Source organism: Maniola jurtina, chromosome 26, assembly GCF_905333055.1.
Source record: "Maniola jurtina chromosome 26, ilManJurt1.1, whole genome shotgun sequence".
Lineage (NCBI taxonomy): Eukaryota > Metazoa > Arthropoda > Insecta > Lepidoptera > Nymphalidae > Maniola > Maniola jurtina.
This window is the reverse complement of record NC_060054.1, coordinates 18,154-281,371: the sequence shown is the minus strand read 5'-3', so window position 1 is coordinate 281,371 and position 263,218 is coordinate 18,154. Positions and strand designations below refer to the sequence as shown.

The window sequence follows — 263,218 nt, the reverse complement described above, 5'->3', positions numbered from 1 at the left end:
AACAAGTTGTTAATCCACTATACTAAACAGTGAAAAGACAACTACACCGATTATTTTTGGACTTTGCAACAATCATAACACCTGCTAAACATGAGAGCGAGTCATGGCGAACAAACGCGATAACTCTGTACACTAGGACGCGATGAACCACTAGTATGGCCACCGCTTTATGAATGACTGAAGAATGTTCGGATAGTACGAAAGATGAAGCATGACAAGGTTAACTCGAACTTTAGCGATATTTAGAGGTAGTGTAGAAGGATTTTATTAGATAAAATCCTAACCTAAAAAGGGGAATATGTAGTGATTCGAAAAAAATCGAATCACGGAATTGTAATAAACAATTACGAACGACATCTACCGGTCGCATAATACATTACTAGGACAAAGAATTTCTGACATTGACAGACTTCAACGTCAACACTGATTAACATTCAATGCCATCTGTCGGAGAATAGTTTACATAGACTAATCAAACAATGACAGTTTTTCTAGAACATTCTTTAAAATAAAACTACTCATACAAATTAGCGACCTCTAACGACAGATAGCTTTCCATTTAAAAATAATCTGTCAAGACTATTTAATTAATCATATACGCTAGCGACATCTGTCGATCAATAGTCTTTCATTCTGGAAACTTTCCCGACAAACTAATAACATTTCCTGTAGCCAGAACACTCGAGACTACACCTTATTTCCGCTAAATTTAATATAAATAAGCAATCCTCCTAGTTCAGGGACATTCCTGATTTCTATTACCTGCAATCACGACGCAGGAGTGAAGTGAAAGTAATAAATAAGTGTAGTGAATTCTGTGTAACCCTGGATTAAGGTTGGTAACTGTGATGTTATTAAATTATAAGTTTAGGCTAATTGTTTTGTACTCGTTTAACCTAACCCTTGCGATAGGATATTTACTAACAGAATCTGTAAACTCGTTCCATCACTTTTATATTATACGACCTGCACTTGGCTCAGACGACCCAAGGCTCATCTAAAGTTATGGAACGAGAGTTTGAGCAAATCATTTAAGATTGCCTCTCTCGATTCCAGGGTTCCTTCTACCAGGAAGCTCTAACAGTTACACTGAAGCCCTGCTATTAACCTGACTGCTACCACACCGGCGAAGTGTCTACCAACTTCGTACCGTCTACCCAAGCCACGCTGCACACTGCTGTCGAGTAGCCTACGCACAAGCACTGAGCCGCCGCACCGCAGCGCCGCCCGAGCATCGTCGATTGTCCGACGCGTCTGCGAGCCTTCTGCGAGCCCGTGTCTGCCCCGGCGTCTGACCAAGGCCAGTTGTCTTCCTTCGGACAGTCAGCGTGTCTTCATGCGTATGCGATTCTCAATTAACTACCCTGTGATTGTAGCGCGTTACCTACGGCCGCTCCCGACTGAGTTATCTATTAAGTTTATTTAGTTCCACAATAAGACACAACCTATTTGTAAGATTGTTTGACTATAATTATAAGTATCAATCCGTCTTCGCGTTTTACTAAATTCCTACCTGTCGCACGAAGCGCGACAGTGGCGCCCAACGTGGGGCTATCTAACCTAATTGTATTAACTACCCTGCTCTCGTACCGCGTACCTATTAGTTCATTTAGTTTCTACGATTAACTACCCATGCGATCCTACCGCGTATCTAACAACCTATTCATTTTCCACATTAGGACCCCTGTCCGAAGCCCGACAGTGGCGCCCACTCTAATTTTTGTGTCTCTTATTGTGGAATAAAAAAGGTGCCTAATCACAGTTCACCCACAGGTTCGAGATCGCATAGCATTAACATACGCTGACCGTAACAAAGTGTATGGTTACGAGTATATTTTGAAATTTTTGTGTAAAATTTCAGGATACACTACGTGTGTATATTTTGTACTAACTTCTATATTTTATATTTTGTGTAACACAGTTACCAACTTTTATAAGTGTTCCACTAATCACTCTTAACTTCCATTTTACTTTACACACATTCACAATGTCCTACTCAATAATATACCTATCTCTTCTAAAGAACGAACTCAAAGTCATAGCAGACCTAGACGGTAATAACTTAGGCACCTGGCATGTCAAAGACATAAAACTAACCAATTACAACACTCAAACTTAAGATTATGCATCATTTTCTATATAACATTACAAACCACCTACTAGGCATAATTTTAAGAAATTAGACTACATCTATCCACTAAACTCATAAACTAATTAATCGATTCATTAGCTAATCACCCTAATCTCAAATACCTATAAACGTAAATAAAGCCGCGAAAAGTGCTATCAAACAAACATGATCATTCCATGCATCTAGATTCAAAAAAAAAACAACAACCGATAAACAGTGTTCACGTAATGTACAGCAGTCAACTCAAGTTTAACATCACGCGATATGCATGAACTTTAAGGTTGGTTGTACACCGCGTCGCGCAATCTTACGTTCATCAAAACAAAGTAGTCAGAACCGGTACACTATACAGATACCTACACCAGTATCTAACATATACTCACCTATTACATTTAACTAGACATAACTACAAACTCAGTAAGTTATGTACATCTACCCTCAACCTAAACAACTAATGTACCAACCGCTACATAAAAATCACTACTTATTCCACAGACATACCTTGCGAAGTCCATAAATAATATTACTATAATGCTAGATACACACTAACGTGCTGATGACCTAAAAGTCAGTACAAAATTGGCCTTCACTGACCTAAAAGGTGAATGCTACGCCTACACTAAGGCACTACTAGTACACAACTAATTGTATTTTGCTTACCTAAAAAGGTGAAATACGTCCATATCTTAATGACCTAAAAGTTAAGATATCCTTCTATAACAAGTTGTTAATCCACTATACTAAACAGTGAAAAGACAACTACACCGATTATTTTTGGACTTTGCAACAATCATAACACCTGCTAAACATGAGAGCGAGTCATGGCGAACAAACGCGATAACTCTGTACACTAGGACGCGATGAACCACTAGTATGGCCACCGCTTTATGAATGACTGAAGAATGTTCGGATAGTACGAAAGATGAAGCATGACAAGGTTAACTCGAACTTTAGCGATATTTAGAGGTAGTGTAGAAGGATTTTATTAGATAAAATCCTAACCTAAAAAGGGGAATATGTAGTGATTCGAAAAAAATCGAATCACGGAATTGTAATAAACAATTACGAACGACATCTACCGGTCGCATAATACATTACTAGGACAAAGAATTTCTGACATTGACAGACTTCAACGTCAACACTGATTAACATTCAATGCCATCTGTCGGAGAATAGTTTACATAGACTAATCAAACAATGACAGTTTTTCTAGAACATTCTTTAAAATAAAACTACTCATACAAATTAGCGACCTCTAACGACAGATAGCTTTCCATTTAAAAATAATCTGTCAAGACTATTTAATTAATCATATACGCTAGCGACATCTGTCGATCAATAGTCTTTCATTCTGGAAACTTTCCCGACAAACTAATAACATTTCCTGTAGCCAGAACACTCGAGACTACACCTTATTTCCGCTAAATTTAATATAAATAAGCAATCCTCCTAGTTCAGGGACATTCCTGATTTCTATTACCTGCAATCACGACGCAGGAGTGAAGTGAAAGTAATAAATAAGTGTAGTGAATTCTGTGTAACCCTGGATTAAGGTTGGTAACTGTGATGTTATTAAATTATAAGTTTAGGCTAATTGTTTTGTACTCGTTTAACCTAACCCTTGCGATAGGATATTTACTAACAGAATCTGTAAACTCGTTCCATCACTTTTATATTATACGACCTGCACTTGGCTCAGACGACCCAAGGCTCATCTAAAGTTATGGAACGAGAGTTTGAGCAAATCATTTAAGATTGCCTCTCTCGATTCCAGGGTTCCTTCTACCAGGAAGCTCTAACAGTTACACTGAAGCCCTGCTATTAACCTGACTGCTACCACACCGGCGAAGTGTCTACCAACTTCGTACCGTCTACCCAAGCCACGCTGCACACTGCTGTCGAGTAGCCTACGCACAAGCACTGAGCCGCCGCACCGCAGCGCCGCCCGAGCATCGTCGATTGTCCGACGCGTCTGCGAGCCTTCTGCGAGCCCGTGTCTGCCCCGGCGTCTGACCAAGGCCAGTTGTCTTCCTTCGGACAGTCAGCGTGTCTTCATGCGTATGCGATTCTCAATTAACTACCCTGTGATTGTAGCGCGTTACCTACGGCCGCTCCCGACTGAGTTATCTATTAAGTTTATTTAGTTCCACAATAAGACACAACCTATTTGTAAGATTGTTTGACTATAATTATAAGTATCAATCCGTCTTCGCGTTTTACTAAATTCCTACCTGTCGCACGAAGCGCGACAAGTGCTTTTGAATCGTCAAAATAATCTACCACTGGTTCGGAATGCTGTTCCTACCGAGAAGAACCAGCAAGAAACTCGGCGGTTGCTCTTTTCAAATGTACAATTTACAATAATATGCCATACTGTATACAAGCAATTGCAGCGCCGTATATTGCTGGAGCGAATCAAATCCAAGCTTTTTTGTCATTTACATAATCTTCGATTGTATAATAAGCTTTTTCCAGGAGCATACTTTTAATAGATTTTTTAAACTTGTGTAAAGGCAAGTCTAAAATTGATTGTGGAATTTTATTATAAAATATTACACTCATTCCCACAAACGATTTTCCCACTTTCCTGAGGCGGAGCGTAGGATATGCGAGCCTATTACGGTTTCTAGTTTGCCGGTCGTGGAAATCACCGATTTTTTTGTAACTATGAATGTTTTGTCGTACAAAAATTATATTAGCGTAAATATATTGAGAAGCTACTGTAAGAATACCTATTTCCTTAAATTTCTCTCGTAGGGAATCGCGCGGTTTTAAATTATAGATTGCGCGTATTGCCCTTTTTTGTAATACGAAAATTTTTCCAATATCTGCCGCTTTACCCCATAGTAAGATTCCGTAAGACATAATACTGTGAAAATAGGCAAAATATACAATTTTTGCAGTTTCCACATCAGTTATCTGTCGAATCCTTCTAACAGCGTAAGCAGCAGAGCTGAGTTTACCAGCAAGTGTTGATATATGGGCGTTCCATTGAAGCTTTGCATCTAAAGTTATCCCTAGGAACACGGTAGTTTCTTCTACTTTCAACATATCATTATTTACCATTAAATTAAAATCATTTGCCGTCTTAGTATTGGGCAATGCGAATTCGACACACTTAGTTTTCTTTGCATTTAAAAGCAAATTATTAACAGTAAACCAATGAGTAACCTGCGATATGGTTCTATTTACATCGTCAAAATTATTATAATTTCTATCGACTTTAAAAATCAAAGACGTATCATCAGCAAATAGTACAATATCGCAATCATTTTGGACGAAATATGGTAAATCGTTTATATATACCAAAAACATGAAGGGACCTAAGATAGAGCCTTGTGGAACACCCATTAGTGAGGCTGATCCGGATGACTTCACATCATTTACACATACAGTTTGTATACGATCACTGAGGTAGGACGCAATGAGACTAAGCGCAGAGTCTTTGATTCCATAGTGGTTCAATTTAGCCAAGAGAGTCTCATGCGAAACGCAATCGAATGCTTTAGACAAATCACAGAAAACTTTTTAAACCCCGACCCAAAAAGAGGGGTGTTATAAGTTTGTTGTGTGTATCTGTGTGTTTGTGTATCTGTCTGTGGCATCGTAGCTCCTAAACGAATGGACCGATTTTAATTTAGTTTTTTTGTTTGAAAGGTGGCTTGATCGAGAGTGTTCTTAGCTATAATCCTAGGAAATCGGTTCAGCCGTTTGAAAGTTATAAGCTCTTTTCTAGTTTTCTAAATTCACATCTTGTCTTCGCGCCTTTTCTATAGGTACCTATCTACTTTATTGCTCACATAGAAAAATATAGATGTGTAAAATTTCCGAATTAAATTCATTGCAGTGAGCGAGGAGAAATGACGAGATGAAATGCGCAAATAGGTAAATAACATTATTTTTTAAAGTAAAATTATTCATCTTGCTTCTTGGTATGATAACGTTAGTTCTCAAGCTAACGGTATCTAATTACCATACAAATCATGCCCGCGTGGAATAGTGCCAAGAATACTGGCTGTTTTTCCTCGCTGGACAGCCAGGCTGATCCGCTGCGTAATAAATGAGCCAGCCAGCCTGCTGAGTTGGGACATTTTCTCGGGATGTGCCACATGATTCTAGGTCAACGGGGAGTACCCTATAGATTTTCTTAACAGACACGATAGACGGACAGACTAGACAGTCAGACAGAAAACAAAGTGATCCTATAAGGGTTCCGTTTTTCCTTTTGAGGTACGGAACACTAACAAAGAACTCATATCCGCTCCTCATGTCAGCGTATCCACACAGCCTGTTATCAGTTCACGGGTCATTTCCCGCGGCCATTTTGTCGCGGCATGACGCCACGGAATGGCGGCTTCAGGCGCGCCCACCGGATACCACACATAAACACCGGGTATAAAACAATGTTAATAGTCTTTACCCTTTTAAAATGTACTTTATATACCTACTTAACTAGCGACCCGCCCCGGGTTCCCACGGGTGCAATGTAAATACTAATGTGATATCATTGCGGTTACTTTTTTTTTATTATAACGTCGTCTTAGAGTGAAAACCTCGGGAATGCATTTTTGCTCAAATTTATTTTATTGCGTTTCTAGGAAGAAAACCTCGCAACGCACATCCTGATCTGACTAATTTGTTCATTCGATACTCGTAACGCCATCTATGACATTAAATGAGAAACTCGTAAATACTCGCTTCTGTTAGTTACAGCACGCAGTTTTTTCTTCCTCCTGAAAAGTTACTTCTTTTACACTTACGAGGTTTTCACTTTAAGCCGTCGATATGTAGGTATAGACTAGCGCTTGGCTTTGGCTTTGCCGCAGTCGGGTAAAAAGACCTGGAGCAGGATCGAACCCCAAATAGGAGGCTGAAGTCTTAACCACTTAACATCAGAGCTGTCTTAATGATGCAGTAGCGGGCATTATAAATCACCACAAGTAACGGATAGCCGCTGTGACGGACGGCGCACCTGACTGGGCTTTGGGTAATAAATCGTCTAATATTATACAAGATTAGGGAGTTTAGCTACCTTACATTAAATTACCTTATGCGGTACCTAGCTACTAATTCTCCTTTTTACTGACTAACTAGATCCCGCAGCTTCGCCCGCGTGGATTGGTCAGATCCCCTGCAGCATCGGGATTGAGGAGTTGGAATCCAGATTTTTTATGGAACAATGCCGCAAAGTTCCCCTAACGAATAAAAAAAAATACGCAAATCGGTTCAGAAATTTCGGAGATATCAGTATACATAGGTAAAAAAACAAACTCCATTTTACAAAGTCGGTTAAAAAAGTAACCTATGTTACTTCTTGGTTAATCCTCTACTTGTCTGTGAAAGTCCCGTCAAAATATGTTTAGCCACTCCGGAGATTAGCCCGTTCAAACAGACACGACACTTCAATTTTATTTATTATTATTATTATTACTAGCTGTGCCCGCGACTTCGTTCGCGTGGAATAGTGACTTTTCGGGCAGCATATACTAGCTGTACGTTAAAAATGTTCGCCGTGATTCTTTAAATTGACATAACTTTTTTATTTATTTATGAACCGATTGACATGAAATAAACACTAAATGTTAAGTGAAGCTTACTACAATATATTAGTGAAAACCGTATCTAAATCGAATAAGCCGTTTCTGATATTAGCGTGCACAAACACACAGACAAACAGACAAACAGACAAAAAAAAATTAATTACAATTTCGGGTTCGGCATCGATATAATAACAACCCCTGCTACTTTTTTTTTATATATTTCCATTGTACAGACACCACTTTTCTACAATTTTATTATATGTAAGTATAAAGATACCTGGGTACGAAGTGCGTTCTAAGGTTCAAGTTCGTAACATTGCATCGGCGCAAAGTCTGTCGGTATTCTTCAGGATAGGTATACCTACCTATTTCGGAGAGTGTGCCAAGGAACTGTTTTGACCTGGTTCCTCCTTCACCTTTCTACTATCTAGAGTTGCAAAGATAGCTTGACTATCGATATTGGACCTCGAAAACTATTCAAGATTAAAAAGAAAATCAAATTAAAAAGTATTAATTTTAGAAATCAAATTATGGGTAGTGAGAAAGACTTTTAATTTATTGCAATGGAATGCAAAAAGTTCAAGACCTAAATTGAAAGAGTTTGAATTGTTATTGACACAAGAAAAATTCACATAGCATTCATTTCGGAAACTTGGCTTGAGGCGGAATCTGTATTAAATGTAAATAGTTCTTGTTTATTTTGTTAGGTAGAATTTTGTGTTTCTTTTATTTAATTAGATTATAATAGGGCTGACATGTACACATGAAATGTATAAAACCCTTAAAAATAAATAAAGAAAACAAAAAAAAACTATTCAAGATATCGATAGATTGATAGTATCGATAGCGCTAAACTATTGATGAGGGCAATACTATTGATACTATCGACAGTTTTGCGATCGATACCTGCTGTAAATAGGTTGCAGTCACTATTGGGTTTGCCTTAACTATCGATAGTCCAATATCGATAGTCTATCGATATTGGACTATCGATTTCGAACAGCTGGGATATGGAACCCTTTTGGCAATTAGTTTTCCTCGACAGTTTCAAGAAGTGAGAATGCCCTACAAATTGTACAAAAACACTAAACAAAGGTAAAATGACTCTATACTCTTTCCCTCTAATCTCCACCCTCCAAAATAGCTAACCCTGTAATAAAGAGGGGTAAATGTAGTCATCGTACATTTAGCCACATTTAGTTAAATGGTGTGTGAACAGATAACGTTAAATGATGTGATAATTTATGAGTTACGGCTTAGCCTGCGACTTCTTTCGCATACTTTGTAGCCTATAGCATTACAGGATAATGTACCAATCTATCAGTGAAAGAATTTTTACAATCAGATCATTAGTTCTGGAGATCCTAGTTACATCCAAAGTCCAAACTTTCAAACTTAACAGGGCTCTATCCGTCACTCGTTTCACACAATCGTAGTTCCAATTTCGTTTGAATATTAAGCAACCAAAGTCCATGTTTTGCAGACATATTCTAGAAACTAATATCTACGCCTGTGGTTTTCCAGATTTCTGTTAAAATATTCAGTTTCAAAGTTACGCGGTCTTAAAAATTTACATACAAATCTTTGAGCCCCTGTAATTTTAAAACTACATATTTTTAGAAAAATCTAAAACACCACAGACATAGATATTAGTTTCTAGAATATGTCTGCAAAATTTCATGGACTTGGGTTGCTTAATATTCAAATGAAATTGGAACTACGATTGTATGAAACGAGTGACGGAGAGAGCCCTCTTAACCTGTAGTAGATACCTACTAATATGGATGGATAATGTTATGTTAATAATAACAAAAGCATTCTACAATGGTAAAATGACTCTACTCTTTCCCTCTAATCTTCAAAAACCATTCAACAAAATAGCTAACCCTGTAATAACGCGGGGTAAATGTAGCCGCCGTACATTTAGCCACATTTAGTTAAATGGCGTGTGAAGAGATAACGTTAAATGATGTGATAATTTATGAGTTACGGCTTAGCCTGCGACTTCTTTAGCATACTTTGTAGCCTATAGCATTACAGGATAATGTAACAATCTATCAGTGAAAGAATTTTCACAATAGAAACATTAGTTCTGGAGATCCTAGTTACATCCAAAGTCCAAACTTCCTGTAGTAGATATCTACTGATATGGATGGATAATGTTATATTAATAATAACAAAAGCATTCTACAATGGTAAAATGACTCTACTCTTTCCCTCTAATCTTCAAAACCATTCAACAAAATAGCTAACCCTGTAATAACGCGGGGTAAATGTAGCCGCCGTACATTTAGCCACATTTAGTTAAATGGCGTGTGAACAGATAACGTTAAATGATGTGATAATTTATGAGTTACGGCTTAGCCTGCGACTTCTTTAGCATACTTTGTAGCCTATAGCATTACAGGATAATGTAACAATCTATCAGTGAAAGAATTTTCACAATAGGATCATTAGTTCAAAGTCCAAACTTTCAAACTTTACCTGTAGTAGATACTGATATGAATGGATAATGTTATTGTTAATTGTCTTGCAAATAAACAAAACCATGAACAAAGGTAAAATTACTCTACTCTTTCCCTCTAATCTTCAAAGCCATTCAACAAAATAGCTAACCCAGTAATAACGCGGGGTAAATGTAGCCGCCGTACATTTAGCCACATTTAGTTAAATGGCGTGTGAACAGATAAGGCGAAATGATGCGCTAATTTATGAGTTATGTTCCGGCGGAAGCGGTCGTCGATGACCTGCGGGATCCACAAATAGATATCGGGTAATCGGATTAACTAAAAGTTTAAATTAACGCCTCTTATCATAACCTATTTTTAACCCCCGACCCAAAAAGAGGGTTGTTATAAGTTTGACGTGTGTATCTGTGTACCTGTCTGTGGCATCGTGGCTCCTAAACTAATGAACCGATTTTAGTTTAGTTTTTTTTGTTTGGAAGGTGGCCTGATCGAGAGTGTTCTTAGCTATAATCCAAGAAAATCGGTTCAGCCGTTTGAAAGTTATCAGCTGTTTTCTAGTTACTTAACCTTCACATGTCGGGGGTGTTATAAATTTTTTATTTACACTTGTCACAATCTAAATCACAGTGCTCACAAAGAAAATCATTTTCGTTGGCACTACAATATAGAGACTAACGTTTAGGTTACGTGAGATTTTAAGGTGGTATCTTTGTCTTTTGTGTTTAATATACTTATTATCTTTGTGTAGATCGTTTATTTGTGTTCAATAGTTAGTTATATGTTGGTTCAACGAAATATAAACCTTATTCTATTCTATTCTATACTAGAGGATGCCCGCGGCTTCGCCCGCGTGGAGTTCGGTTTTTTGAAATCCCGTAGGAATTCTTTGATTTTCCGGGATAAAAAGTAGCCTATGTCCTTCCCCGGGATGTATGCCAAGTCCGTACCAAATTTCATTAAAATCGGTTTAGCGGTTGGGTCGTGAAAACGTAGCAGACAGACAGACAGACAGACAGACACACTTTCGCATTTATAATATTAGTATGGATTCAAGTAGGACAGAGTAAGTAAGCGGGCTATGCAGAGAGCTACGCTTGGAGTTTCTCTACGTGGTCAAATCAGAAATGATAAGAGAACCAGAGTAACCGATATCGCTCAACGGGTTGCGAAGCTGAAGTGGCATCACTGGCAATGGCAGTGCACATAATTCAAAAATACGATAGCTATTGGGGTCCCAAGGTACTAGAATTGCAACCTCACACCAGAAGAAGAAGGTCCTTAGGTGCTATGAGCCTTAGGTGACCAGAAGACATTAAACAAATCGCAGTGGGGAGCCCCTAGATTCAGGCGGGGTAAGACCGTGCATGGGGAAGACCTTACAAGAGATCGATATCCATCTGTAAGTAGATAACATTCTATGTTTATTTAGGCGGATTATATCAAAATAGTATAAGCTTGTAGTTCCTTGTATATCATAAAACCCCGCAAACCGCAAAGTAAGCCTGTTTCTACCAATATTTTGTGAAAAGTGGATAGGGAAGCACAATAACTCTATACGAGATCTCTACCAGTGAGCCTTGGAAGAGCGAGAAGTTGTATAAGGGAGTAGAATAGGTACAACAACATACATACACACATAAATTATTACCATTTGACTTTGCAATGTAAAAATAAAAAGCTTTCGCTCTTTGCTAATAATTCAAAGCGCGTAGTTTTGCTCGCGACACGACATTTCACGGTTGGCAGCACTGCGCTCTCGGCGGGAAAAATTGTGCAACTGTCAATGTCAGGAAACAAATTGTTTTTTTTTCCTTTCGCGGTCGAGTTGCGGAAACATGGCGGAAACGAGGGGACATTGTCAATTTTTCTTTGTCATTCACTTTACCATTTACTTATCAGCTTTACGATTAGGTATTTACTTACCTATTAGTTTTAATAGATGTTTGGTTTTTTGACTTAAGTTAGTAGATATATATTTTTATTTGTGATGACCTAAGAAAAGTGGTGATAACGTAGTGTTAACCTCCGTTCGGGAGGTCAGGGATTCGATCCCGGAATGCACACCTCTTTTCGGAGTTATTTGCGTTTTAAACAATTATAACTTGCTTCAACGATGAAGGAAAACTTCGTAAGGAAAGCTGCATGCATGAGTTCTCCATAATGTTCTCAAAGATGCCAATCTACACGTCTTGGCCAGCGTCAACTATGGCCAAAATCCATAGAGACCCATGCTCAGTAGTGGGCCAGCGACAGGTTGAAGATAATAATAATTATTATGAGTAGTGTTTAACGCCTGATAGATAAAATAGCAATAGTTTGGTCTTACCTCAAAAAATTGCCGTTTATTTTCGTCAGGCGGTTTTTAATCAAAAAGCTCGCGATATCGAGTCGATGAAGATCGGCCTGCATATTATTTTTAAACTAGATAATACGAGCGGCTTCACTCTGGCTTTTGGTTTGTTAAAATCGCGTGGGAACTCTTCAATTTTCCGGGACAAAAAGTTTCATTTTCGTCAAAATCGGTTGAACAGATGGGCCGTGAAAAGCTAGCAGACAGACAGACACACTTTCCCATTTACAATATTAGTAGGTATGGAAATATAAATTAAGTAAGTCAGCCGAATTTTGTCTGTTACGCTATTTAACTTCTAAAAGCGCTGAACAGATTTTAGCATTAGACAGTCGGTCTCATGAATGCCTAGTTAGCATACATTAGAGACATATTCTTTCCTCTCTAGATGTGGATCTAGCTAGAAGAATCGCTTTAACTTTCAGAAACATTCAGATAACCTATATTCTTTATCCACCCATACTAATATTATAAATGCGAAAGTGTGTCTGTCTGTCTGTCTGCCCATCTGTCTGTCTGTTATCTTTTCACGGCCCAACAGTTTAACCGATTCTGTCGAAATTTAATGTATCTTTCGTCTACTAACGCATACTCTGTAGAGTTAGCTTATATCCCGGCGACGGACATAGGCTACTTTTTATCCCGGAGAATCAAAGGGTTCCCACGGGATTCCCAAAGACCCATCCGCTCAACCGATTTGTATGAAATTTGGTACCGAGGTAGCTTGCGTCCATGTTATTGATATAGACAACTTTTTATCCCGGAAAACCAAACATTTAATCCCACGGGATCTTCAAAACCTAAATCCACGGTCGCGGGCATCCTCTAGTTTAATAATGAACGAGTTTATGAAATACTAGCGACCCGCCCCGGCTTCGCACGGGTGGACATTTACTTTTATTCTATGGAAAAGTGGTTATAATGGCTAAAATATAAATGTTTGGTTTATACTATCGCGGACTTTTTTGTAGGCATTATTGAGTTCTACAACTTTTCTATAGAAGTCAACCATACATCTCTAACCATTTAGGCAGCGTTCGCGGGAATCGTTAACGTACGGCAGTTTTTTCTACGCCTTACTCCACAATTTTCACTACCACGAAAAATCCTATCTATTTTCCGGGATAAAATATAGCCTATACGGATTCGGAAGAATCCCTCTAAGTAATGGTAAAAGAAATTTTGAAATCGGTCCAGTAGTTTTTGAGCCTATTCAATACAAACATACAAAAATACAAAGGTTTCCTCTTTATAATATTAGTATAGAAGTATAGATAAAAGCGTAGAGTTTGAAAATATAACAGTTTTCCATCTTTTTCCCAACAATTAAGTAGATCTCGCCGCGAAATAAAGCAAAACAATGAAATCCCTGTAGCGTGTGACATACATCGTGTATGTATGGTACAGGTGTCGTCCCGTGTCTAAACGTACGCCGTAATGGCGGTGGCGCGGTTTTTAATATTTTTAAAATGTCGTGTGTGGCATGCGGGTGGAGCGGTTCCATTCTATTTTTTAAACAATAAATTAATTATCATACAGAGACCAGAGTTTAATTTCATTAATTTAGTTCAGAACCGAGCTAAAACAGGTCACCTAATACACTTTAAAATGATAAGTTCTAACTGATGCCGGCAACTTCGTTCGCGTAGATGTAGGAATCCCGTGGGAACTTTATGATTTTCCGGGTTAAATACTTTTTAACCCGGAAAATCATAGAGTAATTATTAACTTATGTGCTAATCCAGGGTATAATCTATTTCCATATCTATCTCCATTCCAAGTTTCAGGCAAATCCATCCAGTAGTTTTGGCGTGAAGGAGTAACAAACATACACACACACACATACACACAAACTTTCGCCTTTATAATATTAGTGTGAATAATGTGAATTAGTGTGAAGTGTGATTAATGTTATAGTGTGAAGTGTAATAACTAGTGTGATTAGTGTGAAGTGTGATGTAATACACGGCATGACATAGACGGTTTGACATAAAACTAATTAGTATCTTTCATGTATCTTTGCAGCTCCTTAAGAACCTCCCTGGTGCTGTGGTACGCGCTGTAGTCTTATTAGTGGATGGTCCCGAGTTAGATTCCCGACAGGGATTTGGAATTTGTAATTTCTTGTCCACTGGGAGACTTCGGCCGTGGCTAGTTACCATTCTACCGGCTAAACCGTCCTCTACCAAGTAATTTAGCGTTCCGGTACGATGCCGTGTAGAAACTAAAGTACTATATCGACGGCTTAGAGTGAAAACCTCGTAAGTGTAAAAGAAGTAACTTTTCAGGAGGAAGAAAAAACTGCATGCTGTAACTAACAGAAGCGAGTATTCGAATGAACAAATTAGTCAGATCAGGATGTGCGTTGCGAGGTTTTTTTCCTAGCAACGCAATAAAATAAATTTGAGCAAAAATGCATTCCCGAGGTTTTCACTCTAAGACGACGATATGGGCTTAATAAAACTACCACACTGAAATGTCGTGCCGTTTTTCCTCATCTACATCTAAACTGACAATGGAAACCCGTGCACGCGGACCAACAAAATACTTCTTATTTTGCGCTACGCCTGAACGAAACGATTTGAATTGTTCCCACGTACGAATGTCCTTTGATTTTTTTACCTCAGAGCAATTAAGAGCTCGGAATTATTCCAGCGATTTTGCCCTCTGCTACAAACACATTTTTGTTTTCTAACAAATATTAAATGCTTGTGGAGGGTAATTGGATTTTTTTGAACTCTGCTTTTTACAGTTAAACAAAACGGTCCTTTTTTATCACTGGAAAATGTGAGGAAACCTCTCTCCCTGCCAGGTCATTAGCCATAGCCAACAATATCCCTGAAAAGAAATTATTAGCCACTAGCCGATGCCCGCGACTTCGTTCCCGTGGATGTAGGTTTTGAAAAATCCCGTAGGAATTCATTGAATTTCCAAGATAAATGTAGCCTATGTGTTAATCTAGGGTATAATGTATCTCCATTCCAAATAGCCAAATTCGTCAAGTAGTTTTTGTGTTAAAGAGTAATAAACATCCATACATACAAACTTTCGTGTTAAATAAATAAAATATAGCCTATGTCTTTGCTGCAGTCGGGTAATTAAAAATAATAATAAACTAACAAGTGTAAATTAAAAATTTATAACACCCCCGACGATCCAAAGTATTTGAGTTTTCCAAAACATCATTTTCAAATAAATAATTATGTATTTAGGCAACGTCCATCTTGACAGCTTGACAGTTGTCTATTGACATAATATTAAGAACCTAACGGTTATCTAACCTTCTTTTCTACAAGAAAACTAGAAAAGAGCTGATAACTCTTAAACGGCTGAACCAATTTTTTTAGATTATAGCTAAGAACACTCTCGATCAAGCCACCTTTCAAACAAAAAAAACTAAATTAAAATCGGTTCATTCGTTTAGGCGCTACGATGCCACAGACAGATACACAGATACACAGATACACAGACACACAGATACACAGATACACACGTCAAACTTATAACACCCCTCTTTTTGGGTCGGGGGTTAAAAATCCATTACAAATTAGCCCTCAATAGAGATCTCACCTGGTGGTAAGTGATGACGAAGTCTAAGGGCGGTATCTATAGAGTGTACTTTAACTTTGCTCAAACTCTTACTCTTTATATAGAAGCGTCGCCGGACTAACTTGGAAAGGGTATGTTAGTTTAATACCCCTTTCTCTACGCGCATCAAACCAGAAAGATAAATTGCTTAGTGGCACGAGTCACGACTTTGCCGGACAAAGCCTACCAGACGTTTTAGAATTTGTATATTACGAAAGGAGGTTGGCGAATTTGGACCCAGCATTTTTAAAAAATTGGTTGTCGGTAAAGTCGGTTTACTGACGATAGTTGAACGTGACAACAAAGGCCGATTGTGCTTCTTTGTCGCTCGTTCCGCGCTCTCGCTTGCACTTCAAGCCTTACATGGAACGCCTCAGAGCGAGGTAACGCCGCATGAGTCATGTTTTTTCGTGCGTGCAGCCGGCTCTATCGAATTATAAGACGTTGTCACGTCAAAACCGTTCAAATTCAGAAATAATTTAATTTTGATTATATTTTTCAGAGTATTTTTCTGTGTAAGCCTGATACTTTTAAGAAGATGGGATCAAAAATATAATTATTCACAAGCACACATTATAAATAACCGTTACATGCAATACAAGTGAATATCTTTTTTCTCCCAACTTTATTTGATAGACTTTGATGAAGTTTTTTGTTAGACTGGTTTACTAGAACAAGCATGAGAAGTTTGATTCGTGAACGTGGGCTTGAGGCTCACAGTTCTGTTGGTTTGGGTCTGAAACTCTATGGAATTCGCCAATCTCCTTTCCCCTGCCAGTTATCGAACCCGGGACCTCTGATTTATTAGACCACAGCGCTCACCACTGCGCCAGAGGGTGTTTCATTTAAAGATTAGCTCGTCATCTAATAAAATAATCATACTTACGGTAGAAATACTTACAGCAATCATCGACTCGTCATACCAACCAGTGGGCTTGTGCAAAGCATTTCGGCACTAAGGTGCCTATCCACTGAAGCGGGGAGCGGGGACGTGGACGTGATCAACAGACCAATATGATATAATATACTATATTATTTAAAAAACTGGCCAGTCGGACTCGTTCTTTATCAAGAAAACCTATTGGGTAGTTCCCGTTAGGGCAGGGTGACAAGACAGACAAACAGACAACAAAGTGATCCTATAACGGTTCCTTTTGTGGCCCGGAACTCTAAAAAAATGATGTGATACAATTAATTATAGTGACTGGTTCGCGGTGTTATCTCCGCTTCAGTTGTCAGTTACCCAGACTGCATAATTGATAATAACTCTAAATTAGCGGCCGAAATTAATACACCAGTCTATCCATAATATGTCGATGAGTTGATTACAAAGAACTAAAAACTAGACATTTTGAGAAAGGTAAAGATTCATAAAGACGTATAAGGAAAGAACAGCCCTACTCAGCCATATTGGCTCTGTATCAACTATCGTGTCACAAGACGGCTGTTTTCCATAATCTAAGGGCCGGCGCACATATGGCGGAGCGCCGCGCAGAGCATGCCCGCGAAATTTTCTAATCGCGTGACACATTACGCGAATTTGTACCAGAGAATGCGCAAGCACGCGTGGGACTGCCCGCGGATGCACAATTGATTTTAGATATTATTTCAATGAGGACAATAATTGTCGGATCTTTTGCCTATATATGGATAGGTAGTTATATTAAGTTGTACTAACTTGTATTTACTTTGGTAAATGACAAGTCCGGCGCCTGCGCAAGACAGTGGCGCCACCAATCTACAAATCACTTGCCTTGCGGGTGCGAGCGAAGTAGGACATCGTATTTTGTGTTCCTATCAAATCCCAAGGATCCACATGGAACGTTTCCTAAAGGATTAAACAAGTCAAAGAAGTCTCTGCCTACATTTCGAGTGTGTGTGTGCTTACCAATCAAGTGCGCCGTGCGTGACTAGAAGGGACGAAGCATATGCTAAAGAAGATATCAGGTTAGTGCAATACTTTCCTATCTATTTGGGCAAGAGATTTCGTCATATTTCCTAACAATTATACAGTCCACTAAGTAATAATTATAACAACCAGTGCAACATTCAAATTGCGTGCAAAAACCACACAATTTTTTGGTCCATTCGAACCGAGTTTCGCCATAATTTATGGCATATTCCAACAGATTTATACAATTCTGGTGCCATCTATAGGTTTCTTACAATTTGGATACCATTAGAACAATGTGGTGCCTTTAATCTAAAAACTATCGCTGTCTAAAAATAGCTTACGTACAATAACCTGTGAATAGGTAACAGTGACCACGCGGCAGTTATTGCGTAAAATATTTAAATGTGCTAGTTATTTAGAAAATATCTAATTGTAATAACGTTTATTACATATTTCTTGACGTTCAAGTATATATATTTTAGATATTTTACATCCCTTTTCGTATAATTCATAGAAAATAATATTTTGTTCATTTCATTTTATTGAAGGTTGTAGGTAGATTGAAAATCATGCCTCCAAAGGAAGATCCTAATTCAAACGTACCTATAGCGTTGACTGTTTTAATAAAACGAAAAGAACGATGTTTTGAACAAATACAAACCATTTTTGATTTGTCCAAAAAGGTCAGCGATGATGAAACTAGGGATTTATTTTTACTGCGGGTTAAAGAAATTGACACTTTAAGGTCAACATTTGAAAAAATAATTTATAATATTTTTGAAAAGGAACTTGAAATTGACCAGACATCATCATTCCATAGCCAGGATTTAAAAAACTTTGAAGATTTATATTATAGAACGAAGTTAGTTGCAGCCAAATATGAACCTAATTACCCTAGTAATAAGGAACAAACTCCTTCAACTGACCAAAGGCCACGTCTTCCCAAGTTGGAGTTATTTACTTTTGACGGTCAAATCGAAAACTTTACGACTTTTTATGAGACATTCTGTTCTTTGGTTCATAATCAAACGAGTGTTACGAAAATAGATAAATTTCACTACCTAATATCATGTACGACAGGTCCTGCATTAAATATCGTCAAAAGCGTTCCGATTTCTGCGGACAATTACGATGTAGTGTGGCAAAGCTTACTGGATAAATACCAGGATAAAAGAATGTTAGTCGGCAGATATTTAGACAAAATGTTAAATTTTACGCCTTTAACGAAAGAGACATCTGTACACTTAAACACTTTTATCGAAAATTTTGAACACTCGTACAAGGCTATTCAAGCTCTAAAAATTGATAATTTAGAAAGCTATATACTGTGTCATATCGCACTAAGGGCCCTAGACCTACAAAGTCGAAAGTCGTTTGAACAACATACCGATCAAAGTACCATTCCTGGTTTCACAGATTTGATGTCGTTTATCCATAACCATATCAAAGTGTTAGATCATTCTGCGTCATATTCACGTTCTAATAATACTACAAATCAAAATCAGAATAAAAAACAATTTAATAACAAAGACAAAAAATCTAAAGCTGAGCAAAGTTCAATTAAAAATTTCTCTTATACTAGTTCTAATTCAAGGGGCGTTATCTGTGTTCACTTTTACTATTGTTACTATTGTTATTTTGATATTATTTAGATCCTACATATTTGGTAGACTTATTTTTTCAATGTATTGTGACTTTCGTAAGTGCTTTTATAAGTCTGAAACGAAGAATAAATAAATACAATACAATCACTGTGGGCAAAATCACATGATCTACCGCTGCAGCCAATTTCGTCAATTGACCAGCGCTGAACGAGTCAGCCGTGCTGCTAATTTAAAGTTATGTAAATCTTGCCTAAAAAATCACGGAGAGAGTGAGTGCAAGAGTACGTTCTTGTGTGCCGTGTGTACTAAGCCTCATCATTTTTTACTGCACATTGATAACGGAATTGAATCTGGTACTCCGTCAGTTTCGAACGCGAGCGCCGCGACTGCCGTGCCGCCGCGGTCCGCCTCGATCTGTGACACAGCGCAAGTGAATCATCACGCGACATCTATGCGTAGCCATACAGCAGTTGTACTCGGCACCGCAATTGTACGCGTAAAGGATAAATACAATTCTTACCAACCCTGTCGAGTGCTAATTGACTCAGGCGCTCAATCGAACTTTATTTCATTAGCGTGTTTGCAGCGTTTAGGTTTGTCTCAGCGAAAATGTTCTTTTAATATTTTCGGTCTTGCAGGTGAAAGTGTAAAAAATCACGGCATGACGTCATTTAATGTAAGGCCGCGTCACAATGACACGCCAAGTTTTGATATTGACGCTGTAGTATTAACTAAACTGACTTCAGATTTGCCTACTGTTAAAATCCCGCAAAATATAGTCAAAAAATACAATAATTTATTCTTAGCTGATCCCCAGTTTTACAAATCATCACCAATCGATATAATTTTAGCTGGTGACATTTTTCCTCACGTTTATGATGGAACAAAGGTCATTTTTGATCGCAATATTCCCGCCGCTCTCAACAGCGTGTTTGGATACGTTATCTCGGGAAGTTTGACGATTCAACGCTCTAGTAATAATGTTGTAACGTTTACAACATCACTTGTGTCGTACACTAGTGAAGACGATCGTCTCAATGACACTCTCAAGACGTTCTGGGAGGTGGAGTCTGCGCCGTGCGAGACCCCAATGAGTCCGTCTGAGGCGATTGCTAAAAAAAATATATATAGAGAAACATTATCGTGACGAAACTGGCCGTTATGTTTCTCCGATTTTAATCAACCCTGACCACGAACCACTGGGAGATTCGTATAACATAGCCTTAAAACGTCTCTGTCAAATAGAACGTAGATTAGAGCGTTCGCCCGAGTTGCGAACCGCATACGTAGATTTCATGCGAGAATATGAATCATTAGGGCATATGGAATTATATAAGGGTACGGAACCCTCCAAATATATTATTCCTCATCACTGCGTCTTGCGTCCTTCTAGCAGTTCTACTCCCCTGAGGGTCGTCTACAACGGGTCCAGCCCTACGACTAGTGGTGTAAGCCTAAATGACATTCTCTTGACAGGTCGTAAATTACATACTGACATATCAAAGATAGTTTTAAATTTTAGGCTATATGACATTTGTTTTACAGCTGACGTATCTAAAATGTATCGCGCGGTTCTTATTGACCCTTCGGAGCGAAATTATCAGCATATTCTTTGGCGTGAAGCTCCGTCGGAGCCAGTCCGTATATTTGAACTAAAAACAAATACCTACGGTCTCCGTAGTGCGCCGTACGTTGCCGTGCGCACACTGCATCAACTCGCGCTAGACAACCCACAAAGTCGCGCGTCTGCTATACTTACGCAGGGATTTTATGTAGATGATTTGTTATGGTCGTGCCAAACAATTACCGAAGCCTGTATTTTACAAGACGAACTTATGTCACTCCTTAAAAGTGGGGGTTTTGATTTAAAAAAATGGGCCAGTAACTGTCCAGAATTTCTTCTGAGACTCAATGCAGAAAATATTTCAAAGATTAATTTTGAAGACGATACGTTATCGAATTCATTAAAAGTTTTAGGATTGACTTGGTTACCCTCTGCTGACTGCTTCTCATTTAATTATAATTTAACTGACTTTAAATCTACGAAGCGCTCGGTACTGACATTGCTCGCGAGTATATTTGACCCGATCGGATTTATCTCACCTTGCACTTTTCTTGCAAAATGCGTCATGCAAGACTTGTGGAAATTAGGCCTCGGTTGGGACGATTCACTACCTGCTGAGATCTATGAAAAATGGAATAAATTTATTTGTGAGTTGTCAACCCTAGCGAACTTGAGAATCGAGCGGCACTTATTAATACCTAACTTTTCGGACGTGCAAGTGATAGGCTTTTGTGATGCGTCATCGCGCGGCTATGCATGTTGCGTCTATTTACGCAGTATAGATGAGGGCGGAAGGGTTAAGGTTCGATTACTGACAAGCAAATCTAAAGTTGCCCCTTTAAAACCAATTTTATCAATTCCTAGACTTGAATTAATGGCGGCCGTGCTGCTAGCAAAGGTTTTACGATTCGTAATCAAAAACCTAACTGATTTTAATTTTTCCATAGTCGCCTTTAGCGACTCCAGTGTCGTTTTGTCATGGTTACAAACGCCGCCATATCAATTAAAGACTTTTGTATCAAATAGGGTCAGTGAGATTATCGATGTAATTCCACCAAATCGTTGGTATCACGTAAACAGCGAGAATAATGCTGCTGATTTATGTTCGCGTGGTACATTACCCAGTCAATTTCTCGCCGTCGAGAAAACTTGGTTCCACGGGCCGGAGTGGTTATTACAGGATCCTAGTGACTGGCCTTCCAGTACTTTTTTCGTAAGAAATGTAAATAATATTCCCGAGTTAAAATCAAATGTAGATACATTCGCATTAACTTCAAGTGAAGGTACCATTTTAACAAACGACCTTGAAGAAACTTTCAACAAATTTTCTTCTTTTAACAGATTGCAACGCGTTTTGGCTTGGTGTCATCGATTCATAAATAATTCAAGAAATCGTTTGGATAAAATTTCGGGTCCATTGAATTCCTGTGAATTAAAACAAAGCCGTGACACTATCGTGCGTGTAATTCAGTCGAACCATTTTGGTTCTGAGATTGAAATTTTAAATAAAAAGGGATACGTAGCTTCACTACGTAAACTTTCCCCCTTTGTTGACTCCCATGGTTTCCTCAGGGTGGGGGGTAGAATCTCACAATCTGATCTACCCTATGATTCGAAGCACCCCTTGTTGCTTCCTAAAAAATGTCACACTGTTCTTTTATTAATTGAGTATTTTCACAAGGTGTATTTACACTCGGGTCCTCGTACATTACAAGGAATATTATGCAAATTCTTTTGGATTATAAATGCTCGTAGCATTATCCGCTCTGTGCTTTCAAAATGCGCTAATTGTTTCAAATTTAATCCAAATATCGTTCAACCCGCGATGGGTACGTTACCCGCTTCTAGGTTAAAACCCGGGAAAGTATTTGATAACGTCGGTTGCGATATTGGTGGTCCTTTCTTTGTTAAAGAAAGTCAACGCCGCAATGCTAAGAGTTGTAAAGCCTATTTGTGCCTCTTTGTTTGTTTTGCCACCAAAGCCGTGCATTTGGAGGTATTAACAGATTTATCATGCGACTGCTTCCTTGCTGCAGTAGATCGTCTCGTCAGTCGCAGAGGGCTCTGCAGGTGTATTTTTTCTGACTGTGGCCGAAATCTAATTGCAGCAGCCAAGCATTTAAAGGAAGTTGGCAATTTCTTTCGTGATAAGGCCAATTGCAATACCATCTTGGACGGTCTTGCTTCCCGTAGCATTGATTGGCGAACAAATGCACCCAGTTCCCCTGCCATGGGCGGACTTTGGGAGGCTGGTATAAAGTCAGCTAAACATCATTTGTACCGAACAATTGGCACTCGCATCCTCACCTTCGAGGAGCTGAACACCATATTTTGTAAAATAGAAGCTATGATGAATTCACGTCCGTTGTGCTCATTATCCAATAATCCGAACGAGTTTGACGTGCTTACTGCAGGACATTTCTTAATTGGACAAAGTCTATTAGCTGTCCCGGAATACGATGTTGAGGACGTTCCTCTGAGCAGACTGTCTCGGTGGCAAGTAATCCAAAAGATTACTCAATCTTTTTGGAAGCGTTGGTCAGATGACTACGTTCATACACTCCAACAAAGAGAGAAATGGTTCTCATCGAAACCTAACGTTAACGTTGGAGACCTGGTTCTTCTCAAATCAGATCTTGCTAAACCATTACAATGGCCCTTAGGCAGAATAGTGGAAGTTCATCCAGGTGTCGATAACATTGTTCGCGTGGTCACTGTTCGCACGAAAAATGGGCTTTATAAAAGGCCTGTAAATAAAATTTGTCCTTTACCTTATGCTAATTAATTAGTGAATCCGTGATTCGCTCATAGTTTTTAGATTAGTTTTATATTTCTTAATTAGTTAGTAGGTAGGTCCACTATATTTACATGTACAGCTACAGTACATGTCTCACATAACAATTCATAGTTTCGAAACCTATAGAGAATTTTCTCTACTTCTCATACCTTACACTCATAAGGGAAATCATCATACTGATTTCGGTGGGGGGTATGTCGGATCTTTTGCCTATATATGGATAGGTAGTTATATTAAGTTGTACTAACTTGTATTTACTTTGGTAAATGACAAGTCCGGCGCCTGCGCAAGACAGTGGCGCCACCAATCTACAAATCACTTGCCTTGCGGGTGCGAGCGAAGTAGGACATCGTATTTTGTGTTCCTATCAAATCCCAAGGATCCACATGGAACGTTTCCTAAAGGATTAAACAAGTCAAAGAAGTCTCTGCCTACATTTCGAGTGTGTGTGTGCTTACCAATCAAGTGCGCCGTGCGTGACTAGAAGGGACGAAGCATATGCTAAAGAAGATATCAGGTTAGTGCAATACTTTCCTATCTATTTGGGCAAGAGATTTCGTCATATTTCCTAACAATTATACAGTCCACTAAGTAATAATTATAACAACCAGTGCAACATTCAAATTGCGTGCAAAAACCACACAATAATAATAATAATAATTTATTGATACTTATACATACATAGGTTACATAGCAAGATTGAGATTCCTTGATTGACAAAGATTGAGATGATTGACAATAGCGATAAAAAATATTTTGACTGTAAAAAATGCTCTGCGCTGCGCTCCGCCTTATGTGCGTCGGCCCTAAGGGTCGGCGTGAGCGCACTTTTGACAAGACAGTGGACACAGAGCCAATATGGCTGTTTTTTTTCAAAATTATAGCTTATACAATTTTTGACAAATAACTTTGGTGATTGGTGTACCTAGTACGCGACAGGCTGAGATGGCAATCGGGGTATGAGGCGGGCGGACCCACACATTTCTGCACGGGCTGTGCATATGCGGGCCATCCACAGTCCACACCCAGATTGCCATCTCGTCCTTTCGCGTACTACAAGTAGCCTAACCTAAACTATCGATTACAGATAGGATCATTTTCGGCCGTTACAGTCCATCAAGAGAAGTTGCAGGGTGGATAAGAAGCCGGGGGTTCCCCTAAACAGGGCAATAATAAAACCATAGCATGAAATCGAAATCATTTATTTAAAACCGGTTAGTTTTTAGGTCGTCCGCAGCGTCTCGTCGAGTAAATAATATTATCGAAGCTAAGTAACTCTCAATAAGTACATTCAATATCTTTTCTCACAATAAAAAACTACCGTCGACTAAATTAACGGATATCATGTGGAAGGACCATTCTCTCTTCAAAATAGGTTAAAAAAGGAAACTACTTTTATAAAAATGCGGGTAGTTAGTTAAAAATTATGTTAGGGTCATCGAAAAAGTATGCAGTTTCCTTCAGGCTTTTAGAGAACTTTATCCGCGCAAGTTTAGATTTTGTCACTTGTGGTATAGTGCGAAAAAAAGCTCTCACTCGCCATTTTAACTTTGTGCCATCTGTCATGACAGTTGACATGTCTTTTGACAAGTCAAAAGTACGATTTTAGTCCTTATAAAGGTGAACCGTACTTTTTGACATGATAGATCACACAAAATTAAAATGGCGCGTGAGAACCTATTTTGTACGGACTATATAAAATTGTAATCTACTTGGAAAAATATTTAAAGTCTTCTTGCTCGAAATCTGTGGTAGATTATATAGACTTTTGTCATTTTGAAGCGCCGTTTTTACTTAAATTTTCACAACCGCCGCTATTTTTTAGCTTTTTTAGAGGAGACCTTACTATACTTACTTACACAATTTGACTTTATATTAAAGATTCAACACGTACGGTTTTATTAGTTCGCTTTCTTGTCGGTCTGTTTGACACAAATATTACAATCAATTTTAAACTGGGTTCCCGATGCGCCAGGCTGAGGCTTGAAATTTTAAAGACGGGTTGAAACTGGATGATGATGCATCATTAACTCGCTTTTTTAGTGTTTTCAATTTTATTAAAAAGGAAATTCTAGCATTCTTTTCCGATGACTTCTGATTAGTATATTCAAAATTCAAGCACTTTTTTACTAGTGGGGATTGTCAAATGAGGGTAGATGTAAAAAATGTAATAAGAACTCGAAGCTAACATCCGCGCGGCGCGTTAAGTGTTATTATTTTAATATTAAAGTTATTTATATCACTCGATATTATTAATTATTGAGAAAATGACTAATTATTATTTATTATTATTAAAGATACCTAATATTTAGTTTATTATAGTCAAGAATTACTAAAAATTGACCTAGACACGTAGTGGGTTGTATTCTGTTGCTTATTATCGTTAGGCCATATCCCTGTATAGTTTATTGTAGAGTTGCCAGTACTGAGAACTGTCAAATGGTCGTTGCACACGATTTCTCATATAGCAACACAGTTTTTAAAAATACCCCTTCGATTTAACCAATTTCATACTTAACTTTGTATAAAAAAGTTTTTATAAGAAATATTTCGAAGATTTTTTTGATAATTTATAGCTATATTTAAGTTTTTTTTAAAGATTTAAAATTGTTTTAAACTGTGTTGCCAGTATATACCATATTTAATGTTGTTGTAAAAAATCTATACATTCCAGGGTAATGTATGAAATACAAATCCAAACTACTACTAAAACTGATCAAACACTACAGCACACGCCAAACATAACGCATTTTCAAGGTGAAAACGCAAACGCGTCGGCCACATCGGCTGCGTCGAAGGCTAAAACGCGTTATTTGCGAAACATGCTGTAATGTATAGTCAGTATAAGATGTAAATACGTTAATTTTGATTAATATGAGCTTACTTATGTTATACAAATTCGTAGAGCACTTTTTGTTATATCAATTCAGTTGCCAACTGGCGTTTGCTAGCAAAAACAGATCTTTAAAAAATATACTTTGACAGTTAAAAAAACCACTAATTGTCATTGATGATATTATTAAGATAAGTAACAATATAAACAAACGCAGCATATTTTAAAGACAGTTATTTAAGACAATAATTTTATTTCTGATTACAAAAAAAAATGAAACTGTTTTTGCTAGCAAACACAAATATCAACTTTGAAGAGTCTACTAATAGAAATCACTATTTTCCACGACGAAATAAGAGAAAGATTATTCTAAAACCCTACGAAGAAGGTACATTAAAATACACACAATAATTTAAATAACAATCTTAATCTATTTATTTACAGTCAAATCTAACTAAAAAAAACTCGTCCTATGTATTTACGCGAATCCCAAAAAAAAAAAAATAGTTTATGGTCATGATTCAAAAATGGAATCGCGCAAACCGTTAAAATTATGCGTAGGTAAAAATTACAAACTAAACTATGGTTACCAAAAAACAAAATATCATAACAATTCATTTGTTGACTAGACTATTTAACAAGCGTTCAAAATAACTTCTCACAGATTATATTAGATCATTAAATTCAAACATTATGAGTTAAAAAAAGGTCCTATATTACAAATTTTCAAAATAATACTGGATATAGTTTAAAAATGCATTGGAAAATTAGTGTGATATTAAGATATTGTCACACGTCGAGGCACTCAGCTTATTTTCAATGTAATGTTACAAAGGTTTACACTACTGAACACATTTTACGCTACATCAGGAAAACAATCTATAATATTTTTAACTTTGAAAAAGCACTTTTTTAGACCAACCATTTTTAAATTAACGTCAAAAACCAAATTGGCGGTAACTTTGACCGCTCTTCAATCCATAGCCAAATTTGACCGATTAATCTAAACAAGTGCCCTCACAGGTTGTGTTAAACGAAATCTAGTGCATCCCAGCGAAACGGGATCTTCGAAAAACTAAAAGAAAGTACATAACAGGCGACTAAATATCAGTCTATCATTTGTCAAGGAAGACATGTCAATGACATTACAAATGTTACAAAACACTTATTTCATACTTTGTACTTCTACAGAAGGGGTTCTCTATATATTTTTGTTTTAGTATAAGTTCACTAACATACACTACCGATGAGAGCTAATTCGTTGGTTCAAAGACCTCGATCACATCTCAAAATTCAACGGGATAAATAAAATTGTACAAAAAATATTGTCTCCATTTCCCAAACTAACATTGGTCCGTATTCTACGTTCTAAAATGCTAGCATTTTCATCGACAAAAACAACTTTATTTTTATTTTCAACACAAATCAAAAACCTAATGTTTAAGGCACAAATGCGCTTGTGTCTTTAGGGGTCACACGGATGATATGCTCGATATTTTCCATCTAAACTACGTTTCTAAAATCGTCTACAAGATTTGAAAAATAAATTCTTTACAAGCATCTCCAATTACTTTATTAAATATCATCACATTTTTTTTATTAAATTATGTAATAAAGAAAAAACTGACTAGATAAACCATTCAACTACATTACGATTTTAAAAAGTCCAAAAACCCAGCACCCAAAACCACGTTCGTCTATGATCTACGTAACTATATACTGGGATGCACTTTACTAGAAAGGGTACTAATACTAAAAATAAAAACTAAGCAAATAACAGCAGTGGAGTTTGAAAGACAATACTGAGATCTACGTACATTATACCTTCTGAAGATTTGTTGGTTGGCGAGGTGTCCTCTCCGAGTGTAGTTCGGACAACGGTACAAACTTCGATGTTTCAGGCTGTCGAGAAAGTCAGTATTGTCTCACATTAAGGAACGAAAACTGTGGATCTTCGAGTCTTCTCCGAGGCGCGCAGTCCCGCTCAGTGGAAGACACCGACTCATGCACACTTCACCGCTAAAACTGCTTCGTTTCGTCACATGCATCTATATCCGTAGGGGGTTGAAAAATCCAAACTATCCATTGATCTAAGATCTACCAAAAACTGGGGGTTATGAAACTAACTAATAAAGAAATCAAAAAATACTGGCACCCAATTTGGGACCTGAAGCTCCTTCTAAGACTACTTTCGAATCGTAAAAATATTCGAATACTAATTAAAAATGTAGGGAAAAAGCGATAAATGAAAGATCGGCTGTGTTTTTTACCATTTATTTCTAATTTTCGACTAAGTGAAGATGAACCATAGATATTTAAAGGCATTGAAGGAGGCGCGCGGCCTGCGAACACGCAATCTACAGCGTCCACTAGCTAAATACGGCCATCTAAGTATGACCAAATTGTCTATACATTCTCCAAAGTTCTTTATAATGTATGAGGGCGAGAAACACATCACTACCAAAAAATACGCAATACCAAGAAATAATACATAAAAATCTACATAATATAATATGGATTATACTGGATAGCTATTATATTATAAACATTCAGTATTTTTTTACTCTGCAAAATAAGCAAAGTAAGAACTTTTATATTGCATTCACATAGACACACCGAATGATAGACAGCAAAGGTTTCCTTTTTATTTATTTATCGAGTACATATTTAATTTTTTTAATAAGTATTTTTTGGAAAGCTGAAAATTCATGATTTTAATATTACATGAAAATAACAATATAAATTGTCTATGCTCCTGAATTAGTTCTCTTATAAGAAAAAATATACTACTATCCTTAACTACAAAATATAAAATATCCTACAAATCCCAAACTACTGGGCATCCTCTTTACAAATTACACAAAAAAACCCACTATAAAACTTCCTCACTTATTGCACAATGTTCTGTTAGCAGTCTGTGATTTAAAATAACAGCCCACATCTACGATTGGTAATCTATTTTTAAATAGGTACTACCGTAAAATGCAATAAACTCGGAACCATCCCTGATTACGTCACTTGATTTCGTAAAATCCCTAAAAAAGTTTCAAAAAATTTGATATACTTAGTATGAATAATTTAAGTTATCGAAAAATTATTAAAAGAACGAGATATACCGATTTTTTTAGATTGTGTGTAGATATTGAAACTACTTTTAGAGCTGTTTTAGTAAAAAATGACACCACAAATTAGAGAAATGGGATGTCCTAAAATTATACAATACGATCAAGGTAGTCAATTCATGTCTCAAATATGTAATTAGACCGTACAAGCAATGATATAATTCTATAGGTACGTACCTTCGTATAGCATAGCCGGAAAATACAAAACGCACGAGAGTAACAAATATGATTCATATGTGAACGTTTTAAGCCTTCAAATTAAACACAAATACGTAACCCACCCACTTCTTCTTACCCGACTGCGGCAAAGCCAAAACGACGGGTTATGATTTTAGCAGTCTATGTATGTATGTATTTACATATAATATCATCGAGTACAAGATGAAAATGCACAAAATTCATGTGATGTAATCAATGGAAGGTCCCAAATAATAATTTACAAAAAAGGAATGTCAATCCAGCCTCTATAATATAAAGGGTTATAAAAGAGTTTTACGATAGCTGTGTGCTCTCTGTTAAGCTCTATTTACACGAAGACAGTTACTCGTTATGAAGTTTTAAGCCTAATTTAGACAACCTACAGATAGGATTGATTATTATTATTAATTTCGGCCGCTATCAGATACATGTCCGAAATTTCAAAGTAGAAAGAAATTTCTACTGAGAAGAGCCAGCGAGAAACTCGGATATGATATTCTGATGGTCATTACTGAGGTAGGTATGAACAACGGCATCTCGGAAACAAACCAGCCTAGACACTCTCTCCATGTAAACCAGGCTTTATTTTTCACCACACTCACACTACGACAGTGAGATGGTCGTGATCTGACACGTTTTTTCACACTCACGTACATACTTTGACATTCTTGACTTTTAAACAGCCACTTCAAGAGTTCTAGGCTTCAATTTTATGTAACCGGGTAACCCCGAGGTTTTTCATTACTTTTTAAATTAATTTTAGACACAAGACATCATTTTTAGGGTTTCGTACCTCAAAAGGAAAAACGGAACTCTTATAGGATCACTTTGTTGTCTGTCTGTCCGTCTGTCTGTCAAGAAACCTATAGGGTACTTCCCGTTGACCTAGAATCATGAAATTTGGCAGGTAGATAGGTCTTATAGCACAAGTACAGGAATAAATCTGAAAACCGCGAATTTGTGGTTACATCATTTAAATTTTTTTAAATGTTTTTCAACTTTCAAAATAAGAAAACTATACCAAGTGGGGTATCATATGAAAGGGCTTTAACCTGTACATCCTAAAACAGATTTTTATTTATTTTTATGTAAATATAATAGTTTTTGATTTATCGTGCAAAATGTTGGAAAAAAGACCCGAGTACGGAACCCTCAGTGCGCGAGTCTGACTCGCACTTGGCCGGTTTTTTTTCATCATGCCACAATTAGGGGTTTTCAGTTTTTAACAAACATCCGTTTCAAACATATTTCGTTTAAAATAAGACCAACCCTGTCCACAATCATTGACCTAAATGTAAAATCAATAATGTTACAACTATCGTAAAACTCTTATCAAAAAAATAGACATATTAATCGCGAAAAATACAATAGCATTTTATAAAACGTTATTAAAATGTGCGCCCATGTTATATATGCACGCGTAATGTAACAACATATAAGCATAATATGCTATTTATAAAATGCCACTTTTGCTAAGGGCACAGCTATTCATTGTGTATGTTTGCCTAGGTACTTATTCTGGGGTTTGTTTATCTATGCTATGAAAGTGCGCGTAGTCTATAGTCTACGGTCGAAAAAAACATGGCCGCACGCCTCAAGCGGCGCATTCCCACGCACTACGTTTTTAAAACATTAACTCCTCATTAAATCACATCACTTCAACAAGTGTATCGAATATCGATTATCGAACGTATCGATCACCGAATAATTATCACGATTAACCCTTTAAAAATACAAATACCAACTCACTACTGAATACACCAATCCTATTTATACAAAAATATTGTAATATTTTGTATGCATGTGTGTATAATAATAATCTAACATGTTAAGCGCGCGCTGCCGTGTCCGCCATCTTTAGTTTTAGCTTGAAAAAGTGCAACGTGACAAACTAAGGGCCACGGCTATTTGCCATGCGAAAAGCGGCATATTACGCCTAGCCGCAGAGTCGTGGCTTCATACATTTTATATCCAATACCATAGACATGATACGTTCCTATTATATGGCGTACTTATAAAACTCGTACTCGGTGACAGAAGATATAAAACGCAAATGAGTAGAAGAGATAGCGCACTACAGATGTGACCCAAGTGTCGTAGTTTTCTTACACAACGCTTACAAATTCTTTCGTTGTCTCTACTACTCGGCAAACGGTCCTTTGAGATCAGAGATAAGATTAATCAATAATTAATTTCCGCGATCAGCCACTTTAAACAAATTCTTTTGTTACATTAACCCATTTTTTGGTACATTAACCCATCGGCTCTACTAACCTTAGCTTGCCGGGATTATAACACCTTGTGTATATTTGTCTGTCGCCTGTCACACCGCAATATCGCTTGTACGACAAAGCCATGGCCCTGAGCATAATATGTTAAGTATATTATATTATTAAGTATATACTTATCTCAACATACGTGTCATAGCCGCAGCGCGCGCGCGCTGTTTTAATTATAATATAATAATAATAATAAATGTTATTGCTTTTCGGTTAGTTCACTTATGTTTAATAATATCATATAATATGTAAATTTTCAAAATCACTACACTACATCACTACTCTAGCTTCTGCCGTACATTTAAAACACACAACATAATTTTTTTTTTCATAACATACTTTATATTATACCAATCCAAAAGTTGTATATTTAATCCATGTATATATTGTAACCTTATTATTTAATTAAGAATATAAGTACTTTTATATTTACTTCTGTTTAAGTACATTGGTCCAGTGAACCTGGAATCGCGAAGCAATATGGGAACGTTACTCGTATAACGTTATTCCTGTAACGTTATGTGGGAACGTTATTCGTGTAACGTTATCGCCGTGCTATGGCATGTACGGTGTATGGCACATCACTACTGCTTAAGCTTTTTCTTCGTAGAATAGAGACAGACTACAACTTTGGACCAAGCGCTCGCGAATACAACCACGGTTAGTATGAGATTTTACGTTCCGCCAGCGAACGAATATGATCGTGGAAACACAATAACTTCAGAATAAATTAGACCTAACAGCCTTTGTTTTAAAGTCGAAAATTTAGTATCGATTTTGCTTTCGCTAGGTTTTGATGTATAGACAAACTTGAGCATTAAAACAATGCATTTAAGATCCATTTTACTTTAAAGCTGAAATGTTTCGACGCTAGATCAACGTTGGTGAGAGTAAAATCCTATACTAATCCTACAGATCTAAGTTAGTATAACGATATTAGAAACCGTAACGCAGGTCTGTTCATCGCGCGGCCTTGGTCATAGGCGAGAATAAGTTGAGCAAGATAGATTGTAGATTTTCTCTCCATACAACTTTCGAATCTTAACTTATTAAAATGACTAGAGAGGAATGTATTTTTTTCGACTATGGCGTAAAGCGCAACATCCATCGCCAACGAACCTAAACTTATACCTTAACTGCTGATTGAAGTTATAGTTCATAAAATACATATCAAATCTATGATAAAATAGCTATAGCTTGAGCCCTGTGACAGCTGTCAGAGTGAACTCAAACTCAAACTCAAATTATTTTTATTCAATTAAACTTTTACAAGTGCTTTTGAATCGTCAAAATCATTTACATAATCTTCGATTGTATAATAAGCTTTTTTCAGGAGCATACTTTTAATAGATTTTTTAAACTTGTGTAAGTGACATAAACATGGCTGCGAAAATGTTGAAAATCCAACATATAATATCGACATTATTGATAACAAACAAAGGGATAAAGGTAACAAGTATTTAATTAGGTAGTCATGCACAACCCAAATCATCGACACATTTGTTTCGATAACTAAAGGAACGTCACTATAAATGTGCATTAATCAACGAAGTATCATATTTTTCGCGTACATTCTTCATACATTATTACCATTACAAAACACTTGCTACATAGGCGTCATTTAGATGACGTCTGTCACAGGACTCATGCTATATTTATTTATGAACTATAGTATAGTGCTCTCTCTGTTTGACTTTATGAAACAGAGGGAGCGCTCTATACTAATTATATTACCTTATCCGCGGAATGAAGTCCGTATAGCACTATCTCTCTTTTTATGGGATTACGTAAAAGAGAGAGCGTTATACTAATTACATTCGACGGATAAGGTATAGTTAACTTCGCTTGTCAACAAGTCTTTTTCATTTAATGTCCAGCTCACTTCGCTCGCGTTGTATATTGCGCGTAAAAATAGTAATAATAGCGTCTTAGTTGGCAACGTCTCCCTTTATTATTGTCTTATCCTTAAACTACTCGGTTCTACTGCGGGTTCTTGTCAGCTGACACCTTCGGCCGAAAGCCGGTCAAAAAATTTGAGGGTACTTGTTAAAAAGTTTCAGAATCCACTGCTTAGATTCCAGATTCAAATACTCCGGAATATAGAGGTATGAACCCGTCCAAATGGCATTAGTATGACCTCGACAGCTTCCGTGAACTCTACTATACCCTATCCTCGGAGAGAAGTTTATATAGGGCTCTCTCGGTTACGTTATCCCATACAAATGACAGACAAAAACCGAGTGGGCGTTAACCATTTTGAGCGACCTATCCTATCCTAGAGACGTTGCTCAAAATGGTTAACACCCAGATTTTTTGTCTTTGTATGGCATTACGTAACAGAGCGAGCCCTATATTAACTTCTCTCTGTGGATAAAGTATAACAAATTCCTGTTACAAGCTTACAGTAAATAAATGAAGTGAAGGTAGCAGTAGATGCCGAGGTCATCATATTATAATACGATGTCAACTTTTACAAAGGACTTCCTCAAAATTTTCCACCAGTTCTTAGACCTATACAACTACCTCGTCGCGGCCGTCCGCCATTTTGATTCAACCACAAGATGGCCGCGATCAACAACTTTTCTAAATCTCTCATCTAAGGCAGCGGCCTTACTTAAGATTTGTTAATTTGAGCAAAAAATGCAAACTTTTGGCCTATTTTTGGCAAATTAGAGTCAAACCAGGAAGACTGTAGGCCTTAGAGTCAAACCAGGAAGACTGGAGGCCTCAAGCGAAGCGACTACAAAGGGCTACACTACGTGTCTAGGTCACAGGCCCTCATTCGCTGTGATATTCAAATCTAAACCACCCGTCACTATATCCTATCCGCGGAAACAAGTAATATAGCGCTCTCTCTGTCAATCTCATACAAATGATAGAGCCAAAAGTCTCAGTGGGCGGTAACCGTTTTGATTCACCGACCAATCATAAACATTTCATGTTTTCAAAAACCATTCGAAATTCAATTAGAAAACATAATTTCGTTTGTGATTGGTTGGGGACTCAAAATGATTAGCGCCCACTGAGATTTTTGTCTCTATCATTTGTATGGGATTACGTAACAGAGAGAGCGCTGTAGTTTTTTTTTTAACTAATATTCCCCTTTCCTCTCCAACTAAGCGTCAGGCTTGTGCTAGGAGTAGGTACGACAATAGTGCAACGGGCGGGGTTTGAACCGTCGACCTTTCGGTTTCCAGTCCACTCCTTTACCGGTTGAGCTATTGAGGCTCAAAAGAGACTATTAACTCCTTTCCGTGGATATGGTATACAATTTGTAACGACAGACCTACCATCACAAATTGAACTGTGCGGGTAGTTCCGATTTCCATATCACGCAGAGCAAGGGCCCTGATATTTCCCTCGAAACCAACTTCTCTCGAAGCCTTGGCCTCGAGACAAACACCGTAATAGCACGTTTCACAACCAACGTGTGGCAAACGCCTGTTGAAACAATTGACAGTGAATTTGGAAGATATATGTATGTATTTACGTATGAATGTTACATGCCAACCATGCCTTTGGAAATTGAGATTTTTGTTAGTCACAAGACGCGTTCTACTGACCAAATGGGTACACATGCCTGTATGAGTTAACTACTAACTATACACGGTGACATTTTACTTGTTTTAGAGGAGTGGCTAAGTTAATCGACTTCAGCAGTCTATATCGACCATACATATTGACCCTAGTCTTAAAATAAAAAAAACTGAAACGAGAAGTATGTTAGGAAAAATTCGCGAACCAGTAGTAGTACTCCGAGGCGTCGCTGTCTCAGAACAGCGCGGCTGTCACGTGACGCTCGGTCACTACTATTGCTTCTCACAGATTCGAGTTTGTCAAGATATTTTTTTATTCAAAAAAAAAGTGCCTAGTTTTCCAAAACAAAAAAGTATAGTCGATAGTACTGCTTCAAGCGATCCACGTAGCCAATGCTCTAAAACCACTAAAATGTCACCGTGTACGCTACGCCGACTTACCATCGCTTCAGGAAACCCCATTCCGAAGAAAGCGTTCGGCGCCGAACACGGGGCCATCACTCAATCTACGTTAAGAAAGGTAGTCAACGTGCACTCTAAGCTAAAAGGGTTCCGTAAAAGTAAAAACCCAGCAAAACTATTCCCAAAAAAACGGTTCTAAGAAATAAAACACACATTTATTGTTCTAATATTACCATGTAATGACACATCGGGTATCTACTAGTCGGTGCTCCATTACATACATACAGTCATGTACGGACAAACACTAAGACCACTAAATACAAAACTACTACTAAAAGCCAGCTCGCATGACAGACGTAGATCCTTCCTATGACATTTGAAGTCTTGAAAACGAACGAAAAAGTTCGTATAGCGCTCTCTCTGTTACGTAATCCCATACAAGTGATAGAGACAAAAATGTCAGTGGGCGTTAACCATTTTGAGACACCAACCAACCACAAACATGTTTTCAAAAATATTCGAAATTCAATTAGAAAACATAGTTTCGTTTGTGATTGGTTGGTGGCTGAAAACGTTTAGCGCATACTGAGATTTTTGTCTCTATCATTTGTATGGGATTACGTAACAGAGAGAGCGCTGTACTAACTTATTTCCGCAGATAGAGTATAATTACCACTAAAATGTCATAGGAGTTAGGTTCCTAGATCATTCACCACTCGCCGGCCCGGTTACCAAACTAATACAGTGTTTTATAAAAAAGAAAAAATATAAATATATTCTTGTTAGCATTTGAAGTCTCATCACCCGCAACGGGTGTTGAAACTTCGAATATACATGTGGGTAGGTATAAAAAAATTAAGTACATATAACTAGAGGGCGTGGCCGACGCATCAGTACTTTGGCAAGACGCACGGCCGCCCGCGGAGGGGTTACTAAGTTACTAAGTGAGACATCACAATTAATATTAATCCAACCATCTAATACTGAGAATTTAGGAAAAAATGCTAATATACAAAAGGTGTTATCGAACGGGCGATGCGCATGCCGCGATTCCGTACCCAACCCCAAAAAAAAGCTATTAAAAACACTTTAAGTCAAACAAAACTTGATACCTCAATATATCAAAAAAAAAAAAGTGACAACTTTAGACTTAAAAGCAGTCAAAGGAATCTCAGATATAGAATACGTGACATGCGCGGGCAATCTCAGAAGGTTCTAACCTACTTAAATATAAAGAATACTGCTATAATAATAATAATAATAAAGGGATGTGTATACAATGTGATATAGCATTCGGGCACCCCGGCTTGTACATAGATTCTAAATCACGCAACACTTTCTTCTCAGGCCTTTATATCGATGCAAAACAAACCGATTCAAACCGGTATATATCGTTATAAATACCGTAACGATTCATGTATCGAAACGTAACAAAGCGTATACCGTTATACAGATGATCTATAACGATATTATGTTATCGTTATGAACTACATCCGTCCATTCAGTTTTAAACCGATACACAAAATAACGTTACGCGTTTATAACGATATCGAAAAACTCGGTATCGCCTGAAACGTGGAAATTCTAGCAAACTTTACAAGCCGGGGTATTAAGTGAGCCGACCGGCAGGGAATGAGGTCGGCTAAGCTACCGCATGCATTTAGCTCTACTATAGTACTGCCGCTTGTCTTTGCGTGGATTTGGAAATAAAATGGCAAGTAATGTACACAATATCTAAGTACAAGTATTGTCATTACTATAACTTCACTTACGACTCCGAACTATACTCTATCCGCGGAAAAAGTTAGTATAGCGCTTTCTCTGTTACGTATTCCATACAAATGATAGAGACAAAAATCTCAGTGGGCGTTAACCATTTTGAGGGACCAACCAATCACAAACATAGACTATTTTCTGTACTACTCTTAGGGAAGTATAGTCATAGGTATATGTTTTCCGTACTACTCTAAAGTTGAAATCTATAGAGCGTACTTTGACTTTACTCAGACTTAAGTTTCAGATAAAACGAGACAGATTTATGCCAGCGGTATAACGCTGTCTCGTTTTAACAGTGTCTTAGGTCTGAGCAAAGTCAAAGTGCGTTCTATAGATCTCAGTCTAAGAGTAATTGGTCACTCAAATGGTTAACACCTACTGACTTTTTGTCTTTGTCATTTGTATGGGATTATATTACAGAGAGAGAGAGAGCTCTATACATTAACTTCTCTACGAAGCCGAAATCTCTTTCTAATGTTCAATGTATAAGTCTTTCGGGTAAATTACAATTTAAATATCTTAGCTTATTATCTTTCGAAATCAACGTGTTAAGTACCGTTATTTACATTATCATTTTTTTAACTGGCTTTACTAGTCTGGGTTATATCTCTTTCGAGTCTAAAAATTAAAAAGTTAACGTAAACAAGTTATAGCAATGCCAATAATTCCAAAACTACCCTCAGGTTTATTAAGTACTCAGATCATATAAAATCAAAGGACCAGGTCCTAAAGGAGAAAAATTTCGACTTAAAAACTAGGAATTGCACAAACACAACCATCAATCGTCTTTTATATTATAATAATAATAATAATCATTTATAGTTATTAATACTTTCTAATCACAGAGAATAAAGATTCGAGTATTGCTTTTGGAGAATCCTAACCTACGCTAATTCGAATGAAAAATTAAGTACCTTTTCGGGTAAATCTAAATTTTAAGCCTACGGGGAAAGCATAAAAATGGAAATTATTTTTCTTACATCTTGTATTTTTTCGCTATTGAGGTGAAAAGTTGTATGTATCACACGATAGCAAAGTTTTTGTTTCTTGTGCCTTTGAATCCCTCGCTACACTCAGGATTTGTAACTTAGAATCACTCGCCCTCGCCTTAGAATCCTTCGCCCGCTCGGGGTTCAAACTAGGCACTCGCAACAAAAATGGACTTTTGCTCTCTTGTTGAACAAATAACTATTGTTTGGTAGAAAGGGATAAAAGTAGAGCTGCAATTTGGCAAATAACCCAAGAGGCGTCCCCTTTCAAACCGTCCAATTACTACCTTTTCTTTCTAATCAAGCCTTCGTCTTGTTTGTAATTATGTCAGTCTATTTCAGCGTACTGTCCAATAGAATTATATGTTATACTAAAAGCTACAATTTTATACTTGTTAGAAGTGGCAAGGCGCGGGGCATATAGTTACTTTTATACATGTCATGATATTGTACCTACATCAAATCTTTGAAAAGAGCAACCCCCGAGTTTCTTGCTGGTTCTTCTCGGTAGGAAAGGCATTTTGAACCAGTGGTACTTGACGATTTTAACTGAATGACAAGTTTAATTGAATAAAAATATTTTGAATTTCGAATTTTTGTAGAACCAATAGATGTTGGGGTTCTCGCATCGGAAAATGCAGCGTTGACAGATGTCTGTCTGTCAGCGGGCGCTGAGCTGCATCTCATGAACCGTAAAAGGTAGAGTTGAAATTTTTCATTTTTTTGTACTACATATGCCACTACAACAATAAAGTACAAAAACCCAAGATGGCGATTTCAAAATGGCCACCATGCATGTTAAAAAAAAAGTAAATAGTATTAAACTTATACGGTGGTACGGAACCCATCCAGCGAGTCTGACTCGTAGCTGCCCGGTTTTATTTCAAAAGGTCAAAAGTAACACAATAACATAAGAAACTTTTTAAGGCCGGCAACGCATCGGCGGTACCTCTGGTGCTGAGAATGTCCACGGGCGGCGGTAATCACTTAACACCAGCTGACCCGCCTGCTCGTTTGCTCGCTATTTTTTATAAAAAAAGGAACAGTTCCATAAACAAAACTGACGCATCTCAAACTTCTAGTGAGCAATACAAACAAAGATGCACTCGCAGCTCGCATCTTCAAAGAAAACATTATCTCCGTGCAAAATACGACGTATTAGGATAAAAAGCGCATGGCAGCCATTCTGTCAATCTGGGTCACTCTCCCTGCACCAGCTACTCCCAAACAAAGATAAATGTACAAGCGAAATATTCTACCTACCTACAAGCTACAACTGCATTCAAACTCACTTCTATTCAAAAGAAGCTGCAAACATCTCTTAAGAGGGCTCTCTCCGTCACTCGTTTCACACAATCGTAGTTCCAATTTCATTTGAATATTAAGCAACCAAAGTCCATGAAATTTTGCAGAGATATTCTAGAAACTAATACCTATGTCTGTGGTTTTCCAGATTTTTGTTAAAATATTCGGTTTCAAAGTTACGCGGTCTTAAAAATTTTCATACAAATCTTTGAGCCCCTGTAATTTTAAAACTACATATTTTTAGAAAAATCTAAAGCACCACAGACACAGATATTAGTTTCTAGAATATGTCTGCAAAATTTCATGGACTTTGGTTGCTTAATATTCAAATGAAATTGGAACTACGATTGTATGAAACGAGTGACGGAGAGAGCCCTGTTAACCCCGCTGCATATAATCAGAAATTTCTTGTAGGAAAAATTTCTGACGCACTCTGAGCCATCTACAGACTATACACGAAGAAAGGATAAAAAATACGACGTGTTTTTTTTTAATGAAAAATAGCGAGCAAACGAAGCGGAGAGTCACTTGATGTTAAGTGATTACCACCGCCAATTAACATTTGCAACACCAGAAGAACCGCTAAAACATTGATGGCCTTTCAGGAATTTGTTGATCCACACCTAGAATAACCCCATGTTGTAATCTAGTGGGAACACCGCCGATGGGAGTTGATTCCAGTTTCTAGCAATGGAGAAGTTTCATGATGTTAATATCATATTCAACGCAAGGCATTTTTTTATAGAATATAAGCCATGTTAATCATGACTAATATTCCTCTTCCCCCTCCAACTACGCGTAAAGCTTGTGTTAGGAGTAGGAACGGCAAAGGTGAACCGTACTTTTGACATGACAGTTGACCCATAGAATTAAAATGGCGCGTGAGAAGTCATTTTGTACGGACTAAAGTTACGGGGTTGTGAAACTGGTTTTATAGAAATCTGGCAAGAATCATAGATATGTTTCTAGAACGTGTCTATACCATTACAAACTCCGATAGGCATATTATTGCCTATCGGAGTGCGTCAGATGTTTTTCTGACAGACAAATTCTGATGATATGCGGTGGGCCTTAATGTCATGCCGGAAAACCACAAACTCTATTTTGGTTTGATACACGAAATAATGATAAATATATACCCATTTCTGTTAATAAACTGCAAAAATCATACAATACTTTTTATGGCATCGTAACATTTTTTTTTTTGTTGTATGTTTTAAAACGAAACCACTATTAAAGTTACAAGTAAGAAAACGTTTTCCTTGCAGGATAGGCTTGCGTTTGACTATAATCATGGTTTATGGAAAGCAATCGATAACTCAACGGTTGAGAAGCGGACTGAATTCCGAAAGGTCGGCGGTTCAAACCCCACTCGGGTTCGAACCGTCCTTTTGACGTGACAACGTCTTATAATTCGATAGAGCCGGCTGCACGCACGAAAAAACATGACTCATGCGGCGTTACCTCGCTCTGAGGCGTTCCATGTAACGCTTGAAGTGCAAGCGAGAGCGCGGAACGAGCGACAAAGAAGCACAATCGGCCTTTGTTGTCACGTTCAACTATCGTCAGTAAACCGACTTTACAGACAACCAATTTTTTGCCCTGCAAAACGTTTCTCGGATTATTTAGAAACTTGAATTGTAGGTAAAACACTATCATAAAAATAATTACAAGGCTTTTTAGTTCAAAGGGGGTAGATAAATATTAATTTACACACAACTGGCACCCAATCAGGGGCTAGCGAGGTCCAGGCATAGACAAGCGGCGAATTCAACTGCTTAATATATAGCTTATTTATTGTCTCAATACACTGGGGGGGTGTTAGTTTTGCATTCCCTTATATATGCTAAACTAATTAAGTATATATACGCACTAATATAACCCCTTAGACGATGCCACGAAACCATCAAACCACGTTTTAGTCATTTTTAAAGTACAAAATCACATTTAAGGTAAGTTTTTTCAAGCAAATATTTCTGTAAGGCATCATTTACACGAGAGCTTTTTTAACGTCCGTTAAAAAAGCGTCCAAATAGAACAAATGTATTCCCAAGTATTCGTTCACACGTCAACGCTTTTTAAATGTGAGTGAAAACATTTATTCTACTTGGACGCTTTTTTAACGGACGTTAAAAAGCTCTCGTGCAAATGAGGCCTAAAGCTTAAGGGTGCCAGTCAACTAAATCAGAGCGGGCCAATCAGATTATTGATAGATCATGCGATACTTTTATCACGCCACCTTTCTATAATCTGTTTGGTTGAAAACACGTCTCCGATCCGCTCCGCTTCAGTGGACTACGTCACGCTATAGAAAAAATGGCTCTAAAATAAATTTCCCGGTCTAGAAATAGTACAGTCAACAACAAAGCTAGATTTGCACCCGCCAGTACAAGCGACTATGGACTTTGTTGCTAACTGTACCATTTCTCCCATAGTGTAAAACATGGCCTGATATTTTTGTGAACCCGTCCGTTTAGTCCGGTTTGCATAAAAATGGATTTCGCAGAATTTCCGAAGCTTATTTTTGCACGGAAAATTCTAGAAATAAAAGGAGTAATGGCATCGTAAAATCGGAAGAGTTCTAATCTCCGCCAAAACGCTCGGTTTGATGGTTTATTCGCAATCTATCGAGCCAAGCGAATCTCGACCGTAGTGACATACAGTCAAGGTGTATATTCGTTTGCTCTCGACGGATGTGGATGTGTGTTATCCCGGCATCGCGGTGATTGCGGCGGTTTTGAGATTTACTCAGTCGAGCCTCTTTGTTTTACGCTTTGTTTTCGAGATATATACATGTATAATAACGAAAACAATATGTTAATGTATTAATAATAATTTAATGAATGTGTTGTAGTACTATTAACTATTTATTATTTTATTTGTGTTTTATGATAGTAAAACAATTGTTTGCAGAATGTGGCTCGAAATAAAAAAATTGTAATCAACAACTAATTTAACTATGTACCTACCTACAATCAGCAAATAAATGATTTAATTTGAATATGTTATGCATATATCATAGATATATATATTTTGTGTAGTTAATATATAAAATATTTGTAAAGTTACAGTGGACTGGAAAAGGATTTTGAAATCTTATGTCAAAAATATAAATTCATTGTGTCCATGTGGTATCTGTTTAAATAAGAAAAGGGCAGATAATGCATATCATGTCCTTTTAATAGTGAAATTTATGTGTAAAGGATACAGTAAAATGTAAATAAATTTTAATATAATATAGATCCTAAAAAAATTTAATCGTTAAATCAATGTCATTATGTCCTTTGCATAATAAAATTTGTGTAAAGGACAGGATAAATTCTAAATTTCTTTTATTAAAAAAATAATAATAAATTATTATTATTATTTTAAAATATTTTAACCGTCAAAATTTAAAGCAAAGTCATATCGTATGTATGTGTGCGACTGTATAACTATTATATTTTGAATGTCATTATTTAAATGATTTGATAAAAATACTGCCTTTGATTATATTCAAAGACAAATTACTATTTCAATTGGTTAATTCCGTTAGGTACACAATATCTAAACTTAACTAAAATGAGAAGTCTAAATCCTTCATTATGAAAGGGACAGCAATATATTTAGGCCTCATTTACACGAGAGCTTTTTTTACGTCCGTTAAAAAAATGTCCAAATAGAACAAATATATTGATCAATACATTTGTTCTATTTGTACATTTAATCATTATCTCTCGTGTAAATGAGGCCTTAGACCTGTCATTTTAGTCGAGTTTAGAGTTTAGCATAATACATATAGACACATTATAAAAATCACATTATAAAAATGAAAATATTTTAGTCCATAGTAAAAAAAAAAACTAAAAAATTGCTCTTTTTAAAAAGATTATTGGTAGAAAATCTCAAAACACGCCACAACCCCGGGTCCATACGTCATACAAGTCTACAATCCATACATACAAATACAGTCATACAATGCAGTAATAATGATTGCTTCAGAGTTAGATATGTATAATGAGTGAGCTGCCGTCGCCGCGTGACGTGCCGTCTAATTACGTTGACGTAACGTTACGTTGACGTGACGTTACGTTGATACATACGTTGCGTTGACGCAAATGCACGTCCGGTTTGACATAAACATGTCATATATGTTGACATAAATATACTTTTAGTTCCCGTAAACATCCTTTCGGTAGATTTTGAGCTAGGTTTTCATGACAGAATTAAACGATTGATTGGCATAAACGTGTTTGGGGACTGGATTTAGGATCGATTAGGGCATTAAAAAAAAAATGTGGGTGTTTCTTTTGCTAGATAATTTTAACGGGCGTATTTTTTACTAACATGATAGGTATATTCCTATCGGTCTCAGTTACATTTCTTGTATTTACGTATATAATATGTACTGACAAATTAATTATTATAAGGGAAAAGTTTGGAGGACAAATAAATATATATTTTTTGAAGATTTCAATAATTAATTTACATATAGTATTATTATTATTAATAAATTAGCATTTCTATCGCGAATGCATTTTTACGTATATACTGACAATTATTTATAGATAGAAAGTTATGAGGGAAACAAACTTTTTTGATGATTTTAACAAAAAGAGATTTTAGATATCAGAGCCAGCTGACAGAGTAACAACATTAATGGCGCAAAACGTCGCAAGTTGTTGAAAAACGAGATTTGGCACAATTTGTATATAAATGGCACGAAATTGTAATACTGATTTAAGTACGTACATATAATTTACTTAATTATCAATAATTTAGTTAACAGCACGTTACGCGGCGTTCGTAAAATACGTCATTTTTATAATTAATATTAAAAAAAAACAATACAGAGCTGCAATGAGATTCACCGTACACTCCTCACAACTATACTATAAATAATTACATATATTATTAATGCTAATAATAATCATCATATTGCCAACGGTCGTGCACTAACTAATCACTACAATTACAAAAAAAAAACCAAGTCAAGAAACATAAGTATTAAGTATCTACTAATAATAAGTAATTAATATAAGAGAGAGAGAGAGAAAAAAAACGTTTTTATTTTTTCGTAATATCAAGGACAAACTAAATTATCTGAGATCTTCGCCTTAACTTTACGTTAATTAAGTAGTTATTTAAAAAAAATGCGTATCTTTGCTTCGGGCCTCTGGCGGGCCAAAAAATATTGCTTCGAGAAATTGACCTTAACCTATGTCGATGAGCCTTAAAACGTTATAAATACTGAAAACCACGCGCGCGTCTATTTAACGTGGCAAGACGTTTTCGAAAACAATCATATAGGAACTGTTTGGAGAGAAAAAAATAATAGCTGCGAGCGCAGTGACCTAACCTCTGTTAACTTCTTCAGGTGGGGGGTGTTCCGGCGACGCTTAGATGTACATGGGGACTCCGTACATCGCACTCCAGTCGACGCCTTGGAAAGAAGACATGTCGACTCCCGCGAGGGAATACGCTGCGCCGAACTGGGGCAAGGTGGGCGCCGGGGCCGGCGCGGGCGGGGCCACCAGCGTCGTGGTCGTCGCTGCGGCCGGCAGCGCGTACGGGGCGTACCTGTACGCGTGGGCGCCCACCGTGGGCACCGCCCCGACGCCGCCCGCTGCGTAAACCAAACCTCTTCCGGGACGCAACACCAACCGCTTCCCCAGAGCTAGAGGAGCAGCCGCGACCGCTTCCTTGGGTTGAGCGCGCTTACACTCCACCTTCTTATTCTTAATCGTATGGAAATGTATGTCGCACACGCGTTCCACCGCTTCTTCGGAGTGGAAGGTGACGAAGCCGAATCCTCGGTGGCGCTTCGTCTGCTGGTCCATCAACATCACGGCGTCTTCGACGAGGCCGAACTGGGAGAAGTAAGCGCGGACTTCGTCGGCGGAGGTGTCTTGGCCGACGCCGCCGACGAATATCTTTTTGGTTTTGGCGGGTTTCGGCGCGCTTTTCGGCGTGGCGTGTTTGGGGTCGATGCGCTTGCCGTCCAGCGTGTGCACGGGGACCGCGAGGACTTTGTCGACGGACGCAGCCTCCTGGAAAGTGATGAAGCCGAAGCCGCGCGAACGCTGCGCGCGGCGGACCTTCAGTTATCCAGTTGAGGGTAGTTTGCATGCAAAAATTTTTGGGAGGGTAGTTCGAATTTTTTTGACATCATACTGAAATTGATTCCTTTAATCTTGATCGAATTTCGCATATCTACAGATAAGATGTTGACGGGCGATGAATGGGTCTCATTCAAATTAATGTATTACATTTAAGGAATTTTAGTAAGAGAAATGTGTAAAGTGAAAAGTATTTTAAAAAACTGCACTTTAAGATTACCCCAAGAAACTCTGACATAACTGATCTGTTATTAATGTTGTAATGCAGTTTTTTTTTTTAATACAAAAATCATTATTTAAATTTTCTCCTCGTCGACCGCTGGCAAACTCTTGCACCTGTACTTATATGAAACTCTACCAAGATAGTAAAATTACAAAAAAATTAAAGGATACAAAAATTTTTGCATGACTGAAAGGTTATATTGGGAGCAACATAAATTATTATAATGTTAATAGGAAACTAGTATTCAATAACCAGAAGTTACCTACAAAAACCTACATACTGGTTAAAATTGTCAAAGTCAGGATGTTTACGGGATATGATTACTTTCATGCTTATTTATCAGTTTAGTTACTAAAACTTTTACTAGAGGACGTAAACATACGGTTATTTGCAATACTATAGAACAAAGATTTACTTGTTATAATAAATGTTATACAATTGTAATAAAAAACGACAAACGGGTATTAAATTACTACCATACAAATGGTAATTTTTATATATGACAGCCCAAAAACTATATTATATCGACGAAAGAACTATTTAGCTAGCAAAATTGTCTAAAATCCTACCAAGCAATATCACCCATATTGTCACAAATTTCTACCAATTTGGAAGTATTATTAAAAATTACCCCCGTGTTGCTATACTAAAAGTACTTTTCATTACTATTTTGGTATTAGATTAACAACCTGCTTAATAATTAGCTATATTTCTAATGAGTGAAATGTACACCTTTTAAACACAGAAATTTTGGAGTTAGTGTTGCTACATGCAAGTTAGTAAAGTTGAAGAATGATTAAAGTAATTTTTTCGTTCTATGATCATTATCCAAATCAAAGAAAACCAAAATAAATCAGGTACTTAAAGTAACAAAAAAAAGGATTGATTTACAATTTCGACAATCTACTTTCATGATATTTTTTTACATAAAAAAGCTACATTGAATATTGATTTTTCAATATGGCAACACTAACTTACAAAACGGGAATCTACCGTAGACGTCAAATCGTATATATAGAGACAGGTCAAGAGGTTAGAAAGATTGTTTATTACCTAACAATTTCTAGAATGTTAGTGAGTCTAGCATGCCATTATAGACTATTTCATGTATATTTTAGTGTACATAAATACGTCATTTCAACCATAGCCCAACTATTGTTTACTTGTCTACTGTACCATAAACAAAATTTCAAATAAATAGCTGTTTTTCTCATATTTCCTTACCAAAGACAAATAGAGAGACACTTGCATTTCAAAGAGGTGATGTGCGAAAACTTAAATGTTTGAAGCGTTGGGTCCCTTGGTAAACTGGTCTAAAAATACAACTGTTGAACAACAGAAATTTTGCCTACAGTAAATAATTATTTTTAAAAACAACATCTTGACATTTTAATGACAAGAAAGCATAAATTTTCCCTTCATTATAAAAATAATAATATTGAAGATCTTTTTACTATGTATCAAGAATTCCATAATATATTTTTGAAAATAACTAGAACTCTGCACTTAGGATGACTGTCAACTCAAGCAGAACAGAGTGGAGGCGCGTTTAGCAGACCAATCAAAATATTAAAATATGGCATGATCATTTTATTGCCCCATCTGCTTGCAATGTGATTGAAAATATCTCCGCTTTGTTTCGCTTTAATGGGCATGCGCCCTTAGACACTGATGCGCAGTAATAATAGTAAAGTAAAATAATTTTAAAGTAAAAATTAAAAGTTAATAAAGCTGTTTTTTGATATTGTATTAATTAATAGTGCTTTTATTTTCAACTACCCTAAACAAAATAACCCTATTTAAAAATAAAAAATAGCATTTTGTTTATGGTACACAAACCACTCGCAGACCCTATGTCTACCTAACCTAACCGATAGTCCAAAAGACAATCAAATCTAGACACTGACCCAACATGGCTCCGGCTTCGTTTAGTCTATGGCTGTCTTTGGAGAAACAACACTTTATTATCTGTATCTGTGCTTTCAATATGGCCGCCTATAAGTTGATTATATATATTTTTGTTTTTAATATTGTTTTCTAAACTATTTAGAGTAATTTTTAATTCAAAATATTTATTAATGGAGTTCAAAGCGTATTGTATGAAAATATTTTTTTAAAATATTTAAATAAAAATTATTTATGAATCAAAAATTACTCAAAATTGTCTAGAGAAAAATTTATTTGTACAACATCAATATTATTTGGCAAATTAAATGGAAAAGCATATTTCACTTATTATAATATGAATATTATATTTAAAAAAAAAAACAGGATTTAATTATAAAGAAACTAATAACATTCTGTATATTTAAATACAGAATGTTGATGTGGCTAGTTCGGTTGTACACAATCTCTAAACTAAACAAATCTGACAGAGCTATATCTATACTCTATCTGAGGAAAGAAGTTAATACAGCTCTCTCTGTTACGTCCCATACAAATGATAGAGACAAAAATCTCGGTTGGCGCTAACCATTTTGATTCACCAACCAATCACAAACGAAACTACGTTTTTGAATTGAAATTGCGAATGTTTTTCGAAAACATTTTCGAATTGAATTTCGAATGTTTTTGAAAATATGGTCAGTGATTGGTTGGCCTCTCAAAATTAACGTTAACGCCCATTGAGATTTTCGTCTGTCATTTGTTATGGCGCTCTATACTCTAGAGAGATATGGAGAGAGTATACTCTCCATATCTCTGTAGACTATAGTGCTATCCTTTTCTGCAGGAGCATTATGAAAGAGATAGTAATATTTTAATCTGCCATTGTAATTTGGTTTAGAGATTACGTACAACAAGATTAGCATCATTATTTCTTTTTTATTTTAAATAAAAAAAAATGTCCCTTTGATTGCACACAAAATATTTGAAATTGAATTGAGCGTTTAAACTGTACCAACATCTATTACATCAATTGAGTTTACTTACTAAGTTTTGTGAACAACCAAAGATCTTTTGTAAACCAAAGTAATTTTTTAACCAACTTCAAAACAGGGATATTATTATAAAAATTACTTGACAGTTCTGAATCCATATTTCATACAGAAATTAATATAGCATTAGGCTTGCCCCATACATTTCATTCACGATTATATTGGTGTATCATATCTGTCACAAAGGCTGTATATAATGTATCAAGATTGTTATACAAGGAACTTAATGCTTAATTTGCTATAATTGACCTAAGCCCTAACAGACAAATCTGTATGGTAGAACGTGCGGCATGCGATATAATAATATGTCCTGCCCGTCCTCCCACTACTAATGAAGCAGGAAAAGCAAGAAATACACAATACCAAAACACAATGTGTATTTTTGACAACCTCCCTGGTGCAGTGGTAAATGCTGTGGTCTTATAAGCGGAAGTTCCCGGGTTCGATTTCCAAGCAGGGGCACTTTGGGATTTTAAGTATATTTTCTAAGTTGTCTCTAGTCTGGTCTGGTGGGAGGTTTCGACCGGGGCTAGTTATCAATTTACTAACGGTAGAGCAGTGTCGCCAAGAGATTTAGCGTTCCGGTACGATCTTGTGTAGAAAGTTTCAGGTGCTAACCTGAAACTTTCTACACAAGTGGGCTACCAGTGCAGTCAAGGACTAACTTGTATTTGAATCAAAAAAATTAAAAAGTAGAAACCGTTCAGGGGTTGCCATACAATATCCTTGCCAAGTTAGCCCGCTTTCATCTTAAACTGCATCATCACTTACTATCAGGTGAGATCGCAGGCAAGGGCTAACTTGTATCAGAATTATTTTAACTATATTATCATCTTACAAATCTGACTATCAAAAGGTGTACAATAATACCTACATTGAATAAATTCAAAGTTCAACATATTTTTATTCAATTAAACTTTTACAAGTACTTTTGAATCGTCAAAACATCTACCACTGGTTCGGAATGCCTTTCCTACTGAAAAGCATCAGCAAGAAACTCAGCGGTTGCTCTTGATGATGATTTTGAGTTTGAGTTTTAATTTAAAAAAAAAAATTTTGATGCTCGAATTCTATCACTATCACTCCCCAATCAATATGATACACCATATGATACAACTGTGAACACAGCCCTACAATATGTATTGAAGTTGATTAAAATCATTATTTAAGAGGGGTCTCTCCGTCACTCGCTTCATACAAACGTAGTTCCAATTTCATTTGAATATTAAGCAACCAAAATCTATGAAATTTTGCAGACGTACTCTAGAAACTAATATCTGTGTCTATGGTGTTTTAGATTTTTCTAAAAATATGTAGTTTTAAAATTACAGGGGCTCAAAGATTTGTATGAAAAATTTAAGACCGCGTAACTTTGAAACCGAATATTTTAACAGAAATCTGGAAAACCACAGGCACAGATATTAGTTTCTAGAATATGTCTGCAAAATTTCATGGACTTTGGTTGCTTAATATTCAAATGAAATTGGAACTACGATTGTATGAAGCGAGTGACGGAGAGAGCCCTGTTAACCCAAAACTTTACAACCAATCTACTATCAAACTACCCACGTCTCACCTGTGTGACCGGGTCCTTCATAATGAGCACATCTGTGACGGCTCCAAACATGGCGAAGTATTCCCTTAGCTTTTCTGAGCTGGTCTGCCAGCTTAGGCCTCCCACGAACAGCTTTGATGGTGACGGGGATGTGGTGCCTGCTGTGGTCGCTACGGGGGTGGACCGGCCTGATGATGGAGACGTTTCTGGTAAAGAGATAATAATAAGTCAGTAGTGAGACACAAGCGGTGATAGCCTAGTGGTTAGGACATCAGCCTTCTTTTCGGGAGGTTGGGGGTTCAATCAGACACTCGCTTTACTGATTCCTGAGCACAGACCTTTCCTTTTCATAGCAATGTGTATTTAAAGCTATTAAATATCACTTGCTTTAACAGAAACCTGCATGCCTAAGAGTTCCCCATATTGTTTTCAAAGGTGTGTGAAGTCTGCCAATCACATTGGGCCAGTATTGTGGACTATGGCCTAAACTGTTCTCATTCAGTCCTGAGACCCATATTCAGTAGTAAGAAGGGTTGAAATAATGATTTTTTTCAAATCTATACCTCTAAGTTAATGATGAGTGGCATTGGGAATCTAGGGTTAAGGAATTCTGAATTTATAATATCTAAATTACCTCAGGTCTAGTCTGGGCTGATTCTGTGTCTAACTACTATGCTACCAACATACTAACTACAATGGTGGCAATGACTCCATGATATGCATGGAACCCTAAATTCCTGTATCGTATTTCATCATGATCAACTCATCATAAAGTTTAAATAGGTATCATACAAAACCATTTTATGTTTTAAAATGATTCTGTTTCAGTATTTATCTTATTGGACTTTGTTTACTTGAATATTTTAATTGTCATTATAATAAGAATATTGGTACAGTAAAAATTGAATCACACTTATCTCTAGAAAGATTTTTGTAGTGGTTAGGTTAGGTTAAATTACCTGATTCCCATCACTTTGTATGGATTAAGGTTTTTAAAAATCCCATTAAAATTCTTTGCTTACTAGGAGTAAACAGTAGGTATATAGAAATAACCTACAAGAGAAATCCTAAGTTTCTAGCTATTTGAGTTAAATATATTAGTATGTTAATATATTATTATCAGTCAGTAGTTTCTCCTCTTAAAATACTGATTAGATGATACCTGTTACTTTGTCAGCATGGATTTAGTCTTATATTAATCCTGTGGGAACTCTGATTTTTCCACACTGAAAGTAAAGCCTATGTCTGTCTCCAGGATGCAAGCTATCTCTGTACCATGATGACCACAACTATGTCCACATGGATTTAGTTTTTTGAAAATCCTGTGTTTAATTTTCGGGTCAAAAAGTAGGCTCCTTTCATGGTAGTATGTAAGCTACATCTCTACCAAATTTTGTCAAAAATGGCTAACCAAATGAGCTGTGAAAAGCGAGCAGACCAACAGACACTTTCTTTATAATTTTAGTAAGTATGGATATAGATATGAATTACAGAAAAAGTGGTCAAATTACTCACTGATTTGCTGCACAGCAATCTGCTGCTGTTGCTGTTGATGCTGTTGCTGCTGGTGGGCTGCTGCAGCGTGGGCGGCCGCCTGAGCGCTGAGCACGTGCGCCAGATCGCCACCCACCAGCCCGCCTTCCACCACCTCCAAACCGCCCAGCGCGCCGCTGGAATACACCATCATTTTAACACCAGAAAACAACACAACTACACTTCCTAAACACTATAAAATCACTAAGAGGTATAAGAACTAAGATTCCAACGGTAAATTGACAATTTTTACGTAATTTCTACACTCAATTGTGTTTTCTTTACGGACGAGTTGGCGTCGATTTCGATTTGCAATTCGCGCTTTCAAAGTTTGAAAATCGAACGGTATTTATTGTTTTGTTTACTTTTTTTTTTCTAACTGGCCAGCACCACGCCAGCACTTTTGTAGTAGGTACAAACTTTTTATATCTACCTAAATAAATCGTACTAAATATTTGAAAATTACCTAGTAATTAAGTTAAGGTAGGTAGCTATAGGTACAAACTTATACTTACATTTCTAAATATTCTAAAATTGATATCTGAATAATAAACGGATATTTTTGTAAAAGATTTTCGCTATCCTGCGCTGGAGCGGCAACGAATTCGTCCATTTATTATAAAAAAATAACGAAATATACCTGTGCAAAAAATCAGTAAAACAAAATTTATGTTTATGATCGCTCGACACTTGTTTTTGTCAAGTGCGGCGAGCGGTCAAGTGTCATTGACAGGTATAAACAATAGAACGTAACTTTTTGCGTCGACCAACCGGTGGATCGACGGGGAATAAAGTTGAATAACTTTTACTGCATTTTAATATGTAATTAATTGATGATATTTTGTTTTATGAATTGTTTAATCCATAGATAGTTTTATTGCAAACTGACTAATTAATATTAAATCAATATTGAGCCTCAATAGCTCAACCGGTAGTGGAGTGGACTGAAAACCGAAAGGTCGACGGTTCAAACCCCGCCCGTTGCACTATTGTCGTACCTACTCCTAGCACAAGCCTGACGCTTAGTTGGAGAGGAAAGGGGAATATTAGTCATTTAACATGGCTAATATTCTTTAAAAAAAAAAAAAAAATGTTCCTGCCTTAACTACAATATTAAACCAGTGTAAAACTTGCGTTTTTGGATGTGGGTTTGCTTAGAAGTAGACTCCTATGACCAACAATAAGAAGATTTTCGAAAATTCCACCGGAACGAAGCCGAGGGGTACCATATAGTACCTTAGATATGTTAGGTAGGCTTATACCACAGAGGTTTATGCTTTTACACAAAACTCCATAGAAAGTTTTAAAAACAAGCTGTATTTCGAGTTTTACTCAACCAATTTTGATCAAACTTTGTGCTATATGTTCTAACTTGTAAGCTCTAGGTACATGTGCTGAGACTGCCAGCTGTCTCATAGAGTCTCATCTAAATAGACCTAGATATTTTTTCCATGTAACTTTGCTCGTTCCGAAGAACAGTAGACTTGGGAGTTTCCATATTGTGAATGTTTATTAAGATCCCCGCATATGTTGGAAAATGATTTCCTGCTCAAAAGCCCATGTAATAGAAACAGCGCCGCCGGGAAAAGTCGTTATTTTATTGAAAATAAACTTATTCTGTGTAGTCCAGATGCTCTACAGAAATTACAAGGGTTGCCCACTATTTTTGGTGAGAAAAGTGTAATTTTTAGCTGACTACGGTTATAGAATTCTGAAGTTTAAATGATTTCTTTCTCTGTGCTCTCGTATCTCCAAAAACAGTAAAATTTTGATTAATTTTTACGTTTATTAAGGTTTATTTTTTACCATAGTAAATCTACATTTTCAGGCGTATCATTTGCTCTTGTGATATGTCGCTCAGTATATGAAATAGATATTATTTTGTTTTCCATATGCTAATTTTTTTGGCGGAATATGTTAAAAAACTCGGAAATATTTCGAGTTTCAATGATATAATAATATGCTTTATACTTGATCGCTGAGAAACAAGCTAATGAATAATTACTTAGACAGTAGTTTAGGATATATTACAGAATGAATAAACAATCATAAAAATCAAGTTGCTTTGTGTCTCAGAATAGGTATATGGAAATACGTTTTTTCCGAAATAAAGTTCAGTTCCTTACTATAAAGTACCTATATATTAATTAGGTACTATAGGCAGCCCTAGAAATTACCCTCCTACGTTGCGCATTTCATTTTCACTGGGCGGATGGGGCTGTTTCTATCTTTTTTCCTCACGAAGAATTTTTACATTAGACCTACAACGCTCCTTTTCTCTCCTTGTTTTTCGTGGGGTTTCTTAACACCCTCTCACTTACAAAAGGGAAGAGTGGGAGAACTCTCTTGTCTGTATGAACTCCTAGTATTTATGCGCGGTTTCGGTCTTTAAATATTTGACTTTATTTGTTGAAAGAAAGTTTATAATGTTTGTTTTGCAATGTTTATTGTTGTTTCGAACACAAAATCCAATATTATATTCTGCTTGTTAACTACATGTTTATGTGCTACAGTTTTGCTGTTTATCGTTTCAACTTATATCGTGTTACGTGATTCGTTCCTATTTCTTCTTTCTACTTCTTTAATTAATCCTACCTAGGACGGGTCCACTTTTCTACAAGTTACCGCCCACTTTGCTTGGTCTTCAGCATTCAATTATTATTATTTGATCAATTATTATCTAACAACCTTTTTTCTTCGACCCTGTTCACCCTATAGAAATTACGACTTCTATGCTGCTGAATCACTAATTTCAGACTCTATTTTTGTATGTTATGGCCCAGAGGAGGGCTTTAATTAACAGTGGTATATTCATATTATCCTATTGATGAAATGAATTAAATTACTAATTAGGTAGGGAAACAATTTAAAAGATGAATAACTAAAAAAAGAAGATACAAACAAGAAGTTTGTATAAAATATTGTAAGCAGGTATTTAAAAGTATTTATTCAAGTAGAAACGGCGCACCTGCTAAAATTCAAGGGATTTACATGAATCCGTGAAAGCAAAGAATAGGTCCGTTAATCTGCCGTCAGAAACTTGCTTGATAGATGTACAGAAAACTTTTCTGAAAGGCCGTTTGGCCTGTATTGTCAGCAATTTGTTTGCGTATATTTTTTCGGATAAATTTTGTATAATTCTATGACAAATTAACATTAAACTGTGATTTCACCTTGCAAAAAATGATGTTGCAATCTAAAATCAAAGCGGGCTGACTTGGAAGGAGTAGGGCAGTTTTGAAAACCCATTATCCCTGATTGGTTTCTACACGATATCGTTCTGGAATAGTAAATCACGTCGTGGTAGCACAATTTTGGTGGTAAGATGGTAAGATTCAAACTTGCCACCAGATCCTACCCACTTTTTTTGAAATTATGAAATTGAACCTCCCTAAATTGAATCGAACCCGGGATCTGTGGACTTCCTCTAGGACAGCGCTTTCTCCTTCACCACGGATGTTGCTAAATATAGTGCTTGACCAAATGGGCTGTTGCAGCCTCACTGGAGAGACAAGCGAGCGTAGAAGTCCTGATTTTAATCCTTAAGGCTTCACGAAGTCCTAAAGGCACTTACAGTGATTGGCAAATAACTCAAGCAAAAATGACGTACCTAGTGGAAAAAATTGGCAAATGCCGAAAGCAAGGCTGACTTATAAACCAATCATGTACTCCCATGATAACTGATTAACTAATCGCTTGCACCTGCTATTCAGAACCAATCGCGACAGTATTTAAAGTCAAAATCAAAGAATTTAAAAGTTATTTATGGACTGCTTCGTACTTAGTTGAAGGATAACGGGGATTATAATGGCAAATTTTAATATGGCTCAAAATCCTTTTAAAAAGACAATCGTAGAGTATTTATCAACTATAATATTACCAAAATCACATTGCTAATATATAACGCACTGTGGTCTCAGGTTTGAAGTGTGGTTCCACCCTTAATCTGCCTTCACAACTTGGTTGATAGATGTCCGGGCAGTGAAAGATCTTTTCTTTAGGAATTCCTTTTCTGACTATAAATCAGTGCGGACGCGAGCAATTTATCTTTTCTGAAAGTAATGTGGGAGAGAATTTTTCATCTCTTTTTGAGCCCTACTACACTTTGAATGCAATACTTCTAGATTAGGAGAGATGATAAAGCCAAGTAAATCTTGTTTTTTTTTCTATTTAATTAAAAATCAGATTTAGGAAAAAATGCTCCTAATTTAAAACCTTCAGGTGGTAAGATTTATTGAAAAACTTTCGTATTTTTTTTTTACTAAATATATACTAGTGAAGAATAAAAAATACCTTCCAACCATTCGTGATAAAATTATAATAACTATTCCAGCGTTTTCAATGAAATTATAAAAACAATGAACGCGAAAAATGATGAGCCAGAAAGAAATTCTCAACTTGACAAAATTAAAAAATAATATTTTTCTACGAAAGAAAAGAATTCGGAAAGTAAGTGGAAATACCTGTATCTAGTGCTATGATTTGATTTAAAAAAACGTTTCATATTTTTTTATTATTAATTCGGAGATCATTCTAGCTCCATACATTTTTGGGCCTTTTCTGAAAGTGCCGGCCAACGAAAAAAAATGGTACTGATCGTTAGAACTAGCCATTTGGAGTAATAGTTAATATGGCAGAAAAGTTGTAGGATTGCTCTGAACCAAGTTATACAAGGTCGAAGATTCGTCATTTTCATACATTTTATTGATTTCTAAAAGTGCTGGGAAACATAAAATAATGTTAGATATTGCTAGAACTAATGATTTGAAGCAATTGTCATTATGACCCGAAGCCTGTGGGACCATTATATGTCGTGTTATACAAGTTATACAAAAAATTAATATACTTTGTATAATTGATTGTAACCGATTTTATGATTTTGTTACTGTTCTGATTGTTTTATACGAATTTGAATACACGCACAATTATTTTGACTCCCACGAAGTTCTGGATCAGTTGCAATGTAGACGAAATTCGTTTATTCATACCTGGATTGTATGCGGCCTTGTAATACTAGGTGATCTCATCCAGCCATCTCCCAAACTTCTGCCACTGGGATATCTCCGGCGAGCTCTGTGATGAATGCACCATTTGGTTATAAGTAATGTTCACCATAGTAACTACGGGCTTGCTTCAGTCGATAGCTGCCCAAAGCAACCTGCGTCGATTCTTCTGTGAATCTAGGAAAGTCATTGAACGGAGGATGTTGGCTTCCATAGCCTGGAAATGATTCTATTATAATTACATATTGTTTATGATGACAAGTTCTGCTGAACTGTTTTGCTCACTGGCCGTTCATGGATTGCGTCAAGAAAATCACGTGCATGCACGTTGTTGTCTATCAGAACATGATAGCCGTTCAGCAATGCTGACAAAATCCTGAAATAATCGAATTATCGATCATGTTACTTAATGTCCGGTTACAAATCCTGAATAACCCTGAGTAAACAAAAATCTCTTCCAAAGCGGTCGTTAATCATTTACATTATCCAGCAGCAAATGGTAAAAAGTCTAGATTTATTGGCTTCGTCAGTAGTTAGCTGGGTTTTTACTGATGTTTTGTTACTGGCATTTGTGCCACATAACCGCACACCTCAAGAAAGAAAGATTACCTCAAGATTGTTTATGGTATCTCTAAAACCATGGACTAAGATAAAAATCCAGTAAAAATCTTCTATATCATTTAAAATCTACGCATTGTAAGTTGCTGCAGCGTGTAGATTATTGTTCCATCGCAACAAATATAAAGGCTTTTAGTGGTTTCGGAACTTGTGGTTAGGGTATGATTTTCACTGAAAAAAGTAATTAGTGCTTTTCTGAAGATATATGTACATGCCTGTATCTGTCTGTACATGCCCTTTATAGATAGCCTTTCTTTCTTGAGGCATGTGGTTATGTGACACAAATCCTAGAAACAAAACATTTAAATGAAACCCAGCTAATTACTGACCAAACCAATAAATCTAAGCTTGTTACCATTTTCCGCTGGATGGTGGAAGTGATGAACAATTGCTTTAAAAGAGATTTTCCTTTGCTCAGGATTGATCAGAGTGACCGGGCATTAAGTAACGCGATCGATTATTTCAGGATCGCGGTAACATCGTTAAACAGCTATCATGTTCTGATAGACAATAACGTGTACTACAGACGTGATTTCCTTGACAAAATCCATGAACTGGTCAATGCGCAAAACAGTTTAGCAGAACTTGTTATCACACACAATAATTATAATAAAAGAAGAGCTCATTTCCAGGCTATGGAAGCCGACATCCTCCGTTCAATGACTTTCCTAGATTCACAGAAGAATCGACGCAGGTTGCTTTGGGCAGCTATCGACTGAAGCAAGCCCGTAGTTACTATGGTGAACATTACTTATAACCAAATGGTGCATTCATCACAGAGCTCGCCGGAGATATCCCAGTGGCAGAAGTTTGGGAGATGGCTGGATGAGATCACCTAGTATTACAAGGCCGCATACAATCCAGGTATGTATAAACGAATTTCGTCTACATTGCAGCTGATCCAGAACTTCGTGGGAGTCAAAATAATTGTGCGTGTATTCAAATTCGTATAAAACAATCAGAACAGTAACAAAATCATAAAATCGGTTACAATCAATTATACAAAGTATATTAATTTTTTGTATAACTTGTATAACACGACATATAATGGTCCCACAGCCTTCAGGTCATAATGACAATTGCTTCAAATCATTAGTTCTAGCAATATCTAACATTATTTTATGTTTCCCAGCACTTTTAGAAATCAATAAAATGTATGAAAATGACGAATCTTCGACCTTGTATAACTTGGTTCAGAGCAATCCTACAACTTTTCTGCCATATTAACTATTACTCCAAATGGCTAGTTCTAACGATCCGTACCATTTTTTTTCGTTGGCCGGCACTTTCAGAAAAGGCCCAAAAATAATGATCTCCTTTTACAAAAATAATTTATTTCTATACACTACACAACTTAAAACTATTGTTAGTACATTACAGGTAAAATTAACAGAAACATTTGTAAGTTATAGATAGTAATTCATATTCAAACTACTGTTTTATTTTTTTAATAATGATTGCTAAAGTTAAATTAGAAAAAAGCGAAACAAAGTTGCACATCGATACCTCTACAAATCAGTCTACAACAAATTGCCTTTCGGTTTCACCTCTGACCGAATTCATTGAGCCAAGTGACTCGTTGCGTGCAAGATTAGTCAATTTGTGACGTAAACGATTCGCATCGGAAACCTTTTTTGTCACCCCAATAAGGTTGTCTGTTTCATTTAAATTCTGATTTGCTTGAAATGTTTTATGTTTCAAATGAAAATAGAAATTACATATCATAAATTAGTTTTAAATCACTTTAAAAAAAAGGGAGCAAGTAAACATTCAACATGTGAGAAATAAATAAAAAAATACATTTTTTTATTTCATATGTACATAGTCTGTCTTTTGTTATGTCAAGACTGCTATAGAGCTAACATGAAATACAGCAGTAAAATGGGCAGTAACTAATTTCAAAAGGAATCAGATGTATGTTCATTTAATTTTTTTGGCAATCTTCTGTGCTAAAAATTTCCGTAAATTTAGATTTCGTGATTATTTGAAACAGCACAGAAATGATCGATATCATCGAACAGTAGCCCTTTGTACTAGTCAGTGCAAGAGTTCAAAAAACAGCTGTAATTTATTTAAACATCTAAAGTCGGATTTTTTATCCTTTTTTCCATACTGTTGTTTGGTATTAGTAGAATCCTGGAACACGTTTTAATTAACGACGGAATGATGTCAACATTCGGTTTAAATTAATAAGGAAATAATTATAGCCGCGTTGGTTGGAAAAATAGAGCAGCGTGATTTAAATATACCCAAGGTTTTTTCTCTCGGTCTTGCTCAAATATTTTTTTAATAAAAATATTAAAGCAGCAGACGAGTCTTATCTGGTGTTTACCACTGACCACTTACAGTGGTCTTAAGCATCAGAGGAACTGAGAAAAATGAGTTTCCGTCTTTCAGAAGGCCTTTTTTTAACCCCCGACCCAAAAAGAGGGGTGTTATAAGTTTGACGTGTGTATCTGTGTGTCTGTGTATCTGTGTATCTGTGTATCTGTGTATCTGTCTGTGGCATCGTAGCGCCTAAACGAATGAACCGATTTTAATTTACTTTTTTTTGTTTGAAAGGTGGCTTGATCGAGAGTGTTCTTAGCTATAATCCAAAAAAATTGGTTCAGCCGTTTAAAAGTTATCAGCTATTTTCTAGTTTTCTTGTAGAAAAGAAGGTTAGATAACCCTTAGGTTCATAATATTCAAGTGTCAATTGACAAATGTCAAGCTGTCAAGATGGACGTTGCCTAGATATACATAATTATTTATTTGAAAATGATTTGTCGGGGGTGTTGAAAATTTTTAATTTACACTTGTTAAAGAATTTGTTTATCCGCGACTTAAATAGCCCCATAATCAAGTCCCAAGATATAAATAATTTGGAATGACTAGATTAATGAAACTGTATGCGGGTGTTAAGTTATATATTTGGAAACTTGGACACATTTAACAATTGAGTCTGTATACAATAGAAGGTTATCAGTTCACATGGGAGTCCTATCAAAAGCTGGAAAAGGAAAAGCGGTACAAAATTAATTGTTCCGTACTTCCGCGCTTTTGTCGCTGTGTAACTGTTTAAATGCTCTATTTAGCGAAATGTTTTGCTAAAGAACAATTTAATAATGCTCTCGCTTACGATTATGTTTTAATTTCGCTGTTACAATTGTCGTAGTTGCAGAAAATTGCAAAAATAATGCCCAGTTGTGCAATTTTGCAGTGGAAAAACTCAGTAGCTTTTACAGCCAGTCTGTAGTATGAATTACACTTCACTTGAAACGGAATACCAGCGGGATCCACTCGACGAAACTCATGACAACGGGCTCGCGAATCGCTTCGCTCGTGTGGGAGGATCGACGGGGGTCGATGACCTATAACCTAATTCCCAGTCGGCGGCCGTGCTGGCCACAGACAAGGATTCGTGTCTCGCAGTCGGCGAAGGTATCATTAAACGAGTGGGATTGAGGTGTGAAAAGATGCACAGATAATGAATTATCATTTTTTTGTAGTGGAAAATCGATAGTTGATTGAGGGTGGCGTTCATTGAAGGGGGTTACCGGAGGGTCGCGGGAGGTCGGGGTGGGTTCCGCGCACGCGCGAGGCGGCGGGGCGCGGCGGTCACGCTGCTTCGAGTCACACGCTGTTCGACGGCCGCCGCAACCGTCGCGCGTCCCCGCCATATTGTCCTGTCACAGCAGTACGTGCATTCTACTGCTGCGCCGGGACAAGCCGGCGGTGGCGTTGCTTCTCCACCCACCAGCTACGACCGAATCGGCAAATTCCAAAAATTTCCGTGCCGTGTTTTGTCTTTTCGCAGGGCTGACTGTTGTTTTAGGGAGCGGCGGAGTCCAGACTCCATAGCGATCGATCTTCGAGTGTTACAGTGCATGAGTGTTAGATTTACATCACCTGATCTGCTCAAACTGTTTTATTACAAATTTCTGTGTTGTGTACTATTTTCACAGGTCTGACTGGTGTTTTGGGAGCGGCGGACTCCAGGCTCTCCGATCGATCTTCTAGTGTTATAGTGCATGATATGAGTGTTAGTGCTTGCTTCTATGTGCCAGTGTTAGTACATTAATGCATGCTTTGTTCTGATATTATGTTAATTTAATGGGATGGGTGTCTACTGTCTAGCCTGATTTAATCGCACGGACTAAAAGAATTAGCAGGTCTCAATGTCATTGACATCACTTTAAATGATAAGTACGGGCCTGCTAATTAGAAAAGTATGGGTTTAGTTTAACTGTATGCCTAGATTTTCATTTTAGATCAGTTTTGAATTTCAAGATTTGATTTGCTGGTGCACAACTTGATTATCTTGCCATTACAGCAAATATTATAATAATTCCATGGGGTTATAAATGAGAACATAGTGATGTTAATGGTTTATGGGTTTAACAGCCATAGGGTGCATGTATCGAGCGGCGCACGGCGCATGCGTGGCGCCATCTTTGGCTGCATCCGACGGCGCCACGGCCATTTTCCTTCCTTTGGGGTGGACGTGCGAATTTATGTTAACTCTCCCCACTTTTTTCAGCTTGTTACCATGGGATCACCCACAATGAGATCTTATGGTGATAGAATTCCAGTTATTTTATCCCATTTCATTTTATTTAGCATTCTTGCAAATTGGTTTTATAAAAGTTAACGTATTTTTAAAGAATATTACTGATTCTTAAATTCAACTTAGCTTTTTTTTAGTACATTGTATTGGCAACTATAAATGTTGGATGTTCAAAAACACACAAAAAGATAAAATTAGCAAGCATTTCCTAAATGCACGTAGCATACCTCATGCTTTTGGAAATTGTTGAATTAAATCAAATGGTGTGCAACAAGAATTGATTAATTTGTCCAGAATATTTGCAACAGATAGTTTTAGTTTTTATGATATTCCAAAAAAATAACTTCGGTATACGAAATAGAGTACCTACTTACGAAGAATGACAACTTCAAACTTATACCTACCAAAACTTTTCTATGCTATTTCCTAAGGTCTACTTAAAACTTCTATACTAGATAGAATTTCTACTAAACGTCATAATAAAACTGAGATAGCAGAATTAGAGCCAAATTTAAATTTTTAGACTTCAAGTCAAATACACGCCTGTAGTCATGTCACCTTTGTAAATATTTTATGAAAACATTAGTGTATGTTGTAACTTAGTTAAGTTATAAAGGGTTGAAATGTAACACGATTTCAGAGTAAGTGTGTTGAGGAGCTACGAGCGAACACGCCCTTTCTGCAAACATTTGCCATGTTCCCATGTTTCATAAATTTTCCGCTTGGGAATCGATCCGAGTTACTTAGCAAAGCAAAGCTAGAAATTAATATGGTTTTAATACTTTACAACATTGTTTTATTCAACTACTGTGTTTTTAAGTTTTCGTACCCCAAGGATAGGTACTATAACTACCAACGGGAACCCTAGTAGGTACAAAGTCTCCGTCTGTCTGTCAATCAGCGGGCTGTATCTCTTGAACCTTAATAGCAACAGCTATATTACAACAAAAAAAAATAGAAAAATGGTCACCATGAAATAAAAAAAAATAAAAAAGTACATAATCTTCTGCGATAACCGGTAATTCTTACCGTCTACGATACACGTTACATTCTATGGTCTCTATGGCAAGAATAGAGAGCAAGGAGTGAGAAAACAATGGACTTGGGACATTTTTGTAAGATTTATAGTGAAATTGGGTAACTTTAAAACATTATAAACATTCCCATTGATTGAACCATGATGGGTCCATGTAACATTGGATATGATTTATAATTAGAATCAATTTAAGGGGCATGAGACCGGCTTGCCCGCGAAATTCAAATATAATTTGGTTTTTCGCAATTTGTAATCTAATACTACAACGTAGGCTTATGGTATTTTAATTGCGACAATGGCAGTATCATCCTCACAGGTTTATATAAAAATCTTTACTTGAAAGGGCCTACAAATTAATTCTAGTATCGACTAATTTGTGAGAATAGTCGATACTAGAATTAATTTCTTAAACCGAAACAATTCAAATAATCATCCTTATGAGTAGGTACCTAGGTATCTTGTTCTTAATGATTTTTCTATAATCGAGTAGATAAGTAAAGGGAATAAAATTTGCAAATCGGTCCAGAAACCTCGGAAAAAATCGATGTACATACATGATATCCTAACATTTAAAAAAAACGGGCTGAACCACCTCCTTTTTGGAATTCGGTTAAAAGTAAAAATATACTAACTATCCATACTAATACTAATATTATAAATGCGAAAGTGTGTCTGTCTGTCTGTCTGCTACGTTTTCATGGCCCAACCGCTGAACCGATTTTAATGAAATTTGGTACAGACTTGGGATACATCCCGGGGAAGGACAAAGGCTACTTTTTGTCCCGGAAAATCATACCATTCCTATGGGATTTAAAAAAACCGAAATCCACGCGGGCGAAGCCGCGGGCATCCTCTAGTAACTAATAATAAAAAAATACTAATAATACCTACTTAGGGTACCTAATTCTTATCTATTTTTTTAAGAACTTACCTAACTTAAATAGTAGAAAAAAGAAAGCGATAAAAAGTATTCATTGAGGTACAAAGGAAAAAAAACGCTTAAGTCCTGATTGATAGTGGAAAAGCGTCCCCAAGATGACTCTACGATTTCCTCCACTCGTTACACGCAATAGTTTTTGTCATGCCACTTGCTCTTTTTTTGTCTTTTTAGGGTTCCGTTGCAAAATAGTAATAAAGTAATCGACTCTGTCAGTCTGTCTTACTTGCTTATTTCAATATCTAGTTTTTTTTTTAAACACAGAATATTAGCCATGCTAATCATGACTAATACTCCCTTTTCCCCTCCAATTAAGCGGAGTGGGTACGACAATAGTGCAACGGGTGGGGTTTGAACCGCCGACCTTTCGGAATTCAGTCCGCTCCTCAACCGTTAAGCTATCGAATTTACTAATATTATCAACTTGAAGTTTAGGATAATCACATCACATCACACTGTAATATTATAAAGGCGAAAGTTTGTGTGTATGTGTGTGTGTGTGTATGTTTGTTACTCCTTCACGTAAAAACTACTACCCGGAATTGACTGAAATTTGGAATTGAGATAGATAATATCCTAGATTAGCACATAGGCTACTTTTTATCCCGGAAAATCAAAGAGTTACCACGGGATTTCGAAAAACCTAAATACACGTGGGCGAAGTCGCGGGCATCGGCTAGGTTTAAATAATGAATGGATGACCCACACCCGCTTTATTCAAGTGGAATTAAAAAAAAAATAGTGAAGGGGATGTGAAGGGGTGGGATATCCAAAAATCCTGGAGGAAAAATTTTTTCATTTTTGACTAAAAGCCTAGAAATACTAATTTCCATCGATATAACTTGAAAAATGACAGAACTTCATAGAAACTTTCATTTCCTATATTCTATCTATCCAAAAATCCTTTCTTAGTGAGTTACTTGTAGACCCTACAGCCCGGCTAGCATGGGCAGTAGATAAAAATTATATCCCCCGATTATATCCACTGATGTCATACAAATCAGTGGATATAATCGGGGATATAATTTTTATCTACTGTCCATGCTAGCCGGGCTGTAGTATATTTATACTACATCGGTTATTAAAATCGGTCAGTTATACAACTACAGTATATTACCTCCATACCACACTCTAAAAAAACTTAATAGTTTTACAAATTCAAGTAAAAGGGACTTGTTTTTGAGTTGAAAAAATTAATCTAAAATTTAACTAAATAACTATTTAGATAGATAAGTACTATATGTTTCATTTTAACCCCCGACCCAAAAAGAGGGGTGTTATAAGTTTGACGTGTGTATCTGTGTATCTGTCTGTGGCATCGTAGCTCCTAAACTAATGGACCGATTTCAATTTAGTTTTTTTTGTTGGAAAGGTGGCTTGATCGCGACTGTTCTTAGCTATAATCGAATTCAGCCGTTTGAAAGTTATCAGCTCTTTTCTAGTTTTCTTATAGAGGTTTTTGTGTCGGGGGTTTTTTAAATTTTAAGTTGTTATATATTGAGGTTAGGTATAATATTTTATTGTACTTTTGTTTTCAATGCACGTTGTGAGTGCCCGTAAATGGAATTACATGAGAGCTTAATAGAACTTAAGGAATAACATATGCGGTTACGTAACAAATAAAATAAACTTCAAGCTACAGAACCCTCGGCGGGTGGATGGGACTCGCACTTGATCGGTTTTTGTCTCTTTCCCCGCCGAGGGATCTCTCCGGATTCATTAGTCTACATTGGCGACATCAATTTGAGCGCGACTATTGAAACTATCGAGTCATGACGGCGACGTAAATTGATGAAGACGTTCCGTAGGTAATTCAATCAATCAACCATCAGTTTACGTCCACTGCTGGATAGATTGTCTTCCCGAGCTGGTGCATGTGTAAGTCCGTCTGACCTCCAAAACCTAAGCAACCTAAGAGTCTAATGTGTGTATGTGTGTTTGTATGTACATTCTTTCATGTTGTTACCCGACTGCGGCAAAGCCACAAGAAAGGGTTATGATTTTAGCAGTCTATGTATGTAAGTATATTATATGAATATTATTGTAAATTGAACAATTGAAAAGAGCAACCGCCGAATTTCTTGCTGGTTCTTCTCGGTAGGAACGGCATTCCGAACCAGTGGTAAATTATTTGACGATTCAAAAGCACTTGTAAAAGTTTATTTGAATAAAAATCTATTCTATTCTATTCTAAGTATGTATGTAAGTATGTATCCAGATTCTGTGTGTTCCACCGTATCGCCTAAAATACTGAGCCGATTTTGATGAATGAGGTGTAAATGATTCGTTGTAAAGGTCCGGGTGACAGACTTTCATATGAAAAAAATTTACCTAATGGATGTTACATCAACGAAAGTGGAGGTCTCCAAAAATTTTTTTTTTGCTATTGTATCGAGTGGGATGTCAAATGAAAGAGGAAAAAATTCTGAGTTTTCATAAATATAAATGTCCTACAACATTAAAATATACGAAGCGACAGAAAAACTATTTTACTATAATTTATTCTATTGTGTGACAAATTTATTTTATTGTGTAATTTAATTTAATTAGTGTAATTGGACTTAAAAGGTCCGTTCTAATTAAATAATTAATTAAATAAATAAAAAATATCTAGCATTTATTAAGACGATCGCAGTCGGGTATTAGTTTTCAACTTTATTTTGTTAAAAAAAGGTTTGAAACAATTCCGACCCTAATATGGATTGTAAGGATTGCAGTATAATAGCTATAATAGTAATTATACTTAATAAAATTCCACAGTCAATTTTAGACTTGCCTTTACACAAGTTTAAAAAATGCATTAAAAGTATGCTCCTGAAAAAAGCGTATTATACAATCGAAGATTATGTAAATGACAAAAAAGCTTGGATTTGACTCGCTCCAGCAATACACGGCGCTGCAATTGCTTGTATACAGTATGGCATATTATTGTAAATTGAATACTTGAAAAGAGCAACCGCCGAGTTTCTTGCTGGTTCTTCTCGGTGGGAACGGCATTCCGAACCAGTGGTAGATTATTTTGACGATTCAAAAGCACTTGTAAAAGTTTAATTGAATGAAAATATTTTAAATTTGAATTTGCAGATAATTTTCCCGGCAACTAAGTATCAAGGTTTTTATTGACAGGGCTCTCTCCGTCACTTACTCCATACAATCGTAGTTCCAATTTCATTTGAATATTAAGCAACCAAAGTCCATGAAATTTTGCCGCCATATTCTAGAAACTAATATCTGTGCCTGTGGTGTTTTAGATTGTTCTGAAAATATGTAGTTTTGAAATTACAGGGGCAGATTTGTATGTGAATTTTTAAGACCGCCGTAACTTTGAAACCGAATATTTTAACAGAAATCTGGAAAACCACAGACATAGATATTAGTTTCTAGAATATGTCTGCAAAACATGGACTTTGGTTGCTTAGTATTCAAACGAAATTGGAACTAGGTTTGTATGGAGCGAGTTACGGCGGATGATGTAAGATTTCAGGCGACGCGGCCGGCCATATCGAGTGAAAACGAAATGATTGGCTACATCGCCACTGTTGGCTAATGACACTGTCAATTTACGTAATGGTACACTGATGTCATTTTACACAAGCGGTTTGGAAGTTTTTATTTACGACGGGGGATTCGGCTTCCATTTATTGCCACATTTTCGATCATGATGCGACATTTTTTTGTGTACCTAATGACCTTTTTTCAGAAGTTTTTTTAGGATTCCGTGCCTCAAACGGAAAAACGGAACCCTGATAGTATCACTTTGTTGTCTGTCTGTCTGTCTGTCAAGAAAACCTATAGGGTACTTCCCGTTGACCTAGAATCATGTTTGGCAAGTAGGTATAGCACAAGTAAAGGGATAAATCCGAAAACCGTGAATTTGTGGTTACATCACAAAACAAATAAATTTTTAATAAGATAACTCTACCAAGTGGAATATGGAACTTACCTGTACATACTAAAACAGATTTTTATTTATTTGTTTGCATAGTTTTTGATTCTTAGTGTAAAATGTCGGAAAAATACCCGAGTACGGAACCCTCTGTGCGCGAGTCTGACTCGCACTTGACCGGGTTTTTGTGTACCTAATGACCTTTTTTCAGAAGTTCTTATTACATTAATAACGGTTTTGCAACCAATCGTGTTTTTATGAATATCTTTTAGGTATTTAAAATTTAGGTTTTTAAAACCCCGTGGTAACTCTTTGATTTTCTTGGATAAAAAGTAGGTAACGAGCTTATATTTAACTATCAATGCAAACAAAGTGATCCTATAAGAGTTCCGTTTTTTCTTTTGAGGTAGCGAAACCTAAAAAGTGTTTAAAAGCATCCCCTTATCGCTCGTATAAATCCGGGATAGAAATCCTAGCTTATTTAATACTGACGCATTCGCGGCGTCAAATACCACTCACAGGTTATATCCAAGCCATTACACCGGATATCAAACGCAGATATTACCTATCGAGTATGATAATATTCTGCCCTTTTGGCAGTCAAGTCGTAAAATGCATGCTCTACTTGAACGGAAGAGCAGCAAAAAGTCCTTTAACAGGGCTCTCTCCGTCACCCGTTCCATACAAACGTAGTTCGACTCTCATTTAAACACTAACCAATCATACTCAATGGAATTGTGTAGAAACGTTCCGAGAACTAATATCTATGTCTGTGGTTTTCCAGATTTCCGTTAAAATATCCGGTTTCAAAGTTACGCGGTCTTAAAAATTCACATACAAATCTTTGAGCCCCTGTAATTTTAAAACTACATATTTTTAGAAAAATCTAAAACACCACAGGCACAGATATTAGTTTCTAGAATATGTCTGCAACATGGACTTTGGTTGCTTAAAAGGGCTCTCTCCGTCACTCGTTTCATACAATCGTAATTCCAATTTCATTTGAATATTAAGCAACCAAAGTCCATTAAATTTTGCAGACATATTCTAGAAACTAATAACTATGTCTGTGGTTTTCCAGATTTCCGTTAAAATATCCGGTTTCAAAGTTATGCGGTCTTAAAAATTCACATACAAATCTTTGAGCCCCTGTAATTTTAAAACTACATATTTTTAGAAAAATCTAAAACACCACAGGCACAGATATTAGTTTCTAGAATATGTCTGCAAAATTTCATGGACTTTGGTTGCTTAATATTCAAATGAAATTGGCACTACGATTGTATGGAGTAATTGACGGATTTGACATTTGCCTTAGCTTACTTTCTGAAGCAGGGCACTGGCCGCACGGGAAACCTCTCACGGGAATCAGCAATTCTACGCAGACGAAGTCGCGGGCAACAGCTAGTACATTAATAAAATTAACTTTAAGCTTCATTGTAGGACTTCGTCTGTGTTGGTGTTAGCTGGCGGGCGTGCTCTGCCTTTTTTGAGTGTTTTTTTGTTTTGTTAAAACTGACTGGAAAGCGCTCTAAGGGGGTGCCGTGCGTGTGTCGGCGAGCGCCGGCACAGACGGGGTCCACACTTGTATAGTTTAACTAACTTGTTACAAATAACTACAAACTTGACATTGGCTAATCTTTGTAAAGCCAGACGAGAGAGAAAAAAAAGCTTTATTGTAATACTAGCTGACGCCCGCGACTTCGCCCGCGTGGATTTAGGTTTTTCGAAATCCCGTGGGAACTCTTTGATTTTCCGGGATAAAAAGTAGCCTATGTGCTAATCCAGAGTATAATCTATCTCCATTCTAAATTTCAGCCAAATCCGTCCAGTAGTTTTTGCGTGAAGGAGTAACAAACATACACACACACACACACACACACACACACATACAAACTTTCGCCTTTATATTTCGCCTTTATATTTTAGTGTGATTTTCAATGAAAAAAAAATTAAGATTGTAAGTAGGAAGGAATAAGTAGGTATATCGGGTGTGATAATTTTATTATATTCTCTTGGCAGGGTCGTCATAAAACGCAGTCTCCGCTCCTGAGGTTACAGCAAAAAGTGCTGAGATAATGCCTTTTGTGTCTGTCGGCGACGGCGGGCGAGCTTCATGATTAAGTTCTCTTTTATACTCCCACAGTTGGGTTAATTAATTATTCCACTTCTTAAGGGAGGAGGTTAGCAATACTACGCCTATTTTTAACCCCCGACCCAAAAAGAGGGGTGTTATAAGTTTGACGTGTGTATCTGTGTATTTGTGTGTCTGTGTATCTGTGTATCTGTCTGTGGCATCGTAGCGCCTAAACGAATGAACCGATTTTAATTTAGTTTTTTTTGTTTGAAAGTTGGCTTGATCGAGAGTGTTCTTAGCTATAATCCAAAAAAATTGGTTCAGCCGTTTAAGAGTTATCAGCTCTTTTCTAGTTTTCTTGTAGAAAAGAAGGTTAGATAACCGTTAGGTTCATAATATTATGTCAATAGACAAATGTCAAGCTGTCAAGATGGACGTTGCCTAAATACATAATTTATAATCCTTCATCCAAGATAATTATTTATTTGAAAATGATTTTGGAAAACTCAAATACTTTGGATCGTCGGGGGTGTTATAAATTTTTAATTTACACTTGTGTCCGATAAATCAAAAACTGTTGCATAAAAATAAATAACAATCTGTTTTAGAATGTACAGGTAAAGCCCTTTCATATGATACCCCACTTGGTATAGTTATCTTCCTTTGAAAATTGAAACAATTTTTTCCTGTGATGTAACCACAAATTCAGGGTTTTCGGATTTAATCCTTTACTTGTGCCATAAGACCATGATTCTAGGTCAACGGGAAGTACCCGATAGATTTTTGTGACAGACACGACGGACGGACGAACGGAGGGACGGACGAACGGAGGGACGGACGGAGAGACAGACAGACAACAAAGTGATCCTATAACGGTTCCGTTTTTCGTTTACTCGCTATTTTTATTTACAAAAAAACTTTTTCAAGTACTTTTGAATCGTCAAGTTCCACCACTGGTTCGGAATGCTTTCGAAACCCAGTTCATCCAATCGTCCCGTTCACTACGGAACCCTAAAAATGGCGTACGGAACCCTAAAAATGATATTATTGGTACCGACTAGAGCGTTCGTTCGGTTAATTAATTATTCTAGACTAGATTATCCTCGTGGGAGTTTATTTAGCGACGCTACTCGTGGTTCCCAGTTTGAGGCACAGTTATTAGCTCACGGCCATCCGTATTAATAACTTGGTTTATTACTAATTTGCGTGTATTTATGCTTACTGATATTATAAATGTGAAAGTGTGTCTGTTTGTCACGGCTAAACAGGGAACAGATCTTGATAAAACGTGTCAAAGAGATTGCTTGCATACGGGAGGCGCGTAGTAGGTATGATTGCCAGATTCATATTCAAATCTATAAGTACATATAATAAAATTGTAGAAAAGTGGTGTCTGTACAATGGACATATATAAAAAAAAAGTAGCAGGGGTTGTTATTATATCGATGCCGAACCCGAAATGGTAATTAATTTTTTTTTTGTCTATTTGTCTGTGTGTTTGTGCACGCTATATCAGAAACGGCTTATTCGATTTAGATACGGTTTTCACTAATATATTGTTTATTTCATGTCAATCGGTTCATAAATAAAAAAGTTATGTCAATTTAAAGAATCACGCTGCCCGAAAAGTCACTATTCCACGCGAACGAAGTCGCGGGCGCAGCTAGTTCAAAATATTTTTATTCAATTATACTTTTACAAGTACTTTTGAATCCTCAAGAGCATTTTACCATTCATTGGTATGCCATTGGTTTGGAATGCCTTTCCTACCGAGAAGAACCAGCAAGAAACTCGGCGGTTGCTCTTTTTAAAGATTTGATATAAGTACAATATTATGCGATGTATAAAAGGAATTGAAGTCCGGCGCATTGCTGGAGCGAGCTGCAGACGCCCCGTATTTTACGAGTTACCCCGTGTTCCAGGGTATGATTATACAGAAACCCGTAATTGCGAAAATAGAATACGGGGTAAATAAGTAGATATAGCTTCCGTATTTTTAAAAATTCATCCGGAGCTGGCTGGCGTAACCAAACCCTGACGTTTTGTCCACTAGAAAGAATAATTTAATTTTATTGTTATTCCGTTTGTTTAACTGAATGTTTGAATTTTACTAAAGGAAAAATTAATTTTGTATAAACCACAATATACGAACTTATTTCTAAACATTTTGCATTTTGATTTACCTACCTCATAACTAATACCTACTTAATTTCAGTCAAAAGTTTTTATTAGTGTAATTTTTGCTGAATTTTATAAATATTATCATTTTGACTGATGGACTATGCCAAAAGTTGGCACATGACTTCACACATATTTTGTGAGATATCATTAATATTATTATCAATCTTTTGCAGTTTGAATTTTAGTGTCCTCCCTTTCAGTGTTTTTAGGAGATTCCAAAAAACTTGACAGTCCATTACCAAAATGATAAGTAAAAATCGGCCAAGTGCGAGTTGAACTCGCACACGTTGAGACGAAGAGTTCCGTACATGAAATAACCGGTTTTTTTTTTAATTTTCATGGCAGTGATTTTGAAATTTTTATTAGTTACTTGTTGTTATAGCGACAATAGAAACATTCTGTGAAAATTTCCCCTCTCTACCTATTACGGTTCACGAGGTACAGCCCGCTGACGGACAGATAGACGGACAGCGGAGGCTTAGTAATAGGGTTCCGTTGGTACCCGAAGGTACGGTTCCTAAAAAGGAACTGTTTTCGAGTATGGTGCAGCCATAGTCATACATTTACGTTATTCGTTTGTCTGTCTGTCACACCTGCTTCTATAAACACAGGAGATCAATGAGTATAAATCATAGGCCCAGGGCTTAATTTGCACGTTCTAAAATAGATTTTCATGTATTTAATATTTTTAAACCCTTCAGTTTTTGACTTAGGTATGCTGTAAAATATAAAAAATATACCAAACATAAGTACTTATTTACCCAAAATAATAATAATTAAGTATATGACAAAAGATAAAAGCTGTCTATTGTCAAAAAGTTAGATTGTTTTAATAATCATAAGCCCTGATTCGCACGAGCGTTAAAAAAGCGTTGCGTTAAAACTCGGCGTTGCGCTGACAATACAAAGTGCGCGTTAAAAAAGCGTTGACGTGTGAACAGATACTTGAGAATGCATTTGTTCTATTTGAACATCCGTTAAAAAAGCTCTCGTGCGAATGAGGCCTATGAGGCTCATAGCACGTAGGCCATAGTTAGCGACCGCGTCATTAGTAGGTGTCATTAGCTTTTTTAACGGACGTTAAAAAAGCTCTAAGTGCGAATGAAGCCTAAAAAGCTGCGTGTACATTATAGGTACTTAAAAGTACCTATTTGGGGCCAAACATTTTCTATCTAAGTATAAGTCATAGCGGGCTAAATATGGCACGGAGTATTAAAAGGCGAAATAGAAGCTTTGCAGTGAAAAACCTTCTTTCCTGACTTATAGAGCTCAAGGATGCCTTCAAGCAATAAGCATCCTGCTCTAGAATATTAAAGAACACGCGACTACCTTCTTTAGATAAGGGAAACGAGTAGAAAATTGCAGTAAAATAAATATTTGGCTGTATAGAGACATTACCTTTGCCTTTTGAAATTTACATTTGCCAGAAAAATGATTTTGTCTATGATTATTAGGACATCAACAGAACCTAGTTTTTTTGTTACTGAATATAATAATTATTATATCATGGTAGAATCGTTACCTGCCTATTTATTTTAATTAATGTCCAAAATTAAGTAGAAAAACTCTAAAGTATAACAAAACTAGCTGATGCCCGCAGCTTCGCCCGCGTGGATTGGTCAGATCCCCTGCAGCATCAGGATTGAGGAGTTGGACTCCAAATTTTTTATGAAACAATGTCGCAAAGTTCCTCTATCGATTAAAAAAGAAATGACGCAAATCGGTTCAGAAATCTCGGAGATTTCGGTGTACATAGGTAGAATAACACAACTCCCTTTTTATAAGTCGGTTAAAAAAGTAGCCTATTTTACGCCCTGGTCAATCCTCTACTTGCCTGTGAAAGTCCCGTCAAAATCGGTTCAGCCGTTCCAAAGATTAGCCCTTTCAAACAGACAGACAGACAGACAGACAGACAGACAGACAGACAGACAGACAAAAATTTTAAAAACGTGTGATTCAGTTATGGTATCGTTCAAATAACCATATGAGCTTAATATGAGGTAGTTATTTCGAAATTACAGACAGACACTCCAATTTTATTTATTAGTATAGATTACACAATAATAGGTATCACTACCCATATTATATCCGTGACGGTGTTTGTTTGTCTGTTCGTTTGTCCTTCAACTACGCCGCAACGGAACTAGGGATAGACTTATTTGGATACTAGCCGATGCCCGCGACTTCGCCCGCGTGGATTTAGGTTTTTCGAAATCCCGTGGGAACTCTTTGATTTTCCGGGATAAAAAGTAGCCTATGTGCTAATCCAGGATATTATCTATCTCCATTCCGAATTTCAGCCTAATCCGTCCAGTAGTTTTTGCGTGAAGGAGTAACAAACATACACACACACACACACACACACACATACAAACTTTCGCCTTTATAATATTAAGTGTGATTATCGTTAAAGATCTGGAGACTAACATGGGTGTTCTTACTATCGCGAAAAATCATGGGGATTTTAAACCTAAATCCAAGAAGGTGAAGTACTGAGCATTACCTGCTAAGAATTATAAATTTTAAGTTTTAAAAATGTAAGTACGTAAGCAGCTTTATAGTTTTAGCGAGGATGGAGTCTTGCAAATTCAGACAATCACACTAATATTATAAAGGCGAAAGTTTGTATGTGTGTGTGTGTGTGTGTGTGTGTGTGTGTATGTTTGTTACTCCTTCACGCAAAAACTACTGGACGGATTTGGCTGAAATTTGGAATGGAGATAGATAATATCCTGGATTAGTACATAGGCTACTTTTTATCCCGGAAAATCAAAGAGTTCCCACGGGATTTCGAAAAACCTAAATCCACGCGGGCGAAGTCGCGGGCATCGGCTGGTGAACTAAATAAACGCCTTACGGTAGCTACCGTTGGGTATTTGATTTTGAGCTTTGCACCTCATTTGGGAGTTATGAATGCAGATTGTCTCATAGTTTCGCCTCTGACCTAGATTTTGGCGCGGTTTAACGAGGTTCTATTTATTATTCTAATTCGGTTTTTGCAGGCGACCAGTTTTACATGGAAATGTCGCCATTTTGATCTTTGAAACTTTGCTATATCACATAATATTTAGTAAAGAAAATCTTTACAATATCATAATTAGAATACCCTTGAACAAATAAATTATTGTATTGTAGTATCTGTGACTTATAAACAGAAGTTTATGATCATATACTAACTCAGCTATGTAATAAAAAATCACCATATTTAGTGTGGTATGTGCCTAAGAAACGATAAAGAAAAAAAAAGAAAAATTGACAAACCTAATTATCGAACCTTTTCTTATTATGCGATAAAAACTCTATGATAAAATCATTTAGAATATACCTATTTACTATTAGTTTGGGAGCTACGATGTCACAGACAGATACACAGATACACACGTCAAACTTATAACACCCCTCTTTTTGGGTCGGGGGTTAAAAATACCCTCTTCGATTCTATTTTTACAGCATTTTGAAAATGGCGGTCCAGTTTTACCTGAAACAAAAACAAAATAAATTAAGTACAACGCCATCTATTGGTGAGCAGACGGAAACATATCAAAGAAGAAGTGTCTTAGTACCACTACATACCGCTAGGTATCGCCCAAGTCAATTACCAAAGACAACTTCCTTTAAAAATATCGTTGTTTAATGTATTATGGGCTTTGCTGCACTATAAATAAGGTTTTAATTATATAAATTAACAGAAAACGACGTTTATTGATTTTCTCTGTGAGTTGAGACGGCACTAATAAGAATTTATAGAAAACAATTTACTTCAAGTTTGTTTAATGTAAAAAGTTTTGTTACGAGCAAAGTCTATTACTTATTTACTTAGTTAATACTTACATTAATGAATTCTCAATCTAAGTAGGTTATGTAGAAGATAATGATAATTGACCGAACAGCAGGGTATGACGATGGAAGAGCTAAGTATTTTGTAAATTCAGAGCTTTTCGATCGCGTGAAATTAAATTTTTAACTAAATAACTGATTGTAGGGTTCCGTACCACAAAAAGTTGTTGTCTGTCTGTTTGTCTGTCTATCAAGAAAACCTATAGGGTAATAGCGTACTTTCCGTTGCCCTAGAATCATGAAATTTGGTAGGTAGGTAGGTCTTATAGCACAAGTAAAGGAGTAAAGGAATAAAATAAATGTTATTTAAATTAAAAAAGTAAATTATGTATGACATTATTAACTATTAACTATGACTCAATTAGTAAAGGAGAGCACTGTCGCCTAAGATACAGGTTCTACCGAGTTTAGGGACAGTGGATCAACAATATAATTTGTGCTAGTTTTGTCAGTTTTATTAGGTTATGCTAAATTATTTTTGAATTATATTTTAGTTGTTTTAGTTGTAATTTTTGTCTAGAATAAGTTGTAACTTTTGTAAATTTAGGCTGCAATAAACAATTTATTTATTTATTTATTTATTTAAATCTGAAAACCGTGTGGTTACATCAAAAAAAAAAAAAAATTAAAATGTGTTCATGAAAAAATAATTAAGTACTACTTACAAATTTTCAATTTTCTAAAATAAAGAGCTTTTAAAAGCTGTTTCTTCAAATAGTTGCAGTATTAAAAAAAATATCTATATGAAACACTGTCTCCCGTAAAAAACTAAAACCCGTATTTTAAATGCTGGTAACCTGTAAATCAATAAGTGCCAGGTGGCAATCATACATTATATCCCTAGTTTGAGCTTTCTTAGCCCTGATTCGCACGAGCGTTAAAAAAGCGTTGCGTTAAAATACAAAGTGCGCGATAAAAAAGCGTTGACGTGTGAACAGATGCTTGGCATGCATTTGTTCTATTCGAACGCTTTTTTAAGGACGTCTTTGCAAAATGAATAGGTATCAAAATTGCACTACTACATAAGTACACTGCCCACACGCACTTCCCGCTGTCGCCTCTGCGGTGAGCGGACGTGTGCAGCGAGAGCTCTGTGTGAAAAATTCTTTTCTCCGGGTTTTTCCGAGTTTTCCTTTGTTTTTCCTTTATATATACTCAGTTATTGGTGTGGTGATATATCCAGTGTTAGTGCTGTTGTGAAATTTGGTGCGGAACACGTTTAGTGACCCCCTTTTTCTCGCGGCAGTTGTGGTTGAGCTCCAGGAATTTCCTGGGTGCTCCCACGGGACAGGACCCATTTTTCTTGACCTATTCACTGTGTCACGTCTGGTTACAGAACGTTCATAGCCTATAGTGCTTAGTGTTTAAGTCTAGGCTAGTGTTAAAGCCACGTGCTTGCACGTGGTTTTTAGGTTAGAACTGTGCATTGACACTTAGTGCGTGCGCATGCTCCGGTGCAGTGCCGGAGTACCCCGGAACTGCTAGCCTGGTGCCTAGCTGCGGCACTGACATTGATTTTCCGTTGACATTGACACCTGACACTGTCAACGTCATTTGACGGCTGTCACTTGTCAGCTGACAGCTGACAGGTGTCACAACTTTTTCTTTTGTGTGACTACCCGCATACGTCACACAAAAAAATTCTCTGACTACCCTCTCACGTCAATAAAAAATTTCTTCTGCCTACCCGCGTATGTCAATTAAAAAGTTTTTCTGCCTACCTTCATTGACTATAACTTTGTAAAACTGTTTTTTGTCTACCCGCGCCGTCATGTCGGATGAGGAGCAGCCGGCTGCGTCCCCCTTCGCCCCACGGTCGTCGTTGGCGCGAACGCCGCCCACGGGGTTAGCACCACCCCGCACGAGGCCAGTTAGGGACGACGAGGAAGAGCTGTTACAGACGCCACCGGTTCCAACGAGACCCCCGCGATCGCGGACCACCCCGCCGATAGTGGTGCCCTCTGGCCTGAAGCGGCCGCTTACGTCACCGGAGGAGCGTCGCCCCGTGGAGGTGGTGCGGATGTGTCGGCCTATCACGCCGCCACCACCCGCCCCGACTGCAGCCACTACTTCCGCCGCCGCCGCCGCCGCCACTGATGCTCGTCGTGGACCTCCACCGGCCGCCAGCCGCTTGACGGATCTCGACCAAGGTGCTAAGAGCGAAGACGACGAGAACGAAGACACTACTCAGGCCTCGCTTTCGAAGGCGTCCAAGTTGGAGCTTCTGGACCGCGTTCACGGGGATCTCACCGCGATCATGGCTGCGGTGACGGGGCCCGTGTCGCGTTTGAATAAGGAGAGCACGAACGCCATCAGCGCCAGCGTACAGGACACACTTGCGGTGGTCGCTGCCCTCAGCCTGCGCCTGTGCGAGATGGAAGCAGAGCTCGGCCGGGCGAACGCGAGGTGCGCAGACATGGAGAAGGAGCTGCTGCTCGCCAAAACTACCATTGGGCCGCACACCACAGGTGCATCAACGCCTAGCGCCAGTTTGCAGCCGTCATATTCGGCTGCGCTAAAATTATCAAAGAAAGCGGACCCGAAGCCCATTCCGGCCGAGCGAGGCCCCGTCCTTGCATTTTACCCGGCCGAGGACCAAATAGACAAGATAAAGACTGCCGAAGACACGAAGGCGGAGCTCAAGCGCGCGGTCAATCCACGCGTGCTTGAGGTCCAAATAGAGAAGGTGCGCAAAGTAGGGAACGCCGGGGTGGTTGTGCAGACCACCTCATCGCACGCTGCGGACCGACTCAGGAGTGCGGCTCCTCCGACACTCAGGGTGACGGAGCCGCGGAAGATGTCGCCGCGCATTTGCCTCCGCGACATTGACGGCAACCCCCCGGCGGAAGAATTCCTGCTGGCCCTGCATGAACAGAATCTGCGGGGCACTCAGTGGACACTAGAGAGGCTGAGGGCTGAATGTAAAATCTTCAAGATGAATGGACGTCAGCACCAGTCCACGACAGTGATTGTGGAATGTCCACCAGCGCTAAGGGAACACCTGTTAAGCAAAGGGAAGATATACATAGGTTGGCAGTCCACCGAGGCGTGCGACTTCGTTCGGGTGACATGCTGCAACAAGTGTCAAACCTTCGGTCACCCGGAGAAATACTGCAAGTCCAAGGAGGTGGTATGCGGGAAATGCGGCTGCACCGGGCACAAGAAGGACGACTGCAAGGCGGAAAAGTCCCGGTGCGCAACTTGCCACCGTTTCGGTAGGGAGTCGGACTCTCACACCACAAACGCACGGTCCTGCCCCGCCCGCCAGTACGCTGAACAAAGGGCCGTCGCTACAACGAATTATGGCTGCCCCTAGGGGGCCTCAAACTCTTCGTGTCGGGCAGCTCAACCTCGGCGGTGCTGCTGTTGCGACGAGTGAGCTACCATCGCTCGCCCGGGCGCTGGGGCTGGACGTTGTTCTTGTGCAAGAACAATACTCACAGCCTCCGCCTGGCCTCATCCAGCACGGCGCCTCAGCCAAGGCTGGAGCACTCGTCGTGTCGGCGGACGTCGCGGTGGTGGCCCTCAACCATCTCTCCACGTCGCATTGCTTCGTCGCGTCGATCAGTAAAGGCGGGGCGGAGTTTACTATCGTTTCCGCATACTTCCAATACTCAGAGTCCATCGACCCGCACCTACACCACCTGGAGAAGACTATAGACTCCCTAGGGCACAGAAGCGTCGTCATCGGCGCTGACGTCAACGCGCACTCGCCTATGTGGCACAGCGAGCCCCGCCACTACACCGGGCGGGGCCAGGAAACGGAGCACAGACGGAGATCGGTGGAGGATTTCATCACATCAAGAGGGCTCGTCATCCATAACGCCATGGGCCAACCCGCAACCTTCAGCGGCCCAAACGGAGAGTCGAATATTGATGTCACGCTAACAACACGTAGCGTCGCAGTCCAGGACTGGCGAGTGCGCGACGGAGCTTCGTCAAGCGACCACCGCCTCATCACTTACACCATTGTCTGCGATCGCGCGCGACGAGCTGTACAGTGCGCCGAGCTTGTCGATGGTGGACCGCCGAGGTTTCGGGAAAATGGGGTTGACTGGAGCCGTTTCCAAGCGACGATCAGTGCAAGAGTGGGGCTCCTGGACGAGCGGAAGAATGCTTCCGCCCTGGCCAGTGAGCTCACGGATGTTGTGGTGCGCACTGCGCATGAATGTCTGGGTGTGCGTGGACGGAGCCGGGATACCGGCTACGAGTGGTGGAGCCCGAGGCTGGATGCCATGCGCAGGAAAGTAGGCAGACTTCGCTGCGCATGGCAGAGCGCTAGGAGAGTGGGTGGTGACAGAGAAGAGAGGGCTAGGGACGCATTCCATGCAGAACGCAGGAGGTACCGACAGCTTATGGTGGAGACGCAGAACAGTTATCACCTCCGAGAGGCTGAGTCGGGTAACGTCGACCCCTATGGTCAGGCGTATCGGGTTGCCAGTGGGAGGTACCGACCTCCCGCAAACGTCATCAACGGCATTAAGTATGCCGACGGCCACTCGGAGAGTGTCGGTGAGGCCGTGGATAATCTGTTGCATGCCCTGTGTCCGGACGACGACCCGTCTAAGGATACGGCGTATCACAGAGAGGTCCGGCTAGCGGCCTCCTTTTTCCCGACTGGCTGCGACGCGCCTCCACTCACTCGAGACGGGCTGCAGGCCATAGTTAGGTCCCTGCCTAACACGGCTCCGGGAATCGACGGCATCACGGCGAGAATGGTCAAGCACGTGTGGGCTGCGGCCTCCGCGGAGCTTGTTTGGGTGTACGGTAAGTGCGTCGTGGAGGGGGTTTTTCCCGATGTTTGGAAGGACGGCAGACTTATCGTACTACCCAAGGGGAACGGTAAACCACTGACCGACCCGAAAGCGTATCGTCCGATCACGCTCCTTCCCGTCTTTGGCAAGATTTTAGAACGCGTATTGTTACTGTGTGCGCCCCAGATCGCAATGGGGATCTCTCCCTGTCAGCATGGGTTCACTCCGGGTAGATCGACCGTCACGGCGTTGAGCGAGATCCTAAGCACAGCAAGAACTACTGAAGCGAAATACGTGCAGGCAATCTTCTTGGACATCTCTGGTGCTTTCGACAACGCTTGGTGGCCGATGATTATGCTGAAGGCCAAGCGTGGCGGGTGCCCGCCCAACATTTACCGCATGCTCGCTGACTACTTCAGCAGACGGCGAGTAGGCATGTTCATCGGCGACCGGGTACAGTGGAAGGTGTCAACCATGGGTTGTCCGCAGGGGTCAGTGCTGGGTCCTACGTTGTGGAACGTCCTGCTCGATGACTTGTTTCGGTTGCCGCTCCCTGGGGGGGTCAAAATTGTTGCATACGCGGACGATGTCACCGTGCTGATAGAGGCCGCCACGAGACGGAAGATCGAGCTGGCTGCGGCCGACTCCATCTCCCTCTTTGAGGGCTGGGCCCAAAGGAACCGCCTCTCCTTCGCCCCTGCGAAATCGCAGACGGTGACGCTTAGGGGTAGGCTCCAGCGGGCTCCGGTCATCAAACTCGGTGGTGCGTCTATCGGGGCGGTGCGGTCTGCCGTCGTACTGGGCGTAACGATCGACTCAAGTCTGTCCTTCGCCGAGCACGCGCGATCGATCGGAGAGCGCGCCGCTAACTGCTTTGGGAAGATGTCGCGCGTGTCGACCTCTTCCTGGGGCATTCGATATCCAGCGCTGCGCATTCTCTATTACGGTACCTATGTAGCATCGGTCACGTATGCTGCGGCGTGTTGGGCCGAGAGGGCGACGCTCTATGTCGTGCGGACGTCGTTGATCCGGTCCCAGAGGCCCGCTTTGATCCTTCTGACCAAGGCGTATCGATCGAACAGTGCTGCCGCCCTTGCCGTTCTGGCGGGGGTGTTGCCGGCGGACCTGGAGGTGATCCGTGCTGCCCGGGTAGATGAGGCGCGTAGGACCGTGGCCAAAGCGGAAATGGGCAGGCGTAAGCGTGAAATCGGGTCGGCCATTGTAGCGGAGTGGCAAGCACGCTGGACGGTTGAGACGAAAGGGAGTGAGCTGCGTCGGTTCTTCCCGGACGTGGCCGGTCGGCTCAGGTCAACCTGGGTCGCACCGGATTATGAGACCTCGCAGATCCTGACAGGCCATGGGTGCTTCAACAAGCGCCTGCATGACATGTGTCTTGTTGATAGTGGTGTGTGCTTGTGTGGACTGGCGGAGGAGGACCTTCACCATGTCTTGTGGGAGTGTGCGGTATACGAGGACCTCCGGTGCGCCCTGCTGGACGGGATCGTTCGTGAGGAGGAGGGTCCGGTCTACTACCAGGACCTCGTTGCTACGGCGGAAAACTTCGGCAAGCTACGGGAGTTCGCGCACCACTGGCACAAGAGGCGGAACAGCTCGGAGTCGTGATCAGGGACCTGCGCAAGGAGAAGAACGGATCCGGACCGCGTGGCACGCGGGGATCTATGTATTGTGCTCGTCTGCCCCAGAAAGGGGAGAAAGACAAAAAGGGACAAGGAGGAGATAAATAATTTGTAGGGAGTCAAGAATGCGCCCCTGGGAAACACGCCCAGAGCAAGTACCGGGGGGCTCTCCCGCGATTCGGCCCATATAACCGAGAGGTTGGTGGGGCCATGGGTGGTTGGAGGGTTGCCCACACGCACACAGCTGCGTCAAAATGAGTGAATCGACTTGATTTTGATACTTTTATATTTTTATTTTATTTTATATTTGGTCATCTATTTTTTTTTAACAGTTTTTTTTTTTTAAATATGTATCTTGACAATAATACAGTAAGTAGAACAGTGCCTACAGACTAAGGGTCTGATGATGAAATATTTCACCATGACTTCTTGGCAATGAACAACATTTCCATGCTTATGAAATTATGAGCTCCTACTATGACTAAAATAATCTGAGAAGGATAGCATTACATTACCTCCCGACTTGATGAAATTGCATACTTTGGAACCTACTACTGGAACTCAGAGACGCATAGAGCTAGGTGTTTCGAGTTTGGGCTCATTTTCTTAGTCATGATGAGATCTTACCTCCGGATTTGTGGAGTGACCTGATGGTATACCTCGGAAGTCACTATTGGAACTCGGAGACGAATAGAGCTAGGTGTTTCGAGTTTGGGCTCATTTTCTTAGTCATGATGAGATCTTACCTCCGGATTTGTGGAGTGACCTGATGGTATACCTCGGAAGTCACTATTGGAACTCGGAGACGAATAGAGCTAGGTGTTTCGAGTTTGGGCTCATTTTCTTAGTCATGATGAGATGTTACCTCCGGATTTGTGGAGTGACCTGATGGTATACCTCGAAAGTCACTATTGGAACTCGGAGACGAATAGAGCTAGGTGTTTCGAGTTTGGGCTCATTTTCTTAGTCATGAAGAGATCTTACCTCCGGATTTGTGGAGTGACCTGATGGTACACCTCGGAAGTCACTATTGGAACTCGGAGACGAATAGAGCTAGGTGTTTCGAGTTTGGGCTCATTTTCTTAGTCATAATGAGATCTTACCTCCGGATTTGTGGAGTGACCTGATGGTATACCTCGGAAGTCACTATTGGAACTCGGAGACGAATAGAGCTAGGTGTTTCGAGTTTGGGCTCATTTTCTTAGTCATGATGAGATCTTACCTCCGGATTTGTGGAGTGACCTGATGGTATACCTCGAAAGTCACTATTGGAACTCGGAGACGAATAGAGCTAGGTGTTTCGAGTTTGGGCTCATTTTCTTAGTCATGATGAGATCTTACCTCCGGATTTGTGGAGTGACCTGATGGTATACCTCGGAAGTCACTATTGGAACTCGGAGACGAATAGAGCTAGGTGTTTCGAGTTTGGGCTCATTTTCTTAGTCATGATGAGATCTTACCTCCGGATTTGTGGAGTGACCTGATGGTATACTTTGGAAGTCACTATTGGAACTCGAAGACGAATAGAGCTAGGTGTTTCGAGTTTGGACTCATTTTCTTAGTCATAATGAGATCTTACCTCCGGATTTGTGGAGTGACCTGATGGTATCATCGAAAGTCACTATTGGAACTCGGAGACGAATAGAGCTAGGTGTTTCGAGTTTGGGCTCATTTTCTTAGTCATGAAGAGATCTTACCTCCGGATTTGTGGAGTGACCTGATGGTATACCTCGGAAGTCACTATTGGAACTCGGAGACGAATAGAGCTAGGTGTTTCGAGTTTGGGCTCATTTTCTTAGTAATGATGAGATCTTACCTCCGGATTTGTGGAGTGACCTGATGGTATACCTCGGAAGTCACTATTGGAACTCGGAGACGAATAGAGCTAGGTGTTTCGAGTTTGGGCTCATTTTCTTAGTCATGATGAGATCTTACCTCCGGATTTGTGGAGTGACCTGATGGTATACCTCGAAAGTCACTATTGGAACTCGGAGACGAATAGAGCTAGGTGTTTCGAGTTTGGGCTCGTTTTGTTAGTTATGACGAGATTATACCTTGAAACTTGTTGGAGTGCTCTGAAGGTATACTTCAAAAGCCACTATTGGACTTTCGAGTCGAGTAGAGTTAGATGTTATGAGTTTGAGCTCGTTCTGTAAGTTCCAATAGTGACTTCCGAGGTATACCATCAGGTCACTCCACAAATCCGGAGGTAAGATCTCATCATGACTAAGAAAATGAGCCCGAACTCGAAACAGCTAGCTTTATTCGTCTCCGAGTTCCAATAGTGACATCCGAGGTATACCATCAGGTCACTTCACGAATCCGGAGGTAACATCTCATCATGACTAAGAAAATGAGCCCAAACTCGAAACACCTAGCTCTATTCGTCTCCGAGTTCCAATAGTGACTTCCGAGGTATACCATCAGGTCACTCCACAAATCCGGAGGTAAGATCTCATCATGACTAAGAAAATGAGCCCAAACTCGAAACACCTAGCTCTATTCGTCTCCGAGTTCCAATAATGACTTCCGAGGTATACCATCAGGTCACTCCACAAATCCGGAGGTAAGATCTCATCATGACTAAGAAAATGAGCCCAAACTCGAAACATCTAGCTCTATTCGTCTCCGAGTTCCAAAAGTGACTTCCGAGGTATACCATCAGGTCACTCCACAAATCCGGAGGTAAGATCTCATCATTACTAAGAAAATGAGCCCAAACTCGAAACACCTAGCTCTATTCGTCTCCGAGTTCCAATAGTGACTTCCGAGGTATACCATCAGGTCACTCCACAAATCCGGAGGTAAGATCTCATCATTACTAAGAAAATGAGCCCAAACTCGAAACACCTAGCTCTATTCGTCTCCGAGTTCCAATAGTGACTTCCGAGGTATACCATCAGGTCACTCCACAAATCCGGAGGTAAGATCTCATCATGACTAAGAAAATGAGCCCAAACTCGAAACACCTAGCTCTATTCGTCTCCGAGTTCCAATAGTGACATACGAGGTATACCATCAGGTCACTCCACAAATCCGGAGGTAAGATCTCATCATTACTAAGAAAATGAGCCCAAACTCGAAACACCTAGCTCTATTCGTCTCCGAGTTCCAATAGTGACTTCCGAGGTATACCATCAGGTCACTCCACAAATCCGGAGGTAAGATCTCATCATGACTAAGAAAATGAGCCCAAACTCGAAACACCTAGCTCTATTCGTCTCCGAGTTCCAATAGTGACTTCCGAGGTATACCATCAGGTCACTCCACAAATCCGGAGGTAAGATCTCATCATTACTAAGAAAATGAGCCCAAACTCGAAACACCTAGCTCTATTCGTCTCCGAGTTCCAATAGTGACTTCCGAGGTATACCATCAGGTCACTCCACAAATCCGGAGGTAAGATCTCATCATGACTAAGAAAATGAGCCCAAACTCGAAACATCTAGCTCTATTCGTCTCCGAGTTCCAATAGTGACTTCCGAGGTATACCATCAGGTCACTCCACAAATCCGGAGGTAAGATCTCATCATTACTAAGAAAATGAGCCCAAACTCGAAACACCTAGCTCTATTCGTCTCCGAGTTCCAATAGTGACTTCCGAGGTATACCATCAGGTCACTCCACAAATCCGGAGGTAAGATCTCATCATGACTAAGAAAATGAGCCCAAACTCGAAACACCTAGCTCTATTCGTCTCCGAGTTCCAATAGTGACTTCCGAGGTATACCATCAGGTCACTCCACAAATCCGGAGGTAAGATCTCATCATTACTAAGAAAATGAGCCCAAACTCGAAACACCTAGCTCTATTCGTCTCCGAGTTCCAATAGTGACTTCCGAGGTATACCATCAGGTCACTCCACAAATCCGGAGGTAAGATCTCATCATTACTAAGAAAATGAGCCCAAACTCGAAACACCTAGCTCTATTCGTCTCCGAGTTCCAATAGTGACTTCCGAGGTATACCATCAGGTCACTCCACAAATCTGGAGGTAAGATCTCATCATTACTAAGAAAATGAGCCCAAACTCGAAACACCTAGCTCTATTCGTCTCCGAGTTCCAATAGTGACTTCCGAGGTATACCATCAGGTCACTCCACAAATCCGGAGGTAAGATCTCATCATTACTAAGAAAATGAGCCCAAACTCGAAACACCTAGCTCTATTCGTCTCCGAGTTCCAATAGTGACTACCGAGGTATACCATCAGGTCACTCCACAAATCCGGAGGTAAGATCTCATCATTACTAAGAAAATGAGCCCAAACTCGAAACACCTAGCTCTATTCGTCTCCGAGTTCCAATAGTGACTTCCGAGGTATACCATCAGGTCACTCCACAAATCCGGAGGTAAGATCTCATCATTACTAAGAAAATGAGCCCAAACTCGAAACACCTAGCTCTATTCGTCTCCGAGTTCCAATAGTGACTTCCGAGGTATACCATCAGGTCACTCCACAAATCCGGAGGTAAGATCTCATCATTACTAAGAAAATGAGCCCAAACTCGAAACACCTAGCTCTATTCGTCTCCGAGTTCCAATAGTGACTTCCGAGGTATACCATCAGGTCACTCCACAAATCCGGAGGTAAGATCTCATCATGACTAAGATATATGAGCCCAAACTCGAAACACCTAGCTCTATTCGTCTCCGAGTTCCAATAGTGACTTCCGAGGTATACCATCAGGTCACTCCACAAATCCGGAGGTAAGATCTCATCATGACTAAGAAAATGAGCCTAAACTCGAAACACCTAGCTCTATTCGTCTCCGAGTTCCAATAGTGACTTCCGAGGTATACCATCAGGTCACTCCACAAATCCGGAGGTAAGATCTCATCATTACTAAGAAAATGAGCCCAAACTCGAAACACCTAGCTCTATTCGTCTCCGAGTTCCAATAGTGACTTCCGAGGTATACCATCAGGTCACTCCACAAATCCGGAGGTAAGATCTCATCATGACTAAGAAAATGAGCCCAAACTCGAAACACCTAGCTCTATTCGTCTCCGAGTTCCAATAGTGACTTCCGAGGTATACCATCAGGTCACTCCACAAATCCGGAGGTAAGATCTCATCATTACTAAGAAAATGAGCCCAAACTCGAAACACCTAGCTCTATTCGTCTCCGAGTTCCAATAGTGACTTCCGAGGTATACCATCAGGTCACTCCACAAATCCGGAGGTAAGATCTCATCATTACTAAGAAAATGAGCCCAAACTCGAAACACCTAGCTCTATTCGTCTCCGAGTTCCAATAGTGACTTCCGAGGTATACCATCAGGTCACTCCACAAATCCGGAGGTAAGATCTCATCATGACTAAGAAAATGAGCCCAAACTCGAAACACCTAGCTCTATTCGTCTCCGAGTTCCAATAGTGACTTCCGAGGTATACCATCAGGTCACTCCACAAATCCGGAGGTAAGATCTCATCATGTCTAAGAAAATGAGCCCAAACTCGAAACACCTAGCTCTATTCGTCTCCGAGTTCCAATAGTGACTTCCGAGGTATACCATCAGGTCACTCCACAAATCCGGAGGTAAGATCTCATCATGACTAAGAAAATGAGCCCAAACTCGAAACACCTAGCTCTATTCGTCTCCGAGTTCCAATAGTGACTTCCGAGGTATACCATCAGGTCACTCCACAAATCCGGAGGTAAGATCTCATCATGTCTAAGAAAATGAGCCCAAACTCGAAACACCTAGCTCTATTCGTCTCCGAGTTCCAATAGTGACTTCCGAGGTATACCATCAGGTCACTCCACAAATCCGGAGGTAAGATCTCATCATGACTAAGAAAATGAGCCCAAACTCGAAACACCTAGCTCTATTCGTCTCCGAGTTCCAATAGTGACTTTCGAGGTATACCATCAGGTCACTCCACAAATCCGGAGGTAAGATCTCGTCATGACTAAGAAAACGAGCCCAAACTGGACACATCTAGTTCTTCTAGTCTTCAAGTTCCTGTCGCAGCCTTCGAAGTTCACTATCAGATCACTATCATGCTCAAGAAAAAAATCCAGCTAACGATAAAATGTGATAATAGGTACATAATATTATCATTATTATCTTACCTTGCCAAAATATCAGCACAATCACGGAATAAGTACCTATAAATATCAGTTAGGGTTTTGTCGAACTATTTTGTGTTCGTACAGCGATCTTTTCCACATCAAAAAATTATAGCAACCGACGCAGAGACCACCCACGAAGGCGGCTGGCCGCTGACTGATATAATTTTGAAATCATACCATTGCCTGCCCAATATCAAAATAACCCTTAGTGCACTGTATTAAGGTTTGCGGTTGAAGCAAAATACGTGAAAAATTTATACACGATGTTTTTATTTATTTTTATAATACTATTAATATAATAATCTCACATTTTGAGGTACACATTATGTGCTAACGGAAAATATTTATTAGAAGAATAAAATCCGTACGTAAACTGAGAAAAATGTACCTAAACTTGACCCTAAATCGTTAATTCTGCGTGGAAGAGGTGAAGGAAAATCGTTCTTATAGTATCAAAATTAATGATTTTATCAAAAAATTACTCGATCTCTGGAGATAAAGGACCAATCTATTTTTAGCAATCTGTAGTTCCAATTTACTTAGTATATTTTAGCCACAAAGCGTACCGAAAATCTATACAAGTGTGCAAATACGTCCTTAACGGACGTTAAAAAAGCTCTCGTGCGAATGAGGCCTATGGAGCTCATAGCACATAGGCTATAGTTAGCGACCGTGTCTTTAGTAGGTGTAGTAACGCTAATTAGCATAATTCTCGTGAAATATTAATTAGGTTACTCGCAGCGCGCAGGTAGAGTCTCGACAGCGGCGGTGGGCGAACGACCCTTATACAAATATATTGAGTGTAAAATTTTAATTTACTATTTTTTTGCAAACGGGGAAAGGGGGAAGCTGGCAATATCTTCGGAACCTTGCCTAAAGGGACGTCTATTATAAATTTATTTAAGTTATTATATTATATTTATTAAGGTTTTTATTAGTTTCAGGTTCATTGTTTTAATAATTTAGATTTTAGATGTTCTGAAATACATAATTATATTTTTTACATGAAAAATAAAAATCTGTAAAACTGTAGCGTTTTGTTTATCTTTTTAAACCGACATTAAAAATCACTACATTTTTTTAAAATTATTATTCAGACACAAGTTAGCCCGTGACTGCAAGCTCACCTGGTGGTAAGTGACGATGCAAGATGGAAGCGGGCTAACCTGGTAGGGGTATGGCAGTTTTTATTAAACCCACACCGTACGGGACATTGTACGGGAACGCTAAATCGCTTGGCGGCACGGTTTTGCCGGTGGGTTGGCAACCAGCCACAGCCGAAGCCTCCCACCAGACCAGAGCAGAAAAGAAATTATGAAATTCCAAACTCCTGCTGGGATTCAAGCCCGGGTCGTCCCACTAGTAAGACCACAGTTCTTACCTTTGCCCAGGAGGGTCGCCAAAATATAAGTTGTAAGCTAGTAAATATAGCTTATACTCGTGACTTCGTTCGCGTGATCTAAACAATCCCCTATTTTACCCCTTTCGGATTAAACTTTCAAAAATCCGTTCTTGGCGGATGTCTACGTCATAATAGCTACAGCTCGATCCGTCCAATAGTTAGAGCTGTGCGTTGATAGATCAGTCAGTCAGTCAGTCAGTCAGCTTTTCCTTTTACACATTTAGACTGGCTTATGCCCGTAACTTCATCTACTATACTACTATATCTATTTTACCCCCTTACGGGTTAAACTTTCTTCTTTTCTGAAATCCTTCCTTAGCGGATGTCTACGTCATAATAGCTAAACAGTCCGATGCGTCCAGTAGTTTGATAAATCAGTCAGTCAGTCAGTCACCTTTTCCTTTTTACCCGGCTGCGGCAAAGCTAAAAGGGAGGGTTATCATTTTATACACATTTAGACTAGCTCGTGCCCGAAACTTCGTCCGCGCGGACTACACACACCCCTATTTTACCTCTTTACGGGTTAAATTTTCAAAAATACTTTCTTAGCGGAAGTCTGCGTTATAATAGCTACCTGCGTGTCAAACAGCCCAATCCGACCAGTAATTTGGTAGATCATCAGTCAGTCAGTCAGTTATATATAATATTATTTAGATATCTGTCCGTGCGAAGCCGGGGCGGGTCGCTAGTTAGTAGTATAAAGAAGCGTACACACTGAACGCCGCGTCGCATAATGAGGCCGGATTTACGATAGCTGTTATGTATGTCTGTTTGTTTGTTAGTTCGGCTCGGATGCGCAGAGCCGCTCGAGTTTATTGCCGTTAGGTTGCCGAGTTATGACTGTTTAGACATCTAGGTTTCAGTTGTGTGACTTGTGGTCTATGATTTAGTGTTTTGGGGTACTGTGGAGAGCCTATACTCCTATTTGGGAGGTCGGAGGTTTGGTGCCGGGCACGAACGGTGCTCCGTTGAGCTGTTGATGGGTTGATGATATAATACTTAGGTGTACCTCATACACCCCCGATCATAACGAAACTAGCTAGTAGATAGATAGATAGATAGAAAGACTTTATTGCACACAAAAAACACCTGTAAAGGAATACAACACAGAAAGAAGAAAAACAGAAAAAACAATTGTGTAGCTTTAGTTTTAAGTTTACGAAATTAATTATCACCACTATATCATTTTTCAAATCTAACAAATCGGACAAACAAAAGGTGTACAATAGTACGTACCTATTTTGAATAAATGATTTTGACTTTGACTATGACTTTGTAGCGACCAGTACGGCCTACACAGCATAATCAATCAAACAACATCTACTTTTAACTCGCCAGCACATTTTACAGCAGCTTCAATGGGAGAAACTTCGCTTTACGCAATTTTGCAAGCAGATTACCGAATTAAAACGTTAATTTTTGTGATGTCCTCTATAAGGCACATTACCCACGTGTTTCCGGTGATTTTCGCACGTCACATGTGCCTCGTGAGGGACCGAAGCGTGATTAATGTTGAACATTTGAATATTTAACCCATCAAGGGCAGGCGGTGTACGGGCGAAGGTTTTGACAAATTGCTCGGCTAAATTTTTACCTTTTTGGCGGGAAAATTTAAACGCCTAGTTAGTCTGACGATGGATTAATGAGTTTTTACCGGAATTTACATTTTTCCTTGCTTTTTTAAAAGTTTTTAGGGTTTTTCAAAAGAAAAAAGGGACCCTCCCTTAAGGATCACTTTATTGTCTGTCTGTCTGTCCGTCTGGCGTGTCTGTCAAGAAAACCTATAGGGTACTTCCCGTTGACCTAGAATTATGAAATTTGGCAGCTAGGTATTTTTGAAAAAATTCCTTTACAATTCATAACTCCTTATACCCTTAGATGAAAACGCCTAACACTGCATTGCTTTTGAAAGGTTTATAACTTATCTCTTTTGGCGTTTTTGTTTAATCAATGAGGGTTCTTTGTGTTCCTACGGAACCCTAAGAAGCCTATTTTTATTAGAGGCAGATAAACAAGTCGTCGCCGCCGAGTCTGCTATAGTATCGATTGTGTGACGCCACGCATCCCTAGATAATATATCTTTATGGCTTAAGGACTGATTCGGAAGCTAACCAATAGGGTGACAGTAAATAAACTGTGGAAATGTGACGGAAACTTTACGGCAGGCACGACGACCTACATATACATACCTTTAGTGCGTACATTTTGAGAACTTTTTTTCACTAAAATTCTAAATCCATACGGACAAAGTTGTGGGCATTCCCGCGACTTGGATTAAGGATTTTAAAGATCCCGTGGGAACTGTTTGGTTTTCCGGGATAAAAAGTTGCCTAGGTATCAATTACTGGGACGGAAGTAATCTCGGTACCAAACATGCAAATCGGTTAAGCGGCTGGGTCTTTAGAAATCCCGTGGGAATTCTCTGATTATCCGGGATAAAAAGTAGACTATGTTCGTCCCCGGGATATAAACTAACTCTGTATCACGTCAGAATCGGTTTAACTGTTGAGCCGTGAAAATGTAGCACACAGACAGACAGACACACTTTCGCATTTACAATATTAGTATGGATAGCAAGCAAACGAGCAGGCGGGTCACCTAATGTTAAATTACCCGCCCCTTGAATAATCCCATGTTGTCATCTAGTGGGAACTTTTATTCTGTGTCAGCTGTTATATCAACAGGATGGAGAGCATATGGCGAGAGTCAAGACCGTGGCGTGTAGAAGTCCCTACAAGACACCTATGTCCAGCAGTGGGAACGTTTCAATCAATCAATCAGCCTGTTTGCGTCCACTGCTGGACATAGGCCTTCCCAAGAGCGCGCCACCAAACACGGTCCTCCGCCTTCCTCATCCACCCACAATCTTCTTGAGGTCGTCAATGGACTTTATCTGTTGATAATGACAATGATGATGTCATTTTAATTGAAGTGGTCATCACCACCAGCAATGAGAGAGAATTAATTACAAAATAACAAACTAATGAAATTAGATCGTAAGCCCTATAGAGACTAGAGTTGTATCAAATGGCACTCAAACATCTCAAGGTCTACGCCGGTCACAGAAATCAGAATGATTATAGAAGTGTTAAAGCTGCCTTCACAGATGTGCAGTGATAGACTATGATGCAGTCTAAAGGTGCCCACGCACTCGAACTGAACTGCAGCGGAACTGCGCGTCGCGGCAGTTCAGTTCGAGTGCGTGGGCACCTTAAAGTGGAAGCGGGCTAACTTAGAAAGGATGATGGTGGTTTTATCCCTTATCGCTTTACACCTTAGCTGAGGCGATTCCCTTTTTGGGACAGTTTTGCGCCACAGACACGCATTCGGTTTTTATATATTTTTTAATTGTTTTTTTTTTTTAGATTTTATGATATGTATTTTAAATGTTTATTTTTAGATTAATTGACTTTTTTTTATTTACTATAGGCAAGCGCTTGACCACAATCACACCTGATGGAAAGTGATGATGAGGTCTAAGATGGGACGCGTTTAGCTAGACTTTTGCCTTGTGACTTTTGCTCAATACTGCTCCAGGCAGGTGTCAAGATTATTATCAAACACCATTTCTATTAAGTTTTAGAATTCTGTGTCGCCGGCCTACTTCGAGGAATGATAAACAAATATAGAGGCGACGTTCCGTCTATACTCATGCTATCATAATATTGATTGTTATGCTAACACTAGCCGATGCCCGCGACTTCGCCCGCGTGGATTTAGCTTTTTCGAAATCCCGTGGGAACTCTTTGATTTTTCGGGATAAAAAGTAGCCTATGTGCTAATCCATGATATTATCTATCTTCATTCCAAATTTCAGCCAAATCCGTCCAGTGGTTTTTGCGTGAAGGAGTACAACAAACACACACACACACACACACACACACACACACACACACACACACAAACTTTCGCCTTTATAATATTAGTGTGATAGTGTGATTAGTAGATGAATTAGTATCTTCGAAGCGATGATAGCCCACTGGTTATTACGGTCCGCTATTGGAGGGTCCAAGATTCAATCCTGAGCACGCACCTCTAATTTTATGGAGTAAGATCTACGTTTTAAGCAGTAAAATACTACTGCTTAATAATAGTGCCATGTAGTGGTAGATTGAGTTACTATTTAAAAGCACTTAGTAAAAGAGAATTTCAATATTAATATTTTATAACTCAAAATTTAAAAAACCCCCCGACACAAAAGAGCTGATAACTTTCAAACGGCTGAACCGATTTTCTTGGATTATAGCTAAGAACACTCTCGATCAAGCCACCTTTCAAACAAAAAGAACTAATTAAAATCGGTTCATTAGTTTAGTAGCTACGATGCCACAGACAGATACACAGATACACACGTCAAACTTATAACACCCCTCTTTTTGGGTCGGGGGTTAAAAGGATCAAGTCATTTCTTTGAGCAGTTTTTAAGACTATGCAGCTTTTCTTTAACAAAACTTTTTACATTAATTTTGTACTTTCGCGAGTGAATAACTATCATTAATTTGGAATTATACCTAAATGATATCTACGGAAGGTTGCGTGCTGTTTCGGCTGTCTAAACTGGATTTCCTTTATTAATTATTGAATCGATAATCGAGCTTATAGTCCAAGAAGTGATGGGAAATTATGCCTTCCTATATCTACCAATAACTTAGAAAACATTTACAGAAATAACGTTAAAGTTACTAAAAATAATTGGTTAAGAAAAACCCGTCAAGTGCGAGTCGAATTGCACACGAAGGGTAACTACCGTATTATCGTACAAGATATAACACTACTACTAAGCCTCCGCTGTTCGTCTGTTTATCCGTCTGTTTGTCTGTCTGTCTGCGGCCTAAATCTCATGAACGTAATAGGTAGAGGCTTGAAATTTTCAGTATGTATTTTTACTGGTGCAAAATTCAAAAATTCTAAATGACACCATGCCAATTTAAAACATTTTAAATAAAAATAGTAATATTTTTATTTCAATTTAAAAACTATTATAATATATTGTTAGTACAAGTAATTTAAACCTATTTGTTAGTAAATCTATCCAACCATTCCAACGAATCAATTGACACCTCATTCATCAAAATCGGCCCAGTTGCTTAGGCACTACGGTGGAACACACAGAATTTGGATACAAACATATACAGACTGTTAAAATCATTACCCTTCTGTCTAAATATAATTCTATGTAGGTACTTTTGTATCTGCTACTCATTTAGTGACAATTAAACCATCAAGTTGAACACACGTATCGGTGTTTTTTTTTTGTTAGTTGTTACTCAAAAACTCTTCCATAAAAACGAGCAAAACTCAATCTTATCCCGCTTAAACACTTCCTTTTGGCTTTGCCGCAGTCGGGTAATAATCTAAGTGCCTCCTAACATCTCCCTGCCGGCTCTCGGCCTATGATAGCTATAGTATCTCTGGCTGGCGAGGAGCAGGAGACGTCGCCGCCTGCCGTGTGGCGGCCTTCGTGAAAAACTTGCGCCAAGCCAATCTTATCGCGGCTTGGCTCCTCCGCCAACCGTTGTGGGGGGAATGTTGACGGAGCTTTTTTATGGGTTATTTGCTATATTGTCAGAACTAAAAGATGGCATGAATTATACCATGGAATAAACTAGCTGTCCCCCCTGGTTCGGCTTTGATTTTTAGGGTTACGTATCTCAAAAACAAAAAAAAACTAGCCAGCGAGGTAGACTCCGCTTCTAGGGTTACGTACATTTTTCCGACATTTTCACGAAAAAATCAAAAAATGCATTAAAAAATCTGTTTTAGAATGTACAGGTGAACCCCTTTCATATTATGATACCCACTCGGTACAGTTATCTTACTTTGACAATTGAAAATACTATTATTTGTTCATGAAAACGTTAATTTATTTTTTGTGATGTAACCACAAATTCAGTTTTCGGATTTTTTCCTTTACTGTTGCTTTCATGATTCTAGGTCAACGGGATGTACCCTATAGGTTTTCTTGACAGACTCGACAGACAGACAGACAGACAACAAAATGGTCCTATAAGGTTCCGTTTTTCCTTTTGAGGTACAGAACCCTTAAAAATTAACAAGTCCGACTCACACTTAGTCATTTTTTGGGCGTGAAACGAATTTTCTCAGGGATGATAAATGATCTATAAATCAACTTGGAAAGTAAAACATTAACAAATTAAAATAAAACTAAGGTCTGTGGGAGCTCAAATTAGAATTTAATGAAGACATCATCTGGCGACTAACTCGGGGCTTAGAAGTTAGCGATTAGAAATTAATTCTACTTTATATTCTGGCGTTAAACCGTCGTTAAACCGAGGCAATGGCGGACAAAAAATATGCGAAGATGAGTTTAAGATTTAACGTCTTACAACCAAAACTTTTTTTTGAAAAACCTTTTTTGAAATGTAACTAAGTCTTATTCAATCACAGTACAAATTACGCAAGTGTGAAATGGTGCCAAGAATACTGGCTGCTTTCCGCGCTGGACAGCCAGGCTGATGCTGTCCAAAACAAAAGTGCGAATCAGACTAATGAACCGAGGGTTCCGTACTCGTTCGTATTTTTTCCGACATTTTACACAATAAATCAAGAACTATTATGTAAAAAAATAAATAGAAATCAGTTTTAGAATGTACAGGTAAAGCCCTTTCATATGATACCCCACTTGGTATAGTTATCTTACTTAGAAAGTTGAAAATACTAATTATTAGTTCATGAACATTTTTTTGTGATGTAACCACAAATTCATGGTTTTCGGATTTTTTCATTTACTTGTGCTATAAGACCTATAGTGTACCTACCTGCCAAATTTCATGTTTCTAGGTCAACGGGAAGTATATGTACCCTATAGGTTATCTCGACAGACACGACAGACGGACAGACAGACAACCAAGTGATCCTATAAGGGTTCCGTTTTTCCTTTTGAGGTACGGAACCCTAAAAACCAACGTGTTTCTGTGAATATACAGCGAGCTTTCCCATGGCTTTACCCTTCGTCTCGTAGGATCACGCGCCATCGCGGGAGCTGATCACATAAACCTTGCGTTGATATGGACGTAACACCTCTGTACCACGCCAAATGGAAAAATTTCTTTTCAGCCCTATTATTCTTGACGACTACGACACGATATGGATAGGATTATCCTATCCATATCGTGTCGTGACGAATGCAATAAGATTAGAAAGATGTTTAATTCAAATAAACTTTTACAGGTGCTATTTGTATTTGTATTTATTTATTCTTTGATTTAGACTTATAAAAGTGTTTACGAAAGTCAGATCAGTACAATGACAAAATAAGTCTACCTAATATGTTGTAGGATCTATTGAATCGTCAAAACAATTTATCACTGATTCGGAATGCTCTTCCTAGCGAGAAGAAACAGCAAGAAACACCAGAAAGCGCAGCGTTGGAAGACCTCCATTGTTTGGACAGTCGACATCAAATGATTTGCACGAAGCTGCTATATAGCGGAAGACCTTGCATGTGGGATCTCAACAAGAGAGCTAAATCCAGCAATGCACGTCTAACGGCTGATTATTCCTAACTCATAACGTACGACTTATCGTGTGATATAAAGAGCTATACACGTGTATATTCTCTTGTCGTATATTCGCGAACGAAATGGTAGCTGATGTCAACAGGCGCCCAAATCACAAACAAGCCCTGTGCTCGTAAACTTGCATTAAGCTCGACGCGTACCTACGGAGTAGAGACTAGAGTGGAACCGAGTCTTTTTGAAACTTCTATTTCAAACGTAGCCATCCAGGTGTATGACGATTTTTTCAGCCCTAAAGCACCATTAAAAATAAGAAGTAATAAGTGTTACTTTTAGCTTACACTTCTACGTGTACTTATGATTAACTTCTAAATGTAATTTACAGGATCGGAGCCCACTTTCTAAAATATATCCTAGCTTACTTTGAGTTGCAATACAGGACGCGGCGCCTCGTATCCACTCCTACTGGAGGTGTGCGCTGCATATTAGAGTACTCTTTTATGTAGAAGGGGTAGGCTAGGGCGTAGGTAGGCTGGCCTACCTGTGGCATTTGTACTTATTGGATCTAAATATAGGAACCTATTGTCGTCCTACACATCAATTCATTTCCATATTGAAATCGTTTGACTGTTTTACGTAATTATATTTAGATCTTCTGAAAAATTCGTAGTGGATCCAATATAAAATTAGTTTGGTCAAAGTCAAAGTCAAGTTAAAGTCAAAATCATTTATTCAAAGTAGTTACAATTGTACTCTTTTGATGGTCGAAATTGATCTACATTTGAATACTATTGTAGTTAGGCTAGTACTAAGCAATCAAACTCAATGTTTTATAAACGCGTTCGGAAAATTACTAAAGTTGCCAGATTTCTGTTTAAAATGTCAAGTTTTATAAAGTTTATCATACTCGAAGATATTTTTGTTAATTTAAGTTAAAGAGATAAGTTGGAACTTGAAAAGTTCTACTTATTAAATTTTTTTTTAACGCAAAATCACTACCCATATTATAAAATAATACGAAAGTATGTTTGTTTGTTAGTTTGTCCTTCAATCACGTCGCAGGAGCACCTGATCGACGTGATTTGCATGGGTACAGTAATTAAGATCTAGAGTGTGACATAGGCTACTTTTTATCCCGGAAAATCAAAGAGTTCCCGCGGGATCTAAAAAACTCTACATCCAAGCGGACGAAGTCGCAGGAATCAGCTATTGTTTTATATGTAGCATGATTAGGTAAGTATATCAATATAGGTTCTAATATCTAGGACCTAGGCAATAGACAGTAGATATACTCAAATCTAGCCACAAATGTTGAAGTAGTAAAATATAACAATACGCAATATAAGGGTACCGTTGCTAAGAGTTATGGAACCTCTTATGTTGCTTTGTCATCGGTTAGTGAACCATATTTACGGGTCAAAAGGCCGTGTGGTTCGATTTCAGCCTAGTTCATAACAGAAAGGTATTTTGCTAAAAGTTAACCACGAGTTAATGAATCTATAAAAAACTGGTCAGATACGAGTCAGACTCGCGCACTGAGGGTTCTGTACTCAGGTATTTTTCCAACATTTTGCACGATAAATCAAAAACTACTATACCTACATAAAAATAAATAAAAATCTGTTTTACGATGTACAGGAAAAGCCCTTTCATACGATACCCCACTTGGTATAGTCATCTTACTTTGAAAATTGAAACGCATTTATATTTTTCTTTTAAATAATATAACCACAAATTCGCGGTTTTCAGATTTATTCCTGTACTTGTGCTATAAGACCTACCTACCTGCCAAATTTCGTGATTCTAGGTCAACGGGAAGTACCCTATAGGTTTGTTGAGAGACAAACAGACAACAAAGTAATCCTATAAGGGTTCCGTTTTTCCTTTTGAGGTACGGAACCCTAAAAACCGGTCAAGTGCGAGTCAGACTCGCACACCGAGGGTTCCGTAAACTTTTCAAAAGAGACGTCATGAAACGTGATCATTATCAACTCATTGCCGGCCCACTACTGAACACGGGTCAAATCTACAACGCTAGGCCATTAGCTGGATTGGCAGACTTCACACACGTTTGAGAATATTGTGAAGAAATGAATTTATTAAATTCATTTAGCTTGTGTCATAGATATGTTTTCCATGTACTATCATCGGTTTGGAAAGAAGATTCTACTGAGTAGAGCCGGCAAGAAACTAAGCAGTTTCTCTTTTTTTTTAAAGAACAAAATTCCATATTAATAATTATAAACGCGAAAGTGTGCCTGTCTGTCTGTCTGCTAGTTTTTCACGGCCCATCCGTTCAACTGATTTAAACTAGATTTGGTACAGGGGTAGCTTGCATCCCGGGGATGAACATAGGCTACTTTTTATCCCGGAGTTCCCGCGGGAATTTTAAAAAACTTCAATCCGCGGGCGAAGCCGCGGGCATCATTTAGTGTATAATCAATGTAGATAGGTATACAATAGGTACATAAACAATAGGTACTCATAACATAGGTTTAGGTCATAGTCCACCAGACTAGCCAAACGCGGAATGGCAGACTTCAACACACCTTTGAGAATACTATGGAGATCTCTCAGACAGTTGGCCGCTAATTGGACCTCTAAAAATAATGGCCTTTTCTCTCAGTTTCGTAGTAAATGTGTAAAAATAGTGAAATAAGTTTAGCACTATTCGCGGATCAATACAGAGAGCGGGCGCCTGATGTGGGGGGTGGGAAGTGGGGGGAGTAGGCCTAATACTCCAAAACTAACATCACACTAACATACTCCTGTGTAGTGTGTAAGCTGCGACGCCGTTTCTGGTCCACATTGGGATAGAATATAGAGTGACTAGCCGATGCCCGAGATTTCGCCCGCGTGGATTTAGGTTTTTCGAAATCCCGTGGGAACTCTTTGATTTTCCGGGATAAAAAGTAGCCTATGTGCTAATCCAGGGTATAATCTATCTCCATTCTAAATTTCAGCCCAATCCGTCCCGTAGTTTTTGCGTGAAGGAGTAACAAACACACACACACACACACACACACACACACATATACACACAAACTTTCGCCTTTATAATATTATATAGTGTGATAGTTTATAGCTGTGATAGCGGACTTTCTAACCACTAGTTCGGACGTCCGCATCCTAATCAGAGGTCGGGGGTTCGATCCCGGGCACGCACCTCTAACTTTTCGGAGTTAGGAGCGTTTAAAGTAATTAAATATCACTTGCTTACCGGTGAAGGAAAACATCGTGAGGAAACCTGTAGGACATAGGTATGCCTCTAAGAGGCCCATAGTTAGCGACCTAAATTAATTTTAGATGCTCATCGGCATCTTAAATCTCTTTTAATAATTGGTAAAATCCACAGCTACAAAGTATTGTCGGTGGGAAATCACAATTCCATACTTCAGTTAGGTTTTCTGCGTCATCATTTCTGTGGTTAAGTTTTACCTCGCAAGTAAATAAAACCAAGTAATTATCATTATGTGTATTGTTTTTCAACTTATCACAGCAATACATAGTAACAACCAGACTGATGACATTAGTTTTAAGCTGTCGTAGGCAGGATTGATGGCACTGGCGGGCCGGATTGATGGCACTGGCGGGCCGGATTGATGGCACTGGCGGGCCGGATTGATGGCACTGGCGGGCCGGATTGATGGCACTGGCGGGCCGGATTGATGGCACTGGCGGGCCGTAGTTTGGAGACCCCTGGTTTAAACGATCCACCATTTCTCCAAATGAAAATTTCACACAATTGCAAGACTAGCCTCCGATAGAAGACGATGGAAGGTTGCAGGAACACCACGACCACGATCTTCAGAAATGAAGGAACGACTAGAGAGAGAGATAAATGGTTAGAAACAACGAGCCTCCATATTTGGAGTCGCACCTGTAGGACAGCAAAACGGCGGCCGTAGATTCTATCGTGAATAATTAAGCGTGGCATCCAGAACTAGCTGCTATGAGCCTCGCGATACATTAACTATGCAGGCCTTCACTTTCACGGCGCGGGCTGCGAGGTTTTTGTTTAGACATAGCTTGCAGCTGGTAAACTAAGTGCTGTTAGAAATAGACCACGGGGAAGCTAGATTAGCTACTAAGTCTATTGTTGTTAACCCCCCGACCCAAAAAGAGGGGTGTTATAAGTTTGACGTGTGTATCTGTGGCATCATAGCTCCTAAAATAATGAACTGATTTTAATTTAAATTTATTTATATATAATATAGATTTTATTAAAAATAAATAAAAAAAAAGTGTTTTTTTGTTTGAAAGGTGGCTTGGCTTGATCGAGAGTGTTCTTAGCTATAATCCAAGAAAATCGGTTCAGCCGTTTTTTTTTTTTTTTTTTATTCACTATAGGTAAGCGCTTGACCACAATCACACCTGATGGAAAGTGATGATGTGGTCTAAGATGGGACGCGTTTACCTAGAAGGTGCCTATTCACTCTTGTTTTAAAGATACCCGGATTATAATTGGTAGGAAACACAGATCGCGGGAGAGTATTCCAAACCTTAGCCATGCGTATGAGGAATGAAGACGCAAAACGTTTCGTGCGTGTAGATGGAATGTCAACGACGTAAGGATGGAAACTCGCCCGACGTCTTGCGGTTCGGTGGTAAAATGGTGAAGGGGGGACAAGATCGAAAAGTTCCTGTGCACACTCTCCGAAATATATCCTATAAAACACCGATAAGCCGGCGACCTTACGGCGGTGATCGAGACTTTGAAGTTTCGCCATCAAAGGAGAGTCTTCGCCTAGAAGTCGCCTAGCTCGACGGTCAACGGCATCCAGAGCCGCTAGTTGGTACTTAGCGGAGCCATCGTAGAGGTGATAGTTGAAAGTTATCAGCTCTTTTCTAGTTTTCTTATAGAGGTTTTTGTGTCGGGGGCTTGTGTAGATCTGTATTAGCCCTTTTAGCTCACAGACACAACAATAGTATAATAGTATTTTCTAGTTTTAAGTTTAATTAATATTCAAGTTTAATTGTATCTTTATTTTTATTCTTGTTTTTTTGTTTTTGTGTGTGATTCTGTATATGAGCTAAAAAATTATATACTATAGTTAATGCATCCCGAAGTCGGCGCATTCCAGTTAAGTAAGCACATTTCCCGGTCAACTAAGTTAGCACCCTAATTTATCAAACGCAGCACCCAAAGGTTCGACCCCCAAACCCCGCCCCGAATATATCAAAATCAATGAACCCGTCACCGCCACGCCACTTACGATCCACCACCATGGTGTCATGGTGGTCTTATATTAATGACATTTGATATGTCAAAACCAGATTATAACATACCTACTACAAAATGACTAGAAAACAACATTTATTCAAACACTAGAGGATGCCCGTGACTTCGTCCGCGTGGATTTAGATTTTTATAGATCCCGTGGAAACTGATTGATTATCCGGGATAACAAGTTGCCGCCGCTTAAAAACCGACAACGGGTAAGTAATGGCTACCACTTCCGGGTAAGCCCGCTTCCATCTTAGACTGCATCATCACTTACCATCAAGTGAGATAGTAGTCAAGAGTTAACGTGTATCGAAATAAAAATATCGTGCATTAGATAAATTTTTTTTGATATAAATTACATACTAGGTTTATCCAAAGAGTTCCTACGGGATTTTTAAAAAACTTAAATCTACGCGGGCGAAGCTGCGGGCATCAGCTAGTAAATTAATATATTTTATGTCATCCTTACAAAGTACAAACACAAACACAAAACTTGGTGCATTGTCACCGTGCGGTAGATACCCGATCCGGCCACATATAACTATACAATAATATCAAGTAACTCGAAACTGTCATACAAGGCTGCACAACTAACGGACAGACAGGTGAACAGCTTCTATGTGTATATTATTATGTATGTATGTATGTATACAGGTCATTGGGTAGAGGTCAGATCATGTGTGAAACTTTTTACCCGACTACCAGCCAAGCCAAAATTAAGGGTTATGATTTTAGCAGTCTATGTATGTATGTATGTATGTATGTGGGTTTGTATTTATGTGTGTTCCACCGTAGCGCTCAAACTACTGAGCTGATTTTGATGAATGAGGTTTCAATCGTAAAGGTCTGGGCGACATAGGCTACATTTTATAAGAAAAAAATTGACCTAACGGATGTTACATGAAAAAAAGTGGGGGTCTCCAAATTTTTTTTGCTATTGTATCGAGTGGGGTGTCAAATGAAAGAGCAGAAAATTCTGAGTTCATAAATAAATGTACTACAACATTAAAATAGACCAAGTGACAGAAAAACAATTTTACTATAATATTTCAGCATTTATTAAGACGATCGCAGAGTTTTCAACTTTATCTAGGCTTGTAACTAATTAAAAAAAAACCACTTTTTAAAAGTTATCTCGTACAATCTACAATACTTATTAGATCCCCTTCATCATCATCATTATCATTTCAGCTCGCGCACATCTTCTGCTGATCATAGGCCTTCGTCAAAGAATGCGTCATACCCAGCCCTCAGCCTTCCTCATCCTTTGATCTCCTTCAGTTAAAAACAAATAGCCCTTTCCTCTTTAAAGACAGGTAGCCATTTCTCGCCCATACAAGCACGTACTTTTCACAATCTTCAACTTCAAGAGACAAATTCATAAGTGTACGCGTATTATCACCGGATCTTAAGAACAGCGCCATCTATCGGGAAGATCTCGAAACATTGAAGTACACTTGAATTTAAATATTGTTTCAAAGGATTTTAGTCCTTATTTTGTGTAACTAAAGCCTATATTTGCGTGAAATATTTTAGTTGTAAGCAGGAAATTGTCGAGTGTACTTATTTATGCATATAACCCTTGAAATTGTGTAGAAATTCATGAATTTTAATGCTGCCATCTATTGGCAATGCTGTGTCAGGTAAGGACATTTTAAAATTGCCTATTTTGCACGTTCAAGGAAATCTCTAGAGCTTTTCTAGCTATTTTGAACCAACTGAAAAGGAGGAAGTTATCAATTCGACGGTAACTTTGAAACGAAAATGTAAATAGCATACGTTACATAATACCTACTATTTATTCAAAATAGGTACTTTTATACTCTTTTTAAACGACTTCAAAAAAGGAGAAGGTTCTCAATTTGTCGGAATCTTTTTAAGGTTCCGGACCTTAAAAGGAAAACGGAACCCTTATAGGATCACTTTTAAAACTGTACATACAAATATAACATTTAAACAAAGATCTTTTACCCATAATCTTAGAAATAAAAGCAAAATAAACATTTGGCAACCTCGAACAAAAACCTATGGGAACAATGGTGTTAGGGTGTACATAATATATGTTTAATAACTTACCTGACATGATCAAGCAGTCTAAAAACATTAGTCAATTTAAGAATAGGTTAAAAATATATATTACGGACGTCGGACAATATTGTGTAAATAGAACCTGTAAATTACTCAAAACTGTGTTAGTTGATACGTCAGACAAAATTGTAGTAAATAGATAATTAGGTTTATATAGTTTTAATAATATAGTATAGTATAAAATTTAAAGTGTAAATGCATGCGTCTGTGTAAGTACAATTTTTTTTAATTTTTTTTGAAGAATATTAGCCATTTTAATGATGACTAACATCCCCTTACCCCTCCAACTAAGCGTAAAGCTTGTGCTAGGAGTGGGTACGACAATAGTGCAACGGGTGGGGTTTGAAGTTTGAACCACCGACTTTTCGGATCTCAGTCCGCTCCTATAACCGTTGAGCTATTGAGGCTTACTTATAATGTATATAGTAATCTTTAGTGAACAGTATGTTCTTTTTGAGAATAAATTCTTTAAACCGAACTCCGGTCGTCTTATTTGTAGAGGCTAATAAATCAAACGCACATGTCCATGTAGTTAACATAACATGGTATCATAACGTAGCGTGTGTCGTAGCAGTTGCGTAGACACGCTACGACGCTACGGCGTAGGCCGTTGCCAAATACATAGCACGTGCTTTGCGGTATTGTACGAGCTTGAGTCATAGTTATTGTTATGTACAATTTACAAGGTTATTGCTTATGGTTTACTATGTTGATGCCCGCGACTTTGTCCGTTTGGATTTAGATTTTTTTAATCCCTTGGGAATTCTTTGATTATTCGGGATAGAAAGTTGTCTATGTCAATTTTTGGAACGCAAGCTGCCTCTGTACCTTTCATATAAATCGGTTAAGCGGATCAGCTTTAAAGAATCCCGTGGGAACTCATTGATTTTGCGGGATAAAAAGTTGTCTATGTCAATTTTTGGAACGCAAGCTACCTCTGTACCATATTTCATATAAATCGGTTAAGCTGATCGGCTTTTAAGAATCCCGTGGGAACTCATTGATTTTTCGGGATAGAAAGTTGTCTATGTCAATTTTTGGAACGCAAGCTACCTCTGTACCATATTTCATATAAATCGGTTAAGCTGATCGGCTTTTAAGAATCCCGTGGGAACTCATTGATTTTTCGGGATAGAAAGTTGTCTATGTCAATTTTTGGAACGTAAGCTACCTCTGTACCTTTCATATAAATCGGTTAAGCGGATCGGCTTTTAAGAATCCCGTGGGAACTCATTGATTTTTCGGGATAAAAAGTTGCCTATGTCAATTTCTGGAACGCATTCTACAGTCTATATGGGTACAGAGGTCTGTACCCATATAAATTGGTTAAACGGATAGGCTTTTAAAAATCTCGTAGGAACTCTTTGATTTTTCGGGATAAAAAGTTTCCCATGTCAATTTCTGGAATACAAGCTACCTCTGTACCTAGATAATTCGATTGACTGGATGGGCTTTTAAAAATCCCGTGGGAACTCTTTGATTTTTCGGGATAAAAAGTAGCTTATGTCCATCCAAGCTACGAGTATATTTATTATTTATAGCTTTCATCAAAATCGGTTAAACTGTTGAGCCGTGGAAAGCTAGCAGACAGACCAACAGACGAACTGTCGTATTTGTAATAATATTAATATGGATGAGTGCCAGATAATGTTCTCGCTAGTGTATGAAGTCTACCAATCCACTCTTGGATTAGTATAGTTGACTGCGACCTACTATGACTCTTCTATATTCTGAGATCTGTTCTCACTAATAGCCGGGGATGGATTGAGATGAGAGATGGAATAATTTTCAGTATGCCGGTTACAGGGTTCCATAGCCGGAGGTTGCCAACGGAACCCTAATACTAAACCTACGCTGTCCGTCTGTCAGCGGGCTGTATCTCGTGAGTCATAATAGGTAGAGTTGAAATTTTCATAGAATATGTATTTCTATTGACGCTATAACAGCAAATAATAAAAAAAATCAAAATGGCCGCCATGAATATATTAGAAAATTAAAAAGTTTTATTCCTTGTAAGACAGTACGGAACCCGTAGTGTGCGAGTCGGACTCGCGATTGGCCGGTTTTTTATGTCTTTTCGCATACGAAACCCTAAGAAATATAGCATTTAACTACGGTTCATCAAACGAGCCAGTATAAAGACGTGTACAGCTAAGCCGGGGTCGGCCCACATACGAATGTGTTATAAGTGTAACTGGATCAATAGCTGTGTAGGAAGACCCACAAATCCCAAGCCACTACGACTTCTTGTGTTTTACGGACGCCTGGTAGGTACTTTACTTACTTTGCGATGATTTATACTTCTTCAAAGGTAACTAACTTTTTTCAACCAAGTTCAAAATAAGTTAGCAATACTTATTTGACACTAGCTGATGCCCGCAACTTCGCCCGCGTGGATTGGTCAGATCTCCTGCAGCATCAGGATTGAAGAGTTGGAATCCAATTTTTTTGTGAAACAATGTCGCAAAGTTCCTCTATCGATTAAAAAAGAAATGACGCAAATCGGTTCAGAAATTTCGGAGATTTCAGTGTACATAGGTAGAAAACACAACTCCCTTCTTGAAAGTCGGTTAAAAAAGTAGCCTATGTTACACCCTGGTCAATCCTCTACTTGTATGTGAAAATTTTGTTAAAATCGGTTCAGCCGTTCCGAAGATTAGCCTTTTCAAACAGACAGACAGACAGACAGACAGACAAAAATTTTAAAAACGTGTGATTCAGTTATGGTATCGTTCAAATAACCATATGACCTTAATATGTGGTAGTTATTTCGAAATTACACACAGACACTCCAATTGTATTTATTAGTATAGATAATATGTGCCAAAACAGCGTTTATTACTAAAATACTTTTTTAATTTAAAACGTGACAACAAAGGCCGATTGTGCTTCTTTGTCGCTCGTTCCGCGCTCTCGCTTGCACTTCAAGCCTTATATGGAACGCCTCAGAGCGAGGTAACGCCGCATGAGTCATGTTTTTTCGTGCGTGCAGCCGGCTCTATCGAATTATAAGACGTTGTCACGTCAAAATACTTATTACTAGAATTAAAATACTTTCTTGATACTAAAATCTTTCTTATAGAACTCATAACATAGACTACAGAGTACTTTGAACAATAAAAGGTCTTCGTAAAGTCAAATTAAATCTTCAGTTTTACTCAGGATTATTACAGGACCTCACCACGTGTTTCAGATTGATGATAACTCGATAATAACTCGATTTTAACTTTGATCAGCGCCCATCGCCGGGTCACTACTGATCACTCAGAATGACTGACGCCCGCGACTTCGTCCGCGTGGATTTAGGTATTTCGAAATACCGTGGGAGCTCTTTGATTTTCCGGGATAAAAAGTAGCCTATGTGCTAATCCAGGATATTATCTATCCCATTTCAGCCAAATCCGTTTCTTGGTTTTTGCGTGAAGGAGTAACAAACATACACACATACACACAAACTTTCTCCTTTAGAATATTAGTGTGATAGTCTACCACGCTGGCCCAGTGCGGATTTGCAGACTTCACACTCCTTTGAGAATATTATGAAGAATTCTCAGGCTTGCTGGCTTCCTCACGATGTTTCCCTGTACCGCGTTCTTCGAGGACAATATCAATACCATAGTATAATTTATGAATTTGTGCTATTTCTATAGTGAAAACTATTTCTTGTATTATGTTATAAAAAAAATATGCTACATTGATTTTTAGGGGATTCTGGGGTAATATTCTGTTTTTTTTTGCCTGTGATGAGTTTTAATTCAAATTTGTCATATTGTTTTTGAAGCGAATTTATAATAAATCCAAAATGAGTTTTTCGGGACTAGGGAGAAAATTTCCAACACTCTACATAGATGCTCATGATTGCTTCTTGGCTCCAACTAATAAACTATCAGAATTTATGACTCTATCGAGATGAAATACAATCGAGTTCGAATAGACCACACATAGTGACACCCAAAAATGTCAATTACAAGCGCAGGTGATAACATATAAAGAAAGACACGTACAAAGCTCAGGGTTCGATTCCCGACAAAGCATTCTATACCTTACTCACATAACAATAGGGTTTATAAACGTTTGAGAGGTCGTTTTTGTAATATGTGATCCAAATAGTGGCAAATAAACTTCAAGCGGAGTGTTTAAGACCAATTTAGTTTCTAATTTATGTTCGAAGTAATTAAATCTTTTGACTTCGAGGCTTATTAAATACTAGTTTATGGGACTACGTCTATATTTTGAGGATTTCTATGTTTTGGCAGTCGCGGAGTCGGGTTCTATTCTTGGTTGAGTCAATCAAAGAGGTATAATCTAGGTAAAATGGTAGATACTCTGTGAACTGTTTTAGGTTTTATTTCTGGTTTAGCCAGTTAAGAAATCGATTTCAGTTCTTACTAAATGATGCCCGCGAATTCATTCGAGTACTTAGATTTAGTTTTTTAGGGTTCCGTACCTCAAAAGGAAAAACGGAACCCTTATAGGATCACTTTGTCGTCTGTCTGTCTGTATGTCCGTCCGTCGTGTCAGTTAAGAAACTTACAGGGTACCTCCCGTTGACCTAGAATCATGAAATTTAGTAGGTAGGTAGGTAAGTACGGGAATACATCTGAAAACCGCTAATTTGTGGTTACATCATCAAAAAAAATTAAAATGTGTTTCAATTTTCAAAATAAGATAACTATATCAAGTGGGGTATCATATGAATGGGTACGGAACCCTAAAAATAAATTTTGCATGTATTATAGGTTCTCTCTTTTTAACATAATCCCGAGTGAATCCAGGTGGATCTTCTAACACAATCACACTAATATTATAAAAGCGAAAGTTTGTATGTGTGTGTGTGTGTGTGTGTGTATGTTTGTTACTCCTTCACGCAAAAACTACTGGACGGATTTGGCTAAAATTTTGAATGGAGATAGATAATATCCTGGATTAGCACATAGGCTACTTTTTATCCCGGAAATTGAAGAGTTCCCACGGGATTTCAAAAAACCTAAATGCACGCGGGCGAAGTCGCGGGCATCGGCTAGTTTACGAACAAAAGCAGAAACTGACTAACTGACTGACATGTACATCTCAAATCGCTGTCTGAGTAAAATACGTATATTACGAACGTCAAATGTAAATTAGCGTTATAAAATAACAAGAGCTTGTATAAATGTCTCTGGTCGCGGGTTTGACTCCCGACTGACGTGTTGGCAGCGCGCAACGCGCGTCACGAGATCTCTATCGCGATATATTTATGTCTGTCTGTCGCGACGTTTAGCTAATAACCGGAAATTGACTCATTGCTTATAGATATCCATTTTAAAACCGGAATATCTTGGAGTTTGTGGGATGTTTCATGAGTTTGACCTGCAGCTCTCTCCAGCAATGCGCGGGACTTTAATTACAACTAGCTGATGCCCGCAGCTTCGCCCGCGTGGATTGGTCAGATCCCCTGCAGCATAAGGATTCAGGAGTTGGAATCCAAACTTTTTATGGAACAATGTTGCAAAGTTCCTCTATGGATAAAAAAATTACGCAAATCGGTTCAGAAATCTCGGAGATAGTGTACATAGGTAGAAAAACACAACTCCTCCATTTTTTAAAGTCGGTTAAAATGTAGCCTATGTTACTCCTTTGATAATCCTCTACTTGTCTGTGAAAGTACCCGAGTACGGAACCCTCGGTGCGCGAGTCCGACTCGCACTTGGCCGGTTTTTTCATACTTTACCTCGTTTAGTCCGCTAATTAATAGGTAAATACATAATTGTATTTTGTAGTAATTAATAGCAACCTTGTATGCTGATAAAAATCCTTCGTAAATACCTGAAACAATAAAATTGTAAGTGTTAATTATATAAGCATTATGTTAGAAAAAAGTGGTTAAGTGCGAGTTGGACACGCACACGAAGAGTTCCGTACGTAAAAGAAATACTTGTAGAATAAGAAATAATATTATTATTAATCTTTTTGTGAAGTAACCACAAATTCACGGTTTCTGGATTTTTCGCTTTACTTGTGCTATTGCTTTTGCTTGCCAAACACGATTTAGATTCTACAACAACGAGAAAAGTGAATTAAAAAGTCTATAAGGTCCTATAAATTTCAAATAGGTTCTGATTCCCTTGACGGGCCTTGGCACACAGATAGACAGTTAATGAAGTGATCTAATAAGGGTTTTTTTCTGGAGAAAAAGAACCTTAAAAATTGAAATATTGGCCAAATTCGGACCTTTAAAATCGATCACCCATTGAATTGCCAACTTGAGTCAACGTTGCTTAACTATCGCAATCGTTTGATATCTGTCACAACTAAGCCACACGTCTTTCTAAAGCTGTTGACTGACTTGTAACATTTTCACACACACACACACACACATACACACACAGTGGACACACTATTGCAATTTTAATTAGTAGCTGTAGACCAGAGATATCATAAATAGAATATTATGCCAAGCCCATCTGATATGCGCAAGTTTCCGAGATACGGATGTTATGTTGACATACGGACAGACAGAAATAGCGCGCTGATGCATTAGACGCGGACAGTGTGATTAAAATCGCGCGTGGTCTAATTAGGGCGCGTCCAAGCAAGCAGGCCGTACAATGGGGGATTATATTCTTATTGTTCTGTTTATGAGAACTAAACATTATTCCTTTCTAACAAGTTGCCTTTTGAAGAGAGGAGCTGCCGAGTTTCTTACTAATTCTCTTTCCATGTGTAGAACCATGTTATTCGTAGAGTGTAGAACCTTCATTACAAACCGGTGTTATGACATGTATCTACCTTCTAGTAGTTTTGAAACCGGTCAAGTGCGAGACAAGCCTCGATCTTTTAGAGTTCCGTACATAATTATGAACATCATAATTTTGGCGTATAATATATTTATTTTGCGAGCTAGAACAGCGCAGTAAACCGTGAAAGAAAACCCCAAAAAGTGTTCGTTTGTTTTAGTCCTAACGTATATACAGTATTTGTTATTTAAATACAGTAAATGGTACTTAATATACCGAAATTTCAAAAAGTACGTATACATAATATGTCCTTTTTTTTAAATATTACAAATTACAATAAAACTTTAAGCTAGCCTTATCTAATTACTATACAAATCATGCCCGCGTGGAATGGTGCCAAGAATACTGGCTGCATTTCCGCGCTGGACAGCCAGGCTGATCCGTTGCGCAAAAAATTAGCCAGCCCTTCTGTCACCCGGTTTTTTAAGAATGTTAGCAATGCTAATCATGACGAGTACTCCCCCTTCAGGCCCTCCTATGAAGCGTAAAGCTTGTGCCAGGAGTGGGTACGACAATAGTGCAACGGGTGGGGTTTGAACCGCCGACCTTTCGGAATTCAGTCCGCTCCTCAACCGTTGAGCAATCGAGGCTCTGCATTATTGTATATACCAATGAACATAGATCAATATATATAAACAATAAAATAATGAACTACATACATAATATGATTGACTAGAAGATGCCCGCGGCTTCGCCCGCGTGGATGTAGGTTTTTTAAAATCCCGTAGGAACTCTTTGATTTTCCGGGGTAAAAAGTAGCCTGTGGGCTAATCAAGGATATTATCTATCTTCATTCCAAATTTCAGCCAAAGCCATTCAGTAGTTATTGCGTGAAAGAGTAACAAACATACACACACACACACACACACACATACAAACTTTCGCCTTTATAATATTAGTGTGATTATGGTGAATCAATCATATACAATGAATCAATGATAATAAATGTATCAATAGTGCAGGCCTTCAGTAAATGGGTTCAAGTGACGCCGGGATGCGAACCTGTGACCGAACGAATGCACAATTCGTACATTATCTATTCCACTCCACTGCATTCACATCGATGCGACATCGATGCTTTGTTCACACTGAAACCACACGATGTGCTGAAACTGTAGTCAACTAGACGATGCCAGCGACTTCGCCCGCGTGGATCTACGCGCGTCCCATCTTAGACCACATCATCACTTTCCATCAGGTGTGATTGTGGTCAAGCGCTTACCTATAGTGAATAAAAAAAAATCTAGGTTTTTCGAAATCCCGTAGGAACTCTATGTTTTTCCGGGACAAAAAGTAACCTATGTGCTAATCCAGAATATTATCTATCCCCATTCCAAACTTCAGCCGAATCCGTCAATTTGGATGGTGGATTTTGGACTAAGCCCTTCTAAATGTGAGAAGATACTTAGGCTATAGTAATAGGTGATGAGTTGTGTTGACTTTGGTTACACGTCTAGATACTTTTCATCTTGCCTGATTTATAAACTTTGACGGTAACATAGCGCCAGGATTTTCATGCCAAAGCACATTTGACTCATAAAGACAGGTGCATACTAAACATATACATTTTACACGGTACTGCATATGAAGTCTAAATATAAATAATAATTAATCGTCTGTCCGTCCGTCTGTCTGTTGAGAGATTTGTATCTCATTTTAACTGATGTCGAACCCACTGACCTTTACGATTTACATACGAAGTGCCCTTTAACTAAGTATATTTATTATGTAGTTCAAACTATATTTTCATGTACATTTTAAACTAGTTTTTCTTCCGATTTTCCACGTGGTTTTTTTTTATTTCATCAAAGCCTTAAAACTAATTCATGATCAACCCATTGCCGGCCCACTACTGTGTACGGGTCTCTTCTCGGAGTGAGAAGGGTTTAGGCCATAGTCTGCCACGCTGGCCCAATGCGGATTGGCAGACTTCACACACCTTTGAATGCATGGAGAACTCTCAGGCATGCAGGTTTCCTACGATGTTATTCCTTCACCGTTAAAGCGAGTGATATTTAATTGCTTATAAACGCACATAGCTGAAAAGTTAAAGGTGCATGCCCGGGATCGAACCCCCGACCTCCGATTAGGAGGCGGACGTTCTAACCACTAGGCTATCACAGCTTACAACTACAAATCAAACTAATTACATTAATCTATCGCATTATTAAAGAAGGAGTCATGTTTTCAAAGTCAAAGTCAAATATTTTATTCAAAGTAAGTACAATTGTTTACACTTTTTGAACGTTATAAATCAAATTATTCAATCAGAAAACATAAAATAAAAATTAATTCATTTTACAATTTTGAGCTAGGTAAATGAAGTGAAAATAATAATAATTAGAACGTACATGCAAAACTTCATGATTCCTAGACCTAGCGGTCTGCGCTGTGCCTATATTGATGTCAGTTAGTCAGTTTCACCTTTTTATAGAAATAAACTATTATAGCTGATTCCCGAGTCATTGTCCGCGTGGGTTTAGGTTTCTAAGAGTCCTGTTTGACAAAAACTTATTGATGGAATTTAAAAATCTTCACGGTAATTTAAAATTACCTGTAAGGATTTCTAATTTCAACCCAATTTCTACCTAGCATACCTACTTAGAGTACTTTACATTACACTTGTAATATATTACAGCGTACAATGGCAAACAGGCGCCATGACAGATTTATTCCCGCCTTATTAGAGCATGGGTTCCGCACAATGGCGGGGGATTTATGCGAATTGAGACCGTTCACGGATCTCTAATTTGAATTCCGCCGTTTTACAAAAGAAATTCAATTTTGCCGACACCTTTACGAACACTAATAGATGCCCGCGACTTCATCTGCGCGGATTTAGATTTTTGAAAATCCTGTGGAAACTCTGATATTTTGGGACCAAAAGTAGCCTATGTCCATCCCCGATGGATGATGCAAGCTATCGCCATACCTTTCGTCAAAATCATTTAAACGGATGAACCGTGAAACGTTAGCAGACAGACAGATATACTTCCGCATTACACACATAACCTTAGTGAAAGTTTGTATTTGTATGTATGTGTGTGTGTTTTACTTGCAAAAGCTACTACAGATTTGGCTGAAATGAATGGAGACAGCTTATACCTTGATTTAACATATTAGCTAATTTCATCCCGGAAAATCAAAGAGTGCCCGCAGGATTAAAATGACCTATATCACACCAGACAAAGTCGCGGGTAATATATAGTTTATAATATTAGTATATGGATTGGAGGATCTGCTAGGTGTTTCGCTGGTTGGTTGGTTTTACATTGCTGCTTCACTGGGTTATATTACAATGTTGTTTCCTAGAAAACCTACGATGGATTAAAACATGAGCTCGGCTATCAGTCTTTGCTAGACACTGAGTTAGCAAATCACCCCTCAGAGCCAATTTGAAAATTATTAATTTCCAATTTCCCTCTGTTAGGAATCGAATCCGAGAGTTCCCACTCAGGCCATCATATCCTTCACTTTTTAACCCCCGACCCAAAAATAGGGGTGTTTATAACACCCCTATTTGACGTGTGAATCTGTTTATCTGTCTGTGGCATCGTAGCTTCTAAACTAATTAACTGATTTTATTTTAGTTTTTTTTTGTTTGAAAGGTGGCTTGATCGAGAGTGTTCTTAGCTATAATCCAAGAAAATCGGTTCAGCCGTTTGAAAGTTATCAGCTCTTTTCTAGTTACTGTAACCTTTACTTGTCGGGGGTGTTGCAAATTTTCAATTTACACTTGTTTTTAAAGAATATTATTCATTTTAATCATGGCTAACATTCCCCTTTCCCCTCCAATTAAGCTTAAAGCTTATGCCAGGAGTGGGTACGACAATAGTACGGGTGGGGTTTGAACGCCGACCTTTTGGATTTCAGTCCGCCCTCAACCGTAGTGAGGTCATGAATCTAATCATAGCGGCTTTCTCAAAACACACAGCTTGTATGATTTCATGGTAAAAAGGTATAAGTAATAAAAGTAAACAAGCGATTTCAGTTAAAAATGTTATTACACATTTTCCAATTTTCCACTTGGTCGATTTCAAAACCGCGTGCCATTCCGTGTAGGCTAAGAGATAGTGACTAAGATAAAAACAAGATAAAGTTAAACAGAAATAAAACCCGACTACTACCAGCGAACTGCTAATCGAAGATTATCTAAATGACAAAAAAGCTTGGATTTGACTCGCTTCAGCAATACACGGCGCTGCAATTGCTTGTATACAGTATGGCATATTATTGTAAATTGAGTATGTACTTGAAAAGAGCAACCACCGAGTTTCTTGCTGGTTCTTCTCGGTGGGAACGGCATTCCGAACCAGTGGTAGATTATTTTGACGATTCAAAAGCACTTGTAAAAGTTTAATTGAATAAAAACATTTTGAATTTGAATTTGAATTTGACTGCCGATAGATAGCGTTAGATATAGTATTTTTTTTTTCTGCCGCATGGTGTATTTTAACATTGTACTATATTTAATTTATGAACTCAGGATTTTTTTTCTCTTTCATTCCCATTCCCCATCCCATTGGTTAACTCATCATTCATTTGGTAATTCATTGGTTTTTAGGATAAAATATTCTATCTCGATACAATAGCAAAAAAAAAATTTTGGAAACCTCCTTACTCTTTTGGATGTAACATCCGTCAGGTCGATTTTTTCCTATAAAATGTAATCTATTTGTCACCCGAACCTTAATAACGAATCGATTGACACCTCATTCATCAAAATCGGCTGAGTAGTTTAGGCGCTACGGTAGAACACACAGAAATACAAACCTACATACATACATAGACTGCTAAAATCATAACCCTGCCTTTTGGCCTTGCCGTAGTCGAGTAAAAACTAGAATCAAGACGCGTTTAGAGCTTTTTATACTAACACATATTAGTATGAAAAGCTTTAAACTTTATGTAACCAGCTCTTAGCCTATTACCTACCGCTAATAAAATGCACGTTTTGTTATGAGTTTTATAACTTAAAAAACAACAAGAGAAAATTCCTAACCTTCCCGCGACCCGCTTCGACGATCAGTTGTTTACAGTTTCATACCAATTCTACATATTATAAACGCGAAAGTTTGTATGTATGTACGTATGTATGGATGTGTGTTACTCTTTCACGCAAAAATTACTGGACGGATTTGGCTGAAATTAAGAATGGGGATAGATTATACCCTGGATTAACACGTAGGCTACTTTTTATCCCGGAAAATCAATGAGTTGTCACGGGATTTTTAAAAACCTATATCGACGAAGTCGAGGGCATCAGCTAATGCAATATATATGTGTATCTATTTGTTTTGCTTAAGTTACCGTGATAGCTAAGTGGATAAGTCCATCTCCTATTCGGGATTTGGGAGATCAGGGATTCGATCCCGGCCACGCACCTTAACTTTTCATAGTTTTGTGCGTTTTAAGCAATTACTTAAATATCACTTGCTTTCACAGTAAAGGAAAACATTATGAGGAAATTTACATGCCTGAGAGTTTTTTATGTTGTTCTTAATGGTGTGTGAAGTCTGCCAATTTGTACTGGACCAGCGTGGCAGACTAAGGCCTGAACCCACAGAACTCCAAACATATAATTATACTAAGGCATTCTAAAACTGTGCCTGAGCCCCTCTCATTCAGAGAGGAAACGCGTATTCTTAAGTTATACTACAAAATTATAATACAAATACTAAGTTTAACGTTGACTAAACTATATGTATGCCTAGTAAAGTTAGTATTCAAGTTAGTCATAAGCCTAACTCAGCGAGTTAGTGCCTAGTTCTCAAGTGTTCGCCAGACGTACCTACTGGCGCAGTGCCAGGAAACGTAAACTGGGAGGTTTATGTTCGATTCCCGCGCGAGTTTGTGCTACAACTCTAATTAATCACACTAATATTATAAAGGCTAAAGTTTGTGTGTATGTCTGTGTGTATGTTTGTTACTCCTTCACGCAAAAACTACTCGACGGATTTGGCTGTTTGGAGTGGAGATAGATTATTATCTATCCTGGAATAGCACATAGGCTACTTTTTACCCGACTACGGCAAAGCCGAAAGGAAGGGTTATGATTTTAGCAGTCTTTGTATTTATCCCTGAAAATCAAAGAGTTCCCGCGGGATTTCGAAAAACCTAAATTCATTTTTATGTAGCTTAGGCAATCTTAAACTTCATATTTAAACCGACTTCATAAATTAGTAGGTTCCCAATTCTACTTGTAATTTTTGGGTTCCGTACGTCCAAACGAAAAACAGAACCTTTGTAGGATCACTTGTGAGTCTGTCTGTTTGTCAGCCAATTTGCTCCGAATATACTGGACCGATTAATTTGAAAGGTACACATATGAATTTCTGTGACCCAAACACGGCCATATGTAATGTAAATAGAGGATTTTTATGGAGGGGCAAATTAAAAAATCACAAAAAAAGTTTAACAAACTGTAAGAAAACGTGTGACATCAAAATATGAAAAAGCTTTGTGAGGGTTGAAAAAAAAACAGCGAATAGTTCTTGCCTCATAGATTACAGGAACGCCTTATAGCTTTAAATGCCTTGAAAAACCTCTTAATATTGTGCGTACTTTACATATCCATAATACGGAACCCTCGTCTTACAATTTTACAGATAGTAAGTGCAATACATCATACATTAATGGTAGAACTTTGGAAACAGCATCTGTACCTACACCATTAAACAATAATCACCAAAAATAAGTCCTCGAACGCCATAATTTCATAAATAATAGGATTTCTATAGAAATAACTGGTTCAGTATAAATCATGGCAAATATTTCAGGAGCAGGCATCCCATTGTTCGGTGCGGGGCGCGCCATAACTCATGGTGCTGCAATTAATTGCGCCATTGTCTTCAGCTATGACTATTATGGGCGGGAGTTATGACATGCGGTATAAAGACGGCCTATTATTGCGTGCTATGATTTAGAATATTTCAATTGGTAGGTAAATTATGTGATTCAATACTAAAAAACCGGACAAGTGCGAGTCAGACTCGCGCACCGAGGGTTTCGTACTCGGCTATTTTGCACGATATATCAAAAACTATCGTGCATAAAAATAAATAAAAATCTGTTTTCGAATGTACAGGTGAAGCCCTTTTAAATATGATACCCCACTTGGTATAGTTATCTTACTTTGAAAATTGAAACACATTTTTTTTTACATGATAGGTAATATAACCACAAATTCGCGCTGTTTAAACTTATTCCTGTATTTGTGCTATAAGACCTACCTACCTGCCAAATTTCGTGATTCTAGATCAACGGGAAGTAACCTGTAGGTTTCTTGACAGACACGACGGACAGACAGACAGACAGACAACGAAGTGATCCTATAAGGGTTCCGTTTTTCCCTTGAGGTACGGAACCCTAAAAAGACCTAGAGACCCGTGACACACGGACAGACAAACAAACAGACAGCTGAGTGACATTAATAAGGCTCTGTTTTACCAACCCTAAAAACCAGACAATTGCGAGTTCAACTCGCGTGGAGAGTGTTCCGTACGATATAATTAATAGTATTTTCCCACCTATTCTCTTTGTTTAAAAGTTTAAGACTTAATAAAATCGCTAGTAGGTAATTCTAGTGAAAAATGTTTATGAAAGTGCTTCACTCAGTTTATAGTACGGCGCGAGGCGATGGTAATACGCCAACGTTAGAGAGTAATTACTTTTTACACTTACACTGTAATTAGTGTAACGAGGGCGTTGACTGCCGAGACCCTGACACTGATAGTCCACACGTTACAAGGTTCTCGACACTCCACGGAGAGAAGTTAGTAAGTATAGATAATAGTAATATCCGAGACATGGTCGCTAACTATGGGACTCATAAGAAAGCCTAGAGTCCCTCCGCAGGCGATGGAGAGAGCATGAGCGGAGTTTCTCTACGTGATCCAAAGGAGATTTTTATTAGGTACATTACTGCTGTCCATCCGTCTGTTCGTCCGTCCGTCTGTCTGTGTGTCCGCGGGTTGAGAATGAGTTGAAATTCTCACAGAATGTGTATTTCAAGTTCCGCTACAGCAGCACATTTTAAAAATTTCAAAATGGCTGCCATGCAAACTATTTACAAATAGTGTTATAACTTGCAAGATCATACGGAACCCTTCGTGTGCAAATCCGACTCGCACTTGACCGTTTTTAAAGACTTTACAGTTGATGAAATGACAATTGTTACAGAAATTGTGTCACTGGATCGAAACACTTCGAAATCCATTGTAAAGCTTCACTTCACTCGCGGGTGTTCACACAAAACGTCAAACTGGGACACTTTGCAAATGACTGTTTTCAACACTTTTCCCGCGACACAAAGAGAGCTTTTATTACATTGGTAGCATCGCAAGGTGTTAAAGCGATCTATTGTAGGTTTTGAATTGTGTTTTAGTGTCGATTTCGTGATGAGAACTCTAATGAAACACTACACTAGCTTCTCCTTGCAATAAAGGTTGCCTGGTGGAGATTGCTCTAAGCAATAAGGCCGCCTTTGCACACAATTGTTTTTTTCTGTTTTCTTCTTTCTGTGTTGTGTTCCTTTACATGTGTTTTTGTGGGCAATAAAGACTTCTATCTATCTATCTATCTAGTAGGTATCTATCTATCTAAAACCTTCATTAACGCGATACTAGCTGTCTCGTCCCGTCTTCGCTTAAGTTCCTCAAAGACTTTGTAAAAGTTTGGTCAGGTGGGAGGCTTCGGCCGTGGCTAGTTACCACCCTACCGGCAAAGCCGTGCCGCCAAGCGATTTAGCGTTCCGGTACGATGCCGTGTAGAAACCAAAGGAGTGTGTGTTTAATGAAAACTGCCATATCCTTTCCAGGTTAGCTCGCTTCTATCTTAGACTGTATCATCACTTATCATCAGGTGGGATTGCAGTTTAGTGACAGGGTCCCGTTGGCATACTTCGTGTACGTAACCCTAAAAACGAACCCGGGACCTCAAACTTATAAGATCTCAGCGATCGCCATGCTCTCGAAATAACCCTGCCCTGATGCTTACTGGAGCTCTTTAAACTGGGACAAATACGTGAAAACCAGACACATGGCAGTTTAGCGTACTTGTGAGCTATTTCGCCGAGAATCAATTAATATTTAAGTCACACGGCACATAATTGTTAATAGCTGGGACGTTGCGCCGTAGCTCGTGGCAGCCTGCGCGCGGGAGTCGAACGTAAGCCTTGTTTACGGGCCGCTTGGCACTGCGCCAGCTGGGTGAACTTAAGAGAATACTTGTCAACAAGCCCCCGTCGATTTCCTACGTATGATATTATTGTTCTTATCTCTATTTGCCCTGGTTCGTGCATTCTCGGTTCCTAGATCGGTACATTTGTGATATCCAATTCAAATTGCTGTGATTGGCTGAATTTACCATGTTCTTGCTGCGACAGTGAGTTTGAGCCACTAGCGGAACAATGTTAGCCGGTCAGAAATGATTGCAATTAGTCAACCTGTTTGACGTCCGTGTTCTGTTTTCGATTACAAAAAAGCAAAAATTGTTGTTGCAATCATCAATTTTAGCAAATAGTGAAAGAGAGTCGGCCAATCAGAGGTCACAACTACCGCCACACTTTCTGTCAAACTTTGGCAGTAGGCCTGCCGAGTAATGAAAACAAATTTTTCATTCTGTCTAGGTGTAGGGTAGGTGTAGGGTTGCCACCTGCCTCTTTTAGATTTACAGGCTACCACCATCAAAATACGGGGTTTAGATTTGTTTACGGGAGACATTGTTTCTTATATATTGTTGTATTATTGTATTGTTTATTATTGTATTTGAAGAAATAGGCGGTGGTTCTCTCTGAAAGCTTATTTAGATATTTTAGTTTATTTGTATGTTTTGTATTTTTTCTCTGTATGTTGCCGGGTCTTGATCGGTGAACTGTGTTTGCAATGTGGTTTTAAATAAAAGATTATTTATTTATTTCAATAGCTTTTAAAAACTCTTCATTTTGTAAAACAAAATGCATGTTAACTTAAAATTACATTTAACTTGTAATTCCACCTTCAAAGTATCAATACCATGGCCGTAGCCAGGAATTGATTTCGGGAGAGGTTTTATCAGGGCCGGAACTGAATCCTGTCATGAGGAAAAATACGTTCGCTCAACTTTATGGGCTAATTACCTGGTTAGTTGAATTTCGCCTTTCAATTTGATAGTGGAATAAAATACAACAATGAAAAAGCGCAGCGCAGTGAGCGTAAGTGTTTTTGGTTCAATACAGAAAAAAATAAGTGAAAGGGAAACGAGTTTAGCCATAGCAAGATACTTCTTTACCAAAATTTTGATACTTACTATTCAGAGGTAACTTGCACCCCAGAAACGAACATAAGCTTTTTATCCCGGAAAATCCCCCACGGAATTTTTAAAAACCTAAATTCATGCAGACGAAATTGCGGGGCATACACCAAGTAATACAAATTCAAAACGCGAGTGAAGCGAGCGCGAAATGTTTGATATATTTCCAAAAAAAATTGGTAAGCAAATGCAAGAAATAGTGTAAGTATTATTTTAGGTTTAGGTTTTTGACGGTCTCCCAGACGCAGTGGCCATTTCTAAATTTCTGGTCTGGTGGGAGGCTTGGGTCATGGCTAGTTATATGGTTAGTATGGCCCTACCGGCCAAGAAATTAGACTGCACTATTACCACTAGGAGAGATTAAAGTCAAGGGCTAACTTGTATAAAAAAAGGCTTAGATCCTAAAACCAACCTCCGCCTCTTTGGCTACGGCCATGATCAAAATCGAGTGGGTTTCGGCTACGCAGGTATTATTCTACGCATTGTCGCACAAGGAAAATATGTATTCTTTCTACTGGACATAACGTCAGCGTTTGGTTTCGCAAGCCAGCCCGGCTGAATTTGTAAAAAACCGGCCAAGTGCGAGTCAGACTCACGCACCGAGGGTTCCGTATTCGGGTATTTTTTTTCGACATTTTACACAAGAAATCAAAACTGTTATGCATTAAAAAAAATATGCATAAAAATAAATAAAAATCTGTCTTAGAATGTACTGGTAAAGTCCTTTCATATAATAACCCACTTGATTTAATATTTAGTTACATTGAAAATTGAAAATACTAATATTTGTTCATGAACACATGACAGACGAAGAGACGGACAGACGGACAGATGGACAGACAGACAGACGGACAGACGGAAAGACAGACAGACGGACAGACAGACAGACAGCGAATTGATCCTATTTCCTTTTTGCTTTTGAGGTACGGAACCCTAAAAATATTTAGTTTTATTTGCCTCATATTTTATTTTCATAATTACGGGTTTCTGTATCCTGAAATACCAACCAGTAACCAGTAAAATACGGGGCCTCTGGCAACCCTACTCGGAAATCACTGTCACATTCAAGTTAATGTCAAATATTTTGTTTTCGATTACAGAAAGCTGCATCAATCATTATTAAAATATTTTATTTGTTGTGATTGGCTGAATTTTTGAGTTTCAGCCAATAAACAGACTGTTTGCCAATTAAACGTCATAACAATATAAATGCCAGAAAGTTTAACCAAATAAAACAAACTTAATGAGAACTTAGTGAGAATGCAAACGGCACACAATTTATAATACATATTATGTTAGTCGTATATAATAGATATTATAGTAGTCGTTCACTTTGGTAATAGTCAGATTGTCATCAGTAAAGTTGATATTGGTTGATGTATCGTAAATTAGGTATTGTTTCGGTGACAAATATTTTTATAATCTATTTATCTTTGAACAGAATGGAATAGAATGAAATGGAATGGAATACAATGATTAATTTTTATTCCTGTAAACTTTTAGGTAAACTTCAAAGTGTTTTTGAATGGTCAGAAAAATTTACCACTGGTTCGGAATGCCGTTCCTACGTTTCTAGGGTTTCGTACCTCAAAACGAAAAACAGAACTCTTATAGGATCACTTTGTTGTCTATCTCTCTGTCTGTCGAGTGTGTCAAGAAAACCTCTAGGGTACTTCCCGTTGACTCAAAACCATGAAATTTGGCAGGTAACCTAACTGCGTAATTTTGGCTAGTTTTTTTAATCGATAAAGAAAGTTTGCGACATTGTTCAATAAAAAATTTGGATTCCAACTCCTCAATCCTGATGTTGCAGGGGACCTGACTACTAAAGCTAATGGGATTTAAAAAGTGTTGATTATTAATTGATATTGAAGGTATCTATACCAAGTAAATACTTTGTCGTTGACCTCAACCCTGATGCTGTAAGAAATTGCATTCCTAAATCCTGGTGATCCTTCGGGATTTGAAAAGGATCATCCGTTTAAATGTTCTTACGTGATACAGAAACAAGTTGCATCCCGGGGACGGGCTATTACGGAGAGGCAACTTTTGTTCTGGGAAATGAAAGGATCGGGATTTTCAAAAACCTAAATCCACGCGAGCAAAGCTGTGGGCATTAGCTAGTTGTAAATATATTTAAAAGCTACTATAAGATAATAAATAAGGTACTTATTTCCTTATATTTTTATTGTATGGCAGCGCGCGGTTTTAAATTATAAATTGCACGTCCTGTCCTTTTCTGTAATACATTTTTTTCTCAATATCTATCGCTTTATCTCATAGCAAGAGTCCGTAAGACATAATACAGTGAATATAGGCAAAATATACAATTTTTGCAGTTTCCACGTCAGTACCTGTCGAATTTTTCTAACAGTGTAAGCAGCAGAGTTGAGTTTACCATCAAGTGTTGATATGTGGGTGTTCCATAGAAGCTTTGCATCTAACGTTATACCGAGAAACACGGGGTTCTCCTTTATTTTCAACATATGATTATTAATCAATGAATTTATGTCATTTAAGGTCCTGGTATTGGGCAGTGTGAATTGAACACACTTAGATTTCTTTGCATTTGGAATTGATTTGGAAGTAAATTGTTAGCAATAAATCAGAGAGTGACCTGTGATATGGCATTACATATAGTATACATTGTCAAAAATTATAATATTAAAGCTGTGCGTATTGCGTGAGGAATTGCGTATTGCGTGAGGAATAGGTGCAACTTGCAGGGTTTGATGCATGCGCTATTGCCAGCAAACATGAGACATATTTTTATCTACAGGCAACGTCTGAGTAGGTAACGCATACGTCTAACGCAAGTTCAAATGTACCAGTGTATTTAGTTAGACCTATCGACAAGTTTAGAGTCGGGTGTAGTTTAAATGTGGCCCGTGTGTTTAGACCAGTTTAGACTGTCAGTTCCGCCCCCCGTCACTGTCGGGGGTTGGTCGTCCCCCGCACCTCACCACCCCTCTTGCAGAAATCGAGACAGCACGAAATTTTCAAGATTTCTGGGTGTAATTTCTGGTTTTCGTAGTTCCAACATAATTATAACAATATAAAATATATAACGATAATTTTTTTACTGCATGATATTCATTAAATTTTCTAGGTCTGTGGTTTTTCCAAATTTCATTAAATTGCTTCGTTGTCTAGAAAAACGAGCACAAAGTTGGGCCTTTTTTTAAAGAAAAATACAAATCTTTGAACCCCTGTAATTTTAAAACTACATATTTTTAGAAAAATCTAAAACACCACAGACACAGATATTAGTTTCTAGACTATGTCTGCAAAATTTCATGGACTTTGGTTGCTTAATATTCAAATGAAATGGGAACTACGATTGTATGGAGTAAGTGACGGAGAGAGCTCTGTTAACCACTCTCTCCATCACTCGCTCTATACAAACGTAGTTCGTCTCTCACTGGAATACTAACCAATCATACTCAATGGAATTTTGTAGAAACGTTCCGGGAACTAATATCTATGCCCGTGGTTCGCGCTCTTAAAAATTCACATACAAATCTTTGAGCCCCTGTCATTTTAAAACTACATATTTTTAGAAAAATCTAAAACACCACAGGTTCAGATATTAGTAATTTCTAGAATATGTGTGCAAAATTTCATGGACCTTGGTTGCTTAATATTCAAATGAAATTGGGACTACGATTGTATGGAGTAAGGGACGGAGAGAGCCCTGTTAAGAACATCAGGCAACTCGTGTGCATTAGGGCCTATTTCATAAAACTGACAATTAAGGAGTGAACTAAGTAATTAGATTTTGCTATACCGACAAGATATTTAGGTAATGCCGAATGTACTATGTAGGTAAGTATAGAACGTATTTTGTATGTTAGGGTAACATATATGTATTTTATTATTTAGATTGATTTTGATTACTTAACTAGGTATATTTTCGCATATGATAATATGAGCGCGTCGCCGGCCGCTAATGGATGACGCGATGCGTAGCAGCATCTGCCACTGATTGATCGCTTCATGGGGACAGCATGACAGGAACGCTTTATATGAGACGACATGGGTCCGACACTGGTACCGTGTCCGAAACGACATATTTTTACTGTAATTGCATCCTTTCTTAACCTATAGGTTGTGATAGGAATTATAGTAAAAATATTAATATATAATTAAAGTATGAAGGGCTTCATGAAACTGCCATACCCCTTCCAAGTTAGCCCGCTTCCATCTTAGACTGCATCATCACTTACTATCAGGTGAGATTGCAGTCAAGGGCTAACTTGTATCACAATTTAAAAAATAATTTAATCGAATTTCTACAGAAAGCAGAGTAACATCATTGCTCTAGAGACATTATCCACGAAGGAAACAGCAGAATACGTATTTCGCATATTTTATATGGAGTATAGCATATTTTGTATGGAGAAAACCCCACTATCGTTCGCTCACTCTTATAGGATCACTTTGCTGTCTGTCTATCTGTCTGTCTGTAGTCTGTCAAGAAAACCTATATACCTACTTCACGTTGACCTAGAATTATGAAATTTAGTAATTACGATGACAACTAGACCATGGGGTATCTATATGAAAGGGCTTTACCTGTACATTCTAAAACAGATTTTTTGTTATTATTAGGCTTAATAATTTTTGATTTATCGTGTACTCGAGTACGGAACCCTCGGTGCGCGAGTCTGACTTGCACTTGGCCGGTTTTTAATAGGGACTAAGCTCGCTACGAGTTTCGATTGGTAGAGAATTTAAACGCTAAAATATAAGTACCTATATATATACATTATATCACACTAATATTATAATGGAGTTGTGTGTGTGTGTGTGTGTGTGTGTGTGTGTGTATGTTTGTTACTCCTTCACGCAAAAACTACTGGACGGATTGGGCTGAAATTGAGAATGGAGATAGATTATACCTTGGATTAGCACATAGGCTACTTTTTATCCCGGAAAATCAAAGAGTTCCCACGGGAATTTTAAAAAACCTACATCCACGCGAACCAAGTCGCGGGTATCAGCTAGTATTATTCTATGATACACATCGATGGCCATCACACACTGTGTCCGTTCAAAAGCTGACATGTGTATAGTGCTTGAACGTTGACCCTAGGGTAATTATTTCGCGCTAATAGTAATAACAACCTAGTGCTAGCAGACTGTACACCCCTTCCACTTGCTTTAATTTTTATTATCTCCTCACCCTAAGGTTGCCTGGAAGAGATCGCTATTTTAGCGATAAGGCCGCCTTTTGTACATAAATCTATAATGTTATTTATATATTACTGTTTTGTTGGTGTACAATAAAGAATATTTTACTTTACTTTTACTTTTACTGTACGTCATTAGTTAGACCACAGGTGGCCTAGGCAGCAGGCAGCAGGCAGGCCGAGTGTGGACGCGTCTAATTTGTTAGATTGTACCTGGTACCAGTTGTGTAGTAGTGGGGGTACGATTAGATCGAGTGTTAGTATTAATCACCAACAGCTTGCCAGCCTATCATTAGCTGTTATTGCCACCACAGAGTTCAAACAGGTAAGTATAGAAACACTAAGTCTACGGTTTCCAGGGCACATTTCTCTAGTTTTCCAGAGATACGTACGTTTCACTTGCCTTAACGGTTAAGGAAACCATCGTGAGGAAACCTGCATGCCTGAGAGTACTCCATAATGTTTTCAAAGGTGTGTGGAATCCGCCATTTTGCACTTAACCAGAGTGGTAAACTGTGGCCAAACCCTTCTCAATTTCTGAGAGGAGACAAGTTATTAGTAGTGTGACGGTGATGGGTTGTAATGACGATGAATAACCACAATTTCTATGCTAAGGGGACTAACATACCCTTCCCGTACTGATCCACTAATAGAATAGAATAGATTTTTATTCAAATAAACTTCTACAAGTGCTTTTGAATCGTCAAATAATCTACCACTGGTTCGGAATGCCGTTCCTACCGAGAAGAACCAGCAAGAAACTCGGCGGTCTTTTCAATTGTTCAATTTAAATTATATTCCATACTATACAAGCAATTGCAGCCCCGCGCATTGCTGGAGCGAGTCAAATCCATGCTTTTTTATCATTTACATAATCTTCGATTGTGTAATAAGCTTTTGTAAAGGTATCACTGAATGAAAGCCATGTTTATTCCAATGAAGGTTTGCCACGAAATGTTACTTTTATATCGCTCTGTGAAGCAGCAATGTAAAACCAATGTCAATGGTCAGCGCGGTTGGATAAAGTCAAAATTTTCCCATTAAGTATTTAATAAAACGATGATCAAGACGCGCCTGCGATAGATATTAATAATGTGTATCTAAATCCGTCCGTCCGATCTGTTCCGCTCGTCACAGCCGGCTGATTTATGGTCTACGGTGTAGGGCTGCCACAAGGAATGCCAGGTGCCCCGTATTTTACGGGTTACCCCGTATTTCAGGGTATACAGAAACCCGTAATTGTGACAGTAAAAAGTAAAATAAAAGTAAACCTTTAATTTTACTTTACTTTAACGATGAAGAAAAATATCGTGAGGAAACCCTGAGTTAGTAGTCCATACTCCATAATGTTCTCAAAGGTGCGTGACCTTAAAAGCCGATTGACACGCGCGCACGTACACGTGACACTTGCTTGTGACTCGCGTGAATCCGTAGACATAACTGCACGCATTACGTCTACGCGAACATTCACGCCACGCAAGCGGTATGCCATGTCTCATACACTTCCATATATTACAACGCAATGCTACGCGCTACGTCTACGCTTACGCGTCGCATACTTCGCCTGTGTGGCCGGCGCTTAAGCCCTTCTCATTCTGGGAGAGAACCTGTACTCAGTAGTGGCCCGACAATGGATTGATGATAATATGATTATTTTATAGTTTGTGACAGCCCTACGTCCGATGCGCCAGTAAAACGCGACGATTTAATTGCTTTACGCAATGCGTGCATTTACTGTACTGATATTACTTCCCATATTATTTATTTATACTGCATCAGAATTAATGGTTTTTACCATTTCACCTGCCTTATATAAGTTGGCTATACAATACAACTGTAAGGCACAAGACGCACCTACGGAGTGAAGTGGTCATACCCCTGACAAAATAAAAATAAAGATGCGTAGGTATGCGTTGAAATTTACGTTAAAAATGTGACATGTCATATGTATTAGGATTCCGTAACTCAAAAGGAAAAAAGGATCACTTCGTTGTTTGTCTGTCTGTTATATCTGTCAAGAAACCTATAGAGTATTTCCCGTTGACCTAGAATCATGAATTTGGCAGATAGGTAGGTCTTATAGCACAAGTAAAGGAATGAATCCGAAAACCGTGAATTTTTGGTTACATCATTAAAAAAAATTAAAAAGTGTTTAAATTTTCAAAGTAAGATAATGTTATTCCAAGTGGAGTATCCATAATATGAAAGAGCTTTTTACCTGTACATTCTAAAACAGATTTTCATTTATTTTTATGCACAATAGTTTTTGATTTATCGAGCAAAATGTCAGAAAAAATATCCGAGTACGGAACCTTCGGTGCGTACGACCTAGGCCAGTTTTTTAGAAAATAACTACCTCAATGTTGAATTTTCGTAGTCAATCTATAAGCTTCAATTCTTAGCTTAGCTGTATATAGGCTATAAACGTAACAGCTTTCAAGCTAGGCTTACAAGCTATCGTACCGAAGTGCTCAGGTTCTTCAGATTGTCGATGGTATGAGTGACTATAGACTACAATGCCTGCACTATGAACCTATTCTTAGGTCTAGACTTAGCATCGCTCTCAAGTGCACTCTCTAGATGAAAAAGCTTCAAGTACTACTATAAATAGGTACCCCTAACCTCAGAATAGTACCTTAACTGAAGACTCACTCTGTAAAGACGTTCAAATAATTGTGGCAATTTTCCTGGCGAGCATGGCGATCGCTGAGGTCTTAAAAGTTTGAGGTCCCGGGTTCGTTTTTAGGGTTACGTACCCGAAGTATGCCAACGGGACCCTGTTACTAAACTGCAATCCCACCTGATGGTAAGTGATGATGCAGTCTTTCCATCTTCAGCGAGCTAACTTGGAAGGAATATGGCAGTGTTCATTAAACCCATACCTTTTGGTTTCTACACGGCATCGTACCGGAACGCTAAATCGCTTGGCGGCACGGCTTTGCCGGTAGGGTGGTAAATAGCCACGGCCGAAGCCTCCCATCAGAGCAAATACGATAAGATGTGAATGTAACTAATCGGTGTGGTTAGTGGCGTCGAGTGACGGGAGTGCTCGTAACCTATAAACGCTGTAATGTATCAATGTGGATCAATCGTATTTCGGTCGGTCTGCGCGCGCGCCGGTTTCTATCATCTGGGACGCGTGGCTTGCTTTTTTAACCGACTTCCAAAAAGGAGTTGATTCTCAATTCAGCCCGTTTTTAAGGCTCCGTACCTCAAAAGGAAACAACCGCCGAGTTTCTTGCTGGTTCTTCTCGGTAGGAACGGCATTCCGAACCAGTGGTAGATTTTTTTAACGATTCAAAAGCACTTGTAAAAGTTTAATTGAATAAAACCATTTTGAATTTTAATTTTTTTTTGAAAGAATCGAGTACGGAACCCTCGGTGCGCGAGTCTGACTCGCACTTGGCCGGTTTTTTTCACAATTATTGTTTGTGTAAAAGCAAATCTAAAAATTCTTTCGGAACATATTATAAAAGTGGATACTCAACCCTACAAAGAGTTTCTGTAAATAATAATCTGCAGGTTTTTGACAGTTTCATAAAACACGATTTTTGTATGAAACAGCTTTTCTATAGGTACTTATTCAGTTAAATGAATAGTTCAGACTTAGTACATAGTAATCTTGTAAAAATAAAATAAATAATAAGAAAACTGTGAAACTCCAGGCGAAAAGAAATCTATCCCACATAAATCCGGGCAAAGAACCTCTTAAAAATTCCTTCGCCTCGTAAAATATAAACAAATTCATCGGTATTTATAATAACGTAGATCGCAGCACGCAAACAGACCGACATGTTAAAATAAACCACGGTTTATTACACAGATCAATGAGTGTATTTTTAGTATACAGATTCATCTTGAATTCTTCCGTTGACGTCACATCTTGTGTCCTTTTCTATCTTATAAGTTTTATCAAAGACTAGCTGATGTTTTACTACTTCGTTCGCGTCGATACAGGTTTTTTAAAAATCCCGTGGGAACTCTTCGATTTTTCGGGATAAAAAGTAGCCTATGTATAGGGTATAATCTATCCCTACTCTAAATTTCAGCCAAATCCGGCAAGTAGTTTTTGCTTGAAAGAGTAACAAACATACACACATACACACAATCTTTCGCCTTTTTAATATTAGTGTGATTATTACGTAAACTTAAAACTACAGCTATGAGGGTTCCAAACGTGCCCTGATCTGAGAAGAAGCCCATAACAAACTCAGCCGGATCTTTTTATTATCACCATTTCACTATATAAATATAGCTCAATTACCACTGACTGACTCACTCATTGACATAATTGTTCTCCTAGAAAGAGAAGGAAAATGATATAGTGATGTAGGGGAGATGTGTTCGGATGGGGGATTCGACTGGGGAAAAATTATGACATTTCGGAAAAACAAGATGGCGGCCGATGTGATTTTTGCAGCTCCGTTGTTTTCCAACCGATTTCATCGAATTTTACAATCTTTAAAGAAAGTAGTAAACGGTTAATAGAAAATGTGAAAAAAATTGGAAAAACAAGATGGCGGCCGAACCGTAGCGTTTTGAAAATTTTGAATTTTCGACCCCGAACCGCGGCGCCACAGATCCAAGACGGGGTAGTCGAGGATAACTATTTTTTCGTGTTTCGCCCATGATTATCCTGTATTTTGACAGAACGGGAGTGGTTTTAAAAAATTCAAGATGGCGGCTGTCATGGCGGCCGTTTTGTTCGAGGTACGAAAAAACGCAATTTTAAAAGTTAAATATCTCAAAGTTGGCAACATCGGAGCGATTCGGCTTCTATGAAGCGGTTGTACGTATAGACTCGAGGTATAGATCGGTGGGAAAAAATTACCCCATTTTTAGGGAAATTTCAAGATTTTCGGGAAATTGTAAAAAATCGAAATACGCACTTTTAGCAAAATCCGAGTATGAGCGATTAAGTGTTTTGCTCGTACAAATGACATTTGGGTATTTTTGTCACCGGAGACTGGCAACACTGGAATTTATCAAAGTAAAAGTGATTTTCGACACGGTCTTTTTCACGGTATCCCCTTTCGCGTGGGTGCGAGCGAGAGGAAAGATTGAAACGTCATCGGGCGCGGTATATCCTGTAGTTAATAGGAAAATTATGAAACCGTGTAAAATCTTTCTGTGAAACGAGTTGGCGGCCATTTTGTATTTTTTTTTATTTTTCGAAATTTTGACCACGTTTTTGAGGCAGTTGGCAACATTTTGGAAAGTCGATATGTACGAATCGATTGTGTATCTCGGCTGGCAGTATGGAGATATGTAACCGGTGTTGCCACTTTAGGGGAGATTTTCGAGATTTTCAACTAAAAAACTCCTGTAAAATTTTGTATGAAAATATTTTTTTTCACTGATGGTGTCAGATAGAAAACAAAAACTTAGTAAGCCAAAATTATGGAGAGAGCTGATGATTGAGGATATCGGAAACACGTGAAGGGCCCGCTTAAGGTATTGAAGATAGGTGGGGGGTGCTCGAGCAAATGTCATTCATGACGTCATCCAATTGCCAAAAAGCTGGAAAAAAATTCAAAATGGCGAAGAAAAGATGGCCGCCATACAAATTTCGCCGGTGTCCAGCTCGGAGGGTATAAAAGATGGAAGTGTGGTTTCAAGGCAAGAGATGATCAGGGTCCGAAGGTCTACTCGATGAATAGAAAAAAAAATCAAAATGGCGGAATTTATTTTTCCATACATTTTGTATGGCGAATATTGAATGCCTCATTCTCCTAGAAAGAGACGGAAAACGATACGATAATGTAGGGGAGATATGTTCAAGTGCACGACATGAGTAGGGGAAAATTATGACATTTCAGAAAAACAAGATGGCGGCCGACGTGATTTTTGCAACACTTTTGTTTTCCAACCGATTTCGCTGAAACTCACTACCTTTGAAGAAAGTACCAAACGATTAATAGAAAAAGTGGAAAATTTTGGAAAAACAAGATGGCCGTCGTACAAATTTCGTCGGTGTCGATCTCGGAAGGTATAAAAGATAGAAGAGTGGTTTCTTGGCAAAAGATGATCAGGGTCCGAAGGTCTACTCGGTGGAACAAACTCTGCATGCTCGCGGACCACTTTAGTGGTCCGCGCACCCACGCACCCTACTAAATTATTATCCTAATCTACAAAAAATAATATGGATGTCATTTTCAGGGTTTTCCAGGGTGCTGATTTTGATAATGACATTTATTTTCAAATCCAAGATGGCGGACTTACATTTTCTACAAAAAATAGAAATGCCTGTCATTTTATGGGGTTTTTCGGGGTGAATTATGTATCTTAATAAATCAATTTGGTTTTATATATTAGAGTTAACCTTACCACGTCACGTGAGCTGCTTTAGCAGCTCGCGCACCGAGCAAAAACTAGTACTATATATAGCTCGATTACCACTCACTCACTCACTCATTGACATAATTGTTCTCCTAGAAGGAGACGGAAAATGATATAATGATGTGGGGGAGTTGTGTTTGGTTTCGGGAACCCTCTGGGGAAAAATTATGACATTTCAGAAAAACAAGATGGCGGCTGTCGTGATTTTTGCAGCTCCGTTGTTTTCCAACCGATTGTGTTGAATTTTGCAAACTTTGAAGAAATTAGGAAATGATTAATAAGAAAAGTAGAAAAAATTGGAAAAACAAGATGGCGGCCGAGCCGTAGCGTTTTCAAAATTTTGATTTTTCGACCCCGAACCGCGGCGCCACAGATCTGAAACGGGAAATCGAAACTAATATTTTTTTTCTGGTTTCGTCTACGAATATCCTGAATTTTGACGGAAAAGGAGTGGTTTTTAAAAATTCAAGATGGCGGCTGTCGTGGCGGCCATTATGTTAGAGGTACGAAAAAACGCAATTTTAAAAGTTAAATATCTCAAAGTTGGCAACATCGGAGCGATTTGGCTTCTATGAAGCGATTGTACGTATTGGCTCGAAGTATAGATTGGAGGAAAAAAATTACCCCATTATTTGGGGAAATTTCAAGATTTTTGGGAAATTGTAAAAAATCGAAATACGCACTTTTAGCAAAATCCGAGTATGAGCGATTAAGTGTTTTGCTCGTGCAAATGACATTTAGGTTTTTCTGTCGCCAAGGACTGGCAACACTGAAATTTATCAAAGTAAAAGTAATTTTCGACACGGTCTTTTTCACGGTATCCCCTTTCGCGTGAGTGCGAGCGAGAGGAAAGATTGAAACGTTATCGGGCGCGGTATATCCTGTAGTTAATAGGAAAATTATGAAACCGTGTAAAATCTTTCTGTGAAACGAGTTGGCGGCCATTTTGTATTTTTTTTAATTTTTCGAAATTTTGACCACGTTTTTGAGGCAGTTGGCAACATTTTGGAAAGCCAGTATGTATGAATCGATTGTGTACCTCGGCTTGCAGTATGGAGATATGCAACCGGTGTTGCCACTTTTGGGGAGATTTTCGAGATTTTCAACTAAGAAACTCCTGTAAAATTTTGTATGAAATTTTTTTTTTTCACTGATGGTGTCGTATAGAAAACAAAAACTTAGTAAGCCAAAATTATGGAGAGAGCTGATGATTGAGGATATCGAAAACGGGTGAAGGGCCCGCTTAAGGTATTGAAGATAGGTGGGGGGTGCTCGAGCAAATGTCATTCATGACGTCATCCAATTGCCAAAAAGCTGGAAAAAAATTCAAAATGGCGAAGAAAAGATAGCCGCCATACAAATTTCGCCGGTGTCCAGCTCGGAGGGTATAAAAGATGGAAGTGTGGTTTCTTGGCAAGAGATGATCAGGGTCCGAAGGTCTACTCGAAGAATAGAAAAAAAATTCAAAATGGCGGAATTTATTTTTACATACATTTTGTATGGCGAATATTGAATATCTCATTCTCCTAGAAAGAGACGGATAACGATACGATAATGTAGGGGAGATATGTTTTGGTGCGCGATATGAGTAGGGAAAAATTATGACATTTCAGAAAAACAAGATGGCGGCCTATATGATTTTTGCAACTCTTTTGTTTTCCAACCGATTTCGTTCAAACTCGCAATCTTTAAAGAATGTAGTAAACGATTAATAGAAAAAGTGGAAAAATTTGGAAAAACAAGATGGCCGCTGTACAAATTTCGTCGGTGTCTATCTCGGAGAATATTATTTATTATACTATATATAGCTCAATTACCACTCACTGACTGACTGACTCATTGACATAATTGTTCTCCTAGAAGGAGACGGAAAATGATATAGTGATGTGGGGGAGTTGTGTTTGGATTCGGGAACCCTCTGGGGAAAAATTATGACATTTCGGAAAAACAAGATGGCGGCCGAGGTGATTTTTGCAGCTCTTTTGTATTCCAACCGATTTCGTTGAGTTTTGCAAACTTTGAAGAAAGTTGTAAACGGTTAACAGAAAATGGGGAAAAAATTGGAAAAACAAGATGGCGGCCGAGCCGGAGCGTTTTCAAAATTTTCATTTTTCGACCCCGAACCGCGGCGCTACAGATCCCAAACGGGGTAGTCGAGGATAATTATTTTTTCTGGTTTCGCCCACGACTATCCTGTATTTTGACAGAACGAGAGTGGATTTTCAAAATTCAAGATGGCGGCTGTCATGGCGGCCGTTTTGTTCGAGGTACGAAAAAACGCAATTTTAAAAGTTAAATATCTCAAAGTTGGCAACATCGGAGTGATTCGATTCCTATGAAGCGATTGTACGTATAGACTCGAGGTATAGATCTGTGGGAAAAAATTACCCCATTTTTCGGGAAATTTCAAGATTTTCGGGAAATTATAAAAAATCGAAATACGCACTTTTAGCAAAATCCGAGTATGAGCGATTACGTGTTTTGCTCGTACAAATGACATTTGGGTATTTTTGTCGCCGGAGACTGGCAACACTGGAATTTATCAAAGAAAAAGTGATTTTCGACGTGGTCTTTTTCACGGAATCCCCTTTCGCGTGGGTGCGAGCGAGAGGAAAGATCGAAACGTCATCGGGAGCGGTATATCCTGTAGTTAATAGGAAAATTATGAAACCGTGTAAAATCTTTCTGTGACACGAGTTGGCGGCCATTTTGTATTTTTTTTAATTGTTCGAAATTTTGATCACGTTTTTGAGGCAGTTGGCAACATTTTGGAAAGTCAATATGTATGAATCGATTGTGTATCTCGGCTGGCAGTATGGAGATATGCAACCGGTGTTGCCACTTTTGGGGAGATTTTCGAGATTCGAGACTAAGAAACTCCTGTAAAATTTTGTATGAAAAATTTTTTTTTCACTGATGGTGTCGTATAGAGAACAAAAACTTAGTAAGCCAAAATTATGGAGAGAGCTGATGATTGAGGGTTTCGGAGACGGGTGGAGGGCCCGCTTAAGGTATTGAAGATAGGTGGGGGGTGCTCGAGCAAATGTCATTCATGACGTCATCCAATTGCCAAAAAGCTGAAAAAAAATTCAAAATGGCGAAAAAAAGATGGCCGCCATACAAATTTCACCGGTGTCCAGCTCGGAGGGTATAAAAGATGGAAGTGTGGTTTCTTGGCAAGAGATGATCAGGGTCCGAAGGTCTACTCGATGAATAGAAAAAAAATTCAAAATGGCGGAATTTATTTTCCCATACATTTTGTATGGCGAATATTGAATGTCTCATTCTCCTAGAAAGAGACGGAAAACGATACGATAATGTAGGGGAGATATGTTTTGAAGCGCGATATGAGAAGGGAAAAATTATGACATTTCAGAAAAACAAGATGGCGACCGACGTGATTTTTGCAACTCTTTTGTTTTCCAACCGATTTCGTTGAAACTCGCAATCTTTGAAGAATGTAGTAAACGATTAATAGAAAAAGTGGAAAATTTTGGAAAAACAAGATGGCCGCCGTACAAATTTCGTCGGTGTCTATCTCGGAGGCTATAAAAGATGGAAGAATGGTTTCTTGGCAAAAGATGATCAGGGTCCGAAGGTCTACTCGGTGGAACAAACTCTGCATGCTCGCGGACCACTTTAGTGGTCCGCGCACCCACGCACCCTACTTTATTACCCTCAACTACCCCGTTTTTACAAAAAATGATATGGATGTCGTTTTCAGAGTTTTCCAGGGGCTGATTTTGATAACGACATTTATTTTGAAATCCAAGATGGCGGACATGTCTTTTTTAAGAAAAAAATCGATATGGGTGTCGTTTTATGGTGTTTTCGCGGTGAATTTTGCATCTTAATAACTCGATTCGGTTTAATACAATAAAGCTAAACATTACCACGTCACGCGAGCTGCTTTAGCAGCTCGCGCACCGAGCAAAACACTAGTTTCACTATATAACTTAAACTTTTTGAAACGAGCTTTCTTATCTTTTAAATAACCAAATACATTGTACTTGTACTTATGAGAACTTGTAATAAGTTCAGGTAAGTACGTTTTATGAAAACTTTGAACTTGTTAACGAGTATCTATACATCCATGTTGTTAACATAATATTATGAAAGACATCTCCAATATGTCTTCTGGGAGCTTTCTTACACAGATTCGCATAATTTAAAACTTTTGAAGGAACTATTTCTCTAATTTCGTTCAAAAATAGTTCCAAAGTTTAATATGAAAATAACTACAGGTCATAAATTTCCACTACAATTTGACAGGGTGGCTGCAACATGGCGGCCGGAAGCGGAAATTTTAGTTTTATCGCCATCTTGTGGTACGAGAGCGTACTTCCGGTCTCCGCGCTCTTGGAGTGTACTTGTGAGTTATAATAAAGTTTACATGAGAGGGATGGCGAAAAAAGACATGTTTTAAATAGACAATACAATATGGCGTCGGCATTTTTAGGGTTCTATACTCAAGAGGAAAAAGGAATCCTTATAAGGATCCCTTCCTTGTCTGTCTGTCGTGTCTGTCAAGCAACCTGTAGAGTACTTCCCGTTAACCTAGAGTCGTGAAATTTGGCAGGCAGGTAGGTCTTACAGCACAAGTAAAAGGGGAATAAACCAACTAAGTACGTATTAAAACATATTTAACAAGGTATAGTAATAGTAAATCAATTTTTTTTTCAACTCCATAATTAGGTACTCTTTCCACTTTCCTGGTTAGACTTTCCTATCACAATGATAACTTAGCATCAGGTTTTGCGCAAATCCAAATCTTTATTTTTAGTTTTTCAAAAGAAAAGTTCTATTTTTCATTGAAATCTCCCACAAAACTGCAAAAACATAAACACGTGATACATTATGGGTGTTTTCATAAGTACAAAAGGTAGCAGAAAGGCTGGCAAAGGCTGACAAAAGGTAAACAATAGGCAAGATTTCTCCCAAACTAACAAGTAGGTCGCATAGACAAAGGTGTAGAGTGAGTACTAGCTGTGATTAGTCGGAACCTAAGTAATAACACACGTGTGCAGGTTTCAGAGGAAAATCGTGGAAAATCGGAGGAAATGAAAAGTTTTGTAAGATAGATTCTACCAATACTAGCAATGTCTGTGTTTTAGTCAGTCAGTAGTTAAAAGTTTTAAACATATAATCCATACTTCCATAATATAATATTATAAATGCGAAAGTGTGTCTGTCTGTCTGCTACCTTTTCACGGCCCCTACTTTTTATCCCGGAAAATCAAAGAGTTCCCACGGGATTCCTAAAGACCCATCCGTTTATCCGATTTGTGTGAAAGGTACCGAGGTAGCTTGTGTCCCTGTAATTGACATAAGCATCTTTTGATCCCAGAAAATCAAACAGTTTCCACCTGATGTGCAACTGGCCCTGAGATGAAAAAAAAACCGGCCAAGTGCGAGTCAGACTCGCGCACTGAGGGTTCCGTACTCGGGTATTTTTTCCAACATTTTGCACGATAAATTAAAAACTATTCACCATAAAAATAAATAAAAATCTGTTTTAGAATGAACAGGTAAAGCCCTTTCATATGATACCCCACTTGGTAGGTGTAGTTATCTTACTTTAAAAATTGAAACACTTTTTTTTTCATGATTCTAGGTCAGCGGGAAGTACCCTATAGGTACTACAGACAGACAGACAGACAGACAGACAGACAGACAGACAGACAGACAGACAGACAGACAGACAGACAGACAGACAGACAGACAGACAGACAGACAGACAGACAGACAGACAGACAGACAGACAGACAGACAGACAGACAACAAAGTGATCCAATAAGGGTTCCGTTTTTCCTTTTGAGGTACGGAATAGGGTTCCGTTTCCGAAAAGACGATGACGGTAAATCTGCGCCTGTCAAACAACGCATCTCCACTACGTCGGAGCGGAAGACACAAATTTCCCGCCGCCATTAAAAACTTCTGAACGAACCTTGATGCGTTTTCCTCTGACCCATATAAAGCTTTTTCAAAAGAAATAAATACTTCATATCTTGCGTATGATTATTTTTTTAAATTGATGGCTTCTTCTCAGACCAGGGCGCGTTTGGCAAAGTTTGGCGCCCTCGTAGACTCAAAGGAATGATAGTAAGTAATTTAAAAAATTAACTTTTTTTTTTTATTGAAAATATTACAATAAAACTTAAAGCTAGCCTTATCTTACTTTTATTAACAGTTGGGGGGAAAAAATTGAAAACTAAAATGAAATATTATAGTAAAATTGTTCTTCTGTCGCTTGGTATATTTTAATGTTATTGTACATTTATATACATGAGCTCAGAATTTTATCCTCTTTCATTTGACATCCCACTCGATGCAATAGCAAAAAAAAAATTTTTGAGACCTCCACTATTTTTGATGTAACATCCCTTAGGTCAATATTTTTTGTATAAAATATAGTCTATGTCACCCGGACCTTCACAACGAATCAATTGACACCTGATTCATCAAATTCGGACCAGTAGTTTAGGTACTATGGTGGAACACACAGAATCTGGATACAAACATACACACATACATACATAGACTGCTAAAATCATAACCCTTCCTTTTGGCTTTGCCGCAGTCGGGTAAAAAGTGATCGCCAAAGTTTTTAGCAATCAGTATACGGAATTGTACTTTTTTTTCCTCTATTTTTTCCTCCGACATCATGGTCGGAGACTTTTGATAGCTAACATGGTTTTTTCTTTTTTTTATTCATTGCCTTGCTCTGTTTCAAGATACAAGATTTTTTATTTGCAGAAACATTTTTTACAGTGAAATGTTATTAAGTACATATTGTCTAGTAGAAATGTTTCACCTTACATAATCAGGCCTGCAAAATTTGTATAAAGTCATTATTTAAACTATTCTTTGAATTCATTAAACTACATTAAATATATCACATGTCAATGATGTCTGTTGGATGAGAATGAGCAGCGTTACCGGAGGACGTACACTATATTTTAGTGGAATGTGTTCGTAACGAGGCGAGAGATGGGAGATATTCCGTCGAGTCCCCATTCTTCGCCAGATCGGCGGCTGTAACGGAGCCCTATCCCAACCTCTGTCGGATGAGGCTAGGGCTCTATTACGGCTGTACAAGAAGGCCTTACGCAAGTAAGTGGTTGTAGAATGTGCCCTTACGGAGTGACATATTCCAAACGGAAAAAAAACTCCTAAAAATAAACAGTATAAAAAATGAGCAGCTTCGTTTTTTTTATAGCATTCTACTTTATATGACCAATATATGACCAACTAGATGATGCCCGCGACTTCGTCCGCGTGGATTAAAGTTTTTGAAATCCCGTGGGAACTCTTTGATTTTCCGGGATAAAAGTAGCCTATGTGCTAATCCTGGATATTATCTATCTCCATTCCAATTTTCAGCCAAATCCGTCCAGTAGTTTTTGCGTGAAGGAGTAACAAACATACAGACACACACACACACACACACACACACACATACAAACTTTCGCCTTTATAATATTAGTGTGATTCTACCAATTTTATTTGTATTTCCCAAACTACTTTGAGGAGCATTCAAGTCATTTAAGGGTTTGCTGATTAAAGGTCGTCCAGGTCGCGTCGCGCCAATTAATTAACCCTCGACGCGACCAGGGCGTACATCCCTCCGACACGATGAGATTGGATGCTGAGGGGACCAAAACTGATTGCGTCTTGTAAGGGTAGAGTACTTCAAATTGTCCGTGGGAACTCATTCACTTTCTTGGATAAAAGTAGCCTACGTCACACTCTGTCTCAGACTTTAACTACCAGTAGGTATATCCATGCACAAGTGTAAATTAAAAATTTTCAACACCCCCGACAAGTGAAGGTTATAGTAACTAGAAAAGAGCTGATAACTTTCAAACGGCTGAATCGACTTTCTTGGATTATAGCTAAGAACACTCTCGATCAAGCCATCTTTCAAACAAAAACAAACTAAATTAAAATCGGTTCATTAGTTTAGGAGCTACAATGCCACAGACAGATATCACACGTCAATCTCATAACACCCCTCTTTCTGGGTCGGGGGTTAGTTAAAAGTGCTTTACCTGTTGCACCATTCTAAAAAATCTTGGAAAAAATATCCGAGTACGAAACCCTCGGTGCGCGAGTCTAACTCGCACTTGGCCGGTTTTTTTCTTTAAATGATCAGTTTGTGGTACCGTAGAGTCTCCTAACTTCAACTTATATGCCTAACATCGGCTAAAATTTAAAAAATTCAATATTTTTTTTCCTTTTATGGAAACACTAATTGTAGTGATTTGGGAAGTATACATATTTAATCATGGCACCATTGCAATGTCATTTGTCAAAATATTGATGGCCATTTTGTCACAATCGTGAGTATCTTCGGATCACGCACACGCTTCTTTTTTACCGACCCCGAAAATTTGTGTCATTACTCAATACTGCTTGGAGGTAAGTTTTTTAAATCTTTACTACAGTTTACTCATATAATCTATTACCAAAATTAAAAAAATCATTCAGATATGTTCGTTAACTACAGAAATATTAGGGCAGACAATGTTAGGATACAATCTGTAATGTGATGTTTTTCTAACTTCGTCTGCCCTTAGGGTTGTCAAAATTAAAATAAGAACTTTTTTTTTGTACTATACTTATATGAAAAAGTCTGGTCTGTATTTTTTCTTACTCTATACCCTCTATTCCTATTTAAAACTGTTATGTATCTGAATAAGTACCAAAACGTAGATATATTGTATAAATAACTATATATTTCCTACATAACAAAATGTAAAGTAAGTTGATAAAAGAGTTGATTTCTGGCGCATTTAAGGTGTTTTAAATTAATGTTTGATAATAAAAGGTTTCTTTAAATATAAAGTTACTAGGTTTTTCCTGTGGCGCTGCCTGCATGAATGTTGTTTTTTTTTTATTGATTCTGCATGAACCATGGCTTTTTCACGATGAAAAGTAGCCTGTGTATTAAGTCAGGGTATAATTTATTTCCATTTCTAATTTCAGCCAAATAGGATAAACAGTTGAGACTTGTGATGTAGGAGAACTCCTGAAGGAGGATATTTTATCCTGAAATCCACGGTTTCCGCGGGATTTATGATAAACCAAAGTTCACGCGAGCGAAGCCGCGGGCAAAACCTAGAAATTTTATAAGAAAAAACTTTTATTAACAGACATGCGCCAACTAAAAGTGCTAGAAATGAATATTTGAAGAAAATTAACAATTACAAAATATACCACTATAAATTTATATGTGCAATAGTCGATTATTTTAATTTTATTTACAGGTAATCCAAAAACTCTAGACATGAATCGAGAATTCGTAAAAAAGAAAAAACGATCATATACAGTTGCTTACAGCCTGGACATGTTGGATTTAGCATTAGAATGCCTAAGAAAAAGACAGTTTTACGATTACTACGATTAAAGTGTTTAATTCATTCATCATATTTCATTTTTATTTACGATACCTTTGTGCCACCCCTGAATTTAAAAACGATTTTGGACAAAGTACGCCCTAACTTCGTCTACCTAAATAAAAGTATAAAATATATAAAATTAAAAGGCATTAAGATAGTGTATTTGGACTTTTGAATAATTTTATATTATTTATATTTTTTTGATAAAATTGGCATTATGTTTAAAATAAATTTCCTATGCATAGATGAAGTTTGGAATTTCACCTTAACTTCGTCTATTTTTTTAACGGTCATTAGCTTGCCTAAACTATAAACAGTAGGTACACTTTCATACACACATAAAAAGAACTAGGGTCATTTTGCCTGTTCGCGTCCAACGCCCAATTCGCGTCCAAACGACGAACTACTATTTTACAGCAGTGGAAAATAACCATACGAACACACTTACGGAAACACGAGCGCTTCTATGGATATTTTGGACCTATGACAGTTACACACACACAAACAAAAAATCTATGCGCGCAATCCAACTTGAATGAAAAAAGAACTAGTTTTGAGTGTGCAACCAACGAGTGTCGATGCGCGAAAATATTAGAAATGAAATAGTGCGCAGCTGCACTTTTCACCGTAAGTATTTAATGGATTTATTTGAAATTTAGAATTCTTTGTTGTTCCTAGACCTTAATTATGAACCACACTATAGGGATAACGATGTTTGTGCTTAATTTTTTCTACTGGCAGTTTTATATAAGGCGGACGCGAACTGCTACATCAAATTTATAAAAATTTCACTTTGCGTCCGCTGTGGACGCAGATTACTCTAGCTTGTTCTGATTCAGTGTTTATTTAAATACAATAAAGTGGGAAAAACAATATAAATTTGCTATCAGTTTTAATATTATTTACATACAGAATATAATGGCCGATTTGCGTCCATATCATCAGAAATAGATAAAAAGATAATTAATATCAAAAACATTTGGACGCAAACTATACCTACATTAGAAACCCTGTATAACATTTTGCGTCCAACTATTTATCACACGAAAATAATGGAAGTAAAAATAATTATACAATTTTTTGTAGGAAATATATATTCTTTATGCCAACCTAACCTAAAAATATATACCTACCTTAAATTATACCATATACCATATATTATATTTTCAGTATATTGTTATTCGAATTTTGTTCCATTTTTTAGGGTTTCCTACCAAAATGGTAAAATATATCTAATCTTTATGTTGCGATTGTCCGTATGTCTGTATGTCACAGTTCATTATTTCAGTAAATACCAATCATCCGTCGCCATCGACATGAAATTCACAGTCTTCTTTATCTTCTTCTTCGTCAACCGATAGATCGGACCGATCCGATTTTGTCCACTACTGAACAAAGGTTTCTTGCATGGACTTCTACAGGTCTCGGTCTTGCGCCGCCGGTACTACTTAAGACTTGCTTTTAAGATAAATTACATATTTACATAAGGTAACGTCCAAATCTGTTTTCAGACACTGCCGAAACTCATAAATTTCTTGGTGAATTAAATCCTGAAATTGACAACTCTGCAAGAAAACGTACAAAACAAATAGCAGCAGTATTGACTTCAAAAGAAGAAATTCAAAGAAGAAATATAAAATACAAAATCGAAAGCCACGTTCGTTTAAAAACAAATTGGAATCGACTTCTGAAGAAGAAGACCTAATACTTTTGGATAGCGAGGATTCAGCTGGAGAAGACTGCGAATATGATTGTTTAAGATGTGGCGAAAACTACTATAAAACTGAAAAAATTGAAGATTGGATTCAATGCATTTTCTGTCATAAATGGATGCATGAAAATTGTACGCCGTTTGAAAATACTTGCGACACATGTGGAATATTAAATAAATGATTTCATTAAAATCACAAGCTTTCCTTTACAGCTATAAAACCTATCTCCTCTATTTCCCCCTTCTGAACTAGTGGACGCCAATTGGTCCACAGGCGGACGCAATCTGGATTTCGTGGACGCAAAATGGGTAAATCACCTGTTTCAGCTATTTGTAGCTGTGTAGAATAAAACATCAGATGTGTTGTCCAAAACTGTGCATTAAACTTGACTAGACTATATAGGGACTACATTACATCCATTTTTAGTTCAAAACTACCACACGGACATTTTTTTTTTCATGTTCAAACTTAACAACTCTACTAAGTGGACGCAAACAGGCTAAATGACCCTATTACCATTGGACGATGTTTGTCAGACATAACAGATTTTTTTACATCCGATTGGCGGAAAATTTGAAAAAACGGTCAAAAGCAGACGAAGTTAGGGAACTCTACGGTATGGTTTCTTAAAAATTTCTCTAAACTGTGGAGATTTAGGACCTGTCGACTGTGATTATTAGTTTAAATGGAATATACATAATATATCTATTTAATTTTTTATTGTTATCTTGTTCACAAAAGCATCGGAATTTGAAGGAAAATTCGTACGTAAGTTGTGGAAAGTGAGTGGAGAAAGAACCCACCTATTCAAAATCAATTTACTCTTTAGAGAGTTGCGGGTGGGTAGGTATTACACAGATAGGCAGATATTCCCGGTAAGCGCGAGGAATTCCAAAATAATTAAAAATACGAGTATCAGTACTTCTACGGTATTCCGGTTTCGCTGTGAAAGGCTTTTGTTTAAAACCGTTTCCATTAAAACCTCATTTCGAACTATAAAAGTACATTTTCGAACATTTTTACCGACTATTTTTTTCATATCGACTCATCCTCACCCCTTTTATCATCATCACTATCAACCGACACACGTCCACCGCTGGACATAGACACGTCCACCGCTGGACATAGACATGTCCACCACTGGACATAGGTCTCCTATAGGCACTTCCACACGTAATATTAATACAAATAAAATTACAGCCCATTCATTGTAATTATTTTTAAATTTATTACATTAAGTACATTAATTGTAATTTTAAAACTACATATTTTTAGAAAAATCTAAAACACCACAGGCATAGATATTAGTTTCTAGAATATGTCTGCAGGACTTTGGTTGCTTAATATTCAAATGAAATTGGAACTACGTTTGTATGGAGCGAGTGACGGAGAGACCCATCATAACGCAAGAAAATCCGTGTGATTAATAGAAAGGGGTTACGACCTTCAGTAATGAGTAATGAGTCATCGCAGAGAGAGATCTTTACATAAAATCAATAAAACCTTCCGCGCTTGTCGGCGTCCGGAACAAATTAAACTAAAAAAAATCCGTACCCACTATTGTATTGTTGCGCACTAATCCTTTGTATGCGCACAGACTAACCGACACACAGAGGCCAGGTGACTAATAATATGTAGAGCATTATCAAAATACTAGCTGACAATAATAATCATAATTTATTCATCCATACTAATAATATTATAAATGCGAAAGTGTGTCTGTACTCTGTCTGTCAGTCTGTCTGTCTGCTACCATTTCACGGCCCAACAGTTTAACCGATTTTGACGAAATTTGGTACAGTGTTAGCCGGTAGTTAAACCGGTAACGGACATAGGCTACTTTTATCCCGGAAAACCGAACAGTTCCCACGGGATCTTTTACAACCTAAATCCACGCGAATGAAGTCGCAGGCATCCTCTAGTTGCAAATAAACGTTTTACAATGGTTGGTACAAAAGTTTTAGGTCACATGCGTATATACCATTATAATGGTGTGCAATAGGTTGCCTTGATGCCCGCAACTACGTTCGCGTGGATGTAGATTTTTAAAATCCCGTGGGAACTCTTTGATTTTCCGGGGTAAAAAGTAGGCTATGTGATAATCCAGGGTTTAATCTATCCCTATTGCAAATTTCAGCCAAATCCGTTCAGTAGTTTTTGCGTGAAAGAGTAACAAACATACACACAAACTTAGTGTGATGTATCATCGTTATTTCAGCCTGTGGAATGTGGGCATCCACTGTTGAATATAGGTCTTTTCCAAACAAGGCTACGATAACCAGTCGACGACCTCGCTTGCTCAGTGGTGAGTGCTGTGGTTTTAACAGTGGGAGATTCCGGGTTTGATTCCTGGCGGGTGGAGAATATTTGGCCTAAAGTTTCTCTGCTCTGGTCTGGTGGGAGACTAGGGTAGTGGCTAGTTACCATCATACCGGCAAGGCCGCTGTTAAGCGTTCCAGTACTGAAGATGCTGTGTAGAAACGTGCCAAAATAATCCAAGCAGATTGACAATCTAAGCTAAAAATAGCGAAATTTAATTATTATGAAGCTATTTTCATCTCGAGGAATTAATATTCATTACGTTCAGAATAGCTGAGTTGATTGATGTTGCTGTACAACTAGACGTGAAATAAATTGTACTAAGTACTTATTCAGTGACAATTACAATTCACGGTGAAATAATCTTTGAATGAATTGAATCGACAGGTGTATACAGTATTAAACTTAATTGTTATTTATTGCAAACATACAACAAAAACATTTATATATTAGGACAATAATCAAACCGATTGACAGTCATAAATTCATTATACATATTTTGAAATACGTAACAAAATTAACTTATGCGCGCAGTCATCCACAACTTTCTCCGCGTGGAGTATACAAGTTTCAAACGCCTATTTTACCCCCTAGGGGTTGAATTTTTAAAAGTCCTTTCTTAGCGGACGTCTACGTCATAATAGCTTCTGAATGCCTCAGCCCGAAACTTTTCGGGATAAAAAGCAGCCTATGTGTTAATTCGGTGTATGATCTATCTCCATTCTAAATTTCAGCCAAATCCTTATACTAGTTTTTTCGTGAAAGAGTAACAAACATACACACAAACTTTCATCTTTATAATATTAGTGTGAAATGTGATGTGATAGTGACTGTGACTGACATCCGTCCTGTACGGGTGCAATGTAATTAGGTACTAATGTTAGTACCTATCTACGTAGCACCCGTACGGGGCGGGTTTCTAGTAGCATAATGCTGTCTCTATCATTAGATTTAGATAACGACACTGACACCCGCCCCGTACGGGTGCAATGTAATTAGGTACTAATGTTAGTACCTATGTGCATAGCACCCGTACGGGGCGGGTGGCTAGTAGTCAGTACACTGTCTCTACAGCCGCCTGCTCTGCGCTGGTAATGAACCGCGGCGGGCGACGACCCCGCTCAGGGTCGCCCGCTCGCAGCCTGCGTGCGTCTCCACCAGCACAGCATAGCCTCATAGCACCTCATAGACACGACTGGCTCGCGTATGCAGTATGCAGACTACTTCATCACACTAATATTATAAAGGCGAAAGGCTGTGTGTATATTTCGGATTTGGCTGTGGAATGGAGATAGATAATATCCTGGATTAGCACATATTATGCTACTTTTTAACCCCCGACCCAAAAAGAGGGGTGTTATAAGTTTGACGTGTGTATCTGTGTGTCTGTGTATCTGTGTATTTGTCTGTGGCATCGTAGCGCCTAAACGAATGAACCGATTTTAATTTACTTTTTTTTGTTTGAAAGGTGGCTTGATCGAGAGTGTTCTTAGCTATAATCCAAAAAAATTGGTTCAGCCATTTAAAAGTTATCAGCTCTTTTCTAGTTTTCTTGTAGAAAAGAAGGTTAGATAACCGTTAGGTTCATAATATTCAAATGTCAATTGACAAATGTCAAGCTGTCAAGATGGACGTTGCCTAGATACACATAATTATTTATTTGAAAATGATGTTTTGGAAAACTCAGATACTTTGGATCGTAGGCGCGGAATAGTCCAAGAAAATCGGTTCAAAGTTCAGCCGTTTGAAAGTTATCAGCTCTTTTCTAGTTACTGTAACCTTCACTGGTCGGGGATGTTGAAAATTTTTAATTTACACTTGTTATCGCGGAAAATAAAAGAGTTCCCACGGGATTTTTAATAAACCTAAATCCACACGGACGAAGTCGCGGGCATCAGCTAGTAGAGAGCAAGATAAAGTTGAAAACTAAAACCCGACAGCTAAACGCTGAAATATTAGAGTAAAATTGTTTTTCTGTCGCTTGGTATATTTTAATGTTGTAGTACATTTATATTTATAAACTCAGAATTTTCTCCTCTTTTATTTGACACCCCACTCGATACAATAGCAAAAAAAATTTCGGAGACCTCCACTTTTTTTGAAGTAACATCCGTTAGGTTAATTTTTTTTGCATAAAATATAGCCTATGTCACAACGAATCAATCAAAATCAGTCCAGTAATTTAGACACTACGGTGGAACACACAGAATCTGGATACAAACATACACACATACATACATAGACTGCTAAAATCATAACCCTTCCTTTTGGCTTTCCCGCAGTCGGGTAAAAAAGTCACACACAGCTGTTGGCGGCAGGATGGCAGGAGGTTGTCACCGCGCGGCACTGACCCTCGCGCATTGACCTCGGCGCCGACGACAATGCGTCGCTGACGACCGTATCCGTAACATCTGATCCACGCTGCTGGCGGACATAAACGTGGCTACGCGTATTTACAGCAACACGGGTTGATTCGCCGGCTCACTACTGAGCACGGGTCTCCTCTCAAAATGAGAAACGTTTAGCCCTCAGACTAAGAATCAAGGTGGACCTGTCAGGCGCGTATACCCGAAAGGGACAAAACAACAAAACAAAATATACTTACGAATGAAAGTTTTTTTTTTTTTTTTTCTTTATTTATTTAAGGGCTTTGATACATTTAAAAGTACATGTCAGCCCTTTTATAATCTAATTAAATACAACAATACAACAAAATTCTTAATCTAACAAAATAAGTCTTTCTCACTATCCATAATTTGATTTAGAAAGCAGCCATGTGCAGATGTCATTATCCCCAAACCAAACCGAAATATACTTCATAATCTCCTCAATAATTAAACCAATATATGCTTTAATCTTAATGAATGAAAGGTTATGTTTCTTAATTTATGCTCTCTGAGGGATAAGATCCGAAATGAGGAGATCCGCAGGAGAACCAAGGTCACTGACATAGCCCAAACTATTAGTAAGCTGAAGTGGCAGTGGGCAGGCCATGCCTGTCGTGGAGGCGATGGCCGTTGGAGCCGGAAAGTCCTTGGGTGGAGACCGCGTTTAAGCAAGCGTAGTGTGGGACGCCCTCCAGCACGTTGGACCGGCGATATAAAGCGGCTGGCGGGAAGTGGCTGGATGAGGAAGGCTGAGGACGCGGGCGTTGGCGCTCTTTAGGGAAGGCCTATGTCCAACAGTGGACTTCCACAGGCTGATGATGATGATGGTCAATAAGTATTCCAATGAGAACCAAACTACGTTTGTATGGAAAGCGCTGAGCAGCGTGCTAGGTAAACTGTAAGAGCACGCGACCTTTGGTTTTCCTCGTGTTTTTGTGGACGAGCGCGTCTGCTTCATTGTAGTCGTTTTGTTGAGAACAATGAATGACGCGATGTAGTTCACACAATGAGATCGATCGAGGAAATTATCCTCGTTAAATCATAACATTGATCTATCTAGGAACTACTACCTACTTGTTTACATAGGATGGAATAATGTTTATTCGATGTCTCATATAGTTACATGGTGTAGGCACTAGGCATGGGCCCTTAGACACAGACCTCTAGAATAGAATAGAATAGATTTTTATTTAAGTGGACGGTTTAAAGTGAGAAGTAGACAGTAGTAAAGTAGACAGTTTACAAGTGCTTTTGAACGTCAAAATAATCTACCACTGGTTCGGAATGCCGTTCCTACCGAGAAGAACCAGCAAGAAACTCGGCGGTTGCTCTTTTCAAGTATTCAATTTACAATAATATGCCATACTGTATACAAGCAGTTGCAACGCCGCGTATTGCTGGAACGAGTCAAATCCAAGCTTAAATACTTAAGCTTAAGCTTAAATAAGCACTTATAGTAATAAGTAAAGGTAAAAATCTTAAAACCGTCAATTTTTGATTACATCACAAAAAAAAAAAGATATATATATATATTGTAGGATAGTACAGAACCCTTCGTATGCATCTCTGACTCGGAATTGACTGGTTTTTTATTTATTCTTCACAATTGAATTCAATTAGTGTATTCAGGGAAAATGGATGCGCTTCACCGAGGTCGGGACCTTTGTAGGGTCACCTGACGCCTGTAGGTCACAACCTCCGGCAAATATATTGCATTACCTGCTGATTCGCAAGGAAAGTAGGTATTTACATATTCACATGCTAAGCTCAACCTTGGCTTTGGCTCATCCTGCTGTCCTTATATGTCAGATTAACATATTTCATAAAGAATATCCCAGGAATATAAAATTAACAATATTTTAAGGTGTTTCAGGGTTCCGTACCTCAAAAGGAAAAACGGAACGCTTGTTTGTTTGTTTGTTGTTGGAATCACTTTGTTGTTTGTCTATCTGTCTGTCCGTCTGTCGTGTCTGTCAAGAAAACCTGTATAGAAACTAACCTTCCCTTTGAGTCCTTTGACCTAGAAGGCAAATAGGTAGGACTTATAACACAAATAACGGAAAAAATCCAAAAACCATGAATTTGTGGTTACATCACCAAAAAAAAAATGTGTTCATGAACAAATAATTTTGTATTTTCAATTTTCAAAGTATGATAACTATACCAAGTGGGGTATCATAATATGACAGGGCTTTGCCTGTACATTGTATTGTTATGCATAATAGTTTATGTAAAAAATACCCAAGTACGGAACCCTCGGTACGCGAGTCTGACTCGCACTTGGCCGGTTTTTTCAAGTTAAAGTAAAGCTACGGCCACACCTGCTCGGTCGGGTAAAAACTCTACATGACTCTACAATAGTGTCACTTAGAACTTGAAAGAAAAACTTAGTTTACATACGCGACAGTTGGCAACTTCTATGCAATCAGCCTTTAGAGTCCTTTCAGACGTGCCACGGCCCACTGCACGAGAGCGACTAAAACCGACCAAGTGCGAGTCAGACTCGCGCACCGAGGGTTCCATACTCGGGTATATTTTACATAAACCGGCTACCCGGCTGAGTTTGTTGTGGGCTCTTCTCAGACCTGGGCGCGTTTGGAACCCAGCTTTAGTTTTAAGTTTACGTAATTAATTATCACCACTATATCCAAGTCTAACAATTCAGACGATCAAAAGGCGAACCTAAGTACCTACCTACTTTGAATCTATACTAATAAATAAAATTGGAGTGTCTGTCTGTAATTTCGAAATAACTACCGCATATTAAGGTCATGTGGTTATTTGAACGATACTATAACTGAATCACACGTTTTTAAAATTTTTGTCTGTCTGTCTGTCTGTCTGTTTGAAAAGGCTAATCTTCGGAACGGCTGATCCGATTTTGACGGGATTTTTACAGACAAGTAGAGGATTGACCAGGGAGTAACATAGGCTACTTTTTTAACCGACTTTCAAAAAGGGAGTTGTGTTTTTCTACCTATGTACACCGAAATCTCCGAGATTTCTGAACCGATTTGCGTCATTTCTTTTTTAATCGATAGAGGAACTTTGCGACATTGTTTCATGAAAAATTTGGATTCCAACTCCTCAATCCTGATGCTGCAGGGGATCTGACCAATCCACGCGGGCGAAGCTGCGGGCATCAGCTAGTAATTAATGATTTTGATTTTGATTTCTACCTGTGGTCCGTCTGAACAAACAGTTCGACACAGAAAACACATAGTACCGGTTTTCTATAATTACGATACGAGTTTAAAGTACTTGGGGGTTAAAAAGCAAAACAAAACATTACACAGCCCGGGGCAAAACTGCTCGCAAAAAGTTTTCGAAACTTATTTTATACTTTTTACCATGTTTTTACCTTACTTTTTAAATTGAATTCCGATTTATAAGTATGTTAGGTAAGTATTACATTTTCTTTAGTATTAATTTTTCATCATCATCATCACCAGTATCACTGGTGGAGGTCCACCGCTGGACATGGGCCTTTGTAGGGACTAGGGCTTGAAAATCGGACTATTTTTCAGCTCCGGAGTCGGGGTTGTGAACGTTCCAAGTCCGGAGTTCCGGAGTTTCGACGCTTCATATAAAAAACTAGCTGACGCCCGCGACTTCGTCCACGTGGATTTAGGTTTTTCGAAATCCCGTGGGAACTCTTTAGTTTCTGGGATAAAAAGTAGCCTATGTGCTAGTCCAGGATGCTATCTATCTCCATTCCGAATTTCAGCCAAATCCGTCCAGTGGTTTTTGCGTGAAGGAGTAACAAACATACACACACACGTACACACAAACTTTCGCCTTTCTAATATTAGTGTGATTGAATGTGGTTATATTATAATGCGTTTGATTTGAATATTTCTTGCGCTTATATGAATGTTCAAGTCTGTTAAGCATGAAATAAAACAAATCACTTAGAAAAATGTAAAGGAAACTTTTTAAGAACTAGTAAAATTAATTAATAACATTTTTCTTTTGATTTATTTTAATTAGGTTTTCCATAGATAAAATTAACTATTTCAGTCATAAAGTTACCGTATTTCATATTATGTACAATTTATGAATACTTTGTTCTTATTTTATATGACCACTGATAACCTCGACTTTCTTCTACAAATATGAAAATTGAAACTCCGGTTATGTCGCCGATAACTCCGGTCTTACAAACGAAACTGTAATCCTTTGACGCTCTGGAGTTTCACCAAAACCGGAATTCCGGAGCTCTTAGCCCTAGTAGGGACTTACACACGCCACGCTCTTTTACTGCCTGAATCCTAAATCTAACTCACCCATTTGTTTCATTTTTCAGCGTACTCAGATTTGCACATACCTGAAAAAAAAACATTCAATTAGTAAAACTTAATTATTGTCAATTTTAAAAAATAAATAATTATCTTAAATCTTCATTAAAACTAAGAAAAAAATTTAACTAAAAACGAAAGAAATTGGTTGTCTGTAAAGTCGGTTTACTGACGATAGTTGAACGTGACAACAAAGGCCGATTGTGCTTCTTTGTCGCTCGTTCCGCGCTCTCGCTTGCACTCCAAGCCTTACATGGAACGCCTCAGAGCGAGGTAACGCCGCATGAGTCATGTTTTTTCGTGCGTGCATCCGGCTCTATCGAATTATAACTTATAAGACGTTGTCACGTCAATAAATTAAATTAAATCTAAAACCTCATCGAGACCACCGCAGCATGGCACTGTACCCAAGATGCTGGCAGCATTACCCCTTTGGATGGTCTAACTAATCCTTTGCCCAAGGTAGCTGCCAGCTCTCGGGTCCCCGGTTGACTCGATAACCCTTTTCGAAACCTCAAAAAGAGCTCGAGCCCCCGGGCCCCACGGCCCCAAGGTCTCCACGCCAAAACGTACAAATATGAAGCTCCCATCGAAGTTTTCATATTAAGGGCCGATTCAAACCAATTGCGTAAACGTGACACGTACGTAGTGACGCGCGTAAACCCCTAACACACCAGGTTACGCATACGCCCACGCTTTACGCAAGCGGTGTGCCATGTCTCATACCTACAGTTCCATACCATTACAACGCAATGCTACGCGCTACGTCTACGCTTACGCAGCCTGTGTGAGCTATAAAACAAAATATTTCAATAAGTAGATAACTGAGATGTGTTCTAAAGTCTATTTTCTTTCAATTAAAAATTCCACTCATTTAAACATAAATAACGGAAAATTAAATGATTTCATTGAAGAGCGATTGCTTTCGCAGCCTTGTATTTGTAATGCCTCTAATTTAGACATCACGATCTCTGGAAGTATTTACTTATTAATAAAGTCTCTAATTGAGACTGAAATTCAAACACCCGTAAATAATATACTTAAAGTAAATAAATACCAGTTATTTCTAGATGGTGTACAGTAGGTATGTACCTAACCTACATAAACATATCGAATGAGCCAATTAATATCAATTTTTAACCCCCGACCCAAAAAGAGGGGTGTTATAAGTTTGACGTGTGTATCTGTGTATCTGTCTGTGGCATTGTAGCGCCTAAATGAATGAACCGATTTTAATTTACTTTTTTTTGTTTGAAAGGTGGCTTGATCGAGAGTGTTCTTAGCTATAATCCAAAAAAATTGGTTCAGCCGTTTAAGAGTTATCAGCTCTTTTCTAGTTTTCTTGTAGAAAAGAAGGTTAGATAACCGTTAGGTTCATAATATTATGTCAATTGACAAATGTCAAGCTGTCAAGATGGACGTTGCCTTGATACATAATTATTTATTTGAAAATGACGTTTTGGAAAACTCAGATACTTTGGATCGTAGGCGCGGAATAGTCCAAGAAAATCGGTTCAGCCGTTTGAAAGTTATCAGGTTTTTTCTAGTTACTGTAACCTTCACTTGTCGGGTTTTTAATTTACACTTGTATTAACTGAACCTGTTTCTATAATGACAAAACGCTGACTTGCTCGTGTGGAATTTCGGAAACCGGCGGGGGTTATGTTTTCAAGAACCGTGAAAAATGTATTTCTTTGTTTCAACCGAAAGCTGAAATACGAATTTTCATGGATACATGAAAAAATGACAGACTTTCAATTTCAGCCTCAGCCCCTGTTGAACCCCCTCAGGTAATTTTCAAATATCCTTTCTCAGTAAAAGCCTGCGTAATAAAAAGAACGTAGGTACCTACTGTCAAAATTTCAATAAATTCAAATTCAAAATATTTTTATTCAATTAGACTTTTACAAGTTCTTTTGAATAACCCACCGGTGTAGGCTGTGTGTTTATAGATCAGTCAGTCACAAGTTTTTTTTCAAATTCAGATGCAAGTTAGCCCACTGCAGTCTCACCTAGTGGTAAGTGATAATGCAGTCAGATGGATACGGGCTAACCAGGGCTAAGGCAGTTTTTATTAAACCCATTGGTCAATTTCTACCCGGCATCGTACCGTAACGTATATCTATAGAGGCTCTAGTCTATAACTGCGATCTCACCTGGTGATAAGTGATGATGCAGTCTAAGATGTATGCGGACTAACTTGGAAAGTGTATGGCAGTTTTTATTTTTTTTGACTATTTTTAAAATTCATACTACTTAAATCTGTTTCTACACAGCATCATATCGGACTCTATCGCTTGGCGGCACAGCTTTGCCGGTACGTGGTAATTAGCCACGGCCGAAGCGTCCCACCAGACCAGACCAGAAATTTAGAAATTATAAAATTCCAACCCCCTGCTGGAATTGGAACCTGGGACCTCTCAGTAATAGAGCCACAGCCCACAGTGCTTACCACTGTGCCAGGGAGGTCGTCAAGTCTTTATCTATACTATCTATACTAATAAATAAAATTGGAGTGTCTGTCTGTAATTTCGAAATAACTACCGCATATTAAGGTCATATGGTTATTTGAACGATACCATAACTGAATCACACGTTTTTAAAATTTTTGTCTGTCTGTCTGTCTGTCTGTCTGTCTGTCTGTTTGAAAAGGCTAATCTTTGGAACGGCTGAACCGATTTTGACGGGACTTTCACAGGCAAGTATAGGATTGACCAGGGCGTAAAATAGGCTACTTTTTTAACCGACTTTCAAAAAGGGAGTTGTGTTTTTCTACCTATGTACACCGAAATCTCCGAGATTTCTGAACCGATTTGCGTCATTTCTTTTTTAATCGATAGAGGAACTTTGCGACATTGTTTCATAAAAAATTTGGAGTCCAACTCCTCAACCCTGATGCTGCAGGGGATCTGACCAATCCACGCGGGCGAAGCTGCGGGCATCAGCTAGTAATATATAAAACATTATTTATCTAAAAGTTCTAATCAATTTTCAACAAGAATCCGACACGGACAAACGACATGAAAGACTTCAAGTAAATACTTTAGTACGGTCAATAACAAGATTGCGGTCGGCTGCAAACCCGGCTTTCTTGCTGACTGTACATACAAGTAGAGATATCAAAATGAATTTGTATACTTTGTGGCAAAGCCTTGCTCATTTTAATTTAAAATGAGATGTTCCTCGCAAAGGGAACGCGGTCAACGGGGGCTTAAGAGTCCACCGCGCTCGCCTCCTGTCCACGACTCTTGACGTTTCGGGTTAAGAGCGACAGTTAAGGACGTGTTCGTATTCAAGTGATGAAATTAACCTCGTCATATACAGGTCTGTACTCATGTCTATGTATGATCTAACGGGATATTACTTATCTCAAGAGACATTGTAAGACATAGCCACATAGCTAATGAGTCAGTAGGTATACTCAAAATTGAATAAATCATTAATTAATTCATTCAAAAGCTTTATAGTACATTTAGGTGCAAAGCAATGGTGCTGGCCGCTGGGTACTCATAATATGGCTTATGACCGTATGCACACCTTGCCCGTAGCCAGGAATTGATTGGAGGTTAGCGGTATGCGATTTAAACAAACTGGCCAAGTGCGACTGGTAAACTAAGTCCTGTTAGAAATATCGCACGGAGAAGCTAGATTAGCTACTAAGTCTATTGTTTTTAACCCCCGACCCAAAAAGAGGGGTGTTATAAGTTCGACGTGTGTATCTGTCTGTGGCATCGTAGCTCCTAAACTAATGAACCGATTTTAATTTAGTTTTTTTTTTTTTGTTTGAATGGTGGCTTGGTCGAGAGTGTGTTTAGCTATAATCCAAGAAAATCGGTTCAGCCGTTTGAAAGTTATCAGCTCTTTTCTAGTTAGTGTAACCTTCACTTGTCGGGGGTGTTATAAATTTTTTATTTACACTTGTTAGAATCAAAGGCGCCGATTCTGTTATCTTTCTCTAAACAACCCGCTAAGTGCGAGACAGACTGGCGCGCCGAGGATTTCGTACTCGGGTATTTTTTCCGACATTTTGCATAATAAATCAAAAACTGTTATGAACAAAAATAAATAAAAATCTGTTTTAGAATGTGTCGGTAAAGCCCTTTCATATGATACCCCACTTGGTATAGTTATCATACTTTGAAAATTGAAAATACCTACTAATTTTATTTGTTCACGAACACATTTTTTTGGTGATGTAACCACATTTTACGGTCTTCGGATTTTTCTCCATAAGTGTGCTATAAGACCTACCTGCTAAAATTCATGATTCTAGGTCAATGAGAAGTACGCTATAGGTTTCTTGACAGACACGACAGACAGACAGACTACGAAGTGATCCTACAAGGGTTCCTTTTTTCCTCTTGAGGTACGGAACCACTTCAACTTTTTTGTGACGTAACAACTAATACAACAATACACAAATACACAAGCCTCGATTGCTCAACGGTTGAGGAGCGGACTGAATTCTAAAAGGTCGGCGGTTTAAACCCCACCCGTCGCACTATCGTCGTACCCACTCCTGGCGCAAGCTTTACGCTTAATTGGAGGGGAAAGGGGGGCATTGGTCATGATTAGCATAGTTAATATTCTTTGAAAACAGACCAACTTTTAAATTTAAAAAAAAAAAATTAGAAAAATGAAATTATAGCTACAATGCGCTTCTCTCAGTTAAAAACCACAAAACTTCAAGAATTCCGAAGTTATTGGAGTAAAATGCTCAAGATAACTTCCCTAACTTTTCCGATTTAAATAATGAGAAAAAGATTTCATAATCGCATCGGTTCCTAAGCGTACGAAGACGTTCAGGACCCCGGGGGGTGGTAGCCCCCCTGCCCAGTCCCCGACCTACTTGTAAGTTACTCTGCTCTACCAATATTTGAATGGAAGTAAGAAGGTACGTGAAGATACGTCTTGACGTATGCTTCCGAGCACTCCAACTTTGAAGACTTGTTAAATTGTTAGCTATACTTAGTAGGTAGGTCTACCTGCTTCAAACTAAGGTAATGTTTCCACAGATTCACGCTTTTTGGATTTAATAATTATAATTTACCTACCTACCTACCAAAATTCATAATTCTAGGTCAACGGGAAGGACCCTATAGGTATTCTTGACAGACACGACAGTCGGACAGACGCGACGGACAAACAGACAGACAGATAGACAAAGAGACAACAACGTGATCCTATAAGGGTTCCTTTTTCCTTTTTAAGGTACGGAACCCCCAAGTATCATAAAATTGGCAGTCAGTGGGGAAAACTTAAAGAAATGAAATAGTTGTGATTGATTCAAAGTCGCTGGCAAAAGCGCGTATATTGTAAAGGTCACAGCACACTCGCCTCGGGTCAGACGCGACGTAAGTCACGCGGGTGACATAACGTGACATAACGCTGACGGGTGACATATCCTCCCGCGTCGACGCAACACGCGCACGCCGCGCCCCGAATACATCAGCTTCACTAATTGTCGAGCGAGAGACGATGGCTGCCTGTTACACCGGTGTTACTTACAATATCATAATATAGTACTTTCTTCAATTTAATTTATTTCAAGTTACAATAAATTTTAACTGAATTACGTATTATTGCTATATTGTAGACCTACTTATATTATTAGTGATTGTCACAGCTTTTTTTTTAATCCTTTATTTATAGGCTTTTACATTTATGCATGTCAGCCTCATTGTACCCTATCTTATCCGACAATACAACCTTATCCTATTATACAAATTCCACAAGGCGATGTTGTACCACAAGTAGTTAAGGAGAAAAAACTTTATTTTGCAGAAACATAAGTACATACATTAATTATTTAAATAAGATCTTACAGTGGAGAAAATGTAATTGAAAGGATTTTTGGAAATTCTACCTCGGAGGGTCAACGAGTGTGACTGTGATAGGATCCTTTAAAATTGATATTTAGGCTTTCAGTCTAAAATGAAAAAGTACGTGTTTTAGGATTTTTGGAAATCCAACTCATCACAGTTTTAAAAAAAAAACTACATGAATATAAAAATTGAAACTGATTGTATTACTATTGTTATGAACTAGATTAGAGGACTTCGTCCGCGTGATTCAGGGTTTTAAAAATCCCGTGGGAACTCTTTGATTTTCCTGGATAAAAAGTAACCTATGTCTGTCCCCGGGATGCGAGTGCAAGCTAACTCTGTTCCCGCCTGAATCGGATAAACTGTTGGGCCAAAAAAAGGTAGCAGACAGACAGACACACTTTCACATTTATAATATTAGTATGGATTAATCTATCTACTTATGTATTTCTTAGTAGGACCATCCACATTATTTTATTTTAAGATCCAATAAACGCACTACAAGATTGAATCTTGTTCAATTGCTCAAGCTCATAAAAGTATTTTTTTTGAACTTGAGCACGGGGACTAATAGAGCCTCGTAGTGAATTCATTTTTAACCCCCGACCCAAAAAGAGGGGTGTTATAAGTTTGACGTGTGTATCTGTGTGTCTGTGTATCTGTGTATCTGTGTATCTGTCTGTGGCATCGTAGCGCCTAAACGAATGAACCGATTTTAATTTAGTTTTTTTTGTTTGAAAGGTGGCTTGATCGAGAGTGTTCTTAGCTATAATCCAAAAAAATTGGTTCAGCCGTTTAAGAGTTATCAGCTCTTTTCTAGTTTTCTTGTAGAAAAGAAGGTTAGATAACCGTTAGGTTCATAATATTATGTCAATAGACAAATGTCAAGCTGTCAAGATGGACGTTGCCTAAATACATAATTATTTATTTGAAAATGATGTTTTGGAAAACTCAAATACTTTGGATCGTCGGGGGTGTTATAAATTTTTAATTTACACTTGTTTTAATTAAGTATGGATAATGGATATACAGTAGGTATCGTTATACAAACAAGTATAGCACAGTATGTTCGCAGTTCGCCTCGTGGTACGTAGGTTCGCTTCCTGTGCACGCCTCACAGCGCAGGCTAACAGACGCCAATTATCTACTTACCTACCTACTACATATTCAAATAATCCTTGATATCGTAGTGTTGTTTTACTTCCACGCTTGTTTCTAGCCGCGATACATTTACAATTATAATTATTTGACTTTTTTACCCGACTACGGATTGCCAAAAAGAAGGGTTACGGTTTTAGCAGTCTATGTATGTATGTATGTATCAGATTCTGTGTGTTCCACCGTAGCGCCTAAACTACTGAGCCGATTTTAATGAATGAGGTGTCAATCGATTTTTATTATGGTCCGGGTGACATAGGTTACATTTTATACGAAAAAAATTGACCAAACAGATGTTACATCAAAAAAGTGGAGATTGCCAAAAAATTTTTTTTTTCTTTTTGCATGGTATAGTTTTGAATACGAAAATAAATTATTGTTCAGAATGTTCCAAGCGAAGCCGGGGCGGGCTAGTATCTCTATAAGAGATCTCTTATAGAGAGACATATTATTGTAAATTGAATACTTGAAAAGAGCAACCGCCGAGTTTCTTGCTGATTCTTCTCGGTAGGAACGGCATTCCGAACCAGTGGTGGATTATTTTTACGATTCAAAAGCACTTGTAAAAGTTTAATTGAATAAAAATATTTTGAACTAGCTGACGCCCGCGACTTCGTCCGCGTGGGTTTAGGTTTTTCGAAATCCCTTGGGAACTCTTTGGTTTTCCGGGATAAAAAGTAGCCTATATGCTAATCCAGGATATTATCTATCTCCATTTCGAATTTCAGCCAAATCCATCGAGTGGCTTTTGCGTGAAGGAGTAACAAACATACACACACACATACACATACAAACTTTCGCCTTTATAATATTAGTGTGATTTGAATTTGAATTTGAACTCTATCATAGTGACCCTCGGCAGTGCGAGAGGTTGCAAAGGGAGTAGAATTTAGGTACAACAAAGGTAGAATGTCGAAAGATAGAATCTTATCAAAAGACTTCCGCAAAGCAACACTACCTGTCTTCATCATTCGAAGACTTTCGTCTTCAGAGCCTTGGAATAAGGTTGTTAATCAAATTATGAGATCTTATAGAACAAGTAGGTATTTTTGCCTCGGCGCAAATGTTCTGAACGGAATGGGAATTGGAATCAGAATAAAATATTTTGCTTTGGAAAAGTGCTTTTTCTCGGACTCTTATTATAGCGGGATAAAGAGCTTCCTCGCCCGTCACCTAAGGCGCGGTTTACACCAAAGCGAGGGCGGCGACGTAACTTGGATATGGCGCAGACGTACCTACATATAATTATATCTGTTGTAACAACCAATCGTCAACGGTGGTGGATGGTGATGGTAGTAAGGTAAGATCGACATAATATGAATATCGATCGATTTTTATCTATACACATGCACATGCATGCACATTGCACGTATTAACTATTCGGAATTATGTGCGTTTTAAGCAATAGCTTTAACTGTTAAAAAAACATCATGAGAAAACCTGCATGCGTGGAAGTTCCCATGTTTTCAAAGGTATGTAACACCCGCCAATTCACAATTCTCAGAAGGTCACCAGCGATGGGTTGATCCAGACTAATATTATAAAATGTCCGTTGGTCTGCTAGCTTTTCATAGCCTATCTGTTTAACCATTTTTGACGTTTGATACAGAAATTAGCTTACAAGTTGCACCCCAGGGAAGAACATAGTCTACTTTTAAATCAAAGAGTTCCCATGGGGCTTTTAAAAAATTCAAGTAAAGGGGACGAAGTCGTGGGCATCAGCTAGATCTAGCGATTTGAAGTAGGTAGATACTGTATGTTGATTTGATATCAGTCATTTAGTTTCTTCTTTTATTAAAAACTAGAGGATGCCCGCGGCTTCGCCCGCGTGGATTTCGGTTTTTTTTAAATCCCGTAGAAAATCTTCGATTTTCGTGATAAAAACTAGCCTTTGTCCTTCCCCGGGATGTATCCCAAGTCTGTACCAAATTTCATTAAAATCGGTTCAGCGGTTGCAGGGCCGTGAAAACGTAGCAGACAGACAGACAGACAGATAGACAGACGCACTTTCGCATTTATAATATTAACTAAATTCCCAAAATGTCGAAGAACAAACCCAGGATGTCTAGAAGACCACTGCGCTGAAGTGGTCAGCTCTGTATAACGCTTGCCTTATACCCGGGATAAAGAGTTTCCGCGGACCCCTGACCCACTTACACCGGACGAGAATGGCCGCCGCTTACACCGGAGCGAACTTTCGCGAGCTTTCATTGCGTTTATTCCAAGTTGACAAGAGCTTGTTAAAATTTTATCAAAACTACTTGTACCTACTACACTAGAAACTATTTTTTAATTTAATAAAAAAAAAATGTTGTTATTAATTTAACAAATTGGGCCAATTTTTAAGAACTTTTAAGTTTTAAGGATTTTTTTATAATAAGAATAATTGAAAAATTTAAAAAAAAACTGCCCTACCAAAAACAAACTAAAAGTTTTAAAAAACATATTTAAAAAATTTTAGTTAAATACACCTGCCATATTGATTTTTTTTAATAATAGGTTTTTTTTAATAAACTGGCTGATGCCCGCGACTTCGTCCGCGTGGATTTAAGTTTTTCAAAATCCCGTGGGAACCCTTTGATTTTCCGGGATAAAAAGCTATCTCATGTCAGTTTCCGGGATGCAAGCTACCTCTGTACCCAATTAATAAACCGGTTAAACGGATGGTCCTTTAAGAATCCCGTGGAAACTCTTTCATTTTTCGGGATAAAAAGTAGCCTATGTCCTTCCCCGGAATGTAAACTAACTCTGTACCACATCAAAATTGAAACTGAAAACATTGTACTCCTTTTTTTTTGCAGTCAAGTCGTGTAAAAAATCCACGTGAAAACTGAAACGTTATGATTAGTTCCAAAACAACTCAGTAATTGCAACTGACGCATACCATTCAGCTACGCATCTCGAAGAAAAATCACAACCACGCGCGATATGATGTATTATACAACTCGGATTCAATTTATGAGGAATCGTGCGTTTGGAATCCTTCCAACTAAAAGTATTCCGTTTTAAATATAGCTGCAACTATTCCAGATCCGATTGACAGATCGCGATGCGTTTCCACTCAGATTTACTGAGCTGCACGTGCTCGACGTGGCCGTGCGTGCGTGCGTGCGTGCGTGCGTGCGTGCGTGCATGCGTGGCGATAGTTACAAGTGTAAATTAAAAATTTATAACACCAAATACAAATGAAGGTTATAGTAACTAGAAAGAGCTGATAACTTTCAAACGGCTGAACCGATTTTCTTGGATTATAGCTAAGAACACTCTCGACCAAGCCACCTTTCAAACAAAAAAAATTAGATTAAAATCATTCAAGTTCATTAGTTTAAGACATACGATGCCACAGACAGATACACAGATACACACGTCAAACTTATAACACCCCTCTTTTTGGGTCGGGGGTTAAAAATACATTTGGATTTGGCTTATTTTGGGGACTATTTGTTATTTTTAAACGACTTCTTCCGGTGTTTTACCGTCATTTAAAGTTGTATCATAAGATACGGCCCGCTGACAGACAAACGGACGACGCGGAGGGCAGCGTAGTAGTAATAGGATGTCGTTGGGTGCTTACCGTAATAAAGGGTGCTTTGCGTATGGAATTTTAAAAATTACTACTATCGCATAAATGAATGCACATTATCGCTGCGGACGTAAATGACTGACATTTATTGTATTCTTAGATGGCGTTAGTGTTTTAATGACATATTCACACGTGATATATTATGTAAGGACAGAGCCGTGATGAGCCAGAATAGCGCCGGCTGGGGTCACAAGCGCAGTTAATTCCTCGCGCTCTTGGCGCTGCCGGCCAGCCGTGCATCTAATGGCCTTCATTAAAATGTTTGATGCTGTCGTGACAGTTTTAGAGTGAGCTTGCACCGAGGAATCAAATCAAACTCCTATCATCAATATAATTGTGTTTTCTCCAAACAACGCGTCTTTGGCGAAGTGAATTGTGCTGTGTGGCACAACAAAAACCCACTAAAATAAACAACAACAACAACAACAATATGATTAGATACCATTGTACACTCTTTGATTGACAATTGTTGAATTTGTACAAGGTATAATTTTATTCGTGGTCGGTGATAATAATTATGAAAGCGACGAAGGGTCCAAAACTAAACACGATCTGGTCTGAGAAGAAGGTCGAGTTCGATACCTCTGGTTGAGGTCCTGAACTCGTTTTCCGGGTGAGGCCAAAACTATGCATGTATTCAGGTATCAGATATTTGCTCTAATGCTTGCTTTGATACATGCCTCGGAGAGCTCGTAAAAGCGTCGCTCCTGCGCCTGATCTTTCTCCGGTCATGTTGTATTTCCGTCCCATCGGGCTATGAAGGTATGAAGTGAGGGAATAGAGATTGCACCTGTGTTAGTTTTACGCACTTATGCACTATAATATCTCCCAAATAAGTAACTAGCTACTATGGAGATTAGCCATCGTGGACGAAATCCGGTTAGGACATAATTATTATATTTGATTTGATTATTATAGGGCTGCTACTTAAATAAATTTTATATTGAGCCCACATATAATAAAAGCAATTCGAGATATAATAAATTCAACCATACAAGTTCATATAACATAAAAAAATGTTATATTGTGCTCTTTTGATATCGTAATAAGCCCTTGTAATGAAATTGACGGCGAATCACATCATATGCCGCCGAAATATAATAATGTTTTACTGAATATCTGCACGTGGAAGCCAATATAATACGATTTTTATATTCATTTAATAACACTCTGCTTTTTGAACATGGATGTGAAGGTAGAGTGACTGAAAAAGGCACAGCGTTTAAATCTTTTTAAGTAGATCATCATCAACGTTTCAACTCTCAACCCATCTTCTCACTAAATCACTCCTAAGCGTGGGTCTCTTTTCAGAATGACAAAAGCTAAGGCCATTGTCCACCGTGCTGACTTCATATACCATTGAGGACATTACGGAGAACTCTCAGGCATGCAGGTTTCCTCACGATGTTTTTCTTCACCGTTAAGTGATATGAAGCTGGGCGTTATGTCAGTATTAAGAACTAGCTGACACCCGCGACTTCATCCGCGTAGATTTAGGTTTTTTGAAATTCCGTGGGAACTCTTTGATTTTCCGGGATAACAAGTAGCCTATGTCCTTGCCCGGGAAGTATCCCAAGTCTGTACCAACTTTCATTAAAATCGGTTCAGCGGTTGGGCCGTGAAAACGTAGCAGACAGACAGACAGACACACTTTCGCATTTATATAATACTAGGGGATGCCCGCGGCTTCGCCCGCGTGGATTTCGATTTTTTTAATTCCCATGGGAACTCTTTGATTTTCCGGTATAAAAAGTAGCCTATGTCCTTCCCCGGAATGTATTCCAAGTCTGTACCTTTCATTAAAATCGGTTCAGCGGTTGGGCCGTGAAAACGTAGCAGACAGGCAGACAGACAGACAGACAGACAGACAGACAGACAGACAGACAGACACACTTTCGCATTTATAATATTAAGTATGGATTAGTATGGATGTATCTTCTATGTTACTCACTCAGTGTGTAGGTAGGTAGTAATTCCGTGGGCGGCTGAAAGCCAGGTCGATAACTTCCATGCAACTTTGTCAGATATTCCTCAACTATTGTAAAGTTATATTTAATTTTAGGGTTCCCTACCCAAAGGGTAAAAACGAAGCGCTAATAATGTCACTCTGCTGTCTGTCTGTCTGTCCGCGTGTCACAGGTCTCTAGCTCGTAGACGAAATGAGTTACTTAAACCTGAAATTTTAGTATTTGATGTAAAACTTTGACCCAAAACCAAATAATATTAAACTACAAATGCAATTCAATTATTTTTTAGATATTCGTCAACTATTGTAAAGTAATATTTGATTTTCATTATTTTGTTATTTTGAAACCTTTAAATTGACGAAAATGATCATCTAATGCAATGAAATATCCATTCCTAACTGAAGTGATGTATCTTTTTCGCGATAGTATTAGGTTCGATAAATTGGAGCCATCAGACTTGTCACACTTCTCATTGCGCCTGATGAAACTGTTTTACAAATTATATGTCATTTCCTCCATATATTTGTCACTTGCTCCATAACCTATATTTATAAATTACAGACGGACACTTCAATTTTATTTTTAGGGTTCCGTACCTCAAAAGGAAAAACGAAACCCTTATAGGATCACTTTGTTGTTTATTTGTCCGTCGTGTCTGTCAAGAAACCTATAGGGTACTTCCCGTTGACCTAGAATCATGAAAGGTAGGTAGGTAGGTAAGTCTTATAGCATAAGTACAGGAATAAATCTGAAAACCGCGAATTTGTGGTTACATCACTAAAAAAAATGTGTTTCAATTTTCAAAATAAGATAACTATACACGTGGGGTATCATATGAAAGGGTTTTACCTGTACATCGTACAACAGATTTTTATTTATTTTTATGTATAATAGTTTTTGATTTATCGTGCAAAATGTTGGAAAAATACCCGAGTACGGAACCCTCTGTGCGCGAGTCTGACTCGCACTTAGCCGGTTTTTTTTATTACACTTAGGTACAGCTCAAACTGGTGGGTTTAGAAACATGAAAAGCTAATGGGTTTGGTAGGCAGATGGAGATGCCTACCTACCTAAAAGTTTCTATAGAAAAGTGAACTCTCTCCTCAACAAGCCTAGACCCTTCTCATTTTGATTTGAGATACGTAATACGTACGTACTCAGTAGTGTGCCAACGACAAACAATCGAAAATTCGTATTAATAGAGTCGAATGCGAAAGGATCTGAGTAAAAACTAACACAGGTCATAACCCTCAAAAACCGGCCAAGTGCGAGTCAGACTCGCGCACCAAGTGTTCCGTACTCGGGTAATTTGCACGGTAAATCGAATACTACATATTATGCACAAAAATAAAGGAGAAAGTTTGTATATGTGTGTGTGTGTGTGTGTGTGTGTGTGTGTGTGTGTGTGTGTGTGTGTGTGTGTGTGTGTGTGTGTGTGTGTGTGTGTGTGTGTGTGTGTGTGTGTGTGTGTGTGTGTGTGTGTGTGTGTGTGTGTGTGTGTGTGTGTGTGTGTGTGTGTGTGTGTGTGTGTGTATGTTTGTTACTCCTTCACGCAAAAACTACTAGACGGATTGGGCTGAATTTTAGAATGGAGATAGATTATACCCTGGATTAGCACATAGGCTACTTTTTATCCCGGAAAATCAAAGAGTTCCCACGGGAATTTTAAAAAACATACAACCACGCGAACGAAGTCGCGGGTATCAGCTAGTTTGGTATAGTTATCTTATTTTGAAAATCAAAACACATTTTTTTCTGTGTGATGAAATCATAAATTCAAGGTACTTATGTATTTGGATTTTTTTCTTTACTTGTGCCATATGACCTACCTACCTGCCTTTCGTGATTCTAGATCAACGGGAAGTACCTTATAGGTTTTCTTGACAGACACGACAGACAGACAGACAATAAAGTGATCCTTTATGGGTTCCATTTTTCCTTTTAAGGTACGGAACCCTAAAAATGAGGATAAGACGCAGAGAGATGAGCAACGGACGATTTAGTCGCAGCTTCAATGACAATGCGGTCAAGTAGAAGCTTACGGCTTGCCGAGCATCAAGACTTGAGACATCGAGTAGCTACCCACTGTTGAGATGAGAGTGCTCTTGTATCGAAGTATCTATCGGTTTGTTTCATGGTATTCTCAATTCTAGAACTATTCACTCAATCCCGGCTAAAGTTAGTCAAAAACATCCAGTGGTACATGCATTTTAAGTGACTTCTTCATCATGACGAAATCCAGCACAAAGATTATAGGGTATTTTGAAGAGCTTGAAAATTTAGTCGATGACACAAAAAATAAACGTAATTTATCCCGTGGGAACCCTTTAATTTTCTGGGATAAAAAGTAGTCTATGTCCGTCCCCGGGATATATGCTAACTCTGTTTTGTTAAACTATTGGGCCGTGAAAACCTAGCAGACTGACTGACAAAGCATTTTTAATATTAGTATGGATTTTTGTTAAAATAAAAATATTTTGAAAAGCATTGCAAGCAACGCTTCGGTGTGAGAGTGGGCCGTCATTTGACGCTCGTCCGTCTGGTGCTCTTCAGTGAAACTAATCACAAGGAATTCTGAGTGCTTGTAATAGCTGCTGTTCTAAGATTATTTAGTCGTTTTACTTCCAATATCTAGGAATTGCAACCTATTTAGATTTTAGACTTTAGACACTTGAAACTATCATTATTCAATGACTAGATTAATGTTATATAATTATTAAACCGAATGGAAATCATTTTATGAATTGGCAATTTTAAATAAGATCTTGTTTAGTAGAAATGTTGTAATCTATAGTTGTACTTATGTAAGAAATAGTACCTATTACAATAAAAATAATTAAAACCCTAATTACGAATTAAACAAGTGTACCTAAATTAAAAATTTATAACACCCCCGACAAGTGAAGGTTACAGTAACTAGAAAAGAGCTGATAACTTTCAAACGGCTGAACCGATTTTCTTGGATTATAGCTAAGAACACTCTCGATCAAGTCGTCTTTCAAACAAAAAAAACTATTAAAATCGGTTCATTAGTTTAGGGGCTACGATGCCACAGGCAGATACACAGATACACAAATCAAACTTATAACACCCCTCTTTTTGGGTCGGGGGTTAAAAATAGAAATGGAAAACGGACCTTTTTAAAGGATCCCTTGACCATTCTTGACAGACAACAAACAGACAGACAAAAAATGATCCTATAAGGGTTGCTCGCACTTTTCCATTGGCTACGGAAGCCTAAAAATATAAATGTAACCTAAAATGGCTGGAAAAAGATGTAAAATCGGCACCAAAGTACCTACATTTTCCAGTTAAGTAGAGAAAAATATGTCGTATTTTCTTTTTATATTTCAGTTGAAGTTAAAAGCTAAAACAATATAAGTTGATTAGTCTGACGCGTAGCTTCCATGTCAGCGGGTCAGGGTCTCGAGCTGCGATTATCTCTTCCCTATGAAATACTCTTTACACAGCTTTCTCTTTCATGTTGAAAATATCACGTTTCATACAGACACCGCTATACAAGTAGGTAGGTAGGTCCAACCTGAAGTTGCGATATGGCCGTCTGCGCAGGTATAGTCTTCAGGTGACCCAAGCCGATGCTTTCTTCATAGAAACGTAGTTCAAGGGTGATTAAGTACTACATCATTTGGTATTGCACGCTCAAAACTAGGTACTGTATTGATTTGTCTCGTCATTATTTAGGTTTATTGATATATAAAACACTAGGAGATGCCCGCGGCTTCGTCCGTGTGGATTTCAGGTTTTTTTAATCCTGTGGGAACTCTTTGATTTTCCGGAATAAAAAGTAGCCCATGTCCTTCCCCGGGGTGTACCCCAAAATTTCATTAAAATCGGTTCAGCGGTTGGGCTGTGAAAACGTAGCAGACAGACAAACAGACAGACACACTTTCGCATTTATAATATTAGTATGGATTAATAAAAATCTTGATATTAAAGTTATGAACCTCGAAAGATTCCTATTTTAACACTAAATTGACAACTTTTGTGCATAAGTAGCTAAAGATTAGGAGTATAAAAATTTTAAAACAAGTCAATTTTAGACATAGTATATTTATTCATTAGTTGAAATAACTTTACATTGCAGTATATACATATATTTAGTAGCTTTTTCTCAAAAATACTTTTCAACCATTTTCCCGCGTTTGATTTCGGTGAAAATCATCCTGCCTCTCACCCAAGACATTCGACAGTCAACAAAGTGATCCTAAAGGGTTCCGTTTTTCTTTTTGAAGTACGGAACCCTAATCTATAATAATATTATAAAGAGGAAACCTTTGTATTTTTGTATGATTGAATAGGCTCAAAAACTACTGGACCGATTTCAAAATTTCTTTTACCATTACTTAGAGGGATTCTTCCGAATCCGTATAGGCTGGCTATATTTTATCCCGGAAAATAGAAAAAATAAATGTCCACTCGTGCGAAACCGGGGCGGGTCGCTAGTAATAAATAAAAAAATAACATGATCTGATTCGGTAGTACTGCAGATGATACATAACGTGGCCTGACTGTAGGTCGCAATGATTGGCAGAATCTCAAGCTGTCAATACTGCGATGTAGGCCACGGCCCGCGAGCCTCATTGTCCGCTTATTATATTACTTCGCCTACTTTCCGATATAATATATTTGGATATATTAGCTACGTAGCTACAGTATTTATCTCCATTACACTAACATTGCAAAGACCTAAGTTTGTAAAGATTATGTGAATGATAAAAAAGCGTGGATTTGACCTGCAATTCGCTCCAGCAATGCGCAGGACTTCAATTGCTTTTATACATGGCATAATATTGTATATCAAATCTTTGAAAAGAGCAACCGCCGAGTTTCTTGCTGGTTCTTCTCGGTAGGAAAGGCATTCCGAACCAGTGGTAGATGCTTTTGACGATTCAAAAGAACTTGTAAAAGTCTAATTGAAAAAAATATTTTGAATTTTGAATTTTGAAAGCACATGCAAACTGTGGAATCAACTCCCATCGGCGGTGTTCCCACTAGATTACAACATGGGGTTATTCAAGGGACGGACCAACTAATTCCTGAAAGTATTGCAACGTATTGGCAGTTCCTCTGGTGCTGCAAATGTTCATGAGCGGCGGTAATCACTTAACATCAGGTGATCCGCCTGCTCGTTTGCCAAGTGCGAGTCAGACTCGCGCACCGAGGGTTCCGTACTCGGGTGATTTTTTCGACATTTTGCACGATAAATCAAAAACTATTATGCATAAAATAAATAAAAATCTGCTTTAGAATGTACAGGTAAAGCCCTTTCATTTGATACCCCACGTGGTATAGTTATCTTACTTTGAAAATTGAAACACATTTTAATTTTTTTTAATGATGTAACCACTAATTCACGGTTTTCAGATTTATTGGTGTACTTATACTATAAGACCTACCTACTTGCCCAATTTCATGATTCTAGGTCAACGGGAAGTAGGTACCCTATAGGTTTCTTGACAGACACGACGGAAGGACGGACGGACAGACAGACAACAAAGTGATCCTATAAGGGTTCCGTTTTTCCTTATGAGGTACGCAACCCTAAAAATCTCCGGAACGTCGTATAATCCGATTCTGGCATTATTGTTTCACTGAGATAGGTATAATGTAGGTATATCGTAGTTTACACATGTATGTAGTGTGTATGTCTGTACGTGTCCCGGATGTTCCGCTCTACCTCAGAACGAATGAGCCGCTCAATCAAATGAGCGTCGTTACGGACGACCTCGACATTCACAGTGACATGTATATATCATACAATAATCATAATTATGTTGCTATGTAATACACGGCATGTGAGTACAATAGCTTAGTGGTTAATAGTCCTTAACAGGGCTCTCTCCGTCACTCGTCTCATACAATCGTAGTTCCAATTTAATTTGAATATTAAGCAACCAAAGTCTATGAAATTTTGCAGACATATTCTAGAAACTAATATCTGTGTCTTAGGTGTTTTAGATTTTTCTAAAAATATGTAGTTTTAAAATTACAGGGGCTCAAAGATTTATATGAAAATTAAGACCGCGTAACTTTGAAACCGAATATTTTAACAGAAATCTGGAAAACCACAGACATAGATATTAGTTTCTAGAATATGTCTGCAAAATTTCATGGACTTTGGTTGCTTAATATTCAAATGAAATTGGAACTACGATTGTATGAAACGAGTGATGGAGAGAGCCCTCTTAACTTCTTAAGGCTGCAGTTTAAAAGTCAAAGTTTTATCCATCCATTCATACTCCCATACTAATATTATAAATGCGAAATTGTCTCTGTCTGTCTGCTACCTTTTCACGGCCCAACAATTTAACTGATTCTGACGAAAGGTATAGAGTTAGCTTATATCCCGGGGACGGACATAGGCTACTTTTTATCCCGGAAAATCAAAGAGTTCCCACGGGATTCCTAAAGACCCATCCGCTAGACCGATTTGTATGAAATTTGGTACCGAGGTAGCTTGCGTCCATGTTATTGACATAGACAACTTTTTATCCCGGGAAACCAAACAGTTCCCACGGGATCTTACATCCACGCGGACGAAGTCGCGGGCATCCTCCAGTAATAAATAATGGTATGGATAATGTTAATGATACACTTTCACTGCAATCGAGCCCGTCTACAGCATTGTCAGCGATTCGCTCAGCTCTGCTCTATTTGCTCTATTTGCTCTATTTGCTCTACGGTTCAACTGAATCGATTGGTGATAGCTATCTGAAGGTCTCCGCGGCGCAGTGATGAACGCTGTGGTGGGTAGAGTGGGAGCTCCCAGATTCGATTCCTAGTTTAGCAATTTGGCAGAGTCAATTTGGGAATTTATAATTTCTAAATTGACTGATCTAGCAAAAACTAGGAACCGATCAGGGATGTGGTTTTAATGAAACTGTCATAAGTACTCTTTCCCAATTAATTAGCTCGCTTCCATCTTTAGCCCCTTAGCACTAGGTGAGATGATTTTGATGGGATTTTCTTTGATATAGATGTTTTTTATTTATTTAAATTTTTATTAAACAAAGGTTATTATGATGTTGATGAATTTTTGAATGACAAATTTAAAATAGTGAATGCAATAATTAATAATAATTTGACATGATTGTTACATTAAATAAATTCAATAAATTTTGCACGCCATGCTTGGCAGAATATGAGATTCCACATAATATTTAAGACCAATGTACTCGTATATTATACCAATATTCTAGCAAATAAACACTTCTTCTTCTTATACAATACAAATATTATACAACATAGTGAGTAGGTTTGAGTGAGTAGATTTTACTAGGAAAATCGCAGAAAAATTTAAAAAATGGGGATATTTAAAAATCTATTTTTTTTTTAAATTTATTAATTTACAGGCCCAAAAAAATCCTTATAGAATATCATATCTCGCCAAACTGCATCGCTGTTTGTTGGCGAGTTAGCGCTCAATAATTTTTAACCCCCGACCCAAAAAGAGGGGTGTTATAAGTTTGACGAGTGTATCTGTGTATCTGTCTGTGGCATCGTAGCGCCTAAACGAATGAACCGATTTTAATTTACTTTTTTTTGTTTGAAAGGTGGTTTTATTGAGAGTGTTCTTAGCTATAATCCAAAAAAATTGGTTTAGCCGTTTAAGAGTTATCAGCTCTTTTCTAGTTTTCTTGTAGAAAAGAAGGTTAGATAACCGTTAGGTTCGTAATATTATGTCAATTGACAAATGTCAAGCTGTCAAGATGGACGTTGCCTAAATATATAATTATTTATTTGAAAATGATGTTTTGGAAAACTCAGATACTTTAGATCGTAGGCGCGGAATAGTCCAAGAAAATCAGTTCAGCCGTTTGAAAGTTATCAGGTCTTTTCGGTCTTTTCTAGTTACTGTAACCTTCACTTGTCGGGGGTGTTATAAATTTTTAATTTACACTTGTATCCTAAGCCGTGCCTTTAACCTCTAATGTTAATCTAAATCCACCAATCGAGGTCGCGAGCTAAAGAAAGTTAGCAATCTAATAACAGTCAAGTGCGAGACGGACTCGCACACAAAGGGTTCTGTACCATCGAAATAACACTTAATTCAATTTGCATGGCCGCCATTTTGACATTTTTATTATGTATTTGTTGTTAGGTATGGCGCCAATAGAAATCACACTGACAACTGAAACTCGCTGCCTATTTAATTACGGTTCACGAGATATAGCCCGCTGACGGACAGACGGACATCGAAGGCTTAGTAACAGGGTCCCGTTGGCACCCTTCGTGTACGGAACCCTAAAAAGCGAACGCGTGCTGCAACCCTTTTGAAATACCTTTTGTTGTGAAGGACAAAAAAGGTGAGGTCCCCATGATACACTGCCACCTGTCCCCCTCGCACAACAGCTGTTTGTTTGTTTGCGCAAAAGGGACGCAAAGTGCATAGGAACAAAGGTTGCATATACTCTGTCCCTTTCCGTCAAACTTATTGTTATTTGAATGATAGAGATCTGGGTTACCAGTTTTTCCGAAAAATACTCTAATGGTGCTGAGACTAAAGGTTTTCTGTTTTTATGGTTCCGTAGGTACATAAAGGGTGCCAACGAGACTCAATTACTGGAGCCTCCCCTCTATGTTCATCCGTCTGTCTGTCAACATCTCATGAACCGTAATAGTTAAAGAGACGAAATTCTTGCACGATTATCAAAAACTATTAAACAGGCATAAAAATAAATTAAAATTTGTTTTAGAATGTACCTACAGGTAAAGCCTTTTCATATGGCTGTACCTTCGAAGCTCCGGAGTTACACCAAAACCGAAATTCCGGATCTGCAGCCCTAGGCCGAACGGGGAAAGTCGCACCACAAGGGTTCCATTTTTATCATTTTGGTACGGAACCCTAATAAGTGCATAAGGAGACACACGATTTACGCGTAGAAACCGCAGTCCGCGACACCAAGCGTAGCACGCAAGTCGACGCGGGTAATACCAAAGAGCGTTCACCTTCCCGTAGGATGCAGCGTCCATACCTACACCTACCAGTACAACAGGTATCCTACCGTTAGCAAATACCTACTACAGGACAATCACGGGGCTACTCATGTGTCTTTGCTTCCCTCTTGTGTAACCAAAAGACACCTACAGGATCTACCTACTAAGTATTTCAAATGTAAACACCATTGACTATATAAGTAAGTACCTACCCTATGTAGGTATTTAGTTATTTTCGGAAAATCGGTCAAGTGCGAGACTCGCACACGAAATGTTACGCACCATCGATCAAAAATAACTTTTTAATGTTAATTTTTTTTATTATTTGTTTTTTGTAGATAGCGGCAATACAAACACACATTCTGTGAACATTGCGTTGGTCTCCTATTCCGGTTCAAGAGTTACAGCCCGCTGACTGACAGAGAAACAGATGGACGGACGCACAGGAGAGTAATAGGGTTCCGTTGGTACCTTTCGGGTACGGAACCCTGAAACCATCAAAATGTTCGTGGCTTTTTATAGCTTTGCTAACAGTCTCTACAATTGTCAACCTTTAGTTAGGTTCAAGTTTATTTTTACATTTGATACAGAGACAGGCAGCGTACATCCTGGGAAACTGGAAGGACATTAATTTTTTGTCCCAGAGAATCAAAGAGTTTCGACGGAATCCATCCATACTAATATTATAAATGCGAATGTGTGTCTGTCTGTCTGCTACCTTTTCACAGCCCATCAGTTTAACCGATTTTGATGTTTGGTACAGGGTTAGCTTACATCTTAGGGAAGGACACAGGTTATTATTTATGAAAGTCAAAGATCCCGCGGGATTTTGAAAAACATAAATCTACGCGGACGAAGTCGCGGGCATCAGCTAGTTTTTAATCATCTAAATCCACGTGGATGAAGTCGTCTATTTGGTACAGAGATAGTTTGTATCCTGCAGACGGACATACTCGTAACATTCTCTCAAACCAACCAGATCCCTCGGGAGTTTTAAAAACTAAAACCCTCAAATATTATGGTAAAATTGTTTTTCTGTCGCTTGGCATATTTTAATGTTGTAGTACATTTACATTTATATGAACTCAGAATTTTCTCCTCTTTCATTTGATATCCCATTCAATACAAAAGCAAAAAAAAATTTTTGGAGATCCCTACTTTTTTTGATGTAACCTCCATTAGGTCATTTTTTTTCTTATAAAATATAGCCTATGTCACCCGGGCCTTTACAACGAATCAATTGACACCTCATTCATCAAAATCGGCGCAGTAGTTTAGGCGCTACGGTGGAACACACAGAATCTGGATACAAACATACATAGACTGCTAAAATCATAACCCTTCCTTTTGGCTTTGCTGCAGTCGGGTAAAAACTACAATACACCGCGGAAAAGTCGCGGGCGTCAACTAGTAATTTATGTCACTAATAACTGTTAGCTAGTTATTTAGTTTGTTAAAAAATTTAATAAACAAAAAAAAATTAAGTAAGGTTAGTACCCTACTTACATAACGTGACCATTTAATTTTTGTATAAGAAATGTCAAGGTTTCCCAAAGTTTTTGTAACGACCCCCAGAAAACACCTCCAAAAATATTTCGACTAAAAATCATTTGTATATTTTGTTTATTACTTAATGATGTGCAATCTATGTACCTACTTACCTGAGTAATGCAGTGTTTCCCAACTTTGTGTTACCACATGTTTTTTTTTGTTCATATTCAATTATTTTCATTGAAAAAGTTTAATTTGTTTATGAATATGACGAATTCCTGCTGCATACGTTCACTGAAATAAAACATGTAAATACCTACGTTTTGTGTTTTACTCTATCCGCATGTTATTAGGATTTACATAAAACACGATCATTTAAGTACAATGTGTGACTGCGAGTATTACAAAAAGTATATCTAAGATTCTACAAACCAGTTTATAATGGACGAGAAGTAAGTTTAAACTACAAAATCGATTCAATAGTTTTTGCAAGCTCTAAGAAATAATCAACAGGGCTTTGAGTTCAGAGACCTCTAATATTTGAAGATAGATTAATTTTTGATGTTTTAACAATTCATCTCAAACCGTGAACTTATTATTTATTCTTTGGTTCGGAGGAGACTGATCTACCGTGGTCACGAACTAACTGACTCATTTATGATAAGTACATTAACATATACAACAGTGTGCACGAAAAACCTGGCTTGATTTTGAACTGTAGAAGCTATTAAAATTAATTTACATTACACATAACTCATTCTGAGTAATGTGTAATTGTTATCTAATCTCTTATTTAGAGTTATAAATTACAATACACGCTTTTCTGTGTATGCACTTATACTTAACTTCTGAACTTCTTAATCTATTTTAACGCAGTTTTCAACAGCATAAACAATATTTCAGAAGGAAGGCTTGTAATATCTCTGACAAGTACATCAACATGAACGAAGTCTCTAGCAACTAGCTCAATTATTCATAAATAAACTAACCACGGTTCCTCTTGCACGAACCTTCTGAAAATCCTTTTTTGCCCTCATAGAGAGTATCTACTTGAAAAATTTCAAGCTTCTACTTAGATGCAGTAGTTTGAATAGAACGTTAATATGTCAGTCAGTAAGTTTATATTAAGAAGTACAAATTAGGAAGTAATTCTTCGTAACTGTACTTACTAGTTACACAATACATATATAATATTTTCTGCTTGGAGTAAAGAAAGCCGCAATAAAACGCGCCATGTGCGGCGTTAATATGCGCGTTAAAATTAATTGTAAAAATAGAGTCAACGCGCGCTCCGTTGCCTGTGTTTATGTAACTGTACCGGGAAGTTCGTGTTTTTAGGGCAAAATGAACCCTTTCAAGTTCACTTTGTTGTCCGTCCGTCTGTCCGTATATCCACGCACTTTTCCTCAGAAACAGCTTGATGTAATCAGATGAAATATTTCGATTATGTTTTTTTCTCTACTATGTATTCCTTAATATAATATTGTACTTATATCTAGTTTAACGTGAAAAGATGTCTTTCAAAGCGAATTTATATAAGTATATACTAGAAATCCTACACTGATTGATCATCAAAACCTTCCGATGATCTGTATTGAAATTTGGAACAAGGCTGGGGTTTCAACCACAATCGCATAATCTTTTGAAGAACTACTCATAGAATTATTAAGTACGTACTTACATAATATATTAATAACTGCTACACTCTTTGTCTGTCAAAAGCTTAATAGACTGACCAGTCTACGTACTGTCTGTCTGACATATTTTATAAATGGATAAATAGTTTACAGTCGGCAATATCATGCAACGTTTTCGCTATAATGTAGACTCACTAAAAAGTATTTTTGAAAATTTCATCCGAGTAAAACCAGAGCGGGTCAACTAGTCATCAGTACCTACAAGTGTGTGGAAGCTTAACTTTAACGATTTCAACTTAGGCTTTTAAACAGGCGTTTTCCTTGCGTCTGGCACCACGACAGCGAACTTGGTCGTGAGCCAACAGCGCCAGAAGGAGCCATAATTCCATTGAATACAGGAAACGGTGAAGGCCGAGCGAAGAGTGGCGTTACAATATAATCCATTGATGTCATATTATTTCAAAGCAAATTAAAAGTAAAAAAAACTCGCCAAGTTCGAGCGATGATGCTATTTAACATTACTAACCGTTAGGTCTTATTTTTAAGCAAGTCACGCAAAACGTATTTGTACATTATAAATCCCCAAACGCGCGAGTTGTGATACATTAACTACGCCAGACGACGAGACAGTTCAGTAGAGAAACTATTCACTTAAAAATAGTACCTCAAAAACAATGCTGCTGAAAATCAGCCACTCATGTGCTGAAAAGAAGCGATCACTTACGCAATATCTAGTAAAAGTAACTGAATCAATTCGCAGACCTTAAAAGGAATCTTCAACTACGCCATATTCAAGATAAATCCAAGAAAAATACTATTATCACTTATCACATATTTTTCCCCAAAGAGGGATTTTAGCCAAAACCTGCATACAGCTCTATTCATGAAATATTTTTGGCTGCGTTTTTCAACTCAGTAAATTTACGCACTTTTATACATGGAAAGGTTGAAGCGCATTGCTGCAGTTAAACCAAATATTATTATATCACTCGATTAGAAAACCATTACATTACATGGTTACATTGAACATACGACTAAAATATATTTAGATCGTTAAACGATTTAGCTACAGACTGCACTTGAAGATCATTACAAACATTTTGTTGTTGGAGTGGTTAAAATAGTTCACACGATCTGCGGCTCTTAAAACTTGATTCCTTAAAATCTTTTTAGTTAAAATAAACATTGAAGCTTGTTTGGCATCTTTATAATTTTGGACATGGTTTTCGATCTAAGTAATCATCCCCCAACTTTGATAATTTTACCAAACCCAATAAAATCAAAAGTGCATTAAAGAGTTATGTTATTCTAAAAGCAAACCTACACGAATTTTTGCAACTATAAATCTGTTGTAAATCAAACGAGCACTTGATGGGAACTGAGACTTTATTATTAGTTATTAAAGTTATTTACGTAATTTTTGAGTGATCAAAGTGAAATAAAAATTAGTTTTAGTAACCAGCAGATAAACGTAAAACGTATGACCAAGAACGGTCAAAAACTCCTCAAAATATATTCCGTTTCTCACATAAAAAACAATTGGATTAGTAAGTACTCCTTGCACGCTTTTGACTTTTCAAAACCGGTTGTTCGCCGCTTAGTTTGATGTCGGTTCAGCTGCATTTCCACGAACGCGTAAATCTTAAACTGGTGCAATAAATTTTACCTTTTGCTCCGTCAAAATCGCTAGTGCCACTATTTTTATAGCTTTGTTTATTAAATCGTAGGGAAGCATCGTAATCGCGTGCATTAATTACGGAACCGCATTTTAGCGTTTATCAGCTAGCACAGCAATTACTTTCACTTCTTTTGTAGTAAATACAATAGGATTTTCCAATTGAACTCAATTAGATTCTAGATAGATTTGTAACCTCAAAATTCGGACCACTTTATTTCTAACTGCGTGAAGTTTTTTTCATCTTCTACCTTTCTACAGATACTTTTGTTTATTTGTTTTGTCCAACATATCTCATATCGTAAACTATATCTCTACGTCTGCCCACTGTGGAGTGGCGTTTGCTATATTGTTTGTAAAGTGAATGTTTGTCATCATAACTTAAGCGTCTGCACATCGTTTACTCGATTGAACTGTTTTTTCTTCTTATTTTGGTTTCTGGCTTTTATTTGTTTAAGTTTTGTCGACAGTGGCGTGAAGATTTCTAGTAATCGCAAGATCAACGTATAATAGGTAGTGCTGGAAGTTGGAGACGCATGCTGGGCATTAACACTTAGCTAGTAGTGATAAAAAAATTATTTGACATCAAAACTTTTTTTTATTTAAAAACTGGATCATTAAAAACGATTGTAGTCAGCAACCCCATCGTTATTACTAATAGGGCGGTACAAAAATATTTTGTTAGACATAAAGTAAATCTAAGCCATTTACGAGTACTCCATGCAACCATTAATTCGACGATTAGATTTGCCATTTCAGCATTTCAATTGTAGAACGTTATTAGGTAATGGTTTTGTAGATAGGGCTGCAATATGAAACCTAGCTAACGCTAACTGCAATGTTAGTGTTCAGATCACCTTGACCGCTTCTACTGCAAATGGTTGGCTGATCGTTATTGTTTGATGAATAATAAATTTTGTCTCCTGTTAGAAAACAATTTCTATATCGTATTTAACATATTAGCTTTTCACGACTGAACTGATGAAAAATAGCTTAGTGTCACTGAAAACGATTAGTTCATCAATTCAAATGAAATTCACTTTCGAGGATAATTTTGTTACTGAATGTAAGAGAAATATTTAATATTCCAAAACAATCCGATTAGTGGTACAAATATTGTAAAATCCATTTCTAGCCACTCACGGGCAAAAATTGTATTAACATGTTTAATAAATCGCCTGTAAGTCATCGGCATCCTTCCATTCACGCACCCGAGGAATGTAGTGGCTTATTAAATCAATAGCACCAGCTCACAGTCACAGCTGCAATCCGCTGTGATTTCTCTCGACTTCAACAAATTGCATGTTTTTACTTTGTACTATAGACTGCAATTTTTACAACACTACTACAAGAATAACATACGTTTTATTCAGTCTTAGTCTCCTTAATTCTTTCAAGTTCTAATAAAATGGAGGTTAAACTTCTCAACGGAGAAGGGTCAATCATTTTCATTGCAACAATTTGGTAAAAAGTAAAAACCATTATAGTAGTAAAATCCACGTTGAAATTGGATTTGTTTTCAAGAAACGTAGTGGTTATGTTATTACGATACAGTGTCCGAACTCAACAACTACTTTCAATTGCTTGAGGAAATAATTAGATTGAAATACGCTACAATGGAAATGATTGGCTGGCTTCGTACAGACAAGATTTTTTTTTGTATAATTAAAACAAAGTTTTCTCGTAACTGCTCACTCGAGCAAAAAATGCATGCGTATGTAAGTCAGCTACTCGAGCGCTACCAAACAGCGATGCTCTATGCTCCGTGCTTGCATGTGAGTAATCTTGATTCTTGTCTATCTCTGCAATTATCTGCATTTCACTGTATTATAACCCCAGTACGGAAGGTTTTGACTTAAGCAGTTAGGAAATAGGTGCGTTATCCCGTATTATATCTCCCAAACTTTTACTTGATTATTATTGGCACATTCTTCTAACCAAATGAAAGTAAAAAATTAAAAATAAAAGTTTTTCCTTCTTCGCTAGTATTTCTAAGTAGAAGATAGATTTCTGCTTTTACACTTTATCTGGTTTTACGATATTCAAGTATTGAAATATTATTTCACAGAGCTTATATTAGATTAATGAGTCCTCAAGGTTACGGTCTCGAGTGTAACTGGACATGTATAACGCTACTCGAATTTCCGTGGAAACAATCCAGAACTGGCGACATGGTTGACATTCGTTAGACATGTTTCTCGGAACCTGTCTTTGCCACTCGATCATAACTACGAGCAGATTTATGTGGCTCTTTCAACTCGTTGCTAAAGGAGAGCGTTCTTTAAATCACTTTAAAGAAAATAACTCTAAGCTTGTACATGACAGTGTCACACAGGATATCTGTTGCTTCGAAACCCAAACAAACGCAAGGGCGGAGGCTTGTCATATATCGAACAGGTATAGGTACTACAGCACTACTGTTGCAACACCGGCAATAAAAACAAAACCACAATAACGGAAAAGGGCGACACGGCATATAACGTCTTTTGTTTACAACATGCCGGTTCCAGTCGCCGACGCCACTTCGATGCAGGAATGACACTGGAAAACGTTATAACGCAATAATAGCAAACGTTTAATGTGGTTTGCACTTTGCAGTGATGAATGAGTCGAAATATCGCCGGATCAATCTCGAGGCGAGACTTCACTGCAATGTCAGGACTTCACGATTCACGACGACGCAGAAAAAACAGAGCAGTAATGTTGTATCGACGTTTGGTTTGTGAAGCCGTAAGGCGAGACAGGCACAATGTCGCGCTGAACCGTTGAAATATCACTCTATCGGAGTTTTTACGGCTTCAGAACACTTAGCACTGGACACTGGCGCGGGGGAGGCCGTGCCGTGGGTTATGTAAGGGCTCGCTCACCTGAGCCTGACGGGCGGTGGGATGTTGAAAGCCGGGAACAGTTTCGCGTTGGGACTCTCGAACAGCATCGCGATTGTTTTGTTCACCGCGCGTGCATCGTGCACCCGTCCGCTCAGATCGACGGCCGGCCGTACACTGACTCTCCTGCACACCCTCCCCGCGCGTGACGTCACCGCGCCACAGACCGGGTTCAGCCTCTCCCTCGTCCTCCGTGCGTGGGAGAGGGAAGCAAACACGAGTCTGCAGTAAGTACGGTGGCGACGCGTTTATCTCTGGCTCAGCCCCTCTTTTATGTTGTACTTTGTAGGGCTTCGCGTTGCGCCTACCGCTTTACTAATCATTTAGTAAGTCAATTTTGAACGACGACAAATACTTGCATCAATTGAGCCAATTGGACAGCCTGTTATATCATACTCCTAACATAGATTTGTAACGTATTTACAGTGATATTTCTCCTACTAGGTTACGATTCTGTGTGTCGAAACCAGTTTCTGTAGAAAACGCTTAACTTCGCCCACTCCGAAGGGAATAGGATAGGTCGTGACTCGGAATAAACCATTTCTTAACTTTAGCCAACATTCACAATCTCTTGAAAACTAGGTACCTACCTACACATAATTAGGTATACTGTACAAATAGGTATGCAAACTAAGGTATCGGTTTTCTTATTAGAAATAGTGAATAAAATACAGATAAATAAATGATTGATTAGCATCATGTTGTAAAAAAGAAGTGAATCTGTTACAACTTCCGGGGGGTGTTTGCAAAAAATTTGGGAACCACTGACTTGTTAGTAATGAGCGATTTTTTATCGTTGAAAATAGGTATTTAATAATTATACATATTTCATTTTAGTTTAAAGTAAGTTATTCAATAACTTTTAATACTCCTTTAATGAAATTAATAATAATTGTTGCAAACAGAGATTATGTAGGTTAATTTGTAACTGTAAGAGAAATTTGACTTTGAACCGTGTCATCTTTCATTCAAGGTTCAAAATCGAATGAAACGTTTCCAAGCCCTTCGTTACGCGAAATTCACTATGATCACGAATTTCGAATTAAAAGTTGCCGAAGAATTAGATATCTAGGTACAAGCTGATTGTAGTCTAGTCTAGGCACAACTCGATTTGCGTCATCATAATACTAAGGTATAATATCTATTTTGTGATAAGTAAATAATACCACGTTAGGTACTGTCTTTACAAAATGTCAGAATAGCATTTGGTACAAAATTCAATTTTTTTTTATTCAATTAGACTTTTACAAGCACCTACTTTTGAACCGTCTACTTTTGGCATCTACCACTGGTTCGGAATGCCTTTCCTACCGAGAAGAACCAGCAAGAAACTCAGCGGTTGCTCTTTTCCTATCTCTAGTACCTGTCAGCTGTTTGCGTTAGATGAGGCATAGTCTTCAAATTCAAATTCAAATTATTTTTATTCAATTAAACTTTTACAAGTGCTTTTGAATCGTTAAAATAATCTACCACTGGTTCGGAATGCTGTTCCTACCGAGAAGAACCAGCAAGAAACTCGGCGGTTGCTCTTTTCAAATGTACAATTTACAATAATATGCCATACTGTATACAAAACAACAAATTAGGTTCAATATTCAGTATTTAGGTATAATTGCCTACAATCTACATAGCACAATACGCGACCTACTGATCACAGATGCATTCCTAACGTACCTATGTATTTATTTACCAGCAGGTTAGGGCCAAACTGCGTTGTCGGTGATGAGTTGATGACATGCGGAGCAGACACACGCAGCTCGCTGAGCTACACGTCTGCTCACCAGCAAGCTCAGCGAGCGATGTAGAGCTGAGCTACATGACTAGCTCTGGCTCAGCTATGCTCATATTAGAATAGAATAGAATAGATTTCTATTCAAATAAACTTTTACAAGTGCAAGTTTGACGATTGAACGTCAAAATAATCTACCACTGGTTCGAAATGCCGCTCCTACCGAGAAGGAACCAGCAAGAAACTCGGCGATTGCTCTTTTCAAGTGTAATATGCCACACTAAAATTATACTATACAAGCAATTGCAGCCCCGCGTATTGCTGGAGCGAGTCAAATCCATGCTTTTTTATCATTTACATAATCTTCGATTGTATAATATGCTATTTCTCAACATAATCAAATCAGAAGTAATCTGATCCACCTTCATTAGATGGAACAACAAAATCAAATTAGTTGTAGGTATTATAACTCGTACCTACCCAACCTATGGCGGCGGCTCAAGATCCAATAATAATAATTAATTAATTATTGTAGAGCCATTTTACCTACCCACCCCGCTGCTAGTGGGACCCATTTTGCCATATTTGTAATTATTAACCCCCGACCCAAAAAGAGAGGTGTTATATTAAGTTTGTCGTGTGTATCTGTGTAACCCTTCCTTTTGACTTTGTCGCAGTCGAGTAAAAACTAACTAATAAAAACCTTGGTTCTACATACGAGTACATAGGGAGCATTATTTTGTAGAAACATTCGTTTTTGAAAATTCCCTCACGTTAACTGTCGATAACGAACTCAAAAAATGATGTTTTACAATAGCCTCTTTTTTTGTAGTTTATCTTAGCTTGTCCTTAAATCCCTACAATCCAAACTATATATATAATATTATAAATACGAAAGTGTGTCTGTCTGTCTGCTACCTTTTCAAGGCCCAACAGTTTAACCGATTCTGACGAAATTTGGTACAGGGTCAGCTTATATCCCGGGGACGGACATAGGCTACTTTTTATCCCGGAAAATCAAAGAGTTCCCACGGGATTCCCAAAAACCCATCCGCTTAACCGATTTGTATGCCGAGGTAGCTTGCGTCTCTGTAATTGATATAGGCAACTTTTTATCCCGGAAAATGAAACAGTTCCCACGGGATCTTCAAAAACCTAAATCCACGCGGACGAAGTCGCGGGCATCCTCTAGTAGTAGATAGATGGTAGAGCTATCGATTGATTGAGATTTCGACTGCGTGATGGCGGTGTCTTGGAGTGGTCTATTGTTAGGAGTTTTGTCGCCACTCTCCGTCGCACTTGGCGTTGCCAGGTATCCGGATAAAGCCGGACAAAGTCAGGCATTTTGCTTGCGCGTGCGCCCAAATTATAGACGGTGTCCGGCCTGCCCGATTTTTGTTAGACATTTCAATAAGTAACTAGGTAGTAGTAGTCTAAGTATAAATAATGAATGGTTATTATTGAAAAAGAAAACAGATTCATTCAATTTTATTGCTTTTTAGGGTTCCGTACCTCAAAACGAAAAACGGAACCCTTATAGGATCACTTTGTTGTCAGTCTGTCTATCTTTCCGTCCGTCCGTCCGTTGTGTCTGTCAAGAAAACCTAGAAGGTACTTCCCGTTGACCTAGAATCATGAAATTTGGCAGGTAGGTAGGTCTTATAGCACAAGTAAAAAAATAAATCCGAGAACCGCGAATTTGTAGGGTACACCAAGTGGGATATCATGTGAAAGGGCTTTACCTACCTGTACATTCTATAACAGATTTTTATATTATATTTTTATATGCATAATAGTTTTTGATTTATCGCGCAAAATGTCGGGAAAACTACCCGAGTATGGAACCCTCGGTGCGCGAGTCTGACTCGCACTTGGCCGGTTTTTCATTAGAATCTAAGAAGATTTTATGGTAATGATGATAAAAAAGCTTTGTTTTGTTTTGTCCTGAAAAATGTGTCGTGTTTATACTACTACTAAAAATATAAGGTGATCCGGCCTTTTTACCAAAACGTCCTGCTTTTCGGTTTGAGTGCTGGCAACCCTAGTCGCACTGAGGTTGGCTCTGAGCTGAACTTATCACGCTTTCTAAATCAAACTGACGAAAAATGACTAACAAAAACTTATCAATTGAAATTGTAACAGTTAGTTGCTCGAGTTGATTGTTGCGGTCGTTTTATCCTTTGCGCAACGGTCCAATTTTTTTTAGGGTTCCGTTCTACAGTGAAAAAATGGAACCCTTGTAAGATCACTTCATTATCTGTCTGTCAAGAGTCCCATCAAGGGAATCAAACCTTTAGGTACTTTTATGAATAAAATGTGAAGTATGTTTGTTACTCCTTCACGCCACAATGACTTGGCTTGACAACGATTTGGCTGAAAAAACCGATCAAGTGCGAGAGTCGCATACAAAGGGAATCATAGAAAAAAAACACTACTTAATTTTTTTTTGTGATTATCATAAAAAAAAGATTAAAAAATTCTCGGTTTTCAAATTTTTTCCTTTATACTTGTGCAGTGTGCTATAAGACCTGCCCTTCATTCTAGGTCAGCGGGATGTACTCTATTATAGGTTTTGATCCCCTTGACGGAATAAGACAGACAGACAGACAGACAACAAAGTGATGCTATAAGGGTTTCTTAACCCTTAAAGCATCTCAAAAACCCAGTAAAGTGATAACTTTCTTTCTATCTAAAGTCAGAGGAAAAAAAACTTTCTTTGTTTTGACGAGTATAAATATAAAAAACTAAATAATATCTATAATTAGTACTATGCTAAGGACGTTTCTGCAGTCATTCGTATTTAATTAGTTTTCGTAAACATACGATTCATAGTGATCGCCGCATACAGGCGTTGTATATGGCGGCCACTTTAAAATCTTATTTTTACGAAAACGAATACGAATAAGTGCACAAGGTTAAATGAAAATCAAAAATAGTAGATCAATATTTATTAACCAATTAATGACAATAATTACACAATATTACCTTACCCATATATCACAATTTATCTACATAAGTACAATGTGACAATAGTACAACAATTTAGTCGTGATCGTTTGCTTTTTTGTGCGCATGCGCACGATTCGTGCCAATTTCAAATGTTTAAACTTGAAGCACTAAGGCTGAAATCTATAGAGCGCACTTTGACTTTGCTAAGACACTGTCAAAACGAGACAGCGCTATACCGCTGGCATGAACCTGTCTCGTTTTAACTGAAACTTAAGTATAAGCAACGTCAAAGTGTAGTCTATAGATTTCAACCTTAGTCACTAACTAAAGGTAAGGAAGCACGCGCAAAACTATTTTTTATTAATTGTGTGTGCAAATTGTATACATAAAAAGCAAACGAACACCACTAGTTACTTCGCCAAATATCTAAGTACATAATTTACATCGCGTTAGAGTTTATTGTTTTATTTTTCGCCACTTTTGGCCGTTTTCACTAAACAGACCGACAAGATACCTCCCCTTAGTATGAGTTCGCATATTTCGAGAACGTAGACGTTTGGGTAAAATTGTTATTAGAACTAGATTGTTTGCCATTGACGACAATCATGACTGAGAAACAGAGCAATGATGAGGTCCAAGTTGGAGCGCGCTTGCCAACTGTACTAGAATTGCTTAGTATTGCTTGAATTAGAATTACTTAGTATTGCTTGTATTAGAACTGTTAGAGTTGTTTATTCAGTACTACCATGAACTAGTAAGGAAACTCGGTTTTATTCCGAATCGACATTTGTTCAATATTAGGCGAGGGGTGAAGTCAAGTCAAAGACATCTACAGAGCGTATTTCGACTTTGCTCAGACTTGAGACACTGTTAAAACGAGACAGCGCTATACCGCTGTCATAAATCTGTCACGTTTCAACTGAAACTTAAGTCTAAGGGAAGTTAAAGTACGCTCTATAGATTTCAACTTTACGCTGGAATTCATGATCAAGACAGGAACTTCTTTACAAGACGAATTTAAACGACATTGTGTCATATTCAACCTGAATAAAGCTCCGGCTACACGCTCCATCTTACCTGAGAGCTTAACTGCGCAGTTAAGTGCGCGCGTGTGGATGGTCAGACGGTATTCCGCGCAGTTCCAAAAGCTGCTAAATATTGGACTGCACAGCCTGTACAGTTTAACTGCGCAGGCAAGGCGGAGCGTAAAGTTCACCTCTAAAGTAGCCCCTATCTCGACTATGAATTCTGGTGTCAGTTCGCCGACTACCGAGCGTCAAGCGGAGTTAACACTTGACGCCTGCCGGTGCGAGTGAAGCCTCGTATTGCTGCGAGTTTCCTGGCGCCGTGTCCGCGGACAACCGTATCGCGGCGATAGTCTAAAGTTAAACACAAACCGCCGCGATCATTTCGTCACGTGGAGATTTGCCCATAGAGTTTGTATTGTGACATGAGACTATCGCCGCGTCACTCTCGTCCATGGAGATGGCGGCTGAGTCGTGGTGTCCTGCTACCGAGTAGATTAGGGGTCCGCAGTAGTGGGTTTCGGTCGGCGGTCGGCGAGCGCGTTCGGGCGTGTCTACCGGCCGCAGCCGCCGCGCGAGCAGGCGGAGCGCTTGGGCGGGCGGTAGGACGACGTGGACGCGCCGCCGCTCAGCGGGAGGTAGTCTGAAATTACACCCGGATGTTCACGTTCGCTGAACACTGAACACGTGCACGAGCTCCTGACAGTAGGATCTTGTTCCGGGCAGGAGCCACGCTCGGGCGCAGCTGCTGCCACTCTTGTATCTTACAACTCTCATGTAGCAGAGACAACTAGACTAATGTCTCTGAGTAGTTATAACTTAATAAGTTTCTGGCATTAACACTTCCGCTAAGCCACGGTATCGCGGTGGTCTAGTGGTCAGAGCGTCGGGCGCGAACCCAGAAGACTCAGGTTCGAATCCGGCCGGTTTCGCAATTTTTGATATATGTATTAAACAATTATTTAGAAATTTCCTTATACTTTAGGTAAAAAAACAGTATCATAAAAAATAGAAAAATATAACACTTCGTTAGTGTGATTCAGGCTGCACTTTTCATTTCATTTTCATTCAGATCAGAGATACCTGTAGACCATATAATAATAATAATCAACCTGCATAGACCTATGCCATCTAATGAAATGATTGTGAGTTGATTCAAGTGATAGATTCGTATTGTATCGCGTCAACTGTGAATATCATGTAAATATCACAGTGAAGGGAAACATCGCGAGGAAACATGCATGCCTGACAGTTTTCCATAATGTCCTTAAACAATGAGGTGATCCGCACTGAGCCAGCATGGTTAACTCTTCTCATAGTGAGAGTAGCCGGGTGCTCTGTAGTGAGCCGGCGACGGGATGACGATGGCTACCTTCGTCCGGCGCGCCAAGCCGCTGCCCGCTGCCGCCGGCGTCGGCGCCGTACTTCTCCAGACGCTCCAAATTCTCTTGTCTCTTGCGTTCCTCGCGCTGCAACATTATACGAACTTTAGTTTCATCTCAAAAGTTTGTAAAAGAGCAAGAAATTATTTGTGGATGTCTCCTTTATAAAGTTACTACTTTTAAACAATACACTAAATACTTATAAATCAACATAATATAAAGAAACTCATATATTAACTAAACTAAATGCAAAGCTTATATTTTAGCGTAGTTTACAAACTGGCCCAGTAAGAGTCAGACCCACGCACCAAAAGTTCTGTACTTGGGTATTTTTTCTGACATTTTGCATAATAAATCAAAACCTTTATACATAAAGATATATAAAATTCTGTTTTAGAATGTACAGGTAAAGCCCTTTTATATGAATACTTGGTATAGCTGTTATCTTACTTTGAAAATTGAAAATATCATTATATATTTTGTTCATTAACATGTTTTAATTTTTTTTTGTCATATAACCACCAATTCACGGTTTTCGGATTAGTCCCTTTACTTGTGTTACCTGCCAAGTTTCGTGATTGTAGGTCAGCGAGGTACCCTATAGGTTTCTTGACAGACAGACAGACATACAACAAAGTGATCCTATAAAGGTTCTGTGGTGTATATAGGTCAGGTTAAGCAGAGACAATAGCATGTGTCAGTAAAATGTAACCATGTGAGTTCATAAGTTATAGCATGTTCCGTTTTTCTTTTTGAGGTATGGAACCCTAAAAACTGTGTGATAAGGACAAGAGAAATGACAAGAGAAGCAGCTCGCTCCAGCAATGCGCCCGCGCACTTCAATTGCTTTTATACATGCCATAATATTGTATATCAAATCTTTGAAAAGAGCAACCGCCGAGTTTCTTGCTGGTTCTTCTCGGTAAGAAAGGCATTCCGAGCCAGTGGTAGATGCTTTTGACGATTCAAAAGAACTTGTAAAAGTCTAATTGAATAAAAATATTCTGAATTTGGATTTTTTTGAGTTACCTCTTTCTCCTGCTGCCTGGCTCTCTGTGACGCGGCCTCCAGCAGCTGCTGCTGCTTCTCTCGCGCGCGCTGGATGGCCTCCATGCGCGCTAGCGCCTTGTCGGGGTCTGCACACACGCCACATTGTCTTACGGTACGTGTACCCACAGACCAGACACTGGCCAGTTGTTGTGAACTGCTCAGTCCCAGAAGTATTGTGGGACAGCAGATAGGAGCAAAGTTTACTTTACAAGGCCCTTCTCCAAAGCTATCCACAAGCAACTCTACTACTTTTTGTACATACATATTATTAGCACATAGCGTTAGGTCTTTACTGAAAACAACAAATACAAATCAAACTTACAAACAAAAATCAATGTTTATGAAAAGAATAAAGATATTATTTTCGTGCATACATATTATGTATCTCTTTCTCTTTACATACATATTTTGTTAAATTATTAAAATATTGCAATCTTAATCAACTTTAATTTAGTTTAAGATATTTGGTAATTGTCATTGTCAATTGGTCTGTTGGCAATCTGGATAATTGCGAATCCGATGACTATGCCTGGATCATTGAGTCTCTGCAGTACATTGGTTTTATATCTAAAGAGTGCAAGTACCTTTATGATAAGCAGCATCCTCCCGCGCCTCCTGCCAGCGCTTCAATGTTGGCTGCAGCTTCTGCGCCAGGTACACAGCGGCCGCGCCCGCCGCCACCAGGTACCAGCCGTAGCTGGCCAGGAAACCTAGCACTGGAGACAATATTACTGGAATGTAGTGTTATGATAGTCATGATTAAAACAGTGAAAAAAATCGTTTATTTCAAAAAACTTAGGTTTACGGTATCTCTAAGAGGTTGGAACCTTTTTTAAGAGTAGGAGAGCTACTTCTGTGGCAGAAGATACTGCTCTTCCATAACTACATTATCAGCATCATCATGCATGTGTGCTTTTTGTAAAGGTATGTATAGGTACATGTGTGTGTGAGTTAGGGAATGAGTGTGTACGTTAAAAAAAGCAATGATAAGGTCTAGGTTGGAGCTCACTCGCCTACAAGATGCCTATTCACTCTTACTTTGACGCTAGCTATTCAGCTCATATTTAGGTTATAGGTGGCAGGAAACACGGACTAGGGAAGGAAGCGAAGGCGTTCCACATCTCAGCAGGCCTGGACAGAGTTGTAGCGTCCAAGGAAGGAAATGTTGATGTGACTTGTATACTTAAATAATTACCCAGAGTAAAGGGATTCACAAACGTGAAGCCTTCCTGCCTCTCCATGTAGTCGGCCATGGTGCAAAGGTTTGGCCTCTAACTCCGATAGCAGCTTCCGCTCTGGAAATGTGATGAAACATTTAACATTACAATTTAACAACACTTCACCCCCGGTACTTCATTTTATTAATATAATATCTATCTTGCTCGCTAATTGTTTAATTCTTATTTCTTACGTACTTTTTTCTAGAAGAAATCCAAAATATAGGTATCTAATTATTATTTTAATAAAATGACGTGTTTTTTCTGTTTGTTTCCAAATCCATCCATAGAGTAGGTAAATTATTTGACAGCTTTGACCACAGAATATTATAACCCCAGGCGGGGCTTTGACTTGGCTTTTCTGACTTCTGAGTTCCGTAATCCGTAATTAGGGATGAACATCGTTCAATCCATTTATCTTCTTTTTCAAAAAGGAGATAAAAGTCAGCTCAAGAACTACAGACCAATCTCACTTCTAAGTCATATTTGTAAGCTGTTCTCGAGGGTGATTACGAATCGTCTCACCCGAAGACTTGACGAATTTCAGCCTCCGGAACACAGATTATAACCTACAACTGACAACAACACAAAAAAAAAAAATTATGTACATGTACTTAGTTACATAGACAACGTTTCATTTCATCGCTAACTCAAAGTCATAACCAGAGATGTGCTACCTACTTTAGGTAGCACATCTCTGGTCATAACTCATAGAATGCTCATAGATAAGTCAGTTGTCGGGACTTCGTCTGTGGTGGCGTTTACTGGCGCGCGTGTTGTGACTTTTTGGAGTGTTTTTTGTTAGAAGTGGCCGGTTTTTGTGTTCTGGCTGGTGTTTATTGGTGGTGGAACTGACTGGGAAGCGCTCTAAAGGGGCGCCGCGTGTATGTCGGTGGGTGCCGGCACAGACGAAGTCCATACTTATACATATAGTTTCCCTAACTTGTAATTATAACTACACACTTGACATTGGCTAATCAGTGTAAAGCCAGACGAGAGAAAAAAAAAAAAGTCAGTTGTCACTGGTAAGGTTGTCACTTGTCAGTTGTCAAAATCGGCGGGAGTCAGGACGGGGTTTGTTGGGGGTTGAAGAATGTTTTTATGGGGTTTGGGCTTCGGTTGATGAAAATAAATAAACAGATTGTAGCTGTTGCCACTGGTCTGAGTGCTTGTTAAGCTAACAGCGGTTAACATAGCGTAAGCGCGAAGTGTGTGCACTGTGTAGTGTGTACAGCGTGGTCGCGATGAGCGGCGCGAAGATTGTGGTCTACGGCCGCGGGCGCTGGCGCGAGGTGGACCTGGCGTCGGGGCGCGTGGCGGGCTGGGGCGCCGCGAGCTTCGTGTGCATGCGGCGCGGCCGCCTGGAGTGCGTGCCGCGCGCGGTCGTGCAGCGAGCGCTGAGCGCCGCCGGCCGCCAGCTCGGCGCCTCCAAAGATGGACCCAGGCTGTCGCAAATAAGGTACTCATATATTGTAAAAGCAACTTTTAATCTTCTTCGTATAAACTCTATTCAAATGAGAACAGGCGCGCTCTTGCGTCTCCTTCGTACCGCCTCCTCACAACTTTTTTGCCAATCTTGTTGACTAAAGTTTGTGGAAGAAATTCAAGCATTACAACAACTTTGAATGTGGTTCTTTTGAATGTATGTTTCCTCATACACTTGTAACTCTGAAACTCAACATTCAATTTTCATAAAGTGTGTTGTTTTTGTCAGCATATTCCATAGCTTAGGCTATGTGAAGTCATGAAATTAGATATGATAAATATCAAATACCTACTTCCCATTACCAATAAGAATTTAGGATTTTTATAATATAGGAGTTTTAGTGAAATATTCCATTTTAAATAAACTTTTCATAATCTCTCTCTTCATCTTATGACTAGTATAAACTGTCAGAGCATTAATTGTTTTAAGTCTGAGACAATATCACCACTATCCTACTAAAATGTATTATTGGATCCTTGGAAAGTGTTGGTAATAACACTATAAGGAGAAAATAACACTTTTCATGTTTGTAACTGTTTCCAGGGACCTGGCGATCACGAGGCAGTCTACGGGCAGGACGCCGCGGCAGTGGGAGGGATGCACCAAGGCTCATCAGAGTCATCATGCACATGAGTGCTGTCAACAGCATCATTTGCAGTAGGTTTTATTTTAACCATCATTTTTGAGGGTTGTGACTCCTTTCCATTACCCACATAATGCAGGAATTCTTTTGGGATAAAGGAATTCTTTTTTTCCACAGACAACTCACTAAGAGAATGAGATTTAGACTCGTAGGGTTATTATCAGATGTTAGTGATATAATAATAATATAATTGGAAGGGATTGCTTCAATATGCTCTATGAGACACAGTGGAAAGGAAAAGGCAAATCCCCATCAATTCTGAACTCTTCTGTAATTCAAACTCCCCCTTCCTCGGACTGCTGTTTCCCAGAAATGCTAGTCCATTTTGCTTAATATTAGCGCTATACTAGATTTCTTTAAAAAAGTGTGGTTAGTAGTTATGACATTTTTGATTATGAGAAAATGCATGCCTGAAAGTTCTCCATAGAGTTCTCAAAAATGTGTGAAGTCTGCCAATCCAGACTTGGTCAGCATGACAGATTACGGCCTGTTCTCAGTGGGCCGGCGATGGGTTAATCATGGTGACAATGACAGTTTTCAATATAAACTCCATTCCAATACTAGCTTCAATATCAATTGTCATTGTCAAGTCCATTAGAACACTTTCTGATCAACTGAGTTATTCACACATGGAATAAATTGCCCAAGGATGTGGTTATGTCAAGCTCTGTCAACCAGTTCAAGAATAGATTAGACAAACATTTGGAAAACTCGTAACACTTGTGATATAAAGGCATCAGCGAAAGCTGCTTAGTCACACTAATATTATAAAGGCGAAAGTTTGTAACCACTGGACGGATTTGGCTGAAATTCAGAATGGAGATAGATGATATCCTGGATTAACACATAGGCTACTTTTTATCCCGGAAAATCAAAGAGTTCCCACGGGATTTCGAAAAACCTAAATCCACGCGGACAAAGTCGCAGACATCAGCTAGTGTATTATAATTCCATTTGTAGGTCCAACACAGATACCAACTTCAACAGTATCCTCAAGCCGCCCACCATCACGGTGGGCGTGCAGTGCAGCGGGCAGGCCGCCGCCGCCGTGCAAGCCACGCTCATGCATGCAGACAGAGTCAACCACAGTCTAAAATACCAGTTGCAAGCAGATCCACCACACAGGAACAGCGATCAGGGGTGTGGGGAGTTGAGGAGTAAAGATCATGGCAGCAAGGGGTCCGGGAGAAGAACACTTATAAGCAGCAAAAAGAAAACACAGGTATTTATTATCAGTACTAGATGATGCGCGCAACTTCGTCCGCGTGGATTTAGGTTTTTTAAGTCCCATGGAAATGATTTTCTGGGATAAAAAGTTGCCTATGCCAACATCCGGGATGCAAGTTACCTCAACCAAATCCATACTAATATTGTATTAAATGTGAAAGTGTGTCTGTCTGTCTGCTACCTTTTCACGGCTCAACAGTTTAACCGATTCTGACGAAATTTGGTACAGGGTTGGCTTATATCCCGGGAATGAACATAGGCTACTTTTTATCCCAGATAATCAAAGAGTTCCCACAGGATTCCTAAAAACCCGTCCGCTTAACCGATTTGTATGAAATTTGGTGCTGAGGTAGCTTGCGTCCCTGTAATTGACATAGGCATTTTATCCCGGAAAATCAAACAGTTCCCACAGGATCTTTAAAAACCTAAATCAACGCGGACGAAGTCGCGGGCACCCTCTAGTAAATAATAAATATGAAATAATACACAAAATTAATAACTCTCCTTTACTAACATTGATGTTGGCAGAGCGATTCTGTGTTTATTCCTATCTTGTGTTGTCAGGAGCCAACAAGCAGTGACGCAGGCGCGGGAGCTGACACGCAGAGAAAAGATAACTTGCAAACAAAAAGAGCTCTCACAAGTGAAGCTGTTGAGACCAAAGTTGTGCAAGTGAGGAGAAATGTAAGTCAGGAAGTTTTCAGCAGCAACAGCGACTTTGAAACACGGAGAAGTAAGAATTTACACAGAAGCAAAGCTCTTGTTAGACAAGCAATAGAGAATAAAGTCGTGCAAGTGAGGAGAAACCAGAGTTCAGAATCATCAAGCAGCGACAGTGAGTTTGAATCACGGAGAAAAAAGAATTTACAGAGAAACAAAGGCGGCGGTAGTAAAGGACCGAGAAGTAAGGGTCGTGGGAGCCGAGCCAAGAGCAAATCCCTTTCACAAAGACAATATGAGGAAACACGGGTATGACTAGAATAGAAACCATCCATACTTATATTATGAATATACTAAAGTATGTCTGTCTGTCTGCTACCTTTTCACGGCCCAACAGTTTAACCGATTTTGACGAAATTTGGCACTTTGGAAGAGATAACTTACATCCCAGGGATGGACATAGGACTTTTTATCCCGGAAAATCAAAGAGTTCTCACAGGATTCCTAAAAACCCATCCGCTCAACCGATTTGAAAGAAATTTGGTACCGAGTTAGCTTGCGTCTATGTTATTGACATAGACAACTTTTATCCCGGAAAACCAAACAGTTCCCACGGGATCTTCAAATGCTCTTACCACTGGTTCAGAATGAAATAAATAAATTTTGACTTTGGTATGGATCTTAGGTTATCAAGAAAAATCTAAACTCAAACTTAAAATCATATTTTATTCAAAGTAGGTACTATTGTACACCTTTTGATGGTCAGAATTGTTAGATTTGTAAGATAATATAGTGGTGATAATCAATTACGTAAACTTAAAACTATAGCTACGAGGGTTCCAAACGCGCCCAGGTCTGAGAAGAGCCCACAACAAACTCAGCCGGGTATTCTTTTTATCATCACCACTTCACAAAATCACTTAACTTATTAGAACTATCAAAGCTGTTAAGCGACTCATTCCCAAGCTTTCTTATCATTTGAATAATCCTTTACAGTATAGTAGGATATAGTTTGGAGGCAGTGCCCAACAACTGTTTGACCTGGTTCCTCCTTCACCGTTCTACCATCTTACGACAAGGCATCGTCAAGGTCTGCGTCCGAACGTAAATTAAATTCCATGGAGTATGGAACCTCCTTGTTTCTCGTTTGAACTGCTAGGATACGGAATGCGAAAATGCGAATGTGAATGAACAAAAATAAATCTGTCAAGTGATGAATGAATAGGTGCCTTCAGGCAAGCGTGCTCCATCGTAGGCTGCATGATCACTTGCCAGCGGGTCCCATTGAAATGGTTTATAAATTTAAAAAAAAACTGGGCAGGTTTGAATCAGACGTCCGAAGAAAGGGTTTTGTACCACCGTACAAGAAATAACAGGTTTTTTGTTGTGGTCTATCTGATTTCCCTTTGCCTGCGCTATAAGACACTGCTACCTGCATCAATTCTAGGTCAATGGGAAGTACCCCATAGGTTTTGACTCCCATGACGGGTCTTAACAGACAAACAAAGGGAGTGATCCTATAACAGCTCCTTTTTTTCTGTTGCAGGACTCTCCACCCTTGGAGATGCTGATCTCGGAGGAGATGGTCATGCTCGTGCGCAGCTTCGTAGAGAAGGACGAGAGCAACGTGTTCGGCGTGCAGCTGGAGCTGTACGACACGGACGACGAGTACAAGAGGCAGTTCTTCTACCGGCTCAACCCTGTCGTCGACGTGGAGAGGTACTGTGGACTTCTTCTCAGACCGGCGCGTTCAGAACCTTAGTAAAAATGGTACCCTATTAAAAAAAAAATACTTTGAGTTTGAGCTCATTAAGGTGACGCTGTACGCTCGACCGAAGTTGCCGGCGTACGTGGGTAATCTGTTTGCTATTTCACGTAACATAGTGTGAGAAAGAGAGCCCCGGTATAAACATGCGCCGGCTGGGCCTCGTCTCCACGGCCGCGCGGAGGCGAATGCTTTGGGCGAGAGGCACGATGAGTTTCAAACGAAATCAAGCGCGCAAAAAGGGTTGAACAGTCATTTGGGAAAAGTATTTTTGAGAAAAAGCTACTAAATATACGTCTGCATGTAAAGTTATTTCAACTAATGAATAAATGTAATATGTCTAAAGTCAAATTGTTTTAGAATTATTATACTCCTAATGTTATCTATTTACGCACAAACTTTTCATAATTTTAGTGTCAAAATAGGAATCTTTCGAGGCTCATAACTTTAATACCAATATTTTTTCAATGTGTTATGTAACAATGAACCTAGATAATGACGACACAAATCGATATAATACTTAGTTTTGAGCGTATAATCCTCCATAGTATAATATTATAAATGGGAAAGTGTGTCTGTCTGTCTGTCTGCTACGTTTTCACGGCCCAACAGTTAAACCGATTTTGTCGAAATTTGGTAGCTTATTATATAACTCTGTTAGCTTATATCCCTGGGATGGACATAGGCTACTTTCTATCCCGGAAAATCAAGGAGTTCCCGCGAGATTTCTAAATACCCATCCGCTTAACCCATTTGCATGTGGAACCTGGGTTCCTGCTATTGACGTAGGCAACTTTTTATCCCGGAAATCAAACAGTTCCCACGGGATCTTTAAAAACCTACATCCACGCGGACGAAGTCGCGAGCATCCCCTAGTATCAAATAATGTAGTGATCACCTTCCTACGTCTGTATGAAGGAAGCACGAGAATGCGTCACCTTAAAGGCGCACATGTTATGTACATTCGCGACTAGTTATGCCCGCGACTTCGTCCGCGCGGACACCTACACAAATTTCGAACTCCTATTTTACCCCCTTAGGGGTTGAATGTTCAAAAATTTTTTTAGCAGACGTCTACTTCATAATGCCAAATGCATGCCAAAGTTTTGCCTGATAACGTCCAGCAGTTTGAGCTGAGCGTTGACAGATCAGTCAGTCCGATTATTCTTTTGTATATGTATTTAGATTTACATACGCATGAGTGGACACTGGACGGGGTACAACTCTGGTGCGGAAGTTAGGTTCAAATCTATACAGCGCACTTTGACTTTGCTTAGACTTAAGTCTCGGTTAAAACGAGACAGCTTATGCCAGCGGTATAGCGCTGTCTCGTTTTAACAGTGTCTCAAGTCTGAGCAAAGTCAAAGTGCGCTCCATAGATCTCAGCCTTAGACTTGAAGTGATTAAAGATCGTTTGAGTAACAATATTTTTTACAGATGCCCTCAAATATCGCGCATGCTACGGGACAGAGCCAGCATGGCTGACTCCGTCTCCCTGCAGGACTTCATCGCGACGCTCGGCCTGCGCAGTGTGACGAACACCAGCGCCGGCCAGACGAGGTACACACCTTGTACCTGCGCAGGAGGCGACGCTAGGAACGTAGCGAGATTTACCCACTACAATATTCACCTTCGTCATCATCATTATATCAACCCATGCCGGCCGGCACACTACCGAGCACGGCTCTCAATCAGTGGGTCAAGGGTTCGGCAGACTTCACACACTGCCGAGAACATTATGGAGAACTGTCAGACATGCAGGGTTCCTCACGATGTTTTCCTTCACCGGTAAAGCGAGTATAGTCCGTACAAAAGGACTTCTCCTGCGTCATTTGAACTGTGGGTCACTTGTCATGTCAAAAGTGCGGTTCACCTTTGAAATAAGAACTAAAATCCTACTTTTGACATGACATTTGACACTTATAGTTAAAATGGCGCGTGAGTCATTTTTTACGCATTATTATTAATTGTTTAAAACGCACAAAAAGCATCTATATCATTTCAGTTAAAGATGCTTTTTTTCCTCCTCATACCTTCTAAATAAAATAATGTTAAAAAAGTGCTTTATTCAAAATGAAATTATTCCGAACAACAGGAGTGTGAACAGGATTTCTATATACATATTACTTGGAAGCGATCTGTTTCTCCTTTGTAAACACAATTTGGACGTCTCTTTTAAAAATACGTTGCATTATGTACGAGGCACTTAAAACCAATATAAACAAATGCAATACATGTAGTAGTAAAGGTAGTAAGCTGGTGCGCATGTGTCGCAGGTACCGCATGCGCGCGCGGCGCAGCAGTGACGTCACCGAGCTGCGCCCGCGCGGCCACAGCGACAGTGAGCTAGACAAGGAGAACGATACGAAAGCCGCGCCCCGGGTGAAGAGGGACAACACACAGGTGAGTAGGACAAAATTATATGCACCGCCCGCCCTCCACCCACCGAGCAGTACCACACTAATTCCTAAACCACTCGACGCACGTTTCGCCCCGACACCGGAACATCCTCAGGAGATATAGACCTTACAATGTCTAATTTGTTTGCAACTAGGCATTGTAAAGTCTACATCATCCCATGCATATCGCATGCTGCACGTTGCACCATATAAACTTGTCTGGTGTAGCGGGTTATAGCAAGTTAAGCTTTTGGTTCCTTGTACATCATGGACTTCCGCAGAGTAACGCCTGCTTCTATACTACATTTAAACATGTATAACAATAGATATCTTCCGCAGCTGGACAGAGTCCTTGAAGAGAACACGCGCAACAAACACCACAACCGCCAGCTTAAACCCGGCTCTAACTCCAGAACTAAAATGCGGGATAGTCCAAGGAAGCAGCTGAAGGAAGTGGATGTGATCAGTAATAAAGGAAGGAAGGGCTTGAAGGATGTAGGAGATGTGGGCAGTAAAAAGGAGATGAAGGAATTGAAAGAAGTAAGGGATTTGAGCAGTAAAAAGGAGAGGAAGGAGCTGAAGGAAGTAGGAGGAAGGGACAGGGAGGAAGAGGAGGGGGGCAAGAAGAAACCGGCGAAGGGAAGGGGGTAAGATTACTCTTTCATGTCTAGATTTTGTAAGTACAGGGTAACCACAGCTTCCCTTGGGTGGAGTCCATACTAATATTTCAATTAGTAAGGATTATATTTTCAAAGTAAGGTACCTAACTATACCAAGTGGGGTATCATATTATGAAAGGGCTGTACATTCTAAAACAGATTTTTATTTATTTTTATGCATAATAGTTTTTGATTTATCGTGCAAAATGTCGGCAAAACTCGCACTTGGCCGGTTTTTTGAAAATGGGTTGTTTTTGGAAATAACCCTTTGGTTGTGTAGAGGGGGCATACGCGAGTACAGCGCTGCGGAGGACGAGCACGTGGTGCGCTGGGTGCGCGGCGCGGGGCGCGCCAGCATGGTCAACGGCAACCGGCTGTGGCGGCAGCTGCAGCCCGACCACCACGCCAGCACCGGCTGCTGTGAGTAGCCACGCCCTGTCCGTTGATCCGTCCCGCAAGGGGTTCTCGCTCGCGCGCTTTTGAGCTCGAGTTCATGACCGCGCGCGAATACTATATGCTAATACATAAAATTGAAGTTTTGTCTGTAATTTCGAAATAACTACCTCATACTAAGCTCAAATGGTTGTTTGAACCAAATCACGTTCTGAAATTTTTTATGTCTGTCCGTTTGAACGGGCTAATCTTCGGAACGGCTGAACCTGTTTTGACGGGACTTTCACAGACAAATAGAGGATTAACCAAGGAGTAACATAGGCTACTTTTTTAACCAACCTCCAAAAATGGAGGAGTTGTGTTTTTCATCTAGGTACACCGATATCTCCGAGATTTCTGAACCGATTTGCGTAATTTTTTTTAAATCTATAGAGGAAGTTTGCGACATTGTTAGGATTCCAACTCGTCAGTGCTGGTGCTGCAGGGGAGCTGAGCAATGGGCGCGGGCGAAGCTGCCGGCGAACTAGTTGTTTGCGAGTTAACAAATAAACAACCACATGACCAGTGACCTGAAGTATCATTTTACTGTACACACCTGAAGTCGTGGCTTGTTGGTCTCCCACGGATCTCATTTCCGATAAGATCACGTAGGGAGACTGCAAGCGCAGCTCTCTCCATCGGCCGCTCTGTTTCCGCTGCGCAGTCCGTTCGTGGCAGTCGCTGCGCAATCGATACCTGCGCTACCTGCTGCCCGCGCTGGGCGCCATGCCGCTGCCGCCGCAGGAGGCCGCCCGGCTGAGGGCCGCCGCCGCCACCGGTGACTATTCTAATTATTTTTATTCAATTAAACTTTTACAAGTACTTTTGAATCGTCAAAAGCATCTACCACTCGTCCGGAATGCCTTTCCTACCGAGAAGAACCAGCAAGAAACTCGGCGGACGCTCTTTTTGAAGATTTGATATTCAATATTATGCCATGTATAAAAGTCATTTTAATTTTAATTACAAACAATTTTGCCAGAAATGGTACATAGACATAATTGGCAAGTATGTATGGTATAATATGTATATACATTTTCATACAACACTTTTTATGCTCTCGTACATAGAATTGTATGGAAACTTATATTAACCTTCTATGCTCCATATACACACCTGGCACTTGTACAGTTGGTGTCACAACAAAACATCTCCGACCTTGAACTTATGCAGTAGGTCGATATATCGATCTGCATATTTGGCGTCTCGTTAAAGGCTTCTGATCTTGTACCTGCGCAGTGGGTGACTGCGCAGGCATAGGAAACACTGTATAATGTCTTGTATCGTGTCTAATGCAGGCGAGATGAAAACACGCAAGCTGCCCGCACGCCGCGCCTCCGTGTTCCATCAACCGCCCGTGCGAAGCGCTTGGGGCCGCCTGCCGCGACCGAAGCCCCAGGAGACCCTCATCGTGTCAGGTATGCCGCGACCTGCGCCCGAAGCGCACCGCCTCTGCGGGAACCAAACAGGGACCTCGCACTTGTTACACCGCGGACGGGTCGGCGCATATCTAACCAAGCACAGAACATTATTGCCTGCCAAACCATTATTGACTTTGCTTACATTGAAATAATATCGAAAATCAACTGACACATCTACCTGTCAGATTTCCCCTTTTACTCTCAGAGACTAAGAATACTAATCCACGCGGCCGAAGCTGCAGGCATTAGCTAGCTATATTATTGTGACTAATTTGTAATGTCTCATAATCGATTTCTTTTTCAGACGCAGAAGAGGAAGCATCCCAAACACGCTCACTTCGCTCCGCCAACGCTACCCACACACTCGACCAATCACCAAAGAGGAACAAGGACACACTCAAACGCGCACTCGACCAATCACCAAAGAGGAACAAGGACGCACTCGCACGTTCAATCGACCAATCAGCGGCGAGGACCAAGAACATATTCACACGCACACCGACGTACTCCGAGCTCACCAAGCGCTTCGCGGTCTGGCACCGCTCCACGCCCAACTCCGACAGCGTCCGGCCGACCGACAGCACCGACACCTCCAGCGCGCTGTCCAGCTCCACCACCAGCTCCGACCGCCGCGTCCGCCCACGCGGCTCCACTTCCGACTCGGGCGCCCGGCCGCCTCCCAAACGGCGGAGAACTCGACAGCCAGATACAAACCAAACCGTCGACACCGATTCCAACTCCCCGGATGCCGATAAACCAGACCGACGCCGGGGACAGACCGCCCGAAACCTCACAACGAAGCGAGCTCGGTCCAAATCTCTAGATAGGGACTCAGGTAGTGAACCGAGCGGGCGGCGCACGAGCGCTCGCCTCACTAACGGAAATAGCAAGCAACTTGCCGCAACAAGCAACAAGCAATCCAACAAGCGCAGGCGGAGCAGAACTCCGGATTCGGATACAGACAGCCGCCGGCCTAACAAGCGGCTCAGAAGCGACAGGAGCGAAAATACCGACAACACGAAGAAACAGAGCGGAGTCAACAGTGATTCTCTCCGGCTTAACGGCAAACTCGCCGAACGACGGCAGCGTCTGAACGCCGACCAATCTTTGATTAAGGATTACCGACCGACGGGAAAGGCTGACCGACGGAGCGACAAAAATGTGAGAAATGACCAGAATCCCGACAAAAGTGACAGACAGGCGGGAAGCTCCCAACGTATCGACAAAAGTGACAGACACGCCGACAAAAAGGACAGACTAGGCGACAAAAGTGACAGACACGCCGACAAAAGGGACAGACTAGGCGACAAAAGTGACAGACACGCCGACAAAAGGGACAGACTAGGCGACAAAAGTGACAGACACGCCGACAAAAGGGACAGACTAGGCGACAAAAGTGGTCAACGACGCGATACAAGTGCTCTGAATAATAAGGGTGAGTTGCGAAGAGACGAGCGAGGCAGGTTCAAGCCGCGCACGCGCCGCCTCTACAACCCCAACGCTATGTGACGATATCGGTATGAACAAAAAGAAACGCTTTTCACTAGTTGATGATCCCGCGGGAACTCCTTGATTTTCCGGGAAAAAGTCTTCAGACCATTTACCATGTCGATGTAAAAAATCACGTGGATCCGTTGCTCCGTTGCGACGTATTGGAGAACAAACAAATACACTTTTGCATTTATAACATGGGTGAAATAGTGATAAATTATGTATTTTCTTTACGAAGTGACATTCTCATACATTTACTATGCGTTTCGAATGTGAGTGACGACAGTACATCTTGTGTGTATAAAATTTTTATTCAACAATATTTACAGCATGCTCTTTGTATTTTCCTTTTTATTTTTAAAGGAAACTTACGAAAATATAAAATTATGTAAAAATAAAAATTTGAAATTATGGCGACGGTGTTCACATTTGTGACGCATAGTACAGTCGTGTGTGTTTATATGTATCACGGAATTCTGAATAAATATGGAAGTGTCAAGTGAGGAGCGCGTGTGGTCGCCGCGCAGATGTGTAGTGAGACATCAGTGCGCTTTATTGTAAAAACAGACATATTAGCGTAGTTTTAAAGTTTAATTTACATTGCGTTGCATGCTAGAGATATTTTCTCAAACGTTTGAAATGTTTATTATGTAAATACATACATTGCATAATATAATATATGACTTCAAATTGTTAGTTTTGCAATATTGTATACTTTTTAATGGAGGGAAGTAACGTAAAAGCTACTTCAAAACAGCAATTTTTATTTAAAATGGCCGCCAAACAAACCAGCTGTGTGAGACCACCGTCTTTTATAGAGTTGCGTGTTAAACAATGTACCTTGTTGTATCATACAGCCAGAGTCCCACGCGACACGCACTGTCCCGGTATTTATTAAAGAACGCTGCACATACCATTTCTATTACCTTGTTTAGTTCTGTGAGCTTGTTGTACAGAATTCATTTTTATTTTTTTCTAGTTTACTATAATTTTAAACTTTTTTCTTCCCAAAACTTTTATCATATAGCTACTGCAGCAAGCTCGCGCGAGAGGAGAGGAATTGTATATCATTTTTCATAATTTATTACATTTTACTTATCTTTTAAACAGATGCTTACATTTACACATTCTACACCTTAGTACACTAAAGTGTAGAATGTGTAAATAACTAAAGATATTATATAAACATATAGGGGAACTCTGGTTGTGCGTGTGCTTGTCACAACTTATAATCATCAAAGCCGCGTTTCCATTATGCACGTTCTTGCGTGCAGGTATGACGTCACACTTGCGTGCAAGTATGACGTCACACTTGCATGCAAGTATGACGTCACACTTGCGTGCAAGTCGCTTGCATCACACTATCACACTAATATTATAAAGGAGAAAGTTTGTATGTGAGTGTGTGTGTGTGTGTGTGTGTGTGTGTGTGTGTGTGTGTGTTTGTTACTCCTCCACGCAAAAACTACTGGACGGATTGGGCTGAAATTTAGAATGGAGATAGATTATACCCTGGATTAGCACATAGGCTACTTTTTGTCCCGGAAAATCAAAGAGTTCCCACGGGAATTTTAAAAAACCTACATCCACGCGAACGAAGTCGCGGGTATCAGCTAGTTAGAAATATTTGCATGCGCTTGCAAGGACTTGCGAGCGAGAGTTTGTGCCGAAGCTTGCAACTTCCAAACTTCGAATTTTCAAATCTTTTACACACAAGCGACGGTTGCGCGTTTTGCGTATGACGCAGCTCCACTATCGGGTGTCGACAAATGTTTCGTTTACGAGTTGTATGTTGGGAGGCAGTCGTATCGTTCTGCACATTCGCGTCAACCCGAGTGGAAAAGAATACAGATTTTTTTATTCAAATAAAGTTTTATAAGTACTTTTGGTTGGTGCCTTTGTTTTTCCGGGATATATTTAACCACACACCACAGTGCACTATTCGTTGTCACAGAATGTCTCGTCCGGCGGCGGCCGGCTGATTGCCAAACTTGTTTGAAAAAATTCGTCAAACGCAAAACATTTCGCAGTATCCCTAGACCACCCTAGGTCAGTTGATTTGCTGAATGGCGAACTATCGTAAAACTCGAATCATTAACATTGCTGGGATTTCCGCAGTGGAGCCGCGCCATTACGAGTTCAAAACCGACGCACGCGCAGCTACATATCTATGCCTGCAGCTGACTTAGCCTGAAGTGCACTACGTTTCCACTACCCTATCCGTATGCAACTTGCATGCAAGCCGCTTGCATAATGGAAACGTGGCTCAAAACAGGCTAGAATATTATGTAATAGTTCTGGATATAAAATCATAAGTAAATATATCAGAAGTTAGTTTTGTTGAAATAAAAAACTATTTTACTACACTTTGTTTTCTTTTATTTAACTGTTTCCTTAAAAATTCCTCATCCGTAATCGTCACGTGGAATATTGCAAGATAACTACACTGAAGCTGAGATCTATGGAGCGCACTTTGACTTTGCTTACACTTCAGACACTGTTAAAACGAGACAGCGTTATACCGCTGGCATAACTCTGTCTCGTTTTAACTGAAACTTAAGTCTAAGTAAGCAAAATTAAAGTGCGCTCTATACATTTCAACCTGAAATCTATTAAGAGCGTAGGTATATGGTTAGGACGTCCGCCTCCTTATCGGAGGTCGGGGGTTCGATCCCGGGCATGCACCTCTAACTTTTCAGAGTTAGTGCGTTATAAATGATTAAATATCAATAGAAACCTGTATGCCCGAGAGTTCTCCATAATGTTCTCAAAGGTGGGTGTAGATATAGTCCGCACTTGACCAGTGCAGCGAGGTAGACTATTACCAAAACCCTTCTCTGAGAGGAGACCCGTGCTCTGTAGTGAGCCGGCGATGGGTTGATACTTAGGTTTAGACTTTACATAGGTACGTTAACCATATTGCTCTGTGGATGGTAAGTACTGAAGCCACGACGATAGCGACGGACATATTATATCACAATACAATTTTTAAGTTGTACGAGTATGTACCTATAATAAAAATCGGTCAAGTACGAATCGGACTCGCACGCGAAGGATTCCGTACATCGTACTTACAAGAAATAACTCTTTTGGTTTGAAATTCTTATTTGTTGTTATAGCGGCATATATGGTACGCGACAGATCAATATGGCAATCGGGGAATGAAGCGGAGAGACGCCTCGCACTATGCTTTGGTTTGGTTGGTTGTGCGAGTGTGCGGGGTCCCCCCCCCCACCTCATACCTCGATTTGCTACGTCGATCTGTCGCGAACTATGGGTTTATTATAACTATGACACCGGCGCATTCACACGCGCTATGGCTGGTGCCGTACTATGTGCATACGGCCATACAGTCAGTCAGTCAGTACGGCGTCAGTGTGCTAAAGCGCGGGAGATGAAATAAAACGCAGCGTGTCGGGAACGGTTTACTGGGAACACACGGAGCACGTCTTATCACTACATACATATTATATGCCTGTCTCTTACACTACACGTAGGTACTTCACAGTCGGAATCTACAATATCTCATAGTATTTTTTTACTAGATTCAGTCTAATATACTAATGTTTAGGTAGGAAGATATATCTTTTCATTAAAATAATATACTTATTTTTTTACTTTTACAATAGGCGGCCATCGCACAGGACTGCAAGAGCTAAGTATGTTTCAGTATACTCGTGCTAATAGACTCCGTCTCACTCGCACACTTCACACATAACATGTACATGTTGCAGTGTGTGAGCGAAAGGGAATGATTACCTAACGCTGCCATTTTCGATTCGTTTATTGGCACGAGTTATAGTGATGATAATTCGTATAGCGCTAGCAGAACACATCGGATACGCTTTTCTGCAGGGACAATTTTTTTTAATTTATAGACTAGCACTTGGCAGCAATCACACTTGCTGGCAAGTGATGATGCAGCCTAAAATGAAGCGCGCTTGCTTTGAAGATGCCTGCTCACTCTTGACTTTTAAACCTTGACCTTTCAGACCTTGACGATGCCTTGCGGCGCGATAGAAGAACGTGAAGGAGGAACCAGGTCAAAGAGTTCTTGGGCACACTCCAAATTATATCCTGCAGAATACTTGCTACAGAATGCTTCCACGACTGGACAGGCCTTTCCAAGAGCCTCTCTGCGAGAATTTTATATATAGTTTCTAAATTGTCTATGGTCTGATCGTGGGAGGGTTCGGTCGTGGCTAGTTACCTCTCTCGATTGACTGATCTCAATGGCGAGAAGACTTGATATTCGCGGACGAATTATAATCCTAATAATCCAGTGTTTGGCAACTAGTCAAATCACTTATTACACATAAAACTAACAAGGGACGTGGGTTTTACGTATTTCGGAAATCCCTCTATTTAATAATCACTGGGCATTACTTTATTTTTGACATAGGCAAATGCAAATGCTGTATTTAAAATCCATAATCCATAATTTTATATAATTTTTTCGGTGGGTATAACTGAATACGTGACGGCTCTTGCAGTCTCACGGTATGCGATTACCTTTACACAGAAGTGGCGCGGACACACATCTCCCCGAACGCACCGCTTCTGTATAAACAGCGCCTAAGGCCCGGTCTCCACCTAAGCGGGACGGAGGGATGTGTTCAGTCAACCAATCAGATTCATAATAGGTGAAAAAATTATTACGTCATGTTTTAAAAATCTGTTTGTTCGACTACGCCAACACATCACTCCGCTTGGGTGGACACCGGGCTTAACACCCGTTTCACCGCTTATAATATGTCACACTATATCGTACTGGCAGACAACATTGGCACTTATTCATTTAGATTTTAGATCCTATAATAAATTCAAATCATTTTCCAAAGATCAAAACTCTAAAATATTTTAATCCAAGGTAAACCGTATCAAATTGCAATTATATTGAAATAGAAAGTGCTAAAAATAATATATTTAGATAACTTTTTCTTATTAAAGGAGCGGGGTGGGGTTGGAGGGGGGGGGGGGGGGGGAGAGAGAGAAAATAATAAGTCAGAAATAAAAATAAAAAGCTCTATTTACACATGTACAGGGAACCTACTTACTTGTTATAAATATTACAACTTTCAACATAATACAACATCTTTTATATCAATAAAATTACAAAAAATATTTCTGGACTGGTTTTGAGCTGGTTACTATTTAGTTAGGATTCACAAAACTAATTCTTCACATTACTATTACTAATGTAGAAGATCGCTCTTAAGGCTGTTTTACACCGGAGCAACGACATGCGACATGTTACTAGGAAAGCAGCACGCAGCAGTCTTTTGATGCCGAGACAGTATCGTGCTTAGAAATTGGAATATAACGGTGCCTATTCTGTCGATTCTTGCTACATTTTAAATTCTCTTATCAGAAACTGTCGCACTGTTGCTGTGGTGTAAATGAAGCTTTACAAAGCGTGATTGCACACTTAGAGTGCGATCAGACGTACCGCAACCACATGACAGCTGCAAACATATTGCTTGCTAAAAATTGCAAAGTTCTATTTACTTGTACCACAGTCAAGCTGTCATCGATATTGATTGCACCACAAACTTTATGCATTAGTACTTAGGGTGCGTTTCCACCGAAACGGAGCGGAGACGTGTGTTTTCAACTACAGTCAAATTATTAAGAGATGACGTAACAGAATGATCAAGACGTCATGTAATAATAATCTTTCGACATTCGTAGCATAAGTTACGTAGTGTAATTATATTATAAAAGATGGTCTTCATAAAATAAAGCAAATTGTAGGTCAACCAACCTCGGTTCATTACAATATGGTGGCCGCGGTGGGATTAGAACGAGTGACTAAGCATTTCTTGGTACATAATCTAAACAATCATATTTTGGTCTAGCATTTGAGGAATTTTAAAATTGTAAGCATATATTTTTTGTGGCAATAAAAATCGATATGAATCTGAGTCTCCGGTCCGCTTTAGTGGAAACGCACCCTTAGTATTTACTGGCTGCAACGACTTCAACGTGTGAAACCATTCACACAAGAGCACGGCATGAGCACTGCTGCGCTGTGATGCGGTCCGTCTGAATGGACACTTAAAATAAACCATCAAATACTCTATTTACACATATAACGTTAATTATTATTATTATTTATTATGAGGAAAAGTTAAAATTTCATTTCTAAAAAATATTTTCATTTAGAAAACAATCCAGAATCTAAAATGATTTATGAATACTTAACTTTAATATTTCGATCACAACATACTTCATATCGTTCATATTGCATATAATTATATCTTAAAAGCTAATCACAATAATAATAAATTGATTTAAAAAAGTATGTAACCTAACAATAGTTTGGACTATCGGTAGCTAACAATATTTTAGAATGATATCACACAACATTTGCAAACGCTATGTTATAAGTAACATATTCGCAACTCCCTCACGAAGCTCATTACAATCGAACGAACAAAACACAAACGCAGGTAACCAACAGACAAACATCAATTCTTATAGGATTTGTTCTAAACATTTGACGACTTTAGACACTAGCGCGCTAAGTACAGTACAACACATCTAAGCGGTCGATCACACGGCCAGCGGTCTATAGTTCTACACCCAGAGTTCTGCGTTCCTCTATCAATGCGGACCATTCAAAGTGGCCCGTTTCCACCGATACACCACTACATCTATACACTACTTACCTATAAAGCGCATCACATTTATTTCTCCATAAATATGTATATTTCAATGTCTGTCGTACATCACATTCGTTTAAATTAAAATTCTACAAACATTTTTAATTTGGCGACGTAACATTTCATTTACATTATGGACTTGTACGTATATCATGGACGCCCGCAAGTAACGGCTGTGGTAAATCTCAATAGATGGCGCCACCTACTTCAGAACTGCATTTAATCGCATAACAGGGACGTGGGTATCCCTTACTCACTCTGTCCTATATATCCTTCCCCTTTCCCACTCATGGACTCCAAGCATATGCAAGTGTAATGCGCTAAGCCGAAGTCAGTGCAACATAATCTATTGCTGGCGTGAGACACTACTTTTCGTGCATAATAAACAACCGCAAAATCACCGCGACACGCCATGTGACACACCCCGGAGTGCAACAGCGATTTACAAATATACCCTGGCCAGGGATGGTGAAAGTGTGGTGACGAGAAAGCTGCAGTTCGGAACAGACTTTTGAACCATTCCAGCCACGTAAGTCCAAATTTACCTAACCACTCCCTGGAGGACACACCCCTTTTTTCTCCTTCGTCGAATGCTACGTTTTTATGGGGCAATTAACCGCTAATACAGTCCATTAAAATCAAAATAATTTTGACCGCACGTTTTCAAGTATGGTGGCATAAGGCCCCCCTTTAATTTTTAATTTGGAGCTACCATATTTTATGGTCCATTCTCGAACCGGATTTCAGAATCTTTTAATCGGATTTATGGGCTTATCCATCCGATTTCATAATAAAATTGACTCGACTCTTTAATTTAATCAAATTATAGTAATATAATTTTTAGTACCGCCTACCTACGTCGAGTCAATAAGTTTGAATTATTTCAAGTAGCATTCACGATTTATGGATACCTAATGTTGCATCGTGTCGTAATATTGCAGAATTATTAGATTATAAGTACGGCCTACGATATACCTACGTAATTCTATCGTTTGATATTCTAGGTTAGAAGTAATAAAGTATTTTTTATAAAATTTCATATTTACCCGCACACCTTTATTATTTCGGTATAAGATTTAACCATAATATAATTCCGCAAACCTGGGAAATAAAACGTATAGATCTACTTATAGGTACGTAGTAGTTAACATTTAAGTTGTCGTTACTTATAAGACGCGAATAAGGTAGGTACCTACATAAGTTCCGCTGTCGATTTTATGAATAGACTAATGTAGGTACGAGCCATTGCGCGCGGAGTAGGTATTCAACCAGCATTGTGATTATTGTATGCACTCAAATACGCGTTCCGTAAATAATATTTTTACGTTTGCAACGCAATAATTTAACCGCTCGCCTAAATATAGGAGTTGTGTGTTTTCACAGTATAACCAACGCATTTTATAGTATATACTTACCGCTAAACTATATTGGTTACATAATATCGATATTTTTTAATTGACATATTTAACCAACCTAGTTAAATACCATATTACCTTGTGTTCGATTTATTTAGGTACTTTGAGTTTTAAAAATGACTACAAAGGGTGATTCAGATTTACCGCGTACACATGACGAATGTCAAATGTTAATATTGGAATCGAAGCGCGATGCGATGTTTGCGCGAATGCAACGAATCTACGATGCCGCCTTGCAAGTAGAAATTGATTCTAGTAAACTACCTAATCTTTTATGCCAGTCAGGTAACCTAGACATTTTACGAAAGGAATTCGAGCAAACACTAGATTCATATAACGCTATACAGTTGAAATTGAATCCTAAAAATCCTATTAATTATCAATCATGGATGTCATTCGAGGAATTATTTTGTTATGTCAAACAAGTCTTAGCGACTAACAGCAATAAAGAATCTGAATCTAACATGGCGTCTTTGTCAAAGTTCCCTAAATTAAAATCGCATCTTCCGCCTATTGATCTTATTTCATTTAATGGTGATTTAACTAAATGGCCGTTGTTTTATCAGCAGTTTAAAAGTATGATTCATGATAACCCGAATTTAAATAATAGTGAAAGGGTATTTTACCTAGTCGGAAAATTAACTGATAGGGCTGCCGCAGTTTGTTCAGGGTTGCCAGCAACAGCTGAAAATTATAATATCATCTGGGATGCCTTAATACAGAAGTACGACGACCCCCGCTCGCTCGCTTCCGCTTATTTAAATCAAGTGTTGCAATTCAAGCCACTTGCTAATAATAATGATACCGCACTAGATAATTTCATAAACACTTTTGATTCATCGGTAGAAGCACTTAAACAGTTAAAAATTGATTTGACTGATTTTATATTCCTTCATTTGGCTACGCTTAAATTAGATGAAGATACCGTTAAAATGTTTGAGCTTATTAATCGTAAAAAACAAATTCCAACATATAAAAGTCTTATAGATTTTGTGAAGGAACAGAGCAAGGTGCTGTCTAGAGGGAGCAATGTTAATGCACAGTTGCAAAATAAAGCTCGCTCTAAACACATACCTACACCTGTCACGAGGTCTACTAAGTCTACTAAGTCTTTTGTCAATACGGAAAGCGCTCGTAGCTCACATGAAAATCATAAGTGTGTCGTATGTAAAAATGAAAAGCATGACCACTTATACAAGTGCACTGAGTTTATGAAATTAACTCCTAGGCAAAGGTACGAAATTGTTAAAAATAATTCATACTGTACAAACTGCTTAAGCACCTCGCATAAATATTCCGCTTGTAGCAGCACTAAAAACTGCTCAAATTGCTTTCCGCTTAAACGTCACCATTCAAGTTTGTGTTTCGCTAAATCTAGTAAATCAAATTGTAGTGTCGTTGTCAATGCGCCAACGTCAAATATCTGTCCGCACCTTTATAATTGCACATTGTCGCAATCCGCTAATTCGGATGATATGTCTCGCACTGTGCCGAGCAATCACTCTGAAAATAATGTAATTCAACCCGCTCATGCGTCACGCCGTTCGACGTCCGCTCCGACGTCCGCTTCGACGTCCGTTTATACGTCCGCTAATCAACCCGCTCATATGTCTTGTAATTTACCCGCTCATACGTTTGCGCATACGTCCGCTAGTACGTCCGCTTATACGTCCGCTAGTTCTCCCGCAAAAATTAATGTATCAGAATCATCTAATGATTCATCCGCTAACATTGCCGCTTCTTTATGTACTATATCTCGTGAACATCACGACCGCACCGCTACAACTGCTTTATTGGGCACCGCTAAAATTAAAGTACTGGATAAGTACAATCGCTCTCACTTTGTGCGTTGTCTTATTGACCCCGGCTCACAAAGTGATTATATTTCTATGACTTGCTGCAAGAGATTATCATTACCTGTTCACACGCAAAGCCGCTTCTCTGAAGTTCAGGGAATCGGTGGGACTTCTCAAAAGATACTTGGGATTTCCGACTTTAAATTCAAATCTCGTTTTGATGATACTAAAGAATATTTCATACGCCCGCTTGTGGTCGAGCAGATTACGTCACAGCTGCCCGATGCGCGTATAGACGTAGCAGCTATGAAGTCTTTAATACGAAATATACCTCTCGCAGACGATGAATTCTCGGAGCCAGGAACTATTGATGTGTTGTTGGGAGTAAATCGCTATTGTGAAATCTTACTTTTCAATAAACTGACAGGTGGTGATAATTCGCCTTCCGCCGTTGAAACCACGCTAGGTTATATAATTCTGGGTGACGCACCAGTCGTCCCTCAGCTCCCGCATACCGCTGCTTTTTGTGCATTTGCTCGCGAACCGCTTCATAAAAATAATAATTTAGAAAACCTTCCGATATTGACAGAACCTGAAATAGGATTCTTGAACATTGCTCCGCCAGATTGTAAAAATATTAACACCGCAACAATTAATCTTAACTCTGACGATAGTTTCGCTGTTGACATTCTCTCTAAGGACACCACTGCAAAGACAATCAATACTTGTATCGCAGGTGAAGAGAATGATTTGATGCTTGATATTAAAATTTCCAAATCTGACTTACGCGTAAGAGACAGTGAAGCTATTCAGAAGGGTTCGGAAAAGGATTCTATTTCAGAGGTTCTCCCTGAGAAAGGTACCGCGTCTGGGTTTAAATTGTCACATAACTCTGTCATATCTAATGATGTTATGTCGACCACTCTCTTCAGAACTCTTCGTTCATATTGTAACCTGCACGCTGAGATTCTTAATACTTTGTTCAATGTTAGGTTTTGTAAAATCGCTTTCTTTGAAAACGTGAGGCAAATGTACCTATATTTCGAAATAAATTCCCCGCACCGCAAACATCAAATAATCTTATATAGATTTGATAGTGATGACCCGCCTTGTAAACATACATTTAACCGCGTCACTTTCGAATTGCGCTCCTCTCCCTTTTTGGCTCTTTGCACTCTGCGCGAAGTTGCTAAGAAGGAGAGAGAGAGATGGCCTCTTGCCGCTGCAATCTTCGAAAGGGACATCTGTATGGGTGACCTTGCTTCCGCTGCTTTTTCCACTGAGGAAGCAGTTGCGATAGCAAACGAGCTAATCCAGATGTTCAAGTCTGGAGGGTTTGATCTAGTCAAGTGGACTAGCAACTCCCCTGAACTCATACGACATATACCGCAGTCTGAGAGTATATCTTTTGCAGATGAGCATACTTTCAAGCTTCTCGGTATACATTGGTTCTCCGCATTTGATAATTTTGTTTTTAAAGTTTCGCAACCGCCTACATCTTGTATGAAAAGAGCTATACTCTCAGCTACCGCACGTCTGTATGATGATTTAGGCCTTGTAGGTCCAGTCATTTTATTCGCTAAATTACTCATAAAAGAGTTATGGCTTCTGAATATGAGATGGGATGATTCTCCACCGCAACACATTGTTGACCAAAATGAAATTGTTTCGCTTACTCGTCTAGTAAATTCGGTTTACGCTACAATATCCTCTCGCGTAAAAATAAAGAAAGTCCTCGCATTCTCAGATTCAGAAGTCGCCCTCTGCTGGGCACTCTCGTCACCGCACAAATTTAATATTTATGTAGCTAACCGCATTTCTGAAATTCGTACAAATTTGTCGCCACTTAAAGTGAATTTTTATCATATCGCAGAGGTTCAAAATCCTGCTGACTGTGTATCTGGTGGTCTTATGCCCACACAGTCCTCAGGATACGCACTTAGGTTGGAGGGTCCTTCATTGATTTCCGTACCTTCGGAAGAATGGCTTCCAACCAAGCGCTCACATCATGATAATTCATATTTACCTGACGATGAATTTCCTTTTCAAAAGTTTTCAACCGCTTTGGCTAACGGTTTAACTAACACCTCTCAAAATTTTGAACATTATTTAGTTATTGATTTGAATAAACGAATTTTAGTTCGACTTATTTATCTACAAACCACTACACTCGTGCTAGTTCTATTGAACTACTACCTAAATGCGAGATTATATTCGCTATTATTAAATAGGTTTTTATTATTGTTCGCTATAATTCAATCCTTCTGGAAACATTTAGAATTTAAGCATTTGTACTCATTGCGAGTTCACATAAAGTTCAAAGTCACTTCGCATCCAGTTAAGGAAAGAGTTGTAGTTTTCTTTATTGTTGAAAACGTACCACCCCTCCAGTGGCCAATTGGAATTCTCACCAAAGTGATGCCTGGTCGAGACGGAGTGGTTCGTGTCGCGCAAGTTAGAACTAAGTCTGGAACTTACGACAGGCCTATAGTTAAGCTTTGTCCGTTGCCAACTCAGTAGTTTTAATTTATATTTAAGTTGTAGTTTACTTAGTCTTAAGTTATCTGCAATATTACGCACCCTTGCAATATGGGTTTAATTTATAAGTTTAACGCTACTTTATATCCTTTTTACTTAATAATTTGATGAAGCAGAGCCTTCATGCTGAGGGGCGTGGTAAATCTCAATAGATGGCGCCACCTACTTCAGAACTGCATTTAATCGCATAACAGGGACGTGGGTATCCCTTACTCACTCTGTCCTATATATCCTTCCCCTTTCCCACTCATGGACTCCAAGCATATGCAAGTGTAATGCGCTAAGCCGAAGTCAGTGCAACATAATCTATTGCTGGCGTGAGACACTACTTTTCGTGCATAATAAACAACCGCAAAATCACCGCGACACGCCATGTGACACACCCCGGAGTGCAACAGCGATTTACAAATATACCCTGGCCAGGGATGGTGAAAGTGTGGTGACGAGAAAGCTGCAGTTCGGAACAGACTTTTGAACCATTCCAGCCACGTAAGTCCAAATTTACCTAACCACTCCCTGGAGGACACACCCCTTTTTTCTCCTTCGTCGAATGCTACGTTTTTATGGGGCAATTAACCGCTAATACAGTCCATTAAAATCAAAATAATTTTGACCGCACGTTTTCAAGTATGGTGGCATAAGGCCCCCCTTTAATTTTTAATTTGGAGCTACCAGGCTGCTTCAATACAAAAGGATTTTTATTCCATCTACAACATTTATTCCAAGAAGGTACTAGTGTAGTCAGGCAGCAATTTAACAATTATTCTTTAGTTTACAAAATCATTTATTCAAAGTAGGTACTATTGTACACCTTAAATCGTCAGAATTGTTAGGTTTGTAAAATGATACACATTACTTAGTAGGTTGGTTTTGGCATTATTAGATTGAGGTTCAACCAATTGCGCAGACGATATTAAAGAATTTGCTACTAACGAGAACATTAAAATTAAAGTCATCCCTCCATATTCACCGCATTTTGGTGGTTTGTGGGAAGCAGCGGTAGTTGTGCAAGCACCATAAGATGGGTAATTTTTTTTGCAATTGTATCGAGTGGGATGGCAAATAAAACAGGAGAAAATTCTACGCTCATGAATATAAATGTACAACATTAAAATATACCAAGCGACAGAAAAACAATTTTACTGTAATATTTTAGCGTTTATTGAGACGATTGCAGGCGGGTTTTAGTTTTCAAGTTTATCTTGTTGAGATTTTTGCTATATTTAATTTAATGTCTGTGTCGGAGCGGCGGTGCTCTGGCTCTACAGCGCGGGATATTGAACAGAATCGGATGAGCCTTACCCGTTTGTCCTCATAGTTAGTTCCGACTAGTTTGTGAACCCCACAGCTGCGAGACAGTGCGGGGCTCACAAACTAGTGTATGAACTTGGTAAAAGATATTATTTATTAATGCGCGATAATTTTGTGATGCATTTGTTGATACGTGTAATCGTAGAATATAATTTTCGAGTCAAACTAATTTGTATGAGCGGGTGGATAAGAAATAGTGAAGTGGAACCACCCGGAAGTATTGTCGTGATATAAATTGTGGGACAATAAGACAGTGTTGCACCACCTGGATTCCGGATAGTGTCGGCAAGTTGGAGTACCGGCTCTACACCAGCTCCAGCACCTTGATGGTGCCCTGGCTGTTGGCGGCCAGCAGCGCGGGGCGGTCCTGCGCGCGGCGCCAGCACACGGCGGACACGAACTCGGGCGGCTCCTCGTCCTTGCGCTCGCGCTCCAGGAAGCCGCGCACGGCGTCGAAGCGGTGCGCCAGCAGCGGGCGCGACAGGCCCGAGTAGTACACGTACAGCGCGTTGTTCTCCGAGCCGCACGCCACGTAGCGGCCGTCCGTGGCCAGCCCCACGAAGTTCTTCTCGTTGGCGTGGCCGCTGAACGAGCGCACGCAGCGCGGCGACTCCACGCGCCACAGCTTGAGCTGCGAGTCGGTGGAGGCGGACACCAGCGTGTGCGCGTCCAGGAACTGCACGTACGACACGGCCTTGCGGTGGTCGCGGAACACGGCGAGCGGCGCGCGCGGCGCGCGCAGGTCGTAGTAGTGCACGGCGTGGTCGGCCGAGCCGAACGCCAGGTGCGCCGAGCTGCGCGGGTTGAAGCGCACGCAGCACACGTTGAACTGCCGACACACGCACCGATTGTTTTCAATGTGCAAATCTTTATTTTTTTAAAAAAATATGAATAAATGTGTGAACACACTATAATCACAATACCAACGAAACTTCATATTGTCAATGCCACGTGTTACGTGACGCCGACAATATCGTACACACACTTCAGGACAGGACATTTTAGAACACTCTGTTTAAATTTTCTAAACTGTATAAACGTGTTATTAAGTATCGAATTATTTTTATTGTAATTAAAAGTTTGTTGTGTATACCATCAGGCCTTAATGAATATTCTATATCATTTTTGTATCCAAAAAATCTTTATAGCACAATTGAGTCTTGCAAAGAAAGTATACAGCGCCATCTATGTTTAGTTTTACGAAATAAATTGTTACATGTAATAATATGTATAATGTACCTTCGCCTCGAGCGTGGCCACGGAGCGCTCCTGGTTGAGCGCCCACAGCTTGACGCGCGCGTCGTCGCCGCCCGACGCCAGCAGGCGCACGTCGGCGCGGTTGAAGTGCACCGACCACGCGCGCTTGTCGTGCTCCTGAGGACAATAGTGTAGCTTACTATACTCACCAATATATTGTGAAGGATTATTTTCAAAAACTACTTCTTTGGGTTTAACGATTACATTAATTATTTCTTACAATGGTTCCGTGAGACGTGGAAGGGTCATGCGACTGTCGATTGTGTGAGCATGTGCATGTTCCGATGGACACGGCTTACCTGCAGCGCTCGCGTCCGCACGGCGGCGCCCACGTCCCACACCGACACCGTGCCCTCGTAGTCGCTGGACGCCAGCACGTGCTTGTGGTAGTTGTTCCACGACACGCAGCTGATCTTGTGCGCGCACTGCATCTCCGCGCACGGGTAGTGCACGTCCACCGCGTCGCGCACCACTGCGCCGAACTCGAACACCTGCTCAGTGCCCAAATATGTAACTCATAATAACTAATGAATTACCTTATGGAGTACCTTAGAATCTTTATATTGATAACGAAACACGTTCGTTGGCCCATTTCAGACCTCTGGGATTTTAATCACACTAATATTATAAAGTACTAATATTATAAGGTAAACTATGTACCTACTTGTGTACCCGTAATATTAGAAATTTGGTTTACTATTGTTACTATTGTTATTTTGATATTATGTAGTGTTGGAGGCCCAATCAAAGACTTGTTGGTGGTTCGCTTGCTTTAATGATACTGAACTCACTTATTCTATGTGCATTACATTATATGTGTTCAAGTGCCGTGGGTCACATACTACACCTCCCAGGGCACTTGAAAAAAAAAAATAAGTAAAACATTTTTTTTTTTTAGCCTAAACACAATAAAAATGACATAACGTAAAAAATACACAAAGTGAAAAATGCAAGAAAAAAAAATAGTCTGAAAAAAATGCAAAAAAATAATAAAATTTGTCAAGTCCGAGGTATTTAATAAGTCAATCCAAATCAATCAAAATCCTTTTCGGTTTAGAAATCGATTTCTCCTCTATCCGTGTGCGCGCGCTATTCTATTACGTCATAATTCATATTATTCATTATAATATTCAACTTATTCTCATCATAATTATTATTATGGCATAAACTCCTTTCATCATATTATTATTATTTCTTTTATATTCTTAACCACTTTAGGTTCCTTTTACTTCATATTTTCATTTATTATTTATTTATACTCCTATGCACAATTACTCTCACGCAGACAACTACTGTACAGCATGATCGAGATAAAAGGCGAGTATAGGTACATTCCAAACACAACAACTTGTAAAAAAAATTAGTTGTAACGATTATTAACTGTACCATGATGTTCGGGTGATCAATCCGTCCACAATAGTAAGCTAAAATCGATAAACTTATTGACACTTTCCCATTCCTTTCACAAAAAAAAACTCTTGCCATGTGTTATCTAATAACACTACCTATCTTCAATAATTTTCATACCATAACCTTTCACAAATATTTTACACCTTTCCCAAATCATTTCCATTTCCATAATACCATTCCCAAAATGCCATTACTTCATTAATTTATATATATTATTTCCATTGCTATGGTACCTTTTGCTCCAGTCTTTCACGGAGACGAACTAGCGTACAACATGATCAAGAGATGGGCCGGTAACTCACATCACTTCTTATCCTCACATTTATATTATACTTTATAATCTCTTCCTATCTTTTAATTCCAATCGCATATGCATACCAAACCAAACCTTACATTCTCTTTAAATAAAGCAAACCCCAACGTCTTCTGCTAAAAAAAATAACCATTCTCATCATTCAATTCCTGAACAAATCATACACTCTTTCAATACACTTCATATTTAAAACAAACCCTTACATCTTCTGCAAAAAAAAAAAATTTAACCATTCTCATAATTCAAATCTGAAACAAAGCATTACATTCCTTCGATGCGCCTTGCATTATGCAAAAAAATTATACATAAAATCCATGAGAACTCCTAAATAGTGTTCAAGTAGTCACGAGCCTATAAATCGACATAAATCCTTGCATATATCCTGCTATCATTCATCATCAACGATGTTCAGTACGTCGCATATTTATATTTGTCAAAACCTTTCATATAAAGATACTCGACAATATCGCTAAGTTATGAAATCAAAACAAATCTGAAAACAATTAAGTTGCTTAGTTATCAATTAAATACATTTTATCATTGTTCTGGTACCTAACTATTGTTTTTGAATTCAATGGCAATTATAGTATTGTAATACAAGACGAAAAGTTACGTATCAGCGTTTCTTTTGTATTTGATATGACCTATTTACTTTGGTCATCGGCGTCATATTCACATTGGATTGCATCACGAAATTCTTGATACCTAATATCATACCTAAGTAATGATTATTATTTAAAGTCAGCTTTTAATAAAACGTAAAATCCAAGTAAGGTGTTACTTCTACTCTAAACTAATCTGAACATTTTACTGCTATCAAAATAGTACTTTTCTACTATTTAAGATATGAATTTTTGTAAAATAAATGGAAACTATACTTCCTTCATATACTTAAGTCACTCTTAAAGTTTTAATGATAAACAGGCTGTAAATACGAGAAAACTAAATAATTGAAATCTATAATTTCTGAAAATATGGCTGACAAAGAAAATCACCGATTTTCGATTTATATTATAACTTCTCAAAAAATATTACTTAATTTAATTCAAGATAATCTGTAACTATAAGATCGCGAGATACCTAAACAAAATAATATCGGGTTAAAAATTAGTAAGTAGAGTCAAAATCACATACCGAAATTATTACTTCAGCGTAAGCAGACCAACACATTTATCACAACATGTACAATCTGGGTACAATCTGGCCTTGCGATCCTATATTATGTATTTTCTAAAAAAATAAGCTGGAAAAAACACATAAAGTCTGGAAATAAAGTCAACGGTCAGGTCAAAAATGCAGTCAATACAAGAAGGAAAAAAATAATTGTGTTACAAAAGTAAATAACCAAACTTATATCCGGACAGCGTAAAATTACAATTAATATTATTTCTAAAACACCTTAATTTCGTCTCTAATTTAAAATGTTCACTCAGGTATTAGTCCAAAATTTATCTTGCACATTAAAAAAAAAAAACACCATTTTTGAAAACGAAACTCGAAACACTTTATCTTTACACATATATCTTCTTGATTATGTTCATGATTCCATATATAGCTTTATGTCTCTGCACTGTCGATCTTTCTCCGCCATATTCCATACAATGGACCATTTAGAAATATTTAGTGTTGTCTTTAAAAACATCTCTCTCTTCTTATTATTCAAATTTTAAATCCTCAAATCTCTGTCTCTTCTTAATATTCAAATTTTAATTTCTCAAATATCGGTATTATCTTTAAATAAATCTCAATTTCAAATTTTCAACTCTCAAACGTAAACGCTGTCCAGCCGGTGCACGCGCATGGTGAAGGCGCGCGCACACCGACTGGCAGGGTCGCCATGTAGTGTTGGAGGCCCAATCAAAGACTTGTTGGTGGTTCGCTTGCTTTAATGATACTGAACTCACTTATTCTATGTGCATTACATTATATGTGTTCAAGTGCCGTGGGTCACATACTACAATTATTTAGATCATACATATTTGGTAGACTTATTTTTTCAGTGTATTGTGACTTTCGTAAGTGCTTTTATAAGTCTGAAACGAAGAATAAATAAATACAAATACAAAGGAGAAAGTTCGTGTGTGTGTGTGTGTGTGTGTGTGTGTGTGTGTGTGTGTGTGTTTGTTACTCCTTCGCGCAAAAACTACTGGACAGATTGGGCTGAAATTTAGAATGTAGATAGATTATACCCTGGATTAGCACATAGGCTACTTTTTATCCCGGAAAATCAGAGTTCCTACGGGAATTTTAAAAAACCTACATCCACGCGAACGAAGTCGCGGGCATCAGCTAGTAACTAATAATTTCAGACTCGCCACTCATTGCAATTTCATCTATGTCGATTAGTCTTGAAGAAAAAACTATAACTAGCTAGAAGAACAAACTAAACTCACCTTGATGCGCTTGGTGACGCCGGCGATAGCAAAGAACTCGTCATCCTTGTCGAACTCGATGGTAGACACGATGGTGGAGTAGTTGATGGCGTCGCTGCAGTACGACAGCGTGGCGAGCGGCCGCAGCGCGCGATATCGCGTGAAGGCGGCCAGGTCCGCGCGGAAGGCCTCCAGCCCGCCGTAGCGCTCGCTGCCGCTGCACGCGACGTCGCCCGCCGACCCCGCGCCCGAGCCGGCGCCGGGCTCGGCGCTGACGGCCGGCGCCGGCACCGGGTCGCTCTCCGGCGCGCGCTGATCGCCTGCAGAACACAGTGGGCCGATATCACAATATGGCCCTTCGAGCCGGATAAATACATAGACGAGACGAGATTTTTATAATAATTGTTTATTTATTGCAACATACACGAAATACAAAAAGGTGATACATCAGAACAACAGTATCAAATGAGCCAAGAATTTGTGAATTCTTGTATCAGATATGTAGGACGTGGAATTGGTCCTTCGAGCCGGATTAAATAAACACTTCGCTAGATACCCACCGGCAGCACTGGAGGCTCTGGTGTCACTGGCGGTGCTCTGCTGTGGCACGGGGTCGGCGTCGGCAGCCCCCCCGCCTCCCCCGGCGGGCGGTGCGGGCGTGGAGCAGGGCACGGGGGAGAGGCAGGGCGGCGCGGGGGGCGCGGGGGTGGGCGCGCCCGACCCAGGGAAGTACAGCTCGTCCGCGCGGTGCGCGAAGTAGCACTGCGGGGAACACAATTAACGCCATAATGGTAGAATATGTTTGGGTTGTATAAATGTTTCAGGCGAAACCACTTTTAACTAAAAAAAACAAAACAACTTAGTGTTTAGCCCAGTTAACTGTACTGGTGAACTGTATTAATAATTATGATCAATATTGGAACAAGTGATAGTAACCCTGAGTTTTAAAATACATGCACCTAAAAACTCAAGTAGACATTGTTTAGTATTTTTGATGTGCGACAGGTAAGCAGAGGTACCTGCACGAAGTCGTCGAAGTGCGCGGCGAGGCGGCGCCAGCGCGCGGCCAGCGCGTCCCCGCCGCCCGCGCCCGCCGCGCCCCCCGCGAAGCTCTCCTCCTCCTCGTTGGGGGGACTCCCTGCGACACACACACACAGCAGTTAGCGCCGAGGCGGGACCTACGAGATATACCTACAGCATAGCGCCCCTTTGATGGTTCCCGCCTCAATCTCCACAAGTAGGATAGACATTAGTTTGATTTCAACGGTTGAAATCAAACTAACGTCTAACGACATAAGCTAAAGACTTCTCACTATTACCAACTCATGAAATGTAGACCTGGTTGGGAATTTTCTTCGGTCTTAACTCCTCATGCTCGGACAGCCTATTCCATAATTTAAAAAGCCATTGAGCCTTGATTCAACAAGTATCTAACAACTAAATTAGCATCACCTGTTCTCGACAGGTGATGTAGGCAAGAAGACTTTTGACGGCATGAATAAATGGGATGTTTCAGGCTCATACAGTTATAACGAAGCCTACTATTATATCTGTCTTCACAAAATTTTTACAATTACATAACTTTTCATATTTTATCCATTGGTTTATTGTTTTGATGTAAACTGGTTTGAAGTACTTCACAGTGTACTTGAAGTCGGATCCCTTTAAAAAAAAGTTATATTAATTTCAGGCTCTTGTAATTACAGACAGACAGATACATACGCGGCTGTGTCTCGCCCAGCTCGCCGAGCCTGGGGCGCACGTCGCGCACGGGGTCGGGCGAGCCGTGCTCCGTGGGGGAAGGCAGCCGCCCGAGCTCCGCCGCGCCCGCGCGCAGCTCGCGGAGCACGCCACCCACGTGCTCCATGTCCTGACACATACATTTATTCTTCTATTAATCAGCGTTAAAGAATATGTCCAAAAGTGATTACTTTTTATACCCTTTACCCTATATACTGAAAAGAAAAAGAGAAATGATTCCTGAGAGATCATGATTGACGAGAGAGGCATCAGAATGGCTCAGAAGCCAGGAGTAGATTCACTCGACGATTCAAAAACGTTTTGCAATAAGTACTCGTAGTTTATAGTTTACGGCGCCGCACTTTGGATGTGCTCGTGCGAGTTCACAAGAGTCCAATTCGTACGGAAACTCACTCAAAGTGCGGCGCCTCGAACCTCTAAAGAAGCTGACCACAACTGCTGGTAAAATAAATTTTAAAATCAGATTAGATAAGAAATCCTAGCGACAGGGACACCTCGCTCACCTTCTTGACGAGCGCCGCCTCGCGGGTGAGCTGGTCGAGCTGGTGCGTGCGGTGGCGCAGCAGCTGCGCCAGGAACTCGTACAGCAGGCGGTGGTGCGCGGCCGCCGACTCGGCCTCCAGCAGGCGCTTGCGGCGCGTCAGCACGTCCAGCATGCCCTCCACGTCCGGCAGCGCCAGGTGGCGCGCCTCGGCCGCCAGCAGCGCGCGCAGGCGCTCGGCGTCGCCCGGCTCGGCGGCCGCGGCGCCGGGCGGCGGGCGCGCGCGCAGGCGGCGGCGCGCCACCAGCTCGTTGAGCAGGAAGTTGGGGAAGTAGTGGTCGCGGCCCGCCAGCGCCGCGCCGCACTTGGGGCAGCGCCGGTGCAGCTCCACGGACTTGGCGATGCAGGCGTAGCAGAAGGAGTGGCCGCAGCGCGTCACGTACGCCTCGTCGATGAGCTCGAAGCACACGGGGCACAGCAGGTCGCAGTCCTTGTCCTCCAGCGACCCGCCCAGCCCGCCCAGCGCCGCCGCGCCCGCCATCGCGCCCGCTCCTACCCACACACACACACACGCCAGTCGTGAGAACCCACGACTCACCGAGAGTGCCGCGCTACATGAGTCTAATCCAAAATTAGGAGATACCTAAAAGAACTGCAACGACGGCATGATGAAGTGGGCAGAATAAATTGTACATGTTAAGATCTCAAGGGACTTGAAAGGAAACCTCACACTGTAAAGAGCAGCTCTGGGAAATCCTCCACTTGGTGGATGGTAATAATTAATAATTGCAATACTTCAGCGGCCCTTGATAATGATTTATTTTGGCATACAAGATATAGTACATGAACACAAATGATTAAACATTTAATATATTAAATGAATTTATACTATACCTATTTTGGATGTTAGTTTATTTAAAAACATGAATTCATTTTTAACACTTGATCCAAAAAGAGGGGTGTATAAGTTTGACGTGTGTATCTGTGTGTCTGTCTGTGGCATCGTAGCTCCTGTTTAGGAGCTAATTAGAAACTAATGAACCAATTTCAATTTAGTTTTTTTTTGTTTGAAAGGTGGCTTGATCGAGAGTGTTCTTAGCTATAATCCAAGAAAATTGGTTCAGCTGTTTGAAAGTTATCAGCTCTTTTCTAGTTACTGTGTTACCTTCACTTGTCGGGGGTGTTATAAATTTTTAATTTACACTTGTTCAAAATAATAACATAATACCAAACGTGCACTGGATTGCCAAAACTTGATGCATTTTGTTCTACATGGAAATGCATATTGATGAATTCAAAAGAACTTGTAAAAGTATAATTGAATAAAAATATTTTGAATTTTGAATTTTGATGTAGCACTCCCACATAAACTAGGAGCTGCAGAAGAGAGCACAAACTAGTTGTTGGCTCCTACCGCTGAGGTTTGCAATATCCTTCCAGGGGCCATGTTTCCTGCATATAGCTTAAGTACCTGCAAGGCAAGAATGAATAGGCATCTGCTATGCAAGCATGCTCCAACTTAGACATCATCATTGCTTCCTCTAATGCACAACTGTCATCAAGCACAAGCTTGCCTTGCAATAAAATACTAATGTATATGTAGTGAAAATGTTAGAATGTCCGCTAGTTCATGAACACATTGAGGCAATATATTTTGACTTAAACACAGTGCTAGGGGTGGCTGAAATCAAAACCACATTTAACTTTGTTGTAATAATAGCACCACTGAAACAGAACTGTGCCTTAAAGTGAGAGGTCCAAAATCAAATATCAATGCATGGCAATCGAGTTGGAAATTAAGATTTTTTGTCTAGGATTAGTCTGTTGGGCTTCTTCAGATGCAAAACTGTACCACCCTGACAGCAGCACCCTCACTACAAACCTTCATTTTGAGAAATTCCAATGGACAAACATGCAATATTTACTTATATATAAGTTAAAATGGTATGTAATGACTATTTTCCGTTTGACTGAGGATAACTAATAACATTTGAGTTATTCACTTTCCACTGTAATAAGTTAAAGTTTTGAGGCAATGTCAGGGTTATATGCAATGCCCAACCCTTCTCATTCTGAAAGGAGAGCAGTGCTCAGTACTCGGTGAGCTGCCGTGGACTTATGATGAAGTTGATGAGGTTCAGGGGCAACTGTCTTTGTTCATAAAAAGCTGTACGCTCTTCTTACTTACGCACAACGTTAACAATCGATTTTGACTGTTTGTAATAATCAACATCTCTTCATCACTTAATCTATTAATTTTTTTTGGCATCTGTTTTTCCATCTCATGATTCCACAAGTGACTGGAAGGCTGGCACTTGGCAGTCACCTCAGCCGGTGTATCCAAAATTCGAGGTTTAAGTAACGTCTATTAAATTCAACAAATTCTTAAATATTAAACTGCAAACCTCATCAATTGGGAAAGTAATAGAAAGGCGCGAAGTTATATACACATAACACTAAAAACTTACAATTGAATGGCTGGCAAAGGAGCATCCTCTGGAGCATGATACGCTGAACCTTCAGGATATCGGAATCCAAGACTGTTCTAGCACAACCACATCACAAGTGCTTATTGATGGTTGTGCTCAACGAAGCCACTTCACACTACACTTTTCTATTGTATAATAGTTTTGCTCTTAACTCTACAATGATGTACCTAATGTCTCCATATTATCGAGAATTTAAGATCCTTAATTCTTCTTGGTTTTCTCAAGAAAACTCGAAAAGCCTGAGCGAAAAGCACTAAGCAGTACATTCACCTCAAGGCTCAAATTCCTGAAATAAAATTGACAATTGAGTCAATTGACGTTTGACTTGACCTTTGACGTTTGTCAGTGCTACCATTTACTGTGCATTTATTTTATCAATCCACCGATGAAAAAACAATAATAAACCGTTTTGCTCAATTTATGACAAGATTTTTGTACTTATTACAACGCTGATAAAAAATTGACACATTTTATATTTTTATCATACTCCTTACGTTGTTTCTTCGTTGTTTCATTTCGTTACTAAATAATGTTTTTTTTTTGTTGGTAACCCAGTTAGTTTCGCCAGTTACGCCATCATTGCTATGATAGAGGAACTACGTCGTGAACTGCTTACCGACCGACTAGTCAGGAACTGCTTGACCGTGACAGCAAACGCCATTTTGCTATTATTGCAGGAGGTTGCATTATCTTTCGTCAACAATGTAATGTTCGATGTGAAAATGTTTGATGGATTTTTACAGTGTTTGTGATGTTCGAGGCCGAACTTAGCCTAATATAACGAAACTAGGATTATGGAGGATCCCAACGAGACGGTCGATGTCGTTCCCGGTGAGTCTAGTGTTTAAAAATCGAGCTAGATAAAGTGACTGCTCCGAGTGCGAGGTCGTGTAATGGTAGCTTTCCCGGTTTCAGAACTCTACTTTTTGATAGCGAAATTTCTCTCCGGGGGCCCGTTGAAAGAGACCGCAAAGGTAAAACGATTACAAATATTCGTGAATAATATAATTCAGTCGTCCGAAATGCTAAATGACGTGTTTTGTTTCACAGACTTTGCTAAAAGAATTGGAGAGCGTAGAGGTGAGTGTAAGCTTTTGCTAGTGCCGGGCTTAGAGCTTATTGTTGTTTTGGTCGCGAAGGCACGTGGAGGCGGCTGTCAAACTTGCTGAAAGTTTGAGTGCGGTTCTCGTGTTGCAGGTGCTGCCCCGACGTCTCGACTGGGAGGGACGCGAGCACTCGCAAACTTACCATGAATTGGTGAGTTTGGACAATTTATGCGCGAAATCTCGTGTTTATTTACGTTTTGCGCGTAGATTTGCGATTGGAAAATATTAAATTTTGTCAAAATGCTAAATTTTTTAATTTCGTGTATTGTATAGATATGATCGCGAAAATGTGGTGGAAAATCGTAAAAAAAGCTTTTGTGATGTTTATGTGATTATTTTCGAGATATTCTTGATTTTGCGAAATTTTTGATACATCATCCATTCGATTTCTGTTATCACGTAAGTTAAGACGCCTCTATCCTTTTCTAACTAGAGGCGAAGGTTGCACTTTGTCTCTCTTTAGTATTCGACGGGGCGCATGCTGGCTTCCTATTGGCCGACGGCGCTCGAACCGTCACGAACATTACGTAGAGCGCGGAAAATGGCTGACGTCGAGTGGCGCCAAAGTTTGAAGCGATCGAAGTTTTGTATCGATTTTCCAACTTTTCGGCAAAATAGTTTAAATTTGCGCACAACTCTTTTTGTTATGTATAAACTTTATCGTAATCTCCATATTCGTGATATAATCGGTAGTTTTTTCACATAGTAACATTTAAAAAAAATTCTAGACTTGTTTTTTTTTTTAAATTTTTTTTCATTATAAATATAAAAATAGTAGTGTTAGCTTTTTCGATAGTAGTTATTGTTACAGTTTGTATTCAACTGTTATTTTTGAAGAATTAGTTTGAATTTAAAGAAAATAATATGGTAACGATTGTTAGTTTATTTATTGAAAGCAGTTCAATGAATTAAACAATATTTGACTCATTCAATGTCACACAGTCTATAGCGGGAAAGCCATCTTGAATCGATTTGTATGAATATGGGTGTTGACATTTTTAGCCTGAACAACTATTAAAATATACTTTGAGTTTAGGTTGCAATAGCAATTTGTGCCCTAATCAATTAATATCGCATTTAGGTGATTCAAAAGATTAAAACTCTTGATAAGCCTCTAAGCGTTGTGACTGATATCCTCGCTAATAGAGGATATTATCCTCGAGTTGCGAATAATAAATTATTCCTAAATATTTCATACAGGCAACACATTTCGTTTTGTTGCAGTTAGTAAAATTAAAGCCAAAACTAAGCTTTTATTAGATACTAGTTGATGCCCGTGACATTGTCCAATTTAGTTTTTTTAAAAATTCAGTGCAAAACTCTTTGATTTTCTGGTATAAAAAGTAGCCTATGTCACTCTCGAGATCTTTAGCTATACCCGTACAAAAAACATGGCAATTCGTTGCGACGTGATTGACACACTTTCGCGTTTATAATATATGTATAGTGATGGGTTTTGAACATGAAAAGATATTTGAATTTGAAAACTGCATTAGTGTGCGTGTCAGACCAGCAAGTAGAGTTCCTCACACGCACAACCCTCCACCTCCCATGGCCCCACCAACCTCTCGGTCGTTTGCGTTGAATCGCGGGAGAGCCCCCCCAGTACTTGCTCTGGGCTCATTCTTGACTCCCTTTTTTTTTAAAGAATATTAGCCATGCTAATCATGACTAATACTTTCCCCTCCAATTTAAGCGCTTGTGCCAGGAGTAGATACGACAATAGAGCAACGGGTTGGGTTTGAACCGCCGACGTTACGGAATTGAGTCCGCTCCTCAACTGTTGAGCTATCGAGGCTCTAAGTTGTTTATCTGGTTCCTTGTCCCTGGAGTGTCTCTCCCCTCTCTGGGGCGGATCGTTTCTCAATGTGGAGCAGCCAGTGGGCTCACACGCAGCGTCACTGCCGCAGGAGTCGCAGTACGCGGAGGTGTCGGCGCGGCGGCTGGCGGCGGTGTGCGCGCGCGCGCTGCAGCTGGCGCGCCGCGCGAGCGCCGCGCCGCAGCAGCTCGGCCCGCGCCTGTCGCTGCTGAGCGAGGCGCTGGTGCGCGCCGCGCCGCGCTACGCCTCGCACAAGGAAGACCACGCGCTGGGTGAGACTTCCGGACATCGAGCCTGAATTCCGCCTGCTATTCAGAACCTCTATTTTTCATCTCTCACTTTTGATATTATGTGCGTTGTAAGCAACTAAATATCACTTGCTTCGGTGAAGGAAAACATTGTGAGGGCAGTGTTTTCCATGACGGCGATTGCACGACGGTGTGTGAAGGCTCCCGATCCGCGCTGGGCCAGCGGAGCTCTTCTCATTCGGAGAGGAGAGCTGTGCTCAGTAGTGGGTCAGCGATGGGTCGATGTTGACGGCGTGTTCCCGCAGTGCGGCGCCTGGTGTCGCGCGAGCTGGGCGCGCGGCCGCACGTGGCGCGCGCGCCGTGCCCCTTCCCCCCGCGCCTGCTGCGCGGCGTCACGCTGCAGCGCCGCACGCTGGGCCACCTGTCCGCCGTGTACTGCCTCGCCGTGGAGCGCAGCGGGCGGTTCGTGCTCACCGGCGCCGACGACCTGCTCGTCAAGGTGAGTTCCGCTATGTTGAGCCTGAGCGCTGGTTGTCAGCGTGAGACTGAATCCCGCGTGTGCGGCAGGTGTGGCGCACGGACGGGCGGCTGGCGGCCACGCTGCGCGGCGCGGGCGCGGAGATCACGGACGTGTCGGTGTCGGCGGACGGCGCGCTGCTGGCGGCCGGCTCGGTGGAGCGCCTGGTGCGCGTGTGGTGCCTGGCCACGGGCGCGCCGCGCGCCGTGCTGCACGCGCACCAGGGCACCATCACGTCCGTGGCCTGGGCGCCGGGCTGCGGCGAGGGCGGCGCGCGGCGCCTGGCGTCCACCAGCACGGACGGCTCGGTGGCGTTCTGGACGTGCTCGGCGGACGGGCAGTTCGCGCCGCGCCCCGTGCAGTACGTGGAGCGCCTGCGCCCCGGCGCCTGCCACATGATCTGCGCCGCCTGGTCCGCCGGCGGCGCCTTTCTCGCTGCAGGTATGTGTTCATTTATACTGCATTTAGTACCAAAGATTAACAAAAATTTCAGGAGACTTTCATGTAATAAATAAAATAAAAAATAAAATAACGAAGTCGCGATGCACCGTACCGCTGGTGTCATCTCGTATCGCGGATTGTAGTTAAAGTTGTAATTTTGAGGACGTCCACTGTAGTAGAATGTGTACACTAGTGGTGTAAGCGTGGTAATGTGGGTGTGCGCGCAGGCAGCGCGGACCAGCGCGTGCGCGTGTACGCGTTGCACGGCGCGGCGCCGCGGCGCGTGCTGGAGACGCCGGCGCACAGCGACGCGGTTGACTCGCTGGCGTGGGCGCACCGCGGCCTGCGCTTCGTGTCTGGCAGTAAGGTATGTTATGCTGTTGTCGGACTGCCGACGATATGGTGACAACAATTTATTCTTAGTGTTTGTTTGTCATCTCGAGCAATAAGGTTGTATTCGTCATCCTGGCATGTTCCCGGCACACTACACGTATATATACGACTCGGCCCTTCGGTCTTGTGAAGTAAGTTCACACAGTTGCTCCAATTGTACCAAATCTAGCCAATAAAGTAATAGAGTTTATCTGTGAAGAATTGGTCAGTAGCCTGGGATCGAGACGTGGCAGTTGCGCCTGTGCGCCTCTGTGGTCGTGCCGCGTTGTGAGAGTGAGGGAATAGAATGTCAGCTGTGTTTGCGTACACGCTGGTGAACCATATCTCCTGTGCAGATGTACATATAATCTGTGTGTCGGTGTGCAGGACGGCACGGCGGCGCTGTGGACCCTGTACGCGACGCAGTGGCGCCACACCGTGCTGCGCGTCGCGGGCCAGCAGGACGACAACAAGAAGCTCAAGGTCTGTGCCACACTGCACTGTCTACAACACTACACCACCCTATTTAGACTAGTTAATTTAGTTTTATTTGTTTAAGAAGTTTCACTGTTGCATGTATTTATGCAATGAGTGTAGTATGTGACTCGTGTCGCTCGGCAGGTGACGATGGTGTGCTGGGACTGCAGCGACGAGTTCGTGATGACGGCCGTCTCCGACAGCTCCGTGCGCGTGTGGTGCGCGCGCACCTGCACGCAGGTACCTCATCGCCACATACCTCACTAACTGTTGATTGAGGATCGGTTTCTATATACAATCTATCTGTGATAGTGTCGCTAAGTTATGGACAGAACTTAGCGACATTAATATTGACAAAAATGCTGGATGTGATAAAACCAAAATTAATCTACAAAACTCACTCAACCAAATGGTGCAAGGACCAACATTTTTTGACTACGCTCCCTTTGAAATTTGAAAAGAGATATCAAAATCAAATCCAATCTTTTTTTTTTTAAAGGTTTTGAAAGTTTTAAATGCCTTTATGACAAGATCTGTTGAAACTCAATGCTATAATCTAAACTTTATCCTATCCTATCTTTATATATTTTTTGAAATATTATTATATAAACACTGTTGCACAAAAAATAATTTATTTTTTTATTCTTTTGTTTGTAAAAAATGGAAATATAGGCTTAACTCTGAAAAATGTTTCTCTTTAAATTAAGTCTATTACTAAATAAATTAAAAAAAAAAAAAATTAAAAAAAAATTAATTTTTATTGCGACATGGTCCAAAAAAAAAAGTAAATAGAAAGTCCATTCCCGACTGAGTTGGATTGCGTGGCGCCCGCAGATCCGCGTGCTGAGCGGGCACCGCGACGAGGCGTACGTGCTGGAGGCGCACCCGTGGCTGGCGGGCGTGCTGCTGTCGGCCGGCCACGACGGCCAGCTGTTCCTGTGGCACGTGCGCGAGCCGGAGCCGCTGGCCAGCTTCCACAACCTCATCGAGGGGCAGGGCGAGGGCGCCATCTTCGACGCCAAGTGGGGGCCCGACGGCACCGCCGTGGCCGCCTCCGACTCGCACGGACACCTCATACTCTTGGGTGAGCTTTCCGAAACTGTTGTCGCTGTGAGCCTCTCCCACTCTGCCGTCGACGGTGCTTATATCCCTTGCTCGTGCGCGCAGGCTTGGGCGCGGGCCACCCTCTGCTCGCGCAGCTGCCGACGGAGCTGTTCTTCCACACGGACTACCGGCCGCTGGCGCGCGACGCGCTGGGCGGCGCGCTGGACGAGCAGACCGAGCTGCCGCCGCACCTCATGCCGCCGCCCTTCCTCGTCGATGTCGAGGTGACTATATCCACCTCCAAGTACACAATTATGTCATCCTAGTGAATGAACCGCATGAAACATCCAAACAGTTATAACAATGAACATTACTAAGCAATGAACAATGATGAACTGTGGAGGATTGGGTGTTGGTAATGATAGAAATAAAACGTCTGCTCAAGTGGAGCGCATGTTGTGTAATCGTCGAGAATGAATTAATACAATGTAATGTGCAATATAAGCAGTTTTGGGTCAAGCGGGTGTTACACCGAGCTTACGTTTGGAGACACACCAAGCCTACACTACAGTACTTAGTAGATACTCTACAGATGTAAAAGCACTATTTACCCTAGTTCCTGGCGCCGATCCTATCCAAATACTCGCCCTAGGACTAATGTATTGCGCGCTTGCAGGGCGCGCCGCACCCGCCGTCGTTCCAGCGCCTCGTGCCGGGGCGCGAGGCGCTGCCGCTGGAGCAGCTGGTGCCGCGCACGCGCCTCGACGCCATGATCGAGGCGCTGGCCGCCGAGCCCGCCACGCCGCCCGAGGCGCCGGCCGCGCACGGCGTGTGGCGCGGCGAGGGCGTGCGCCACACGCCCGGCTCGTGGCACGGGCTCGACGTGCCGCTCAGCACGCGCCCCATCGTGCCGCCGCTGGCGCGCGCACTGCGCGAACACATCGACGCCACCAGGTGAGCTGCCGCGCGCGCGCCGCGTAGTCGCCGCCGCACATCGAAGCACACTCACCGGCACGTCTCTGTCCGCAGCGCGGAGCTGAACGCGTGGGAGATGGCGTGGTACCGGCGCGAGATGCGGCGCCGCCCGCTCATGATCAGCACGGCGGTGGGCGAGGGCCCGCGCCGCCGCCCCGGCCGCCGCCCGCGCGCCGCGCCCCGCGCCCGCCCCGCGCCGCCCCGACCCGCGCCCCAAGTGAGTATCATCATCCACAGTGCTGTGCTGTCAGACCAAAGCCTCTGCTGTGTCGTTAACAATATTATGTTTTCTATAACAGATGCGCTTGGAGGACGAAGTAGCGGAAGTGCTAGAGGAAAGCGGGAACGAGACGTCGGACGAGTCCGTGCAGCTGTCTCCCTCTCGCTCGTCCCGCTCGTCACGCTCGTCCCGTTCGTCTCGCTCGTCTCGCTCGTCTAGGTCGTCCCGCTCGAGGCGCTCCAGCGACACGGACTCTGACAGGTGAACAAATAAACGTTCATAGCTTGGGTGTTTTCGCTGAAGCGTTATTTTTGATCAGGAATGAAGAGGATGTTACGTTTGTTTTCTCTTTCTTCCTGAGTACATGAATAAATAATTTGTGTCATACACATTAGTAAACGTTTTAATAAATAAAATGCCCTTCTATTGCAGCTCGCACACCGACGCCAAAAGTAACAGGTGAGTGCAGAGTGACGTTATATCGTATGTATGCGTGTGAGGAGTGTCGCTATAGCGCGGTGTTGTTGCAGCTCGGCATCGTCGCAGTACTCGGACTGGGAGGCGGGCGCCGCACTCGCGCCGCCCGCGCGCGCCCGGCGGCGGCCCGTGCCCATCGCCAGGTACCCCACACAGCGCACCTCACACTCGGCCCTACACCCTCCTCTACAACCAACCCGACACTACACCACACCATACTATCCATAAACCTCGTATATCCGTATCCACCATCCCTCTACAACTACACTCTCTGCACCCACTTGTCTACCCTGCCCTACACCCACACATGCAACACATTACACACTCGTACAACTTCCCTTGTATTACACAAATTAAGCAAACTAAACCTCACAGATACAGTCCGAGCACGGCTACAGCCAAGCGCGCGACGCCCGCCGCCGCCAGCTCGTCCGGCGCCGCGCCCGTCGCGCCGGGCAGCCCGACAGTCGCGTCGAGCAGCGCGGCAGTCGCGTCTAGCAGCGCGGGCGTCGCGCCGGCGGCGGCGGAGCTGCCCGAGGCGTACCGCGTGGGCGAGTGGCTGACGGCCGTGTCGCCGCGCAAGGCGCCCTACCACCCGCAGATGGGCGACCACTGCCTCTACTTCCGCCTGGTGAGTGCGACACCTAGCATCTCTCTACTCAGTCAGTACTCAGTATACCTCTATCGCATTGTTCTGTGTGTCGTCGCAGGGCCACCAGCGCTACTTCGAGGCGGTGGCGGAGAAGGACCTGTACAAGATCCACGCGCGCGACAAGCCCTGGGAGCTGATGCAGCTCTACGTGAGTACATGTCTTACATCTCTTGTACGTTTTCATTGCGCGTTTTTGCCTATAGCATCAATAAAAGATAAAAAATAAGCACATAGTTTGAAAAACTGGTATTAGAATGGTGACTCTCGCCGGAAAAGGCAGCGTTGGCGGGCTCGCCTACCTAGTGGTCAGCTAAAGATACCAATCGCAGGGAGTCCCTGGATGTGTGGAAGTCTGTCCAAGAAACCTGCGCCTAAGAGTGGTTTTACAGTTGATGAGACGACGGCTAAGCTTAAGCCGCAAATGTACAGAGTCAACATTTTACTATTGAGCTAAAGTTAGGCGAATTGTGTACAAGTGATTGTCCGGTCGGTTCAGGAGTGCGAGGCGGTGCAGGTGGTGGGCATCAAGTACGCGATCAAGCCGCCGCGCGTCGTGTGCCTGCGCCTGTCGCGCGCGCGCGACGCCCGCGCCTTCACCGTGCGCTACCACGACATGCCCGACGTCATCGACTTCCTGGTGCTGCGCCACCACTACGACGCGGCGGTCGCGAGGCGCTGGGGCAGCGGCGACCGGTGAGTGCTTGTCGGATGTTCAGCGTTACGGTACCATTTAGCATTCCACTGTCTCTTTAGAATAGAGCAAAAAAATACATTCAAAAAAAATTACCAAAAAAATTTCTTGCATTGTGGTTTGAAGTGACCTTTCCATTGACTAACATTTATCAGATATTACTAGACATACGCCAGTTGGGAGCGTCAATGACGCACGTCTTATGTTGAAGTCGAAGATGTGTTCGCGCTATACAAATTGCTTGATCGTCATGTTGAATTCGTCATGACTATCAAAAGTCAAAACTTATCTAATGAATCATTTGGATAACAATCAAACTGAAAAAAAATTATAACTCATGAGAGATCGCTGTTTGCTGAATGTAACAGAAATGTCTATAAGTTTAATTTAATAAATAAATAAAATAAAATAATTAGACCTTTGTATCCTTCTATACAGTTTATTTTTTCTTTGTACATTGTTTGAGAGTGCGCTGTACCTCTTCTGTAGTTTTTTTTTTAAATAATAACAAACGAGCAGGTGATGTTAAGTGACTACCGCCGCCCATGAACATATTTTGCAGTGCCACAGATACTGCCGATGCGTTGCTGGCCTTTCAGGATTTAGTTGGTCCGCCCTTTGAACAACCCCATGTTGTAATGTAGTGGTGTATGAGTGGTGTGGTGTGCGCAGGTTTCGCTGCATGATCGACGACTCGTGGTGGACGGGGCAGGTGCTGGAGCGCATCACGCCGCCGCAGAGCGCGCCGGCGCTGCCCGACGCCACCCCCGAGCAGGGCTGGGCCAAGGACGCCGCTTGTGAGTACAGAGTCAACTGCTGGACACGCGCCGCCGCCATCCAGCGCCTCCCGCAGACTCGTCTGTTTACCTAGTGGGAGGTTGTCATTTCAGCACATTGGGCCTCAGCGTAAATCAATTCCACAAACTATGTGCTCCACCACATTGACTTATTAGATTTATTCTGGTTGTTTGATGTAAGTCATCATTTCTAGAACAACTCTGATCAGATATTTTTCAAACCAAAGTAACGCGGATATAACTTAATCCTTATTTGAAATGGCCGTCAAACAACAATTATCAATCAATCAAAACGTATAACATATGAAATGCATTTGTTGGGTTGGCAGCAAACTTCCTGTCGCTGCGCGTGCGCTGGGACAACGGGGAGGTGGAGCGCCTGTCGCCCTGGGACCTCGAGCCGCTCGACCCCGAACGGTGAGCTTTGTATCCACGCAAACCCAAACCTACTCTCACCACTCACACTCTAGAAACGTCTTTAAACGTCCATAGTAATGACTTTAAAAACATAAAGTAACTTTACAAAACTACGGGTTATTTTCGATGCTACTTCGATATAGTAGTAATATTGTGCTAAACGATATTTTTTGATTTGTTGGGTTTGATTCTTGTGTAGCTCTGCAAGTAGTTTCGGTTAGGATGCGTTTGGAATCCTTAGAACTTTCGTTTTAAGTTTTTGAAAATAATTGTGCCCATTGTGCCAATTGAGCAATTATCATATTACAACACAATTAATTTTTTAATTAAGTAAAACTTCTTTTGCTTCTTCTTCTTCTTTTAGATATTGATTTGAGAGTAACACGTGTCTTTTTCATATCGGTTGATAAACAGGACAGCTGATTTGGAACCACCATCTTGTATCTGGAAGTTTAAAAGTTCTAAGTAGTTAGTGGCATAGATTAAAGATTCTATTTTACTTAGTACGACTCCTTTTTAAAAGTAATAAATTCTACATTGAAAAAAGACTGGTTGGCTAGAACAAATGTAGAGTTAGTGCGGATGTGGCAGGCTGCCGGCGGAGCCGGGCGGCGCGGTGGCGGTGCTGCCGCACGAGCTGGAGGCGGTGCTGGCGCGCGGGCACGAGTGGCCGCCGCACGCCTGCCGCACCATCGCGCACCACATCTCGCAGGTGAGCGGCAGAGAGGCAGCTAGCTCATTCATTCATATCAAAATGTAACGTGTCTGTATTTTTCTACCGACGATGACGTCACGCAAGTTGTGGTCGCAACGCGCGATCACAAGTTTCAATCGCCACGCGCCAGTGAGCCAATAGACTTGCGAAGAGGATCGATTGTTATATTTGAAAAAAGGAATGATAGTATTGACAGTTAGGCTTCGGGAACGCCCAAGTGGTGGGCTTTGTGTGTGAATGTAAGCTTGGTGGTGCGCAGGTGATGTCGCTGTCGGTGGCGGAGCCGTTCGTGGCGCCGGTGGACCTGCAGCTGTACCCGTCCTACGCGCTGGTGGTGCCCTATCCCGTCGACCTGGCCACCATCCGAGCGCGCTTCGACAACCTGGTGAGTGCCACCCGTCACCGGTCACCTCTCGCCTTACGCCTTACTGCCCAGCCTACTGGCAAATTAAAATGATGTAAATATTATGTTATGGATGGACAGTTCTACCGGCGGCCGGCCGCGGCGCAGTTCGACGCGCGCTACCTCGCCTCCAACGCCGAGCAGTTCAACAAGCCGCACTCGCCCATCGTGCGCCAAGCGCGCCTCGTCACCGACCTGCTACTTCACATCATCAGGTGACACTCCACACGTATACAATAACAACACGTGTGCTCCGGCCCCTACTTGCTCCACCAAAGAGCGTCTAAGTGAAGGGCACATGAGAAAGGCCGAACTCGGACAAGTGAAGGGCAGGGTCGCACTAACGGCAGTCGGCCGATCGACCTGTGGAGAATGTAGCTTATTGCCTTTTGAAGGCTGGATGTACTAACCTTGACGTTGAATCACGAAGCTTCTTCAAAGTAACCCAGCTCGTATACAAGGAACCAAAAGCTTAATTTGCTATAATTCGCCAAACCAACGAAATCTGTATGGTGGTGATTTAGATTTTTCTAAAAGTATGTAGTTTTAAAATTACAGGGGCTCAAAGATTTGTATGTGAATTTATAAGACCGCGTAACTTTGAAACCGAATATTTTAACAGAAATCTGGAAAACCTCAGGCATAGATATTAGTTTCTAGAATATGTCTGCAAAATTTCATGGACTTAATACTCAAATGAAATTGAGCGAGTAGCGTATGGAGCGAGTGACGGATAGACCCCTCTTAATTTTAGATTGACGAAAATGTTATTATTGACTGTTAAAATGTCTTTCTTTATACAAACTTTGTTTAGGGATTGTTGTTGTGTGGTCAATTGCATTAGCATAACGTGAGACTGTGTGGTCGCAGCTCGTGGCGGCAGGTGGACGTGGTGGCCAAGTACCACGAGCTGGCCGCCGCCTACCACTCCTCCGACGACGACGCGCCCGACAAGGTGAGACCACTTTTAAAATTCATTTTTATTGTAGAGCACATCTACCTACCAGTATTTACCTACTGCTCCCGTGGTAGTGCGGGCTGCGGAGGAAGGAGCCTCGCGCTGTGCCTGCTTGATCTACACAGGGTGTATTGCTATATACATTGCTAGCGAAAGCTTAGTGCCATTATTATACCTACTAACCTTCGGGCATTGACCCTGCGGCACTTATTTATGCAACTTTCGTTGACCGTAGCGTTAGTCTGTAACGTGGTGAAGCAGTCGATGGTTCGTCGGCTACTCCGCCACGTACATTGATTAGGATGTTCCCTATGTTTGGGGAACGAGTTTCTGGGAATGAAACGCGGATTTACCATCTAACGTGATTATTTACAAACTTAACCTATTTCGATACAGACTAGTTTTATTTACAAGGGTTGTTTAACACGCGGGTATACCGGCACGGCGATTCGAAATGCTACAGTACGGAACCTATCGCCCTTCTTGCGGTGCGGAACTCTAACGAGCCACGGGACTCTAACCAACGGATGACCGAGGGCGGATGTCGCGCGCGCGAGGGGAGAGACGGCGGAGCTGGTTACGGGGCAACGGGTTGCCGCGTACTCCAACACCTCCAGCGTCTATCCTGTGGTTGCGTCTGTCCGAGTTCCCGCGAGCCGACACAGTGTCCACAGAACGACTGGCTGCAGTCGGCGGCCGCGGGCGTTATATACCCGCCCGCGGGTGTCGGTCGGCGGGAGGGCGGCGCGGTGGCGTCGACGGATCATGCATTCGCTGCGTGGCTGGAATTTTCCATCATATCTCGTCGGTGCGGGTACTTCGTGCTTGCTTCGCTACAAGTCTGATGTTTTATTTGCATATTTAATACATTGCGAACTTGTAAAATACAGGTTTTTTCCCCGCGGTTTTTTGACGTTTTGATGTTTGATAAAAAGTTGCTAAATTGACTCTCTTGGTTTGGTTGCTGAATTAGCTCTCTTGGTTTCGCAGAAGCGCAAGACGAACCGCGGGCGCGCCAACCGGCGCAACAAAGCGCAGCAGAACGGCGTCGCGCCTGCGCAGAGCGACGAGCGCAGCTGGGAGCAGGCTTGCGCGGCGCTGCTGCGCGAGCTGTGCGCCTCGCCCGACGCCGAGCCCTTCCGCCAGCCCGTGTCGCCCCTGCAGGCGCCCGGTGAGTGCCGCGGACTCGCGTTACTGACACTCTGCCCCTCGGAGCAGGGTTCCGTACGTTTCCATCGCGTTCTCGTTTGCGCCGCTCCGTCGAGACGGAAAGATGGCGACGACGCGGCGCGCGACGAGAAGCGAGAAGGGCTTGTGTTTAGACTCCAACCGAGTAACAGTTCGACGACGAATATACTGCTTGATTTAGTAACCACTTTAGAATCTAGCTTAGTAGATCTAGATTTCAGAATTTATCTTAGTATATATGAAAGGCTGAACGGGCCGCTGTCTTGACGCGGCAGTCACTCGGCTGTAGCGCTGGTCCTCAGGCATGAGCTCTGGTGATGTAACGAGGTTGTGTTCCGCAGACTACCAGGCGGTGATCCCGCGGCCCATGGACCTGGGCACGGTGCGGCGGCGGCTGGAGCAGCGGCTGTACTCGCGCGCCGCTGATGTCGCCGCCGACATCAGGCTGGTGTTCGCTAACAGCCGCCTCTACAACACCAACAAGCGGAGTCGGGTATGTTGACTTATGTGTTCCGCAGACTACCAGGCGGTGATCCCGCGGCCCATGGACCTGGGCACGGTGCGGCGGCGGCTGGAGCAGCGGCTGTACTCGCGCGCCGCTGATGTCGCCGCCGACATCAGGCTGGTGTTCGCTAACAGCCGCCTCTACAACACCAACAAGCGGAGTCGGGTATGTTGACTTATGTGTTCCGCAGACTACCAGGCGGTGATCCCGCGGCCCATGGACCTGGGCACGGTGCGGCGGCGGCTGGAGCAGCGGCTGTACTCGCGCGCCGCTGATGTCGCCGCCGACATCAGGCTGGTGTTCGCTAACAGCCGCCTCTACAACACCAACAAGCGGAGTCGGGTATGTTGACTTATGTGTTCCGCAGACTACATGACTTGACGAACCTATCTAGACTACCTCCTCCAATCCTCTTCTAGCGGCCCCGCACCTACGATCGACTTCGTTACGTGACGTTATATGTGGCTTATTGCAGATATACTCCATGACAGTTCGCCTGTCGTCGCTGTTCGAGGCGCTGTGGGCGCGCCTGCCCGAGGCGGCGGGGGCGAAACGAGGCGCGCGGCGAGGCGCGAGGCACCGCACGCGGCGAGGCCGAGGCAGGCCCGCGCGCGAAGTTGACCTCGACCATGGTGAGCGGGGTATCCAAACCTACTGTCTTTGTAGTCCAGTCATACGGTAGTTTTACCTGGAAAGTTTTCCAGGAGTTTTGAAAATTAGTGGTTTTATAGATTTTGACGTGCTCTTTCTGAATTTTTATTTTGCCCCTCTTATCGGTGCCGCTCGCGCTGCCATCTTGAAAAAATGGCGTCCAGAAACGGGGTTTTTTACGATAGTTTGTTTCCGACTCATTTTACTATAAAAATGGTTATGTAAAAATTAAACTAGAGACGATTTCCTACAATTTATGTAGTCACATTTTAAGTTCGGTTCGGTAAGATTTTAAACACAAGAACAACAGAGACCCGATCTGTCTCGCTCATTACTCGCGCGTACTAAACATGGCGCGCAGGCAACGAGCGATAGCGGACGGACGCGCGCTGTGATCAGCTGAGATATGTTCGCGCCATTCAAGAACAAGGTTCTGCGCAGGTACAGCGTCGACATAACTTAATGGTAGTACTGTAGTAGTGGCGTGTGGTTGCAGCGGCGGCCGCGACGTCGGAGCCGCGTGCGGCGCGCGCTCGGCGCGCCGCGTCCGCCAGCTCGGAGGGCGAGCCGCTCGCCGCCACGTCGCGCCGCGTGCACGCGCTGCGCGGCGCCGCGGCGCACGGCGGCGGGCACGCGGCGCCGCGCCGCGCGGACTCGTGGGACAGCGACGTGCCGCTCACGTCGCACAGGAAAGGTAGGCAGTATACATATATATTATATAAAACAACGCCCACATGGATTCCGAAGGGTTCCGTACCATCCTATACAAGGAGCAACACTTTTTAAGTTTTTTTGTGATGTTACCACTGATTCACGGTTTTGAAATTTTTACTAATCCCAAAAATTGCCCAACTCAAATTTTAACTATTTTTGTTCCATGTTTCAGGCAAAGGCGTGGGTAAGAAGAGTAAAAGCGCCGCCTCCGCCTCCTCCAGCAGTCGCGCCCCGCCCGGTCAGTGTGCACAAACACACACACACACACTTGCTCTCACGCACGCGTACACACACCCTCACACACACATGCTCTCACGCACGCGTACACACACACCCACACACACACTCACACGCATACATACATACGCGCACATCCACAGGCATACATTCGTATTTAAAAAAAATTACGAAATTCCATCATGTTTTTTCGGGATAGCAGGGTTGGCCCTGTTTCAAAAATTGTTTTTTTTTTCAATATCGGTCATTTTGTCTGTGTCCAGACTTCCCGAGCACCAGCAACGGGCGCGCGACGCAGTCGGACTCGGACGGGGAGTCCAACCCCGCCCCGCGCGCCGCGCGCACCACCCCCTCCGACGACGCCAGCCTCTACACCAGGATAGAGGTGACGTGCTGCCAGGGGTTGTTACACACGGCGAGAGCAAACAACCTCTTACTGGCTTTTCTCACTAGAATTGTGCTTTCCACACCGGTGCTTTGGTAGGGTCCTGGCACACCACATGATGTAGCTGCTCATTTGGTAGCTAAAATATACAAATAGAAAGATGTGTTATTGAGTGAATTCATCCCTGGCGCAGAATGTCTACAACCGGGAACAACTTGTTTTACTGCACCGGCTAACTCCGAGTTATTACTGAAAATTTCTTGATAAATAACCTTGAAAAAATGACTTTTTGTAGTAAAAATTATTTTAGCGTTGGACATTTTAAGACAGGAAAAAACTTCAAAGTCGGTGACAAGCTAGTTTTATTATCTTTTTAAAATTGTTCCTTAACGCAACATGTTCAATGTTTAATGGGAGTGTCGAGTATGCTTTCAGTGGTCGCAGCACCGTCTAACGGCTCCTGATTTTTTCATACTTTTAAGTTTTTTGTCTCGACTCAATACTCACGACCTCCTCACCTGTAGTCGACCTTCGGCGAGGTAGTGAGTAGAGCGTCGCGGCAGGTGGACAGCGTTGACAGCTGTGTGTGGCGCAGGTGCTGGAGGAGGAGCTGGCGGAGGACGAGGCGGAGCTGGAGTACCGGCCGCCGCCGCGGCACCGCCACCAGCACCGCGCCGCCAAGCCGCACCGGGTGAGTTCCCTCACCTCATGCCATGTAGCTTGCACCGTGTTGGTTGCCTGGAAGAGATCGTTAGGAGCGATAAGGCCGCCAAATTGTACCTATCTGCCTATATTTTGTTTTGTAAGTGTTTTTCTGTATTAATTTTGTGGTGTACAATAAAAGTACATTCATTCAATCACTCATATTGCATGGCACAAGTGCGGTATTGTAACTACATTGCTCAGCTCACAAAGATAGCTCAGTGGATTGCAAAAGTTGAAGTGGCAATGGACAGAGCACAACATACAAGTCCCAAAAACTGAGACACGTGGAGTCCCAAGGTGACCCGGCAGCGTCGAAAGACTTAGGTGACGAGTCTTCGGGAGCCGCTGGATGGCGGCGGCGGCGCGGGCTTGACAACATACTGAGTTGTTTGTGTGCTCGCAGCGGCGGCGGCGGCGCGGGGCGGCGCGGGACAAGGACAGAGGGTCGGGCGAGCGACGCGCGCGCAAGCGGCGGCGCCTGCGCAGCTCCGCCAGCAGCGGCGGCGCGCCCACGCTCAAGAGGTACCGCACTCGCACTCGCCTCGCCGCGATAGCGCCGCGGGCAATGCACAGACATACATACTTAAATATAATTATTTCAGTGTTTTTTTGTATCACGTTTTTAAAACGAACTAAAAACATAAAATATTTAGAATAACTTTTAGAATACTTGTAAGATTTACAACGGAACGTTTTTTCGAAGAAACGAAAACTTTTAAGCCTTTAGCTCATCGGGAAGTTGGCAAACTTTGTACCTTTAGTGAAATTATTAGTTTTCTTTAGTTATTTCATGAGTGATTTTTCACGAAAAGTGATTTCAATTTTCGCACATAAATCGTTTGTTCTATTAATTAATTTAGATGTTTTTACCTTTCTAACACGCACTGGTGCGAATGTTCTCGCTCGCACATTTTTTAGCGTCTCGTGAGCATGATCTAGTAATAATAAAAATTTTTTTTGTCAGCCCTAACTCAGACTACGGTCTATTTGGGCTGCAAAACTTCAAGCACCAGTCTCAGTTTTTATCTAGTGCTTTGGTCTACAACATGTGGTGTAAAATGTTCTTTTATAATTAAGTCTTAGTGAAATAAATAAAAATAAACCAATCCACTTTGCATGTACACAATTTTTTGGTTCTTCGAGCCGGATAATAACCGCTGTTGTATATTGGTGGGTGTCAGGGTGCGCGAGCGGTTCTCGGAGGGCAGCTGGTCGTCGTCCAGCTCGGAGTCGGGCTCGGGCTGGGGCTCGGGCTCGGCGCGGCGGCGCTACGAGTCGGACCGCTCCTACAAGCCCGCCACCAACTACTCCACCGACGACGACCAGCCGCTGCTGGCGTACAGGTACAGGAAAGCCTCATATTCCTCAAGTAGGTATAATATAGATGTGATTGAAGTTAGCATGGTTAGTTACAAGACATGAGTCCTTTGCAGGTAACAGCCTCCCCCAGCCGCTTCCACTTCTCCCTCTCCGCCCAGATTCGAGCAGCCCTGCACAGCAGCTGGCGTCACCTCGTCAGCGCACCGCTTCAACGGCATTCCGACATCCCTCTTGCCTTTCGGTCCTTTGCATTGTGTTTTAGCGCCAATCGCAACACGTGCGGTCGCGTCTGGTCTATGACCCTTAGTGTGAGAGCCTGCTTTAGTGCATCAAGTACTTAAGTTTTTGTCTAACACTGTCGCTTGTTATTGTGTATTTTCCTTTTTCTTTCTTCCTGAGTATCTTTTCAGCATTTAGACGCAGCCGGCTGCTATACGTTAATTTTATTTAATATATATTTCTTATTGTGTATAAATTCAAAGCCGCTGCTCTTTGGATTGTGCTAATTTTGTGTTTCAAATAAAACATTCGTAACCGCCACGTTCGAAGTCAAACGAAATGCTTGCGGGATTACATAAACTATGTAGGGATTAAAAGTTGCAGTAGTATGCAGCAGTAACATAATGTACCCTTGTGTTGGCAGACAACGCGCGGGCTCGGAGGAGGGCGCGGGGCCCTCGCGCGCGGCGCGCGGCGCGCATCGGGTGAGTACCCACACTGCACTACACCTGCACTGACGTGGATACCTCACAGTCAGTTAACTGCCGAATCTTGCTAACGCATAACTGAGGTTATACCCACAGATACGGTAGTCTCTTCTATTTTCAATATATCATTATTTTAAATTAATTATTATAACTATAACTGAAATGTAGACAAAAGTAGTTACTGTTGTGGGGGAGAGGGCCCCGGGGATGTTACTGACTGACTCCTGATGGCGCGTCAGACGGTGGTCTGTATGAGTGTTGCGTGGTCGCAGAGCGCGGGCGTGTCGCTGCGCCGGCGCGGCAGTCCGCGGCGCTACAACGAGGACAGCGAGGAGGACTCGGTGGCCGCCATCAGCAAGCGCGGCCCGCACCACCAGCAGCTGCAGCTGCAGCAGCACCAGCGCGCCATGATGCGCCACCGCCACCACGCGCAGGTACCCCTACCCACTGTACATGCTGTCGAGTTCACCTAAAATATACTCAAACTTGGCGTTTACTACATTTATTCAAGGCTTTCGGCTGTGTTGATCGTGAATCGTTACAAAATTGCACCATTACGGAATAACGGGTATAACATTAAATTTACAATTGGGTTATTACTTAAGACTTTAAAAAGTAAACCGGAATGGAATTTTGGAATTCGTTTGAATTAGTTGTGAAAATTGGGGTCCCACGAGGTCCTATTTTGGGACCTTTTTTGTTCCACATTTACATTAATGACATTCCTTACCTCACTATGGATAGTACACTACATAAAAGCTGAGGCTGATGTTGGTAATTACAGCCCGAGTACAGAGTCGTGATAATATTGATTTATGATTGTAAGATTAGTAAGCACCGCAATAAGTCAACGCTCGTGTTGCAGGGCGCGGCGCACGTGGAGGCGCGCGCGGCGCGCGTGCCCGACACCGACCACAACTACTTCAACGGCCACGCGTTGCACGGTACGTTCACTCTCATACCCTCACCGCCTGCGTGCCTGCTGCCTGTGTACTTCCACCGCCCGGTGTGCCAGATCCTTTTTTCCACGCACATGCAAACTGTGGAATCGGCTCCCGTCGGCGGTGTTCCCACTAGATTACAACATGGGGTTACTCAAAGGGCGAACCAACAAATTCCTGAAAAGCCGGCAACGCATCGGCGGTTCCCCTGGTGCTGCAAATGTTCATGGGCGGCGGTAATCACTTAACATCAGGTGACCCACCTGCTCGTTTGCTCGCTATTTTTTCTTCAATAAAAAAAAAATACTGCGCGCTGCGAGACAGGGCCGGCCGTTACAGATCCATTTTCCAATCAGATACGTTGAACACAGTTATTTTGGTTGTCATTTTCAAAGCCTTTAGGGGTGTCGCTGTTTAGTAATGGTGTGTAACTTGTGTGACAGGCGCTCCCAACGGCGCGGGCGGCGCGTCGTCGGGCTCCGGGGGCTCCGGGCCCGTGTCCATCTCGTCGCGCGGCCGCGTGCGCAAGCTCACCGCGAAGGCGCGCGGCCTGCTGCGCCCCTGACGCGAGCCCTAGGCCTCCCAGACCTCTGTCGGCGCGGCGCCGACCCTCGTCGGTCTGCGGGACCCTACACGTGCAATACACAGGCGAGGGTAGCGTGAGAGCAGTGGAGCACTCCCCAGCGCGGGGATAGTAGGCGTATTCGTACCTAATTCAATACCGATGGGAACTCGCAGGAAATCCTGCGAGCGCGGGAACAAGGACAACGCGTGTAGTCCCCTTGTCCCCGTTAGCCGCGCCCCCGTTAACGGGGACAGCGGGAATAGAACAAAATTATTAAAAACTCGTCCCGTTGTCCCCGCTCTCTGTCCTCGCTTAACGTACTTGTACACTGCAACAGTTGCACGCGCGGTCGCAGCGAGCAAATTTCGACTTTACGATGGCAGAATAAAATCGCTTTGTTCTAAATCTAAACCATACATTTTGTACCACCGATTTTTATTTTACAAGGTTTTGACTGCAGTCGCTAATTGTAAATTTGTTTCTAAAAACTATAAAATCTGGATCGTAGGTAAAATGAACATACAATCCGAATTTATGATCTTTGTCTACTAACAGATTATATACATAAATTATAAATCGGCCAATTCATATAAATCACTCATGACATAAACTAAACTATATGACAGAAAAATGTAATTAAACGTTACATTTTGTCCAATTTAGTGTAAGTAATAAAATTGTGTATAATTTGTATATAATTGTTGTATAATACAATGATGTACTTACGCACAGTGTTCTGTATAATATTTAATGTACGTATAAATTAGAATAAGTTGAAACAGTTGTAGTTTTTATATGGAAATTAGAGATGGTCGTTTTTGTAAAAACGTTTTTGAACAACGATGCGAGTATACGATGCCGGCATCCGATGCCAATATATCGAAAAACGGATGCCCGCAACGAATCGAATAATACGATCTGTGCGAACGAGATAGTTGACCACGCAACGGAAAGCGGGCGGCGCATCGGCACTACTCGGCAGTCGGCACGCCTGACGCCACTGCTACATATATATTACATTACTAGATGCGACATCTTTAATGTGGAAAGACTAGGTTTACCTATCTACTCTATCCACCTCATACAACAGCATCTATTACGTAACTTTCATATAATTTTATGACAGATTATTTTTCAGTATGTAGGTACTGTGTATAGGTACCTAAGTAGATCACAAGGGCGATCGATGGGATAGGGAGTGTATAAAATATGACTGAAGTAAGTACTTATCTTTTTCTATCCTCAAGTTATTCTTGCAGGATGGATAAAATTTACCTATTTACTTATTTTTTTAAACTCCACTCGCGCATTGATGTAGGTACTTACTATATTGCGCTCAAGACTCTTCTTGTGAACGCAACATCTATGGTGTAGAAAGAGCACCACTTGTTTAAGTTTGTAGTTTTGATTTTGTCATCTCATTACGCGTGAAGTTCAGATGAGAGTAACAGTTATTACACCTACGAGGAGGTTCGCAATTTTCTCTGCTATTTTGTTTCTTTTGTAATCGATCATGCCAAGACGGGAAGCAAACCCGTATTGGGACCATTTTGATAGAAAAGACGATATTATCGGGATTTGTAAATATTGTAGTCAGTGTATTAGTTATAAATCTACGACGGGTAACTTAAGGTCTCATTTAAAAAAAAAGCACCCACATATTCTGGCAAATGATATTTCCGTAAATCCATCAGTACCGCCTCCACAACAAATGCTACCTCAAGCTCCACAGCCACAGGAAACCGCTACAACAGAAGCAATAGCGGACTTCCCTACTACAACTTCAACGAATGCGACCGCAGAGCTGCCATCATCTTCAACTTCCGGTACACGCACTGTTCCTACTGTGGTTCTTGCTAGACAACGCCGACAAAGGACAATAAATTCCTATATACCTAAGCCCATAACACAAGAGATGAAAAAAAAAATTGACAGAGATTTGCTCGATCTGTTTATCGACGACATGCAGCCGTTTAGTATCGTGAATGATAAAGGATTCCAAAAGTTATTATCATGGATTCCTGGTTACATACCGCCATCCAGAAAGACGATATCGAACTCTTTAATACCGGCATTACATGAAAGAACATCTAATGAATGTCGAGAAATATTAAATACAGAAGCGGAAACTGTATGTATAACAACTGACTGTTGGACCTCTAATAATAATGATAGTTTCATTGCAGTAACTGCCCACTACATTTCGCCAAAGTTTAAATTTAAGTCCATCTTATTAGAATGTAAAGGATGTCCCGGCAGTCACACAAGTGAACTCCTTGCACAGCAAATTAAAGGCATTATACTAGAATGGAACCTACTAAACAAAGTAAATTTCGCAGTGTCTGATAATGCACACAATGTTTGCAATGCAATAACAACACAATTAAATTGGAAACATTATGGCTGTTTCGCACACTCTCTTAATTTGATCGTCAAAGAAGCCATCATACCAATCCAAGTCACGATCGAAAAAGTAAAAAAAATTGTCGCACATTTTAAACGTAGCACCCAAGCCACCGAGAAACTGATGAAGTACCAAAGCAACCACTTGGGAATGGAACAGCCAAAAAAACTGGTCATGGAAGTAGCCACAAGGTGGAACTCGACTTACCTCATGGTAAAAAGATTTATTGAGCTCAGTGAGGCAGTCAAAGCCACTACAGCAGTGATAAATAGAGAGTGGCCAATCGTGACGGAAGAAGAGTGGACAAACCTTGAGTTGTTGGTAAGTGTTTTAGCACCATTTGAAGAAATTACTTCCACTTTGAGTGGTCAGATCTATGTCACTGGGGGGCTAGCAATAGTTTTGAGTAATAGCCTTCAAGATATTTGCCAAGAAATGTTACAAAACAGACGCTATATAGACGCTGAGGTGATACAAAATGTTTTATTAAAATTGAAAAGAGGCCTCGATACGCGGTTCCAGAATATTGAACAGAGCAAGTCTCTAGCCTTGTGCACGCTGTTGGACCCTCGCTTTAAGTTAGAGATGTTTAAATCTGATACCAACAAAAATGCCATTAAAGAATATTGCCACGAGTTAATGGCAGGCATTTTGTCAAGACAGGTCCAAATCCCTACTACAATACAAGTAGCCCCTAATGCAACTGTTTCTGGATCGAGTGTATGGAATAAAGTAGACAGTCAGTTAAGCAAGACTAGAGTGCCAGGGACGCCATTATCCAAAGCAATCAGGGAGATGCGGTTGTACATGGAAGACGAAATTTTGCCCCGGCAAGCCGTTGACGGAAAGTGGAACGATCCCACCGAATGGTGGTTTCGTCATTCCAAAATATATCCAACGTTGGCAGAAATATACCGTTCCAGGTGCAATATTGTGATAACTTCTGTGCCATGCGAACGGATATTCTCCAAAGCCGGGTATATTTTGAATGAACGCAGAACTCGTCTCTCAAGTTCTAAATTAGAAAAATTGGTTTTTCTCAATATGAACTCCAATTTTGTTAAAAATAAAGACTAATATTAACTACCTTTTGTTTCTTTTTTAACCTTCACACTTTTATCCCAAATAAATATTATAATTATTGCGAAAGTGAGTTTGTTTGTTACAATTTCACGGTCAAATCACTGCATTACGCACAGCTTAGGATACATTGTAAATAATGAAATTTGGTACGATCATAGAAGCGTGTAGAAGGACATTGGCAATATTTAGTTTAGGCGTCTCGTAGCTGTTAAAGATATTTAAGAGTAGAAGTAGTTTCGTTTAGTTAAGTTTAGGCAAAAAATGTTATCATTACTGCATCGTTACTAACGATTCGTTACCGAGTACCTATCTTTGGCAGACTTCATCCGGCACCTAATTTTGGCAAATTCCATAGTCGAATCGATGCTAAAAAAAACGATGCCGGCATCGGATGCGGCTTACTTAATAACGATCCGCATCGATGACAAAATTCAACGAAAACGCCCATCTCTAATGGAAATGGTATTGCCAGTTTCTACCCGGCTATACTTTATGCTGATTTAAACTGAAGTATGATATTTTTTTTTTCATAAATACTCGAAAATAAGTTGAATATTTTATTTATTAGTAAATTGTTGATGCCAGTTGTGTAGGGCTGGATGCAATATATAAATGTTGCAGTACAATGCACGCCTCCAAAACTCGAGCGGATTTCTCAACTCTCATACTATCACAGTTTTACGATGACATCATCATGTCAGCGTGAATAAAACTCGTGGTATAGGCGAAGACATTTATTAGATAAATTTCAAGTTGATATACGTTTCATTGCACACCTGTTTAATAGCTTGTTGTAATTTAAATCAGCGCCATCTAGTTCGCATAAATGTAGATTTTTCGGTCACGATTGGACATACCGCCCACCATGGACAGAATGTCCATCATTCCGCCCACCATGATCCAACTTCGACAAAAAAAATGGACTGTATGGTTGAAGAAAACCTAAAGGGAGTTAAGGTGTAAAAATCATGGTGGGTGAATTGACGTGATTTAAATTTATTAAGATTATAAAATACAAGTTTACAAAATTGTGGCGTAGTTAACATTTTGACAATTATACAAGATATACAAATCATTGAAGATTAAATTTCGCAAGCTGAATAAGATCATATGATCATGCACATGGTAAAAGAACTAAATAAATAATTAATTACAAATCAATTTTTTGTTATGATTACAAGATACTCAACCAATATAAAGACCTTAGCTAGACAAAGGTGAATTGGTGACTAAAAAATAACATCAGCTAGATAAACGTTATTAAATTACTGATAACAGCAACAAAAAAAAATGTTAAAAAATACATGCTTCAAACAATTATGATAACTAAACCTTTAAGTATCCACTGGTAGTACACATAGTTTGGCAACAGGTCGTTTGATTATGACACCTCGGCACTTCAGACTAACAACTCGCGTGATGTTGTCCAAACCCGTGTGTTTTGCTGTAACAATACCCAGCAACCATCTAGCTGGAGGAAGATCGTCCTCCTTTACTAATACTATTTCACCAACATTTGGTTCCGGACTCTTGCTTGCCCATTTGTAGCGGTGCAAGAATTGATTTAAATATTCCTGTGACCATCTACGCCAGAATTCTTGTAACATTTTTTGTGTCAGTTGCCAACGTTTAAGACATGAAATGTTCGAACTTTCATAATTAGGTTCTGGTACGAGCATCACAGGTTCACCTATTAAGAAATGTCCAGGAGTTAACGGAATCGGATCCTGGGAATTATTACTAATTTGCGATAGTGGCCTAGAATTAAGACATGCTTCAATTTGGCATAATAAAGTGGTTATTTCCTCAAAGGTAAGTGTGTGGCTGCCAATTACCCGACGAAGGTGATGTTTTGTGGATTTTATCCCTGCTTCCCAAAGTCCACCGAAGTGTGGAGTATGGGGCGGAATAAAGTGCCATGTCGTTCCGTTGTTTGCTAAACATTCAGCAATTTCTTTGGTCAAATTTTCTCTTTCTTGAGTAAACAAATTCTTTAACTCTCGTGAGGCACCCACAAAATTGGTTCCATTATCACTAAATAAATCAGAGCAATGTCCACGGCGGGATACAAAGCGCTTAAAAGCTGCAAGAAAACCCTGTGCTGTAAGATCACTTACAGCTTCCAAGTGTATAGCTCGCGTAGCCATACACACGAACAAACATATATATCCCTTGTAGGATCGATGACCTCTCCCCTTTGAAGTTCTGATTTGGATGGGTCCGGCGTAGTCTACACCACTTTGGTAAAATGGTCGAATAGGTGTCACACGAGCTGGTGGCAACTGCCCCATAAGTTGGTCTCTTGTGCGTGCTGCATGGCGCACGCATATCACACATTTGTGAACGAATACCTTTACGCGGTTTTTTGCATCTATTACCCAGTACTTAGATCGCAGATAATTGATCATTAATTGAGGTCCACCGTGTAAAGTTCTTTCGTGAGCTTCAGCTATGACAAGATCTGTGAAATGCGATTTTGCTGGCAGAATCATGGGGTGTTTCGTGTCTTTAGCAACATTGGCCCTTTCTAGACGACCACCTACTCGCAAAATATCAGCAGCATCTAAGAACGGGTTCAATGGGGTGAGTTTACTCTTCCTATTTACGGTTCCATGTTGTTTAAGATCCTTTAAGTCTTGTACAAAATTATCGTTCTGACATTTCTTTACACAAATGTGTAGCGCTTCATTTAGCTCTTCACTCGTTAACCACGACGGAGTCTCGTCTATCTTTGATTTTCTCGACCTTGCTAAAAATCTTCTACAATAAGCTAAGACTCGGATGAGTTTTCGCAATGTAGAAAACTTGTTCCATAACTCGAATTGGTTTGTCTCTCTCAAGTGGCAAACCTTTATTTTTCTTTCTTCCAAATTGGTGTCTTCAATCTGTCCTTGATGATAATCGATGGTTGCATTTCTTAGCCATGCTGGACCAGTCTTCCATAACTGGATCGATTCCAATGCTGATGGTAACCCCTCTAGATGCACAATCCGCTGGGTTGTCTTTGGTTGATACATGCGACCATTGCTCTCTGTCTAGTATATTCAGTATTTCTGATACCCTATTTGCGATAAACGTTTTCCAGCGGCTTGGGTGACTGCTTAACCAAGCCAGCACTACCGTGGAATCCGTCCAAGCATGTAAACTGTCCTTTGGTACCTTTAGCACTTCCGCTACTTCCTGTAATAATTTTGCTGTCAAAACCGCTCCACAAAGTTCTAGTCTCGGAATGGACACTTGTTTAATCGGTGCAACCTTTGTTTTTGATGTAATTAAATGAACATAGATATGGCCTGCTTTATCAATTACGCGAGCGTATACTACAGCGGCATATGCTTCGTTAGATGCGTCACTGAATCCGTGGAGTTCAAACCCGGCAGTCTCATCGTTCACTCCTATCCATCGTGGGATTTTGAATTCAGTAAGTGCTGTAAGCTCATTACGGTAATTAATCCAATCCTTAAGTAGATTGGGTGGTAATTTTTCATCCCAACCTAGCCCTGCTAGCCATAGTTTTTGGATCATAATTTTTGCTTTGACAATCGATGGTGCTATCCAACCCATAGGATCGAAAAGTTTAGCGATATCCGAAACGACCTTTCTCTTTGTTACCGGTTTGTTAACTGCTGGCAGCTGCACAGAGTACTTGAAGTCGTCGGTGCGACGGTCCCAGGTAAGTCCCAGTATCTTGATTGGTTCGTCAGTCTTTAACGTCAGGTTATTCTTTGTTGATTTGTCTCCTTGATTAATCTCATTTAAAAGGTCATCATCATTGCTAGACCACTTTTGAAGTTCAAATCCTCCTTTGTTAAGTATTTTGCTGATTTCAACGAACAGTTGCTTACCCTCAGCCACTGATTGGCAACCAGTAAGGAGGTCATCCATATAAAAGTCTTTTAAGATTTTTTCAGCGGCCATCGGAAAGTCCTTTCCTTCGTCGTAAGCGGTCTGGTGCAAAGTCCTGACGGCTAAATAAGGAGCCGATGCTGTCCCGAAAGTAACACGTGTTAGACGCAGATGTTGAAGGTCTTTTTCAGTTCGAGTCCGCCACACCAGCCGTTGAAAATCGGTAGCCTCATCTGCCACCCTAATCTGGCGGTACATTTTAACAATATCGGCCACCATGCATATGGGATGCATCCTCCACTTCATGATGATATGACGAAGCTCAGCCTGCAAAGTAGGACCTACCATGAGGTCATTGTTAAGGGATGCTCCATTGTTATCCTGACAAGATGCGTCAAACACTACTCTCACTTTACTTGTAGTTTTATCCGCTCTGATTACTGCGTGATGGGGTAAGTAAACACTTCCCGATTTATCGATCTGCTCTGGAGGTATCACCTCCATGTGACCAAGGGTTAAATACTCTGCAATTACATCAGAATATTGAGTTTGTAAATGTGGTGACTTCAATAAACGTTTCTCTAGCATGAGAAATCTCGTGATCGCTATCTCTCGTGAATTACCATACTTGCAGCTTGGGTTCTCTTCTTTAAAAGGTAACTGGACAATGTATCGACCCTGGGAGTCTCTGGTAGTTGTTTCTTGAAATAGATCTTCACATCGTTGTTCTTCAACCGTGCGATGTTTCTTATTAAGACTAAAGTTGTCAGATTCAAGTTCCCAAAATTTCTTGAGATTGAACTCTTCATCGTTATTTTGCGCATGCATGGCAATTACAGTTGTATAGCAATTTAATTCATCCCTTGTTTCACTTTCTTCACTTACCTTTCCAGACAAAATCCAGCTGAGCTTCGTATTCTGAGCGATTGGTGTCCCTGGAGGTCCACGAACCAAACCATCTACCAAAATCTGACAATAGACATCAGCGCCAAGCAAAGTATCAATTTTGCTTGGTATATTAAAGTCTGGATCAGCAAGCTTTAATTTTGGTAACGTTGGCCACAGGTCAACTACAAATTGTTTCTCAGGTATGAACGATGTTAGCTTGTTGAGAACATGTGCCTTAACACGAATGGTAAAGGTTGGGTCCTGAAGAGATTGTAACTTTAGGTAAACCACATACTTAGAATCAAGTGATGCGTTGCCTACTCCAGTTATGACACTGTTGGCTTTGACTTTCTTTAGGCCCAAAAGTCTGACTGCAGACTCCGTTATAAACGATGCTTGTGATCCTTGGTCAACCAAGGCCCTCAGTGTCATAGAAGATCCAGTGTTTGTTTCAGCCTTCAATAATGCTGTTGCTAACAAAACCTGACCCCTTTTACTAGAACAGCAAGTGGTAATATTTTCTATTGTTGTATCCCCTTGTTCTGTGGTGCTGTTCGTACCAATGTTATTATTATCCACCGATTGACTGTTAACACCTGGACTTTGGGTTGACAAGTTAGAACCGTGAATTTGTGAGTGATGTTTTCCCTTGCAATGTCTGCACCTAGTGGGTAGTCGGCATGAGGATACTAGATGATTCTTCCCCAAACAGTTAAAACACAAACGGGAATTTTGAACAAAATTACGACGTGTTGTTAGATCTTCCTTGGAAAACTCATTACAATTACCTAACTTATGATCGGTGCCAGAACAATAAACACAAGAAATCGATTGGCTATCATCAAAATTGGTAGCTACATGGTGTGACTGAGAGCCTTTTACTACTTTAGTACCTAAAAATTCAAGTGACCGAAATCTAAGTTCTAAAAATTCTAAAAACTGTTTTAACGTAGGCAAGTCGTCTGTAAAATTACAAACTTTTGCTTCCCATTGTTTACGGGATTCGGAGTCTAGTTTTAATGACAAGATATAAATGACTATGATGTCCCAGTTCTCCACATTAACGCCTACGTTTACTAAAGCATTTATACATTCGTTAGTTGTATCCAAAAGTTCCTTTATAGCCTTCGATGATTCAAAAGTAATGTTTCTTTGGCCAAAAAATCGTTTGAAAATACAGTTGGTTATGAATCTCTTATTGTTATATCTACGTTCTAAAGTATTCCAACATGTCGCGTAGTTCTCGTTCGTAATCGCTAGATGCCGAAGTAGCTGTTCAGCTTCACCCGTTAGATAGCTCTTGAGATAGTGAAGTTTCTGCACATTTTGAAGCGATTCATTGTTATGTATAAGTGCTACAAAGAGATCACGGAAGGTAGTCCACTCAGAATATTCGCCGGAGAACGTTGGTATAGTGATTTTAGGTAGCTGTACACCTCGTTGATTACCATCGCATGATGAATTTGAACTTAAGTTCTTAGCATCTGATGTGGTTCTGAATTTTGAGAGACGTTCCTTTAATTCTGTCTTGTAATCCATATATAATTCTTCGGTCAAGTTATAAACATCCTTTAAGTAATATTCAGAGGTTTCAACAATCTTTCCATCAAAATCAGCCATAATTCTCTGATTAGTATCATAAAATGTTGACCATTCTTTCTCTAGGCTTTCCAATCTTGTTTCTATATAACTTTCTGTCACTCTCTCCTTCGGAGATTTTTTAAAGTTTACGAATCCTTTGGTAATTTTTTTGTAAATATTCTCCTGTACTCTTACTAATGAATCCATTTTCTATGTACACCAAAACTATTTCAAGTTGTGTAGGTAAGTAAATCTGGTCTAGTCTGGTGGTATTATTTAATTTAACAACAAGTTAGTTCGGGGTAAATTTTTTCAAAATTTTGTTAAAGTTCAGTCCATGTTCTATTTTAAAGGTTGATCAAGATTATTCTAAGTGTTTGAACATAAAACACTTAGCCAAATTCGGGCATGGATTCCCCGTCTCAACCAATTATCTCTTAAAATTTTACAAGTCCATGACTCCATGCATTTTTTAAAGTTAATTATTCCACTATCTTAAGGTTCACTTTTGGTTAGACGTTATTACGAGTTAATGTACTTACAGTTTTCCACGCACTGGTACTCACAAACACACACACTTAAACATCACTTGTTTGGTACTTCCACCAGGGGGCGCCACTGTTGTCGCAACTTCACTGACATCCGGTCTCGAAGATCCATGAATAAAACTCGTGGTATAGGCGAAGACATTTATTAGATAAATTTCAAGTTGATATACGTTTCATTGCACACCTGTTTAATAGCTTGTTGTAATTTAAATCAGCGCCATCTAGTTCGCATAAATGTAGATTTTTCGGTCACGATTGGACACAGCGTAACATGTCCTTCAATTCAACTACTTAATTTGTACTATTTTAAGTTTTCTTAAACATTTAAGGCCGATTCACATCAAATTGCGTACACGTGACTCGTGCGTAGTGACGCACGTAACCCCCAACACACTTGGTTACGCATACGTCCACGCTTTACGCAAGCGGTATGTCATGTTTCATACAATTCCATACATTACAACGCAATGGTGCACGCTACGTCTACGCTTATGCAGCCTGTGTGAACGAGCTTAAATTGTATTGTTCAGAGTAACCGACCGCGCATGTCCTCGCTTTACTAAACTCCACTGGTTCATTTGTTTCAGTTACTGTAACTGGAAGATTTTTATGATGTAAGACATGAATGCAAATAAAGAATAAAGAGTGTCATCGTTTACTGCAAGGTTTGACTTATTATCTCAATGTATAATAACAAGACTGTAAATTTCTTGTTATATTACAAAAAAAGAGCGATGTTATTGTTCATAGTTGTGTAATGTGTATATTGTGCTAACGATTTCCTGTGCAACTCACCTCGCAGCAAAGCGAGACACGCTCACTTGTTGTGTAGTTAGTGTAATAAACAAAATATAATTATTATTTGTACTAATAATAAGTTTGACTATAAGTTGGCGGAGTCGTTGGCTCGTAGCAGTAGCTGCGCCCGCTGTTCGGTTTGTTATTTATTCTTAGTTATAGCGCTGCAATGCAGAAGTTACGTTTATGACATTAGTGTAGATAACATGGGCAGGTGAACTCAGATCGTGCTGCAAGGCAGATTACATTAGTTATATAACACGGGCACGTCATTTGTTATATAACATGCCCACAATTGAGTGTGGTTGCCATAGTGTGGATGTGCCGTTTATACGTCGTTCAAGCAATTACCGGCCCACTACCGAGCACGGGCCTCCTCTCACAAAGGCTGAGGCCACAGTGCTGCGCCACGCTGGCGTGCGAGTAGGTAGACTCCACACACCTTTCATAACATGATAGAGAACCGTCAGGTATGCAGATCTCCTCACGATGGTCACCTTCACCGCCAAAGCAAATGATTGCTCAAAACTCCCGTAATTCCTAAAGCTTAGCGGTGCGCGCCCGGGAACGAACTCCCGACCTCCCGAACAGAAGCCGACGTCTCGACCACTGAACCATCACCGCTCAATCGAAGAATGATATTTAATTTTTTTTTTGCCATAAAATACTTTGCTTAGTACCATGTTGAACACATTGGCAAGTACCTTACGGAATAATTTATTTTAAGTTAAACAAAACAATATAGTTCGATTTAAGTTGAAATGTGTCAATTAATTTAAGTGATTAAAAAGTAAAATATGTAAAAGACGTGGAAATGTTTGCGATTTTGTTAGAACCATTGTTTTGACGCAACCACTGAGTTTGGTGTCTACGGACACTCGCAGTGTGATTGGTTTCAAATATGATCTCCATTATAATTTGATTAGGATGAAGTAGCGTAAGTTATTGTGACTTTATTGCTATCGGCATAAGGTGTAATTTCTTGTTGTATATAAGTAACTTGTGATGCTCGAATGTGATTCTTGTACGAAGCGCTAGGTTGTGCGATTCTTGTACAGTTAGTAAAAGAGACGAAACTGGCCGCGTCAGTCAGTCAGTCAGTCAGAACACGCATAAGAGTTCCGAAGCAGTGCTAGTTGTAAAATCTTGAACGATCAGTGTTAATTGATTCTCTTATATACTCAATAGTTGACAGTTTTATTGAATAAATGACCTTGATTTTGACTTTTTCCAAATCACAAAAATAACTTTGCTTGTAATTATTGTTCTTTTTGATTTACACATGTACATAAACCGTGTTTCGGTGTCTGCGGAACCCACGCGCGTGTTCCGGCTCGCACTTGACCAGGCGGTCTGTCTCACTCGCGTCCTACATGGTGCAGTGTAAAGTCTGTTCACTAACGCAGTGTCGCTACGTCACTTGTATTCATTATTTATATTCGTATTTTATTACAATAACAATACGAATAACATAGTATTCTATTTTATTATTAGAGTAGAGAACATTTATTTAACGAACACAGTAAAAAATAATAAAATACAAAGAAAACGTAAGTGCGTCTGCGCGTGTAGCGACCCTGCGTTAATGAACAGACTGTACAGCGTGTAGACTAATGTTAGTGTAAGTATCGTCACTACTTTGTGTACGGTGTACAATGTGTAAATACAGTGTGTGGCGCAAACCAAACGAAATAAACTCAATATTTTGTACACTAGTGAGTTTTTGTTTTCCTCCTACTAGCCCACAAGCGGTGCAACCTCTCCGAAGCATCGAATAATAGATAACGAGGATATTACAATTATTCATTTAGTAGTATCATCACGTTTGCCATACAGTAGTGGTGTGCAAATATTTTATATAGGTACCAGTGGCGAAAGGTCCATGTAACCCGATTCCAATCGGCTTCCCTTTAAGAATTCGCATAGTATAATGTAAGCACTCACTAGGTACTTAGTGACAAATGTATGGCAAAAGTTCGATTATTATCATGCAGGCTACAAGAGTGAATGATGCTTCCGTACAGTGTACGAAAATTTGACGCCAAAAAATTTATAAGTGTCAGGGAAAATCTATCATCAATAGAAAATAGCTTCGATAACCCGTAACCATCCCGGCTTACTACTTAGCATTCCATCTCTTTCATTTCCCTATGAAGCGAACTAAGTCTGTCTCACTCTACGGGTCGCCAATATGGAACCACCAATTAAAGTGGCCCCGGAACGAATACGAATTCGCCACTCTGACAGGTCAGATAAATATGGTTCATAAGCCGATGCTCACCGGCTTATCGTACCTCCAAATTAAAATTTTTATTTATACTACTATTTTAATATTTTGTTTTTAAGGTTACAACATTCGTTTACCTACGTGAAACATACATGCGTACTTGAATTTAAAGTTTAGTGATTCTTTGGTTTTGATATTATAATAAATTGGGGTTAGTGATTTTTAATAACTACCTAATAACTGTAAGTTAACGGTGATTTAGTTTCAGTCATTGTAGTCTTTGGTTTCAGTTTGTTTAGTGTAGGTATGTGTTAAACTAAAGACTAAAATGATTATAGTTTTCAATTCCGTGTGGGTTAAGGGTCGTATTTAATAAAGCAAGCAAGCATGGATGTATCTCACAGCTACATTAAAAGATTTTTTTCAAAGCCACAGAGGATTTCAAAATGTCAGTGCTTTTTATATTATTAATGGTAAAATTGGGTCTTTAAGCACCATAGAAACATCAGTGACGACGGTGCTGATATTCTGTTAGGTCAGAACTTTTTCTGCTCCGGCTTCCCTTTTTCAGATCTGCACCCTTCGCCACTGATAGGTACCTACCTAATATTAATGCAAGTACTACCTTTATTATTAACTATACTAATAAATAAAATTGAAGTGTCTGTCTGTAATTTCGAAATAACTACCTCATATTAAGCTCATATGGTTATTTGAACGATACCATAACCGAATCACCCAGTTTTAAAATTTTTGTGTCTGTCTGTCTGTTTGAAAAGGCTAATCTTCGGAATGGCTGAACTGATTTTGACGGGATTTTCATAGATAGACACCAGGGAGTAACATAGGC

General features: G+C 39.9%; 5 protein-coding genes and 3 long non-coding RNA genes across 12 annotated transcripts; 5 read left to right on the top strand and 3 right to left on the bottom strand.

Moving 5' to 3' along the window:
* Nucleotides 1–33,743: 33,743 nt before the first annotated feature.
* On the top strand, nt 33,744–37,371 carry LOC123878852. The gene is made up of 2 exons (XR_006798891.1): nt 33,744–35,443; nt 36,939–37,371. It is a non-coding gene; the product is annotated as an uncharacterized LOC123878852 (long non-coding RNA).
* Nucleotides 37,372–45,188: 7,817 nt separating this feature from the next.
* Nucleotides 45,189–183,506, bottom strand: LOC123878835 (RNA-binding protein Musashi homolog 2-like). Of its 2 annotated transcripts, none has more exons than XM_045926183.1 (4): nt 183,386–183,506; nt 52,704–52,858; nt 51,210–51,394; nt 45,189–46,438 (listed from the first exon to the last, which is right to left on the bottom strand). In XM_045926183.1, exons 1-4 carry the CDS (start codon nt 183,451–183,453, stop codon nt 45,755–45,757), a joined length of 1,092 nt encoding a protein of 363 aa, XP_045782139.1. In that variant the 5' UTR covers nt 183,454–183,506; the 3' UTR covers nt 45,189–45,754. The 2 variants fall into 2 exon arrangements, with proteins under 2 accessions (XP_045782139.1, XP_045782138.1); XM_045926182.1 differs by lacking the exon at nt 183,386–183,506 and adding an exon at nt 53,237–53,365.
* On the top strand, nt 142,274–143,451 carry LOC123878854. Its single transcript, XR_006798893.1, has 2 exons — nt 142,274–142,528; nt 143,377–143,451. It is a non-coding gene; the product is annotated as an uncharacterized LOC123878854 (long non-coding RNA).
* On the top strand, nt 143,864–145,412 carry LOC123878851. The gene is made up of 2 exons (XR_006798890.1): nt 143,864–144,135; nt 145,020–145,412. It is a non-coding gene; the product is annotated as an uncharacterized LOC123878851 (long non-coding RNA).
* Nucleotides 183,507–188,065: 4,559 nt separating the features above from the next.
* LOC123878846 (selenoprotein S-like) lies at nt 188,066–193,240 on the bottom strand. Its single transcript, XM_045926213.1, has 6 exons — nt 192,954–193,240; nt 192,734–192,833; nt 192,123–192,254; nt 191,518–191,624; nt 190,479–190,575; nt 188,066–189,749 (listed from the first exon to the last, which is right to left on the bottom strand). The coding sequence occupies exons 2-6, from the start codon at nt 192,789–192,791 to the stop codon at nt 189,661–189,663; spliced, it is 483 nt and encodes a 160-aa protein (XP_045782169.1). The 5' UTR covers nt 192,792–192,833; nt 192,954–193,240; the 3' UTR covers nt 188,066–189,660.
* A 577-nt stretch (nt 193,241–193,817) lies between these two features.
* Nucleotides 193,818–206,299, top strand: LOC123878819 (zinc finger CCCH domain-containing protein 13-like). Of its 3 annotated transcripts, none has more exons than XM_045926151.1 (13): nt 193,818–194,214; nt 194,785–194,898; nt 195,845–196,106; nt 196,676–197,080; nt 198,318–198,490; nt 199,974–200,096; nt 200,813–200,939; nt 201,275–201,582; nt 201,875–202,014; nt 202,691–202,804; nt 203,325–203,444; nt 203,752–203,805; nt 203,839–206,299. In XM_045926151.1, the coding sequence occupies exons 1-13, from the start codon at nt 194,000–194,002 to the stop codon at nt 204,954–204,956; spliced, it is 3,273 nt and encodes a 1,090-aa protein (XP_045782107.1). In that variant the 5' UTR covers nt 193,818–193,999; the 3' UTR covers nt 204,957–206,299. The 3 variants fall into 3 exon arrangements, with proteins under 3 accessions (XP_045782107.1, XP_045782109.1, XP_045782106.1); XM_045926153.1 differs by having other exon boundaries at nt 203,752–204,792; nt 204,835–206,299; XM_045926150.1 differs by having other exon boundaries at nt 203,752–206,299.
* Nucleotides 206,300–218,842: 12,543 nt separating this feature from the next.
* On the bottom strand, nt 218,843–229,037 carry LOC123878822 (E3 ubiquitin-protein ligase COP1-like). Of its 2 annotated transcripts, XM_045926158.1 has the most exons (10): nt 228,726–229,037; nt 228,510–228,622; nt 226,280–226,809; nt 225,738–225,885; nt 225,035–225,153; nt 224,576–224,777; nt 224,037–224,335; nt 220,220–220,411; nt 219,903–220,037; nt 218,843–219,492 (listed from the first exon to the last, which is right to left on the bottom strand). In XM_045926158.1, exons 2-10 carry the CDS (start codon nt 228,541–228,543, stop codon nt 218,968–218,970), a joined length of 2,184 nt encoding a protein of 727 aa, XP_045782114.1. In that variant the 5' UTR covers nt 228,544–228,622; nt 228,726–229,037; the 3' UTR covers nt 218,843–218,967. The 2 variants fall into 2 exon arrangements, with proteins under 2 accessions (XP_045782114.1, XP_045782115.1); XM_045926159.1 differs by lacking the exon at nt 228,510–228,622.
* Nucleotides 229,038–229,351: 314 nt separating this feature from the next.
* Nucleotides 229,352–250,142, top strand: LOC123878540 (bromodomain and WD repeat-containing protein 1). Its single transcript, XM_045925756.1, has 39 exons — nt 229,352–229,577; nt 229,662–229,720; nt 229,797–229,826; nt 229,944–230,003; nt 231,763–231,943; nt 232,225–232,418; nt 232,487–232,877; nt 233,105–233,244; nt 233,637–233,732; nt 233,871–233,966; nt 234,561–234,810; nt 234,894–235,054; nt 235,447–235,724; nt 235,800–235,962; nt 236,045–236,226; nt 236,398–236,424; nt 236,496–236,585; nt 236,818–237,073; nt 237,153–237,242; nt 237,591–237,787; nt 238,458–238,582; nt 238,912–238,999; nt 239,591–239,711; nt 239,974–240,099; nt 240,199–240,332; nt 240,988–241,072; nt 242,066–242,246; nt 242,605–242,756; nt 243,244–243,400; nt 243,916–244,113; nt 244,306–244,371; nt 244,634–244,755; nt 245,351–245,446; nt 245,864–245,982; nt 246,642–246,803; nt 247,424–247,484; nt 247,760–247,921; nt 248,353–248,431; nt 248,872–250,142. Exons 1-39 carry the CDS (start codon nt 229,541–229,543, stop codon nt 248,991–248,993), a joined length of 5,334 nt encoding a protein of 1,777 aa, XP_045781712.1. The 5' UTR covers nt 229,352–229,540; the 3' UTR covers nt 248,994–250,142.
* Nucleotides 250,143–263,218: the final 13,076 nt, after the last annotated feature.

Excerpts from the sequence above, each read along its gene's own strand:
- LOC123878835 (XM_045926182.1), bottom strand. The coding sequence starts at position 53,334 with ATGGACGAATTCGTTGCCGCTCCAGCGCAGGATAGCGAAAATCTTTTA. Across the intron at positions 52,859-53,236 it reads ATTTTAGAATATTTAGAAAT|CGGCGCGCTGGGCGGTTTGG; the intron begins GTAAGTATAAGT and ends GGTGTATTCCAG. Across the intron at positions 51,395-52,703 it reads GATTGCTGTGCAGCAAATCA|AAACGTCTCCATCATCAGGC; the intron begins GTGAGTAATTTG and ends TCTCTTTACCAG.
- LOC123878846 (XM_045926213.1), bottom strand. The coding sequence starts at position 192,791 with ATGGCCGACTACATGGAGAGGCAGGAAGGCTTCACGTTTGTGAATCCC. Across the intron at positions 191,625-192,122 it reads GGATGCTGCTTATCATAAAG|ACCCCGACAAGGCGCTAGCG; the intron begins GTACTTGCACTC and ends GCGTGTGTGCAG. Across the intron at positions 189,750-190,478 it reads GCTTGGCGCGCCGGACGAAG|ACTACCTCCCGCTGAGCGGC; the intron begins GTAGCCATCGTC and ends GTGTAATTTCAG.
- LOC123878819 (XM_045926150.1), top strand. The coding sequence starts at position 194,000 with ATGAGCGGCGCGAAGATTGTGGTCTACGGCCGCGGGCGCTGGCGCGAG. Across the intron at positions 194,899-195,844 it reads TGTCAACAGCATCATTTGCA|GTCCAACACAGATACCAACT; the intron begins GTAGGTTTTATT and ends TTCCATTTGTAG. Across the intron at positions 200,940-201,274 it reads TGAAGAGGGACAACACACAG|CTGGACAGAGTCCTTGAAGA; the intron begins GTGAGTAGGACA and ends TATCTTCCGCAG.
- LOC123878822 (XM_045926158.1), bottom strand. The coding sequence starts at position 228,543 with ATGAGATGGAAAAACAGATGCCAAAAAAAATTAA. Across the intron at positions 226,810-228,509 it reads CAGATGCCAAAAAAAATTAA|GAGCGGGCGCGATGGCGGGC; the intron begins TAGATTAAGTGA and ends GTGTGTGGGTAG. Across the intron at positions 225,886-226,279 it reads AGGCGGCGCTCGTCAAGAAG|GACATGGAGCACGTGGGTGG; the intron begins GTGAGCGAGGTG and ends TGTATGTGTCAG.
- LOC123878540 (XM_045925756.1), top strand. The coding sequence starts at position 229,541 with ATGGAGGATCCCAACGAGACGGTCGATGTCGTTCCCG. Across the intron at positions 233,967-234,560 it reads GCGCGCGCACCTGCACGCAG|ATCCGCGTGCTGAGCGGGCA; the intron begins GTACCTCATCGC and ends TGGCGCCCGCAG. Across the intron at positions 236,586-236,817 it reads CGGCCCGTGCCCATCGCCAG|ATACAGTCCGAGCACGGCTA; the intron begins GTACCCCACACA and ends TAAACCTCACAG.